At 40.8% G+C, this 243,793-nt stretch overlaps 1 protein-coding gene and 1 long non-coding RNA gene across 2 annotated transcripts; one reads left to right on the top strand and one right to left on the bottom strand.

The window, feature by feature from the left end:
* Positions 1-460: 460 nt before the first annotated feature.
* Positions 461-96,544, bottom strand: WARS2 (tryptophanyl tRNA synthetase 2, mitochondrial). The gene is made up of 6 exons (XM_045896843.3): positions 96,351-96,544; positions 46,783-47,040; positions 22,180-22,260; positions 18,114-18,199; positions 4,836-4,954; positions 461-2,315 (listed from the first exon to the last, which is right to left on the bottom strand). Exons 1-6 carry the CDS (start codon positions 96,438-96,440, stop codon positions 1,867-1,869), a joined length of 1,083 nt encoding a protein of 360 aa, XP_045752799.1. The 5' UTR covers positions 96,441-96,544; the 3' UTR covers positions 461-1,866.
* LOC129046395 (uncharacterized) lies at positions 96,460-164,857 on the top strand. The gene is made up of 6 exons (XR_008507584.2): positions 96,460-96,592; positions 125,587-125,657; positions 150,238-150,341; positions 158,216-158,482; positions 159,078-159,260; positions 160,792-164,857. It is a non-coding gene; the product is annotated as an uncharacterized LOC129046395 (long non-coding RNA).
* Positions 164,858-243,793: the final 78,936 nt, after the last annotated feature.

Raw genomic sequence — 243,793 nt, 5'->3', positions numbered from 1 at the left:
GGTGGAAAGGAGGGAAAAGACGTCTATGTTCTCAACTTGGCTCATTTATCAACTTCCTGAGATCATTGGCACGTCTCTCAGCCATGGCTGCAGATTTTGGACTTGATGAGTCCTCAGGTCACTTGCAAAGGTAACCAGAGCAGGATGGTCACAAGCCCACCCTCACCTGTGAGGTGAGGTGGTCACCACCCACCCACTTGCTCCTTGGAAGTTATCACAAGTCCCCTAGTTTTTCTCCTCAGAGATTCTTTCCATGGCACCTTTAGTTCTGTGGATGAAAGTGCAGAGAAGCTAGGTTTTAGAATGACTCGTTATTACTCAGAAAGGCTGAGGTAGAGGAGAGGTGAGAAGCTTCCACTCATCAGGGAAATCTGATCTCTCAGGACTCACTACTATGGTAGTCTGGCAGAATATACTTTGAAGTGTCTCTGCCTTAAGCATAGGAGACAGAACTTTGGACCTGCCTTGGGGATTCTGAGAAGCAAATATGACCAAGGTTGGCGGAATCCAGATTTAAAGCAGGTGGCTATTGGCTGAGTTACTGATTTAAACAGTGTCCACAGTTCAGGTCTTATATTTCGAGTATTCACCTTCAAAATAAGAATGCTTGGAGTCCATAGATCCTGCCTTTCATGGTTCTGTGCTGACGGAAAAAAACACTACTCTTTAAGGAGTGAAGGTTTTAATCTTGGACTTGCTTCTTACGGAGTGATCCTGCACAAGCTAATGCACTCTCTGAGCCTCACTTTCCTTGGGGGTAAAATGGCAATCCCCCTGGTATATTTCCCAGGGGGGCTGGTGATGTTGAACTAGAAGCGAAGGCAAAGAAGCACTTAACTACAAACAGAATCCAGAAACCTGGGTTCTTGTGAATCAATCAAGTTGAAATAATGCAACCTTCTCAGAAGATTGTATCATGTATTTCTGAATTAAACAAAACACAACAATATTTACTGGGACAGTCAGTGTGGTTTCATTGGGAACAAGTTAAGCAGCTTAAATACATTTAGGCAGGTACTATCTTAGTGACAAATGAACTCTAATAATCAACTTATTAATATAAGATCTCAATACAAATTGGTCCAAATGGCATCCCAAGGATTATAAGTCTAAGAATCTACATACTACTTTTTAAAAGGGTTGGGACAGAGGGGCACCTGGCTGGCTCAGTCAGCGGAGCATGCGACTCTTGAATTCTGGGGGGTGAGTTTGAGCCCCACGTCGGGCGTAGAGATTACTTCAAAACAAAACGAAACAAAAACATTTAAAAGGGCTGGGACACATAAAGTGAGCACCCGTAATAGGATGTACTCAAGTGAGAGAGACAAATGATACCCTCATTTGCCAAATCACTGCTCACCTCAGTCACATTCAGGTACCTAAATTCAGAGTAAGGCGTGTGCCTCAAATAATTGAGGATTCAGAGAGTTATGCCTTCTTTCCTTCTTGGCCACAGCATTTTGCTGATGGGCTTTAGAACACTGCTCAATTTGAAAGTTACAGATTCTTTTTTTTTTTTTTAAGATTTTATTTATTTATTTGAGAGCGAGAGGGAACATGAGCAGGGGGAAAAGGCAGATGGAGAGGGAGAAGCAGACTCCCGACTGAGCAGAGAGCCCGATGGGAGACTTGATCCCAGGACCCTGGGATCATGACCTGAGCGGAAGGCAGACGCTCAACCCACTGAGCCACCCAGGTGCCCCTGAAAGTTACAAATTCTTATTGACCAATGAAGCCGATAATCATGTGTACCAAAATTAGGTGTCGCCAAGCCATCATTTTTCATTTGTGAGGAAAGCTGCCTTTATTAATAGGAGTGCACAGGCCACAAGACATAAAAGGTTTTCTGCCACGCAGGGAAGCTTCCTATAGAAACCCCACCAATTTCTTCACCTCCTGGCACACGGGATGGGCTAATTCTTTGGCTTTGGCTGAGCCCACCTGGAGAACCTTCTCTAAGTGGCCCCTGTCGGTCTTCAGTTTTTCAATCTCCCTCTGAATTGGAGCAAACCTCTGAATCACGGCGTCGGCCACCAGGAGCTTGTAGCGAGCGGTGTCCACGCCCGCGCTGTGCTGCAGTGCTTCCTCCACGGGGAGGCCGGCCACTGCCGCGTGAATGGCCACCAGGTTGGAGACCCCGGGGCGGCGCGCTGGCTCGTAGGTCACCTCCGACGTGAAGTCCGTCACAGCCTTGCGGAATTTCTGCACGATGTCCTCCGGGCTGTCTGTTATCCTGACTGTGGCCAGTTTATCAGGGTCCGATTTGGACATTTTGGCAGAAGGATCACGGAGGGATTTCACCTTCTTCAGCGATGCTAGGGAACAACGCCAACATGCGCACACCGAAACCCAAACCGGAAGGCAGTAACAGGATGAGAAAACATCACACCAGGAATGTCAGTGTCCAGATCTTAAAAAGTGCCAAGGGTACCAAATGACTTCACTGTTATTATAAATGAGTAGGGCTGACACACCATGTTACCCCAATGTCAGTGTATATTTGACAAACTGATATATTACGCTATGTTTGCCACACGTGTCCCTACCATCTGTCACCTACACGCTATTACCATAACTGACTCTATTCCTTATGCTGTGCCTGTTATTCCTGTGACTTATTCATCCATAACTGGAAGCTTGTACTTTCCTCTCCCCTTCATCCATCTTGTCTATCTCCCCTCTTCCCCTCGGGCAACCATCAGTTTGTTCTCTGTGGTTATAGGTCTGATTCTGCTTTTTGTTTTATTCTTTTTTTTTTTTTTTTTTAAGATTCCGCTTATGAAGGAGATATGGTATTTGTCTTTCTCAGTCTGACTCACCTCACTTAGCGTTATACCATCTAGGTCCACCCATGTTGTCTCACATGGCACAATCTCGTCCTTTTTTATGGTTGAGCATGTGTATAAATACTACATCTCCCTTATCCATCACCTAATGATGGACACTTAGGTTGCTTCCATATCTTGGCTATTGTAAATAATGCTGCAATAAACATAGGGGTGCATACATATTTTTGAGTCAGTGTTTTCATTTTCTTTGGATAAGTACCCAATAGTGGAATTACTGGATCATAGGGTAGTTCTATTTCTAACTTTTTGAGGACCCTCCATCTTGTTTTCCTCAGTGGCTGCACCAGTTTACGTTCCCACCAACAGTGCACGAGCGTTCCTTTTTCTCATCCTCGCCTACACCTGTTGTTTCTTACCATATGACCTTATTATTTTTATCTGATTATAAAAATAGCTAATACCCATTGTGAAAAATTCAAGCCATTTATATAAGCATGAAAATAAAGATCATCTGAAACGTAATAAAACTGTTAACATTTGGTTGATATTTTCATGCATCTTTTAATGCATATATACACATAAAATGTATAATCTTAGACAAATGAAATTGTATCAATTATACTGCTTTGCCGTGCATACCCTTTTAAAAAGTCTGGTCTATTTCTTTCCTCTCCTTCTCTCTTTTCCTCTCTGCTCATCCCTATTAGTTAATCACCCTCTGCCCATAACCACTGCCCTTCCTGCCCCCAACGAATTTTAACAATCTGTGGCAATCCTTTCATTTCTTTACCCCAGTTATATCAATATCAGTATATACCAACACACACACACACACACACACACACACACACACAAATGACTTGGTTATTGCTCTGATAGAATCAAGATGTTAAGCTGTGCTTTATAAACCAGTGTTATTAATAATTGCCTGTGTTATGGCTATTGCAGAAACATATCAATTCGAAATAGGTAAATTTAATAACAGGCAAAAACATTAAAATATTACTTATTGCTAAAGGAAGCTTGATTTCAATACATGGTAGGCCCGTTTTTTGTTTGTGTGAACCACTGGAATAGCTCAGAAATTTATACCTGCCTTATGCTTCTGAACTGATACTGGGTCCATGTTATACTGTATAAAATGCTGTCAGCTTAATAAAGATGGACAGAGCTTGAGCTCAGTGATCTCTGCCCCTGCCACAAATCTACATCACTACCAAAATGTTATAGAGAGGCACGGCTTCTTTCCTCAAGATTCCAAACTAGCATAGCCTCACAGCTGCTGGTGGGGTTTCAGATCCAGTGGGGGGATTATACATTCCATCAATGTGCATTTAAGAAAGGAGAGTGTGAGAATGATCAATTCCCTCTAGTTTTATCTAGCTGATGATTCAGCAGTTCTCCTTCTTATGGCTTTGTTTTCTTGTGAATAGGGAAGGCAGGGTCCAATGGCTTTGGAATCAGAAGAGCTTTGTCACTAGCTTGAAATATGACTTGGATGCAACATTCCTTGCCAAGCCTTAGTTTCCCCATCCATAAAACAGGGAAGGATATATGTACGTATTATATATAATTCCTTATAAAGTATTAAATATGTTACTATATTAATATATAATAATGTTAATACATTAATTTATTAATATCTATTCAATATAATGTATGATATAATTTATTAAATATATATGATTGGTAAATTATATAGTGCTTTATAATGAAAATGATTATTTTTCATTTTTAGTCTTTCCCACATATACTTTTCAATATAAAGTATTATTAATTTACCAAATATGTGTATATATATATGTATTACGTAATTTAATGAATTTGATTATTTTTCATTTTTAGTGTTTCCCATGCTTTTCAAGCTTTTTTGGCTATTTTATTCAATAATCTAATGAGGTCTGCCCATCCCACAGGACAGAGAAAGATGGGGATTCTAGTTCCAAATCCTGAAGCCTGTCCCAAGGAAATTCCAAGCCTCAGTCCATTATCCAATCCTGTCTTGGAAACCGGGCCTGATCTAACAGTCATGTGTCTGTTACTTACTTAGAATGGACCTGGGCACCGGGAAGAACTCCCCATACTTCTTGTTAAACTCTCGTGCTAGATCCTGAACGAGCTCCATGTGCTGGACTTGATCCTCCCCGACAGGAACGTGTGTGGACCTTTAATAAAAGACAGACAGAAAAACTCAGCAAGGCTCCTGCTTATCCTGAAATGATATTGCAAGCAGCTGCATTTCCTGTGCCTATTTCACTGTTGGTGTTCAACAAATGTTCACCAGCTCCAGAGGGGAATGTTGAGACCCAAGTCTTTATGTATCGGACAAATGCCAAAGAGACATTTGTCTACTCTAGTTCTGTTTCTTCCACAGCAGAAGAATACAGCCATCAACACCAGTGTGACAGGATCTTGCTGGGAGGGAGGAATGGCATCCTAAAGAGCATATGCTCTAAGCGTAACTGTATTTTAAAACCACTCCTCGTCCCCTCACCCAGTCAGCACACATTATCCTAGCCTTGAGCAGATGCTTTTTACTCCAGAGCTGTGCTCACACTTGAAAGCCACTCCACCCCACCCTTCAAATCAAAGATGGCAGAAAGCTCTTCAGGCAAGAGGTTTTCCTCCCTGTCATACGGGGAGTAACAAGATCTTTCTAGAATATGCTCCTTCGTTTTCCAGTAAACTGCAATCACAGCACAATTAATATGCCACGGGGAACTTAAAATAAACGAACAAATCTATCAGTACAATGTAGACAGATTGCAAAAACAATGTTGAATGAAAAAAGTCAAGTTGTAGGAGACATGGAGAGTACACTGACATGTAAATCTTAGACCTGAATTTTATCCTGTAATATTTTATTAAAAAATAAAGATGCGAGACAGAAATACTAGAATAGAGGAGCTTTATTTATAGTTATTTTAATCCCACATATAAAATTTGCGGTATTGGATCACGATGAGGTATATCAAACAAGGGACGAATTAACCATTACAGAGAAGTCTTAACAGGGAAAACTTTCTCCTGAAGTATTCCTGGGGAAAGAAGAGATTTTAAGTCTTTAATGCTTGGCTGGGGAGTTTACATTTGATAATACAGGTAATAAATTGCTGTCATTTTTTGATCAAAAGAGTTTGATGTTCCTCCTGTGAAAGCGAACATGAATATTTAATGATAATTGCACATTCTGAATGGAAAAATAACAGCTTTCCAAAACGACCTCAGGAAAGGAAAATTATTCTCCTTTGTTATGGAGAGGAAAACCTCTTATCCCTGTGGTTAAGGAGTGGTTCCCAAAAAACTGGCAGAGATCTTCTTATTTCCTTTGTGAATTACTGTCCACAGGCTACTGGTCCACTTAATAAAGCTGTCTAGCATACAGACTAGCTACTTTAATATGGTAAAACACTGGAGAACATTTTGAAAAAATCTGAAAGATCCCACATTATTTTGCAATTATTTTTCTTTTGGCAAATTACTTTCCAGTCTTTGTTCTTGTCTATGTGGATGCATATTTTTACATAACTGCAGTATAATATGCACACCATCTCTTGTGTTAACATAGTTGATATTTCCCATGTTTCTATGTGGTCTTCATTAATAGAATTTTTTAACAGCTGCATAAGAACATTCCTGTACTATAGTTACACAACCATAAGTAATTTATATGATTTTGTAGCAGATTCTTTTGAATATTCACATAGGGGGAAATTTTGATTCAAGTGAAAAAAATTATCTCTTACAATAACCCAAAAGTCCTGTGGAGACATTCAGTACTTTCTGACCAAAAGCAAGTTATGATTGTTAGTTAATGAGACTAATATTTGTTTGTGTCCTAAAATAATTCTGTATATATGTCCTAAGAAATGCTGATAAATGTTTTGAAATTTAGAGTAAGCAATAGGTTTGAAAGCAACTCTTTGACGCTTCTTTTGCATGGAAGGAACACATTTTATTTATTAAAAAATATCTCTGAACATTAGTTATGTTTTCATATAGCCCCTCAAGTACTCATGTAGTTGGGCTATACGTGTGTGTATGTGTGGAGGGGGGACTCAGTATAGCACTCATTTAAGAGCCAGCTTCAAATCCTGACTGACACTCTCATTTTGTGTGACTTTGGGTAAATCATAGGATCTCTATCATAGGCAACTTTCTTTTTTTTTTTTAAACTTTATTTATTTGACAGAGAGAGGGAACACAAGCAGGGGGAGTGGGAGAGGGAGAAGCAGGCTTCCCGCGGAGCAGGGAGCCTGATGCGGGGCTCGATCCCAGGACCCTGGGATCATGACCCGAGCCAAAGGCAGATGCTTAACGACTGAGCCACCCAGGCGCCCCTAAAAAACACCTTAAAAAAAAAGACATTAGGCTAAAAATAAAGACTCCACTTAATAATTACGTATCAATATTAGTTCATTAGTTGTAACAAAGGCACCAAGATGTTAAAAAGAGCAGAAACTAGGTGCTACAACCTTTGTAACTTTTCTGTAAATCTAAACCTGCTCTAAAATAAAAAGTTTACTGGGGCACCTGGGTGCCTGTCTGTTAAGCATCTTTTTTTTTTTTTAAAGGATTTTATTATTTATTTGTCAGAAAGAGAGAGAGAGAGGAAGCGAGTGCACAAACAGGGAGGAGCAGGCAGAGGGAGGAGTAGGCTCCTGAGGCGGGACTCGATCCCAGGACTCTGGGATCATTACCTGAGCCGAAGGCAGATGCTTAATCAACTGAGCCACCCAGGTGTCCCGTAAGCATCTGACTCTTGATTTTAGCTCAGGTCATGATCTCAGGGTTGTGGGATGTAACCCTACATTGGGCTCCAATGCTCAGCATGGAGTCTGCCTAAGAGTCTCTCCCTCTCCCTTTGCCCCTCCCCCTGCTTGAATGTGCATGCTCTCTCAAATAAAATCTTTTTTTTTTTTAAAGATTTTATTTATTTATTTGACAGAGAGTACAGGCAGGGGGAGCAGCAGGGAGAGAGAGAAGCAGGCTCTCCGCTGAGCAGGGAGCCCAATGCGGGGCTCGATCCCAGGACCCCGGGATCATGACCTGAGCCGAAGGCTGACCCTCAGTGACTGAGCCACTCAGGCGCCCCATAGGCAACTTACTTGGAATTATTAACAAAAGACTCCAATATTTCTGCTAAGTGAAAGAGAAACAGACAATGGCCAGATGAGATATGACCACAAAACCTGATTCAAACCTCTGGAGCCGCCAGTCCAGGAAGCCAACTACAACCTCTGTAGCAACTGGCCCAGAATGGTCTAGACTCCGTTAATGATTGCCAACACCCTGTGTTAGCTTCCTCCAAGTTTGGACCAGCCAGGGAAAGTCAAATATACTCCCCAAACTTATCACATAAGAGGCCCCCTTCTAGCTGGCCAGCCTCCAGCCTCAAATCTAGGTGGCAACAACCTCAAATCAGAGCATCCCCGAATCTTCCTTTTTGCCACTACAAAGCCTCTCCACTCCCCTGCCTGCCTTGGGTCTCTGTGAAACACAAAATCCAAGGCATGGTGGAGGTTTCCCTTGCTGTAGCAAGCTCTGAATAAATAGCCTCTATTTGTTCTCAGTGGGTGGTCTTTGTTTAAAGATGATCATTACTGGAATTAAACATAGAAAGCACACCTTCCGAATCACTGGAATAGGTAAAAGGAAAGAACGCTCAATCTATATAGCAAGAGACAGAAAACAAGGAATCAAGAAAAACAGTCAATATTTAATGATGTGGAAAAATAGAAGACAAAATCAGCAGGCTATAAATTTTGGGGGAAATACATATAACCTGCACTCACGCTGAGGAGAAGCCAGAGTGGTTAGAGTGGAGACTCGTGTCAGGCAGTTCTGGGGTCAGGTTCCTACTCTGCCACTGACCAGCTCATGTGCCTGGGAAAGTTACTTAACCTCCTTATGCTTGTTTTTGTTTTTGTTTTATTTTAAAACAACTGCGTACTCCTGGAGTTGCGTGAAGAGAGAATATAATAATACACACAAAACTTGTAGCCTAGAGCCTGTACATGGAATGCAAATAAGAGATACTAGCTTAAAAAACTGATTTGAAGGAAATGCACTAAGATGTTAATAAGACCAGAAATAGTATCAGCAATTTTTAATTTTTTCCTGCTGAACATAAGAAAGAACATCTAAACTACATTAGAACATTGAAATGAACTGGTGAGAAACTGTTGACTCTCCACTGCTAGACTATAAAGATAGTGAAATCATGTATCCTGGAGAGCTTACAGGTCAAACATCAAAGGCTGGTAGTTGCGTCTGTTGAAGACACCGTTCCTCTAGTCTACTAGAATGTTCCTCCCATAGCTCCTGCACCCTGGCTCCTTTATTTTGGGTCTAAGCTTAAATACCACCTCCTCAGAGAAGTCTTCCCCAAGCATACTCTCCAAAGTTGGTTTCTCCCTTTTATTCTTTCCTTTTTTTTTTTTTTTAAGATTTTATTTATTTATTTGACACAGAGAAGGAGAGAAAGAGAGAGCACAAGCAGGGGAGCAGCAGAGAGAGAAGAAGCAGGGTCCCCGCTGAGCAGGGAGCCCGATGTGGGGCTCAATCCCAAGACCCTAGGATCATGACCTGAGTCGAAGGCAGACGCTTAACCCACTGAGCCACCCGGTGCCCCCACCTTTTATTTTTGAACTTTTTTTTTCCCTAAGAAATCTCTACCCCCAACGTGGGGCTTGAACTCACAACCCCAAGATCAAGAATCGCATACTCTTCTGACTGAGCCAGCCAGGCGCCCTTCCCTTTTATTCTTTCCCATATATCCTATTTATTTTCTTTCTAGTATTATTCCTAATCTAATTATTTTATTTCATTTATTATTTAATTATATGTTGTTTTCTCTCCTGCTTAAAAAAAAGTTTTTTGAGAGCTTGTCTGTTTTGTTTTTCAATCTATTTCTAATCCCTACTAGACTTGCCTGGCATGTGTAAGGATCATGACTTGAGCCAAAGGCAGATGCTTAATGACTGACTCACCCAGGCACCCCTAAGTAATTGTTTCTTGACCTTTTGGCTAAGATTAAGTGTAAATATTTACTGAATAAGGGAGTGATCTGAAGAAGAGGGCACTATGACCTAGATAGTTTTATTTTTATTTATTTTTATTTATTTATTTGACAGAGAGACACAGCGAGAGAGGGAACACAAGCAGGGGGAGTGGGAGAGGGAGAAGCAGGCTTCCCGCTGAGCAGGGAGCCCGATGCGGGGCTCGATCCCAGGACACTGGGATCATGACCTGAGCCGAAGGCAGATGCTTAACGATGGAGCCACCCAGGCGCACCTGCTTTTTATTTCTTTACCTATATTCTTAGCAGACACTAAGTGGGAATACCTTAAAGTAGTGATTCTCAAAGTTGGTCCTTAGAACCTTGGGGGGATTACTCTGATATGCCTTCAGACATTGGCAAAGTTAAAACTGTTTTCTTTCTTTCTTCCTTCCTTCCTTCCTTCCTTCCTTCCTTCCTTCCTTCCTTCCTTCCTTCCTTCCTTCCTTCCTTCCTTCCTTCCTTCCTTTCTTTCTTTCTTTCAAGATTTTATTTATTTATTTGACAGAGAGAGACACAGCGAGAGAGGGAACACAAGCAGGGGGAGTGGGAGAGGGAGAAGCAGGCTTCCCGCGGAGCAGGGAGCCCGATGCGGGGCTCAATCCCAGGACCCCGGGATCATGACCCAAGCCGAAGGCAGACGCTTAACGGACTGAGCCACCCAGGCGCCCTGACCTAGATAGTTTTATAGCAAGAGAAAAATCATAATGAAATCAGTTTGTCATCAGTATAGAGGATCACAGCATGGACTCAGGAGTCAGACTACCTGAGTTTTTGTCACAGCTCCACCACCTACGAGGGGAGTCACCATAGCCCAGCTTCATACTTTTCCAAATCTCTGTCTGGAATTGGGGGTCATAATGGTGCTTACCTCATAGGATTGTTTGGAGGATTAAATGAGATAACCAAGCATAGTACTTGGCAGCAGAGCTCAATAAACACTAGCTATTGATATATTTATTAACATCTGACCTGAGGAAGGACAAAATGGTGAAAGACTGATCCTATCAGGGACCTCGGTGTGAGGTCCATTGTGACTTTTTCTTCAAACCAGGATCATTTTCCTTTTTTGATAGGTGATTTATACCACAAACATAAATACTAACATATAGTCTCAGGGACAGTCACAGATCTGGGCAGCGATCCTGATACAGATAGGAAACATATTTGATAGTTCACCGATCTGATTAGGCAATCCCCAAATATTAATAGCATGTTATAGGGATTCTGAGAACCCCTTGAATTTAAGGAAAACAGAGATAGAATAATGAATGGAAAGGCAAAGCATAGGGGCGCCTGAGTGGCTCAGTCAGTTAAGTGTCTGACTCTGGCTCAGGTCATAATCTCAGGGTCCTGGGATGGAGCCCCGCATCGGGCTCCCTGCTCAGTGGGGAGTCCGCTTGTCCCTCTCCCTCTGCCCCTCCCCCTGCTTGCATTCGTTCTCTCTCTCTCTCAAATAAAATCTTAAAAAAAAAAAAAAAAAAAGAAAGCCAAAGCATAAGGACCATGACAATAGATCAGGAAGTGGTTTCTCTTCTAAGGTCATACCAACATAATGATCGTTAGGGCTTTGTCCATTGCTCTCTTCCACACAGCCTGGATCAGAAGAAAGTCACTGGCTTCATAAGTGGTAAAACCAAAACCAAAATGTTCCTTTTTATGCTTCCCTTAGTGCTCACCAGCCCGCATGCGCTCCTCTCTGAGGAGGCACACAACCCCACCTTTCTAAGTCTCCCCTCTTTGACTGGACTCTGTTACTCCTGCCTTGTGATTCCAGTGAGGCTGAGGTGCAGCGGTCACTCCAACTCCCCCACACCAAATTAACTAACAGGGCAGGTTAAAAAGCAATTACAGTAGCCCGTAGGAAATCACAATGGACTGCAGCTAACACAGAGAAAACAATTACCATAATCAATACACTTTAGGCACATCAAAATGAATATTTCCACATGTCAAAATGGTTCCAGATCCACAAAGCAACCAAACTAAACAGAAAACACATTTAGTTTTCATAATGACTCTGCATGTGTCTTTGCTTTCTGTGAGATCCTTGCCTCTTTTCTTACAATTCTGTGAGCTTTTTCTTTTTCTTTTTTTTTAAAAAGGGGGGATTAAAAAATTTTAATTTTTTTCACCTGGTCCTATTGCTCCATTTGGCTTTTTCATCTGATTTTAGTTTGTTTGTTTCTAGTCTTTCCTCCCTCTGCTCCTGCTGCTGTTTTCACCTCCTATAATTTATCTTGGCTCCTACTTCTCATCCATTGAGTTTACTTTACGTGAATTCAGCCTGTCTTTGATTCTGCTCACTTATGGGGCTTATTCCCTTCACATTTTCAACCTTTCTCCTCATTGTCTTCCTTGCACTTCAAATAATTTAGAGCTGCTCTTTTAAAATTTATACCCTACGTAATGATATCCATATTAATGCCTTCTCTTTTTCCCCATTTCTTTTCTTTTCTCTCCTTTTCCCTTTCTTTCTCTTTCTTTTTTCCCTTTTCTTATCTTTTTTCTTTTCTTTTCTTTCTTTCTTTTTTTTTTTTTCTTATCCTGACTGTGCTTCTTCTTTGGACACAACATAAAACAAAAGCTTTTCATAATTTTGATTGTTATAACTTGTCACTTAATGCGTCTGATCTTCTTTGGTGACTAACTCCTTTTTTTCTTCCACTCTGTTCCCTGTCATATTCACGTTTACTTGGGATCCACCCCACCCTCCGGCAGAATTAGAGTCCAGATGAATAATCACTGCCTACATATATCTGCTCACAGAGATTGGGTCTCTTATTATTATTTTTTTTCCTACTTTGGCTGTGTTTGTGAGTTTTCAGTGCTGCTGCCTTTAACCAGCCTGGGTGGGGTGGAGTTTGGTGCTGTTTCTCCTTTCGTGAAGGATGAACTCCCGATCACCAACAGCTTGTTGGATATGCCGTAATGACTCTCTAGTTTAGGAATTATTTCCTGAACACCTATGATGTGCATGGCTTGGTGCTGGGCCCTGTGAGAGATACAGTGAAGGTTTTTACCCTCTAGGGAGTTACAGCCTCCAGGAGGAGAGAAAACACCACACGAAGCTATAAATTCTGCCTAGTCCTCTTTCGGTGTTCCCGATCTCCATGAATGGCAACACCATCAATCCAACCGCCTAAGTCAGAAATGTGGGGTCAGATGAGACCTCCTTCTCATACCCATCCAATCCATTGTGAAACTCTATCCATTTTATCTCCTAAAGTCTCCTACATTTGCCTACTGCCTTTATCTTCACTGACACTGTCATGGTCCAAACAGACTAGTGAAAGAGCCTCTGAATAGACTGCTCCAGGCGCTCTTGTCCCCCTACAGGTCATTCTCTATATTTTAATCAGTTCATTTCTAAACGTATACATCAGATCATCTCCCTCTGTCCTGAAAATCACAAAGAGCTTCCCAATGCTTTCAGGAGGGTGTCTTGGATAATCCGCTGTAATCTCAGCACCACCCTCTCCCTTCTATGCTATTTGTCGATTTCCAGGGGCTTGTGGCCTGGAAACTACATGTCCATAGGCTTCCGGTTTACCATACACACTTGCCCCAGAGCTGGAAAGTGAAAGAGAAAGAGAAGACACACTACTGCTTGGCAGTTGTGGGTGAGTATATGGATGGCTGGAATGGGGTTTGGCTGGCAGGTTTCAGGATCTCATAAAAATTCGGGGCAGTCTGGCCTCACAGAGAAAGGATGTAATTCAAGAACCGGAAGTCTCCAAAGCAGTTTTAGGAACGAATTATCTCGATTGTCCTCAACGGCAGTGATCTGATCCTCAGACGTTACGGTCGACTCACCTCTTCTCTGGAATTACCAAGTGTGAAGCTTCTGACCAGTCATCATACTCTCTATGCTTTGTTTTTGGTTGGCTTTGGTTCTGCTTACTCACAGCTCATTTTCTTATGTCATGTCAGCTTTTGCTTTCACTATCATCTTATCCCCTTCCCATAGTTCTCCGTTTGTGTTCTCGAAAAGAGACACTGGTTAGCCCAGGTAATCGCTCTCATCTCTGTTTGAGCAGACTTAGTAATAACTCTCTAAAACTTCCTTTCTTTATCTGTAAACTGGGGATACTATCCTTACCTATCTTGCAGAGCTGTTCTGAGAATCTGAATAGATAACGTATGTGTAGCACCTGACAGTGAATGCTCACCTCATGTTAATTCCTTCCATGGACTCAAGTCCATGCAGAGTGCCTTTCTCTGGATTAGCAGCATTGCAGGTACTTAACATGTATTTGCTGCATGTTAATAAAAACTGTGTGTGTGTGGAGAGAGAGAGAGAAAGAAAGGGAGAAACATTTACTTAATATATAGCCAGTTATTTGAAATTGGATATTCAGAAAAAGAATACAGACGCAAAATAAAAACTTGGAGCAAATGCTTTGTTGAGTATTTTGTCTCTCTTCAAATATCTGCTATTTTATGATACTCTCAAGCTTAAGATGGTCTCAGCTTTCCATTCCTGGGTTTCATACCAAGTTCTACCAAAACAATGAAATAAATCTTTCATACACTTATCTGGAAGGCCCCCCTTTCATTCCCTCCCCTCATGTCTATTCTCTGGCCCACCATGTCCCACTTATTCCAATGCTGATTTTGACAAAAGCAAACACGAAAGCTACACACGCTCTGCATCAACATTTCATGAAGAGGCCACATAGAATTTGCTCGAGGGAGAAAATACAAATGTTTTTTGAATCCATCTAACTTGCTTGTTTGTATCTATCTATCTATATTTATGACATAAATATTCATAGACATTCTGGCTATGACCGGTTTCGAAATCCAGACTTATCTGAAATAAAACCAAACAAAGAATACCCCAAGTGCTTGAGCTATGTTACAGGGAAAACAACAGTACAGGCTAAAAATCAGACCTGGGTTTGAGTCCTGCCTTTGCTCCATATTAGGAAACAGTCAGGCATTTCTAAGCTTGGAGGAAGCATAATGAAACAGATGAGAAATGTACGTTAAAATGCTGCAGGAAACCAGAACTGATTTTACTGTACTTGTCTGCATGCTTTGGAGGGGTCCCAATGACACACGTGCCCAGGAAATGTGGGATACGTGTGTGTGGCAATGGCACCCACAGGCTCAGTCTGAAGGAGGAGGGCAGAAGAAAAGAGCCCAAAGGACCAGAGCCTACGAGCTGGAGCATGTGTGGCCAGAGGGAGGAGGTCTGGCCTGAGACCCAATGTAGGGCTCTTTCTCTTAAGCAAAGGAGCACGCAGTTTTCTGTCCCATGCCCAGGATCTAATTATGGCATTGCAGGTAGACTAGCTGCTAGGCTAAGGTGGGAGGCAGTCGTCTTGAACGTAGGTAATTACCTGGTTTTAATACTTTAAATACTTTTCTCTGTTTAATAAATTATATGTAGAATATCAGAAGCCTGATGGAGATACATAACGATCTGCTACTATAGTCCTCCTTCCAGAAAATAGGAAAAAGAAAGGTATTTCATGGCATTCATGGTATTTCATGGTATTTCATTTCATGGCATAGTATATATGCTAACCACTAAATGGACCAGTAAGAGGTAAAGAAGGAATATTTATAGTATGGGAATTTCTTTGCTTCCCAGGAGTTGGCTGGAGGGTAACTGGAAGGCTGGAAGTTACCTGGGGGGTAACTTATCCTTGGAAGCATTAACCAACTGTGAGAACCTGCTGATGTCAGGGCAGAGAGAGACAGGAAGCTACCGAAAGCTTGAGTTTACCAGCCACATCTGAAATAATTACTGCTTTCTGTAAGAGAAGAAGACATTCACAACCTCAGGCCTGGCTTGAAAACAGGTAGAGTATGTGTCAGATTTGGGGATCTGGGGCTACTTTTTGCCAATGTCAACCTTTTAAAATGTTGCTTGTTGTTTGTACTGAGCATATGCTAGGTGGTAACGATTCATACATAAGTTATTTAATAACCCCTTGAGCTATGTCCCATTAGCCCCTACTTTATAGATGAAAGAAACTGTAGGATTTTATCATTCTGCTAATTGTATTTTGGGCAATGGGTTAAAAATTAATTCATCATCACTTTAGTATGTATGGTCTTGTATTGCCCTGGTTGTTTACGTGATGATCTCGCCCCCTAAACATAACTACTGGCTCCTTAAGGAAGGTCAGCACAGGCCTCAGGAGACCATAACCAGGCTCAGATGCGCCACTGTCCACTGAATGGCTGTGCAGCTTTGAGTAAATTGCTTACCCTCACTGGGCTGTGTTTGTAAAGCTAGGGAATTGAAGCAGAGCCTCAGCAAAGTTCCTCCCCACTCTGTGCTCCATGGTATCACAAAGGGGACAATCACTCTTGCTCAAGTTTACTCTTTTTCACAGCTCTGAGCTTAGAGGACTCTCGTACGACAGCTCTTGAACTGTTAAGGAAATCTACCATGCTCGTATGCTTCCATATCCTGGTGCTTACAAACCTCAGCCTTTGCTTCTATAAAGAATTCCCCCCAGGGTGCCTGGGTGGCTCAGTCAGTTAAGCGTCCGACTCTTATTTCGGCTCAGGTCATGATCTCAGGGTCATGAGGTCGAGCCCCGTGTCGGGTTCCACACTGGGTGTGGAGCCTGCTTAAGATTCTCTCTCTTCCTCTCCCTCTGCCCCTGCCCCCACCCCTCTCTCTTTCTTAAATAAATAAAATAAATAAAATAAAAATTTTAAAGTTTTTTAAAAATTAAAAAAAAAAAGTCCCCGTTGAAAGTGAAATTTGACAGAAGACTATGATCATTAGAGACAATCATCACCAAGCATGACCAAGTGACAGCTCCCAGTCACAGCACTGCCTGGCCCATATTTCATTTTAATCTTGGACTAATCCTGTGCAGGATAATTAGTATTCCCATTTTACAGGTGAGAAAACACGCTGCTTTGCTGGGAAATGTATTAGACCTTTATTAGACTTTCATTTGCTACTCCTGGAGGAAAGTGGTGTAGATTTCCCAGGATAAGTCAAAAGTTACTTACTATAAGTAATAAATGCTGTTAGGAATCCAGCATTCAAATTAATACAACAAACAACACACAATCCTTACATACATGTTTTAATCAGAGTTCAAGATAGCCTGCACGTATTAAAGGACATTCCTGATTTGTGAAGCTAAGCAGCTATTCTTCTAGCTGTTTTCATCATAATGGCACAAGGGCTCTGGGGTCATACTACAAGGTGCATATACTGTCATCTCCATGCTATTATCGTATTTACATGCAAAGAATTCTAGTTTTCCTAGGGAAGAATCACTTTTGCAGGGTCAAGACTTTAGGGGAAAAACCGATTGACAGTTCCTCCTTGTCCTCAGAAGCAGGGCTTGGCTATGCGTGCACGCTGATTGGGAAGCTTTATCTCTAGAAGGCCAAATGGGGGGCCAGGGAGGTGATGTGGGGATGGCAGGCAAGGACTGGGAGAGGGATGGGGTCAGAAGTACAGAGAGGGCAGGCCTCACCATCCTCTGGTTATAGGGTTTGAGGCCTGTAAAGGACAGCATTGACTGACTAGAGGGATTACAGGTCCAAGAAAAGTAGGGTACCCTACAGCATGTTGAAAAACTTGCTCTCAACAGCTGATCCAATACAGTAGCCACCAGACACAGGTGGCTATTTCCATTTAAATTACTAAAATTAAATAAAATTTAAAATTCAGTTCTTCTGTCAACATGTCCTGTGGCTAGCAGCTAAGGTCTTGGAAAGCACAGATTCATTTCCATAATTGCAGGCAAATTCTATTACACAGCATTGCTTTAGAATCTAGATTATACGAGAAATCAACACTGAAAACTCTTGAAGCTCAATTATTACCAGGGAAGTATATATTACATAGTGGTTAAGAGCACAACAACCCTGTACCCAAACTTTCTACGCTCAAATCCTGGGTCCAAGCTTTGCTAGCTACATGACTTTGGGCAAGGGACTAAGCACTCCATGCCTTAATTTCCTCACCTATAAAATGGGGATGATAGTCATGCAACTTTCACAAGGTGGTTGTGAAGATTAACTGGGTGAATGTCTGCCAGGCACTTATAACAGTTTCCAACACATAGTAAGTGCTGTGTAAGTGTTAGCCTTGTTACTAGTTTCACAGTAAAACATAACTTCTATCATGTTGTACCTATTACTGGGAAGAGAGGCACACTGATTCGCACAATCCTTTCCATATCCCCCTTCCCCGTGAGCCAAATCTTCCTGGGATAGGCTCAAACACTCTCTTGTCAGTATGCCTAAGACCAGGGGTGCACTCTGTTCCTTACTTGTACAACAGGATGTCGGCTGCCTGGAGCACCGGGTACGTGAGCAGGCCCACGGTCCCGCCATGCTTCTGCGTGGCAATCTTCACCTGTCCAGTGAAAAGAAAGGAGGCAAAGAAATCAGACGTGAACCTAATGATACCGCTAAATTAAGCAATCTTTAAAGCAAGCCAAGGGTAGTCTGAAGCTACTGTACTACCATTATATCTCAGTTCCTTTTAGCAACACTAAAAGCCAGGGGGCTGCCTTGGCTCCCTGCTGCAGGCTCAGGCAGGAATAAGGCAAATCCGCTTCACCACAGCCCCCATATTGGATCCCGCACTGCCACTATTTCGGGTGCATTTAATTAAAGCCAGGGGAGAAGAGTCTCTAGGTTCCAAATCAGATAAACTCCATTATTAATTAATTTGACAAGTTAACATCAAAAGCCATATTGTTATATCCGCGGAAACTTCCCAGAAAGTCCCCCACTGTGCTACTGACAAAAAATAATGTAATGGCGCCCCCAAATCACACTTAAAAAACCAAAACACCAAAAGTCACGGCATTTAAAAAATGAAACGAAGAGAAATTTTAATCGAACCAATTATGAACCTGTCTTGACCTGTAGGTACTGACAACAGAGGGATAAAGCGATTCCAGTGAACAGGACAAGCCGTAGAGGCTAAAATATTTCCTTAATGGGGAAGCTGATAGTAACACCAGAGGTGATACTAGAAGGATTTAATTAATGGATGCCAACTATAAGCTACGAGTATGTACCCACTCAACAGAAGCCCCTCATGATGCCAATTCCCTGCTACAGCTGAGCATTGCTAACAGGTACTTCGGCTCTCTGGGTAGAACTACCAACTGGGGAAGACTGTGTGATGTTTACTGGTCATTGCTTCCAAGGCCTAAGCCTATCATCTCTTGTAAAATGATAAATGGTGATTTTGGTGTGTAGATATTATTCATTTAGTTAATATGAATCACCTCCCTGAGGCCTGATTATTTCTAAATGAACTGAATTGAATATATAAACTTGCATGATTCTGAGGACCAAGTTCATGGGCTCCTAGCTCGGGCTGCCCCAGCCAACACACCCTTTGAGTCTGGCTCTGAAAAGCATCAGCTTCTCTCTTTATCCATCTTAATGTCAATGTTCCATCATTTAGGTATAAATTTAACTCTTCTGGTTACTTCAAGTAGTTTCTGGCTTCTAGCAACGAATGCTAAAGGAAATTTAGAAGTTTGAATATATAATTCCTTCAGCACATCTCTTTATTGCAGTGTCCATGATAAAGCCCAGTTTGCAACGATCGCAGGATAAAGATAATAAAAGTTTAATTTGGCAATGAGCAAATGGGAAAAGAACTCAATTTTTAAAAATTGCTACTGCATTAGATTTATAGTCTTTTTTTTTCTCCCCCACCCCCCTCTTCTCTAGAACCTTCAGTTTGTTTTTCAGAGTCCATCATCTCTCATGGTTCGTCTCCCCCTCCAATTTCCCCCGCTTCATTCTTCCCCTCCTGCTATCTTCTTCTTTTTTTTCTAAACATATAATGTATTATTTGTTTCAGAGGTACAGATCTGAGATTCAACAGTCTTACACAATTCACAGCACTCACCATAGCACATACCCTCTGCAATGTCTATTACCCAGCCACCCCATCCCTCCCACCCCAACTCCCACTCCAGCAACCTTCAGTTTGTTTCCTGAGATTAAGAATTCCTCATATCAGTGAGGTCATATGATACATGTCTTTCTGTTTGACTTATTTCGCTCAGCATAATACCCTCCAGCTCCATCCACGTCGTTGCAAATGGCAAGATTTCATTCCTTTTGATGGCTACATAATATTCCATTGTGTGTGTGTGTGTGTGTGTATATCTATATCTATATCTATATCTATATATATATATATACCACTTCTTCTTTATCCATTCATCTGTCGATGGACATCTTGGCTCTTTCCACAATTTGGCTATTGTGGACATTGCTGCCATAAACATCGGGGTGCATGTACCCCTTTGGATCCCTACATTTGTATCTTTGGGGTAAATATCCAGTAGTGCAATTGTGGGATCGTATGGTAGTTCTATTTTCAACTTTTTGAGGAACCTCCATACTGTTTTCCAGAGTGGCTACACCAGCTTGCATTCCCACCAACAGTGTAGGAGGGTTCCCAGAGATTTATAGTCTTTTTATATTAGAATACTGGGTCTTGAAATTACAAAGGAAGAGGGGAGATGTGGAGAGCATTAATATTTATTGAGTGCCTATTATGTGCCCCAGATGCCTCCCATCTGTGTTACCCCCTATGGAATCCTGACCCCACCTTTCTACCCTACTATTCCCCCCAGTCAAAACCAAGCTAGGTGCTCTTAGATCCTCCTCAAGTACTGGGACCCCTCCCTCTGATCACTTTTCACACTTCTTGACTGCTTGTGCAACTGTCTCTGCCCAAAGAGACTACAAGCCTCATGAAAGTGGGTGCGTCCGTCTGTCCTGTTGACTGCTGTACCTCCAGCCCCTCGTGTGGTATGAGAGTTGCAGAAGGCACCGCCAGTATTTGCTAAGGAAGGAATGACCTGAGAAGGCAGTAACATGCTCTAGGATAAGGCTGGCATTTGAAATCCACGTTTTTTCCCACAAATAAAATATCACAGTGGGTGCCTGGTGGCTCAGTCAGTTGAGCGACCCACTCCTGGTTTCAGCTCAGGTCATGATCTCAGGATGTGAGATGGAGCCCTGCTTTGCCTCTGTGCTCAGTGGGGAGTCTGCTTCTCTGTCTCTCCAGTCCCTCTGCCCCTCCCCTGCTCACACTCTTTCTCTCTCTCTAAAAAAAATAAATAGTCCTTTAAAAAAAAAAAAAAATCACAGCCTGGTGGGAAGGCTTCTCCAGAATATAGGTTTCCCCTGCTACCTGAAACTTCTCATTTTGCCACTTTGCTTTTCCGAAAGACATGTATTAGTGCCTGCTTTCAGTAACTGAAAGAAACCAGAAGAGGATTTTCGCCTTTATGAAATGGTACTTGTTTCTTGGCTCTGCTCCATTTTGGTTTATGAACGGTTTCATTGGGATGCTCTAGTTTTGAATAGTGGGGGAAACCTGAGTTAGTGCATTCTCTAGTCATGTGTTATCAGTAGGTCCTCAGACACGATTTTAAAGTGGGAACATTTCCCATTAAATTAGTATTCAGTTCTGAAAAGGATCTCAGTATTCAACTTAGAGTATTTTGATAAAATGAGAAAGTCTTGGCTGAAACCAAAATATGGTAGAGAACATTACAAAATTTTGTTTCTAATCCCTGGCAGGTAATGATTCTGCAGCATTACCACTTAACCTCTTATTTCGGCACGGTCACTTTAGAAGCTCTGTTTCTCTCTGCGACGGATCTGGAGGTTTCTGAACCAGCTTTTGAAGAAACCAACGGCCCTAAAAATATGCTGGAAAGAAGCTTGAAACTGAAATTTAGTGTTGACGCACTTGGGGGCTACCTACCCTCAGGTTATCCAATTGCAAAAATAAATGGAAATGAAGTACTATGAATTATCCAATTTATCTTTCTCAGTTGAACTTCCTAGAAAAAGTACAACCTCAATTTTGCTGTGGGTTTGAACTGTTGCCTGGACTCAACTTGTTTAAATGTTAAATAAAATACGTTGTTCCTTCTCCGCACACTGAAAACATTCCAGACTTACTGCTGGCTAATTACATGGCGATGGCAGGCAACTTTGGGGTCCAGTAATCCAGAAATTGCAATTGTTTGTTAATTATAATGTGGTAGGTCCAAAGTCATTACCAAATCTATCCAAAGATCACTCTGATTCGACCTACAGGTAAAATCAAACAGTTAATAATGTGGATATTTTTACCCTGTTTTTAAGTTGGAATCCTGGAGAACCCTCTTACTTTCCATTTAATAAGATGCTGTTCGGGCCACTAGTGAGTAACAGACCAGGGAGGCCACTAAACTCAGGATTCCCAGAGCAGAACACAAAAATAAACAGGGGAAGAAAAAAATAGTCATAGCGGGGACTTTGAACTCCTTTTTGTTTATTAATCAGATCACTGGCATTTACCTTCCACTGGTGTAAATGCTGTAACCGGGGTAATCTGACCATGCAGGTGAGCATCCAACTTAATTGTGTGTGTTCAGACACCTAAAGAAATAAAACAGGACATTAGTGAAGGCAGTCAATGGTTTCTTGCAAATAAGGCAAAACTAAACAGACAACAGGTATTACCTCAAGTGGCTGGAAATACCCCAAATCAAGGTAATTTAAAAAATGACAGGCAAAGGGGACTGATTCATAATGCATGGGATTTTAGATGAAGAAGAAAAATTTAAAACTACAATTATTCTAGTGCTGAAATCTTCTTCACAACATCCCTAGCAAGTGGCTGAGCAGACTCTGCTTCAACACCTTCAGGGAGAGGGTCTCATTGTGCCCTGAGGCATCTATTCCAGCTTTAAAAAGCTAAGGTAATTAACACACACACACACACACACATTCAAATCCTCTCTAAATAACGTCTAAATATATGAAAGCCACTCTAATACCTTACATGTATATAGTACAGAAAGGTACTGGCCTTAAAATTAATGATTGAATCTTTTAGACCTGCAGTAATTTCAAATTTAAGAATCACTTTATCATCCCAAAGGGTAGTGTTTTTTTTACAGTTTCAATTCTTCTCTTTCTTTTTTTCTTTCTTCCTCATCTCCCCCTCCTCTTCCTCCTCAACTTCTTCCTCCTCCTCCTTCTTCCTCTTCTTCTTTTTAAAAAAGAGGTTTAGTCAACAAGAAAATATAACCTTTTCTCAATTTGTTTTAACCAAATTTAATCAAGTAAGCAAACCTGGCAACAGATGGGATATTCTTGGGTCCAGGCCAGGTTCGAACTGATGACCTAGAACTTAAGGCCTATGTATCCGTTTCTGGACTCTGGGGATCCTGAGCCCTTCATCCATTGTGGCTTTTTTGTGTGTGTGTCCATATGATTTCCTTAAAACGCAGAGACTGTTGCCAACTCTGAAAAGTGGCCCCAAATGTGTTCTTTGTGGGTTTTGCAAAGGGAACAGAAAGGGATGGAGCCGAGTCAGCCCAGGCCTATTTTACTAGCAAGGAATCACCATCTGGTGTAAGATAATTTCTCATTTTTTTCCTTAAGTCGTGGAGAGAGAAGAGTTGTTTTTCACATGTTTGACAAGGAATTGTTTTTAAAATTTTGCAAGTTGCTGGGCTGAATCCGTCTTCTTTCTTCCAAGAGGCATTTGGGTTTCATTCAGAGCAGCGCTGTCCATACAAATTGCTAACTTGTGCTATAAACAAACAGCTATCAGACAAAAACAGTTACCCTGGATGGAAGCAAGAGGATTATGGTTGCTTCCAATCATCAAGCAAAACACATTCCCATTAGAACTAATAAAACAAGAGTTGTTTTTTTGGCATGAAGAAGTAGGAGAAATTTTTTTCTTCTTTACTGAATTAGGGAAAGGAATGAAAATACAGAAAACAACCATGCATATGTGGAAGGAGACAAGATGACTCCTTCCCTTCGACTCAGGCTTAAGTACTCAGTTTTGGTGATATGCAAGAAGCTACCATGATGTCTTCATGAAATCAAGTATTTTCCTCAGAGTAGCTTTTTATTTGAACATATAGAATGAAACTTATTTAATATTCTGTAGAGATCTTCCTGGTATTTCCAAATAAGGGGGCATAAAATTAATCTAAATTATTCTTATACAGAAAAAGGCAGGAAAAAGGCAAAGGCGATTTTCATAATCTATCATTAATAATTATATAAGAAGGGGGGGGCGCCTGGGTGGCTCAGTCATTAAGCGTCTGCCTTCGGCTCAGGTCATGATCCCAGAGTCCTGGGATCGAGCCCCGCATCGGGCTCCCTGCTCGGTGGGAAGCCTGCTTCTCCCTCTCCCACTCCCCCTGCTTGTGTTCCCTCTCTCGCTGTACCTCTCTTTGTCAAATAAATAAATAAAATCTTTAAAAAAAATAATAATTATATAAGAAGGGGTAGTATAGTTCAGGATTTGGCTCTCTTAATTTATCCATATTCATGACAACTGCTCAGAAAGGTTCAGATTTCTATCCGGGGAAAAGTGAAAATGGTACAGTAATTCTGACTACATGTTGCAAAACAAATAAAAATAACCATATGATCTGTTTTAGCCATGGGCGGGGGGAAAAAAAAACATGGAACACAGAAGGTGGCTTGTTGACCACCCACAAACAAGTCAGCAGTGACAGAAGATTCTGACTCCCTAACTGTACCAAGTAAAGACATACACATCCTTCAGCTGCAGGCAGCTTTGCCTGGTTGGTTCACTGCTGTCAAACAATCTGGCACACTGTGCTCAATAAATATTTACTGAATGTATGAACAATATCAAAGGCTGCAGGAAGAAAGGTAAGGACCAAAAAAGAACCCATTCGATTTAGCAACAGACATTTTTTTTAAAAAGATTTTATTTATTTATTTGAGAGAGAGAGCTCAAATGGGGGGGGGTGGAGGTGGGGAGGGACAGAGGAAGAGGGAGCAGCAGACTCCCCGCTGAGCAGGGAGCCTGATGCAGGGCTCAATCTCAGGACCCCAGGATCACAACCTGAGCTGAAGGCAGACACTTAACTGACTGAGCCACACCTAGGCGCCCCTAGCAACAGACTTATTGGTGATCCAGGCAAAGCAGAGTCAGGGGAGTGACTGGGAGAGAAGCTAAATTATAGAGGGGTGGGCTGAAGTGTGACAGGATACGAAGACAGATACACAAGAAGTAGAGCAGAGCATCTCAGAGCTCTGCCTTTGGAATGAGGCTGCCTGGATCTGACTGCTAACTCTGCCAGCTATGAGCTGGGTGACCCTGTAAAGCGGCTTCACGCTGTGCCCCAGTTTTCTCATTTATAACATGAAGTTAACAATAGTAACCACCTGTCAGTGCTTAGAACAGTACCTAGCCCACAGCAAGAACTCAATAAATGGTGGTTATTATTACAGATAACTTTTAGAAAGGTTTCTGTTTTAACTTCCTATTTTGAGATAATTGTAGATTCATGCATAGCTGTAAGAAATAATACAGTGCAACCCAATATACCTTCACCTAGTTTCCCCCAATGGCAACATCTTGCATAACTATACTATACTATATATCACATATATATACTATACTATATATATCTATACTATACTATACTATAATATCACAACCAGGAAATTGAATTGGATACAATCCATCTGCCCTAGTTAGATTTCACCAGTATTGCATGCATTCATTGTGTGGGTATATTTAGTTCCATGCAATTTTATCAAATATGTAAGATATTTCTTTTTTCAGGAAGGAGAGAGATGGGAATAGCTAGCATGGGTTAGAGAATAAAAAAAATTATTATTATTTTTTTAAGGTGGGATAGACCTACTTTCTATAAAATGTCTTCCACTGAAGCAGGGGGAGGGGAATTAAATACAGACGAGGATCTATCTTATGAGATAGGAGTGGAGAGCAGAAAGTTAGAGAACTTCACATCTAATTAGTTAGGTTTTGTTATCTCTGAAAATAGAGCAGATGGGTGAGTAGGAACAAATGGGATGAGAAATATACTCAATGGAATTGCTGGGTTTGATAGGACAGAACAAAAAATCTTCTGGAATGGAGTTATATAAGGCTTGATGTTTGGTGGATGCTTTTGTAAATGAAAGAGGAGAGTTGTTCAAAAAATATACTCTTGGGAAAGCACTGCTGTTCTTCAAGGGAGACTAAAATGTTCTGCATAAATCATAGGATTTTTCAAAAAAAATTTACAGGAAAAAAATTAAATCAGTTGATTGCATTTGATTTCCTTGAGTCAGTACAAAATCTTAACGGGATCCAAAAAGTACTAAACATAAAGCAAAAAATACTGATAAATAAAATTACATTGAATTTAATAACTTCTCTTTATCAAACACCAACATTTAAAGAAGAAAAAGGCAAGTCACAGAGTGGAAGGAAATATTTGTAAACCCATACAGAATATATTGGTATACAGGATATGTAAAGAATTCCTACAAATTGGGGTGCCTGGGGGGCTTAGTCGGTTAAGGGTCTGACTTTAGCTCAGGTCATGATCTTGGGGTCCTGGGATCGAGCCCAGCATTGAGTCCACGTGGAGCCCCTTGTCAGGCTCCGTACTCAGTGAGGAGTCTGCTTGTCCCTCCCCCTCTCCCCCTACACAGCTCATGCTCTCTTTCTCTCTCTCTCTCATAAATAAAATTTTTAAGGAAAAAAAAGAATTCCTACAAATTGATTAGAAAAAAGCAGATAACACTATGAAAATGGGCCAAATGCATTATGTTCAAATTAAAGTCATAATGTGATTCCACACATACTCAGCAGAATGATTAAAATGAAAAAGTCAAATAATACCAAGTATGGCAAGGATATTGAGTAAATATAATACTTACACATTACTGTGAGAATGTAAATTGGTATACCAACATTGAAAACTGACTGTATCCACAAACATTTAACATTCATATAACAAATGACCCAGGTGTTCCATTTCTAGGTATATATCTAACAAAAATGTACACATATATACAAAGATACATGTGCAAGAATGCATTGTAACAACTCTAAATTGTAAGCGATCCAAATGTCCACCCAAGTAGAATAGAAAATTGTGGCATATTCATACAATGGAATATTAGAGCAATGAGGATGAATGGACAATTGCATCCGACAATGTGAATGAATTTCATAAACATAATGTTGAGTGAAAGAAGCCAGACACAAAAAAGTATATACTAAATCAAATTATACCAAGTTTAAAAACAGGTTATCTTGGAGGAGGGATACTTAGTGACTGGAAAGGGGCATGAAGAACATTCTGGGTACAAGTTCACAGGTGTGTTCAGTTTGTGAAAACAGATAAAAGGCTAGTAAAATCTAACTATATTTGGTCTCGAATAAGATAAAAATTAAAATGTTTGGGGTGTTTAAAACAAGGTGGAGGGCCTTCTGGAAAGCAGAGTAACAAGCTCTGAAAATTGGCTCCTCCATAAAAGCAACGAGAACACTAGCAAAAATTGTCAAAGTCAATTTTTACAGAACTCTGGAAAATTAACCAAAGGCCTACAATAATGTGAAGGGTACTTATTTAAGAAAAACATCTGAATCTCAGTAGCAACAGCGTTTTGTGGCATTTTAACTCACCCTATTCCCATCATCCTTGCCCCATGTCTGTGGTAGCTATGAAAACCAGTAGCCTAGCAGCCACTGGAAAGAGAAGACTGGGTTTGGAGCTTCTCAAAAAGACCATTCTCATCCACAGAGAACTGTCACTACTTGAGCTGACAGCTCCATGGAAAAACCCCACTTGCAGGGCGTGTTGTTATCTGACCTCACTTAGAGCTCACTCAGTGGGAAAAACCCTATCCATAGGACATTTTCCAGAAATAATCAGCAGCAATGATTTAATATTGCAGCTGCCTGAGGTGCTGATACCAGGAGGGGAAGATCAGGGACTAGCCAAAAACTTAAAGAAATGATATGCCCATTGGGTGTTTTGGAAAAACCTGACATATTCATGGGCCATCTAAGAGGACACATACATGTCCAGGGCTATGCACATGTCCAGGACAGACCTGAGAAGACCCTGATCTTTCACCTCTGGCTCACCTTGAGGCCCTATGTAAACCCCTCAGCAAAGGGTCAAAAATATAGGATCAAGGGGCGCCTGGGTGGCTCAGTTGGTTAAGCATCTGCCTTTGGCTTAGGTCATGATCCCAGGGTCCTGGGATCGAGCCCCACATTGGGCTCCCTGTTCAGCAGGGGGGTCTGCTTCTCCCTCTCCCTCTGCCCCTCCTCCCTGCTTGTGATCTTTCTCTCTCTCTCAAATAAATAAAATCTAAAAAAAAAAAAATTAAAAAAAAATACAGGATCCAGGCATTTGGAAATGTCTGTTCAATTGTTACCTGAATACTAAGCTAACCCAACAGACCGCAGTGGCCAGACATGACAATGAAGACAGACTTTACATAATTGCTGCAGAAAAGTCACTAAACAGTCAGCAATGAGAAAAAGGAACGCTAAGTGTGTGCGGGGTTAGTGAATTCTAACAAACATTTAAAAAATAAATACCAATTCTTCCTAATCTCTTCCAGAAAATAAAAAAAAAAAAAAAAGGAGGGCATGTTTTCCTCCTCATTTTAAGAGGCCAGTATTACCTCGATATCAAAGCCAGGCAAAGGCATCACAACAAAAGACAACTACAGACCAATACCCTTTATGAACAGAGATGCAAAAATCCTTAACAAAATACTAATAAACCAAATGCAGTAACATATACAAAGAATTACACAACATGATCAAATGGGATTTATTCCAGAAATGCAAGCTTGGTTTAACAGCCAACTATCAGTCAGTATAATACTATAGTAATCGAACGATACACTATTAGTGGTATAAGGATAGAATATGTAGATCAACAGAATAGAACTGAGAGTCCAGAAATAAATCCATACATCTACAGTCAATCCATTTTCACCAAAGGTGCTAACACAGGTCAATGGAGGAAGGGTTAATCTTTCAACAAATGGTGGTGAAATAAGTGAATATCTACACGCACATATTTACATGCAGAAGAATGATGTTGGACCGGACCCCAACCTCTCACCATTTATAACAAGTTACTCAAAATGCATCACAGACATAAATAGCCAAAACTATAAAATGCTTACAAAAAAACAGAGGAGTAAATTTCCATGACCTTGGGTTAAGCAATGGTTTGTTAAATATGACACCAAAAGCACAAGCAATAAAAGAAAAAAAAACTGGACTTCATCAAAATGAAAAACTTTTGTGTTTCAAAGGACACCATCAAGAAAGTGAAAGTCAATACAAAATGGGAGAAGATACTTGCAAATCCTACATCTCATAAGGGAATTGTATCCTGAACATAAAAAAAAAACTTTTATAACTCAACAATTAAAGAGAAATAAAGCCAATTAAAAATGAGCAAAGGATTAGAAAAGACATTTCTCCAAAGAAGGTATACAAATAGCCAATAAGCCTATGAAAAGACTCAACATCATTAGTCATTAGGAAAATATAAATCAAAACCACATTGAGATCCCATTTCACACTCACCAGAATAGCTAAAATAAAAAAAGACAGACAATAACAAGTTTTGGGAAGGGAAGGGAGAACTTGGAATCCCTATACATTGGTGGTGAAACCCTCATACAAAGTGACATGGCCACTTTCAAAACAGTTTAGCAGTCCCTCAAAATGGTAAATACAGAGTTACCATATGACCCAGCAATTTTACTCCTGGTGTATACCAAGATAACTGAAAACATACAAAAAACATTACACAAATGTTCACGGTGGCATTATTCATAATAGCTAAAATCAGAAACAACCCAAGTGTCTGTTGACTGGAATGAACAAAATGTGGTATATCCATACAACAGAATACTATTTAACAATAAAAACGAATGAAGTACTGATAATACTAAAACATGGATAAACACTGAACACATGATACTAAATGAAAGAAGCCAATCACAAAAGAACAGATGCTATTTGATTCCATTTGTATGAAATGTTCAGAAAAGGCAAATCCACAGGGGACAAAGTAGATTAGTGCTTGCCAGGGAGCGGGTAGAGGGGGCAATGAACACAGGGTTTCTTTTTGGAGCGACGGAAGTGTTCTAAAATTGGTTGTGATGATTGATGGATGCACCACTCTGTGAAAATACTAAAAACCAGTAAATTTACACTTTAAATGAGTGAATTGTATGATGTATCTCAGTAAACAGTTTCAATAACTATCCCGGTGCAGTTCATCACAACTATCCCTTGAGGCATCCGCAATTAATTATCCTGTGGCTATAAAGGTACCATCGTTACAGGAATCCAGATTTTCTGATCTTTAGCATGATCTCTCTTTTTCTCCATATGGGAATACGTGGTCTTCAAGGCAAAGTCAACTCCAGATCTTTCAAAATGGTGAGTGGGGAGAATGGGTTCTCATCAATGAAGAAAGATAAAGATACGAGAGCTGCCACTTCCTTCTCATTTCAGCCCATCCCAGTCAGGGTTTCACCTCTACCACCCCACTACAACCACACACCACTGTTAGTAAGGGTAGTGGCTAGGATAAACCATTAACATTATATTGACATTAATTAATACATTAAAAATATTGTCTTAATACTGCAGACATCCAGGTTTTTGTCCTTGATTTCTTACTTCTATTCTTTTCTCCACTCACTCTTTCTGCAACTTCATCTCCTATCATGGCTTTAGATACAATCATGGTTTTAACTATAATCCGAATAACTGATGACTTTTAAATTTATAACTCCAGCCAGACCTCTTTGCTCAACTCCAGACTCATATATCTAACTATCTATTGAGCATCTTTACGTGGAGACCTAGTGGACACCTCAAACTCAATACCTCCAAAACTGAACTCTCATTCCTCCATCCTGAACCTGCTCTGTCCACGGTTGTCCTCTCTGTTGGTGGCAACTCCATCCTTGCAGTTACTTAGACAAAAACCTTGGAGACATTCACACACCTCTTTCTCTCTCACACTCCATGTCTAATCCATTTGCAAATCTTGTTAATTTTACCTTCAAAACATATTCAGAATCTTACCGCTTTTTACCATTTCCCCCAGTGTGCTGGCCCAGGTACCAACAACCCTCAGCTGGGCTACTGTAATAACTTGCTAACTAGGCTCCCTGCTTCCACTGACTTCTCATACAATCTATTCTCAACATAGTAGCAGAAGCAAGCCTTTAAAGATGTAGATCATCTGACTTCTCTGGTCAAAACCCTGCACTTCTCAGGGCACCTGGTGGCTCAGTCGTTAAGCGTCTGCCTTTGGCTCAGGTCATGGTCCCAGGGTCCTGGGATCGAGCCCCACATCAGGCTCCCTGCTCTTCCGGAAGCCTGATTCTCCCTCTCCCACTCCCCCTGCTTGTGTTCCCTCTCTCGCTGTTTCTCTCTCTCTGTCAAATAAATAAATAAAATCTTAAAAAAAAAAAAAAACAACCCAAGAAACAAACAAAAAAAACAACCCTGCACTTCTCATTTCCTCTGAGTAAAAGCCGAAGTCCTCCCAATGGCCTATCAGACCAGGCACTATCATCTCCTCCCATTCAACCCTGTAATGTCTGTGGTTCCAATCCTCCACCCCTCCCCCTTTGCTCCCTCTCCTCCAGCCATGCAGGTCTCTTTGTGTTCCCTGAACACACTAGCATGTTCCCACCTTAGGGGCTTTGCACTGGCTCTTTTCTGTGATTGGGATTCTCCTCCCCCAGATATCCACGTGGCTAACTCCTTCTCCTTGTCTTTGCTCAAATACCATCTTATTAAGACGGCTTACCCAGACCGCACTGTTTAAACATCTGTTTCCCTCAACGGCACTCCTAATATCCCTTAATTTTTTTTCTGTATAACCTATCACCTTCTAATATACCTTATGTTTGGCTAATTTATTATACTTATTATTTATATTGTGCACCCCAACAGAATGTAAGTACCATGGTGGCAAAGATTTTTTGTCTATTTCTTCACTGATACAACATGAGTACCTAGAAGAGTATCCAAGACAGAGAAAATGCTCAATAAATATTTGTTAAATGAATGCATGAATGAAATTAAAGATTTATTAATAGGGAAATGTCTAAATAAAGTGTGGCATATTTATATAATAGCATATTATACAATACATAAAAGAAACAAACTAGATTTATATGCATAAACATGAGATCACAAAAACACACTGTTGTATGAAAAAAGAAAATTGCTAAAAGGTACTCCAATATGGCATCACTTATACAATTTTTTAAAACCACACAAATAAAAATATTATATATTGTTCATGAAATTATACATGAAAACGGGTATCACAAACTGCCTACATTGATACATGCCGAATCCACGATTTTGGTTGCCTGGGGAGAGAGAAAAGGGATGCACAGAGGAGGGGTACAGGGAGTAGGCAAGGGGAAGGATTAAAGGGGCCTTCACCTTCATAATTATTTTTTATTATATTTATTTTAATATAAGAAAGTCAAGCAAATATGAAAAAATGTTAACAATATTCACCCTTGCTGTTGGAAACATGAATGTTTATTACATTGTTCTCTGTATTTTGCCGCATTTAAAATTTTTTTTCAAAAATATATAATTAACAAAAAGAGTATGGAATACCATGATTCCCAAAGCTATAGCTGCTAGATATCAATCAAACCCACTCAAGCAATGAGCTGGTTCAGTAAATACTGGATCAAATGTCTAAGATACCCTCAGTGCCCCTTACAATTTTACTATTTCCCATATAAACATTATCTTCCCAGGAATCAGGTCCTATAAATTTTGGTTAGAACATGTGGAAGACTATTCAGACTCACAAGTTCCCATTTATCATATCCTCTCGAAATGAGCAATTTCATGCTGAGTTATTTTTATTGGATGCTTATCATCCCCATGACAAATCCCCTTAAAAGAACCTTGTTTGGGGATCTGATCTTAATTAAAAGAATTATGTTATCAATAATAAACTCTCACCCACTCTCTTCTATTGTCAGTATTTATGTTTGCAATGAACAGCTCTATGTACACATTTGGATTGTTCTATACTTTTTCTTAGTCCAATACTTCCAAAGCTAAATAAATAGCTTCTATCAGCCTGCTGTTGAGTTAAAAGCCATCTAAATTCTATTGCTGATTGTGTATATGTGTATTTGTGTATGTATGTTTTTAAAAAATCTATTGCATTATATCAGTCAGCTATTTCTAAGCTATGCTGAGTAACAAATAACCCCAAATATAAATGGCTTACAGTAATGGTTTCTTTCTCATACACATTACATATTGGTAGCTGTAGGCTGGCTATAACTTTGCTTTATACACCTTCTCATTCCAAGACCCAAACTGAAGGAGTACTCCCTACCTGGAACATGCCATTCTTAGGATAGAGGAAAAGAGTAGCAGAGTTAGAACAAACATGGAATTGCTCTTAAACATTCTGCTTAGACATCATGTACAAAATGCCCACTCACTTTCAAGTGGCTAAATCAAGTCATATGGATGAGCCCAACATCAGTGGGGTAGGGAGAGACACTTCTCTTATAGGATGCACTCATAGTCACATGGTAATGGATGAGGACATATAATCCTCATACATGGGGCTTAGCAAACTACTGTGGCCTGTGGATTATTTTCATTCAGTCCAGGTTTTTTACATTTTTAAAGGGTAGTCAAATAAAAGAGAGAGAGAGAAGGAGAAGGCAAAAGAGGAAGAGTTAAAGGAGAAGAGGTAGTGGTGACGGAGACTGCATGTGGCCTGCAAAGCCTAAAATATTTACTATCTATGCCTTTCCACAAAAAGTTGGCTGATCCCTGTTCTTTCAGGAAATGAACACGAATAATTAAAACAATCACAATCTACCACAAGCAACTCCCAAAATTACCTACATTGAGGCAGGATAAGACAGCTACCTTGTACAGAATTTGATGGCAGACAGTTTATTTATTTTCAGTAAAATCTATTTTTTTAGTAAGCTTCTATTTTAAATTTCTATGTGGGTATATCTGAAAGCCCTGGGAATTTAGATCCAATAAAACAATGGAGAGTTTTTGGACTACATGAAAATTAAAACCTTTTTTTCATCAAGAACACAATCAAAGTGCAAAGGCAACCTACAAAACAGGAGAAAATAACTCCTACACCTCAACAAACAAACAAACAAACAATCTGATTTTAAAAATGGGTAAAGGACTTGAATAGACATTTCTCCAATGAAGATATTCAAATGGCCAACAAATATATTAAAAGATGCTCAACAACACTAATGATTACAGAAATGCAAATTAAAACCACAATGAGATGTCATCTCACATCCATTAGGATGGCTGCTATCAAAAACAAATCAAAAAAATACAGAAAATAACAAGTGTTGGAGAGACAGAGAAATTGGAACCCTTGTACACTGTTGGTAGGAATGCACAGTGGTCCACCTGCTATGGAAAACAGTAAGGTGGTCCTCAAAAAATTACAAATAGAATTACCATACGATCCAGCAAAAAAGAATTCAAATCAGGGTCTCAAAAGATATTTGTACACCCATATTCACCACAGCATTGTTCACAATAGCCAAAAGGTAGAAGCGACTGAAATGTCCTTTGACAGATAGATGGATAAACAAAATGTGGTATATACATATGATGGAATATTATTCAGCCTTAAAAACAAAAGCAATTCTGACACATGCTACAGCATAGATGAACCTTGAGGACATTATACTAAGTGAAATAAGCCAGTCACAAAAGACAAATACTATATGATTTTACTCATATGAATTACCTGGAGTAAACTCATAGAAACAGAGAGTAGAAAGGTGGTGGCCAGGGGCTTGGCGGGGGCGGGGGGGAGCGGGTATGGGAATGGGAAGTTGTTTAATGGGTATACAGCTTTAGTTTTCTTATTTTTTTAATTTTTATTTTTTAATTAACATATAATATATTATTTGTTTCAGGGGTACAGGTCTGTGATTCGTCAGTCTTACATGACACCCAGCGCTAACCACAACACATACAATGTCCATCACCCAGCCACCCTATCTCCCTCCAGCAACCTCCAGCAACCCTCAGTTGTTTCCTAAGATTAAGAGCCTCTTATGGTTTGTCTCCCTCTCTGGTTTCATCTTGTTTCATTTTTTCCTCTCTAGAGGGTATTATGTTAAGCGAAATAAGTCAATCAGAGAAAGACAATTATCACATGATCTCACAGATATGTGAAGTTTAAGAAACAAGACAGAGGATCACAAGGGAAGAGAGCTTTAGTTTTCTAAGATGAAAAGTTCTGGAGATTGGTTGCACAACAATGGGAATATATTTAGCACTTTTGAATGGTACACTTAAAAATGGTTAGGATGGTAAATTTTACATGATGTGTATTTTACCAGAATTTTTTTAAAGGCTATGTAAAGAAAAAAATATAGATGAAAACTATTTCTCAAGGTAGGAAAAAATGGCTAATTTTATGTTATGTGAATCTCACCTCAAATTATTTTAAAAAATCAGGTGGAGGTGCTGGTCAGAGGTAAAAAGGAAAGTTCTGGCCTCAGATATGTTAAAGTTGAGAGTTGGAAAAGATATCCAGATAGAGATGTCTAGAAGGTAGCTAGAAGTGCAAGTCTAGAATTAAGGAAAAAGGTCGGGGCTAGCAACAAAGGTCGGAAGAGAAAATGGCTGAAGGTTACGGAAGGAGGTAAGACTTCAGGAAGGTGGAATACATATATAGAGATTTTTATCTCAGGACAGAACTTCTGGGGAATTAAAGAAGAGGAGTCAATAAAGGAAACAAATGAACTCTCAATAGAAGTAGAAGAAAAACATGTTACTGCCGAATCATTGGAGTCAAGAGAAAACCCTAAAAGGAAGAAGTGGTCAATATATTAATACATCAGAGAAGTAACGATGTTTAAGAATTAAGAAAAGACTAAGCCCAGATAAGAGGTCACATGGCGCTTCACTAAAAACACAAACACTGAGCTGTGTTCTTAATCCTGTGATATAATACAAAGAAGTAGAAAATATGTTTGTAGAGGTGCCTGGCTTGCTCAGTCTATGGAGCCCATGCCTCTTGATCTCGGGGTTGTAAGTTCAAGTCCCACACTGGGTGTACAGGTTACTTAAAAATAAAATCTTAAAAGAAAAAAAGAAAATGCGTTTGTAACAGATGGGCTCTCGCTAGGTATTTTTTGTTTTGATTTGGATAAATAATGTTTAGACAAGGAAAGACATCAATTTCAAAACAAACAAAAATAATGAAAATCATTATAAGATGGTTTTTAAATTCTTTTTATTTTTTTTTTATTTTTGACAGAGAGTGTGTACAAGCAGGGGAAGAAGCAGGCAGAGGGAGAGGGAGAAGCAGGTTCCCTGCTGAGCAGGGAGCCCGATGCGGGGCTCGATCCCAGGACCCTGGGATCAGGACCAGAGCTGAAGGCAGACGCTTAAACGTCTGAGCCACCCAGATGCCCGATGGTTTTCAAATTCTTATTTTAAGCTCTTTTTAGTTCTTGACTAAAATTTCCTGATATTCTTGGCAGTTAAAATCCCTTCAATCTAATTCAAAGCACTGTCCTAAACAAACTGCTCTCTTTCATACTTTCCTTGGAGTGAGGTCAATGGTTACACTTGGTTTCACAGTGTTTCTGGCTGGTTTAAAGTCTATAACGTTTGGGGCGCCTGGGTGGCTCAGCCGTTAAGCGTCTACCTTCGGCTCAGGTCATGATCCCAGGGTGCTGGGATCGAGCCCCGCATCAGGCTCCCTGCTAGGCGGGAAGCCTGCTTCTCCCTCTCCCACTCCCCCTGCTTGTGTTCTGTCTCTTGCTGTGTCTCTCTCTGTCAAATAAATAAAATCTTAAAAAAATAAAAAATAAATAAAATAAAATCTATAACGTTTGAAGAAGCATAGGGAACATGCTATATCAACAAATCAAATAATTAGTTTACTTACCAAATTCGTGAGCAGTTTGCTTCTTGGTTTCACTGTGAATGGATGACTCAAAGATCATATGAAATTTTCATTCCATATCTATTTTGCCTGTGTCATTTTAAGTGTCTGAATGACAGCTACATTGAAATGTCTGTATGTAGTGTTCCTACACAATTCCATGGGCTCTCTCTTTTTTTCTACTTGATATAACAACTTATTTAAACATTTTTTAAAATATTAGATCAACTTTGGTGAGGCATAATTTACATACAGTAAGATGGACCTATTTAGCTGTTCAGTCCAATGAATTTTGACAAATCTACACACATGTGTAACCACACATGGTTACACATGTAACCACCATACCAATCAAGACACAGAACATTTCTGGGGCGCCTGGGTGGCTCAGTTGGTTAAGCGGCTGCTTTCGGCTCAGGTCATGATCCTGGAGTCCCTGGATCGAGTCCCGCATCGGGCTCCCTGCTCGGCGGGGAGCCTGCTTCTCCCTCTGACCCTCCCCCCTCTCATGTGCTCTGTCTCTCTCATTCTCTCTGTCTCAAATAAATAAATAAAATCTTTAAAAAAAAAAAGACACAGAACATTTCAATGTCCCCCAAAAGTTCCCTCATGCCCCTTTGCAGTCAATCCCACACCCCTGCTCCTGGAGACCACTGATCTGTTTTCTGTTATTATGGATTAATTCTGCCCGTTGTAGAATATCATATAAATGGAATTATATAATATGAACTCTTCTGTCCTTGGCTTCTATCAACATAATACTTCTGAGACTCCTCTGTGTTGTTACAAACTCCTTTTTCATTATTGAATAGTATTCCAGTGACTGAATATTCTATAATTGTTTATCTACTCACCAGTTGATGGATGTTTGGGTTTTTGTTTTTTGGTGTTTTTTTTTTTTTTGGCTATTATAACTAAAATACTATGAACATTTGTGTACAAGTCATTTTGTAGACAATGTCTTAATTTCTCATGGATAAATACCTAGGCCTGTTATTACTGGGTCATGTGGTAAGTATATGTTTAATTTTGTAAGAAATTGCCATTTTATACTCTTGCCAGCAATGAGAGTTCGAGCTGCTTCATATCCTTACCAAAACTTAGTATTGCCAGTATTTTTAATTTTAGTCATTCATGTGGGTGAAATGGTTTATCCCTATGGTTTTATTTTGCATTTCTCTGATGACCATGATGTTGAACTTTTCATGTGCTTACTTCTTCATTTGTGAATGTCTGTTCAAATACAGTGACCAATTACAACATCAGGCGTCTTATTACATTATCAGGATAAGAGTTCTATATACATTTGGACACAAAGCTTTGTCAGATGTTATGTGTTACACATATTTTCTCTTTATGGCTCACCTTTTCATTTTCTTAATGGTGTCTTTTAAAAAACAGAAGCTTTATCTTTTCATGAAGTCAAATGTATCAACATTTTCTTTTAAGTTAAATGCTTTTTGGGTACTTTCTGAGAAATCTTTGCCTACCCTCAAGGTCTGGAAGATCTTCCCCCATGAATTCCTCTAGAAGTTTTATAGTTTTCACTTTTACATTTAGATCTATGGTAGTTTTCAGTTGATTTGTTATGAATGGTGTGAGGGAAGAGCCAAGGTTCATTCCCTCCCCCCATATAGATATCCAGTTGGATACCTAACACCATTCGCTGAGAAGACGATCCTTCCCCCACTGTAATGGTTTGACACTTTTGTTGAAAACATTTGGCTTCTGGATGTGGGTATACTTCTGGATTCCTTATTCCTTTCCACTGATCTATTAGTTTGTTCTTATATCAAGACCACACCCTCTTGATTACTGTAGCTTGACAGTAAGTCTTGAAGAAAGGTGGTCTAAGTCCTCCAACTGTGTTTTCTTTTTCAAAATTGTTTTGGGTATTTTAAGTACTCTCTGTATTGCCATATGCATTTCAGATTCAATTTGTCAGTGTCTACAACATTTTAATTGGGATTGTAACGAATCTGTGGATCAAACTGGAGGAAACTGACATATTAACAATATTGAATTTCCTATCCAAGAACAAGCCTTCCACCTATGGTAATGGCTGAGTAGCTCTGTATTAATCTGCTAGGGCTGCCATAACGAGTGGGTGGCTTAAGCAACAGAAATTTATTGTCTCGCAATTTTGGAGGCTAGAAGTCTGAACTCAGGGTGCCAGGGGGGTCAGGTTCTGGTGAGAACTCTTTTCCTGGTGTGCAGACAACTGCCTTTCCACTGTGTGCTCACATGGTAGACAAGGAGTAATGTCTCTCTTCCTCTTCTATTGGTGGGAATGTAAATTAGATACCAATTTGGAGAGCAATCTGGCAATATCCAGTAAGGCTGATGATGTACATGTCACATATCCTTATGACTCCACTTCAGGTATGTATAGCTAGAAAAGTCTTTCACGTGTCCACAAAAACCATATACAAGTATGCTCACTATAGTATTGTTTACAATAACAAAAAATCGGAGAAAAGAATCTAAATATTCTTTGCTGAGAAAATGGATAAACTGTGATAGAGCCAGACAATGGAATACTGTAGAGCAGTCAAAATGAACAAATCTCAGCCAAGTAATGCTGAACACAAAAATACAGATGTGGGAAGCTATGTGCATGACACCACTTATATAAAGTTTTAAAACATGCAAAATTAATAATATGGACTGTTACAGCCAAATCCTATGCAATAAAAATATAAACATATACATTGGAGGGGTGCCTGGGTGGCTCAGTCAGTTAAGTGTCACATTTCAGCTCAGGTCATGATCTCATGGTCCCGGGATCAAGCCCTGTGTCCAGCTCCACACTCAGCGAGAAGTCTGCTAGTCTCTCTGCCCCTCCACCCCCACCCCCCACTCTTGCACTCTCTCTCTCTCTAATAAATAAATAAAACCTTTTAAAAAAATAAACACATACATTGGAATGATGAGTATCAAATTCAATACTGTGGTTACCTCTGGGGAGGCAGCAAGTGGAAATTCGGAAAGAAATACATGAGGACCTTGGTTGTATAATGATTTTCCTAACTTCTCTTTATTATTTCTACCATGGGCCATTCAGATCCTTTGTCTCTCTTGAGAAACTGGAGGAAATGCCAATTTTACAAATTGATTCCTCAAGTCCATTAATCCATGCAGACATTTGTTTGCGTCCTTTCTTCACAATTTTTTAAATTTATTTTTTAAGTAATCTCTACACCCAATGTGGGGCTCAAACTCACAAACCTGAGATCAAGAGGCCCATGCTCTACCGACTGAGCCAGCCAGGGGCCCCTTCTTCCTTTCTATTATGAGTTGTATGTTGCACCTGTTGTTGGTAGCCTAGCAACTTTGAAAGTCCAACAAATACAAATCTGTACTCAAAGAGGCTTCCAAAATTACTAGGATAAGTGAAAACATGATACTGTCCATCCAAGTTTAGGTACTGCTGGTCTCACATCTCTAAGATATGGGACATGGGTCAGGTACAACTTTTGTTTGTATACAGTGAGCCAGGATTCATGTGAGAGCTTGCTTATTATTTATTATTAGCCATTATTATCATTATTACCATTGATTTGAGTTTCCTGGAAAACAAAACATAACTCTAACTAGAGAATGAAGCCACCTTCCAAGGCTGCGGATTCCATTCTCCTCCCTCAACTCTTCTGCAGACTGTTCTGGATGCTCTGTAACATGATGTCTGCTGGTCAAAACTGTCCTTTTCTCTTAGCCTTGGCACAAAGCCAGCGCCCAAAGCTACGAACTCCAGCTTCTATCTTCCATCTGCACGGTGATTAGTTCACAAGGAAAGTAACAACTAAAGAAGTGGAGATGTGCACCTCAGAGACAGCTGTGGGAATCAGATTGGATATGCACTCAGGCCTGCTGGAAATAAAAGACCATTGACTTTGGCATTGGGATGGAAACCTCTGCCAAACACACACACAGGCAGGCGCGCACTCTAGCTCTCTCTTTCTCAATCACCCTCTCTCTCTCTCTCTCTCTCCCTCTCAAACACACACACACACACACACACACACACACACGTGCGCACACACACACCTTTCAGAGGAGAGGCTCTGTAAAATTCCCCACATATGGCAAACATATTTTAGGGGAAGCACCATGACTAGAGGCCAGTGGGAGAGAAAGAAAAAGAAAATAATGAGAAAAATCTTCAATAAGTCTAAATTGTTTCAGTCAGACTGCTGAGAAAGAATGCAAAGGATTGGAGATGAAAATCATTGGTAAAATAAGCATTATAACACAGCTGAATTCTTTCCCTACTTCAAATGATTGCTAGAACTTACTCCCCAGTACAACAATAGCACCTGGGGGAACTAGTTTTTATATTTAGCTCCAAGTACTTTGCTTAACACAATGGATACACATGAAAAGAGCACATTATATAATATAAAAAAATAGTTTTCTCTAACTCACAATTTCAAAAATTCTGAATTTTACTTGTAAATAAGTATGGGGGGGGCATGGAATGCAGGTGTATCTAATTTTAGCTGGCATTGGCTCACAACACTTTAAGTATAATTGTTTTCTGACTTCCTATCCTCTCGGTTACATATTTAATGATCAATTAAATGCTAACGTGCATCACAAAACTCCCAGAAGAAAGGAACTAACAAAAAACCATGTTAAAATGTAGACAACTGATCTCTAAGCTATCCACTTTATAAGAACTGATTTATCATATTTTCTCAAAATAAAACCAGAACCACCCCCCAACTCTTGCTTTAAAGAGTTATTAGTAAAAGTTAATCAGATCATCTGAACAAAAATAACCTGATGACTAAAAAGTGATGGAGTGGAAACAACACTGGCCTGATGTTCTCATTTCTCAGGGGCGTCATTCTTTTTTTAATTTTTAAATTTTAATTCTAGTATAGTTACATTAGTTTCAGGTGTACAATATAGCGATTAAACACATACAACACCCAGTGCCCATCACAACAAGGGTCCTCCTTAATCCCCATCACCTGTTTCACCCATCCCCCTACGGTCCTCCCCTCTGGTAACCATCAGTGTGTTCTCTAGAGTTAAGAGTCTGTTTCTTGGAGACACCTGCGTGGCTCAGCCAGTTATGCGTCTGCCTTCTGCTCAGGTCGTGATCCCAGGGTCCTGAGATCGAGCCCCGCATCGGGCTCCCTGCTCAGCAGGGAAACCTGCTTCTCCCTCTGCCTGCCACTCCCCCTGTTTGTGCTCTCTCTCTCTCTGACAAATAAATAAATAAATAATTTTTTAAAAAGCCTATTTCTTGGTTTGTCTTCTTTTTTACTTTGCTTATTTGTTTTGTTTCTTAAATTCCACACAAGTGAAATCATATGCCATTTGTCTTTCAGTGACTTCTTTCACTTGGCATTATACTTTCTAGTTCCATCCATGTTGTTGCAAGTTGCAAGATTTCATTCTTTTTTATGGCTGAGTAATATTCCATCATATCTATCTGTCTATCTATATCAGGGGCCTCATTCTTGAAGGGATTTCTAGAAACTGAGCTTAGATTTTTACCCTGAGGGTAAGGAGAGAGGTGCTGAGGTATCTGAGGTCAAAAGATGAGCATGGCTACAGTGTGGGGGATGGGCTGCTGCCACGAGAGCCTGAGGCAGGAGTGAAGGGGGTGAGAGGAGTGTCCAGGCAAGAAATAATGAGGACCTTGGGGTCAGCTCGGCTCTCCACTGCCTCTCTGCCATCAGCTACTGAGGCAAAGGCATGGGGGCGGGGTGCGCAGCATAAGGTTCTCTCCCATGAGAACACCTTCTAAAAGCGGTGTTTTAGGAAGAAAATTAAAAAAAAGAGTCCTGGATTTGTCACCTGGATGACCTGTCGTTAAATTAAGAAGATATATTTGTTAAGCATTTACTAAGTACCAGGCACCATTCAGAGATGGTTTTAAGGACATTTTATAATTTACTCCATCTTTTCATACCTTAATTTATTCATCTGTGAAAGAATAGTAATGCCTAACTCATGTGCTCTTTCGAGGATTAAAAGTGAGTTCATATACATGAAAGGCTTCTTAGATCTTACACACTGAAAATTATTAGTTTTCTAATAAACATGACTTCTCATTTTTTTTTTCTAAATCTGACAATGCTATGAGTATTTTCTTTTCAGTCTCCATCTATTAGAGACTCCACAGACTGACAAAGGCAGTTGTTAACTACTGTATGATAAGACACAAAACACAGACACCACGAGGCTTCTTCCACCTACTAGAACACTGCAAATATGGGGCCAGCTGTCTAGAATAATCACTGTTTCAGGGACACTAGCTTATCCGATTATACTCCTACTTGAGAACGGTTCTAAGAAGCAAATCCAGTACATGCCTTCATACTTTCAAGATATAGCATGAGGAAGACCTTCCCACCATCCTCCTTGAACCAACAGAAGCCTCATGGCTGCTTTGAAGGGACTGATGTCCGGGCATTCTATGGGCACTAGGCAAGCAGAGTTTCTATTCAAACTATCAAAAATGGCGATGAGCAACTATGTGAATGGCAGTTTATAGCCACTAACCATCAGTCAATATACATCAGCACAAAGAGAAAGGAACAAAAAATTATAAGGTTTATTTTTGTGTTCAAAAGAGCTAATTTTATACTAAATAAAAGGAAACCCGATTAACATATCAAAGGCATGAAAAAAGTGGGAGTATAAAAATCTAAGTTTTTTTTAAAGATTTTATTTATTTATTTGAGAGAGAGAGTGGGAGAGAACAGCAGAGGGAGAGGGAGAAGCTCCCTGTTCAGCAGGGAGCCCCGATGTGGGGCTTGATCCCAGGACCCTGGGATCATGACCTGAGCTGAAGGCAGACACTTAACCCACTGAGCTACCCAGGCGCCCCCTAAAAATCTAAGTTTTTAATTCTTTTCAAATGCAGGATCAACTTTATGGGAAATAAAAATAAAACTTCAGCAACAAATAAAAAGATATGAAAAAAATGTAATGTGTGGACCTTCATTGGATCATTATTTAAACAAGCCAGATGTAAAAGACATTTTGGGAGAATCAGCATAACTTGAATATGGACTGGATATTAGATGATCATATGGAATTTTCATAGCTTTGTTAGGTGTGATGACAGTATGGTGGTTATGTAAGAAAATTTCCTCAGTTTATGGAGAGGCACACTGAAATATTTAGGGACAGAAATGCCATGATGTGTGTTATCTGTTTTAAAATACTTAAACCACAACCAGGGCACCTGGGTGGTACAGGCAGTTAAGCATCCGACTCTTGGTTTTGACTCAGAGTCGTGATCTCAGGGTTGTGGGATTGAGCCCCATGACAAGTACCTCCTTTTAGCCCTGCACTTGGCTCCACGCTCAGCGCAGAGTCTGCTTAAGACTTTCTCTCCCTCTCCCTCTGCCCCTCCCTCTCTCACGTGCACACTCTCTCTCTTTCTCTTTCAAATAAATAAATAAATCTTAAAAAAAAAAAAGACTTCAACAACAACAAAAAACAAGTGAGATGAGACAAATCACAAAATGCTAGTAAGTGATGGGGTGTACGGTACACTATTCTCCCTACTCTTCTATACGTATTTAAATTTTTCTTTATTAAATATTTAAGAAAGGAAAGAAAACCTGATAAAATATCCAGTCTATCCACTGAGTTGTATTAAGGTTGGTTGCCTTAGTTAAAAAAGGGAATGGCCCAGACCAAATATGTCTTGAGGTCAGAAAGACACCTGAAGAAGTCTTGCATACTGTCTTTGTGGGACAAAGTGTAGACTGTGGGCAGATGAGTACTTCCCTCACATTTTCCTGGCAGGCTACCCAAACTCCCTGGAGGGGACCTGTGAGACAGGGTGGAGCTGCATGAGGCCACTGAGGAAACAGGCAACACCAGCGACCTGCCCTCTCTGACCTAGACCCACAACCACTACAGGAACCAAGGAGCTCATTACATAACATAAAAAAAAAAACAAAAGGAAGGTGACTTTCATGATCCCTCATCTATGAGGGAATTCTTACAAAGTCTCCCACACTGTGGGCGACCCTTTCAATTGCTGTTTTGAACAACAAAGTACCATGTTGAAGAAGAGACCTCAATTATTGCAAATTTTAGATGCTTGCAGAAATCACTGCCAAAAATTATAACGTGGTGATCATTCCTGGGGGTATGAGCTCAAAGTGCAAGCATCGGATGTGGCTGAAATGAGCCTTTAATTTTAAACATCACTTAACAAAGCAGTCTGGCAACTGGTTACTTTGTGGAGATGTAGATATTTTTGCCTTCCAGAAGTATGGAAATAGGCACTGGGAATACACGATTTTTAGAAATGGTATCACATAAGGATCAAAAGGGAGCTTGTATCAAAAACAGCTTAGATGAAGTGAAAATGTATCAGGTAACCTACAAAGTGGTTCTAACGATGATCAGTATTATGATGTCAGAAACAGACTTAAAGAGTGTGAATAAACACTGTTTCATGAAATAGGACAGGCACATTTCTTTCAAACAGATGGCGAGAGAGCTCCTGAGGTGGGACAACTAGCTTGAGGAAGGTAAGACCTATGGGGTAAGGACCTGTTGGGTAAGGCTAGCATGTAACAAATGTCTCTGAGTATTTCAAGAGTAGTCATGTGGAAGACAGAGTTGATTTACTATGTATTCGTAGAGAGCATAAGTAAAATGAGTGGATGGAAATTATAGGGAGACACGTATCTGCTCAACATAAGCAAGTATATTTATATATTTAAAACCATTAGATCAGTCCAAGATTGAATTTGAAAAGTTATGTGTACGTAAAGGCTCTCTGACTGAATGTGAGGAAGGAAATGGAGGTAAATTGCCTTTATGGACATTTTAATGGTCAGATTCTATTATCACATTATTTCCAAGCTGGAAACAAGTTTTAAGTTGATAAATATATTTATTTATTTATTTTTTATTTTTTTTTATTTTTTAAAGATTTTATTTATTTATTTGACAGAGAAAGACACAGTGAGAGAGGGAACACAAACGGGGAGTGGGAGAGGGAGAAGCAGACTCCCTGCCGAGCAGGGAGCCCGATGCGGGACTTGATCCCGGGACTCCAGGATCATGACCTGAGCCGAAGGCAGTCGCTCAACCAACTGAGCCACCCAGGTGCCCTAAATATATTTATTTTTAAATATTTTATTTATTATATAAATAATTATTATATAAAAATTATATAAATATTTTAAATATTATCTTTAAATATTATTTTTATTTATTATTATTTTTAAATTTTAAAATTATTATTTTTAAAGATATTCATCTCTTACATTTTTTTTTAAAGGGTCACTCTCTGTGAATACTAAGTTCTGTGGGTGATAACATATACATAAAAATGGCGATTGTCAGAAGTTTATGATCAAGGCAAGAGATACACACATGGATAACCCATACCACATATGCATACATGTTAACATGTAGCAAACATGTATAACATACTGTTCCTGGGCTGTGGCTTTGTCACAAGGTTCAAGCGGATATGCAATGAGGGCATGATCCAGTTAAATTTTTCATCTTCCTTGCTATAGAGTCTCTTAAGTGCCCTGTCTGGTCCAGGCTATCTGCGCGTCCAAGAGTAAACTGATTCATCATAGTGATGATATCAGTCGAATATTTTGGCTTTGTTATGAAGCTTTTCTTGGCTTGGACTCAAGAGACTGGACGTTGTCTTCCAATTTCCCAACTAGTTCTCTCAAGTCTTCTCAAAAGCTATTATACAAAGAAGGAACAATGGGAATTATCCAATAGGCCTTCCAAATGCAATACCCAGTAAAGCAACATTGAAGTTATGCAAAACCACTGGTTGCTAAATTCTATCCTTGATCACCAGGAGATTAGTCAACAGTATGAATTCAGCAGTTTGGATGCAACCAAGTAGAGAAAAACAATTTCAGACTTACAAGTACTAATGAGATGCAACATTTTGGTACATGAAGCAAGAATAGTGGAGGAAAAGGTGAAAAATACTATTTTCATTATGATAACATTTAAAGATATGAATATAGGGTAAACATGAAGATGAAATCATAGCAGCTGATGAAGTCACTCTTGAACAATTTTAAAAAGGATCACAAACAGGAGCTATATAAACTTTCCTTCAAAGTTTTCCTCAAATACTTTGAAAATACAAGTTTTCTTGGTTCTAATGTGAGAAGCTGACCTGAGATTGTTGGAAAAGGATGGTCTTCTCTGGGTTTATGCCACAGGCGAGAAGAATAGCAGTCATGTCCAAGATGCTCTGCCGAAGGACGGCTGGGTCCTGGGGGACAGTGATGGAGTGTAGGTCAACGATGCTGTACAGCACTGAGCCATGCTCTTCCTGCAACCTCACCCAGGTCTCAATGGCTCCCAGGTAATTGCCAAGGTGGGGGATTCCTGTAGGCTGAATGCCAGAGAATACTCGCTTCACAGCATCTTTCTGGAACAGACGAAAAACAAGCATTTGCTTTCAAGGCAGAATCCATGGATCCTACACCCATGTTACTGTAGCAATGGTGACTAGTTCTATTTCTTACTTACAGCTGTAATCTGACAGTCATTATCCTTATGCATTTATTTTGTGTCTGTGCAAAGCACTATATTAGGGGCTATTAGGGACAGAAAATGAAATTTAAAATGTGGTTGGATTTTTTCTTTTTGTTATGTTCAGTTAGCCTGCATATAGTACATCATTAGTTTTTGTTGTAGTGTTCAATGTTTCATTAGTTGCATATAACACCCAGTGCTCATCACCACATGTGTCCTCCTTAATACCCATCACCCGGTTACCCCATCTGCCCACCCCCCTCCCTTCTGTAGCCCTCAGTTTGGTTCCTGGAGTCCAGAGTCCCTCATGGTTTGTTTCCCTCTCTGAGTTCTGGATTTTTTTTTTTTTCACTCAAAAACGTATAAATACAAAGGCACATAAGAAAGTCTGCAACCCCAAGCAGTGCAATCTAATTGGAGATAGAGGATAGGTTTACGAAGAGATATGTAACAGTACAGCGTGACAACATGATCATAAGCAGTTTGCAAACATAAACAGTGGGGTACAGGCAGAGTTCCCAAGAGGAAAAGATGACTGTGGATCTGGGGGTCAGTGAGAAAGACTTCAGACACAGAATCAAATTTCACTGGAGATTAAAGGGGCCTGGAGGGTTTTACATGTGATTTCGTTCATTTTGTAGTTAAGGCAAGGAAGTCACAGCATTAGGGCTGAAGGCTACTGCTATTTACTTAATTCAGTTTTCTTTAGAAATAATTGCTGATATTACAACTTAGTGTGTAGGATCTTGGGCTAGAAATTAGAAAACCTACACTCTATTTCTACAATCTATTTCTCTATTAGAAATAGATTAATTAAATTAAATATTGCTTCTTGATCAAGTTAGTAAGATTAATTAAATATTGCTTCTTGATCAAGTTATTTAACTTTTTTGTGCTTCAGTTTCCTTTTACTTTTGTTAAATCATACTTTTATTTCTTCAAAGGGAGTTTTTTAATTCTGTAAAATTTTTTTAAATTATAAAAACATTTTTGTTAAGGGCATGTTTTCCTACTGGTTTGTACTTTCTAATATTGAAGTTGTAATAGGAAAATGAGAAGGAAAAATGTAATACAGGATGAAAAAAATGCTATTTCTCTCTTGAATCATTTTGCATTCTGTAGTGAAACATGAAAAATGAATATGTATCAGTAAATGTGCTGTCATTAAGAGGTTCTGAAGAAATAAAATGAGCCATCATTTTTAACAGCAACAAAATATTAATAATGGCAGCCATAATTTGCTGGACAACTATGTTGTAGGCATTTATGCTCACGGTCTGGTATACATTAATGTGTTTAATCCTTACAATACCCAATATGGTAGGCATTTTATTACCTCTGATTTACAGATGAGATAACTGAGGCTCGCTGATCTTTAGAGACTGCCCATGGTCACACAGCTAGTAAGTGGTGAAGTTGGGATATCAAGCCAATTTCACTTACTTCAAAGCCCATGTATGTTCTTTCCACTAGCTACTATCCAGTAAGGCTTTATGAAATTCATTGTATTAATTTTGCAGCTTTTCTGTAGGCTTGCCAGTTTCTAAAAATAACTTATGGAGAGAAAAAAAAGAACATTTTTATACATGTATCTTTGTGTTCTGTGCATCAACTTTTTCTAGTGTATATACCTAATTGCTGGGTCCTAAGGTATGCATTATGTATCTTCAAGTGTACTACAGTGTGCTAAACCCTTCCAAAATATGTAACATATTGCAATTTCTACCATCAATTTCTGTTGCTCCTCATCCTCATCAACACTGCCAGTTTTTTTATTTTGATCTAATATGGTGGATACGAGGTGGAATCTCATGATGGTTTAATTGCATTTCTTTGATTATTAAAGAAGTTGAGAACTCTTATGGTTATTGGCCATTTTTATTTCCTCTTCTGTGGAGAGCCTACTTAAGTTATTTTGCCTATTTTTCTCAGATTGGATTGTCTTTTTATTGATTTAGGTATTTTTATATATCCTGGATACTAATAGTTTATCAATTACATGTATGGCCAATATATTCTCTCATTGTGTAGCTATTTGTCTTCTTTATGTTATCTTTTAATGAAGAGATATCCTTAATTTTACCAAATATATAATTTTTGACTAGAGATTTTTATGGCATACAAGAACTCTTTCAATACCTTGAGGTCATGAACATAAGAGTGTTTATACATATATACATATACAAAGCATATATAAAGCATATGTATATGCATGTGTGAGTATGCTTTAAAGTTTTATCTTTGACATTTAAGTCTGTATCCATTTGGAGTTTTTTGCATATGGTGTAAGGTAGGCATCCAATTCCTTTTCTTTCTTTCCCCCCATATGGAGATATCAGATTGTTCCAGTGCCATTTATGGAAAAGGTTGGCTTTGACCATTACTCTTGAACGTCACTTCTGTCATAAATCAAGCATCTCTTTATGCTTGTGTCTGTATCTGGTCTTTCTATTCTGTCCCATCGGTCTGTGTGTCTATCTCTGATCAGTACCACAGTGCCTTTTTAGTAAGTCTTGGGAGCAAATTTTTTTACTTTCATCTTTAAGAATTAGCTCACCCATCCTTGGCTTTTTATATTTCCCTATACATTTTATTTTTTAAAAGATTTTATTTATTTATTTATTTATTATCAGAGAGAGAGAGCACAAGCAGGGGGAGTGGCAGAGGGAGAAGCGGGGTCCCCACTGAGCAGGGAGCCAGACGTGGGGCTCGATCCCAAGACCCTGGGATCATGACCTGAGGCGAAGGCAGACGCTTAACCAAATGGGCCACCCAGGCATCCCTTCCCTATGCATTTTAGAATCACCTTGTCAAGTTCCAAGAGGAAAAAAAACAAAACAAAAAACTGTTAGGATTTTTGATTGAGATTGCATTGAGTCTATAGATTGCTTTGGGTGTTTTTATAATATTAGGTCCCCCAATCCAGGAAGCCATATAGCATATGAGGATCTGAGGTAAAACATGGTGATTATAGTTAATAACACTGTATTGTATAAGTAGAATTTGCTAAGAGAGTAGAACTTAAATATTCTCACCCAAAACAAACAAATAAGTGAAGATAAACACGTAAGGTGATGGTGTGTTAATTAACCAGGCGGAGGGAGCCCTTTCACATATGTATATCAAATCACTGTGATGTACACTTTAAATATCTTACAATTTCTTTTTTCTTTATTTTTTTTATTTTTTAATTTAAATTCAGTTGATTAACATATAATGTATTACTGGTTTCAGAGGTAGAGGTCAGTGATTCATCAGTCTTATCTAATACCCAGTATTCATTACATCACGTGCCCTCCTTAATGTCTATTACCCTATTACCCCATCCCCCTGCCCCTTCTACCCTCCAGCAACACTCAGTTTGTTTCCTATGATTAAGAGTCTTTTGGGACCTGGGTGGCTCAGTCGTTAAGCATCTGCCTTCGGCTCAGGTCATGATCCCAGGGTCCTGGGATCGAGGCCCTCATTGGGCTCCCTGCTCAGCGGGAAGCCTGCTTCTCCCTCTGCCACTCCCCCTACTTGTGTTCCCTCTCTCACTGTCTCTTTCTCTGTCAAATAAATAAATAAAATCTTAAAAAAAAAGTCTCTTATGATTTGTCTCCCTCTCTGATTTCATCTTGTTTTATTTTCTTCTCCCTTCCCTTATGATCCTCTGTTTTGTTTCTTAAATTCCACATATCAGTGAGATCATATGATAAAAGCCACCAAAAAAATGAGATCTTGCCATTTGCAATGATGTAGATGGAACCAGAGGGTATTATCTTAAGCAAAATAAGTCTTACAATTTCATTTGTCAATTATAACTCAATATAATTGAGATACAAAAAAAAAGAAAGTGACATAATAAAAAGTCTATATACCTAACACTAGCTTCTAAGAGCTAATCTTCTTTAGGTATGTGCGGGCCAAGGCTATTTAAATTTTGCCTTTCCCCTTCCCCAAGAATCCTAAATCCTACAAATACAGTCTGTTTTCCCCATATCTGCATATTTTCCTCTTTACTTCTGAGATGACAGCTCTAAAACAGAATGCTACATTCTACTGATGCATCATAGCTCCATGGTCCAAATTATTCTCAATCCAAGCACTCAGGAGACCTGAAAGATTTGTGGCTCCGAGGATATGAAAAATATCCTTTAAGTAACTGAGAACAAATATAATCTTACCACTTAAAACCACGTGCGTGCACACACACACGCACACAGCCTCGCAATGACTAATATGACTAATTCCCCAAATCATAATTTAGAAATATTTTGTAGAAAACAGCTTGTGGTTGCGAACTGAGGCTGGGGGTGGGGGATGAGAGAGATAGAAAGAGAGGATAGAATAAGCACATATCAGTGAGGTTCTTTGGGACCTCAACCAGCCCTGGGTTCCTGATATGGGAATAAGCAAAGAAGCTTTCAGCGAGGTAAAAAAAATGATTAATGGGCTTTAGGGACTGATTGATGAAGAGAGAAAGCAAAGCAGAAAAACAAGCTCTGAACTTAATAAATGGAAGAGAAAAAAAAAATACCATCCAGAAATACTTGACTTAGGATGAAGAGGGGCTGTTTATGCTAATGTAAAGGGTTATGAAGAATAGGAATATCAGGCTGGAAAAAAAAAAAGACTATGGATATTTGCACATACATTCCTCCATGGTCAAACTAAGGAATTATTCCCCAGGAGAAATGGAAAAACTAATTCTTGAGAAAAGCACTACAGAGTACAGAGTGTGGGAAAAAAAGAACTGTAACCACTGGGAACAGCCTAGACATGATCTAATATATCTTTTCCATTCTCTAGTTTCTGTGATTCTATACATCCATGCAGAGGGAATGATGTTATCAAGAAATAAGAGCAACAAGAACTGTTTTGTTCAATTTTCAAGGAGCTATTAAAAAAAATACAGCCTCTAAATGAGAACTGGATTCCTGGTCTTAAAAATATACAGAGAGCATCCTGCTCTTCTGCAGCGAGTTTATGTTCCCATCTGGTCCCCCTGTACAAGTCAGCAGGCAGCCTGCCGGCATGGCAGGGGAGCTCTGCCTGGTACCGTGAAATCACGGGGCTGGAATGTGGAGTTTGGGTGGTGGGAGGATGGGGGTTCTGTGTTCAAAAGCACTAGAGCTAGAAAAGAATGAAAATGAGAGGAGCATGGGCTTCCCAGTGGACAGGAGGCAAGCCACAAAGAAAAGAGCTTCAGGACTAGCCCACAGGCACTCACTTGTAGGGGCATCTGGAGCATCAACCTCCAATCCCATCCCAGTGCAGAGGATAAAAAAGGAGTATTTTACAAAATAGGGCTCCGTTTTGACTTCAGGCGCTATTTCCTGAACAAATGCCACTTCAATCAACATATTCATTGGCTCATTTTGTAACAGAAACAGCATTACCAAGGGGCAACACCAGCCGCCGGGGATTTGATCTATTCCAGAAGAGAGGGTGGGTGTGCAAATCAAAGGGACAACAGACTTAGCAATCTGACAGACTAACACCAGTCCTGTCTTAAGGTACGAAGCAGATCCAAAATTCATGATTACCTTCATTTTAATTACTGCACCCAAAAGCAATTGAAAAATAGGAAGCTGCTAATTCTAGCAAAAGATAATTTTTGTGATTAGCTAGAAAGAGCTTCTGTCTTTAATTCCAAGTGAATAAAATACATCAAAAGGAGGCTGCCTACTAGCTTTGAGACACTTTCAGCTTGGGTACAGTGTTGGGAACCAAAGGTTTCAAGTACAAATTTCAAGACTCTTATTACCAAGGCCTGCCTGTAGCCAGCTGTAACATCAACTGGGCATTCAGCTCACCTGTTTTAACTACAGTGAACGGTGCACCAAAGCCTTGGCTGAACAACCACTGTGTCTAACTGGTTCCATAAAGGGCATGTTCTCACAGAGTATGATTTAAAAAAAAAAAAAGCAACCACCATTATTAACTAATGGGGCCGAAAATCTCTTTCTGTAAGTCTATTTATTCTTCTAATTGTGTATAAGTAAAAATACATCTTCAGATTCTCACTCCTTAGCTCTCTGTGTTTCCCAATTCTATCATATATGTCACCCTACTATTTCAATCCTAGGCTCTTTGAACATTTCAATGTTTTTGTTTTTGTTGTTGTTGTTGTTGTTTTAAATGCCTCTCCTACCAATTAGTGATTTACGAGCTGAAACAGAGGAGACTCAGCATAAAAAAACAGCACCTCAGCCCTGGCTGGGAGGAGCCAGGTGCTGCTCCTCTGAAGCATTCTTTGGCAAGGGCTCAGCATTGTTCCACCACAGTCAGCTCTTTCTTCCAGAAAGTTCCAGAGCCCTGGGTCTGGGGAGAAAATGCTGACTCAGCACCAAGAAAAATGGGTTCATTTCTGCTTAGAAATGAAACCAGATGCTCAGACCTGGGAATCAGTATAGTAAATATTAATTCAATATAAGAAAAAGTCAGTCTTATATCACCCCCAAACAAGAGGCAATATGTAAGCTGATAATTAAAACTGAAGGGAAAAAATTATTTTAAAAAGAAAAAATTAGAAAGAAGTGATGAACCCAGTCATCTGTGAGTCCCTTAAGGGCACAGATGATAAACACTTAATATTGTTAGGCTGTGCAAGAGTTGAAAAGGAATAAACTTGACTTTTAAAAAGTTTCCTGGGGGTGCCTGGGTGGCTCAGTCGTTAAGTGTCTGCCTTTGGCTCAGGTCATGATCCCAGGGTCCTGGGATCGAGCCCCCACATCAGGCTCCCTGCTCTGTGGGAAGCCTGCTTCTCCCTCTCCCACTCCCCCTGCTTGTGTTGCCTCTCTCGCTGTGTCTCTCTCTGTCAAATAAATAAATAAAATTTAAAAAAAAAATTTTTTTTAAAGTTTCCTACAGACTTATTTAAGCCTCTTCCACATTTCAAGAGCTGTGCGTCTATTTGTCCTGTGTGCTCTGTGTGGTCCTCCCACCCTGTGATGCAAGGAAGGCTCATGCACATTTATTTTCCTTCTTGGCATGGACTGCAGCAATCGGAAACACTCCTGGGCACTTGCACGTACCTTACCTCGCTTGATGGACTTGGAGTTACTGGCCTTATCTTCTAGGGAAGGATACTGCCCGGGGAAATCACAGGCAGGGGGTCAGACCCAGAGCTGAGCTCTTGCTGCTGATTCCGGCTCGCTCCCTTCCTCCACACTGGGCTGCAGCCCAAGTAGAACGTCTTCACCTCGAGGTTGGCCTGGCCTTTAAGCACCCTCAGCCCACCAACACCTCCCCTCCCCACACAGGCTTCTCAGAAGGACAAAGTGTGTTCCAGAGATTGTTTACCAAAAGGCCAAGGGCACACAGCTGCTGGTACAGCTGGGACCAGAATCCAGAACCCCAAAGCTCTGCCACAGACCACAGAACACTCTTCCCGAGGTTTGGACGTTGACCATGGTCTTTTCTTCTGTAGCTATTTCGTTTGTACCTCAACATATCTCTGGGCTTATATTCTTCGGGTCTTCTTTGTTTCTTTTCCCTACATGTTAAATGGCAGCTCAGTGGATGTCTCCCCATCAGACAGAAATGACACAATACAAAGTCTGGGGACTTTGGCTCCCAGGAAAGATTGCATTGTCACTGTCACCTCAGGGTGGCTAAGCTATATTTAAATGCAAAGGTTATATGTATGTACAGAATAAACTGGCCAGTCTCTTAAGTTTTCATTGGAAAGGTGATTAAAACTAAATTAGCATATTATTTGAAGATGACAAATACTTATACATAATGTGATATGTGGTAAGAAATATTTTTAATTCCTAATGATAACTCCACTTGCTAAACCAAATCAGCAAGGGGAAAAAAATAAAAATAAACAAACCAAAGCAGCAAGGGTCAAATTTTTGACATAAACATCCTAACCACCACGGCACATTGTATTTTTATGTTGAATGGAGCAGGAAACACTGGCAAGAGATCAAGAAGTACTAAACTTTTAAAAGTGTAAAGAATAACCTGAAATGCTTAAGAAAAGATCAGTTTTTCCTCATAAGAAAATGCAAACGTCGATCTTAAAGTATGAGGTCATCCTGGGGAGAAATGAGTTTCTCATTACCTCTTGCGGCCAACTGAAGGCTTACCTCCTAACCACTGTCACTAGTCACCCAGCCACATCAGTGCCTGCCTGATGTCCCATCCGCAGCTGATTGTCCGAGAACATTATCTTTTCGCTCGCAAAGGAGAGATTTGGCTATGCACATCAGAGTCCTCAGACTATTAGGAAATGTGTGAGGAGTAGATTATGGTGATTTTAAAGCCTTTCTTTTTAAGTTATGTACCCTTTTTCAAATGTACTATTCTTTTTTTTTTTTTAAAGATTTTATTTATTTATATGTGTATGTGTGTGAGAGAGAGAGAGAGAGAGAGCACGAGGTGGTAAGGGGCAGAGGGCGAAGGAGACTCCCCACTGAGCAGGGAGCCGGATGCGGGGTTCAATCCCAGGACCCCGGGATCATGACCTGAGCCGAAGGCAGATGCTTAACCAACTGAGGCGCCCCTCAAATGTAATATTCTCCCTAGATGTGCCCAACATGTAAAGCAGCCCAAAGAAAAGCTGCGTAAAGCAGGTGGCTAACGGGAAGGAGGGAGAGTGGCCCTGTCGGCTCTTCTGCCCTCACCCCAGCCAGCCTCTGAGGGGGCTTCCCAGAGCACAGGTTTAAACACCGCTGGATTCAAGACATTTTCTAAGTATTAATATTTTCTTGAAAATAAGAAGTTGTCTGTTTCTCAGGATAGTGGGAAAGATACAGGAGAAGAAAGTTCTTTTAAAAAGAAAGTCTGAGATAACAATGCAGTCTTCTCCCTTCTTCTGCGTTAAGGTTCAAACTTGGTGCGGCCAGAAATGCCCTTCCCAGTCGTCCTCCATCATCCTACGTGAGGAGCTGACCTGGTTACTTGCCAGTCCTTTAGAGCTCATCACCAATGTGCATTCAGACAGTTCCATCACCCTGGATGCCCTTCACCCCCTTCTCTGCTGGGCAAATCCCCTGGGTCTTCAAGGTCTAACAATCTACCCCTGATTCTAAACCTCTTAAACACGTCTTCTCTTCACCTACACACACACACACCAGAGTCAGCCCCCCATGCCCCTCCCCCATTCTCTTCCTCTCTCTTCCTCTCTCTCTCCTTCCCTCCCCCTCTCCTCCTTCCTCTCTCTCCATCTCTCTTTCCGACCCCTCCCATTGTCTGTCTCCCCCATCCCCAGGGCAGAACAGACCCCTCCTTCATTCATTCATTCTTCATTATGGCACATATCACACTGGCAACTTGGTAAATATTTTCTTATTTGCTTAGAAAATGTTTTCCCACCTAGAATACGAGCTCCTCTAGGGCAGGGCTGTCTTTTTCATCTCTATATCCCCGTATACAGCAGTGCCAAGTACATTGTGAGCACCTAATAAATGTTAGTGGAATGAATGATAAGTCTTCCCCCGCCCCACTTCGGCTCCAAAATGGAAAGGGCAAAATAACTATAAACAAAATGAACCAAATGTTCCAGTTACAGTTAGTTCCTAAACAAGTTATGTTCTAAGGGCTCGTTTGAAAATTGGTTTTCTGAAACTCAGAAAACTCAATTCTTTAAGTGCTGGTTAAGTTCCTGGAAGGCAGTCCATTGAAGCCTTACTGAGCCCACAGTATTCCTGACAAATGGTTTTAACATCACCATTTCAACTCTACCTAAACACCATTTATAAAATTGTTTCTGTGGGAAAGCGAAATCAAAGACCCACTTTGTGACACCAAAACCCCAGCCAGTGGTGCGTCTGATTTTGATGTACAAGGGGCTTAAGGTGAGTGATCTGGAATAAGGAGGAGGTTGCATTTGCATGAGGAGTGGACTTTTAAAAAATTAGATTGCAAGAGGACTTGGAGGTGGGGCAGTATGCTAAAGCTTGCTCAAGCATCCATTTCCTAAGGTGAATATTGACAGTGTGGGCCGCCCTGGAGGCAGGTGCCCTGGCCGCCACTGCTGGGAAAGAGAAGAGCAGAGGGAAGGTGGAAGGAAGATACTAGAGAGGATGTTGTCACCGTGTGTTCTCTGGTACCAGCAACATCACCGTAACAGGGAACCTGTCATAAATGCAAACTCCTGGGTCCCCACCCAGACCTCCTAACTCAGAAATGCTAAGAGTGGACTTATCCCAGAAGAAATAAGAGTTAAGCAATCTGGACTTCGATAAGCCTTCCAAGTGATTCTGGTGATTGTCCCAGTTTGAGAGGCTTTTGGGGGCACCAATATCAGATCTAAATGAAGTACAGATGAAAACGCTATGGACAAAAAAAAAAAAAAGAAAGAAGAGAACTTCTAAGCCAACAGTTCCCAATCTTGGCCTCACAGTCATCACCTGGGAGCTTTAGAAAATACTGATGCCTGGTCCCATCCTCAGAGATTCGGATTTAATCAGCTTGGGATTTGGCGTGAGCGCTGGGGGGTTTAAAAGCTCCCCAGGTGAGTCTACGGTGTGGCCAAGATTGAAAAAACACTGTTCGGGGCCAACTACTACATAATTATTCTCCAAAGCTGCCAACCTGCTAGGAAACACACACACACACACACACACTGTAAAAATGTGAAAAATAAGTTCATTTGCTTATAATTTACATTTTGAGGTAATAAAACCCTTTAGATGGTTATGTATTAATTCCTGTTCAAAGGCCATTTGGGCATCAGGCAGTCCTGATCTCACATCTGGTAGCCAGGAAGCCTAGCAGAACATGAAGGTGTGGCTAGAGCCTCTATGTTGGTGAGAAAAGACACCTGTAACAAGTAAGCACACCATCTTTGATGCCTAGGTAGACTTACTTGGCAATGTCGGGGTCCATAAATCCGTACGGCTCAGGGATTCAGGAAGCATATGCAGCCTGGCCTTTACCAAGAAAATAATCCCACTTAAGAAGGTGTTGACATCAGAATTGTAATGGATAGAATAAAAAGTGATCTCTGCCTCGAATGCTCTTTTCTACCCATTTTCCTGCCTGGAAAACTCTAACTCCTTCTGATCCCTATGAGAGAGTCTGAATTCAACACTCAAGCATTGTTGGTAAGTCTTATGGGGACTCAGCTGACCAAAACCTGGACAAGCAACAGGTGGTGTTGGCTACATGACGTGGAAATGCCAGAAATTCTTAGACCCAGTGCAGGAAATAACTCCATGACTAACTCAAGTGTTCTGAACTGTTGAGAGAGACAGAGTGTGAATTTCTTACAAGGGGTCACACTACCAATGGAGAATAAAAAATTTCTAAGTTTATTTCCCTGGCATAAAGATAGTCCTTTCCAAAAAAGAGTCTCTTTGGCTGTCCTGACCACTACCAAGAGAAAGAGGTCTCCCTTTCCAGCCACCCATGGCTCCCTTTTCTCTTCATCCAACCTGTCGACTGACACAATCCCGGGGTTGTTGCAAACACATTGGCTTCAGTTCAGACCCTTCTGTCAGCCCAGAGAGTTATATCGACTTTAGAATAAATTAGAAAAATGACAATGTCAAGCAGTAAAATGGGACTATGATGACTTGGTTGGTTATTAACCATGGTAACAAGCAGGCTTGCACCAGGTTGCCTGGGGTTAAAGTCCTAGCCCTACTACTTATATGGCCTTGAGTGTCTATAAAATGGGTGACTGGGGGGAGGGGAGTGTGGTATGTTTATTAGTGTAAAGTGCTTAGTGCCTGGCATGTAGTAAGCTCTCCATAAGTTACCTGGCCATTTATGGAGGTCAAAATTTAAGGGTTTATATATTTTGACGTAACCATTCAATGAATAGAAACCTGTCCTAAAGAAATATTTATACAAGACCGTAAGGATACCTGCCATTCCCTCCATTATTTAATAACGAGAGAGCCACAAGCAACTAAATGTCCATCAGTAGGAGGAATATTAAATAGGTCACAGTTGTATTTTTATGAGATGGAATCCTGTGGAAGAGATACGAATATAAGTACTGAGAGTCCAGAGTGGGTGAAGGGCCTGACTTGAGCCAGATGCTGAGTTCGAGGCCAGCTCTGCAGTGCAGTAGGTGTGTCTCCTTGTGCAAGTCACAGAACCTCCCCATCGGTAACAAGGGAATAATAATAGCAGCCCCCTGGAGATTGGAGAACAAGGCTTGGCCCAGCAGGGTTCTATATAAACGTTTGTTAAATAAATGAATTCTGACAAGGAAGAAGAATACACACTTAAACAATAGTGATTGTGACCCCAGGCCATGGGCCTAATGACCTCCTTTTTGCTACTTTTGCATTGTCTTAACTTTTTAAGGGCAAGAACATTTTCTGTAGCCAAATTTTTAAGAGTTTTTGTGCATACAACCTGATGATATTAATCAACAGGTAATTATAAGAGGCTTGTCCTAACAGGAATGTCTGTTAATACCATTCTCATTTTACCTGATGGGAAATAAAGACATAAATAAAGTCAAGTGATTTATTAAGCTTGCACATGAGTTATTTTTTAAGATGGAACTGGATGGAAACAATGTAGTCAAACAGGGGCGCCTGGGTGGCTCAGTTGGTTAAGCAGCTGCCTTCGGCTCAGGTCATGATCCTGGGGTCCTGGGATCGAGCCCCACGTCTGGCTCCCTGCTCAGCAGAGAGCCTGCCTCTCCCTCTCCCTCTGGCTGCCACTCTGCCTATTTGTGCTCTCTCTTTCTCTGTCAAATAAATAAATAAATAAATCTTTAAAAATAAACCAATGTAGTCAAACCGAAAGGGCACAAATTTGGGGGGTGGGGCAATGCCAGGTTCAAATCCCTTCCGTGCCTCCTATGACTTGCACTAATTATTTAATCTCTCTCAACCTCAGTTTTATTATTTGAATGATGAAGTAAACAATGATAATTAGCGGCTAACATGTATTGATTGAGTGCTTATAATGTGCAAAGTACTATAGCAAGAGCTATGAATGTATTATCTCATTTAATCCTCACAAAAAGCCCTATGAGGTAGGTAGTATTATCATCTCTGTTTCACAGATGAAGAAACTGAGGTACAGAGGGGTTCAGTGAATAGGGCATACTTAGTGAATAGTGGACTTGAACCTAGCTAGATCAACCTCAGCTGTATACACTTAGAGGGAGACTCTGAAAATACAGCAAGGCACCAAAAACTATTTGCTTTTACCCCTCGGATCCCATAAATGATGCAACCTTTAGAATGTATGACCCCAAATCTGCTTGAATTTTAGGCTTTAAAGAACTTCTAAGGGCATGTGTGATTCTCTCTCCTGCACTGTTCACAATACAAAGAGAATTGCCTTATGTACTCCTTGTTTTCATTCAGAAGTGGTGGCCCGTACCAGGGCAGGTGACAGGGACAGTGGTTCTTATTCATCTGGGCAACAGCTCCAATGCTAATTCTAAACACAGGTGGTGAGAGAGACAGCCAACAGGAAGGGGGAAGGAGTCACTGCTGACATGTACAACTGGGAAGATTGATGGTTTCCCTCCCTCTTTTTCCCCAATGCGTCGGCCTGGGGGCAGAAACGCAGGCGCTGCTGAGCTAGGGACAGTAAAATACACAGCACAACGTCTACCTTGCTGCAGTGCTGATTAATGAGACTGAACTGACACAGAAAACAGGCGGTGCTTCGCAAAGAGAATTCACAGGCCTTTCTTTCTTTCATGATCTCAACAAAAGCAGTTCCCGTAAACCTCTGGGTTTGCACTGGAATACCCCGCGGTTAGAGCAAGGCAAGGGGCATATTTGGCGGAATGCTGGAGCAAAGGGTGGGAGCGGGAGGGGAGTTGGTAAGGAAGGAAATCTTCTCATGATAGATCGGGTGGGTACAAATAATTCACGAATGCCTCTCCTCTTTCCACTTGGCTGAAAAATGTCACAAAGTTCCAGGCAGGATAGTCATTTACCTTCCCAACTTAATGTAAAGAGGACTACGTGAGGAGACGCTATCACAAAGAATTTCACCCTGTTAAAAGTACTACTCTTCCTTTTGTAGGAGCTGGGAGACTGGATCACTGATTTTTCCCTATCTTTTACTACAGCTTGCGTACCGTATACATTAAAACAGTATTTTCAAAAAGAAAATCGATTGAATACATTTAAAAGATTGATTTTAACAAATATTGGTCGAGTACTTACTACAACTATCTATTGGACATATCCATTTGGATTTCCCACCCGCAGCTATTCCAACTTATTATTACATCCAAAACCAAATGTACTGACTCACAACCTTCCAGTCAAAATTCCCTACCCCACCCGGCCCCAGACCTGCTACGTTTCTGTATCTCAGTCCTGGCTAATGACACAACCTTCTACTCAATCTCCCAATCTCAAGAGTCACCCCTGATTCCTTCTTTTGGCTCACCAGATTCTGTGGATTAAAATCCTGGCTCCTCCCACTACCAGGTCGGTGATCTTTGACAAGAAGTTGTGCCTCAGTTCCGTCATGTGAAATCAAAATTTTAATAGCACTACTTCATAGGATTATTGCAATAATTAAATAAACTGGTACACAAAAGTGCTTACAATGGTACTTGACACATAGAAAATGCTCACTAAATATTACCTGTGATTGATCTTAAATATTCTCAGCACAGACAAAAAGTTATAATGATGTGAGGTGATGTCTTAACTAACCTTCTTGTGGTTATCTTTTCTCAGTGTTTACACATATCAAATCATCATGTTGTACACCTTCCACTTATACAATGTTATATGTCAATTATATCTTAATAAAGCTGCAAAAAATTAGCTATTATTATTAACATCATCTAATCAATTACTAAGTCATCAGGATGTTACCCAATACATTTTACTTCCCCACCCCCATCAATGTGGTCTAAACCCCACTCATCTCATCTGTTCAGTAACTTTGATCTGACCACCTGAAATATCTTTTTGAAATAGTGCATCTCCACTGGTTTTTCCTTTCCTACAGGGTCAAATCCAAACACCTGAATTTAGTATATAAAATCCTTCATAATTGGACTTCACACACATGTAAATTACTTAGACAGGGTAGGGGCACATATCTCCATGAATGAGCCTTAATTAAGCATGTGAGAAATCCTATGAGAAATTTTGGGTTAATGTTTAAATTTAACATTTTATGACATGTTATTTTTCACTAATTATTCTAGCACTAGAAGCCAATATCACATTCCACTGAAACCATGAGTAATCTTTAGTATGTATAATTTAAAGCCCAAAATGCAAAAAAAAAAGTATGTGACAATTGACATTATTCGAAATACGATTAAATGTGCAGTATTTCCATTGCTTGGTGTCATAGGTTGAATACATCTCCCTAAAACTCATGTCCACTTGAACCTCAGAATGTGACCTTATTTGGAAATGGACCTCTGCAGATGTAGTCAATTAAGAAGTCATACTGGATTAGAGTAGGCCCTAAATCCAATGACTGGTGTCCTTATAAGAAGAGGAGAGAAACAGAGGGGAAAAGGCTATGTGACATGGGAGGCAGAGACTGGAGGGATGTAGCTACAAGTCAAGGAATGCCAAGGATTGCAGGGAGCCACCAGAAGCTGGAAGAGTCAAGGAAGGATCCTTCCCTAGAGACTTCAGAGGGAGCGTGGCCCTCGCTACCAGAGCTGTGAGAGAATGAATTTCTGTTGTTTTAAACTATCTGGCGTGTGGCACTTTGTTATGGCGGCAGTGCAGTGAACTGATCCCCCGGGAGTCTTTCAGCATCTGTAATCTGCTGGGGCAAGGCAGAGAAGAATACAAGCATTCGCCAATGGCTATTGAGACTGATCAGACCCCAGCAACACGTGCATAGGCAGTGGTGCTGAGCTGCAGGCAGCATTTTTGCATAGATCATGACCAATGAGTAGATGAAGTCGCTGTTACTCTGTTCTGGGAAAACTGAAGTTCTAGGATCATACTTGCATTGATTTTTTTTTTTTTTAGATTTTATTTATTTATTTGAGAGAGAGAGAATGAGAGAGAGCGAGCACATGAGACCGGGAAGGGTCAGAGGGAGAAGCAGACTCCCCAGCGAGCAGGGAGCCCGATGCGGGACTCGATCCAGGGACTCCGGGATCATGACCTGAGCCGAAGGCAGTCGCCTAACCAACTGAGCCACCCAGGCGCCCCAAATTCTTTTTTTTTTTAAGATTTATTTATTTATTTATTTGAGAGAGCGAGAATGAGAGAGAGTGCATGAGAGGGGGGAGGGTCAGAGGGAGAAGCAGACTCCCTGCCGAGCAGGGAGCCCGATGCGGGACTCGATCCAGGGACTCCAGGATCATGACCTGAGCTGAAGGCAGTTGCTTAACCAACTGAGCCACCCAGGCGCCCCTTGCATTGATTTTGTACAATTATTGCACATGGTTAGCTCTGCTCCATTTATTTCTTACAGTTGAACAGTAGCTCTGAAATTTTCACTATGCTGTAATCACTCCAAAAAATGCAAATTTAAGCTTAGCACATACTATTTTCTTTGGTAAAAATATTGTGTACCATTTATCTGATTAAGTAGTATGACATGCGCTATTGAGATGCTATGATCTGCTGTTCTCCTCTGAAAGACTTTTTTTTCCCCCCTTTGAAATCTTATCAGATTGTTTTTGGGCATAATTACCCAAATGGTTTTGAGATATAGATTTTCTTACATCATAAGCAATGAACTATTTCTTTTACTTTTAAGGACAAAGTGAACAGGTCCATAATTTCTCTTTGAAGCTCTTTAGCTTCTTTTAGAAAAAAAATCTTAAAATGCTTTGAATGTAATAAATAAACATGGGAGAAAAGAGGGAAAATTCACATTTGGAAGTCAGTGTCAGCCAATCATTAATTCACTATCCCTCTTTACGTTTGAAAGATTGTATGGATAATCTCTGGAAGCCCTTGATGACAGCCCATAACATGAGAGAACAAATAGTCCAACATATTTTTGACATCCCACATAGCTTCCTGAATGTCACAGCTTTCAGCCTCTTAAAGAAGTTTTATTTTTGAAAGATTTCATTAAGTAATCTCTGTACCCGAAGTGGGGCTCAAACTCACAACCCCAAGACCAAGAATCGCATGCTCCACCGACTGAGCCAGCCCGGTGCCCCCTCTCTTAAACAAGTTTTGAAAAAATTGGTAATCTCTATGGAGATGCAAAGGACTGTGGGGTCAAAGAGGTGTCAGTACTGGGGGCATTTCAGAGTTTTCAATTCCTCACACTCACCAATAAACCTTAGAATTTTACACAATCAAGTACTTAGCTCTTCCTCTAAAGCTTTGCCACCACATTTAATTTTCTACTCATGTTTAGTGGCCCAATCATTGTTCTGATTTGCATTTACTCTGTGCTTGTGTGTGTATAAAATAACTCCATTCCTTAGTCAGTTGTCTCCTTATGCCTATTAAATTCAAGAATATTTCTTTAATCAAGATAGCCTTTCTTTTCCTGATTGTTTATACAAATTGATGACATTGTTTTCATTCTGTTATTAAATTGTCTCATCATGTGTTATTGCATAAGCTGAAGAAACATGTATCTCATTTATACAATAATGCAGCTAACTGCAACAAAATGCAGTTTTATTTCCAAGTCCAATGATTTCATTTGGAATTTGTGCATTCTTAAAGTAATCACGTTCTAAATGTATAAACCAAAATAATTATTCTCTTTTATATTTTAACTTCATTTCCAACAATTCCAAAAACCTCCCTTTATTCACCAATGAGTATTGATCAGGTCTCTTTTGCAGTGAACACTGTTTTCCAATAAATTTTTAACTCTTCTTTTTATATATTTTTCTGTATTTTTACATGTTTTATATTTTTATATAAGTATATTTTACTTTTGTAAATATGCTTTGAGTCAAAATGATAGTTTTCAGCGGCTTCACCACAAAATCAGTACTCATCCTCAATCTCTAATGATTTTAAATGCAATTTACTTCTGAATTTTTCAGACTCCTCTCCTCTCTCCTGTGGGGAATTTTTTCTGTTGTACATAGTTCTCCTCTATGACTAAATTCTCCTAGGCAAAATAATGTGTAAATAATAGAATATTACTCTAATTTTCAATAATTTCAGTCACATGGTTCGAAAGTGTACTTTGAAGTGTACTTTTTCCTATCTATTTACATAACCAATTACTGTATACTGAGCAATTATTAATGATAAAATACTTGGTATCACAAGTGACATGACTACTTGCCAAAACTGGTAAACTCTTTTGACCTTTTTGTGAAAAATAACACTGACTTTTGTTTTGATATTACCATCAAAAAATCATAGTTACTGAGAAAGTAACTGCAAATATTCATGTGTGAACCATCAATTAGGGAAGAAGAGTGAGAAATGTATGTATCAAGAGGAAGGGGGAGCTGTTTTGTGTAGACAGGAAGAACCCCCCACTGCTTAAGATGATGCTGTTGAAATGTCATCGGTGAGTTACACGAAAGGGATTTTGTTTATTTTCCATCTGGATGAGAATTACAAAAGAGAAAAACAGTGTTGCAGAAAAAACTGCCCAGGTACCTATCAGACGATTTATGTAACAAACTCAAGGTATTTTTGCAAGTTTTCTCATGTTTCCAGCAATTTTACCTTTTTTGCTGGCCCCTACCCCACCAGCACTGAGTTGGTAAGATCCAGGTCTATGTTGTGAGCTTTTTCCTTCCACTGTTCCATTCCATGAGTTGCAGACGCCTCTCACTGCCCTGAAGAAGCCATACTCTTTCTAAACGCCAAGTCTTTGTACATTCAGTTCTCTCTGCCTGCTGTGCCTTCCTCCACCTGACACATTTCAATTTCTCTTTTAAGACCCAGTTCAGATATCACATTTGTGAAGTGTTCTCCACTTTCCCAAGGCAAGGCGAGTTACTTGACCCCTATAAGTGCTTATAATTCTTGTTCCCCCTATGTTATAGCTCATGGTTGTATGTAATTTACTTTTCCTACAAGTCTATTCCCCTTGCCAGCCAGTGAAATCCTCAAGGGCGAGAACCATGTTTTTATTCCCAGCAGCAAGGGTGGCGGTTCAATACATGCATTTGAATGAAGTAGAAGTGAACCCTAACTTTTGAACCTTATAGAATGCAGGAGCTGAATCTGTACCTCTGAAACAAATAATGCAATATATGTTAAGAAAAAAAAAGAAGAGGAAGAAGAAGATAGCAGGAGGGGAAGAATGAAGGGGGGGAAATCGGAGGGGGAGAAGAACCATGAGAGACGATGGACTCTGAAAAACAGAGGGTTCTAGAGGGGAGGGGGGTGGGAGGATGGCTTAGCCTGGTGATGGGTATTAAAGAGGGCGCGTTCTGCATGGAGCACTGGGTGTTATGCACAAACAATGAATCATGGAACATTACATCAAAAACCAATGATGTAATGTATGGTGATTAACATAACAATAAAAAAATTTTTAAAAAAGAATGCAGGGGCTGAAAGTCTGGTGTTAAGTTCCACGGCACTCAGTAGCGCCTGGGGAGAGGATGATGCGGGAAGGGCATTTACCAAGACCAGTAGGATGTTATCAAATTATCCCTTCCCAGGTTACCTAAGCAAGTGCTGCCCATCTTTTAGTCAACAGTACCCACAACCATCACAACAGTTTTCCAAATTCTTAATGTACTGCAATTTTAGTTGAATCTATAATTAAATACTCTTTGGATAAGATGTGCTGAAAAAAATTATTTTTGTGAACTCCTTATAAAGTGGGTTCAACTCTCCTTAGAATGCAAGTGATCTTAAGGTTTAGAGTGGATTTTATGTAATAATGTGCTGATATTTTATTTTAACAATGAGCCACTAAAGAGGCACTCCCAAGTTGACAGGGAGCTCAGAGTATAATCCAGTTGGGTTTCTAATTAGGTATGCCTTAGGTCCTTAGGTTGAGTGTGTCTACCCTACAACACAGTGCGATTTCCCCTTTTCTGGAAGACAAGCAGTGTGTGCCCCCCACCAGGCACCCAGGAGCACATCTACCTGGCAGGGGCAGAAACACAGCAGAAAACTACAGGATCGGGATGTTTTGAGTTGAGTTAAGGGATGAGATTTATGAGAAAACCAAGTGGAAATGTGTTTACTTTTTTTTTTAATCTGAATCTTTAAAAAGGATAAATTAAGAATCTCAAAATCAACATCAGATGTTGTGTGACGACTTCACCATGACAAACAACCTCTTAAAACAAAATATTTTGAAACTGAGTTCCTCGGCTGCTCAGCGGCTGCTGCAGCCGCTCGAGGGGCGAGGACTTCCACTGACAGTTCCTAACCAGCAAAAGCAATGGGGGGGAAAATTGCTTTGGTACAACTAGTGTCCCGATAATAATGAAAAAAAAAAAAGAAAAGAAAACAGCCAATGCCTGAGGTGAACTGGTAAGGTGAGGAGAAATATATGTTCTAGAGTCAGGATCATTTCAACATCCCTTTGTTAGACAATAATCAATTTGGAGTATTAGTTCACGGATTTAAAATAGAAACAAGACCATGCTATTTTTTTTTTTTAATAAAGGATAACCAAAAACTTTTCCCAGTGAATTAGTTGCAATTTACTAGCCTCATCTTAAGAAGAGATGTCCTCTGCATACCACAGGGGCTCGATATAGAATTATTGGGTAAGTGAGAGTTTCATCACCAGTTTCTTTTCTATCTCAGAAAAATAAAAGAGTGGAAGTCTTTTTCTTCTTCAAACAGGCCCAGTCCTCCTTTCTCTTAGAAGTCTTTTACCAAAGAAAAGGCGTATGCCTTTAAATCTGAAATCTTGATGTTCACTTAACAATCTGATACGGGATTCCTAACACAGGTTCCCAAGCCTCTCCAACACACACGCTAGTTATTCAGTTTTAAATAGGGATATCTGAACTATCTCAAAGTTACTGGAACATTCAGATGAGAATGCAAAAGCAGGAAGATGCAAGTTCCTCAGGAGGCTGCAAATAGGAGCCCAAATATGGCATTTCTGAACTTGAGCCAGATTCCAGAGCCAAAAGCAGCATAATAATGTGTGCTAGGTGTAACAACTCTCCCTTTCATCCATATTGCCAAAGCAAAATACCACTGCTAACCCTCATCCTTCAGAAAGCCAACACACAAAATTTGGGGTGTATAAAAGGGGTACCATCTACTTAATTAAGTCCTGTTTCCAAACTGTAGACTTATATATAGGCTTTGTTTAATGATTATGTTTAATTTCACCTAGGGATTAGGGACCAAGTGTAGTTTAATTCAGTAAAATAAACTTTCAATAAGCACATACTACATACCAGACCATCCATGCATCCATCCATTCAAATATTTATTGAGTGCTAATCATGCACTAAACATTATGCTGGGCAGTGGGGAGACAAGAGTAATAAAACACAGTCTCTGCCCTTGAAAACTCTACAGTCCAAGGAGGACTGTGCCAAACCCAGCTAATTCACTGCTCCTTTTTCCTTAGAGCGAATTTTAAAATCTCTAGTCCACGTAAACTCCCAGGAGTTTCCCTCCTTTTATCGGATGACCTCGGTTCTTGCTTTACTGAGTTTGGTATGTAATATATCTTCTCTACTCTGTATCTCCAAATATTTCCATGTAGATAGCCATCTTCTCTCCTCTTTTGTTTTGAAGAGAAAAATCCCTCTGAGACTAACCCTTTCCCACAATGCTGATTCTGTCCTTTCTTGTGTTCTTCAGACTATTTCTCCATCAAGTTTTCTTTTTCTCTTTTCCACCTTTAATCTTTCCTACTGCGTAGAAATATGAAGAGGTCCACCCCTATCTGGAGTTATTTCTCCCTTTATTCTACTCTTCCCAAATATTGCTATGAGAACCCGATACTCCACCACCACCTTAACTCCCCATAATCTACCCCCTCTTTAACTTGCCCCATAATCTGTGTTCTCATCCAAGTCACTAAAACTTCTCTAAAACCAATAATGGTCCCCTAATCCTTTAATCCAATGCCTTTTTCTGTCTTGTTGCTCTTCAATAATCTCTTTGAATCTATCAACTGACACTGTTTATCATCACCCTTTCAAACACTCTCCTTTGATTTTCATGAAGCTGCATTGCCTTGTTTGTTATTTTAGTCTCTGGTTTCTCCAATTTTGTCTCTGTTTTTCCTGATTTTCTATTCTCACTCACCCCATAGCAGCAGTTTTCAACCTTTTTGCTGCATGACAAGTAATGCTCACTGAGAGGGGAGCCTCCTTTCTTCCCCTGTTCTCATTCTCCACCTGGATCAAAGAACTGCTCATTGAATTGATTGACTTCAAGGACCATGACGGGGCCATGTTTGTTTCCAAATGAGTCTTGCCCTTTCTATCTTCCCTACAAGCCTATCTCAGAGCCAGTCCTGGCTCCCTAGACTCTCTTGCCTTCATTCAGGAGATGATGTCCATGTCTGGCACCCTACTTCAGGCAGCTGGTAATTCACATTCCCATTTTCGGGTCTGGGTTTAGGGCAAGAGTCTTGGTCTAACCAAGTTTACCAGAACTATACATTGGGATATTGGGACTATGCTGAGTTGATAATAAAATACTATTTTAATTCTCATATGCCACTGTCTTTTGATATCTATCTATCTATCTATCTATCTATCTCCTTTGGAATCTCCTAGAGAAGGAAACCTGAGGTCTGAAGAATTAAAATGCACTCCTGGACCTCAGGCCATAATGTCATCTTTTATTCCTCCTTGTCACTTTATTAGATTTTTAAAAAGTCAAATCATATAGAGATACATAAAGAAGGCAGTTAAAAAAATTCTTTCCTTCTTCATGTTACACCCAACTAAAGGAATCAACATTAAGACTCTGGAGTGTATACACGCATACCTTTATCAAAAAAATATGAAAAATTTTATATATGTAGGGTACATTTTTAAGCAAAATTGGGATCATATAACACATTACTCTGACCTTGCTTTTATTCCCACTTCACAATATGCCATAGTCAATGTAAGTATATGTAAGAAATTCCTTTTAATATCTTAATACCCACAATATTAGGATCCTTTCCCCCTCACACCTATATTTTTATAACTTCTCTGCTGGTGTCCTTGTCTCCATTCTCTTCCTCTTGAAAATCATAGGACTTAGGAATATTAAAAATCATTAAGTCCAACAGCAACATTTTCTTTTTCTTTTTCTTTTAAGATTTTATTTATTCATTTGCCAGAGAGAGAGAGAGAGCACAGGCAGGGGGAGCAGCAGAGGGAGAGGGAGAAGCAGGCTCCCCATTGAGCAAGGAGCCCGATGCAGGACTCGATCCCAGGACCCTGGGATCATGACCTGAGCCAAAGGCAGACGTTTAAGTGACTGAGCCACCCAAGTGCCCCAAACAGCAACACTTCTGATGAAAAAAGTGATGCCTTAAGACATTAACTGATTTGCCCAAGAACACTAAATTAGCAGGAGAAATGGCCATTCATTCATTCAACAAATATTTATGAGCATCTACTAAATGGTCCTGCTATTGTGGAGCTTAATTTCAGGAAAAGACATGCAAAAAAACAGGTAAACAAATAACCATGATAAATACAGACTGCGATTAGTGTCAGGAAGGAAAAACAGGGTGAAATAACAGAGTTTTTTTTTTTAACTTTTTAACCATAGGATGGACACCGAAAGTATCTGGAAATAGATGGCATTTGAGCTTTTATCTGAAGAATAAGAGAGAGAACAGATTGTAAGAAGAGGCAAGGCAAAAATATCCCAGACCAAAAAACAAACCAGCAGGAACAGAGAGACCAGTACAGTGTCAGTGGTGTGCACTGAGTAAGGGGAGAAGAGTAGCCAGAAGTGAGGATGGAAGAGCATATGGCCAGGTGCTTGGCTTGAGAACTGAGTCAAGGAATTTAAGAAAGGAGTGACATGTATCCTGCAACTTTACTAAATTCATTTATCAGCTCTAGTAGTTTTTTGGTGGTCTTTTGGGGTTTTCTGTATATAGTATGTCATCTGCATAGTGACAGTTTGACTTCTTCTTTACTGATTTGGAAGATTTGGATGCCTTTTAGTTCTTGTTGTTGTCTGTTTGCTATGGCTAAGACTTCCAGTACTATGTTGAGTAAAAGTGGTGAGAAAGGACATCCTTGTCTTATTCCTGACCTTAGGGGGAAAGTTTTCTGTTTTTACCACTGAGTATGATGTTAGCTGTGGATTTTTCATATATGGCCTTTATTATGTTGAGGTATGTTCTCTCTAAACCTACTTTGTTCAGAGTTTTTATCATGAATGGATGACTTTGTCAAATGCTTTTTTTTGCATCCATTGAAATGATCTTGTGGTTTTTATCCTCTCTCCTGTGGTGTGAGGTATCACGTTGATTGATCTGCAAATATTGAACCATCCTTGCAATCCAGAAATAAATCCCACTTGATCGTGGTGACTCATTTTCTTTTCTTTTCTTTTCAAGATTTTATTTATTTGGGGGGGGGTGAGCGAGAGAGAACAAGCAGGGGGAGAGGCAGAGGGAGAAGCAGGCTCCCCATGGAGCAGGGAACCTCATGTGGGGCTTGATCCCAAGACCCCAGGATCATGACCTGAGCTGAAGGCAGACGCTAATGGACTGAGCCACCCAAGGGCACTAGTGAATCATTTTTTTAGTGTATTGTCAGGTTCTGTTTGCTAGTATTTTGTTGAGGATTTTTGCATCTATGTTCATCAGGGATATTGACCTGTAGTTCTCTTTTCTGTAGTGTCTTTATCTGGTTTTGGTATCAGGATAATGCTGGCCTCATCAAATGAATTTGGAAGCTTTCCTTCCTCTTCTATTTTTTGGAATAGTTTGAGAAGAACAGGTATTAACTCTTTAAATGTTCCATAGAATTCACTGTGAAGCCACCTGGTTCTCGACTTTTGTTTGTTGGGAGTTTTTTGATTACTGATTCAATTTCATTACTGGTCATAGGTCTGTTCAAATTTTTTATTTCTTCCTGATTCAATTTTGGGAGGTTATTGGTTTCTAGGAATTTTTTCCATTTCTTCTAGGTTGTCCAATTTGTTGGCATATAGATTTGTATTTCTGTGGTGTTAGTTGTTACTCCTCTTTTATTTCTGATTTTGTTTATTTGAGTCCTCTCTCTCCTTTTTTTTTTTTTTGATAAGTCTGTCTAAAGGTTTATCAGTTTTGTTGATCTTTTCAAAGAATCAGCTCCTGGTTTCATTGTTATGTTCTACTGTTATTTTAGTTTCTATTTCATTCATTTCTGCTCTAAGCTTTATTATTTCCTTCCTTCTACTGGTTTTGGGTTTTGTTTGTTCTTGTTTTTCTAGCTCCTTTAGTTATAAGGTTAGGTAGTTTATTTGAGATTTTTCTTGCTTCTTGAGGTAGGCCTGTATTGCTATAAATATCAATATACAGAAATCTGTTGCATTTCTGTACACTAATAATGAAACAGCAGAAAGAGAAGTTAAAAAAAATCCATTATATGTTAAGGAAAAAAAAAAAGAAGAAGAAGATAGCAGGAGGGGAAGAATGAAGGGGGGGAAATCGGAGGGGTAGACGAACTATGAGAGATGATGGACTCTGAAAAACAAACTGAGGGTTCTAGAGGGGAGGGGAGTGGGAGGATGGCTTAGCCTGGTGATGGGTATTGAGGAGAGCACGTTCTGCATGGAGCACTGGGTGTTATGCACAAACAATGAATCATGGAACACTACATCTAAAACTAATGATGTAATGTATGGGGATTAACATAACAATAAAAAAAGAAAAGAAAAAGAAAAAGAAAAAAAATCCATTTACAACTGCACCAAAAATAATAAAATACCTAAGAATAAACTGAGCCAAGGTGAAAGACCTGTACTCTGAAAACTATAAAACATTGATGAAATAAATTGAAGATGACACAAACAAATGGAAAGATATTACACGTTAATGGACTGGGAGAACAAATATTGTTAAAAAGTGTGTACTACTCAAAGCAATCTATACATTTAATGCAATTCCTATCAAAATACCAACAGCATTTTTCACAGAACTAGAACAAACAATCTTAAGATTTGTAGGAATCACAAAAGACATTGAATAGCCAAAGCAATCTTCAGAAAGAAAAAACAAAACTGGAGGTATCACAATCCCAGACTTCAAGATACACTGCAAATGTATAGTAATCAGAACAGTATGGTACTGGCACAAAAATAGACACAAAGATCAATGGAACAGAATAGAGAGCCCAGAAATAAACCTACAATTATATGGTTAATTAATCTTTGGCAAAGGCAAGAATATACAATGGAAAAAATAAAGTCTTTTCAGCAGATGGTATCCGGAAAACTGGACAGCAACATGCAAAAGAATGAAACTGGACCACTTTCTTAGACCATACACAAAAATAAACTCAAAATGGATTAAAGACCTAAATGTAAGAACCTGAAACCATAAAAATCCTAGAAGAGAGCATAGACGGTAATTTCTCTGACATTGGCCATAGCAACATTTTTCTAGATATGTCTCCTGAAGCAAGGGAAACAAAAGCAAAAATAAACTGTTGAGACTACATGAAAATTAAAAGCTTCTGCACAATAAAGGAAACAATCAACAAAACAAAAAGACAACCTACTAAATAGAAGATATTTGCAAATCACATATCTGAAAAAGGGTTAGTACCCAAAATATATGTAGAACTTATACAGGTCAAAACCAAACCCCCCAAAAAAATCCAATTAAAAATGAGCAGAAGACATGAACAGACATTTCTCCAAAGAAGAAATACAGATTGCCAGTGGATACATGAAAAGATGCTCAATATTATTAATCATCAGGGAAATGCAAATCAAAACCATAATGAGATATCCTCTCACACTTGTCAGAATGGAAAACCAAAAACACAAGAAACAACAAGTGTTGGTGAGGATGTGGAGAAAAAGGAACCCTCTTGCACTGCTGGTGGGAATGCAAACTGGTATGGCCACTCGAAAACATGGAGGTTCCTCAAGAAGTTAAAAATAGAGTTACAGGGGCACCTGGGTGGCTCAGTTGTTAAGCATCTGCCTTCGGCTCAGGTCATGATCCCAGAGTCCTGGGATCGAGTCCCGCATCAGGCTCCCTGCTCAGCGGGAAGCCTGCTTCTCCCTCGTCCACTCCCCCTGCTTGTGTTCCCTCTTTAGGTGTGTGTCTCTTTGTCAAATAAATAAATAAAATCTTTAAAAAAAAAAAGAGTTACCATACGATCCAGTAATCCCACTACTGGGTATTTACCCAAAGAATATAAAAACACAAATTCAAAAAGATGTGCATTGCTATGTTTATTGGAGCATTATTTACAATAGCCAAACTATGGAAGCAAGCCCAAGTATCCATCAATAGATGAATGGATAAAAAAGACACGGTGTATATAAACATATACAATGGAATATTATTCAGCCATCAAAAAGAATGAAATCTTGCCATTTACAACAACATGGATAGAGCTAGAGAGTATAATGCTAAGCAAAATAAGTCAGTCAGAGAAAGACAAATACCATATAATTTCAGTCATCTGCAGAATTTAATAAATAAAACAAATGAACAAAGGAAAGGGAAATAAACAAACAAACAAACAAAAAAACCAGACTCTTAACTATAGAGAACAAACTGATGGTTACCAGAGGGGAGGTGTGTCGGGGGATGGGTGAAATAGGTGATGGAAATTAAGAGTACACTTATCATGATAAGCATTGAGTAATGTATAGAATTGCTGAATCACTATATTGTACACCTGAAGCTAATATAACTATGTTATCTATACTGGAATGTAAAAAATTAATTTAAAAAAAGAAAGGAGGGGCACCTGGGTGGCTCAGTTGATTAAGCATCTGCCTTCAGCTCAGGTCATGATCCCAGGGTCTAGGGATTGAGCCCCCTGTTGGGCCCCCTGCTCAGTGGGAGTCTGCTTGTCCCTCTCCCTCTGCCCCTCATCCCCACTTGTGCTCTCTCTCTCTCTCAAATAAATAAATAAAATCTTAAAAAAAAAAAAAGGAAGGAGTGACATGATCAGATTTACACTTTATAAAGGATTACTCTGGCCTCTAGATCAAGAAGGGATAGATGGCAGTCAAGAGGGGAAGCAGGGAAATCTCAGCAGGAGCAGAGGTAAGCAATGACAGTAAGCAATTAGGGTATTGGCAGGCAAATGGGAGATGTGGGCAGATTTGACAAATATCTGGAAAGGAATTTCAATAAGACTTGCTGATGGAATGGGTGTATGGCTGAAGAAAAGGGTGATACCAAGTTGGAATCCTAAGTTTAGTTGGTGAAACTGGTAGCTGGGGCCATTTTTTTGTTCTGTTTTGGACAAGTCAAGTTTAAGATCCTTACTAGTCTTCTACACAGAAATGCTAATTGGGTGGATGGATACAAATGTGATGCATAGGGGAGCGCTGGAACTGTAACTTTGGAAATCATGAGCATCTTCATGGTATTTGAAGGCACGACACTGGACAAGCTCACTCACGGAAAGAGTGTGGTAAACTCAGTAGACATAGCTCAGGGGCCTCAAACACATAGATTTCAGGGACAGGAGTAAAAGGAGCCAGGAAATGTGACTAACAAGGTACAGCCAGGGAGGTAGTAGTAAAATCAGGAGTGTGTGTCCTGGAAGCCAACACATAAAGTGTTTCATAAAAAAGGGTGGAATTCAACTGTGTCAGATGCTACTGACTGATCAAGCAATATGATTACTAAATATTGACCACTGGATTTGGCAATGTGAAGGTTACTGAAGACTTTGATCAAAACAATGAGAGCAGGGAGCTAGACTAGAACCCACCTTGTAATAGGCTGTTTGGGGAGGTCGAGAGAGCAAGTACTGACAATATTTTTGGGAAGTCTACCGTGAAAGGGAGCAGAGAGGTGGGGAAGCAGTTAAAGGGAGTTATCGGGTCAAGACATGTGTTTTTAAGATGGGAAATATCAGAGCATTTTGTATGGTAACAGGATTTATCCAGAGAGGGAAACATTTATGACGCAGGAGACGAGAGAGAGACAATATAGAAACGGGTGAGTAGAGGGAACCCAGAACACAGATGGATTGAGCGACTCACACGACGAGCAGGAACACGATTTCCACTGTGACTTAAGACAACAGAGAACATGGGCATAGATGGTAAAACAAAAATAGGGAGCATATGTCTCGTTCTGTTTTCTTCATGAAGTAGGCAGTGAGAACCTTACCTGTTTGCCAGGAGGCAGGGCAAGGCTCAGGAGTAGAAATAACACAGACTCTCAGACAGTCTGCCCTTCAGAAAGGCCAACCAATTTACTAGAGAAACACAGTTACCAGGCAATATTAAGTGCCTGTTTGAGACTTTGGCCAGGAATCTAAAGTTGAAGCAATGAGCCTGTGATGTCATATTCGGCAGCCACATTTGGCTGCCTGGGGACAAGTGAGAAGAAAGTGAAGAGTAGGCTGGGTTTCGCTGAGTGCATGCAGCAGAGGGAGAGACTGCAAAGGGACTTAGAATATTTGCAAAGGAGTGATTTATGATGACAGTGGAGTGGAGTGGCGGACTGTGAGAAAGGAGTCAGGTCAATAGGTTGGGGGACATGTTAGGGCTGGAACACAGTTGGCATGTGAGTGCTTGATGGAGCGAGCCGGAGGTCAGCAGGTGGGTTTCAGAGAGTGGGGTGCTGAAAGGTGAGGTTTGTGAAGCTGTGCAACTGTCCAGAGTTGAAGCCATGTGCGACTACTCAGAATTTCTGACTGTGAGCAGCACCCTGACGTGGGCTAACTAAAGTAGAAGAGACCAGCGAGCAGGAACAAGCCAGCAAGGATGCTGTCACTGCCCCTGGATGCTATGGGGCCTCTCCCACTGCCACCATGAAGCTCATCCTCTACCCTTTCCTCTTTTAGCCTCCCCTCTGTAGGATTCAAAGGCCCAGGCAGGTGAGTCCTCGTGCTGGAGCTCGGGTCCTGTGCCTTTCCTTACTCATTCTAGAAACGGAGGAACCCCTCCTCGGGCTTCCTTAGTGATGGAAGTGGTCCTGCCTCCCACCGAGCTCACAGAGAGGATTCTTTAAGACTAAGAAGAGGTCTGGACAGATAATGGCAGTCAAAGAAAACAATTTTTTTTTTTTTAAAGAACAGTAGGTAAAAGATACATCTGTTGTTGTTTTTTAATTGCATGAGTTTGTGAAGGACTGAGCTGCAGAGGAGATGGTCAGGCACTGTTCTAGATATTGGTAAGACAAAGATGAAGGAACAAGTTAAACCCCTGCTCTCTGGGAGCTCAACGTCTAGCAGGGGTTCTGGTCTCTTCGCTCCTTCCAATAAACGAGGCCCAACAGGCAACAGTGTGATCTTGAGGATCCCCCTTGCTGCAGTCTTTCCTGCTGACTAACCCCTAAATTCTTCCCGCAGAACTCACAATCTTTTCATCTACAATAAATAATAAAGAGTTTAAAGTGCTAAATAATTGGTTGAGGTAAAAGGAACCAAACCTATTTATACTAAAATAAATCAAATAATACCAACAACTGTGGTAAATATAAATTAACACCCTGCCATGCCAGGCTCTTCCTGACCCTTACTTGACTGTCACAACACGTCTAGAACATGGACACTGTTACTAGTCCTGCTTTACAGATAAGGTGACCAAGGCACTGAGGTGTTAAGTAACTTGGGTAGGAGGGGCGGTGCCCGGAAGTCTGGCTCCAATGACTTGATATCACAGCGTTTCCTCTGTCGTCGTTTTTGTGTTTAGGACGGGGAGGGGATCTGAAAGCTGGTAAACCCTACAGGAAAAACGAGCCACTGAGTACAGAAAAGGAGAGGCTAGCCTGAAAGGGTCCAGACACATAGAAGCCATGAGTATGTGCCCAAAGCTCAGAGGGATAATGCTGCTAAGAATCGGCAACCTTGCTTTGCCTGATTCACAGTTTGGAGGGGATTTTGTTTTTCTTTTTTTTAAGACAGTGAGAGCGGGGGTTGGGGGGAAGCAGAGGGAGAGGGAGAGAGAGAGAGAATCTTAAGCAGGCTCCACACCCAGCTGCGTGAGCTCAACACAGAGCTCGATCTCACAACCCCAAGATCACAACCTGAGCCAAAATCAAGAGTTGGATGCCACCCAGGCACCCCTTGTTTTTCTTAATCTAGGAGAACTACTTGTTGTTCTCAATACCAGGAGATCTGAAGGGAGAACGGAAGAACAGGGCAGAGTCCCTGAATGATAAGATGGGAGTGTGGACAGTTTGTACAGTTTGGAGCAGAATAAATAATAACTTTGGATCTACTGGATAACCTGAACAAGGTACAAAACTAGAGCACTGCTGCCCACGATGCCCCTTTAGTAAGCTGGCTGGACCCCAGCAAGGGCTTCTCCAGCTGTCTGCGTGGGAGATTTGGAAGCTGCGCTAGTATTTAGGGTGCAGCTTGGGGACCATTCCTGTCCACAAGGAAAAGTCATGTCTGTGGTGAGGGTTTGGCAACTCTTCCTGCCATCCCTTCCCCTGGGTAAGAGACAAAATGGCAGTTGTCCCACAATTTTTAGCTATTGCACAGGCCATAAATTCATCCCTAAGTACATCCTGCAAAGATTCAAACCAAAGCTTGCTTTATCAGCGCTTACAGTTAGATGGCCTCCAGCAACCTTAAAACACAGCCATATGCTCCCTGACATTACAGGTCCTATTATGCAAGGCTCCTCCCCAGTCCCAGAGGAGACCAAACGACATGCCATTGCTTGCTGTTGCTTCCTATTCACATTTTTAAATAATAGAAGAAAAAGAAAAAAAAATCCAGCCACAATTGGCTCCAGTTGGTGTGAATAATGAGATGTGGTTGTCAGATTCCTGGAAAGCCGCCAGTATGGTCATTAGCTGGCTGATACTGGGCCCACTTATAAAGAGGATAAAGAATATAACTTTAAATGAGGTCAGTTTAAAGGAGACGTTAAGTTTGGCGTTTGGGTGTGTGAGGAAACAATCTATGAATTAAAACCCTCCTTGCATGAAGCGCCTTCCCTAAGAAAATGGGGATAGACTGGCATGAGATGGAGCTTCCTCAATTTTGGAAATCGAGCTTTGCCCAATTAAAATCTGGTCCTTTTTTGAAGTCTATGATGGAAGAATCCTAGCTTTGACAAGTTGGCAGTAATCCCTGTGATCTATTTTACTGGGATATATATTGTCACTGCAAAAATAAAACATTCTACCAAACTGGAGAGCAGACCCTGCCTGTGATCATGAGACAGACTGGACCAAGTGCCTCAAGCCTTTGATGCCCCTGACATATTATTTTCTGGATGGTGTCCAGCAACCCAATGCAGAATAGCTTTTTCTCTACTGTATCCAGATGGCAAATGGAAGAGATCAAATTCAACAGTTTCAGAGCTAACCTTAATGGATGTGAAAGGCTGGAGTCTCTACTAGCTGTTCAGAGATCTATGATACCAAAAAAAAAAAAAGAAGAAGAAGCAAAAAAAGCCTTTGAACAAAGAGACAAATAATTGGCTTTTCTTCTCTCTCTCTTCAAAACTAAACCATGGATGTAGTAATCTGGTTCAAATCCATCTTCTAGTTGAAAAGGACAGCCAAATATCTGATCAGTTCTAATCATTGACACTCTCATGACACTTTCTGTGAAGTTCAGATGAGTGTTGTTCTTAATCTTCTGGACATCTTTTTTTTTTTTTTCCCTGCCATTCAAGCAAATATTTTCAATCTTGCTCTATTTCCTCCAAAACTTTAATAAAATATATATATTCCTAAATGTGTAATTAGCAGCTTCTTAGAGTAAGATTCTCACACCCCTACTAAAGACTGAATTGCAGAATTGGCTAGCGTGAGCCTTACATATTTGTTACTGCATACACCAGAAGTTCACTTATAAAGCCATTCATACAGAAAGCAATAAGGTATAAAGGTCTACCTCACTCTCCAGACAAGAGGTTTTATGTATTGAAGTACCACAAACACTTCATTATAAACCAATTGCACATAAAAATCCAATGGTGTCGATCATAAGACCAGCTTTGTAACTGGTTAGCAGCAGAGAAGGCAATGAGGAAGAAGGCTCAATATTTGAAAGAAGGGAAGTTTACCTTTTGTGAGTTAAAGTAGGAGTTCTTAACCACAGTTTATGGACTTCTGAAATTGCACACAAAGTTTTGAGAGTTTATGTACATATTTTTCTTGGTAGAAGGTCCACATTTTAATCAAAGGAAGTAGTGACCACCCCTGAACCCAAAAAGTATAAGAACTCTGAGGACAAGACTTAATAGAAACAAGATGAGGTACATTAACATATCTAAAGAAAGAATACGTCCCCTGGAAAGTAGAAGCTTAGAAAAGCAGCTCTGTTGGGAAAACCTTGGCATGTGTTTTAAAGAGCTGTCCAAGGGAAATGGTGCTGTGAAACATACCAAGAATATGTTGCTCCAGGAGCAGGTATGTCCCATAATGGAGATGAAGCTTTGGGTTATTATAACTTGATTACACTAGCCAATAAGGTGATCTAATGAACTCTCCTTGTTTTGATTCCCCACCCATCAAGCTACCTATTTAATAATCTGGTTTTCCAATTAAATTTGCCTGCAAGTAGAGACAATGGTAATCAGTAAAGAAAAGTAGCTGGTACTCGTCATTCTAAATTCATAGATGATATGATGAGGTGTGTGTGTGGGTGTGTCCATGCACACATGCACGTGCATTGGCCTATGAAACATTTTCCTCATTTGGCTTCTGGGATGTCACCTTTTCCTACTTTTCCTTCTACCCATCTGGCTACTACTGTCTTGGCTGGTTCTTCTCATCATCCTAATCTCTTAATGTTGAAATGCCCACAGGCTTAGTACTTGGACCTCTTCTCTTCTCTTTCTACAAAAACTACCTAAATGACCACACCCAGTCTCATAGCTTTAAGCACCCAGTCTCTCTCTATACCACAAACTCACAGATTTATAGCTCCATCTAGACCTGACCCTTGAGCTTTGGTCTCATGAATCTAACTGCTTACCTGACATCTCCACTTAGATGTTCCCTAGGCATCTAAATTCCACATGTCTAAAACTCAACTCCTCATCTGCCCCCCAAAGACTTGTTCTTCTCGCAGTGTTTACCATCTCAGTAAATGGCAAATTCATTCTTCCACTTGCTCTAGCCAAAAGCCTTGGAATCTGTTTTGCCTCTTTTCTTTCCTTCAATCTACATTTAATCAGAAATCTTACTGGCTTTACCTCCTTCAAAATAAATATCCAGTATCTGACCACTTCTCATGAAACCATTTGTACCACTCACCCAAGTCTGAGCCACCACTGTCTCTTGCTTGGATCTTGTACTAGCCTCCTAACTGGTCTCCTTGCTTCTATCCTTGCTCCTCTGCATTCTGTTTTTAACACAGCAGTGAGAGTAAGCTTTAAAACCTTCATCAGATCATATCATTCCTCTAAACAAAGTCCTCCAATGGCTTTCCAACAACCCGTGTAAAAGACAGTCTTCACAATTGCTTCTGAGGTTCTATACAATTGAATCCCCACTTCTACCTTCCTATTAGCCATCTGACTTCATGTCCTACTACTATTTTGGGCAGAATAATTTACCCAAGGTTAGAACCCTCGCTCCCTCCCCTTTTTTGCTATGTGCATTTTGTTGCTCCTGTGACAAGTTACTTAACATCTATTTTATAGATCCTCATCTGTTAGCACTAGCACTGGGTTTATATAGGGTTGTTATGAGAATTACATGACTTAATATTTGCAAAGTATTTAGAGAAGTATCCAACACATACTAAGTACTATATAATATTTGCTAAACAAAGGAATGCTCACTTTTCTTCAGCCACATTAGATTCTTTGCTGGTCTTCAAACATGCCAGATTAGCCCGTTTGCATTCTTGTTTGCTCCACCTGGCATGCTCTTCCCCGGGATATCCACTTTGTACATGTTCTTATCACCTTCAGGTCTTTCCTCAAATGCCACCCTTTTGGAAGTCTTCACCTAATCTCAAACTGGACTTACCATCTCCTGTTTCTGCTTTATTTTTTCTTCCATATCGTTTATTATCATTTAACATATTATATATTTTAATTACTTATTTATTATTTGTTTCTCCCTCTGAAATGTAAGATTTTTGTCTATATTCTTCAATGGTCTATCTCCAACACCTTGCACATTTTAAGTATTCAATATTTATTGAATACATCAATACAAATAAAATATTCATGACCTTATTACTCCCATGAATTAGAGATGAGGGCACAGTTCACCAGGTGACAAATCCAAATAATATTCCACTGAACAGTCTTTTAATAGTTCAGGAGACACTTGGCATAAATGGGCCAAAATGTCTTACATGGCTGCAAAAATTGGAAATTAACTGTTTACACATATTCAGCCCTTTGTTGTTATGTTCCCACCTCTTGAATACTCTGGCTGGCTCTCTTTCTTCCCTAACTTCCATTATCCAAGAGAGTTCAAGATCAGGTACACTACCGATTCAATACACTCGTTTGATCTCTCCAACTTCAACCACCTATTCCCATGGTCAGCTACTGGACCTTGTCATCACCCATGATTCCTCCATTTTTGAAATCATAAATGTCAATATTCCACTCAGTCTGAAATCTTCCACCTTTCAACTCTTCGTGCTTTTATTTCCACTATACCTGCTCCCAAAGCTCATTTAGGAATCAGAGCCTCTGATTTTTCCCATTTTTTTCCTGGTGCAGTGGTCCCTATTTGTCCCCTCCTCTTCCCTACGCAGCCTGGCTCCAAGGTCAATCATCTGGACTCTGCTCTCATTTGCAACGCTAACTGCTCTTGCCATTAAGTCTCAACAGCCACATAAAAGGCCAACCCTGGATCAAGGCTACAGAGCTTGTTCTTCACTTATACACCTTCGTGACTGGCTAAGCAATTTTGGTGAAAAATTTCAAAACAATGCAGAATTTACCTATAAATCTAATTTATGGTTTCTCATCTCATTTAGGCTCTCAACTCTCAACACTGCTTATTGAATCCTTTTTTTTAAACTTACATAGCCCTCACAATATGCCTAGTACTGTTCTAGACACTTAACTCATTTAATCCTCACAGTGGTCCTTTGAGGTAGATACCATTAGATGCAGAGGTTAAGGCACAGAAAGGTTAAGTGACTTGCCAAACACATAATGCTAGTTAGGGACTAAAGTGGTGGAGCTTACTAGCTCTGAACTCTGGCAGTTTGACCACAGAATTCAAGTGTTTAACTTTTCATTCATCTTACAAGATGATGAAAATGAGATAGAGAGGTTCAGTAACTTGCCCATGGACATCTAGTTATTAAGTGGAAGAACTTGGATTTGAACCCAGTCAGACTTTACAGCCCATACACTAAACCAGTAACCTATCTCATCTCCTCAGGTAAGCCACTGAGAGAATTATACCCAACAGGTTTTGGAGTCCCTGATTTCCCATCCCATTCCCAGCAAACTGATCTAGACACACAGTCATCTTTCCTCCAGTCTCAGGGTTGATTGGTCTCTCCTAGTGTTTAATCATTTGCTCTGGATTGCATTTCTTCTCTTTCTTTCCATCTCTTTCCTGTATTTTCAACCTCTCCCTCTTTACTGGCTCCTATAATCATGCTCAAGTTGCTTCCACCTTTTTTTTTTTATTTAAAGATTTTATTTATTTATTTGACAGAGAGAGAGACAGCTAGAGAGGGAACACAAGCAGCGGGCATGGGAAAGGGAGAAGCAGGCTTCCCGCTGAGCAGGGAGCCCAATGCGGGACTCGATCCCAGGACCCTGGGATCATGGCCTGAGCCAAAGGCAGACACTTAATGACTGAGCCACAGAGGCACCCAAGTCACTTTCATCTTAAAAGACCCTACCACCGAAAACTTTTCTTGGTCAGACCATTCTTTATAGCTCTCTTCTCCCCTCTCTGACAGTTCCTTCTCACTCAGGCTCCTCAAAACAACAATCCTCACTTCCTCACCTCTTGTCTCACTGTAATTAATCTTCAGCACCAGTAACTCTTCTAAAGCTGTAGTTGCTTATATCTTTAGTGACATACCAATTGTACATTCCAGCGGATAATTTTTAGTCGTTATTGTACCATACCACTATCTTGCTCCTCATTGCGTCTTTGAAATCCTCTACCCCCTTGAAATCCCTAGATTCACACTCACATTCCAGTAACTTTTCTCCCATCTCTGTCTCTTTTTCATATTCATCAACTCTGGGCTCTCTTCTCGAGTTTGAACCTATAGAGGGTTAAAAACCCTTGATTTTTAAAAATTATTTTTCCCAATTTACATGCTTTTCTTGATGATCTTGCTAAAGAAGACACAAATTTAAGTGCTCTTCAGCTGGTAGTAATCCTATCAGTAGTCATGGCCTTGTTACTCCTTTTTGAAGATCCACTCCTTTTTGAAGATCCACTCCTTTCTCTCCCCAGCCCTCCTAACATGTGGTCCAAATGGAAGCTGGATGACCCTATCTCCAAATATAAAGGTGGGCATTGGCCTTCAGGAAGACAGGTATCGAAGTCTGACTCCAAGGTCTGCTATTTAGACAGAAAAATAAGACTAGAGCATAAGCTGTGTCTCTAGCTGAGTCATAGATATGTTAATATATTTCTAATCAAAATTAAGGACACATGGTCTGCTAAAGAATTTCTCTTCCGCTTTAGAATGTGAAAAACAATGTGGGAGATGTCATATGGATGCCAAAACATTGGAATTTGCAAGATATTTTAAAGATTTATGGGTATTACTGGTCCCTGATTTAACAAGATGTCTGGCAACTGTAGTCACGGACTTATCTGGAAGATGCTTCAATCCAACCCCTTTTAACAGACATGACATTCTGTAACAGTTCTATGATTATGCTGGGTTGATTTAAGGTTTATTAAAAATGTAAAGGATAAATTGGTAACAAATATAACAATAAAACTTTCCTGATCAACTACTAAAATACTACTGGTCACTTTAAAAAGAAGAAAATACAAGCTCTTTGTAATATAGATTTAAATTCTGCTTGAATCACACTGCTCTACTCTTACTATGGTGCAAAGAAAAATGAAACAGCATTAAATTGTAAGCTAACGAATGGCTTCACTGTCTAAATAGTTTAATAGTGCAGTGGGACCTAAGGCTATTTATCTACGTAGGGCATACCAAGATCAATATAGCAAAGGTACTAGGCATAGTTTGACAGATTGCTTTAAAAGGACTTAAGATGGACAATTAAGAAAAAAGGCAATGTTGATACAATAAATGAGCTTTTTATTTCCTTCACGAGTTGCATGAACTCTTGATTTATAATATTAGAAAACACAACATCAGTTCTTGTGAACCAGACAGTATTGAGGCACAACTATGCTCAAAATAAAATCTTCTCATCTTAATCCTGAGTATGTCTATACTTTTCTATATACAGAGGTAACAAACTTTAATGTGATATACAGAAGTAGCAAACTGCAGTATAATGCAGTATATATGCCTGTGAAAAATAAATTTAAAGCTAGAGTATCAATAAAAGTCAGTTATAGCAACAAGTTGGAAATTACAGCAGCCTTCTTGGAAAAATCACTGAAATAAAATTGGTATTATCTTCCAATCACTTATAAATATCTGGATAGTTAGGGCAATAATAAGATCATTTATGAACTGCAGCAAACACTGAACATCTTCTAAAATTAGATACATAAAAATATACATAAAAATGTACAGTTTAAATTCAACAATAGGCTAAATGCCAATGGTATGCACTTTCTCTTGTCTTACCTCCTTGGCTTTACTTTTCACTGAATTCATTCACTCCAGTAATTATTGAGCTCTTTCTGTTACAGGAATTATTATGCCAAAGATTTAAGTAATAACTCACTTTCTCACACATACAGTTATCATAGCCAAGGCTCAACAGGAAAAATCCTTCCCTCCTCAGCTTTTATGACTGGTGGAGGTTTCCATGAACATACTTCTGGTAAGATCTGCCTGCTGAGTGGCAGCCTAAGGCTGCACCTATGGAACCCTGGTATTAATTATAAGTCATTTCCTGCTGGAGTGTTCAAAAAAGGTCTAAATAAAAAAAGAGCACGCTCTCCATCTGTCCTAAAGCAAATGCCTATAAACAGAGAGAGAATATAAGGAAGGATGTATTAATTTCTATAAGGAAGGTACAAAGTCCTATAAAATTTCAAAATGGGAGCAATCATTTCCAACTTCAGAACAAAGTTTTCTGGAACCAATAGAGAAGTTCTGTTGTTATTGTTGTTGTTGCTGTAAATTCCAGTTAGCTAATATACAGGATAATATTAGTTTCAGATGTACGATATAGTGATTCAACACTTCCATACATCACCTAGTGCTCATCATGACAAGTGTATTCCTTAATTCCCATCATCTATTTCACCCATCCCCCCACACCCGCACCGGTAACCATCAGTTTTTCTCTATAGTTAAGAGTCTATTTTTTGGTTTGCCTTTCTCTCTTTTTTTCACCCTTTTCTCGTTTGTTTTGTTTCTTAAGTTCCACATATGAGTGAAATCATATCTTTGTCTTTCTCTGACTGACTTATTTTGCTTAGCATAATACACTCTAGCTCCAACCATGTCACTGCATTCTTTTTGAAGGTTGAGTAATATTCCACTCCATATATATCACTTTTTCTTTATCCATTCATCAGTTGATGGACACTTGGGCTGTTTCCATAATTTGGCTGTTGTAGATAATGCTGCTATAAACATCGGGGTGCATGAATCCCTTTGAATTACTATTTTTGTATTCTTTGGGTAAATCCCTAGTAGTGCAATTGCTGGTCGTAATGTAGTTCTATTTTTAACTTTTTGAGGCACCACCATACTGTTTTCCACAGTGGCTGCACCAGTTTGGATCCCCACCAACAGTCAAGGGTTCCCCTTTCTCCGCATCCTCACCAACACCTGTTGTTTTTTGTGTTGTTGATTTCAGCCATTCTGACAAGTCTGAGGTGGTATCTCATTGTAGTTCTGATTTGTATTTCCCTGATGCTCAGTGATGTTGAGCATTTTTTCATGTGTTTGTTGGCCATCTATATGTATTCTTTGGAAAAATGTCTATTCATGTCTTCTGCCCATTTTTTAATTGGATTATTTTTTGGGTGTTGAATTTCGTAAGTTCTTTATATATTTTGGATACTAACTCTTTATCAGAAATGTCATTTGGAAATATCTTCTCCCATTCCAAAGGTTGGTTGATTGTTTCCTTTTCTGTGCAGAATCTTTTTATTTTGAAGTCCCAATAGTTTATTTTTGCTTTTGTTTACCTTGCCTCAGGAGACATATCTAGAAAAAGTTGCTACAGTCAATGTCAAAGAGGTTACTGCCTGTGTTCTCCTCTAGGGTTTTTGTGGGGTTTCAAGTCTTACATCTAGCTCTTTAATCCATTTTGAATTTATTTTTGTGTATGGTGTAAGAAAGTGGTCCAGTTTCTTTTCTTTTTTTTCCATGTTGTGGTCCAGTTTTCCCAGCACCATTTGTTGAAGAGATGGTCTTTTTTCCATTGGATGTTCTTTCCTGCTTTGTCAAAGACTAAGTGACCATAGAGTTGTGGATTCATTTCTGGGTTTTCTATTCTGTTCCATTGATCTATGTGTCTATTTTTGTGCCAGTACCACACTTTTTTGATCACTATAGCTTTGTAATATAACTTGAAGTCCGGAATTGTGTGTTTTTGTTTCATTTTTTAAAAATGGTGGAATACAGATAAATAAGAATGGGAAAAAAGGCCTTTCCAAGAAGAGACAGTGGAATTAACAAAGAGGTAAAAGGGAAGAGCTCTGAGCAAACTTGGAAATGCTATGAACACCAAGGCAAAGGATCCATGTAAGATAGCAATCGCCTAGAGAAATGTTTTGGATCCAGACTGTGGAAAGTCTTGAATGTAGAGCTCTAAGGGGACTACATTTCCTCAGAGGCCCCCGAAGGTTGCTGAGCAAGGGGAAAACCATAATTAGAGTGCTGCTTTAAGGGGATTAATCTGATGAGACTGATTTTGGGGAGGGGGGGATAGAAGGGTAGGAAAGTGTGGTGATGGGGGAATCAAAGATTATGAAGATTGATAAGAGTAGAGGAGAGGAAGTTCACTGAGTAGAAATATATGTTATTGAAGAAATAATCATCATCCAGCATGAAGGACCCACTAGGTGCTATGCACTGGCAAAAGGACTTTTGGGAAGAGCCACATATATATGGCAGGATCTTGAATCCACATATTCCTACAAGGCATTATTATGAATACCTTACAGATGAGAAAACTAAAGTTTAGTGAGGTCAGATAACTTGCCTGGCATCACACAGCTGGTACAACCAGGCCTAACTGATCCCAAGAGTCATGTACCTTCTGCTTTATCACACTTCCTCTTAGGAAGGGGCCAGTAAACTTTAAAATGACAAGTATAATGTTCATGTGATTGCTTATTCTCTAGACACTTGCTTCTCTAGGTTACTGCATTTCACAGCTTGGTGGCATGGGGGTGGCTGGAAAGTTGCCAGCCATTGGAGAAGCCAAAGTTGCCTGCTGCAGAGAAGGATTTTCCTTCACAACCAAGATGGGCAGGTAACTAGTATCCACAGAGGGCCAAGCTGGCTCTCTCCCCAGAACTGGCAAGGGCTCCACATGGTCTGGTCCTTAACATCTCCCTTGGGACTCCACTCTCATCCTGCACACTTAACCCCCTCTCAAGAGACCTCTTCTCTCTTCCAGCAAATTTATGAACTGGCTGCTTAGCCCATTCTCCCCATGGGAGGACAGGAATCCAAATCAGGGATTTGAGTAAACAGCTCCATATACCTTTTCCATTACATTCTCCCACTTCCTAAAAGGGGCCCAAGGTAACATAGTGAGGAAAGTGTGGGCCTGAATGACTATAAAGTAGAATGGCCCATGCAGTCTTTGTTCATGGGGAGTATTAGGAAAAGGTCATGAGGAGCCCTTTATTTGGTATATAAAATAAATTCTGTTCAATGTTGCTCATTTTAAAGCCTTAACAGCATCCTAACTGATGTACTAAGGGGAAACAATTCACTTTAATTCAATTACTGAATTAGAGACCCCTTTAAAAACTCCTTGGAATGAGGATCTTTTAGCATAAATTCTCACTTATCACTTGCAGAAATGGCCCACAACACTAATTACTTTCATCTCTCCCATTTTCCCACTTTGCACCTCTGCTACTTTTGAAGAAAGTACTCTTGCCATAAATCCCAACTAGACCCTAGATAGTGGTCCCTTGGTCATCCATCAGCTTCAGCACTCACCACCTCCCCTCTGACTGCAGGGCTGTGCACAGGTTGACCTTTTAGCTATAGACTGTGTGTAAACAGAACTTCCTACATGCACCTTGGGACTCATGCATTTAAAGCCCTTATTTTACACACAGTAATCCTAGCGGCAGTAGCCAAATAGAGACATGGAGATAAATTTACAAGACAGCTTTGCTCCTTCTTCATAATTCATCGAGCCAAACAAGAGGGTAGGAACAGTGACAACAAAGGATGATTTATAATTTCTACTCTGCATGTGACCATGGCAAGATACATAAGTGGCTTTCATGGAACGGATTTAAAAGTTGCAAGGCAGTTATCGGCATATTATCATGGGTAATTTGTTTCAGAATTTAATGGCATTTTACTACAGTTAGGGTATAGACTTTGGAATCAGGCTCCCAGGGTTTATATCTTGGCTCTAACATTTGCTAGCTATGTGACCTTGGGTGAGTCATTTAACCTCTTACTATTCTAATCAACAAAATGGGGTTCATATTGGCACAAACCTCATTGCGTTGTGATGATTAAATAAGCTAATGCATGTCAAGTGCTTAAGACCATGCTTGGTACATGGTAAGCATAAATGTGTGCTGGTATCACCTCTTCCATCATTATTGTGTTTATAATAACAATTGTGTTTATAATAACACTAAATGATTTCAATACAAACATGAAAATAACATCCATTGAACTAAAACTTTAAAGAATACTGATGTTTACTTAGATTCGTCATCATTACAACTGGTTAAAAAAACTGGAAGACACAATGAGAATGTAATCAGTGAGTCAAAATTTTAGATGACTAAATAGTGAAACTTGGTATGCTGCACTCAAGATTAAAAGAATATGTGAAGCATTTTGGAGATTACAAAGTGTTATATTAGAACATTAGAATATTATAGAAAATAACAGATTCTACTTGAAAATGTTTTGCAAGGTGAGATTTGTTATTTTATGTTATGCTTTCAAATACCCTTAATGAAAAATCTACAACTATCATCTTAAAAACCTGGGATAAGAAGCAGTGGAACCAAAGACATTCATTCAAGACTCTGTCAACAGTGGACTTGCCCAGGTCTATAGTGAGTCCCAGCCAGAACATCAGGACAGGAATGCAAAGGAGAAACTGACAGACCTGCATGCTAGCTGGTGTGCTGGCCTAGAGGGCAAAGGATTGAGAAGCAGAAGCTGTGAGCATCTCCATCGGTTAGAAATCAGGGTGGCTTAACTTTGCCTTTAAGGAGACCAAGGGGGCAGTCAAAAGGCAGTTCTTTAGCCAACCAGAAGTAGGTTCAATAGATGCCAGCATGACTGTGTGCCATGAAAAAAGAAAGCTGTAGATGAATTTTGATAAATGGCTAGACGCCCAATAGAACTTAGATGTCAGGGTAGTGTGAAGACCTTGATATAACCTTGACTCATTCAGTAAGCAGGGACGTTAAGAAAGTGTTATGCCTCCTACTGGGAATAAAAGATACGGTATTGCTAAGAAATGATATATAGAGAAAACCGTAAATGCTGGAGCAGAGTTAAATTAAGTCAAGCTGGAGTCCCTGTAGCACCTCTGTGCCTATAAATTATCTCTCTGCATCTAGTGTCTCACCCTGCAGAGCAGCTTCCAACCTCCATGAGTAAATGGCTCCTGTGGAAATTCAAGAAGAAGCCTTAGGCCTCATGTTGCAGTCTCGAAAAGAGAAATTCCTGAACCCTGAGGGGTGCGGTAGAATGGAATCAAGAGCAGAACTGGATAAGTGTTCTTTATGAGGAGGCTAGAGGCTGGGTTAGTTGTAATAATGACTGAGGGAATCCACAGAACCAGTCAAAAGGCAGTTCCTTAGCCAATTTTGTGCACAAAGATGAGCATATTATGCAGAAGTAAGCTGTATTTAGAAAGAGAGAAGGAAAGAAGGAAAATTGACTATTATCTTCAGTGCTTGTGCAGCTTAAGAGAAATAGAACATACGTTGCATTTTATTGAAAAAATACACACATATCAAAGTGAATACTCTCCAACTACTTATTTTCAGGGCAGCTCCTCGAACATAATTCATCCATCATATGTGGTCCTCAGCCAACAAACTTACTTGGATATGTTAGGAAGCTGAAGTATTTTTCAAATGTTATCATAAGAAATTTAAGATTGTGTGGCACCATCTCTTGGCCCACTGTTTGTGTGTGGAGGGAGGGTGGTATGGGGGAGTGGGGGCGGCGAGGTCAAGCAGGCAGGGCTCTAGCTACTCCTCTATTCCTGAAATCAGAAAAGCTCTGCTTTTATGTTTTATCATTAACATTGATTGAGACAAGATTTTATTTGGTAAGAGAAGACCACTGGTCAGGTGGAAAAAGCACAGATGAAGCTGAATTTGAATCCCGGTACCGCCATTTACTAGCTTTGACTTAGGAAAGTTACTTAATCTTTCTGAGCCTTAGTTTCCTCTTTTATAAGATGGGTAGAATAATATTTACAGGACTGTTGTGAGAAGAAAATAAGATAAAGTGTGTATAGCACATAGCACTGGGCCTTAGCACATAGAAGGTGCTAGCTAAATGTCCGTTCCTTTTCTGAAAGACAGGGTTATGTATGGATATAGGCTTAAATCTACATACTTGTGTAAGGCTCTGCAGATAGTTCTTCTGTAACCTGCAGCCATGCAACGGGTAGACTGAGAAAGGATCTCAGGGAGCAGCCTTACTCTCTTTAGCATTTCCTGGCTACGGATGCCAGAATAGTTACTAGCAAAAATCCTCAGCTTCTACTTACTGTTCCTTCCTCTATATTTTCATCAGTTACCATCAGTAGTTTCCATTATCTACTCAAATATAGTTTTAAAAATTATTATTTCTAATAAGCTAAGTCAGTTCTCAAGGAAAACCAATCTAAAGAGGATTTTAAGTGAATGGGCTCCTAGGCTGATTGAGCTTAAAAGGGGCGTTCGAGTGGGTCCATGCAACACCATTTAAGAGAAGCACAGAGATGAAATAGCCCCCTCAAACCAGCCCAGTTATTGTCTTGCAAAATGATGGCTATAGAAGCTCCTGATAGCTCTCCATGCTGATTAGCTCTTGGTGCAAGTTGGATGGACAATACATAGCAGAGACAAGCTAAGGGAAAAGTCACTGGGAACACTTCCCCATTTTAATGTCATTAAGATCACAGAAACCTACAACAACAAATATTAATTGCAAAATAGGGAAGGAAATCCCAATAGTAAATTTTACCATCCTAATTCCACAATTAATTAGCGTTGTGATTTTAGGCTAGTTACTTAACTAAAGTCAGTTTCCTCATGATTTAAAATCAGGTGCTGATACCTGCCTTAAGGCCTTGTTATGAACAGTCTAGTCTCTCTTTGGTGGTATTCTTGCCAAAATCCATAACCTAATAACGAGAAAACATCAGACAAACCCAAATTGAGAGACATTCTAGTAAATAATTAACCAATCCTCTTCAAAAGCGCCAAGGTCATGAAAGACTGAAAGTGCCATAAATTGGAGGAGACACGACGGTTAAATGCAACATGGGATCCTGGATTTGATCCCAGATCAGTAAGAGACTAGTGGACAAACTGGTGAAACTTGAAATGGGTCTTTAGCTAGTATTGTACCAAATTTATTTCTTGGCTTAGATCATTGTATTATGATTATGTAAAAGGAAGCTTGGTGAAGGATGTACAGGAAAACTGTGTACTAATTTTGCAAACTTGGTAAATCTGAAATTATTTTAAAAGAAAAGAAGTTAAAAAAAGGAGCAATTGTTTGAAAAGCCTAGTCATGAGAACTGAATACAAGAACAATAATTTAATACACTGCCTAGTTTTGTTTTGTTTTTGTTTTGTTTTTGCAGGGATGATTCCTTCATCTACGGCTAAACTTGGTAGCCAATAACATTGGGAACGGTATGTAAATATTGGCCACACCCAGCTTGGGACAGCTAACTGTGAAGTGTGTTGTTCAACTGCAATATAATGTGGACATTTTACACTGAATAATTACAAATATTCTTGCAAAAGTCTACTAACCATCAATATTTCACTCTTGGTACAACACCATCATAAGTTAGGGCTTCAAGAAGGGTGGATTCTATGTTTGGCCAACGATGACAGGCTTAAATTTACCTAATGCCATCAGTATTTAAATGTAGCATGTCAAATCTTCATTCCTCTGACTCTGTGACTACTCTCATCTTGTCAAATGTCAACAGTTTTTTGCGAGGTAACACCTGGCAAAATAAACCGCTTTCACATAAATTGTAGACAGCTCACAATGAGTACAGCTTGAAACACTGTCATTCCTGATTTCTCTCTATTTTTTATTTTAAACTTAAGCCCATCCTAGCCTTGAGGGGCAAAAGCCTGCCTTTGAGATAACTAAAGGTCCTCAATGCCAACCTTATTACTCAAGATTTTTTTTTTTAAAGAAAACATTAAAACAACCTAGGAATCACAATACTTTTATCAGTCATAGTTTCCAACACAGCACCGCTTTGGCCCACCCACTTTTGCCTCTCACCTCAGGGAGTAACTGTGTAACCAAACTAGTAACAAGCAACTTGTCTATTTCTTAGCTTTTGATAGAATTATCCATATGATAAAATTGTATTTTCTGTTAGACTATACTCTTGCAAAATAATTTTTGTTTTCTACAAAAGTTATGAGATATCATAAAAACGTCTAATGCATCTGGTTTAAGAATCCAATTCTTCCTTCACATATATCTGCATCTGTTCACAAAAATCGCTTTGACTTCAAAGGAAACTTTTCAAGAGAAAAAGACAATACATACACGAAAAGTGCCCATAAATTTCTAGTCCTTTTCTAAGGCCATTTTAATAATAACACTGTGGGACAAGTATCTTTTTAGGTCTTTAGAGATCTAAAATATCACAGATGCTATTAATGACTATGCATTTATATGGAGATTTATGCTTTAACACTTTATTCTGGGTCTAAAAGTGATATATCTTCAATTTTGAACATGTGGAAAATACAGAAAGCTTAAAGAAGAAAATTTAAGTGACTTTTAATCCACTATTCAGGAAGACCAAAGCAAAACAAAAAAAATTAAGGCTGGTTGTTTCCTTCCAGTCTTTTTTTGTGTGCATATATTTATATAAATATTTATTTATAAACAATATTATAATTACACTATGAAAACAATTCTGTATCTTTTCTCAGTTGCTCTTTCAAAAGACTGTATTTGTCTTTCAAACCATCATATTTAATGACTGAAAATTACATGTAGATTTATACTTTAAAAGAAATGCTCTCGCTTATATTTAATTCCTATTCTACTCAAAGATAAATTAAAGTTTTGGAAACACTAATCTGTTCTGGAAATTCTACATTTTGAAACTGTCTAGATTAGCAGTTGATTAACCTTAAGATACCCATATTCATTAATTCCACTGAAACAATACCAGAGGTTTAAGACATTTTTTCTTAGCATTTATAATAATTTAGTGCCCTAAAATTCCCTGGGTAATCATTAGTGGGCTCTAGCTTATTTTCCTTTTCTCTTTGATTTTCTATTTCTTATGATATCCTCACCTCTTAGGTTTGGAAAGAGAGGAAGTTTGGATCTAAGGTTTAGTTACTTTGGTACCACAGGTTTTAATATGCTATTATCTAGCTATAAAATAGTAAACAACCAATTCTGGTTCTGCAGAATCAAACCTTCAAACTTCAAAAAGAGGAGTATTGAATGGATTTATCTAATTTCGAATCAATTCTTACCTAACATTGATGCCTAAAATTTAAAATAACATTTAAGTAGCTGTTTTGTTGACAAAGAGTTCTCTGGTATTTCCTTTACCCTTAAATGAATCTTGTGAGGCCCATATCAATGAGGAAAACTTAAGTACAGAGCATTAAGTAATTTATGAGATGACAGGAAAAACAAGATAAACTCAAATCTTGGTTTTCATAATTAATCTCATTGCTTTACTTTGGCTTCATGGAGCCATAGATTTTCGAAAGCTTGAAGGAACATTAATGGGCCAAGCAATCCCACCCTTCCTCCACCCATTTTGCCAAAGAAAATAAATCCGGTGAGATTGACTTGCCATGTCACACAGCTAGGAAGTGTCAGGCAATCTCTTGACCTTTGATTTCCTAATTTCAAGTCTAGTGCTCTTTCCAATATACCAGTTACCACACAAAATCCTCACACCTATGCATTTTGACCACGAATATGCAAGGATGCCAAGAAATCACCTAGTAATCACAGAATCTTAAGTTTCTTCGTAATTCCCTGAAGATACGTCCCAAGAGACGCACAACAAAGTGCCTACCACCAAGATCGCACTTGGAAGACATTTAAAAGTAAATGTCTGAATGAGTGAAGTAAGTATCTAAATGACTCGAAGGTGGTATTTTTTACCATGGGGGTAAAATTCCAAATACTGACGGGGGTAAAATTCTAAATTTTGAAGCCAGTGCCCACGCTCTCAGCACGACACGGTAACGGTGACAGCAGTGCTGCCAGGCGCAGGACAGGACGACGCATTTTGGCAACTTGCTGCAATTCCCTCACAGAGGGAGGTCTATGCAGGTCTACCTCGGGGAATGAGGAACCAGAGTGTAAGACTCACTGACACTTGACACTGAAGTGCCGCCCTGCCAGAATGAGGATATCAAGTGGCTGCTCGTACTTAAATCGTCCAATTCCTCACAAGACCTCCTCTCCGATTTCTCCGCGGGCCCCTCAGAAAGGAGGGCGAAATAGTAATGGGACCACGAGAAGGCGGGCAGCCCGGGGAAGACCGGCCCTCTCTGATGGGGTAACTTCACACCTGACTCGGCTTCCCGCGTTGCCTGGCAACAGCAGCGGTGCCCCGCTCTCAGGGAAAGGGGCCGAGGCCAAGTGGGCAAGCGGAGATGCGCTCCTCCCACCACGGCGCATGACATCATCGCGCATCCTTGCAACGTCGCTACGTTCCGAGTAGGAAGGCAGTCTTAGGAGACTTGAGGAGAGAGACGACTCGGTATTCTCCAGAGAAAACGGGAAGAGAGAAACCAATGGAGGGAGGGGGAGACGAGAAGGACCTAGCGGGATGGGAAGCTGGCGGGAGAAAGGCCAACTGTGGTTACCTGGGGAGTCTGACCAGCTTCGGGTCCTTTATGAAGTGCCCGGATGCAGCTCCAGCACCCACGCGCCTTCCGCATTGAGCGCATCGCCATCTTGAGGGAGGCGGAGCCGAATTGACTTGAGTGACGTCTGCCCAGAGAGCCAGTCCCTGAGTCGTAGCTGTTTTGCCTGCTGCGTAAGCGCCCTTGTCTTCCGGGCCTGCCTCTGTGCAGCTGCGTGCGGGAGTCCGGTCTTTGCAGAGCAGGTGGGGACAGGAACGGGGTGGGGCTTGGCTTTAGTGTTTCCCCTGGACACCTAGTCTTTGCGGAGACTTCCGGGTGGGAGAATCTCTTTCGGGGATATTGGTAGCCGCGTTTTAGACCGGAAGAAAGTCAAGTAAATTGTCTTTCGGATCCTAGCCGTCCAGAGGCAGCTTTTAAGAAGTCTCTAGGAATGGGGCCTACCCAGTAAGTGGTCCTTTGAGACTTAGGTGGCCTCATTAATTCATTCGATCTACAATCGATCTGGGTTTGTTAAACCCTACCATCTGCTAGGGGCTGAAGGTACAAAGACGCCTATCTTATACGGCCTAGTGCAGAGCAGGCAAATAAATGATGCGCTGTTTTAGGTGTTATAGAAGCAAACCCCAAGATTGGGGAAGAGTGGTGGTTAAGATTGTGGCGCTTAAGCCTGATCCAAGGCAGGCTTCAGAAGGTGACACTTGATAGAAGAAATTGTTCGCATTTTGGGTTAAATTATGAGAAGAGTTAACACTGTACTTCTGCTTCTGTTAATGTGCTCAGAAAGCTCCCAGACAGAAAAGAACCTATCAGTAAACATGTAACAGGAAGAGATTAGTCAGAATTCCTTTATGTGTTTTTTTGTGTTTATCCATTGAACAAATACTGAAAATTACCACATTTCCACAGGGAGAGGTAGAGATAAATGGAATAAGGATCCCCATACTCTTAAAGCAACTGAAATCCTAACAGGTTAAGACAAAGTTTGTGAATTAAAACCATACATTAAAATCTCTTAAGAGTGGTTCTTTTTACTGGTGAAATTAAAGCGCAATTGGTGTAATGTAGAAATAAACGGAAGCAATTAGAAGGATGAAGGCCAAAAAAAAAAAAAACCTAAGAAAATCAACTGTTATTCTTCAACAAATCAGTCGAGTTTGGTTTTGTCTCGTAAATTTGAGGGGTGTGCTGTAGTTCCAAATGTGATGACCATTAAGTAGGTCTGGAGCCCAGGAGAGCGATCCAAATTACAAAACGCATGGTAATTGAAAGTTAGGAACTCTTTGAGACCACTAGGTAGAATCTGTGGAATAGAAGTGGTCCAAAGACGAACCATGAGAGACGATGGACTCTGAAAAACAAACAGGGTTCTGGAGGGGAGGGGGTTGGGAGGATGGGTTAGCCTGGTGGTGGGTATCAAAGAGGGCACGTTCTGCATGGAGCACTGGGTGTTATGCACAAACAATGAATCATGGAACACTTCATCTAGAACTAATGATGTAATATATGGGGATTAACATAAGAATAAAAAAAAAAAGTGGTCCAAAGATATTTAAAACCTCAAAAATTTGGTCTTTACTGAAACCCAGCTAAGAGGCCTTGCCAGTAGAAGTGATAATTGATCATTATAAAGATGCACAGTATCCCTTGTAAACATGCCTAAATATTTTGTACTCATATATACAGCAAAGCATCAAAATACAGTTTTTTACAGATATGTTATTAATTAAATTAAATGACCCTAGGAATTAGTAAGGTTACACTTCTGACATGCTTAGCCATCTGGATTATAAGATAAAACCTAGCAATAAAAGGAGGGTTACAGCAGAAAGCTGTCACAGGCCTGCCTACTTTATTTCCTCAAGCAGTAATTTTAGTCTTTTATCTACAATGACTCACGTGACTGATAATATTTACATGGGAGATATTTCCAAGGCATACTCCCATTGAAGAAGGTATATCCGAGCACAAGTGGAACAACTTCAATATCTATACTTTTTAAAGTACATTATTTTCAAACTTAGAAGTAAGAAATTGTTTCCCATCATGGTGGTGACTTGATGACTCGAGCATCACTCAGCCAGCCAGGTTGCTCCTTGGACAAGGACTATTTTGTATTTCTTCTCCCAGCACCTAGTATAGTACTTTGCACAGAGCAGGCACATCTTTTAAATCTAAATTTTATTTTGACAAAGTATGTAACTAATTGTCAGAGTTGGTATGTTTTTAACATCCAGGAGAAAGCTGACTGAAAAGTCGCTAGACTTATTTAAAGCAAGCTAGTTTCGTCTGCCTTTGTACTTTTTTACAATGGCATTCTGAAACCTTTTGGCATTGGGAAAATATCATGAAAAAGCTCACCATTGTGTAAGCTCACCGTCTTCTGCTCTTCTAAGAAGTGCACTACAGTCAGCATATTTTAACGAGTATAAATGTTAATCCTGAATCTTCAGGAAAAATGTGTTATTCAGGGTATCTTTTAATGAAAAATTGTATAATACACTTTTGAAATGTTTGCATATAAAGTGATTAACATTTTAAAAGTTTGCATAACGCAGGAATAGTTTGGTTACATGAGAAGTTCTCTTGTGGAATATTTCATTTCCAAGTGTTTTTAAGTGAAACATCACTGTATTTATTGGCAATCTTTCACCACTGCTATTATTTGGTAAGCCAACGAACTTTAGTAAAATGAGATATAAATGTTGTACTTAAAGCAGACTTTAGATACAATTTAAAAACCTGTATAGTACTATACTTACGGCATGCACTGTATGTCTACAGATGTTCGTGCTTACAATTTTGAAAACTTGTTTAAAATTTGATTTCTCATCAACACTTTTATTTTATATTAAGTTCTGGTAATTTTGCTCTTTCCTTAACATTCCCTGCAAATCCCATCTTGCTTGAAACAATAGATTAAAACCAGACTGGCAGTTGGGGAACGCTTTCTATTGCAACCATGTGTGTCAGAAGAAAGGATTAGGTTTCCTTGTCCAGGAACATCAAGGGGAACCTCCACCTCTGCAGACACACCTTTATTCCTTGGTAATGGAGAGTTTATATCTAGTTAGATTTAAATGGGATAAGGAAAGAGTTTAAATCCACTCTTAGCTCTAGTAGTATAATCAGCCCTCAAGTCTCAAAGTATCTAATTTTGTTTCTCTAATTTAATTCTAAGTGTCAGGTTGGTATTAGATGCTGATCAAGGTAATGGAGAGTTGCCCTACACATTTATTCACTTAAGGAAGAATTTTGCAGACTGCAAAGACTAGATGGCATCTATGTTCAAAACTACTTAAAGCACAACCCATTCACCTCTGACCTTTCCTCTATATTGAATATGTTTTTCAAATATAGAGGAAGAGATTCCATAGTGGAGGTAAACCTTTCTCTTCATAATTTGGGATAGAGCCATGCTATCTTATGCTGGACTCAATTCTAAGGACCTAAATCAAAGACAGAGTCCACCTTTGAGTGAGATCACTTCCGAGTGTCATTAAAGTATGCAGGAAACCATAATAATAACTGGGAGATTGTTTCTTTCTCCTCCCCACCTTTGGCTTAATTCTAGTTCTGCCCCTCGTTTTATAAAGCAATGAAAGTCATCCAAAGATACTAAGTACCTTGACAAAAATCACACAATGAATAAGAGCAGGATAGAAAGAATTATAATCTCCAGACAAGGACTCTACGTTAAGTGACACCACTATAAAGTGAAGTAGGTAAGGCTAGGGCTGATCCAAGGGCAAGGTTTCACCTAAAGGCACATATTTGTGTCATGCTTCCAAGTCAAGGCAACTAAATGACTGATTTTTAAAGGGTTGATGTACTCATCTCTCCACCCCTAACATTAAAAGATGCTGTCTTTCCCTAGCAGTTTTTGGGGAAGTGCATATTATACCATCTTCTTTGTGTGAGAATAATAAGCAGGAGGCCTATCTGGTCTTTGGGAGAGGGGCTTAGAGGGCTTAAGGGAGGCATTACTATCACTTTTCCTGGAAGATGCCATCTAGCAAAATTAAAGGCGAGGCTGCGTGATGTGGTTAGCAAAATAGAATTTTTCTCAGAGCATCTTTTCCTTAAAATTAAGGGCCAAGGCCATAGTTTCTTCCAGATTCAACTTTTTACCTTAAGTACTGTCTTTCCCACTTCACAGTTGGGGGTGGGAGAAGGTGAGAAGGGTGCAGAGAGAGCAGACATAAGTATAATTTGCATGCGTTGCTCTTCAGAGAAATGACTCCATTACTTGTAGAATCCTTAGCGTGGGGTACCGGGAAGCGGATTGATTATATGGGAATGCTGAAGGCCCAGGAACTCCTGTTCATATTTAATCTTTTCTCTATATACTTTTTTTTTTTTTTTACTGCTGTTTCAACATCAGAGTACAGGTCTTCAAAGAAGACCGAGAATTGCTCCCATTAAGTATGATCCAGAATGGGGAAAATAATTTTCTAGAAATGTAGGAGACTACTTTCAGTATTCTCTATCCCCATTGTTCACCCTCAGTCTTAGGACACATGTTCCATGGAAGAAATGGAGCTTAGAAATTAGCAAATTAAAGTTTCGGAAGAACATTTTACTTGTCTCTCTTTGTGTGCCATATCTGTTCCAGAAGGTGTGGCCGTGGAGACAAAATCTACATGTTACCTGCACACTCATTCTGTTTTTAAATCACCACCCTTTGCTCCCAGCTACTTCATAATGGGTGAACAGGCATTCCACTTCTGAGTTTATGTTTTACAAAAAGAACTAGGTCTCAACTAAGTTTCTTGGAGTGTCTTCTAGATAGGCTTCTTTCTATTTTGTCTGTGTAATCAAATTCCATTAGGTCCCTTCCCACACTCTATCTCTGTGGTGTGATGCTAGGAACAACTGGAAATGAGACACAATGCTTAGATTTTGATCTTTCTTAAAAAACAACATGAAAATATTGATCTCTCTGAAACAAGAGTGTTAACCTCATTGTCTCAGTCAAATCCCATCCTAACCAGTTAGATTCTGTTGGACTTTTCCAACACCAACCGACAGTTGCAGTCATCTGTGATTTTCTTCACTTTTTGTCCTTAATAAGTAGAAGTGAGCATGAACTCAGAGAAAATTTGTATGCTGGCCACATTAGTGATCTCAGTGAACCATTTAACCTTCATGTGCCTCTTTTTTCATATCTGAAAGTGAGTAAAAAATAGTAAAAATACAAAGAAAATGAAAACACTAATTTGAAAAGATCATCTGCACCCCTATGTTTATTGTAGTATTATTTATAATAGCCAAGATATGGAAGCAACCTAAGTGTCACCCAACAGACAAGTGGATAAGGAAGATATCACGCATACACACAGACACAGGAATATTATGCAGCCATAAAAAAGGATGAGATTGTGCCATTTGAGACAGCATGGATGGACCTAAGAAAGTATTATGTTAAGTGAAATGAGTCAGACTGAGAAAGACAAATACCATATGATTTCACTCATGTAGAATCTAAATAAGCAAATGAATAAGCAAAAAGCAGAATCAGACCTATAAATACAGATAACAAACTGACAGTTGCCAGAGGGGAAAAGGGTTGGGGGATGGGCAAAATGGGTAAATGGGAGTGGGAGATCTAGGCTTCCAGTTATAGCATGAATGAGTCAAGGAAATAAAAGCACAGCATAGGGAATATAATCAATGATATTGTAGTAATGTTGTGTGCTTACAGATGGTAGCTAAACTTGTGATGAGCATAACATAGTATATAGAGAAGTTCAATCACTCTGCTGTACACCTGAAACCCATATAGCATTGTGTGTCAACTATACTCAAAAAAATTAGAATAGGAGGGCCAGAGGAGATACATTGTAACTCTTGTGGTTCTAGGAACTAGTTTCTGTTTTCTCTCAAATTAGATTCATTTAGAGATGGAGACATAGGTATTAAGGTCAGGATCCACATTTCAGAGCACATCCCCTGACCCCATGTCCATGGCAGAAAGTGACATGCAGATATTGAGAATGGGCCTCAAAATTTTCCCAAGACTGCTCCAGGCAGCTACTCTCCATCAAATAAAATGGGTCCTACTCTTCATCCTGTCACAGCCGGGTTAGGTTTATGAAAAACGGAATATGAAACTTTTCTCACCTAACTGTGACCATGAAATGGCTCTCCACATATCTTTTTTTTTTTTTTTTTTTTTTTTTTTTTTTTTTTAGAGAGAGAGAGCATGCACGAGTGTGGGGAGGGACAGAGGGACAGGGAGAGAGAATCATAAGCAGGCTTCACGCTCAGTGTGGAGCCCAACATGGGGCTTGATCTCACAGTTCTTGAGATGATGACCTGAGCCAAAATCAAGAGTTGGACACTTGAGTGACTGAGTCACCCAGGCCCCCCTCCACATAGCTTTTCAAAGGGTAAGCAAGAAGAATATCCTGACCCATTTTCATTCTTTCTAGCTGCTTTAGGTGGCAGTTCACTTAGTTCCCAATCATATTATTTTTGTTATTTCTCAGAAATACACTCATTATTTTGTAATTGGCAATCACAGTGATTTATATGACAGCTGCTAACCCAAGAGTTCGAGGAGAGGGTTATCCAGCAGGTGCTGTGATCTTAGGAGAGGAAGGTAGCCAATATCCACCCATAGCCTGGGAGGTGTGGGGAATGCGGTGAGGGGGGTGATGGCATAGGGGCAATAGCCCTGCCTCCCTCCTCTCCCATCCCCTGATCTGGTCTTTTGGTTCCTCCCAAAGTAACATGATTTATCTGGTCCATAAAGGTCAGTCCTTCTCCCTCCCTCACCCGCCATCTCCCACAAGCCCAGAACAGGCTGCAAAATGGTAACAGGATCTGGAAGGCCAAATGGAAATATTCAGTACAGAGCTACTATCCATCTACAAAACTAGAAATCCAACTCTGAAAAAAAGATAAAAATCTAAATCTTATTAGGATAGCTTTCTAACCAGGCATTGCATTTGAAGGCAAGACTGTGTTTTCATCCCTGACCTAGCAGACTACTTGGGACATCAGAGGAGGCCTCAATAAATATTGGCAGATTGATTAAATGGACAAACATGTGAGGAGGAAGAGGGAGGTGTGCAGTGGGATATTTTAAAGATAGCACAGGGAATTAGGGGGAAAAAATTAAAGCCTAAAATAAGCCCTAGAAGCATTTTTAAAAATCTCTGATATATGCCTGCTTTCTTGTGGTTTGCTCTTTCCATTAAAAAGCAGAATGCATAAAATATTCTGATTAGTTGAGGGTTATTACTTAGGTTCCAACTAATGTTTTATATATAAATCTAAATTACTGCTTTTCCTCCATTCTGCTGCTCTTTCTGTTCGGTCGAATCCCTGTGGGAGGGAGAAACATTCCTGTGGTGGGTAAAATAATTTCTATGGAAATTATTCGAAACGCAATTTCTGTAAACACTATGTGAAGGTATGATTTATTTCTGGATTCAGCCCTCGTGCTTGCATCATCTCCCTATTTATCATCAAGCTCTCTGTTTGCCAGCATCTCTTCTCAAGGATCTGTCCGTATCGGTTTTGCATCTAAGAAGATGAACTTCCATCAGGAGGGTTAAAGCACTGGAAAACAAGCGAGAAGAAATTGTGTTCCAGTAGGCAATGAATGGGTGTACTGAAAAGAATACTGGATTTTATGCCCAGTTCTGACTCTGCTATAACTAGCAAAGTGACACTGGAAAGCGCTTAACCTCTCAGCCTGCTTTTTATGTGAAAAAAGATGGGAGTGGTTGAACCAGCTGATTCTCAAGTCTCCTTCCAGCCCTTAACTCAGTAAGCTTATGCTCACGCAGGGGCCTCATTTTTAACTAAGGATCTCCCGGTACTTTGGCTGATGGGATGAAACATGCTTCCGTTTCGATAGATGATCCTGCCGGGACCTCAGTGATTCCTTAACTATTAATTATTAATAATTAATAATCTATGCTACTACTAATAATTATTATAACTATTAATTATTATTCCACACTGTTCATGTGTGGAAGACCCAGAAACTGTCTTGGATAACCTGGTGTTGGAGGCATTGAACTGAAACGTGACTAACTTGAAGAGCGGATTGTTAGTGAGGAAATCATTAGATAGTGAATTCAAAGGAAAGGTGGAATAACGCATCTTCTAATAGCACCTGCATCTCTGGGGTGGGGGGCAGTTTGGCAGCTAGTGCTCGGGGAGAGTGCCTGGAGGTAGAGCAAGAACGGGAGGAGAAAGGTTCAGTTGCTCTCAAGTTTGCCGGTCGAAGGTGCCATTGCTCTGTTCACACTATTTACTCATTCAAAAATCGTTTACCGCCTGCTTACTGCATGCCCATAAAACTGAGTCACTAAAAAGGTGATCTGTGTCACCACAGGCACCACATATGATACATCCTACAGTTACCATGGGTATCGCCTTCTTTTCTTGACTATAGTTTCCTAGTTCCCACTCTGAAAATTTAGAGAGAAGGACCTGGAAAGGCAGCATTCTATCCTTACTCCTTCCCCACCCCCCCACCTCCCATCCTTCCTTCCTTCCTTCTTCTTTCCCATGCTTATTGACCACCTACTATTAACCTGGGACTGTCTAAAATACTGGGATCCACGGAGGATAAAGATGTGGATCCCACCTTGGGGAAGCTGAGTACTGCAGGGAAGATTTCCTGTCAACTTGTTAAAACACAACAGGGGAGGTGCCATTCTAGAGCATGCACATGGTAGTGTGAACTCAAGTCCCCCATTAAAAAAAATATATTAGCAACTAGATGACTCAGTGTGAGTCCACAGGGTCGCTGACAGAACAAGGATGCAGTTCTTAGGGTCTGTCTCCCAGTCAGCACGCACAGCTCCTACATCAGCCCTGGCTACACTTAGCAATTACCTCGTCACTGTCAGTTACCCCCTCAGTAAGAGCAAGACCTCCATGCCGAGGGCACAGAAGTTCACACGAAATAGGACGGCTTTCTCCTTGAAGAATACCATCCCTTCAGAGCTTAGGTTATTCTTCTTATCCTAGAATTGCTTGGAGATCAAAGAGGGAAGGAAAAAGAAGGGGTCTCTAGCGCCAACCTTTTACTGTGTTAGGAAGATCCCACCCCTATCCCAGTGCCACGCCTTTTGTTAAAATAGTAAGGCCTCATTTCCTAGAACAATGGGTTTAGCTCTCATAGATTCTTAGACCTTTCCAGTTGTCTGACATTTAATGCTGTGGGGCAGTGGGCTGCAGTGGGGTGGGGAGATATGCTGCTCATAATGTATAAACACAGACTCTCGAGGGCTTGACATTCTGGTATGTACACATAAGCAAATACTTATTGGGGTCTATCACGTACCAGGCACCATGCTAGGTGCCAAGTATACAAAGCTGAATAAGATACTCTCTGCACTCTTCAAGATCACAATTTAATGAGGAAAACTGCAAGCAGCAAAAGCATTTTGGGGAAAACGTTTTTGTATCAAGAAGACCTTTTCATTTCCTTTGAATCAGACTTTCGGGGCAGTCCTGGCTCTACTCCTTGCTCTTTGTATGACCTCAGACAGCCGTCCTACGGGTCCGGGCCCCAGTTCCCTCATCTGGAGATGAGGCCAAAGGAAAACAAATTCCCCGAGTGCCCTTACAGCTCTGAGGTGAGGACTGAGCAGCACTGGAAGGAGGAACTGAATGGAGTTTTGAATTGGAAAGAGGACCAGGGTGCCCTCAGGAGGGATAACTGCAAAGGAAGCATGGCATGCACATGAACAAGGCATACCAAAAGGTGAAGTTAAAGAGAATAAGGTATGAACACCTCTGCCTGCTTCCTTCCTTAAACCCTTCAGTCTATTCTTAATTAGCAGCCACAGCAACCCATTAAAATGTATGTCAGATTATGGTCATCCCTCTGCTCAAAACCTCCAGTGGCTTTACCTGTCATGTGGAAAAAATCCTAACTCCTTACCAACACCTCTAAGGCCCATATGGTCTGCGTTCTCCAACCCAGCCTCCCTTTCTGGCCTCTTCCCACACTGCCTCCCCTTTACCTTGCTCTCCCTGGGACATACTGGTCTCCTCACCAGTCCTCAACCCCATCACCATCTAACATATTCTACTTAATTTATTTGCTCCTCCTCTAGAATGTAAGCACACAAGAGCAGAGAATTTTGTCTGTTTTAATTCTGTATCTCTAAATTTTAGAATGTGGATGGTTAGTAACATATTTGTTGTATGAGTTTCCCCAGTTTACAGAGAAGGAAGGTAAGATCCAAAGAAGGAAAGTGAATGAGGTCAAACTGTTCTTAGAAGGAGAGTCTAGGGGCACCTGGGTGGCTCAGTTGTTAAGCATCTGCCTTCGGCTCAGGTTATGATCTCAGGGTCCTGGGATCGAGCCCCGCATCAGGCTCCTGCTCAGCGGGAAGCCTTCTTCTCCCTTTCCCACTCCCCCTGCTTGTGTTCCCCTCTCTTGCTGTCTCTCTCTCTGTCAAATAAATAAATAAAATCTTAAAAAAAAAAAAAAAAAGGAGAGTCTGGACTAGTAAGTACTTAGCTCTTCTATCTCTCTGCCCTGTGGGCTCCATGGTAGACAGAGTGATGGGCTCCAGAGATGTCTGCGTCCCACTGCCCAGAACCATGGCAGAAGGTACTGTGCAGATGTGATGAATTTAAGGATCTTGAGATGGGGGAGATGATCCTTCTGATTGTTGACTTGACTTCTGACATCCCTTCCCTTGGCTTCTTCATTTGTTTACTGATGTATTAATTCACTTAGCCAGCATTTACTGTATATATTGTTATATCCCTTGTAGCAAAGGAAAAAGGAAGGATGTGAAAGGGGAACATTTACATCTTTATGTAATTTTTTTAAAAGCAGTGGGACTAAGTGTGTGCATATGTTTTACTTTAATTTGAGGATTTCCAGTTTTTTTTAATTTTAAAAATAGAAACAAATATTTTCTGAAAGTTACTTTGAACCAGGCATTATGGCAGACACTGGACATAAAAGAAAATTCCTGAACTACACACACTTAGAGCTCAGTAGGGGTGATAAGTGCAGAGTATTGCCCCACAGAAAGCAGGTGCCACCAGGGGGGAGTCAGGGCTTTGGTGGAGGCCCAGAGGGGGCAGCTAACCCTGCCTGGAGGACAGCATCAGTGGGGATGGAACGGCAAATAGAGAATCCCAAAACTAACATCTCAGTTGAGTGGTCAATTGTTACCGAGGTTTGGGCCCTGGGGGCTTGCCTGTCCCTGGCCGTGGCTATTTTGCTAAACAGAGCCAGCTGTTCTGTGGATGCCCTTTCCCCCAGTTCTGGTGTCCACCCCTGGTCCCTTCACTCACTGTGTCCCACGCCCTGGCATGACACAGCATTTTCAGACCTTTCTCAGAAATCTATTTAGAGCCAATATCCTGTGCGGCTCACGAGGAGTCAAGGCCAAGATGAGATAAGGGAGGGGCTTACGGCGAACACAGACAAAGCCAAGGGGTAAATATGCATGCTTTCATCTGCCTTCTCCAGACAGGATGCTTTCACACCACTTTCTATAATTCAAACAGTATGTTTCTCCTTAACATACTGTGAAGATGTGATGGCTATCTATATTCAAGCCACATGAGACATGTTCTTCTCCCAAGATGGGGTTAGCACCCGTCCTGGTGCTCCCTTGGTTGGCACGCTGTGCTCCCATATTTTACAAGGTCTTTCACACCCTATCCCATCTCTGGACGGTCTGCGTGCTCCATGGACCCCTCAGATCCTGCTAGAGCAGCAACCGGTCTTGCTTGAGACACTGGACATAAAATTCCCGAACTACACACACTTAGAGCTCAGTAGGGATGACAACTGACAAGTGGGACATCCTCCCTCTCCCCCCCCACCCGCCCCCTGCATACAGAGAGTGCTTAATAAATAATTGTTTCATTGAATTGAACAGTATACGATGTAGGTGCTAGTTTGGGCAAATTTTGAAACATCTGAAGCCACACTCATTTGGGAAGGCTGAAAAATGGTTCTCCATTTTAATTGATGACTGTGAAGCAAAAAAAAATGTTCTGGCGATTCTCAAATAAATATTCACCAAAGACATCTCAGCCTGATTTGACTGACATCCCTGGCTGAGCAGGGATGCAGGCTGAGTACGTAACAGAAACCATATTTGAGTTGCCCTCTTCTTTGCGGTTGTGTAGGAGAAAGAGCACAGGACAGGCGAGGGAAAAATGCTTTGAAAACTCTGAAGTGGGTTGCAGATGTTTAGTTTTGCTTTCCCACAACTGCAGCAGAAACTGCCCCTGCACTCAGTCACTTGGAGACCGATGGAGACATCAGTGTCGGGATGGGACTCAGGAATGGTACGGAGGAGTGGTGACTTGTTGCACAGAGCATTCAGCTGTCCTGGGCTTAGCCAGGGGGCAGATGGCTTTCCATGGCTGGAATTGCTAAGGTGAGGGGAGGACTTGGGCCTTGCTTTCACTGAATCGGTGATGCAGAGTTTCCAGAAATCTTGGAACAATAACACGGTTCAGGTACCTACTTAAGGAAGTCAACTGTTGATTGATATTTTTTAAATTAAATCAGACAAGTGACAGTGACACATCCTGGTGCCATTTCATACCATTCCAGACTTCTCAGAAGCAGCTGATGCCAGTTTTGCCTTCTCCAGCAGGGATTGCTAGCCCTGGCTTTGCAACAATCCAAGGAGCCTGCAGTGCTCCAGGGGAATTGCAAAATACTCCTAAATATTCTAAAAATGAAATTAAATATTCGTTTTATTTTAATTTACATATGCCATACTTCTAGAAGATGTCAGGACTATGGAATGACATGGCCAACCATCATATGCGACAACTCTGAGATATGGCTGTGAATTCTCAGACTACAGTACTGATGGACTGCTGTCCAATGCGTCCAATGTCTGATTTTCATCTTGGCCAGCTATGAGGGTTAACCAATACTTTTTCTCTCTGTGTGCCTGGGAAAATTTTATAGGTCCGGGATGGTCAGATATTATTTCATAAAGCCTTCCTTAGTCTAGTAGGTTCTAGTAATTCTTTTTTTTTTTTTAAGTTTTTTTTAAATTTATTTATTTGACAGAGAGATAGCACAAGTAGGCAGAGCGGCAGGCAGAGGGAAAGGGAGAAGCAGGCTTTCTGCTGAGCAGGGAGCCCAATGCGGGGCTCAATCCCAGGACCCTGGGATCATGACCTGAGCCGAAGGCAGCCGCTTAACCGACTGAGGCACCCAGGCGCCCCTCTAAGTAATTCTTGATCTTTCTCAAATGAGTACTTGTCAAGTATTCCTCAATAACAAAGTAACTAAGCCTCCACATTTTCCGATTGTAATGCAATCTTGGCATGAGGAAGCTATTTCCTGGTCTCCGGGATTTAGAAAGTAAACATGTAACAATTAGGAATGCTACCATCAGGGTCCGGGAGGCAGAAGTTCTGCACTTCTCCATCCCAAGAGCCTAACTTCAAATTTCTTGCTCTTTTCCTTTTTGCTTAAGTGTTCTTGCTGTGCTGCCTGGAAAGTTAGATGTGTTTTTATAACACAATGAAGAATTACGTCAGACAAAGTCCAACTCGCTTTTCTTTTCCCTTCCGGTTCCACTATACCTGAGACAAAACTCAACCATTCTCTTCCATGTTGTAGAATGGCTATTGAGAAGGAAGGATGTAGAAAAAAGAAAACTTTCAGAGGATAGTGGGAAACAAATGCATTATGATTTACTTAACAGGGAATTGTAAGTAGGAGTTATGTCCAAGAACATGGAAATTGCTTATTTAAAATACTTTTTAAATTTTTTCTTTTCTTTGTTTTTCTTCTTTTCTCGCCCAGAAGAGCTATAGAGGTGAGTTATCTATTTTTTTCTTCTGCTCCTTTTTTTATTGAAATATAATGACGTACAGTGTTACATTAGTTTCAGGTGTACAATATAATGATTCAGCAATTCTATACATTTCTCAGTGCTCAAGATAAGTGTACTCTTTATCCCTTTTACCTGCTTCACCCGTCCCCCCCACCTACCTCCCCTATGGCAACCATCAGTTTGTTCTCTGTATTTAAGAGTCTATTTTTAAAAAAGATTTCATTTATTTATTTGAGAGAGAGAGAGAGAGAGCCCAAGCAGGGGGAGGGGCAGAGGAAGAGGGAGAAGCAGAATCCCCGCTGAGCAGGGAGCCCACCTCAGGGCTTGATCCCAGAACCCCGATATCATGACCTGAGCTTAAGGCAGACACTTAACTGTCTGAGCCACCCAGGTGCCCCTAAGAGTCTATTTTTTATTTGTCTCTTTTTTCTTTGTTCATTTGTTTTGTTTATGAAATCCCACCTATGTGTGAAATCATATGTATTTTTCTTTCTCTGACTGACTTATTTCACTTAGCATTATACTCTCTAGGCCCATCCATGTTGTAGCAAATGGCAAGATTTCATTCTTTTTTTATAGCTGAGTAATACTGTAATATTCAATTATATATATATATATATATAAATATATAAATCTCACATCTTCCTTATCCATTCATCTATGGATGGACATTTGGGTGCTTCCATATCTTGGCTATTATAAATAATGCTGCAATAAACATAGGGGTGCACATATCTTTTTGAGTTAGTGTTTTCATTTTCTTTGGGTAAATACCCAGTAGTGGAATTATTGGATCATATGGTATTTATATTTTTAACTTTTTGAGGACCCTCCATACTGTTTTCCACAGCAGCTGCACCAGTTTGCATTTCCACTAACAGTGCACGAGGGTTCCTTTTTCTCCACATCCTCACCAACACTTGTTATTTCTTGTGTTTTTGATTTTTAGCCATTCTAACAGGTGTGAGGTGATAGCCTATTGTGGTTTTAGTTTGCATTTCCCTGATGATGATGTTGAGCATTTTTCATGTGTCTGTTGGCCATCTGGATGTCTTCTTTGGGAAAATGTCTATTCAGGTCCTCTGTCCGTTTTAATCAGATTATTTGGGTTTTTTTTTTTTTTTTTTTTAGTGTTGAGTTGTATGAGTTCTCTATATATTTTGGATATTAACCCCTTATTTGATATATCATTTGCAAATATCTTTTCTCATTCAGTAGGTTCCCTTTTTGTTTTGTGGATCATTTCCTTTGCTTTGCAAAAGCTTTATGTTTTGGTGTAGTCCCAATAGCTTAATTTTGCTTTTGTTTCCCTTGTCTTAGCTTTTCTATGGCTGTTTCTATGCCTGATGTCAAAGAAATTACTGCCTATGTTTTCTTCTATGAGTTTTGTGGTTTCAGGTCTCACATTTAGATCTTTAATTCATTTTGAGTTTATTTTTGTGTATATTGTGAGAAAGTGGTCCAATTTCATTCTTTTGCATGTAGCTGTCCAGTTTCCCCAGCACCATTTGTTGAAGAGACTGTCTTTTCAACATTGTATATTCCTGCTTCCTTTGTTGTGGATTAATTGACCATGTAAGTGTGTGTTTATTTCTTTTTTTTTTTTTTAAAGATTTTATTTGACAGAGAGAGACAACGAGAGAGGGAACACAAGCAGGGGGAGTGGGAGAGTGAGAAGCAGGCTTCCTGCAGAGCAGGGAGCCCGATGCAGGGCTCAATCCCAGGACCCCGGGATCACGACCCGAGCCGAAGGCAGACGCCCAGCGACTGAGCCACCCAGGTGCCCCGTGTGTGTTTATTTCTGAGCTCTCTGTTCTGTTCCATTGATCTCTATATCTACTTTTGTTCCAGTACCATTTTAAACAGAATACATGCACATGCTAATGGAAAAAAATCAAAAGGTAAAGAAAAATACAAAACAAAAGTAAATGTTCTGTTCTCCAATATCCCACCCCAAGTCTCCACGGCCAAAAGAAACACCCTCAGCCATTGGTTTTGCATCCCCCCTGAAGAAGTCTATGCATATTACAAAAATGTCACAAACAACCACATGCTGTCTTTCAGTACAGGTCCTACAACTTGATGTTTTTCCCTTATTGTGTCTTAAACATCTTTACATATCAGTAAACATCTATACCTCAGTTTAAAAGAAAATTAGAAGCTTCATAGGATTTCATTGAGTGAAAATATCATTATGTGTTTATACAATCTCTTTTTGGATTGTTTTTTCATCATTACTATTGCAAACAATACTTCAGTGAACACCTTTGTAAATATATACTTGTGCACATAAGAAAATAAATCTAATGTCTGCAGGGTAAACTTCTAAAAGTGGAATGGTTAATTCTGAGATTACATATATTTACATCTTGATAATTATCTCCTAATTTAGCCTCCAACTTGTTTTTTTCGAATTTTATTTTCTTTTGTCATGTTAGTCACCATACAATACATCATTAGTTTTTGAGGTAGTGATCCACGATTCATTGTTTTCGTATAACATCCAGTGCTCCATCCAGCCCTCCTTAATACCCATCACCAGGCTAACCCATCCCCCCACACCCCTCCCCTCTAAAACCCTCAGTTTGTTTCTCAGAGTCCATAGTCTCTCATGGTTCATCTTTCCCTCCGATTTCCACCCCTTCATTTTTCCCTTCCTTCTCCTAATATCCTCCATGCTATTCCTTATGTTCCACAAATAAGTGAAACCATATGATAATTGACTTTCTCTGCTTGACTTATTTCACTTAGCATCCAGTCCCTCCTCCAGTCCCATCCACGTTGATGTAAAAGTGGGGTATTCATCCTTTCTGATGGCTGAGTAATATTCCATTATATATATGGACTACATCTTCTTTATCCATTCATCTGTTGAAGGGCATTTCAGCCCTTTCCACAGTTTGGCTATTGCGGACATTGCTGCTATGAACATTGGGGTGCATATGGCCCTTCTTTTCACTACATCTGTGTCTTTGGGGTAAATACCCAGGAGTGCAATTGCTGGGTCATAGGGTAGCTCTATTTTTAATTTTTTGAGGCACCTCCACACTGTTTTCCAAAGTGGCTGTACCAACTTGCATTCCCACCAACAGTGAAAGAGGGTTCCCCTTTCTCCACAACCTCTCCAACATTTGTTGTTTCTTGCCTTGCCAATTTTTGCCATTCCAACCGGTGTAAGGTGGTATCTGAATGTGGTTTTGATTTGAATTTCCCTGATGGCTAATGATGATGAACATTTTTTCATGTGTCTGTTAGCCATTTATATGTCTTCTTTGGAGAAGTGTCTGTTCATGTCTTCTGCTTATTTTTTGCATTGATTATTTGCTTTTTGGGTGTTGAGTTTGAGAAGTCCTTTATAGATCTTGGATACCAGCCCTTTATCTGTAGTGTCATTTGCAATGCAACTGTAGAAAGAGAAATTAGAGAAACGATTCCATTTACAATAGCACCCAAAACCATAAGATACCTTGGAATAAACCTAACCAAAGAGGTAAAGGATCTATACTCTAGGAACTACAGAACACTCATGAAAGAAATCGAAGACACAAAAAGATGGAAAAACATTCCATGCTCATGGATCAGAAGAATAAACATTGTTAAAATGTCTATGCTATCCAGAGCAATCTATACCTTCAATGCCATCCCGATCAAAATTCCAATGACATTTTTCAAAGTGCTGGAACAATCCTAAAATTTGTATGGAATCAGAAAAGACCCCAAATTGCCAAGGAAATGTTGAAAAAGAAATGCAAAGCTGGGGGCATCACATTGCCCAATTTCAAGCTATATTACAAAGCAGTGATCACCAAGACAGCATGGTACTGGCACAAAAACAGACATAGAGACCAATGGAACAGAATAGAGAGCCCAGATAGGGACCCTCAACTCTATGGTCAAATAATCTCCGACAAAGCAGGAAAAAACATGCAATGGAAAAAAGACAGTCTCTCCAATAAATGGTGCTGGGAAAATTGGACAGCCACAGGCAGAAGAATGAAACTCAACCATTCTCTAACACCATATGCAAAGATAAACTCCAAATGGATGAAAGACCTCAATGTGAGACAGGAATCCATCAAAATCCTAGAGGAGAATATAGGCAGTAACCTCTTTGACATCGGCCGCAGCAACTTCTTTCAAGATACATCTCCAAAGGCTAGTGAAACAAAAGCAAAAATGAACTTTTGGGACTTCATCAAGATAAAAAAAACTTCTGCACAGCAAAGGAAACAGTCAACAAAACAAAGAGGCAACCCACAGAATGGGAGAAGATATTTGCAAATAGCCTCCAACTTGTTAACCAATGTATACACTCAGCAACAACACATGAGAGTGTGTTTCTCAACTGTTCCCATCCCTGGAAATTTGTTATCTCTGGGTTCAGGGAAATACTTTTACTTTTTACTTTCATAAACATCTGTACTATATAAACAGGATATAAGATGATGTTTCCTTTTGTAATTAAAAAAGATTAAAGAGATTTCGAACACTTGTTTGTAACTGTTTGAGGGAATAAGATTCTACTTGCAAATTACAGCCCAGAATATAAGACCATTCATCAAAAGAAGACCCCAGGAGGGGACAGTTAGAAACAGAGCTCTGATAAGGGTAGGCTCACAGAGGGGAAGGGAATATGTCTTACTGGCTACCTACGGCTGAGCACTGGGGGAGGTAACCCTGTAGTAACAAGATGCAGAAGGCTAGAGATGGCTATAAATCTCTCACACTGTTACTATCTCCCCATGAGATCATAGCCCTAGAATGAGAATTGATTTTTACAGGATACACCTACAATGCAAGGGACATTGGCCAAGTACTGCACTCAGTTCTTCTCTCTTGTACCCTAAGGACAATACAATCTGCACTTTTCATTTTAAATTCTTCTAGAATACAGTGTGCTCAATTCCTCTTTTTCTCACACAGACTGGAAAACTTGGATCTATGCCCACATGTAGACATTTTCTTTAGTATCCCACCCTCAGAATCATTACTGTAGAGAAGTTTTTCTGGGCAGGAATTCTTTGCAAAACAATATCCAGATTCAAGGGGGGGGGAACTGAGTCACAAGAATGTAACGTTCTGTCTGGTCTGCTACAAAAGATATTTCTGTAACATCCAGAACCTCATATGCAATCAGTAAATAGGAAAATAATGTCAGTATAAAATGGAATTTGTGGAACTCAAACATGATTATCCTGGGCAAGGGCAGTGGGAATAGCAGGAGTACAACTATAACCTTCAGTATGAAAGGAAAAACTTTTAGTGTGCCCACTGCTAAGCAGTAGTTCTTTCCGCTATATTTTAAGAAATTTAAACATAAGTGCTTAATCGCTAATGGTAGTACAGAATTGTATAAACTCTGTGACATGGAATTTGACAATTCTAGCATTTACTCTTGGTTATGGGCTGAATTGTATCCCTTCCCAAATTCATATGTTGAAATCTTTTATGCTCCAGAATGTGATTGTATTTGCAGATAGGACCTTTAAAGAGGTAATTAAGGCAAAAGGAGGTTGTGTGTGCTCACCCTATTCCGATATGACTGGTGTCCTTATAAGAAGAGAGATCGGGACATAGACAATACACAATAAAAGGAAAGACCACGTGAGCACCCAACAAGCAAGTGGCCATCTGCAAGCCAAGCCTCAGAAGAAACTAAACTTGCTGGCACCTTGATTTTGGATAGTCTCTAGAACTGTGAAAAACTAAATTTCTGTTGTTTAAGCTACTCAGTCTATAGTATTTTGTTGTGGTAGCCCTAGCAAACTAATACACTCTTGGACACATAAAAGGGAAACAACGTAATTAGCATTATTCGTTGTGATAATATTTATGAGAGCAGTAAAAATGGAAACAACCTAATTTCCTTCCACTGGAGACTAGTCAACTATGGTATATCCACACAGTGGGGTATGATGCAGCCATAAAAGATAGAAGACTTCTGTAACCTGATATGAAGTGATTTCCAGGATATGCTCTTAAGTGAGAAAAAAGCAAGATGCAACAGAGTTTATGTAATATGTTAACTTTTGTGTTAGAAAGAAGGAGAAATAAAAATATTTTTGCAAAAAATAAGCACAGGAAAGACAAAGCCAAAATGATAGGCTACCCACCAGTAACCTTATGTGGGGTCAGGGGCAGGTAATGAGCTAGATAAGATGGGGCTGGGAACATGGTATCCCTAGGTATATCTTTTTATGTAGTTTGAATTTTTTAATATGTAAACATTTACAAATTCAAAAATAAATTAGATTGAAAAGACTGAAAGAAGCAAACCCTGAAAGTGAATACAACCAGAAAAAAATAAACCTAACCTTTATCAAATTGATAATATAACCATGTAGGTTAACAGAATGAAAGTAACTTTTGGACACAGTAATCCGAACGGGATGTAGTCTAAAGATCAAAAGATCTGTAACAAACTCTGGAATTTAGGTTTGTTGTTAGGATTGGTATTGGAGTGCTGAAATTACTTTATTTGTATTGTAGATAGAGCAAAAGAAAAAATATGTTGAGATAGTTAGGAACTTGGGTTCTTCCTGTTTAGGATAAATATACAATAGGGAAGGGTGAGGAAGGGTGCTGAAATTGGAGACACCATTATGAACTCTGTGTCAGTAGCAGTGGGTGCACCTGGAAATTAGATCTTGGTTCCTAAATACTGTTCTTTACTAACAGCAACAAGGCTCCCTGGGAAAATGGCCAGTTCTAAGTTTGGAGCAGAGTAAGCACAAGATGAACCCAAAATGTATAGTACCAGAAACCAAATCAAGGGTGCTCAAAGACTAAAAAAGACATGTCTAAAGGACACAGGAGCAGTCTTGAAGGAGCTGCTAATGGCCACATTTGAGACAATTTGAGCATCCCAAAGAATAACATACATTAACATATACATCATATAACATATAACCCATTAATAATATATTACATTATATATTATAATAATATAATAACATATAACAAATTGAATTTTTAGAAGTCCCCATGTCCATAGTGATACCAAAAAAAAAAAAAAAAAAAAGGCAAGGCAGGAGAAGGGAGGAAAGCTCTTCTTTACAGAAGAATGCCAACTAATATACACAGAAGTGATGATAAAATTACAAATTTACTGTTTTTCAACTACCAATGCAAGAATTGATTCAGGTAGAGATCATCAATAGTGGCTGTTAACTAGACTTATTGTGGGGATCATCTCACAGTACATACGTGTGTTGAATCATTCATTATGTTGTACACCTGAAATTCATATAATGTTACGTCAATTATATCTCAATTTAAAAATAGAAGACTAAAAAAAGATTATCAATGGTGAACTGTTACTGGAGAGCACAGTATTCATATATCTCAAAATATCACATCATAGATTGCTTATTAATTACAAAGAGAAAAGATATCTTTACAATGAATAAATTTAGCAGATGCCACTCAACCAAGGTATTAAACTTAGCATCACCAATGCAGCAAATGGTGTTGCTACTGCGATACAGCAGGAAGTGTGCAACATCACTCATGTAGTATACTTGTTAAAAACATTTAAACTGCAGGGCGCCTGGGTGGCTCAGATGGTTAAGCGTCTGCCTTCGGCTCAGGTCATGATCTCAGGGTCCCGGGATCGAGTCCCGCATCGGGCTCCTTGCTTAGCGGGGATCCTGCTTCTCCCTCTGCCTGCCACTCCCCCTGCTTGTGCTCTCCCTCTCTGGCAAATAAATAAATAAAATCTTAAAAAAAAAATTAACCTGCATCAAAACTTGAGGAACCACTATGAGAATCCAGATTGTTAAAATCCTTCATGACTACTGGCATGGGCTTTTGAAAAATGTCAATGTCATAAAAGTGTTTAAAGACTTGGGAGAGGAGGACTCTTGGAGAATATAGGAGATAGGGGCGCCTGGGTGGCTCGGTTGGTTAAGCGACTGCCTTCGGCTCAGGTCATGATCCTGGAGTCCCAGGATCGAGTCCCGCGTCGGGCTCCCTGCTCAGCGGGGAGTCTGCTTCTCCTTCTGACCCTCCTCCCTCTCATGTACTCTCTTTCTCTCTCTCACTCTCTCAAATAAATAAATAAAATCTCTTAAAAAAAAAGAGAGAGAATATAGGAGATAAAGAGACATGGAAGCTAAATGCAATCATAATCCTTGGTTTGATCCTGGATTGAAAAAGATAGCAAGAAAAGGATATTATTGGATCAAAGGAGAAGATCTGAATATGGATTCTATATGAGATAATATTTTATCAGTGTTAACTTTACTGGTGTGATAACAGTAACATGGAAAGATAGTAATTTTTCAGATACATGCTGAAGTACTCAGGGTTGAAATGTCATGATGTCTGTAACTTACATCAGATGGTTCAGCAAATAAACAATTTCTTGTAGTTTTATAATTTTAGGTTTCACATTTTGATGTATAGTCTATATTGAGTTAATTTTCAGTATCTGTGTGAGTTATGGATCAAAGTTAACTTTTTTGCATATGAATATAAAATTGTGCCAACACTATTTATGGGAAGACTATCTTTTCTGTTCTTAATTGCCTTTGCACCTTGGTCAAAAATGAAGGGACCATACATGGGGCACCTGGGTGACTCAGTTGGTTAAGTGGCTGACTTGATTTCAGCTCAGGTCATGAGCTCAGAGTCCTGGGATCTAGCCCTGCATTGGGCTCCGTGCTCATCAGGGAGTCTGCTTGAGGATTTTCTCTCCCTCTCCCTCTGCCTCCCCCCCTTTCCCTCCTTCCCTCCCTCTCTCTCTCAAATAAATAAATAAATCTTTAAAATAAAATCAATGGACCATATGTGTGTGGGTCTATCTCTGGCCTCTCTATTCTGTTCCATAGATCTATTTGTCTTCCTTGACTCCAGTACCACAATGCCTTGATCACTATGGCTTTACAGTATGTCTTGAAGTCAGATAATGGAAGTTCTCCAACTTTGTCCGGCCTTTTCAAAGTGTTGCAAGTATTCTAGAGCCTTGTCATTTTCATATAAATTTTCAAATCATCATGTCAAATTATACAAAAATCCTATGGGTATTCTGACTGGGAAAGCACTGAATCTATCAATTTGGAGAGAACTGACATGTTGACAATATTGAAACTTCTGATCCAGGAATGCAATGTATTGCTCCATTTACTTAGGTCTTTTAAAGTTTCTCTCAGCGATATTTCATAATTTGCAGTATACAAATATTAAACATCTTTTGTCAGGTTTATCCCTAATTATTTCACATTTTTTATGCTATTATAAAGAGCATTTTAAAATTTCTAATTGTTGCTGGTATATAGAAATGCGATTTTATTTTGTGTATTGATCTTGTATCTTCCAAGCTTGCTAAACTCACTAATTAGTTCTAGTAGCTTTTTTGTAGCTTCCCTAGGATTTTCAATGTCATCCATGAATAAAGACAGCTTTACTTCTTCCTTCCCAATTGGACACAATTTATTTCTTTTTTTTTCCTTCTGTACTGGCTAGAACCTCCAGTATAATGTTCAGTAGTGGTAGAGCAGATTTCTTTGACTTATTCCTGATTTTGAAGGCAAAGCATTTAGTCTTTCACCATTAAGCATATCAGCTATAGGTTTCTTTGTAGATGCTATGTATCAAGTTGAGAAAGTTTTCTTCTATATCAAGTTGAGAAAGTTTTCCTCTATTCTTAGTTTGCTGAGACTTTTTTCAAAAATCAAGACTGGATATGGGAATTTGTCAAATGCTTTTTCCTCCGTCCATTGAGACGATCACAAGTAGATCATCTTTTAGTTTAAGTTTGTTTTCTGTGAGTACTTTAAAGATGTTCTACACTACCTTCTCACTTGCATAACATCTGACAAAACTCTGTGTCATCCTTACTTCTATAACTATGTGTAAAACATCATGTCTCAGACTTCTAAGATTGTCCCTTTATCACTAGTTTTAAGTAATTTGATTATGATATGCCTTAGGGTCGTTTTCTTCATATTTCTTATGCTTGAAATCCATTGAGTTTCTCAGAACTATGGGTTTATATTTTTTACCAAGTCTGAAAATACTCCAGGCATTCATTTTTCAAATATTTGGTATCACCCCCCCACCCCACCTTTCCTTTCACAGCTCCAATTTCACACATATTTGGCTGCTTGAAGTTGTTCCATGGTTCAATAACACTTTCTTCTTTCTTGTTCCTCTTCTTCTTTTTAATCCTCTGTGCTTCAATTTGGATAGTTTCTATTTCTGTATCTCTACATTCGCTTGTCTTTGCTTCCATGATGTCTCATCTGCTGTTAATCCCATCCAATGTATTTTTCATTTCGAACATGTTTGTTGTCACCTGTAGAAGTTCAATTTAAAAAATTAAACTTCAATTAAAAAATCTTTCATATCTTTTTTAATATGTTCGATATTTCTTCTAGTTTTTTGAACGCACGGAATACACATATCATAACAGTTTTACTGTCCTTATTTAGTAATGTTAGATCATTTAGGGTTATGTTTTAATTTTTTTTCTCCTTATTGTGGGTTTTATTTTTCTGATTCTTGGCACGCCTGGTCATTTTTTATTAGATGCCCAACATTATGAATTTTATCTTATGAGATGGTGGATATTTTTATGTTCTTAAAAATATTATAAAACTCTGTTCTGGAATATGGCTAAATTATCTGAAAGCAGTTTGATACCTTTGGGCCTTGCTTTCAGGTTGCATTTGGTGGGACCAGAACATATTTCGCCTAGGTTTAGTTTTTTCCCACTGCTGAAGAAGGAACCTTCTTATTACTAACCTCAGCCTCATGAGTCATGAGGTTTTCCACTCTGGAGGATGGGAATGGCCACTGTCCTGGCTCTGTATGAACCCTGGGACAACCTGTTCTTATCCTGTGATAAGTGATTTGTTCTGTAGTTTCAGGTAGTTTCCCTACTCACATGCTTGCTCCGTTATGGACTGAAACCATGAAGGGGGCCCACTGGTAGATCTCAGGTCTCTCTTTGCAATTTTCTCATCTCTGGTTCTCTATGATGAACATCCTAGCCACACTGGCTTACCTGGATGCCCAGCTCCATCTCCTCAAGTCAGGGAGACCACCGAGTCCTTCTCTCTGTGTCATGGGCTGGAAACTCTCTTCAGACAGTAAGCTAGGCAATCCTAGGGCTCACCTTAATTGTTTTCCACCACTCAAAGACCATTGGCCTTCACTGCTTATTTCCATCATCTTGAGAGCTATTATGTCATGTATTTGTCCAGGTTTTTATTTTTGGCAAATCTAGTCCCTGATACTCCATTTCAGCCAGAAGCAGAAGTCACACATTATTGTTTTTATGCATCTTTAAATTTCCCCTGAGGCAGCCTCCAGCTGATCTGCTTTCCTGGGCTTATCTCCCACTTCATAATTACTGGTTTTGTTAGTGCTCTGGTTACAGCACTATATGTTTTTCTCCATTTCCCTCTCATTTGAACATGTAATTTTATGGTATGCAGTGTTTCTGAGGAGTAAGTATATTGTGGTAGAGCAGTTATAACCTGCACAATTTAAGAACCTATTCTATGATTGGCATATATTTTAAGAAAAAGTAGAGAATACATAAAGACGTATTTTTACTAGCATTTTCAAAAATGAGACTAAATGGTCAGATCTTTGAGGGTAAGTTTCATTTTGTGTAAATCATTGTATTTTTGCCTTTCCCACAGTGCCCAGCAATTGATCCTCAAGACCATTTGTTGATATATGGGTAGTCCAGGAATATATTACTTTCATTCTTATGATTATAACTAGCTTTTATATATTAACTGTCTACTGCAAATTAGGTATTCTACCAGGCACTTTACACAATATCAAATTCAGTCTTCACTGCTGCTCTATGATACAGAGATTTTGTCCCTATTTATAGACAGGGAAATGGATTCAAGGAAGATGTATCTTGCTCAAGATCCCACTGCTAGAAACTGATACTATTGAGATTCTAAACTCAGGTCTGTCTGATTCCAAAGCCCAAGCTCCTTGTACTGCTTTGTCCTCTGTTTCATGAAACATGACAGAGCTTAGTGGTTCTTTTCTCTAATAGGAACTGTCTTACTTCCTTTCATTCTCTTAAAGAAGGGAATTTTTAAAAAGCCACTTTAGGACAAGACAGTCCAATGTGCAGCAGAATTGGTGGAGGAAGTATGCACCTTTAGTTTTCTGAATTTACTCATGGATCAAATTTGAGTCCAGGGTGATTTCACATGACTTTATTATACCTGAAAACCAGGAAGAGATTATGCTCAATAAACACAAAAAAACTAAAAATATGCCAGAATCCGTTTCCTTTTAAAACAACGTTATGGTTTCTGCCAATAGAGATATACTTACCCCTCAAGCACCACTCCATTCTTTCAGTCATGACAGGAAACGTTGTTCACTCAGAGACTCTTTCCAGAGCTATGCAAGGGCTTCTCTTAGAAAGGGCTTAAACTCAATGAAAAATGGAGTTTTGATCTCAAATAGTTTTCTTAATAATGTTATGGTATGGGCTGAGCAGGCATATTCCCTGAAAGGGAGAGAATAAAATTATATTGACCTCACAATGGGGCATTTTACGGTCTCCCATATGTTGTTCCTCTGCAAGGAGGAAGATAGACTTCATGTAACTTGGGGGTTGGGCTTGAGCCTGCAGGGGCTATAAGCAGGGGCTGGTCAGGAACATGAGCTCAGATTGTCCTCACCAGGGGAAAAGAAACCCTAATTCATGGACAGGGCCCAAAGTTTATCTGAATTGCCTTCCATTTCTGTCAAGGTTTAGCATCAGGTCACTGGTGCCTATCACTGTGGCAACGAGGGATTATTTTTATTAAGCATTTTGTGTTTACCTAAGAGCTTTAAGTCATTAATCATTTAACTCTTGCTCCCCATGAGACTTTTGTGAAATAAATGGGAAAGAAATAACACAATTCTTATTTCATAGATAGAGAAACTGAAGCATTTTTGTTTGCCACTATTACCCACTGAAAGCGTTAAAGCCATGCATTAGAATTTGGGAGAACAAGGCCAGGCATCTGATGAGCTTCTGTTTCACCACAGAAGTGAGGTTTTCTGTCTTTACACAAAATGAACTTTCATATTTTTCATTTTGGAAGCAACATGATCGATACTGAGGTGTACTGAAGAAAAAAACAGACTTCACTTCCTTTCATATAGTATGAAAGTTTTACTGAGTTCCCACAAACATTTTGGAATCCAAAAATGCATTTAAGTTTAAGTAGTAAAGATTGTAAGGCATTGCTAATCTTGAGTTTTCTAATAAGAAAGAGAATATAAGCAAACACATCCAGCGTCGTTGTGAATAGACAACAGCAAGTTATAAAGGGACTTGGAGAAGATAGCATGGGGCTTTTGCTGCCTGGAATGAATGTGGTGGGCTTCTTGGAGGAGGTGTGTTTTGAATTTTAATTAAAAAAGAAAGATTTCAGAGATGGTATGTCCTTCCAACCAGATGAATGGAAATATCTTTCCTGTTCCTTTAATGGAGTGTAAACACCATCGAAAAATTGTCGAATACCACAAGAAGGAGTTGACCAAGAGGTCCACAGGGCACATTTCATAGTAATGGAGAGGAAATGAAGAGAAGTTTTCTGGCAGTGGGATCTTTCAGATCTATTAACAATGAGGTAGTTCAGGGGGCAGATGGGTTAGGGTGGGAAAGAGAAGGGTGTCAGTGGAAGCCTTTTAAACCAGACTAGATAAAGCACAGAAAGATCACTTTAGGATTCAGCATGCCCTCTGGTGGGGGTAGGGAATACAGTTAGGGCCAGGACTAATCTACTTCCTTTGGCATAAGACAGACCTTGGATTCAAATCCATGTAGAAACCATGACTAAACGTCTCTGGTTCCTCTTTTCTAAAATGGTGTCAACAAGGCCTACCTTATACGTTGATGAGTGAAATAAAAAAAAAAAAAATGTTTTAGTGTTTACATGGAGCATAGCAGCAGAAGCAAATTTGGGTTATATTGGGTCTAAAGCTTATACAATAGCAGAGGCCTTCTTTAAGAAAAAGAATACACAAGTCTGATTACAAAATTAGATAGTAAAGTGAATATTTACTTAGAATAAGAAAAGAAGTCACAACAAATCACTTAAAAAAACCACAACAAACTGACAAATATCACAAATGTCACAAAAATCCAGGAAAACAACATGTTTTAATTTATTAGCTACTTGAAATACTCGTTTTGTGTGTGTACACGTACACATTACAGATATATATGTGTGCTGTATATTCTGATGGCCTCTTCATTTGACAAAAATTCTATAATATATAAAGAGAATGAGAACATATTTTAACTTACCTCCCATATAATTGATCAAAATTTGTTTTTTATTGGGGAGCCTGGGTGGCTCAGTCGTTAAGCATCTGCCTTCGGCTCGGGTCATGATCCCAGAGTCCTGGGATCGAGCCCCACATCGGGCTCCCTGCTCGGCAGGAAGCCTGCTTCTCCCTCTCCCACTCCCCCTGCTTGTGTTCCCTCTCTCGCTGTGTCTCTCTCTCTCTGTCAAATAAATAAAATCTTTTTTAAAAAATTGTTTTTTATTTTTGATAGTTTAGAAATTTTTTTTCAGCATCATAACTTGCTTGTAATGTCATGCAAAATTTTATGATTGTTGTCAAATTTGGGAACAGTTCTATCAAGGTTTTTCATGAAAGAGTTGTAAGGTTTAGGTAAGTCTTTCATGGGTTAGCTTCTGACTCTGTACATTTCAATTTTTGTTTCTCCTCCTCTGTCTTCCTAATCTCGGGGCTGGGCATTGTAGAATACCCTCATATCCCAGCATGATACACTCTGGGTCTCCAGCTCACTAAGTGAACAGATAATGATAAGAGTGTTGAAATCCATTCCTACAACCCAGTGGCTAACATCAACTATACACGAAAGTGATGTGATGTATCTTCAACTCAACTGCAAAGCCACACAAAGGGAGATGTGGCAGAGAGGAAGTCAGTAACCAGTTAACAAATTAGTGTTAAATAGTTTAATTTTGTAAACTTTACAAAAACATATAACCATATCCACACATTGGTAGAGCTCCTACCAGGGCCTTGGAAGGGTCTCATGCCATTAGCTTCATGGCCAATCACCTCTACATGCCCTGTGGGTGTGCTGAACAATTCTGTCCCCCCTACTGGCAAGTATTACTCAAAGTGAGCAAGACGGTGGTAGGGATTTGGGGTTGCAAATTCAGGAGACTCTGGAAGGCAACAACTTGTCCAACACAGAGATGAGCTATGTCTCATTCAGCAGTGGTGAATCTAACTTAAACTGAGTCTTGAGGATATGACGGTGGCATATCAGAAGGAAAAACTTTGTGCTTCCTCTATTTTGCGGGGTTCCCCCACCCCCCGCCAACATCAGCTAGTTACATTTGAGTTCCCAACTCCTCTTTGAAATCGCTGTGATTTACCTGACTCTGAACTCTTTCATCTTTCAGAAGATCCCTTCTTGAAAGCACCATGATCCTCTTAGAGCACTATGACACCCGGAGGTGGTAGAGGTAAGCTGGTAAGTTTGCCAACCCGCCTCAAGGGGTCCTGGGCTGAGATACTTTTGAGGCTGGTGAAAGCAGCAGTGGAGAAACAGGGGCCCAGCGGAATGGTGGTCATTCCAGAAATGTAACCCCTCAGAAACGTGCTACCCAGCCTCTCATAAGAAGGGTAAAACAAATAAAGCTGCTGCCTATTTGGAACATACTCTGGCTCCTTCCACATCTGCAGGACATTTAGCTCCTTGCATCTGGTAATGTTTGCGCAAATATAATTCCATATTCACTAATAATTCCTGGGGCTAAAGGCCCCCCCTCGGGTAACCTTGTTAATATTCTCTCAAGGCCTGGTGTGAACGCCTCATAGCATTTTGATTAGAATTCAATCTTGTGTTTTTTTCCCTCTCTGTCTCTTTCTCCCTCTCTCCTCTCATGCTTTTCTGGCCCCCGGTTTCCTGGCCACCCACATCAGGAGACATTCTCCCTCCCTTCCACTCTCCATTCTCAGTTTCAAGGAATTTCCTTGTGTCAAAGGCAAAGTGTGATTGACATATTTTTCCCTTCTTAAGAGCAGTCATCTCGGTGTTTGATTTAACCATCTCCTTATGGGGCTCGTACAATCATTACCTGGGTGAAAAAGAGACCTCCTGCTCACCCTCACGCTCAGACCCACGTAGCTCAGTATTTTTGTAGACTTTTAAATTGCTGCTCTCCTTCCTCTTTTTTCCACCCTTTTCTTTCTTTTTGGTTGGCACTAGCAAATGATTCCCTGGTGTGTTGTACCCTGAGCCTTAAAGGATTTTAGTTATCCACAAACAGGTGACCAGCTGCCTCCTGCCAGTGCCCTCTGCCTGCCAAGAAAAGCATTTACTGTTCTTTAGATCTGGGGGAAAGAATGGATACAGAACGAGCTGTCTAGTTTTGAATTCACCAACTTTAGTCAGGTTGTGTTCCTTTGGTTCCTTAGTCTTCCAGCTTATTTTTCTCTCAGGAGAAGAAAATAGAAAACAAAAGCAAATTAGCCATAGCATGAAGAATTGTATTTAAACCCAAGAGGAATTTCTTGGCAGTGAAGTTCTTAATGTTGGAGTGATTCTGGAATGCATGTACTGTCTCTCAGGCTGCCTTATCATCGAATTATTATGGGTTCTAAGGGTTTCTGCCTGAAGGGGATGAACTAGATGACCTTGAAAGGTCACTTGCAGCTTTTCAATTCAACAGCAATCCCCTTCTTTTCTGTGAAGGGCCACACTTCTCATAGTATTGGAGCAGACTCTATCTTAAGGGAATTGCTCATGCCTCTCTAGAGTAGCCTGAATCATGTCTCCTACCGATGATTATGATAAGCTGCCTACTCACAGCTCCCAATTGCAGGCAGCTCTGTTGTCATGCAATAATTGCATTCTTAAGTAACCTTCTTGCCCCAATCCCATTGTTTCAGAAGGAAACGAAGCGCTAGAAGATAGAGCCTTGGATTGGCAGTGACAAAGTCGATTTTTTTTTCCTGCAGGAATTTCGGTGGTAAAGATAGTTTTAATAAAAAACTATCTGTATATAGCTACACTATCTTAACTCATTGTGCAAAGTATTCAGTATGACATTTCACTTTTAATCAGGAGTAATGGTCTGTGTGTCACGATTACTAAAAGCGCTCTTATTAACATAGCATGACATAAGTACTTGCTTGTTGTAATTACCATCTGTGTTATGATAAACAAAGCATAATGCCAACCAAGCAAAGCAGGCATATGATCTTACGTTGAGAGTAGCAGCAGTATGTGTACTATACATTGTGCTTTGATTGACATTATATCTCACCGCTTTAGGAAAACGTGGCTGTAGAGGAAATGCCAGTGCTCCCCATTATATAAATACTCCTAAGAATCCATGTCAGTCCATGGTCCTCCCAGACCAGTATCCGAGTCTGAAAGTAGAATGATGGGATTACATGTGGAAAGTCATGATTACCCTAAAAAACACTGACTCAAAAAGGTTAGGATGGACTCTAAGGCATTCGTAGGTTATCATTTCTTATTAGAGTCCCAAGAGCCACTCACTGAAGTCAGGACCCACAAGAACTCATGTGGTCCATAATGCCTCTCCATCTTTTCTGTACCCAATTTATATTTTTGTCCTGTATGAAAGGAGTAGTACTTCCTTTTATGTCTTGTATATCTGCTTCTTTCAAACTCAAATTTCACCAAGTCTTGTATTCCAGAATTTGGTTAAAGAGTCTATGGTTCTCCGTTTCTTTATCCTCCATGACTTGGAAAACTTTAATCAGATTTTTGCTGCACTCTCCACCCATCCACCCATTCCCTCCACCACTACCTTCATCTTTCCAGTTGAATAAATAGACGTTTTCAAAGCTTGTCCTCATGTAGAATCCCTTCCTCTCTTCCTAAATGTTGTAGTTGATGATGTCCGGAAAATTCTTTCATACCTAAATGACGGTGACTGGCATTGTGTATCTCAATGTATGTTGTTTAGGCTGGGATTATTTTTTTTTTAAGATTTATTTATTTTAGAGAGAGAGAGTGAGCAGGAGGAGGGGCAGAGGGAGAGGAGAGAGAGAATCCTCAAGCAGGCTCCCTGCTGAGCACAGAGCCTGACTTGATCCCAGGACCCTGAGATCATGCTGTGAGCCGAAATCAAGAGTCAAACACTTAGCTGACTGAGCCACCCAGGCACTGCAGGATTTTTTTTTTTTTTAGAAGAGTAGGTATAATACATTCACATCTTCTTATTCAGTTTTTCTGCAATTTTTCTGTGTTGAAGGTAATGAGACCAACTTTATTAGATAATCACCATTAATAAGTTTAATACTAATGTCAGAAATTTCTAATTTTTTGAGAAGTGGGAATAATTTTTCAAATGAAAAGTTATCTGGAATGCAAAAAATATGAATATGTTGTAAGCTATGTGATATTTGGGGACCAAAGCCTAGCCCCTTTGGCCTCCCTCTGGTCTCTGAGGTACTCCACAAAACTAGAGAGTTCCTCAAAACATACTTTGAAAATCACCAAGCTGGGCACCTGGGTGGTTCAGTCCTTAAGCGTCTGCCTTTGGCTCAGGTCCTGATCCCAGGGTCCTGGGATCGAGCTTCGCATCGGGCTCCCTGCTCAGCTGGGAGTCTGCTTCTGCCTCTCCCACTCCCCCTGCTTGTTCCATCTCTCTCTCTTTCAAATAAATAAATAAAATATTATTTTAAAAAAATTACCAAGCTTACCAAAGTAAGCACCAACCACTGTTTACTTTATTTATTTATTTTTTAAAGATTTTATTTATTTATCAGAGAAAGAGAGTACAAGCAGGGGGAGCGGCAGGCAGAGGGAGAAGCAGGCTCCTGGCTGAGCAAGGAGCCCCATGAGGGACTTGATCCTAGGACCCTGGGATTGTGATCTGAGCTGAAGGCAGACGCCTAACTGACTGAGCCACCCAGGCGTCACCCACTGTTTACCTTAAAAAGCTGGGATTTACAGGGCACTTGGGTGGCTCAGTCAGTTAAGCGTCTGCCTTTGGCTCAGGTCATGATCCCAGGGTCCTGGGCTTGAGCCCTGCATTGGGCTCCCTGCTCTGCGGGAAGCCTGCTTCTCCCTCTCCCTCTGCCTGCCACTCCCCCTGTTTGTGCTCACTCTCTCTCTGTCAATTACATTTTTAAAAAATCTTTTAAAAGCTGGAATTTAGTTAAAAATGCCGGCATCCACATTTTCTTAACCAACTCTTTCTTTACAGAACATATGGTTTTGAAATGCAGCCTTTATTTCGGGTCATTCAAATGCGCTTCAGGCTCTCCTGTCCAGGGTTGTAAATGAGGTCACATACAGAGTTCAGCACGAAGTTCACCCTTACCTGCACAGCAGCAGTCCCAGCCCGCTTCTGAGGTGTTCCTACCCTCTCATGTTTCTCAAGGAGTCTCTCAAAGGGGTCTTGCTTGTGTCCCCCTCGTCAGTAAGACCACTTCAGTCCAGGGTCTCTGAGTGTAAAGGGGCTCCGCTGCTCCAGAAAGCTCCATGCGGTTCTTCACAGCCAGTGCTGTCTCGGGTCACTCAACCAACACAGCCTGTGGGTGCTGCTCTCCCCTCTGCCCAGGAGCGGACACAGACCCTTTCTTGAAGGCCTCACAGCACAGCCAAGAACAGATCGTAACACGTAATGTCACTTTTTTGTTACAGCCCCAGCTATCACAAAAAGGGAACATACACCAAAACCATCCTTCAGCAGGCAGCTAGCCATCCTTATGCAGTCTGCTACAGATCACACTTCTGCCCTGATACTGCAGGAAAAACTTTCCACCCAATATCCATTCTCTCCTTGTTTTGATACAGAAAAACAATTTTATTTGAGATGGTGATGAGCCATGTTAAACGGATACCTTTCCCAGCCTTTCTTGCAGCTAGGTATGGTCACAAGACTGAGTTCTGGCTAAACCAATAGAAGGGGACTTCTGGGAAGGCTCCTTGCAGGGGCTGGTAAAACTGGGAGATGCTTCCCTTTTCCCTTCCTGCTGCCTGAAATGAGTGTGGGATGACATGCGCTATGGCAACCATATTGGAACATGAGGTGGTCTTGAGGCTGGAAGCCAAATGCGGAGGATGGTAGAGCAGAAGGAAGGCGGAGTCACTGATTACTTGGGGAAGTCACCGCAGTATCCTTGGAAGAATCACTACTGGACTTGTTTGTGTGTGTTTGGGTGTTCTGTAATCTGTAGGCAAACCAAATCAGGGCACAGCAGCAATGAGCCTGCTTTCCTCCCTTGCTATTGGGCGTGCTCGGCTCCTGACCTGGTTGCATACGACAGAGTCTGGCTACTATCCATTATGTGGGAAAGCCCTTTAGCATGGCTAGTCTCTCCAGAGCCTCTTCCCAAGAAAACCAGAGCCCAGAAAGAAGTCATTCGCTCCTTACCCACAGTCTAGGACCCAACTGCCATCTCTTCACCCGGAAGTCTTTTCAGAATAATTGAGAATTATACTTATTATTCCTCCAGACCCTCTTATTCTGCCCACAGGGGTGTGGCCTCACCTGCCGCTGCCAATAGTAAGCACATCGGGCCCAGTTTCAGCCATGGCTCAGTTCCTTTGTCTGATAAATGGGAAAAAGTTTAAATAAACATAAACCACAAATGGTTTTAAAATATACTCTTAGGTATTAGTTTTGGAATCCCTACCAGAGTGCTTCTTAAATTTTTTTTTGGCTCATCTTGTTTTTGGCTCATCTTGCCCATATGTGCATCTTCTTAGATATAGAGCAACACATGGATATTAACCCAGAAATGCACACACAGACTGTTGCATTTACACATACGTGCACACAGAGATTTTTATATAGACTACCACATTGCTATGTATATCCGTTAGCATATATCCTGGCACACTGATACCCAAGTTCAAAGGAATTTGGATTGAAGTTTAGTTAATAGCAAATATATGGGATGGGATAGATATAGCAGTTAAAAGGACCAGGCAGGTAGATTCGAAATGAGCCAAGTAACCTCCATGGTACTCATTTTTAATGGCATTGCAGTAATGTAAATTTTCTATGTGTTCCAGGGGTAAGTCTAATGAGAGACTGATTAGAGAGATGGGCCTGATGGACAGCCCAGCACTGTTGCTGAGCTGGTCTGTGTCGACTTGGCCATCTTAACGGTCACTTCTTGGTAGTAGAACCATCATGAGCTATCCTTGATAGTAACAGGGAAAGGCAGTCTTGTCTTCCAGCCTTACCATAGGCACCCAGCAAGATTTTGAAATATGAATGAATGATTCATATACTCTGCACAGACCCCTCCCCTTGCAAGACTGTCTGACCTTCATTGGGTATGCTTATGGGAGGGAGAGAAAGCAAGTGCAGTGGCCACTTGGATCCAGGACATGGCAGAGGGAAAAGGAGCTAAAGTCAAGTCTCTGTGCTGATATCTAACCCCCAGCCTGGGAGCTGATGTGGACTTTACACCCTGCAATGGTAAAGATTTTCTAGGATGTTGTGCAAGGAACAAGACATCCAGCGCTTTCCTGGAGAGGCTCCTCTGGAGATAGAGACAGATAGAAAGACCGAGGCACTTTGTTTTTCTTTTCATATTTTCATTTTTTCCCCTATTTATGTCCATGAATGTTCTTCTCCTGTCCTGGTGTTTGAATACTTATATGTGCTAACCACAGCCTGGCCCTGCTGTCACTTAGCCAAATTACACACATTTCGGTCTTTTCATCTTTCTTTATGAACCAGCCTCTCTAGTCTATTTAATCATGTTGGCAGTTCTTTTCTGAATTCCACCCAATTTAAAAATAAGCTAAATTCTCCACCCCTGTGGATTGAAAAGCAGGCGGTTGCGAACCCATGCAGGGCGCCAGCCTTGGTTTGAGGCGTGTAGAGGAAAGATATGCCCCTGTCTGAAACTCTCTATTCCACAGCTTGGAAAGGGCCAGGGGAAGTGGGGAGAGAGGCAGGAAACTTGGCTGGTCAGAGCTGGAGACCAGGGTATTGTGCTAGGGTTTTTCAAATTAGGTGATGGTCCAATCTGGTTCAGAATCCAAAAGGTACAAAAGTATATGTACAAGGAACAGAAAGTATTGTTTCTGTATTTGCCACCTAGTCACCCAACTCTTTTTTTTTTTAAAGGTTTTATTTATTCATTTGACACAGAGAGAGAGAGAGCTCAAGCAGAGGTAGCGGCAGGCAGAGGGAGAAGCAGACTCCCTGCTGAGCAAGGAGCCCGATGTGGGGCTCAATCCCAGGACCCCGGGATCATGACCTGAGCTGAAGGCAGATGCTTAACTGACTGAACCACCCAGGTGCCCCTAGTCACCCAACTCTGAAGAAGCACCCAAAGTTACCTGTCTCTGTATCATTCCAGAGAGATTTTATGCACGTGCGACTGAATAGGTATTTGTGTGTGCATGGACATCTCCCCACCTCCATTTTTATACCAATAGCGATATACTATATGCATTGCTCTCCTCTTCACTCTCTCTCTTAGCAATATATCTTGCAGATCTGGAGGTTGGTCCATATTCACACATTAAAAAGCTTCTTCAGTACTTTTTATGGCTATATAGTATCTATATCATAAATATGCAGTAATTCGTGGCCCACAATTAATGAGCATTTATATTTTTTCTGACTTCTTATAGTCACTATCAACAAACATCTAGGGATTTTAGCAATTTTTTTTTTTATTCCCGGCAATGCCTCTCTGATTAACTTACACATTTTGTACATGTGTAAGTAGATAGATAGGATAAAATTCCTGGGTTGAAAGGTATGTGCATCAGGTTGTCTAGTTCAAATCTGACTGATCTGCCAACTTATACACCCATTGCCAACATGTGAGAATATGTGTTTCCCCACAGCCACACACATACATAATTTTTTAGAACTTCGACAATCTGATAGGGGTGAAAAGTAAGTCATCTTTGTGTATTTCTGTTATTATGAGTGAGATTGGTTTCTTTTCACAAACTTAAGAGCCATTTGAATTCCCTTTTCAGTGAACACTCCATTTCCTTGCTTTACATCTCTATTGAGTGGTTGGTCTTCCATTGATTTGGGGGGTCTTTCTATATTAGGGAGATTCGCTCCTTGTGATTTAAGTTGGAAATATATTTTCCCGTTTGTCATTCTTTTCTATTTACCTAGGTGAATATATTCACCTATTACTTCATAATTCCTGGGTTTTGGTTTTGTGACGTACTTAGAAAAGTTTTTTCCACTTTGAGGTTGCTTTTTTTTTTTTTTTTGGCTCTCCTTAATACCCATCACCGGGCTAACCCATCCCCCCACCACCCTCCCCTCTAAAACCCTCAGTTTGTTTCTCAGAGTCCATAGTTTGAGGTTGCTTTTTCAAAATTCCATGGTTTCTTCTAGTATTCATATAAATAACAGGTAAATCAAACTTTGTGTTTTTCCAGATAGCTACCCAGTTGTCTCAATATCATTTATTGAATAATCTATCTTTTATCCATAGATTTGAAATGTTACCTTTAACATATATAAAATCTCCATTGCATTTGTGCCTCTTTTTGATTCCTAGTTTGTTCCAGTTATCTTTCATGCCAATATCATATTATTTTAATTATCTGTAGCTTCAAAAATTGTTTTATTGTTTTTAAAAAAAAGACTGGAAGTCCACCCAACATTTAGTTATTGCTTCTGAGTGGCGGAATTAGAAAAAAACATGCCTTCCTTCTTCTTTACTATGTTACAGATTGTGTAATAAACTGGCTTTAGTTTATAAAATAATGTGCCAGAAAATAAAATAAAATAAAAATTGATTGTTTAATAAAAATAATTCCCCTTTATTACTCTTGTCTTTCAGAATTTTCCTGTTTTCTTTGTTGTTGTTTTCTTCTGTATGAATTTTAGAATCAGGTTGTCTAGTTAAAAAAAATCATTTGGGCATTTAAAAAATCAGGGCATGTTAAATTTATAGATTTAGGGTAAGTAGCCATCTTTATGATACTGCTTGCTTCTCCCCAAGAATATGATATGCTTTTTATTTGTCATGTGTGTTTGTGTGTGTGCTCATTTAAAAGTTTTATTTAAATGCTTATTTAAAAATTATATTTAAACTTTCATAAGTTATGCCCATTTCTTGGTAACTTTTTTTCATTGCTATGATAAACTAAGATCTTCCATTATCTCTTCTAATTATGTGTGTGTGTGCTTTTGCTTTCTGCTGATTGCAAAATTTTGTAATCATCAGGCATATTCCCAAATCCTCTTCTGTTCTGTTCTTCTGTTCTGTTTCTCTTAAAGGTTCTTTTAGGCCAGAGTTTCTCAACACTGTTCTATTGGCATTTTGGTCCAGATAATTCTTTATTGTTGGGGTGCTGGGGGTGGGGAGGGAGGTATTATCCTGTGCATTGAAGGATGTTTAGCTGCATTCCTCATCTCTACTGGTGGTGGTTGGTGGATTGCCTCTGATTAAGCACCATTGTTCTAGTCCTTAATCTAGGGAAGGTCTTCATTATTCTCACCCACTCCCAGCCCACTGCTCTATTAGGCACTGTTGGGTCTAATCACGAGAGTGGAAATAGCTAAAGCCCAATGTTCTCTTATGAGACCAAACTGTCTAGAAATAGCCATGGAAGTGATAGTTGATCATAGTTTATGGCCAAACTACGTGTGGAAGTCAGACAAATCTCAAGAATTTAAGTTAAAAGTAACACAAAGAGGGAGGCAGAATCTACACTTCTGTATCACACAGCTTTGATCTCAAGTGCATGGTGTTTGGCACATTCTCTAGCTGTTTTGTTTGTTTGTTTGTTTTTTAAGATTTTATTTATCCATTCATGAGACACAGAGAGAGAGAGGCAGAGGCAGAGGGAGAAGCAGGCTCCCCACAGAGCAGGGAGCCCAATGCAGGGCTTGATCCCAGGACCCCAGGACCACGACCCCAGCCAAAGGCAGATGCTCAACCAACTGAGCCACCCAGGCGCCCTCTCTAGCTGTTAAATGTGTGGTCACTGTCTTCTCAGTTGACTTGAACCGTAGCATCTCAGGCTTGAAGGGATATCATCGTGTTCTTTAAGGCATGACTTTATGTCACCCTTCTACACTCTCAACTATGCCTTCCCCCTTTTGTATTTTCTACAGTGCTGGGTACATGGCAGGTGTTCAGTGAAGTTGATATTTTGCTAATCTAATACTTTCAGCCTGACATACTTTGGGTTTTTCAGGGAAAACAATGTGGTATAGCAGGAAACATTTAATGTTGGAAATCAAAAAGATCTGCTTTCAAATCCTAGCTAAGAGTCATTAGATTATAAGCCATATATACAAATTACCTAACCTGTGTGAATGGCACCTGCAAAACAATTATAAATATACTAGCACTGTAGGGTTGCAGTGGACATTGGATCAGATCAAATATACAATGCACAAGAGCATAGCAAGATCACAATACATTTTTAATCCTCAGTTAAAACTCAGGCAATCTATATGTGATCATTGTTATCATCTTCGTTATTATTATTATGTGAATACAAGTTTTTAACCTGGAGAATTAAAACTAAAACAATCTAAATTTTCTATTAAAAATGTCAAAGTATACATTGAAATATTGGGAAACTGGTTCAATACTAATGAAGGTCAGATATTTCTGTAAGCAACATTCCTATCATGTCTTATTTATTGGAGATAAATTTTTTTTTTAAACTATAGCACCTAGCATTCCCAGGTAGTCTCACATCCAAATACTAACCAGGTCTGACCCTGCATAGCTTCTAAGATTGGGTGTATTCAGGGAGTATGGCCATAGACCTGGAGGTAGATTTTTTGAGAACCTAAATATTCTGGGCCTTATGGTTAAATCAGTCAGCAATATGGGTGTTCTATGGAGTTCACTGTTGACTTTAGAATAGCATATGATACAAAGGGGAAAACTTTGTTCTTAATCATGTTTTCTATGAAGCGAAGCAGAGTTTAACAATAGCATTGTTTAGCTGAGCTTGCATCATCTTTTGTTAAAGACTTTTTCAAGTTTTGGAATGTCATACACATGTAGAAACATACATAGAACTTAAATGTACTGTATACAAAGAAGAAAATAATGGGTAACCTCTGTGCAGATTAAAAAATAGCACATTTCCAGCCCTCAGAACAGTCCTTGTTTCTCTTTACGGTTTTACCACCTGTGAATATGTCCCTTACGAATATAGTTTAGGATTTATTCTGTCCTATTTTAAAGTTTACATAAATGTAATTATTTTTTGTGTCTGACTTCTTTAGGTTTGTCTATATAATTTTTTTCCTGTATAATATTCCATTTTATGAAGGTAACATAATTTGTTCACCTATTCTATTGTTGATGGACAGGTGAGTTATTTTAACCTGGGGGCAAATATGAGCCATGTTGCTGTGAGCATTCTTGTACATGTATTGTAGTTGACAAGTGCAGGAGTTGCTTGAGCTTAGGTACCCAGAAGTAGAATTCTGGGCCATGGGGTATGTATAACTTCAAATTTAACAACAATTTTCAAAAGAGGTTGTGCTAATCTATACTCTAACTGAGAATTCTAGTGGCTCCACACTCTTGCCACACCGGACATTACCGGACTTAATCAATTCTATGAACCTGGTAAGTCTGGGGTGGAATTTTGTTGTAGTTTTAATTTGCATTTCCTTGAGGTTGAGAGCCTGAGAATATGCTAATTGGACAATTAAAAATGTCCTCTTTTGTGACTTGTGTCTTTAAGTCTTTTGGCTCTATCCCTGCTAAACTGATTTTGTTATTTACTTATCTATGAATTCTTTTTTATTCTGGATACTCTTCATTTGCCAGTTAGATGTGCTGCAAATATATCCTCAAATTCTGTGATTTGGTCTTGCCCTTTCTTTGTGTTTTTTTTTTTAATTAAAGATTTTTATTTATTTATTTGACAGAGAGAGACCCAGCGAGAGAGGGAACACAAGCAGGGGGAGTGGGAGAGGGAGAAGCAGGCTTCCCGCTGAGCAGGGAGCCCGATGCGGGGCTCGATCCCAGGACCCTGGGGTCATGACCTGAGCTGAAGGCAGACGCTTAACGACTGAGCCACCCAGGTGCCCCTTCTTTGTGGTTTTTATTGATGAACAAAGTGCTTAAGTTAAATGTAGTCAATTTATTAATCTTTTCCTTTTATGATTAGTGTTTTTATGTCATGTTTAATAAATAATTCTCATTATGAAGATCAGGAAGATATTCTCCTATACTCTTTTCTAAAAGCTTAAATATTTTGCCTTTTATATTCAGGTTTATAAATTGACTTTTGGTATTGTTTGAGGGAGTAATCCAGTTTCATTTGCCTCTCCCTTCCCCACTATATGCATATTGAATTGCCCCAGCACCATTTAGGAAAAGATTATACTTTCCCCACTGACCTGCAGTCCTGCTTCTGTCACATGTCAAATTCCTATATATAAATGATATTTTGGGGGCTCTCTAAAAGAAATTTTGTGTATTGATTTTGTATTCAGCAACTTTTTAAAATTCTTATTAAATATCATTACCTGCAGATAATTTTGGTTTTTCTACATATATAATATCATCTTCCAATAATGAATTTTGGCTTTTTGTTTTTTTTACCAATCCTTTTACCTATTATTTCTGTTTCCTGCCTTATTGTACTAGTTAAGACCTCTAACACAATGCTAAAAGAAAGTAGAAGATAGAAATTTTGGACATCTTGCTTGTTACTTACCTCAAAGGAGAAGCTTTTAATTTATACATAATTAAAATAATTTCACCATTATGTGTGATGTTGATGTATATTTCTTTGTCACATTAAAGATTTCCTTTTTACCATGAGTGGATATTGAATGTTGCCAAATACCTTTTCTTCATCTATTAAGATGAAAACTCACAGAACAAAATGTATGTGCCTGGTACTAAGAACATAAGACAAAATAAGATATGGGACCTAGCATCAGTGAGCCCAGAGTTTAGTGGGGAGATGGGCATGTTAACAAGTAATTTAAATGAACTGTGACAAACATTACAATAGATAGATATATACAATGTCAGGTTGATACAAAAGTAGGAAATGATTAAAAATGAATCAGAAACCTTCATAGAGAAGATGCCATTTGATCTGATTTTAAAATATTATCAGGAGTTTTCCAGCCATAAAAAGAATGGAAGCGGGGCACCTGGGTGGCTCAGTCAGTTAAGCGGCTGCCTTCGGCTCAGGTCATGATCCCGGGGTCCTGGGATCGAGCTCCCTGCTCAGTGGAGAGTCTGCTTCTCCCTTTCTCTCTGCCTACTTGTGCTCTCTATCTCTCTGTCAAATAAATAAATAAAATCTTTAAAAAAGAAAAAAGAATGGAAGCAATTCATGGCAGAAGAAATAATATGTGCAAAGGTCTAGTGGTATGAAACATGAGGATATGCGCTTGGTGGCGGCATGTAGTTCTAAGAACCTGCAACTTAGTTTACAGGGACTGATAGGAGGTGAGGCTGGACAGTTATGTAGAAGCATATCATTAAATTCCTTAAATGATAAGCTACAGAGGTTGGAGTTTTGGTGTCATTATTGGCCATAAAGAGCAATCAAGAGGCTTTAAATATGGAAGTAAAAGGACAGATTTTTGCTTTAGAATAATTAAGTATCAGTGTGAAGTGTATCTTGGAAGTGAGACAGACTGAAAGCAGGAAGATAATTATGATGTTACTGTCATGTTATAGTGTAGACAGAAAATTTGAAATGAGGGAAGTGGATAAGAAGGAGAGGGATGATATTAAAAAAATGACTGTGGTTTCTATTTGAGTGAACTAGTAGATAATAAATACAAGGATAAGGAAGACTAAACATTCACACTGGGGGAAGCCAGCTTCCATGTCATGAGGACACCCAGTTAGTCTACAGGGAAGAAACTGAGATCTCCTGTCAGTAGACAGCAAGGAACAAGACCTGGCAACAACTTTCTGAGTGAACTTGAAGGAGATCCCCCCTCTAGAGAGGCCCACAGAGACTGTGGCCCCTGCCAACAGCTTGCCTGCCACCTCATGAGATCTGGAACCTCTCCTATAAGCCACTATGCATCTTTGACCCAGAGAAGCCCTGAGATAGTAGGTGTTTGTCTTTCATTTTAAACTGCTAAATTTTGGGGGTAATCTGCAGTATAGCAATATAACTATACAACATATTTTTCTCACTTTTCCAAATGAAAAAAATTGTTCATTTTTTCCTGGGATTTTAAGAATCTTTGTAATTTTAGGGGCACCTGGGTGGCTCAGTCAGTAAGCATCTGCCTTCAGCTCAAGTCATGCTCTCAGGGTCCTGGGATTGAGCCCCTCATCAGGCTCCCTGCTCGCCGGGAGCCTGCTTCTCCCTCTCCTCCCTGCTTGTGCTCTCTCTCTCTCAAATAAATAAAATCTTAAAAAAAAAGAATCTTTGTTATTTAAGAAGGTTAGCTTTAACTCTCAAATGCACTATTCATATTTTCAACCCACTTTGTTATGTGTCTTTTAAAACTTCTGTTCAGGTTTTACTCCAAGCAACTTTTGATTTTCATGTCACATGGGGCAGTCTTTTTTCCTCTTTGGCTTTTCTGTTTTATTTCATGTATTAAAATACATGCATAATTTCAAAATTATTTTTTAAGAAATCAATCATGCTTACTTCTATTGCTATGTCTTTCAGTTCACTAAGACTTTCTTCTGCAGTGTCTAATCTGCTATCATTTCCATCCAATGTATTTTTCACTTCAGACATTATAGTTTTCACCCCTAGAAATTTGAGCTGGGTCTTTTTTATAGTTTTCAAGTCTATACTTGGAATGCTTAATCTTTTCTTCAGCTTCTTATCTTATTCATTTCTGGATCTGTTTCTATGGACTGACTTTTCTTCTCATTATGGGTCATGTTTTCCTACTTCATTGCATGCCTGGTAAATTTTTTTTATTGGATGCCACACATTGTGAATTTCACCTTGTTGGATGCTGATTATTTTGACATATTCCAGTAACTATTCTTGAGTTTTGTTCTAGGACACAGTTAAGTTACTTGGAAAATACTGATCCATTTAGAGCTTATTGTTAAGCTTTGTTAGGTAGGACCAAAACAGCATTCAGCCTAGACCTAATTTTTCTCCATAATAAGGCAAACTCTTCTGAGTACTTTACCTGATGCCCTGTGAGTTTTGAGGTTTTTTCACTGTGTTTGTTGGCAACAGGAATGGTTTCCAGCCTTTGTGATCCATTTTTCTCTCTAAACCTTTCACATGGTTGTTTTCCCAGTCTCTGAGGCTTCTACTAGTTCACTCACACATTTACTGAGCAGTACTGACCTGAATACTGCCAGGGGATCCTCTGAAGACCTCCGAGCTCTTTCCCTGTGTGCAGCTCTTTTCTCTCTAGTGGCTTCAGTGACCTTGGTCTTCCTGGACTCCCAGCTCCATCTCTTCAGTTTAGAAAGATCACTGGACTATCCCTGGTTTCCCCTTCTCTATAGTGTGCCTTGAAACTCTCTCCAGGCATGGAGGTCGGCAATCCTGAGACTCATGTCATCTGTGTCCATCTTTCAGGGACTACTGTCCTTTGTTGCCTGATGTCCAATGTTTTAAAATCATGTTGCTTGTGTCTTATTTTTCAGTTATTTCAGGATTTAAGGTAACATTGCTGTTATTCCTCATGTTCTTCTAAATCTTTTGTTTTATACATTTACATCTTTAATCCATCTGGAATTTATTTTTGATGAGAGAAATATACTTTTAATATTTTTCCAATGGTTAGCCAGTTGCCCAACATCATATTTTGAATTCTTCCCTTCTCTCCTCACCCAGTTTGAAATGTCACCTTTATCAGAAGCCAAAATTTCATAGATATTTGAGTCTGTTTCTGAACTCTTTATTCCATCCTTTGGTTTTTCCTTTTTTATTAAGTAACAAACCTTTTTATTTACTGAAGTTTCAAGATATATTGCATTATCTCGTAAATTATCTCTCATTTCTTTTTATTTTCAAGATTTCTTTGAATATCCACACATTTTTTCCTGCATTTTAACATTTCTAAAACATTATTTTAATATCATTTTCAATTTCCTTCTCATGTATCATGGATGTTATTTATTGAGATTGTATTAAATTTAGAGGACTTAGACAAATTTGAAGGTGGCAAAGAGAAGCGTTCGGAGAGTTCTAGCTCAATGACTTCCATTTTCATGGTGAAGAAAGAGGCAGAGACATGCTGATTGTGAGTAGGTTAGGGTGAGACACAGACTAATGGAAAATGACAAAAGTTTAAGTGAATCATATGTGCTATAATGAGTGGGGTCATTGGATCCCAGATAAGGAAAGCACTAGTGGGTATGCAAAACATTGATTGAGTATCACAGCATTAAAAATAAAGAGTCATCAATGGGTATTTGTACTTCCATATTTCCTTTCTCTGAAAATACAAAACATGCCCCTAAGGAGTCCTGGAATCAGTATTTGTTATTACCAAACCATGGCACTCCTAAACAAATCTCTAGTCATCTGATTTTTTTTTTTTTTGAAAGTGCATGTCTCTCTAGTTCACTGTCATATCACCAGTGCCTAATATACTGTCTTTCCAGAGTTGGCACTGAATAAATACTAGGGGGTGAGTTAGTTAACTTCTGAATGGCTCCTCTGACTTCTGCTTAAGGTGCTATGTTGCTATCTTTGCCTGTGTGCCTTCAGATTCAAGATAGTCTTTATCCAGCCAAAAATTGGAATGGCCGGTTCTCCAATTTCCTGGAAATGGGGAACTTATGATGGATTTCTTCTGTTTACAAACTGGCACAGAGTCTTAAACTGTTGTTTGAGAAAGGTCTTCTTCACTCTTAAATTTCTTAAATCTTCTTTCCAAATTACCCAAGTTGTTCATGTAAGTAGGTTCATGGGAAAATTAAGATAAAGCAGTGTTCAAAGCAAAAATACCTTATTTCTTTCAACTATCCAGAGGCATTCATTTCAAAAATAGTGATAAAGAAGAGAAGGAGTCCACTTTGTATTAATGTGTGATTCTACTTAATTTCACCCTTAGTGAACTGCACACTCCAGTATTTGAACCACTCAATGGTTTTGAAAAAGTAGACTCTCTTAGTTTAGTTTTCTAATAATTGTCTCTTGCATTACATGTAAACAAGCATATGGTTTAGACTGGTGTAATACCTTCACTCTAAAACACCTCGAGGTAATTTCTGGTGGAGAAAAACTGGGTGCTTGTGTTTCAGGGCTTTATTTTTCTGATAAAAGATAGATTTTGAGCACTCAAGCAGTCTTCGTGGAGACTCTTCACAGGAAAAGGAAAATTTTGAAAATTCAGAACCCAGTTAGATGTTTCAAGTGTTAGACTGATGTGAACTTTTGTAGACCAAGTAGATTCACTTGGAACCTACTTCCTCCATGTTAACTTTTGTTTTATTATTTTATTTTAAGGGACACAAGGCTTGAAGTGCTTTAATAGCCCCTTAGAGACTGTTTGGCTATTACATAACCCATAAAAAACAATATTTGGATGATTTAAAGGGAAATGAATCAGAAATTTAAAGGTTCAATTTTCTTCATATGACAGAAGATTTTTCTCCCCAGAGTCAATAAAAATGGTCCTGAGGGTAAAACAGATCTTGGATTTTATTGACACAAGAATTATTATATATGAATGTGCAGATAGTTATGTCTACTCTAAAATACTTTTATTTAAAAATATTTAGACAATCAATCTTATATTTTTCTATGGATTAACAAGGGATCTAACAACTTTCCCAATTTCTGCAGAAAAGATAATTTTCTTGCATCAAACCTGGTCGATTAAATTCTGTAGGTTCTGAAAAGTCAGAGCCAGATGGAAATGTGATCTCAGTTCTCCAGGGGATGTTTTCATGGAGTTTCCCTCAAAAGTTATTTTAGGCTTCTCAGTTACACTCAAAGTGGGTGATGGTGGCATGGTCCAGAGTATCCATGTTAACTGGTTGGCAATATTTTAAATTTGGTTATTTCTCATACATTTAATGTTTACGTCTTCTTACATTTAAACAAGATTTTCATTTAGTCACTGGACTTGGGAGACATAAGCATTTCTATGTGGGTTAAGAAATGGCTTCCTCCTCCACTGATGTAAGGGAAATGGGAGTCAGCAAACCTAATTTTTTCTCCCTGTTCTGCCATTACCTCCATGAGGGACACTGGGCAAAGTCCATCATGTTTTAAGCCCCAGTCTCCTCATCTGTAAATGAGGGTGGTTAGATGATCTCTAGCACGGATGATACACAATTTTGATACATAATAATTATTCATTAAATGGTAACATTTGCTTTTATTGATGAACTTGTTTCATGGTGAATATTGAAATATCTTAATTTTAGATTCCTAAAGAGCTTAGAAGTTGACTCAAAAGTCTTGGACTTGCATGTTGTGTCACTGTTTACTAGCTGTGTAATCTTAGGGAAATTTCTGCATTTTTTAAAGACTCAATTTCTTCGTCTGTAAAATGGGAATAAAGGTAACACTATTAGGCACAGGGTTTTTTGTTGTTGTTGTTGCAAATAATAGAATCCGCTCTGGTCAGTTTAGGCAGAAAAATAATTTGTACAAATATGAAGCAACTCCCAGAATCCTCTGGAGGGCAAGAAAACCAGACTTAGAAATGATGAGGCCAGAAACAACACCAAATCAGACTATAGAATTTGCTCCAGTGAAAACACCATTGCTGCCAACACTTGGCAACCACTCTGTTTCTTGGAGAGACACTGTAGCTTGCATTGATAATGCTTGGTCCTGGATGCCAGGAGCTCAGCCATTGAACCCCTGTGGTCATGTTCAGCTGGGATGGATGCCGTTCATGTCTACCTCCATGTAGCTTTAGCTTCCAAGCTGAGGTCTCACATGGGTGTTTCTGATTGGCAACACCTAATTCACATGTCTGATGTCAGCAACAAGGGAGCCTGGGACAGTAACTTCCGGCTCTGCCTTGGGGTTTACAATGTAGGAAACTCCTCAAAACCCAGAAAAGATGTTCAGAAGAAATTCAACTACTCTATCAAGGAGAAAAACAATGCCCCAGGTAAGAAACTCTGCACTAAATGAATAGTGACTACTATCTTTTAAAGCTTATGCTGTTCAAAGAAAGATAACGTAGATGAAGCATGTAAATGAAAACTGCCAGGAAATCTAGCTACATGTGCTTTCTTTTAAAATTCTGTGTGTACACACACACACATACACAATTGTGAAATATATTATTATGAAAAATTCATGAAGTAGAGAAAAATTATAGGGAAGAAATAAGTATCATCCAATAGTCCTACCTGCAGATAACAATTTTTATCATTTTGGTTCAAAACCCATCCATCCAGCTAATGTAGTTATAATTATATAATATATATTATACATATTTATCTATATCATATATATATACACACAAATTTGTATGCATGATAACATATGATTTTATACCCAATTAGAAAAATTAAATATAGGTATCTTTCCATACTAATAAATATCGATCAGCATCATTATTATTATTTTTTTAAAGATTTTATTTATTTATTTGAGACAGAGAGAATGAGAGAGACAGAGAGCACATGAGAGGGGGGAGGGTCAGAGGGAGAAGCAGGCTCCCCGCCGAGCAGGGAGCCTGATGCGGGACTCGATCCAGGGACTCCAGGATCATGACCTGAGCCGAAGGCAGTCGCTTAACCAACTGAGCCACCCAGGCGCCCAGCATCATTATTTTTTTAACGCTGCATGTCATGCTGCCTTAAATTAAATTATACAATAATTTTTCCAATAATCACCTATGCAGGGGTAATTTCCAAATTTTTGCTTTTATCAAGAGAGTTATGGTGAACATGGGTATAGCCAAATACATTTGTGGAGTAATTCCTTAAGATGAATTTAAAGAAATAGAATTGCTATTTAAATACACAGTTGAGTGGGGCACCTGGGTGGCTCAGTCAGTTAAGCATCTGACTCTTGATTTTGGCTCAAGTCATGATGTCAGGGTCGTGAGATCAAGCCCCAAGTCCGGGCTCCACGCTGGGTATGGAGCCTGCTTAAGATTCTTTCTCTCCCTCTGCCTCTCCCCGCCGTACCCCTGTTCACTTGCCCTTTCTCTCTCTAAAAAAAAGTATATACAGTTGAAAAGACTTCTGATACATTCAATAAAATTGGCTTCAGAAAATTGGTAACAATTTATGTGTGCAACATTTGAGTGTGAATTTCCCCACATTATCATAACACTTAGTATTATTAACTGTTTCTTTTTTTAGTCAATTTGTTAGGAGTAAAATATCTCATTAATGTTTAACTTGCATTTCTTAGTTTACAACAAATATATTTCAAATATATTTATTTTTCACTTACATTTCTTTTTTTTGTGAAATGTGTGTTTATGTCCTTCACTCACTAATAGATTGATTTTTAAATTCTTTTATTGTTTTTTACTGGTTTTCGGGGCTCTCTCTATATAAAGATATTAAATTTTTGTGTCTTCCCAATGCCTTTCCCAAGATGTCATTGCCTTTCATTAGAATTGAGGTGAAACATACCTAGTAAAGTGCACAAATCTGAAGTTTACAACTTGGTATGTATATATCACGTAGCAATCACCTAGATCTAGAAAAATAACATTTCAAGCACCTAAGAAGCCTGCTTCACTTTCCGTCCCAGTCACTATTCCCCCTCCCAGGAGTAACCCCTATTTTGACACCATAGATGTCATAGATTGCCTATTCTTGAACTTCATATAAATGGAATCCTATGTGGGAAGAAGTTTCTGGCTTCTTCTATTTATTATTATGTCCATGAGAGTCATCCACATTGATAGAGGTCAAGTAGTTCATTTTTCTGAACCACAATTTATTCAATGGTAAAATGAGGATAATAATAGTACTTATGTGGTAGTCATGGAGATAAATGAGTTAATGTAAGTAATTAAGTTATGCTTCAGTTAAGAAGTTAATGCAAATACCAGAACAGTGTTTGTCCTGTGGTAACTGTTGATACTTAGTACATGGTAGCTGCTAGTATTACACTGCTGGATTAGATCTGTTAATTTTTTATTTAAAGTTTTTATATCAATATTCATAAATGAGTTCAGTCATGCTTTAGCATTTGTGCATGCATGTGCTAGTCTTGTACTGTTTGAATATTGGGTTATGCTAATCAATGGTATCTTCAGCTACCTGCGTGTTCTTCAAGAAGTTGTGGAATGAACCTTTACTGCTCACATCCACGCACCATTCCTACCAAATCTGCTTCTCAGAGACATCTCAGAGCTGCTGTCTTTTCTCCATCACCACCTTCTCTGCTCTAGCCCATGCCTCCATTGTCACCTAATGGGTCTTCCCCTTTCTAAGCATGTGCTCCTTCCCATGGCATGTAGGATCCTCAACAGGGTCTACCTGGTTCTTCACATTATGGTCCTGCCTACCCCTCCGTCCCTGGCTTGTCCCCATCACCCTCATTCACTGGACACACTCCCTGCCCGGTTTCGTGCTCTCTGCGCCTGGCCTGGCCAATCCCTTACACTTTCTGACGGAAATCCTTCCTGATGTGGCAATATCACATAGACCTCCCTATGTAATCACTTGTCTTGCCTTTTTCTTTTCTTTCTTATCACTCACAACATGTGTACTTATACATATATTTGTATGTTTGTCTAATATCTGTCTCTTGGCTCTATGAGGTACTATTTTATTTGCCACTTTATCTGGCATAATGCTTTGCACATAAGAATTGCTCAATAAATAAACTGAATGAAAGGCTCCCAGTCTAGTGGTGGAGACAAATATGTATGCCTAGCAATGAGAAAAAAAGCCAAACAGATGTATGGAACTAGATGCCAGGGGCACAGAGGAGGAAGCAAGAAACCGTGTCCAGGGAACCCTCCCACTGGCAGGCTGCCTGTAGACAGAGTTGCTCATTGACTTACTAACTTCCCCTGGAATGCTCTTCTCTCATAGTTGACATGTTGATGGCACTATGTTACCACAGGGAAGGAATTGGTTCCAAACCAGATTTAAAAGCACAAGTCCCAAGGGACTCAAGGAAGCAAAAATTTGTCTGAGCTCTTGGCTCACACACAGAGCACAATGGCAGCTCTGAAAAGGGCAGAAGTCCTCTGCACCCACAAGCCCTGTTTATTTTCTCCTCTAGCAGCAGGGGTAGCATAGGTCAGCCGAAATGGTGCATCTTGATGAATATTTATTGACCCAAAATGTCACGCTGACAGACATGTGGACAGGCAGACACAGAGGCCTCACTTCTCTGCTCCCAAGGTTGTGACACAGCTGACATTTCCCTGCATGGGTCCTGACTTCTCCAGCTGCTCCTGGGGATGCTGGTGTCTGGCTGATGGGGGTCAACACAGATACTGTGCCCTGTGCTTGCCATGCTGCTGCCCAGGCCTCTACTAAATGGTGGTCTCAAGACACTTCCCATTCTCCCGACCCACACACACTCTCACCTAGCCAGTCTCTTTTCCAATCCTTTCTCTACGGGCTCTTCCATCTCCTTAATTGCATTGCAAGAGTTGCAGGTGGTCAAATTAATTGTGCAATTTACAGAGGGAAGTCCTGGGTGACACCAAGGACTTTATGGTAGAGAAATGGGTTCTGCTTTCCCTATAAAAAGTAATTGTGTTGTCATAAATGTGACTTTTGCTCCCTTATTCTTAATCTTTTCCTCTTCATTTTCTGGGTTTTCTTTCCATCTCTCCCATCATAGCTGACTTCATTTAATCAATTTAATGTTTATTTTAGAAACATTTTATTGTTAGAATCCAAGTAACAGAAAACCATAAAAAGCAAATGGACAGGTTAAAATAATTCTTTTAAGGCTAGCACTCTTGCAAAGCACCTGTCCATGAGAAGAGAATTTTTCTAGTCATCCTCAGAAGCCCTCAGTATGCTCCCGTCTCTTCCCGCCAGAATAACCACTATCCTAACTTATGAAAACTACTTCCCACTTTTCTTTATAGTCTTTACACCCAAGTGTATTAGCAATCAGTCTGCATTATCCCTTCTCCCTGGTAACCACTAATCTACTTTCTCTCTGTGTTTTCCTACTGTGGACATTTTATACAATACATGAACTTTTGTATCTGGCTTCTTTCACTTATATTTTCAAGGTTCATCCATGATGTGGCAGGTATTAATACTTCATTCCTTTTATGGCTGAATAATATTTCGTTGTATGGATATAGAATATTTTATCTACTCAACAGTTGATGAACATTTGGGTTCATTCCACCATTTGGTTATTATGAATAGCGCTTCTATGAATGTTTGTGTACAAATTTTTGTGTACACATACGTTTTCAATTCTCTTGGTGTGTACTCAGTGGAATTTCTGGGTCATATAAGTCTATGTTTCATTTTTAAGGAACGGCCAAATTGTTTTTCAAAGAAGCTGCACCATTTTATATTCCAACTAGCAGTATACAAGGGTTCCAGTTTCTCCAGATTCTTATCAACACGTGTGATGTTCTGTCTTTTTTGTTTTAGCCATCCTAGTGAGTGTGAAGTGGTATCTCACTCTGGTTTTGATTTGCATGTCCCCAATGACATGTTGAACGTGTTTTCATGTATTTATTGACCACTTACATAACTTCTTTGGAAATTTTTTTTAAAATACATGTTCCTAGAGAGGTTTGTTTTTGGTTCTCTAGTTTTCTTCCTTTGCCTCTCCTCTGTCCCTTAGAATATCAGGAGAAAGTCCTAGAGTATTCTGCATACCTGCCCCTTGGTCACATCTTTGCTTAGAGAGGACTGCACAGCAGGAGACTTGGAGTGGGAGTGGGGTGGGGAAAAAGGGTGATGTTTCTGTATGTGTGATTTGAAAAAACTTCCTAAAGGAGAGTGAAAAATACCCAATCTGTCAGTATCTATCTTTCTCTTTGGGTCCTATTTTTGAACAGTTCCTCCTTTGATATCTGTGAGAGGGTGAGGGAAGGAGAGGTCCTAGAAATCGTGTTTGTCTTATAAGAAGGCGAAAACTCAAAAGAATAATCCATGAAAAAGTTGATGAGACATTCATGGCCAGGACTAGCTCCAAGTAACTCTTCCTTTTCTGCTGTACTCCTTCCTCAACTCTTCTTCCTGTTCTGGCACTGACAGGCTTAGAGCAGCTCTCAAGTATCCACTCAGCAAAGAACACAATGGACTCCTTAGTCTTGAGCCATAGGGACTCCATCTTGTTCTCAAGGCAACGTATGTTGTGAACGAGGCTCAGATATTATCTATGTGCTTCACACTGTGCTGGGTGCTGGGGCAAGGTTACAGAAACGATAAGTTAGTTTATTTTTCCCTCATTTACTCAACAAACCTCTTTGAGTACCTACTATGTGCCTGACTCCGTGCTTCCCTGAAGGAGACCAGCTTGGGAAAAAATCATTCAGAACCCATCAACATTGGATGCATTCCAGTGCACGGTCCCTATATGAAGTAGAGCTCCAGAAGAGAAGAGGCAGGTGTCGAGTAATGTCCCCATGAGGTACAGAGTCATGGCGGAGTGGCCAGGGGTACAGCTCCCACCACTGGCCAAAGAAGCTTGAATGAGGAGCCCATGCTCAAGGTGGGAAGAATATCAATACCATGACAGGCAGGTGGAAACAATGTTTTTGAGCTTTTGCATATTTTCCTGAACTTCCCATCTCATACCTTATAGGAGGCTATCTTATTCCATGTGCTGTATTATTTGTGGAGGCAAGAAGTAAATGTGACCCATCATCAACTGCTAGGAGGGTATTACCTCTTTAAATCTAATCTCATTGAGCTCCCTGCACCTTTTATATTGCCATTTCCCTTTTAGTCATTGTCAATTAGCTCTCCATTGCTGGTTTTAGTTTTCTACGTGATAAGCAGAGGTTTTGAATCCATCTTGATTAAAGCAGCGAGGCCCCAACCCCATCCTGCCAGCTTCCTTTGAAGTTCATGCAAACTCCATATTCAGATCAGCTGCCCAGGGCACAGAGAAAGATGAGCTATGAGCTGTGCAACATGAGGACGCCAGGCCAGATGCTTCAAGGCAGGCAGCTTCCTTCTGGGAATAGAATCACCAGAGAGTTCCATCTCTCTGGAACGGTTTAGGTGCGGCGGAGGGGGGAGAAAGCACAAAAATCAAAAAATGAAAAGATGATTTCTCGGGTCTCTTCCAGGCACTGTCCAAATTAGACTAGGATCTATTTGTTAAAGCTGGTGGCAGGCTTTCCAGTGCTCGGGACTGCCCAGAAATCTGGATTCTTCCAAGATGTCCCATTTGGTAAGTTGGAAGATTGGCTCATTATGTAGAGGAAATCAAGAAAGGGAAGCATGGGATATTGCTAAGTATATATCATGGTATTTTTCTCATATTTGTGTAACAATTACTCTGTCTCCAGCCCTCTTACAGACTGCCTCTTCACGTCCTCACATCTCGTGTTCTTCTTTATTCTCCCTCTCTCTGTCTCTTTCTCTCCATCTCTGTCTCTCTCTGTGAAACCACCATCTCCCCCTTATTTGCCTCTTCCTCTTCCGCTTATTTTTTCTCTTTATACATATTTTCAAATGGATGTTTGTGGCTCTGATAGTAATACATTTTAAAAGAAGCCACTTTACTTTGGGGAAGAGTTCTTCATTTGTAGAATATAATGACCCTTAAATTTCCCTCTAATGCTAAAATTCTATGGTTCTCTGAAATACTTACTCTGTTCAAATAATGCATTTCCTTCTGACCCACCTAAAATCTGTGGAAATTGGCTGTATCGTAGCTGACAATCCAAATGATAAATAAATCCCCTTTTCTTTCTCTTTGGGGATCGCTTTATTCCGCATCAGTATGAGAAAGTCAAAACATAATCTCTGACACTCCCATGCCCCCACCTACAATCCCCAAAGCCTGAGAATCATAGTGGTGTGCCTTGGCAGCGGCCGCCTCCCACATTCCATCAGGAGCTCAGGATCTGGGGAAAAGGGATAAAGACAAGGAAAACGTCAGAAAATCCAATTTTTAAAAGGGAGAACTTTTTGTGGTGTTGACCCCCCAAAGATGATTATATGTGGCTCAGATTGCATGCGCTATTTTCTGTGCCATGTATTTTCAAAGTCCTTTCCCAGATAGAATATCTAAGAGAGTCCCCCCCCCTCCAAAAATGATTTTTATTTTCCATATGGTACATGCTAGTAATTCTGGCATTTGACCACATTTATGTAAACATGCAGAGATACCTATAAATTATTGGACTTATCCCAGTTTGAGTTTCCAACTATGTACTACAATCATTACAGCTGTTCTTACTTTAGCCTCAGAAGATATTTCGGTCCATTTATAGGCTGATTAGTCATTTAGACTGTAGACTACATTTATGACATTGTTTGGGGGTGGGGAACATACCAGATATTCACTGGAGACACCAAGAATCCATATTTAAGCCAAGAGTTCTTCAAACTGGTGGGGGCCCCCTAACCTGAGCTCTCACACCCTGAGTAACGATTGACTGTCAGTCACCCAGGGCCACCCCACACCTTGAGATGACTTCGGGAGAACCCGGGCTCCCCCCGCCCAACCCCTCTCCGCAGAGTATTGAGATAGAAGAGAGCGATTGGCCAGGAGAACTGAGAGCCTCACTTGTAAAAATCTGGGCCCTACCCAACAGATCTGGGACTTGTCGGGGCGGGGATGGGGGAGGGGGCTTAATTATAGCGTTGTAGGCAGCTCGGCAGTGAAGACTAAACTGAGCTTTCTCACTCAACTCCGCCCTGCTCATCCCTACCACAGGTCTCGCCACCTCGCCTAGCCCAGGCTGAGCTCAGATCCGGGGAAGGTCCTATGGATTTTCTATGGAAATCTTGGGCTCGCGCCTTGTGCCAACACCAGGGCCAGCCTGCTGGGGGCGCCCTAAAGTAGCCGCTGCTCCCACTGCTCTTTTCCTCGAGGACTTGGAGGAGTCAGTCCACCGTATTGTTTTTAAATAGCCATGCAGTTTATTCACAAAGCATCTTAAGTTTCAGGCACTTCTCACCACCCCTCCCCCAAAGCCCTTTTCTATGTTCTATTTAATGTTTTCTCTGAGCCTCACAATCACGAAGAAAGGTAGTCTGTATAGAGAGGTGAAAAATGATTTCCCTAAGTTTGGGTGGGACTCTGTGGTGGAGACTAGAATAGGAGCCTAGCATCCTGATTCCTAGACCTGTGCTCTTCCTACAAAAGCTCTTTACAGTGAGGATAATAATAAACAGAAAACACTTATGCTATCCCTTTTATTTTCTTTTCCTCTTTAAAACTCTGACATGTTTTATTTATGTCAGTTCTCCTGAGATCAGTTTTCATGAAACCCTAGTACTTTACTGGCTGTCCTCCATGCTCAAACAATGTTGGGTAGGATCTCCAGTCTTGTTCTGATTTATTCAGCAGATGGGGAGTTATTATCGATATTTCTTCAGAGTTCGAGGGGTATTTTTGGATGATAAAGTTCGTTTCCATTTATCATCATTTTATCCCTGGTGCTGGCTTTGGGGGCTCTGATTTTTCCGTGCGAATGTGAACCATGAGGTTGCATTCAACCTGGTCTGTTTTCAAAGACTGAAGAATAGAGAGCAGGATGCAGAAAATATATGGTGGCCTTCGGCAACTTGGTGGAAATTTTGACTTAAGGGAAAGCCAGTGTTGACTCGAATCTTTGTTCTTATCTCTTTAAAGCTGGAAGAGGTCATAGAAAACATTTAGTAATTCTGGTGCAAGGCTTTTGTTCTCCCCAGGGCAGAAAATGAGACTCAGAGAAGTCGGGAGGCTTGTCTGAGATCACACAGCTCCCGGAAGGCGGTGCTGAGCTAACGTCAGGCCTGAGGTGTTGTCTGTGAAACCACAGGGCCTCTCAAAGACAAGGGCTGGCTACACCCAGAGAATGCTGAGGGACATTCTATGTGATTAATTCTATTCAGCCTTACAAGCACTCACTGAGGCCACCGCAGGGAAGACCAGCAGGTATTGTGTGGAACCCTACAGCCTCAGAAGGGCTGACCGGGCAAGTGGCTTCATCCTCTCTTCTGTTCTCCTCCGAGGGGCCTGAGATCAGGCCTCTTGGGCTGTTGTTATGTCTGCATTGAAAAATCCACCCTGAGGACTAAAATCTTTAATTTGGATGGATGGGGCCCACACTTTTTCTTTCCTGCGGTAACGAAAAAGAGGGCCATGGAGAGGCTTTCCTACCCAAACCACAGGGAGATTAAAGGGCTAGGGAGGAGGGACGCATTTTGAGTGTGGAAGTCGCAGGATTCTTGGGCCCACAAAGGAGTCTTCTCATTATTAATGGTGGTTCTGTAACAGCTGTGGCTTGGAAATGGGAAAGACAGGAGGCAGGAGAGACCCATGTGTGGGTTTGTGTGGCTCTGACCGCAGGCGGGTGCTTTGGACACGGTGTCCCACTGACACTCGATGCCCACGTGGGACAAGACTCCCTCCTGGCCACCTTCTTCCTCCCACAGAGGCAGGAAGCCCAGTGGGGGAGGAGCTGAAATTGCTAAGAATAGCCATGGTCTTTGGGACTTGCTCTTTTCATGGAATCAATGGAATTAGAAATGAGATATTAGCTCTAATCAGTCACATATGTTGGGTTCTCAGCCCCTAGGAAAAGAATTTCGGACTGCAGCTCCTCACCCAGTGGGGAAAATGCATCTACACCTGTGGATGTGGCGGGGCCCCTCTTCTGTCCTCTGGAGGGTCCAGGACAAAAATACATGCTGTACTAAGTATATGCTGTCAGTCTGTCATCTGGTCTGATATGAAGTGGCCAGACTTCTGACTAAGCATCCCTTATGTGGCTTTTCAACAAGTGTAGAAGAATTTCAAGGCACACAGATCCACACGGAGCCAAGAAAGAGAATTCCACCCTCTCCTTTGTCTTTTTCGCTTATGTTTCTGAGATGTGGGGCGTTTGGTAAATTAGGCACACCGTGAAAGGATGGGTTTTTGGTTTGGTTTGGTTTGACTTTTCGTTTTACAAAAATTTAAAATTACGAGAAGAGTCAAATGAGTCCCTGTGTGCCCATGATATAGATGTGGGTCATGGAGATGGTCAGCAGGTTTTCACTGAGCCTGTGAGTTCCTCAGTAAGGCCCCTGACTACCTGCATCAGAATCACACCCAGACCTCTCCATTCGGGACCTCCAGGCAGGCTGGGACACTGCCCTGTGTGCCGTCCCCAGTACTGCTGATTGTCAATCTCCATGAACCTTCCTGTGCACCTCACAGTAGCTCAGGGATCTGTTCATTTGTCCCCGAGTTCTTTGCATCACCGAGTTCCAGGGAGTGGTCAGAATATTCTGCTCACTATACCATCTCTTTGCATTTCACCTTTGAAAAACAAACACAAACAGGGAGAACCAGCCCCTTTTCTTGTTCTGACATAACACTCTTGCACGTGGCTACTAAGCGTGACCCTTGTTCAAACTTAACAGACCTACAAGTGAAAATAAAACCTCATGTTAAGGGTCTTGCCAACTTTTTAATACTTACATTTAATTTAGGATTCACATTCAAAGTTGGTCGTATAGCCCTGGGCCTGTGCTTAACTTAAAAATGCCCTCTGTGGATTATCTGTGTATGGGTGATGGGTGTGAATACACACACACACACACAAAACACTAGTAGAACTTTTAAATGTCGACATTTAAGTATTGCAAAGAGAGCAAAAAGCAGAGTTAATTTTCTGGAGAGATTCTGAGTCCAAGGTCACATCTATAGTTGTCTATAGTTGGGAGTCTGCATTATGTGATTTAAAACAAAAGGAGTTGAGGAAGCCGGGGTGGGTGAAGTGGAAAAGGACAGGGTTGGGTGGTAAGGGAACAAAAGGCTGATTAGGTGATAGCGCGTTCAAATCCTAGTGAGATAGCAGAGTCGTGGCCGAGTAAGAGATTGCAGCCCTCCCCAGAGGCTCCCCCATATCAGTACACGCTTCTCATATGTATCTGCATTCCTCACCACACCGTGCTCAGGACCACGTAGAGCAGGTGCCTGGGGTTTAAATGAATGCCGCTCCTCAGCTTCGTCTGAAGGGGCCACTGGCACAGTTTCAAGGCTTAGAGAGGCCCAGAAGACCTGCAGTCCTGCCCCGGGGGGCCCACATTTGGCTCTCTCTCTGGGCTTCCATTGCTACGGCCAACATGTTTCACAACTTCAGGAACCACATTCACTTACATAAAATAGGGCGTGAATGGAGCCCCCAGAGCTGGGTACCAGGTAGCCCCGGACACCTTCTGGAAGGACCACAGTGGCCACTATGAGCACAACCTCTGGGTTAGCAGATTAGATTCGCGTATTTCACATTTGCCCTCCTATTGTTCACTCACTCACAAATGCTCCTCTTCTGCAGGTTTATGCTACTTTCCCAGGGATGCCTGGGGGCCGTGTCCCACTCAGGAACTGACCCTCCTCTTTTGCCCCAGTACCTTTTATCCTCAGCCTTCCTATCCCTGTTCTTTTTTTTTTTTTTTAAGTTTTTTTTTTTTTTTTTTTTTTGACAGAGAGAGAGATAGCGAGAGCAGGAGCACAAGCGGGGGAGTGGGAGAGGGAGAAGCAGGCTTCCCGCGGAGCAGGGAGCCCGATGCGGGGCTCGATCCCAGGACCCTGGGATCATGACCTGAGCCGAAGGCAGACGCCTAACGACTGAGCCACCCAGGCGCCCCATCCCTGTTCTTTAAATATCATAAATGCTGAGAGTATCTGGGATGCTTACAGTTGAAGACATTCACTTTATTGAGGTTCTAACAGAGGCCTTAAGAGTTATGGCTCTTGGAGAAAGGAAGGATAAATATGATATTTTGGGCACACACTTTTTCAATTATGGGCAGCTCAAACCCAGTATTGCTCCTCATCCATCTCAATCTGAAGGCTGGTGGGGAGGCTGCTCCTAAACATCTTTGCACACTTAATCTCAAGCCCCACTCATGCAGCTTCTAAATTTTTTAAGATTAATCAAATCTAAGCCTTGCAAAGTGCACACTCTGATTTATATGAGTTTTGGCAAACAAGCACACCGGATAAAAAGCTTCTTAGTTGGAAATGACAGCGTTAGGTGAACAAGGGCTAGAAAACCATATAAAGGCACCCTGTTTAATGAGCCGGTGGCAGCTCCCGAAACTCAGTTAAAGGACTCTAAACGTGCTGTTGTATTAAGGTGGGGGCCTCTAGGTAACATGGCAGAAATTGGTGTGTTCTCCTATCCTTAGATTTATTTTTGAGGTCTAGTTCCCATGAAGGAAAACCCTAGGAAGTCCAGTCTCAGAGGAAAGGACACAAAGCCATGCAAGGATCTTGTTGTAGGAGCTGGAGGTGAAGGGTGGGAAGCTGGAATCAACTCTGGCTCAAGAACTCATCTTCTAGAAAGATGCCCAATTGTCCAGTGTCCAGGGAGCAAAGGGCTCAGTGAATTTGAACTTGACTGAAGCCATTGCTATCCAAGAAGGTCTGACATAATGAATCAATATGGCAGCAGTCATATAGGATAGTAACATGTAGTTAGGACTGGCATTAGTTCATGGTTCTGAGTTACTGTTTCATTAGAAGCATTTCCCAGCAGTTAACTTTAATCTCAGCCTTAATCTTTAGCAAACTTAAGCTTGTCCCATAAGAGCACTGAAAGTTGTGAAGCCTTTTGGCTGACTGTGCCCTGTTCCCCTTCCAGGGGAGGGGCACTGACAGAGTCAGGCTGGCTGGCTGAGTGGGCTGGGCTCAGGGTAGAGTGCCAGCCCACGAGGGAAGTATTCAGTAGGAAACAGGCAGAAGCCCAGCCACACAAATTGGACTGTCCGATGGGAGATGGGGGTTACTTATGGCTTGTCAGTCTCAGCACCAAGTACACCAGATATGGGGCAGATGTGTAGGAACAAGATAGGTTCCAGACCTAGCAGACAAAGGTCTGAGGCCTCCAAAAAACATTGGTCTTTGTCAGGCTAGCCTGAAAATTGGGTGGGGCTGGGCCCTGCAGCTACCTAAGGAGGAAGAATTCTTCCTAAGACATATATCAAAGGAGGGGCGCCTGGGTGGCTCAGTTGTTAAGCGTCTGCCTTCCATTCAGGTCATGATCCCAGAGTCCTGGGATGGAGCCCCGCATCGGGCTCCCTGCTCCTCGGGAAGCCTGCTTCTCCCTCTCCCACTCTCCCTGCTTGTGTTTCCTCTCTCGTTGTGTCTCTCTCTGTCAAATAAACAAAATCTTAAAAAAAAAAAAAAAAGACATATATCAAAGGAGCAGTACCCTCTATGAAAACAGAAGAGAGTTTAAAACTAGCACCTAGAAAATAATGATTTAAAATAAACATTTGACGGGTGCCTGGGTAGCTTAGTCAGTTAAGCATCTGCCTTCAGCTTAGGTCATGATATTAGGTTCCTGGAATGGAGCTCCGTGTCGGGCTCCCTGCTCAGAGGGGAGTCTGCTTCTCCCCTCCTGCTCCCCCTGCTTGTGCTCTCTCTCTCTCTCAAATAAATAAAATCTTTTTAAAAAATAAATTAAATTAAATAAACATTTGAATAATACCGGTTATGTTTTATTCTATATTTTCTTTTAGGGTATTTTGTAATAACATGCCTATATTCTTTCAACCCGTCACATGTACTGAAACTTTTCCTGGAGAAACAGTGAAATATCAGAGTAACACGTGCACCTCCTTACACAGTGAGCAGCAAGAATTCAGAGCACAGTTTAACCTTGCTTGCCAGGTGTCTGGCTTGCCTTTGCGGAGTTCATGCTCTCTGAGAAATAAGGTTAACATGCAGGAATGATAAGGACCCATATAAGCCAGATGGTGAATGCCATAGGGATTCAAAGAAATGACTGATACATGAGGTTCACAGTCATGCGGAAAAGACATACAGAACCCAAGAACAGGTAGGATACAATTTCAGGGAAAGAGTGAGGGGAGCAACCGTTAAGCACAGAGCGCTCATGGGCTGGTGCATGGCTACAGCACCCTAATGAAGTACACAAGTATTCTCCCCCTTTATAGGCGAGGAAACTGGGCACAGCCAGTTCCTGCTTTAACCCGACCATCCCTGCCTCTTGTAAGCTACCAATAGGGTAACAACAGTGCGATACAATGGCAAGATCCAGCTCATATATGCTTCGTTTAGTTTTGCTTTTAATTATTAGCGTCACTTGTTCTTAGGTACCTTGAGCCATCCTGGAGGAAATATTTGAAACTGGTACCCGCTAGGAGCATCGCTTCTTCCCTGGCATGTCTGGGGATTTGGGCTGGTGGGCTATAGTGCTGCCCGCCGTCCTGCACTGGACTACGCATTCCAGAATTGGAATTGGCTCCACATCCAGGGGCTGTTTCCCTGAGCACCTTCCATGAGGAATGGCTTCAAAGTACCTCTGCTCTTTGACCAGAAGACACGAAACTTCAATTACCATACTTTACAATTCTCTTCACGTAAGTAGATCAGATTTTTAAAGAAGTTCAGTTTCTTGAATTTTATTGTGTGTTTACTATGAGCAAGGTATGGTAGGTGCTGTAAGGGAGACAGTGATGAGTAAGAAAAGGACTTAGGGGTAAGCAGAGTACATGGAAATAACTGTAACACGAAGCCAAACAAACAGCAGAGTGTCAGACCTGGAAGAACTGGGTTTGATTCTGGTCTTCACTACTACAGGACTTACAGGCTGTGTGATTTTAGGTTAAGTCACTTAACTGCATGGAACTCAATTTACTAATTTGTTCAATAGGAAGAATAAGACTTTGTCTTACAGGATCGTCATGATGATTAAATTCAGTATTTTGATAGGCACATTAAAGATACAATATTAATTATTACACAAATTTTAATACACATATTAATTATTAATAATATTAATTATAATTACCATACAAATATTAATTATTATATTCCAAATATATCAGTGTTGCAATAGAAATGGTAGGTGTTAAAAGGAGAATGGGAGCTATCTAGTGGGATATCTGTTTTGGTTGTGAATGATGCACCTTCGTGTTTAGTCCTCTTCTAATAATTTCTCACTTTCTCTTTTAGGATATGGAGACTCCATGGTTGAGCATCACCTTCATACGGAGAATTAAAAATAAGCCCTCGGAAGGAAAGGCAGGGAACGGAGGTGAAGAGAGTGGAACGTTGCCATTGGTCAAATGATGGGCTGTGTTTATTTTCAATCACAAAACTATACATCCATGCTCACCCAGTGTCTGTCACATCCAGGTACTAGTCTGGGAATGTTCTAAATAAGGCAAAGCTTGGAAGTATACCTGCTCTTTGGGGAAAACGAACCCTCAAGTATTATTCCTAATTATTTTCGTCCTTTAGTCATGTCTGGTCTTCCAAATATGGGATCAGACATTTACCCACGTCTCGCTCTCCTCTTATAAACATTCATTCATTATTTTTCTTCCAGTAAATATTAATTGAGAGCTAACTATGTGCTAAGCACCATACTGAGCACTAAGCCTTCCGACATGGGTAAGACCCAGGCCCTGACCTTACACCACTGATAGTGCCAGGGAAGATGCAAATGGGCCACTTCAAAATGATGTGTTAGGTATTCCCCGAAATGAAATAAGGTGCTCTGGAGCCTTGCTTCCTCTGAGAAAGCTTTCCTTCCTTGCCCTTAGGCTGCATTACGCACTCTTTCTAAAGCAAGTCTCCAGAGCACCTTATTTTCTCAATTAAGATTTATTGAAAGAAAAAATGAATGAATAAGTGTTTCTAAGAGACAAGGTGGTTATAAGTGAGCCTGCTCATATAGAAACCTGATTGTGAATGGTCTTACAGGTTTTGTACCATTTGGGGTTATTCAAAAACCAACTGATGTGTGAGCCCATTTTGTAAGAGCAGTTTTATTTTTTTATTTTTTTAAAGATTTTATTTATTTATTTGACAGAGAGAGACACAACAAGAGAGGGAACACAAGCAGGGGGAGTGGGAGAGGGAGAAGCAGGCTCCCCACTGAGGAGGGAGCCCGATGCGGGACTTGATCCCAGGACCCTGGGATCATGATCTGAGCCGAAGGCAGACACTTAATGACTGAGCTACCCAGGCACCCCAGTAAGAGCAGTTTTAAAAATGAAACACCATAATCTTGGATTTGTCAGTGAACGGGACAACACAGACCTAGCGGAAATTTCTTTTCAGGCATTCAGGACAAGCAGAAGATTTGTCATTATAATGCCTACTGTTGATCAGATCCCTTTGATGTTTATTTTATTTATTCTTTACAATAACCCCATAGACCGGTCTTATCATCATCTCTACCTTATAGCTGGTAGGGCCCAGCCGTAGAGTGGCATTTATACGCTCCTTTAGGGTAACAACTTGTTAAATCAGATAATGAAAGGAAATAAGGAAGCAGTACTTGGCAACCGAAAGTTGAGTTTTTGTCAAATTAAGTTCTAAAAGGTCCCAATTTTTGCTTCATTCAGATATCCAGGCTTCTATTGGATTCTGCTTCATACTTACATACATACAAAATAAAGAGGGCTCTAATCCTAGTATCCAGGTGGATGTGGATAGTGTAATATGAAAAGTTAGTACAAACATCATAAAACATTAAGTGGAATGTTTATAGTGGGTTTAGAGGTTGATCATTCAGTTTAAGGAGACTGGTTGGAATTTGGAACTGTTAAAATGACCAGAAGATATTCTCCCAGAACCAATTATTCTGTGGCTATCCATTTTTGGAACTTTCAACAAATTCAACTTGATAAACATTTATCACACACCTACTATGTGGCAGGTGCTGTGACAGATACTGAAGATGCAAAGATGAAAAAGCATCTGTTTCTGCTGTGTCGGAAGTTGCTCTGATCCGAAGCCGGGGGGCGGACTCTAAGGAAGCCCAGAGGACGGAAGGATGATGCGGCTTGGTGCGGGGCTCACAGGAAGGCTTTCTCCTTGAGGCAACCATTGAACCGGACCTTGAAAGTTTCATAGGCCTTCGCTGGACTACAAGAAAGGACACTCTTTTTTATTTTCTTTTTTTAAGATTTTATTTATTTGAGAGCGAGAAAGGGCACGAGCCGGGCGGGGGCGGGGAGGGACAGAGGCAGAGGGAAAAGCAGGCTCCCCACAGGAGCCTGATGTGGGGCTCGATCCCAGGACCCTGGGATCATGACCTGAGCTGAAGGCAGACGCTTAACCAACTGAGCCACCCAGGAGCCCCTCAACTCTATTTTTAACTTGATTTTTAAAAAAATCTTGCTCTATATGTTATTAGCCTTTTAAATGTGAACCTATGCTTATGAAGTAAATGTTTAGCTTTGTTGCTTAATAAAAGTTCTACTTTTGGGCGCCTGGGTGGCTCAGGTGGTTAAGCGACTGCCTTCGGCTCAGGTCATGATCCTGGAGTCCCTGGATCGAGTCCCACATCGGGCTCCCTGCTCAGCAGGGAGTCTGCTTCTCCCTCTGACCCTCCCCCCTCTCATGTACTCTCTCTCATTCTCGCTCTCTCAAATGAATAAATAAATCTTTTAAAAAAATGATAAAAGTTCTACTTTTGTGGGGGAAAAAAGGCCCATTTTAGACAAGTGTGCTGCATTCTCTCTGACTGAGTTGCTCAGGCTGAAGGGGATTCAGAGGGGTCTGGATACTGAGGCTGCAACCAGGTGGCACCTTTATTAGTACCTTGGCAGAAAGGGAGCATCACTTTGGGAATACCGACTCATATTCATAGAACAATGGCAGACATTATCGTACCAAAATGGAAAATCCAATGCACCAACTTTATTTCCAGGGTGAATTTTGAGTATATGGAACCCTTGCCAGCTGTGGAGAGATGGAAAGTGCATTGAACTTGGAGGCAGAAGATTGGGTTGCCTGTGTCTGCCACTTACTTGCTGTGTGATCTTGTGCAAACCATTTAACTTCTCTGAGCTCAGTGTTCTCATTGATAAAATCATGAGGACCAGAGAAAGGTCCGTGGAAAGTCTTCATTTTCTAGGAGCGTGGTGTCAGATCTTCCAGAGAGGTTGTGGATAGGATTAATAAAATCCCGTATTTGACTGTGACTAGCCCAGGGCCTGGAGCAAAGTGGCCACTCCAAAGCTGCTTGCTCCTTTCTTCATTGTTACTCTGAGCAGAGCATTGACAAGCCTGCAGTACATGGTGTCCTGCCAATCAGGAACAACATGACCAATGGCCTCTACCCTAGCAGAGCCACCATTTTCCTGCTGCTTGGTAGGTAGAAGAAGGTATGAAGCATTATGCTAGCTGAGCTGGTGGAATCCATGTCTCTCAGGACTTTAAGTGCTTGGGGAGCAACTGAGTCTTTTCCTTATTTGGGTATCAAAATAAAATCTCCAGGGGTGCCCAGGTGGCTCAGTCGGTTTAGCTTCTGCCTTCAGCTCAGGTCGTGATCCCAGGCTCCTGGGATGGAGTCCCTCGTGGGGCTCCCTGCTCAGCGGGGAGTCTGCTTTTCCCTCTGCCTGGTGCTCCCCCTGCCCGTGCTCTCTCTCTCTCTCTGCTTTCTCTTTCTCTCGTTATCAAATAGATAAAATCTTTTAAAAAAATAAATAAAATCTCCAAAGTAGAGAGAGATCTAGTGTAAAACTGGAATGCTCAAATGGTTCACACGATCCGTGTCTGAGAATCAGAAAAGTCAGTTTCATCGGACATCCTTAGAAAAGGAGGCACGAGCAAGGGTGGGCCTGGTTTGGAGGGTGTCAACACGCAGATGGGGTGTGGAGGAGGGGGACAGGATGTAGAGAAGGATGCCCTGACATTCCTTCAATGGCTGCAAATTGCTTTGTAAGGGAGGATTCCCCACTCGGGATCAATAAGCAATTCTCAGCTGATATTCTTTAAAGCACATAAAAGTGTGGAAGCAATCATACGGCGGGGGAGTTTCCATGGGGCCCTAGGCAGGCTGAGGTAGAAGAATGAAAGCTGCCTTAGAGGGCTCAGGAGAGGGAGGAAGGGAAACAGCTGTGAGCATCTCTGGAAGGAGGAAACCTGTAATATTCACACACAGGGTGAGAAAGAAAGAAAAGGAACAAGGACATAGGGCAGCCGGAAACAGCACATTTCCACTGATTTCACTTTTGAAAGCATAATGGTCTTGTTAAAAAAAAAAAAAAATTGGGGAACTGGTGCACTGGAGGGTTTGTTTTTAACCAATGAGTCAACAAGTTGGGCTTTAACTTTAAAACTGTAATTCCACCTTTACTGTTTGTTGGAGGTCTCATCAACATGGGTTTGAGAGGGAGCACTCAAAGTTTAACACTGTATCCACTGAATTTAACTTGTCCGAAGATGGAAATATGGTCTACACCGCTGCTCGTTTTGTGTGGGCTGGAGGACTGCTGGTCTATAACCTGGTCTATAAACATCTATAACCAAGATGATAGGAACACATACTGGGAAATTAAAAGAAATGTGGACAAGAGGGAGGCAGATAACACCTGTTGTGCTGAGCATCCACTAAATCTTTCTGAGTCTTTGCCTCATCTGATAAATGAGGACCCATCTCGCCGGCTGTTGTGAAAATAAGATTCGGTAACTGTAGGAGTAGATACTGAGCAGATAAATGGTGCACTTTCTCTGGCAGACCTGCAGGTACCCTCGTGTTTTCTGAAGAAACATTTGTTACCTGCCATGTAGAAATGTGCTTTGTGTCATCTAAGGCAAATGGGGCGCTGGTGATTGAATCTAAGTTTTCTCTTCTTCCAACCTCAAGGGGCAAAAGTTAAGTTAGGAGAATGGATATTTCGTGTTTCTTGCTGTGTCACAGAGTCGTTGGTTGGGGGGAGTTTGCGGGGGGCGGGAAGAATGATGGCTATTTTGATGTCTCTATTAATCATACACTAGACCCTTGCCAGGCAGCCGAAACAACTACATTTTCTGGCGTCATTTATATACTGCTGGCCTATGGAGAGGGAGCTTTGGAGAGGGTCCCAAAGGAAAGCCAACAGCAAGTGTGCACTTCTCTCAGATACCATGCTGGGCACTTTCAAATGCAATATTCCTTCAGCTCCTCGACCTACCCTAGGAAGGAATATGTCCACTTTAGGAAAGGAAAGACTGCAACTGAGAGAGATTGACGTGCCCGCACACTTACTACAATCAGTGTTTGGACTCTGACTACAGAGAAGCATTGAGCCTGAGATCCTTGTGAGCTGGGGGCAGGGGAGGGACAGAAGAGTAAGCACCGAGTCTGTCAATACTGATTCAAAATCCTCATTGCTTCTGCTACGGACATCAGTCGAGTGTGGTCAGAAAACCTCTGGAAGTTTCTGGCACACACGGAACCTTTCCAGCCACCCCTAGCACATCTCCGGGGCTCTGGCTCGTGAGGGAAGCCACGGGCCCTCTGCGTGCCAGGGCAGACAGCTCTGGGTCAAAGGGATGATTTCAGAATTAACTTCATCTCATGGATGAGTTTCATTTCATTGACAAATAGTCCTGCCCGGGTTGGCCATGAGTGCGTCTCTAGGGAAGGACCTTGTCGTGGGACGATTTAGAGGGATCTTATTACTCTGTGTAATATTGCTCTTTTTACTGTGATAAAAGAAACTGCCACTTCTTAAATACCCACTGGCTATGGACTGCATTTTACACATATCATCTCATTTAATTCACACAATGACTCTATGTAGTAAATATATTCACTCTTATTTTATAGACAAAAAGGCTCAAGAAGGCTAAGAGGCTTGCCAAAGGTCACAGTAAGTGGCAGAGCGGCAATGCACAATGCCATCTTTTTAATGCTCAAGAGTGTGGTCTTTCCACCTCACTGTAATGTGACTCCCTATAATAATGAATAATAAATAAAGAAATAATAATAAATAAATAAAATAATAAATAATGACTCCCTACGTTGAAATGGGGCCTTGTGCCTGGGCTCTGGGAGTTCAAGTCTGCTGTTCTCCTAAACAAAGTTCTTCCTCTGTGAAGTTAACTTGCATTTTCTAAAACTCTATATCGAGATAAATTGGAGGATCAGTGATACCAAAGATGATCTCTGTTCCTTCCAAGGCATCTTCCAAGTTTCCAGTCCTGAAACCCAGGGCACTCCTGGGAATTTAGCTTTGAATCGTCACTCACCCTCCATCCTGGATGCTACCAAGGTGTTGATTCTTTCTTCCTAATGTTTCCTGTAGTCACTGCTGGTCATCGCACCCCATGTCACCACTCTCTTGTGTTATTTCAGTAGTTTCCAAACTGCTCCTTGCATGTAGGCTCTTCCCGTGCTCAGTCCTGCTGCTAGATCGACCTTCCCCAAAACATCATTTTGTAAATGTCAATCCTCATTCAGGAGTATTCCACTTATGTGACGCAGCCTTTTAGGCCGATGTTGGAGAAGAACAGTTAACGACATGATATGGAAAAAATGTCCACAGTATGTTGTTAAATGAAAAAAATGCTTACAAAATATAGCAAATGTTAATACAGGTGATCTGTGCGTGGTAGAATTATGGATAAGTTTATCATCTTTTTGCTTATCTAGAGTTCTTAACTTTTTTGCAATAAATGGTAGTCTCGTAACAAGACAAAAAAGTAGAAGCTACTGTAAAAAATCAGAAAAAAAGCACCCAGCGTAGTATAAAATAGAACAATGATAAAATTGCATTTTTTACCATTCAGTGGGCAAAAAGAGTTGAAATTATACTAGCCAGTGTCTGCCAGGGTGAAGACAGGGGCATCCTTGCACACTGTGGGTGAGAATGGAAACTGGTACAAACTTAGTTGGAGACGATGTGTGCAGGATTCATCACCGTGAAAAGTTTGCATCAGCTTGAACCGAAGAATTCAATTTTAGGAATCCATGGTGTAAAGAGATGGTTCTCAAAGTCTAATCTAATCTGACTGCATCAGCTTCACATTAGAACTTGTTAAAAATGCCAATTCTCAGGCCCTACACCTGAACTACTAAATCAAACTCTGGGAGCAGGGTCCGGAAATCCGTGTTTTAACCAGGGGACTCTGAAGCACATTTAGTGTTTGAGAGTCACTGCTCTAGAAATACCATCAGGTAGTACCTCTGTGTGAACAAGAGCTGCAATGATACACGTTACTACCTTATGTGTAATGTCATAAAGTTATAAACAATCTATGTACTCAAGAGAGAAATTGCCAAATAGGTCAAACCAACCTATCCTGTGAAATACTATGTACAGTTAAAGAGAAAAAGCATTAGCAGGGAAAAATTGTTAGGACACGAGGTTTAGTAAAAATAAAAAGAACAATTTGCAAAAATACCTGTAATATTATTAACCATGGTCAAAGCATACTTGAAATACTCATGTTTTAACTTTTCAAACAATAAATTCATTTATTACCTATGTAAAAAAAAAAAAAAAAAACCCTCCCATCAGCTCCTATAAGATAGAACTCAGACTTCTTAGCGTGGCAATAGGGATCCTTCAGGCTCTACTTCAAACCTGATTCTCCAACTCAGTGCCCCCCACCTCGTATTTCTGTAAGGAAACTGTTTCTATCAAATGATTCTGAGAATGGCTTAATACTTAAGTCTTAATTCTACTTTGTAGTTGAGGAAACTGAGAAATTTCTTTTTGGCAAAAATAATTCCCAAAAGTTGAGTGACTGTTTGCCAGCCCCCGGTCACACGGGCAGCGCTGGAACCCGGGTCAGTTTGCTGTGTTCCGAGTGCTCGGTCTGCTCCCTAGGCTGGAAACCACAAATATGTTACATTACATGGCAAATGAAACTTTGCAGATGGAATTAACATCACTTGAATTTAGGGGGATTATCCCAGATTCCCTGAGTGGGCCCAATGAAATGACATGGGCCCTTAAAAGTGAAAGAGGAAGAAGGGGAGTATTTTAAAAAAAAAAAATGAGGCCAGGAAAAGAGATACTGCAGAGATTCAAATCACGAGGAGGACTCAGCCTGCCATGACTGGTTTTGAAGAGGGAATAAGGAAGCCATGAGCCACGGTAGGCAAGTGGCCTCTCAGCTGACAGCGAAGGAAGAAGGACCTTAATCCTACACCCACGAGGAACTGAATTCTGCCAACAACTGGAAGGAACAAGGAAGCAGATTCCCCCCTAGAGACTCCAGAAAGCAATGCGGCCCTGCAGACACCTTGACTTGAGCTGGGGGAGGTCCATACCAGACTTCTACAGAAATGCGAGGTAATGAGTGTGTGTCGTTTTGTTTTAAGCCGCTACATTTGTGGTAATTTGTTATGGTGGCATATTAGTTTGCTAGCACCGCTGTGACAAAGTACCACAAACTGGGTGGCCGGAACATCAGCAATGTCTTCTGTCACAGCCTTGTCCAAGAGCAAGATGCCAGCAGGCTTGGTCCCTTCTGAGCGCTGGGAGAGAAGGATCTGGTCCAGGTCCCTCTCCTTGGCCTGCAGACAACTGTCTTCTCCCTATGTCTTCACATTTTTTTCCCCTCCACATATGTCTCTGGGTCCAGATTTCCCCTTTCTGTAAGGACACCAGTCATATTGGATTAGAACCCACCTTAATGACTTCGTTTTAACTTGATTACCTTGGTAAACACCCTATCTCCAAATAAGATCACACTCTGAGATACTTGGGGTTAGGGAACTCATTAAATATATGTATATATATTTATATTTATTATACATAATATATATTATATATATAAATATATATTTATATTATACATAATATATATAAATATATATTTATATATTATGTATTATGTATAATAAGTTATATATAATATATATCATATATATCATATATAATAAATATATAATAAATAAATATACGTTATATATAAATTATATTATATATACAATTTATGTGTGTATAAAATATATATAATTTATATATATACAGAAAAGATATATATATATATACACATAAAACCACATCAACTGAAAGGACCTAAAAGCAATAACATCACTGTAGCAATGAGCACACCTAGCACCCAGATCTTGATTTCTAAATATCATTTCCCCCTAAAAAAAGTCAGGGTTCTTTGAAAAAATAACTGCTTCTGACTCTGGCTCTGGTGTGGGGCAAACACAAGTGAGCCTGGGGAATTGTGCTGTGCCAGAAAGAAAGGAAATACTTAAAGATTAATGAGGTCATGTCAAAAGGACACAGGATCCTGCTTGAAGTGGTTCCCCCTGGCCAAGTGAGGGATAATTTGAACATCAAAAAGAAAATGACAGTAATGGATTATAATCCATTGAAGTTTTTTTTAAAAAAAAGTCCATGAGTCCATAATCATACTAAAAAAAAGGACTTTTAAAAAAAAGAGTTCTGTCTAATAAATGTAGAAGGAGTGAGAGAAAATCACAATATTTCAAGCCCTAATATGACAATTGATTCAGGCAAGGATCGTACAGATGCCAACTACTGAGGAAAAGGTTTTCGGGACAGCAAGAGGTTCATACAACATCAGCATGATATCTCATAAATTATTTATTAATTATATAGGGGGGAGTTACCTTGTTAACGAATTGAATGATTTGGTGGTTACTACTTTAAGTAAGTGATAAGACTTAGTGTCCCCAACAGTGGAACAATCTGACATTATTTGAGACTTTTGGTTATGAGTCCGACCTGGTATGAGGTACGAGTATGGATTATTTTTGTCAAAAAGGATTTCATTTGCATGTAACCATGAGGGACAACTATATAAATTCAGAATGTGGCACATTCTATAGACGTTCGTCTGAGCTCTTCAAAAAGGTCCATGTCATAAAAAAAAAAAAAAAAGAACAACTGAAAAAGAAGTCAGGGGACCATTCTAGATTAAAAGAAACTAATGAAAATACCACATGCAATATGCAACCTTCCCTGGATTCTCATTTTTTTAAAAAAATGCTATAAAAGACATTTGGGGAACAGTTGGGGGATACTTTAGTGGGAAATCTATTAGATAATATTATGAAATGCGTTGCTAATTTTTTCTTAAGTGTGATAATGATGTTTTGTGATTACATTTGAGAATGTCTTTATTCCTAGAAGGCACATGCTGAAGTTATTTGGTTCAGTGCCACAGTATCTGCAAGTTATTTAACGTAGTTCAGGAAAATGTGGTATAGTGGAGTCTGCTCTTACCAGTTCCTAAGAGCAGATAAATATTCAGGAATTTTGCAAGCCATTTGTTAAACCATTGGTTTAAAATTAGCCTACAATGAGCCATGGTGGGAGTTTTTAGATTATAGAAACTGGTGAATACTACCAATAAGGGCTTTCCCCCACCAGAGACCCAGTTTATCAGCACACCCCTGTCCACAGAATCGTGTGTTAATAATGGTGAAATGCCTCAAAGTGTACCTTGTATTCAGAATGGTATGCTTTCCACCTTTGGAAAGGTTTAAAATATTCAAAATAAAAAGTTGAGAAAAACAGAAAAGAAAAAGTCCTTCCTTCCTGGGAATCCTGAAAACCATAGAGGGAAGAATATGGGAGAGAGAGAGAGTGAGACAGAGACAGAGAGAGACAGAGAGAGAGATAGAGACAGAGAGATGAGAGAAACAGAGACAGAGGCACAGAAAGACAGAGAGAGACACAGAGAGAACGATAGAGGAGAGAGACATGGAGACGGAGAGAGAACGTGGAAATCCACCAGCTGAAGCTCTGAGGAGTCCGTGGCTCCAGGGGTGCCGACAGGGAACCTCTGCACTTTCTGCTTCTCCCCAGCGTGTGAGTTCTCTTTCCTGCCTTCCCTCTGGGCCTGGAACCGGGCTGCTGTGTTGATGGCTTGCCTGGGTTTACAGGACCCTATAGGAAGCTCTTAATTCTAATTCCTTGGGACGAAAAGGTCTAAGGCAGCCCATAGTTTGTGTGGTAACTAAGACAACTGTGGGTGGCTCTTGGGACCTCTCTTCATTTTCCTTTCTTTTCCATGTGTCTTTCCATCACTGATTCCCTGCTCCTCCCCTGTACTCTCTGTGCTAACACTTTCCTTCAGGAATGCCCTCCCCACACCTCCCCCTTGCTCAGCCGACCCACCCTTCTAGAAGACGCTCAAGACCCACCTCCTCTACATGAGAACATCTGCCCTTCCTTATCACACCCCATGGCACTGATGTCCATATTATTCCCTGTCATATTCCGTTGCAGGACTGTTGTGTGGCTAATTTTTAAACTGACCTGTAAACTCTCAGAGAGCAGGGACTAGATTCGATATATACTTGCTATGTAAAAACACTCCTTTCTAGGGGCGCCCGGGAGGCTCAGTCAGTTAAGCATCTGCCTTCAGCTCAGGTCATGATCTCAGGGTCCTGGGGTTGAGCCCCATGTCAGGCTCCTTGCTCAGCGGGGAACCTGCTCCTCCCTCTCCCTCCGCCCCTCCTCAATGCTCATGCTCTCTCTCTCTGTCTCTCTCTCTGTCTCAAATAAATAAATAAAATCTTAAAAAAAATCAAAACTAAAAACACTCCTTTCAAGTAGAGCTTAGCATAAAACATCTATTGGATTAAATTGAATTTCTTTCCTCTCATCTCTTCTCAATTCCCTTTTTTCCTTTTTCCATTGTTCTCTCTCCTTCTCTTCCTCCCATTTCATTGGCTGGATTTGTCCCAGGCCTGCCCTTGCTCTCTCTAGCTTATTTCTTTCCCCTTCTTGTCTCCCTCCACTTGGCCCACCAAGGCTGAAGGTGTGGCTGGCTGCTGGCTCTGGGCCTCTTTTCAGCCGGCGGACTTCCGCCTGCTCAAGGAACTTTCACACACCTCATTCCCCAGCAAGAAGAAAAGTTGCCTCCAAGAACCGTGCATGCGTTGTACACTGTCTTCATTCAGGCTACCCATCCCCAAAGATTCCCGCCGCACAAAGGAAGCGGTGTCGGGGCCGCACAAAACCCAGACATCTGCATCACACATTTTTTTCTCTCCCATCCCCTCTCCACCCACCACCACCCCCCTTGAATTCTCTGGACTGAGACTTGCGGTAAAATCTCACACGTTTTCTCAATCTATATGCAAACCAGGTAGGATTGACAGCTGAAGAAAGCTGCACATTGCCTGGGCTCAAAGTTATCTGTTCTCCCTCTGAGGGAAAATCTTTGAGCTCCGTGGCATGCCTCGAAGCCATGGCCCTTGTCCTAGACCCTGCCCCGGCCCAGGCAAGCGCCTGACCCCTGCTAATGTGTGGGGCCTTCAGCAGCAGAGAGTCGGGGGGAGGTAACCAGAGCCCCCCGCATGCCAGTGATTCATGTTCTCTGAAGGGATCAGAGTGTTATTAGAAACCTCGCCTGCCAAATGCAGGGCAAATGTAACCAATTTATTAATGCTGAAAAACCAATGTGTGAAATTGGACCAAGAGAAGAGGGGCGCCAGTCCCTCTCCCCACTTCCTGCTCTCTGGCAGTGGTGGAGGGAGGCTGGTGGACAAAGGATTCTGTCTTCTGCAGGAGGACGTTGCTGCACTAATCACACATGATGGTGACAACAAATATTCCTGGCCAAAGCTTCAAAGGGCTGGGAGATAATATTATCCACCATCCCGGGCTTGGCTGTGATGCTTAGCTTGCTGTTCACAGGTTGTGAGCGCATTGGGCAGGAAGGTGGGGAGCTTGGTCCTGCTCTGTCCCAGCTCTGCTTCTCACTGCACGGACCAGGGCAGAATGAAGGAGGAAGAACACTCTGCCATTGCGTTCACAACGTCTGTCAATGTGAATGGTCTTAGTGTTTCATGGGTGGTTGCCGTTTCTCCCCATCGAGAAGGTTCCTTCAGAGCTGGATGTATTTTTATATGCCTCATTGTAATTGACTGCCCTCTAAACAGGTGATTGACTTAAAGAAGACATTAGCAGCCACCATTTGTTAAAGGATTATCGTCTGGCATGTCATGATTATACATTATCTCATTCAATCTCCACGTGAATAGGCTCATGATGTAAGTATTGTTATTTTCAATTTTCAGTTGAGGAAACTGAGCTCAGAGAGTAAATGAACTTGCCCAAGCTTACAGATTTAAGTGACTAGGATTCGAGCCTATCTCTGTTTAACCATACTCTTTCCCACCCAAATCTGAGGAGTAGAAATCCCATGAAATCCCTGGGTAATCTGGTGGGATTGTCAGGAAGCAAACACAGGGAATTTTCTTGCTAAGCCTACCCTGGGAAGTCTTGCATTTCAGATTACCAATTTTCAGAGAATTGGTTTACCATAAAAACAATGGACACACATTTCACAAGAGCATAAATAAATCTTTGTGGTGATTCACAGAAACTTTAGAAACTCCTAAGATGTCAGGCTTTTTTGGGTTGGCATCATTATCACTATAAAAGGCTATAGGGGTAGAAGAGGAGATCTGGTTATTTTAGCTTCCTAGCTATTTAGATTCTGGAGGAATGTCATTTACTTGTTACCATATGTCACAAAACACAAAATACAAAAATGTGTTACCATATGTCATGTCTCAACACTAAAGGCAAGGTGGTATCTATCAAGGAAGTCTGATCAGTAAATCTTGAATGAGTAGCTTCTTTTTTTTAAAGATTTTATTTATTTATTTGAGAGCAGAAGTGGGGGGGGAGGGGCAAAAGGAGACGGGGAGGCAGACTCCCCGCTGAGCAGGGAGCCTGATGTGGGACTGGATCCCAGGGCCCTGAGATCACGGCCTGAGCCGAAGGCAGACACTTAACCAACTGAGCCACCCAGGCGCCCAAATGAGTATCTTCTTAATAGCTCTTTTATGAAGGTCTAACGCTTGTTAACTGAAGATAGCCTCTTTAATTGACTATGGACATGATTATTTGAAGACTGATGGAATCCTCATGCCAGAATGCTACTGAATTCACAAGTTCATTTCTTCTGAAAACAAGCTTCCTGCATTACAGTGTCATGTTCTTACTGGCATAATAAAGTACCTGAAGGGCAAAGCTACCTTCCATTTCTGGGGGCTTTCTCTCCTCCTCCCTTTTCCATGATGGTTTAACAGGGGCTGAGGCTGCTGTGAGCCATGAGGCAGGAGTAGCTGTCTCTCCATTTGGAGGGGCGGAGTGTCAATTCCCACATCACTAAGGTTTAGGAGGAAAGTTCAGTCTTCACTTAGAATTAAAATCCAGCTTGATTCCTCTTGTGCATTTTGGTATATGTAGAAGAACATCCCTATTTCTTCCTTCCATTCCTATAAGCTGTAACTCCCACAAAACTTCTTATGGGAATAAATCACCCTCACTAAAAAAAAAACAATCTGTAAGCCAACAAAGTTATATTTATGTACTTTAAAATGTTTTAACATCTGAAAAAAGTAAAAATGGCTTTTTTTTTATTCCTACAACACAGAAGCAATGAAAGACCCCCCAAGGACTTGAAAATTGGGTTGCCCTCTGAAAGTTGAGTCGGTAAAATTCACACTCAATGGCAGCAATTAGCCATCTAGTTTAAGAATAACGACAACTCCAAAAATAATAATGGAAGTAATAACTAAATACAAAGGGTTGAGTATGTGTCAATCCAACCAAAATTTGAGCTAGGAATTCTCCCAAGGAGATGTGGCTGAAATGTAGGTGTAATTTAGTAAGAGGAAATGCAATGAAGTATATTCTTTAAATTTTTTTTTTTTTTAGATTTTATTTATTTATCAGAGAGACTGAGGCAGGCAGAGGGAGAAGCAGGCCCCTTGCTGAGCAAGGAGCCCCATGTGGGACTCAATCCCAGGACTCTGGGATCATGACCTGAGCCGAAAGCAGACGCTTAACTGACTGAGCCACCCAGGCATCCCACAATGAAGTATATTCTATTCTATTCTATCTGGAGAAAGACTGTAAACAGAGGTTGTCTTAAAGGATAAAAAGGAAAATCTAAAAGGGCGTGGATCTTAATCTTTGAGAGGTCAAGAAGCCATCTCTAAATGGCTTGGAGCATGTGGTTTTCTTGGGAGAAGTTTTTCTATTGGGCAACATCAGACAGGCACTTGATCGGGCAAGCCTGGCAAGTTTGCTTGACCCACCTTATATTGACTCATAGTATTTTTTTAAGTTGTCAACTAATTTCACATAGAAGAATGCAGGTTTCTAGTTTTGACTGAAAAACTGGGAAGACCTCAATTAACAGTGCTGGCAACGATGGGCTGGAGGTATAAGGGAGCAGCTCTTCCTTTAGAAAGGTGTGTATTCTCCACTTGGCCACAGTCCCCACTCATCTCTATTATCACCTGCTTCCTGACCTACTTTACTCTTCGTCTCTGTTACACTCTTTTGAGCCTCTATTGGGTTTTGAGCATATGACCCCCTAGTGGGTAAGCTTGCCTTCAGCTACTTGAGTTGAAATTAACTTCTTAAGACCCTGAACTCTCCCTGTTCTGATTCCATGCTCAGCATGCAACCTTCTGAGAATTTGGCTTCCCATGTAATTTGCCTATAAGGAAAGAATGCATTGTTGTTCTGCCTTGAGCATCTTGCTCTATACAAGGAGGTGCACAGAGTAAATGTAAAAAGGCTTTGGCTTTGGAGTCAGATGGGTCTGGTTCCAATTCCAGTGCTGACACTTACTAGATAAGGTCACCATGAGGCCTCCTGGCACCCTGCCAGTTATCTTCTCCTGGAGATGTTGCCCTGGGTCACCTTGGGCCACATACCAGAATATTCAAACTGCAAAAACATTCTTATGGGCAAAATTGATGCCCCTGAGTCACAAATTACAGCAGCCCCAAATCCAACCAATTGGCAAACAAATTTAAGTTTCTCTAGAGGTAGTAGACAATCTAAAAGGATAGAAAGCTACTGATCAGAAACACAAATTCTGCAATACTACTTGTGCTAGAGAGGCAGAGATGGCTAGAATGTGGATTTTGAACTTAGGAAACTTATATTCAAGTCCTAGTTTTTTTCCCTTATTAACCATGTGAACTTAAGAAAGTCATTCACTGCTCTGAGTCCCCACAAGAAAAGTTTTTTCCCTGCCTAACAGAAACTTGGTGAGGGTTAAATGAAATAAGATGGGGGAGACACTAGGTAAACTGTACAATGTACAGAACAGTGAAGGTCAAAATTTTTATAATCCCCAGTGAACCCCAGAGTGGAAATAGTGGAAGAACTCAAGAAGCCCATCCCAGGAGTTTCTAGCCCGCCAGAGTAGCATTCACCACCAAAAGATGAGTGCCTGGCTCAGAACATCCATAACTGTCAAAGTGTGGAATGTACACCAAATCAGACTCTGGTTCGTGAAGGAGAACAGTAATACCCAGCGATGATAAGAGTGAGAGCATAAACTGGAACAAAGAAGGCATTTGGCAGTACCTATTGCAATTTTAAATGTGCATAGCTGGTGACACAGCAATTCCCTTCTAGGAATTTATCCTGCAGAAACACTTGTACAGTGAGCAGGAATATCTACCTGTGCAAGAATGTTCAAGGAAACATTACTTGTAATATAAAAGTAATATACGGATGATACTACATTGCATATTCTTGCTATGACTACTATGTAACCATTAATAAGAATGAAGCTGACGGGGTGTGGGGGGAGGAGGGGGCCTGGGGGGCTCAGTCAGTTAAGCGTCCACCTTCAGCTCAGGTCATGATCCCAGGGTACTGGGATCAAGTCTTATATTGGGCTGCCTGCTCAGCGGGGAGTCTGCTTCTCTGTCTCCTTCAGCTGCTCTGTGTGCTCTCTCTTGCTCTTAAATAAATAAATAAATAAATAAAATCTTAAAAAAAAGAATGAAGTTGATACAAATATGCTGAAATGGAATAGGTGTCTATAATGTGTGCTGGGGTGAAAAAAAGCAAGCTTCATTACAATATAAGCAGTGTGACCATATGTTTAAAAAATAACCTAGGCGCATGTAAGTACCTAGGAAAAATTCTAAACATATACAGATCTAATTTTTAATGTTGCTTTCCACTGGGGAGTGGGAATAAAGTGTAATAAAAGGATTCGTTCTTTACTTTGTGTGCTTTCATATTACTTGAATATTTTCCAACGATCATGCATTACTTGAGTAATTTAAAAACTGCAATTAAAAATCAAAATGGAAAAGTGAAGCCAATATTTCAGCTAGGAAAAATAAAATATAATTAAAGGGCTAAAGCTGAGGGGAGGAGCAGGGCCAAGAAACAGAAGCAGGCGGCCCTGAGCCCAGAGAACCACAAGCCTGCCGTCTCCCCTGTCGTTGCTCCTGCACGGCTGACCATGGGCATTTCAGGACCCCAGGGTCCTGGACTGGTGGCGCTCTGGTGGCAGAGTCCCTGTCGGATGCGTGTCAGTCCTGCTGCAGCACTGAGGGCGGTTGTTCTATTTCTGGAATGGAGGGTCACGACCCGTGCCTTCAAAATGAAGAGTCGTGCAGGTGGGGCAGGGCACCAAGGATTCTGAGAGAGGCCATCCTGCTGTCAGCGACTGTCCCTGCACTTGGACTTCTGTGCTTGTTACCCTATTAACTCCTCATGGCTTTGACCTTGGATGTGACCACAGATTCTGCTCCTGCCTCTGCTCCAGTCTTGGGTCTTCTCTCGTGGGTTACCTACTACCCAATTCTGGCCGGTTCCATGACCCGGGTTTCCTTCAGGGGCTGAGTTTAGGAATTTTCTTCACACTTGTTTACAGCACCTAATCCTCTCCTGGCCCTACATTTAACTCTGTCATCCTGATTCAGCATGGACCCAGCCAGCGAAGAGGCCAAACAACTGCAAACACAAAAAACTATGAGACAGGAAAACTACATGTATGGCGTCCTGGGACACTTGCTATCTGGGAAGAAGTTGTCCTCCACTTCACACGTAGTTCTTCATGAGATGACCGGAAAGTCAACAGGAAGGGCTGTTGAGTCACAGTGCTGTTGTTTCTAGAGACCGCAACGCTTCAGGGGCAACTTGCCTAAGGTGGGATGCATTCTGTAAGGGATGATCACATGGAGGGGGACCGAAGGCCACCCGCTTGAGCCAGTCTACCCCTCCTAGCTTACACTGACCTCACCAAAGGATGTTCTTTATCTCTTTTTTATTTCATGATACGGAGAGAACATGTGGGAAGATCCCAGAGGTGAACGTAACTTTCTTTCAAACCATAAAGCGTGAATCAAAACTGTAGCTCCAACACGGTTAGGGACCTTCCTTCTCAGACTTCTTGGCAAACCGACTGGGTGAGATTTGCACCTTGACGAGGGGGATGGTTGGTGAGACACGGCTTTTCCCAAGGCTGGAATTGAAACCCAACCTCAATTAAGTTAAGAAACCCTCAGTTAAGACTGTCTGGCCTTCTTTGCCCTGCCAGCTTTTAGGGGCTGAGACAGGGTCTCCTTAGGACCCCGAACAGAAGCATTTTGTAATAAAATTCCTTATACATTTTCACTTCTCCATGACTCTTAAAATAATCCTTTAGCATGAAGGGTAATTTTCCCTTTTGAATCCCAGGTCTGGATTTCCTGCCAAGAAAACAGACGTTCAACACACAGTGCACTAAGAAACCATAAAGGAAATTAGTATGTTACATTTGAGAACTTTAAAACATTTATATGGCCAAAAAAAATTTTTTTTCCACAGCTAAAGTCCAAATACAAATAATAAATTGGTAAAAAAATAAATTAAAACAAACATCACAGATAAAGGGTTAATTTTCTTAATTCGAAGAGCTTTTCCAAATTAGAGAGAGAGAGAGAGAGAAGGAAGAAAAGACGGAAGGAAGGAAAGAAGGAAGGAAAGAAGGGAGGAAAGAAGATAGGTAATATTTGATATTGGAGAGAAAATACCAAAGTACGAAAATTTGTATACGGTTGGTAGGAATTTAAATTAGTGCAAACTTTTTGGACTGCAATTTGGCAATAGTTTTCAAAATTTTTAAATGTTGTTTGAACCACTCCTAAGAATTTATCCTAGAGCTTTACCTATAAAAGTAGCTTCAGATTGAGAAATAATATTTAAAAACCTGAAAATAACCCAAATATTCGTCAAGATGAGCTTCATTAAATAAAGTTATCTTTTATTACCAAATGGAATACTATTTGGCCAACACATTTATCCAGTAAATGTCTATGTGTTGGGCTGGAAATATTTTCTCACATAAGTGAAGAAAGTAAGACACAGGACACCATGTTTAATATTAGTTTACTTATAAATACAATGTATATAGTGATGTATGCAAAAGCAATTCAAGTCCAACAAGAAAGGGTTAAGAGTTTGGCAGAGAGATCCTTTGGGAGGTCGTCTGAGATGTCTCCACTTTTCTTTTTGTACCTTTCGCCATCACCTTTCTCTGTGTGGCTACATTCCTCATATTTAAAGAAAATAAGTTAAAAAGTTCACAGCGCAGGGTTCTATGTGGTTTGATGAGTGGAGGTGGTGAGTGCCATGGGACGTAGGTGATGCATGCGGTAAGCAGGTAAGGCAAGGGGAATGTCAAGGAAGACTTGCTGGATGGAAGGATGAGAAGCTGATCGATAAAGGTCAGGGTCAGAATGCTCTGGGTAAAGGAAATTGTATTTGCAAGGGAATGGAGGTAAGATAATGTTTAGGGAATTACAAAACTAAACAAAACAAGGATCATTGGAGTGCAGGGTGATTAAAAGACATAAAAAAGCTGGCTAAGTAGAGGCTGAATCACTTATTGTCTTAGGACTTCAGTTTTTTCTAGAAGCATCAAAGCATTTTAAGTGAGTGACCTGTTAAAACCTATGAACCCATACGTTGGTCCACTATGAGTTGGAGTAATAGCAGGGATAGTCATGGGACTTCAGAAGAGATGACAGGAGCTGGGACTGCACAAGGTAGAAGTTGAAAACAAGATTATTAGCCGGGAATCCAGCAGGACCAAGGGTTGCTTGACGGTGACACTAGTCAGATACCGGGCATGTGGCAGGAGCCACTGCAATGCGCACAGGGCACAGCGGGACAATCTCGAGCCCTACAACAACCCGGGGTACGTTGGCTGTGAGTGCGTGGTGGTCAGTTTGATGTGTCAATTTGGCTACACTACAGTCTTCGAGTATGCCACCGAACACTAATGGAGGTGTGGCTATGAATAGATTTTGTAAATGTGAGTTAAGTCTACAGTCTTACCCAATAAATCACTAAGTGCAATTTTTTGTTTGGTTGCATGAATCCTCCTCAAATGTCCCTTACTCATACACTTAGGAGTGCAACTGCTATGCTTTCATATTCCATCCTAAGTAAGCTCCATTAATCACTTTCCTGGGATCTCCCAGCTCAATTTGTTACAATACAACTTTGATATCAGTCAGGACTCTTTATAGTTGCCGGTTAGTTGAACTAACAGAAGCCCAAAAAGGGAGAATTACTGAAAGGCATGAACTACAGAAGCTCGAAGAACCTCAGGGATCAGAACTTTCAGGAGCCCCATCTTACTTTGCTCTTTTCTATGTATTCTTTACCTGCTTTCTTTGACATGGCAGGTTTCATGGCTACTAGCAGTCCTTAGCCCAAATATTCCCAACATTTGTTTATTCATTTAACAAATATTCTTTGAGAAACTTCCATACCTTGCACTGTTCTCAATGCTGGGGCTACATCTTTAAGTAAACACAGAAATTCTACCTTATGGCAGAGGAATCAGGTAATGACCAACATATAATATGATGATGGTATGATAATGCTTTTTGGAAGGGGAAAAGAACTCTTCCAGCTTCAATTTTTAAAAATTGCAGAGAAGGCTTCTGATTGGATGACTGTGGGTCTTGTCCCCACATCTCCACTGTGACAAGCAGCCTTCACTCAAATTCCATGGTTGTAGTTGATGTAGGGGGCAAGGGTAGCAATTCCTGGAAGAGGGTACATTTCCCAGAAACGAGGGAGTTGACTTGGTAGACAAAAACATTTTACATCTTTCTACAATCATATGTTGGAATTCCTGGCTTACTATTCCATTATCCCCCAGATACTCAAAAATATATTTTCTGTGAATTTAAGGGTAATATTCTTTGGGGAGCCAGAGTAAGAAGAGAACAGAATAAATGCAAAGTTGCTCAGTGATCCTGTTATGTTAGAAGACCCACTGTTTGTGAGACATCATAGATGGGCCACTCTGGGGTCATGTAACCTGGGATAGGAGAGGTGAGATTGAATTCCTTGGCAACAACTTTAAAGATAGTGGTTGTTTACATATCATTTGCTCATTCATTAATTCATTCATACCCATTAAAACAAGTATTGAGTGTATGTTATATGCAAAGCAAATATTCCAAGCCCTGAGAACAAAGGCAAAAATGCACTCTCTCTATCATCAAAGAACTCAAGATGGACGGGGAGGCAGGCGTATTAAACCAATTACCAAAATGCACTCTGGTAAGTTCTGTAGTGTACCTAGTATGATGGAAACACTGGAGCCAGCACTTAACTCTTGGAGGAATCAGAAAAGGCTTGGTAAAAATGATGACATTTGAAACAAGCCTTAAGAGATAAAAGGAGCTCATCAGGTACATGAGAGAGGGGGCTGGCATATCAGAGCTAGAAAACAGCGAGTAAGCTCTGAAGGCACAGAAGTGAGTGAACGCATGGCAAGAAGAGCCCGGCAGAGGGTGCAGTAGCGGAAGGAATGGAGACAAAATTCTGAAGAATGCACGCATGCCATTCAAACGGCTTCAGACTTTTCAGTCCACAGGAGCTATGGGAGGATTGACAGCATGAGAGAATCTGTGTTTTAGAAGGCTGTCAAGGAGGAGTGAAGTCTTCAATCGGCCCTGTAGGAGACATGGAAACAGTCTTGGCAAGAGATATTATGCAACTAAACACAGTCCAGGGACACAGGCTCAGAGAAGATGGGAGAGATCTGAGAAATAATTACAAAGAGGGGAAAAGAGGACATGATTGATTGAATTTCTGCCTTGCTCCCAGACCCTGAGACAGGTGCTTTATACACCTAATTTTGTTTACTTCTTACTGCAACCCTGGGAGGGTGTAACGTCCCCCTTAAGAAAGTGAACATAGTGAGGTGGACTCGCTCAAGGTCACAGAGGCATTAAGTGGCCCAGCAAAAACCCATGCTCTTTCTCCCTCCTCACATGGAATCAAAGGGCTTGGTGATAAGGTTCCATCATCCTTCCCTTCCCTAAACTCTATAGAAAGCGATGTGTGTACACCAGCCCCTAGCAGCCACAGGAGGAAGGTATTCTGTTAGGTTCCATCATACTCAGGAAAGGAATATTTCTTATATCAAGCAGAGTTTGGAGGCAAAGCCAGTGTTCGCCCTATTTAGGTCTGATTAGTTTTCTGTTATTACTGCTGCAACAAATTGTCATCAACTTCGTGGCATAAAACAACACGAATTTATTATCTTACACAGGGTAAAGTTCTGTAGGGTAGGAGTTTGACAAGGGTCTCACTGGGCTAAGATCGAGGTGTCACTGGGGCTGTGTTCCTTTCTGGAGGCTTTAGGGGCGAATTCTTTCCTTGCCTTTTCTGGTTTCTAGAAGATGCCAGTTTGGTTTGTGGACCCCTTCCTCCAGCAATGACAGATCCAGTGTTTCTCCCACTGCATCCCTTTGACCTTCTCTTCCGCTTTTTTTTTTTTTTTCGAGATTTTATTTATTTGACAGGGAGAGACACAGCGAGAGAGGGAACACAAGCAGAGGGAGTGGGAGAGGGAGAAGCAGGCTTCCCACCAAGCAGGGAGCCCGATGTGGGGCTCGATCCCTGGACCCTGGGACCATGACCTGAGCCGAAGGCAGACGCTTAACGACTGAGCCACTCAGGCGCCCCCCTCTCTCTTCCACCTTTGAGGAAACTTCTGATCACATCTTGCTCACCCTGATAATCCAAGATAGTCTCCCCATTTTAGGGTCAAGTGATTGGCAACCTTAATTCCATTGGTAACCTTAATTCCATTAGTAACCTTAATTCTGCTTTGCCATGAAACAGAACATACTCACAGGTTCTGAGGATTAAGTCATGGAAAGTTTTGAAGGGCCATTATTCTGAGTAGTTTCTTTCTTTTTTTTTTTTTTTTTAAGATTTTATTCATTTATTTGAGACAGAGAGAATGAGAGACAGAGAGCATGAGAGGGAGGAGGGTCAGAGGGAGAAGCAGACTCCCTGCCGAGCAGGGAGCCGGATGCGGGACTCAATCCCGGGACTCCAGGATCATGACCTGAGCCGAAGGCAGTCGCTTAACCAACTGAGCCACCCAGGAGCCCCTGAGTAGTTTCTTTGCATGGTTTTAGATTGGAATCTTATTGTGTTAGAAATTTACAAGGAGAGGTTCAGGGAGGCAGTGGTAAGTAAAGAGTTAATTAGCCATCCAAAAAACACAATGACCTCTTGACAATGTTGACTGTGGTGTAGACCTGTGGGCCAAGAGCGAGTTTGTTGGGGGTAGGCAGTTCACATCTTCGAAGAAAAGCTCATCAAGCCATGACCAGTGGAAACCAGGATACCAGTCACCTGGGAAACCAAGTAAACATAAACATACAGCCATCCATCACTGCCATCTGGAAAAAATTGGGTAGTGAGGTTCTTCCTGTTAGGCCCTGTTCCAGTATTTATTTGTGTAGCTGGAGATCTCAGACCAGCCCTTCTGTCAGCGATGCTTCAGTGAGGTGTATGAGGCTGAATCTCAGCCTGGAATTAAAACATACCACCGTCCTGTATGAATGTGGATGTAAATATTACCAGCAGACAGGTCACTCAAGAGATAGGTGTCCATATTTCCAAGTCTAAACAGTCTCTGTCGGTCAGACGTGGAGGCTCCATGTGCTTGTTGGCAACATCATCTTTAGAAAAAAGATCTGAATTCCCAGTGAATGCTGCATGTGTCCTGCTGTGTCCGGGAGCTCTGGTGCCCAGAAGTCTCGTCCTACCAGCTCCTCCCTGGTCAATGACTTCAGGCAGACATATGCTGGGAAAAGGTGGTTTTAGTAGGGTCCACTGTACAAAGTGTCCTCCTGAGTCCTCACTGTTGGTCAAGAAAGTTTTCAGTGGTTGTTCCAACCGTGGTGAGAGATTTGCCCTGCTCCCTTCACATGCTCTCACCTTGTCCCGCCAAGTGGTTCAGGTATATTTACAAGGTAACTGGCTGGGGTTTGCAGGGGCAAGTCCGAGGCATGGATCAGAGCAAAGCCAAGTGACCCAGGCAGGGAACAAACCTATGACCTTGGCCTCCTAAGCACTATATCCTGACAGACTCCGCTAACAGAGCCCACGAAAGCCCACCCTTCGATTCAGGCCCATATGCACCACTGAGACACTCAAAGGCTGCCTGGCTGCAGCAGGAAGGGGAGCATTCAGACCATGCTAGATTTCCTGGTATTATGTTGTTTTCTCTTACCTTGAAGATACATTTGGGGACCCCTCGTTGGATGATACGGAGTCAAAACCAAACGTATTCTTGATGCCCAGGGAGTGCTGTGGGCTGCAGAGAAACTCTCCCATCCTTATTCACGGTTACAGTGTGAGCTCCTAAAGGGCATTGACTATGCTGTATCCAGTCCTTGGCACAGAGTAAATGCTCAAAGCATGTCAGTGAAATGAAATTTAAAAATGGATGAATTAATGAGCTAAGTAAATTTTTCACATGTACCCCAACTTTACTTTGAAAGGTGGTTCTCAAAACCCCCCCATAGTCCTTATCACTTGTTTCATGGATGAGAAGTATCCTAGACCAGTCCTGCCTATTAGGAATATAATCCAAGCCCCAAGTGTAAGCCACACACAGACTTTTAAATTTTCTATTAGTACGTTAAAATAAGTAAAAAGAAACATAGAATTAACAGAGGTTAATTCTAATACTATTATCTTTTATTTAACCCTCGAATATTGTCATTTTACATGTAAATTATGTAAAAATTATTAAGATATTTTTTGTTCTGTTTTGGTTACAACTCTAGCAACTCATCTCAGTTCATACCAGCCACACTTCAACAGCTGGGCTCTGGATACTATCCACTCTCATTGGTCAATATCATTATTAACAACTGAATAACCCTCCACGAAGAATCCTTACTTTGATTAGCTCATTAGTAATGGCCACGTTGATAAGTGGCTTTATTTTCCACTTTACAGTTGAAGAAACAGACTTCATTTCCAGCTAGTAAGTGGTGGGGCCAGGATCACACACTAACCATTTCTGTAGGGAACCTCCACAGAATGTAGAACAGATGGGGTTGCTTCTGAAAAGACTCCATTGAGGGGACTCTTAGTTCTAATTATCTATCGTATTATAGTTGATTTAGGTCAAATGGTTTCGGCAGACACTGCCACATTATAAATGTCATGTAGTAAGGATACTTAAGACTGGCCCAGGGTTCAGTGATCCATAGGCTTCAGTGTGGGAACCAGTGCCTGACCCTTTCCCAAATTCATTGTTTCAATAGCTGTCCCAATTCTGGCTGGTACCTCCTGACTCTGAGAAGAAAAGCAAGGCTTGTGGAAAGACACATTTCTTCTGGGCCATTATACACAACTCCCTAATTTCCAATATTTTGTCCATTTCAGAGCTCCAAGAAACTTGCCTGAACCTCTTAGTCCTGCTTTCAGACAGAAAATAGAACTCATTTTCGTTCTTCTCCTTCTGATTTCCAAACAGTAACAGTATTTGGTAAGACTTCCCAATTTTATTTCCAGAGACCTAGGGCCTCAACTCCCTTTCCAGTTATGCTCTCAGATAGACTTAAGTGTGGTTATTTTGCAGCATTAATTTTTGCATAGTCTGGCTGGTCTATAATGCTGCTTTGCTTGGAACTCTGATGTTGTGATTTTCTTCTTTAAATCCAAATCCTCTTTGGAAAAGACATCTGGTTTCTCACCCAAGCCATGTCCAAACAGGTCTGGTCCCCAGACCGTATCTGGCATAAAAGAGGCTCAGTGAGATACACAATAAATGACTATAGTCTGATTTTAGGCCAGATGGTTCTGAAGACCATGTTTCTTCTCTCTTGACCCCAATTCTTAGCCCCTGAGGGATCCTGACAGGCACCAAGAACATCCAAGTATGAACTCAGGATTTTCCTAAAACACTATATGATCCTGCTATCCTCTGATAAAGATGCCTTAATGGGGGCACCTGGGTGGTTCAGTTGTTAAGCGTCTGCCTTCGGCTCAGGTCATGATCCCAGGGTCCTGGGATCGAGCCCCGCATCGGGCTCTCTGCTCAGCGGAAAGCCTGCTTCTCCTCCCACTCCCCCTGCTTGTGTTCCCTCTCTCGCTGTGTCTCTGTCAAAAAATAAATAAAACCTTAAAAAAAAAAAAAGATGCCTTAATGGCATAGTACACTCTACAAGATAAAATCCAAACTCTTTAATCATGCAATGAATCCCTCCATGTTAGGACTCTTTCCTGCTCCTCAACCTTCTCTCCTATCACACCTCATGTCCCATGCTCCAATGGTACCAACATCCCTGAACTTTTCCTGAAAATACCGGGTAGGTTCGGGCCTGTGATCTCTATACCCAAATGGCCAGTTCTCCCTCGTTCATTTCTGTGCACCTTGCCAACACTTACTTGTGGAGTCTCACCGGAACCCCCCCCCCACCAAATTGGAACTGACCTCTCTTTCCTTTGTGCCTCCCAACACTTTCCACTCCTCCAGCACAAAGCTTGCAACATGCTACTGTACTTTTTGCTCAAATGGCTAAACAAGGGGCAAGGACTATGTCTTAGTTATCATTGACCCTCCTTTGCTTATCTAAATGTCTGGTGCATGAATAAGCATTTTATTTAGTTACTTATGAAGAAAGAATAGACAGATATTACGGAGGTAGGGTGATGGCTTACTTTAGGTAAATGGTTGTAGTAGTCAATTTGCCTGTTGCTTAGCCCCTCTTTCATTTAGGACATGCTTAGAAATCTAAGCATGAGTGAGGTTCTGGGACCTTTTGATGGCCTGGAAAGTAGAAGAAGCCAGATGAGACCAGGAGAAGAAAAACAGGTTGCTAATTGTGTAGCATTTCCTCTCAGCTTCAGGAAAAGTGAACAAAGGGATCCTCAGGTATTCTGTTAGGTTTCCCAGCTTAGCTCAGAAGGGAAGAGCAGGAAAAGAGACAGGATTCAGGGCAAAAGTCTTTCTCTGATATTAAGTTTCCACTGGAGTGGAGCATTTCCTATGCTGCATTTTCTGAAAGCATGATGTGTAAATTGCAGTAAAGACTCAAACTTATTCCCCTTCAAATCTAAGAAGTGCCTGCACACACACACACTCATGCACACACATATGCACACACACTGAACAAAATATGTTTTTAAAAGCACTATGTTAAGATACTGGAGAGTGATTAAAAGCAGGAAGATCCCGAAGAGAGTCTATACATGGAAGAAGGAAATGGGGCTGTTGAGTTCTATAGTGGTTAGACCTATGTAAGCTCTACTCTGCACCAGGCAGAATGACTAGAACTCCAACATAAAACCCACAGTCTCACTGGCTAGAAGAGCCAGAGTATGGGGCAACAACAAGTAGAAAATTAAGGGGGAATCCTTGAAAGGATAGAGACAAAGAGAGGGGAGCCCTACTGCCACATCTCTGACTGACGCTGAGCTACACTTAACTATAGGGCAGACATCAAGCCACCTAGTAAAGTGAAAAGTGCTGAACTGAGATTCAAGCTGTTACCCCCAAAAGGGAAACATTAAAGGAATGTGGGTGGCTCAGTCAGTTAAGCATCCAACTCTTGAGTTTAGCTCAGGACATGATTTCAGGGTCATGAGACCAAGCCCTGCATTGGGCTCTGTGCTGGGTGTGGAGCCTGCTTAAGATTCTCTCTCTCCCTCTCTCTCTGCCCTTCCCCCCCATGCTCTCTCTCTCTCTCTAAAAAAAAAAGAAGAAGAAAGAAATATGAACACCTTTACACCAATAAATTTGCCAATTTATATAAAATGGACAAATTCTTGAAAGATGCAAATCAGCAAAGCTTACTCAAGCTAAACTGCACAGCCTATATTTACTTAAAAATTTGAGTTCATAGTTTAAAACTTTCCCCAAAAACAACCTGGCCAGAAGCTTCACTGGTGAATTCTGCATTTAAGGAAGATTCATACCAATTATATAAAAGAAAAAGAAAGGGACGCCTGGGTGGCTCAGTCGGTTAAGCATCTGCCTTCGGCTCAGGTCATGATCCCAGGGTCCTGGGATCAAGTCCCGCATCGGGCTCCCTGCTCCACGGGGAGCCTGTTTCTCCCTCTGCCTCTGTCTCTCATGAATAAATAAATAAAATCTTTTAAAAATAAATAAATAAATAAATAAATAAATAAATAAATAAATAAATAAATAAATGAAAAAGAAAAAAAAAACAGAATGGAAGGAGAAACTTCCCAACTTATTTTATGAGGCCAGCATTAGCTTGGTACCAAAGCCACACAAAGACATTATAAGAATATAAAACTCAGGGCGCCTGGGTGGCTCAGATGGTTAAGCGTCTGCCTTCGGCTCAGGTCATGATCCCAGGGTCCTGGGATCGAGTCCCGCATCGGGCTCCCTGCTTAGCGGGAAGCCTGCTTCTCCCTCTGCTTCTCTCTCTCTCTCTTTCTCTGTCTCTCATGAATAAGTAAATAAAATCTTAAAAAAAAAGTTAAAAAAAAAAGAATATAAAACTCAAACTAATATTCCTCATGAATACAGGTGTAAATACTTACATAAAATATTAGCAAATCAAATCCAGCTACATATTAAAATGATGATACATCACATTCAAGTAGGGTTTGTCTTTGGAATGTAATATTGCTCAATATTTGAAAATCACTTGATATAATTTACCATATCAGCAGATAAAGGAAAAAAATGATCATCTCACTAGGTACAAAAAGATCATTTGACCAAATTCAATAACCATTCATGAAGGAAACTCGAAGCAAACCAGGAATTATAACTAACTTCTTCAAGTTGATAAAGGGCATCTATGAAAATCCTATGACTAATATCATACTTAAAAGTGAAATGCTGAATAGTAATATTAATATCAGAAACAAGGTAAATATGCCCACTCTCACCACTCAAATTCAACATCATACCAAGAGTCCTTGTTGGTGCGATAAGGCAAGAAAAAGACATAAAGTGTATAAATTTAAAAAATAAACAAAACTGTCTCTAATTACAGATAACATGATTGCTTACATAGAATCAGCACGGAAACTTGAAATACTTAAGGAAAAAATCTAATAAAACATGTGCAAAATTTGTATGCTGAAACCATAAAAGTATTGTGAGAGAAACAGAATATTTACAATAAATGGAAAGATATCTAATGTTCATTAACTGAAACTCAATATTGTTGTCAGTTTTCTCCAAACTGATCTATAGAATCAATACAATTCCAACCAAAACCCCAGCACATTTTTTGTCTCACTCCTTAAGCTGATCTTGAAATTTATAAGAAAAATCAAAGGAATTAAAATAGTCGAAGCAATTTTGAAAAAAAAAGACCAGAGTTAGAGGACTCATATTACGTGTTTTCAAAACTTACTAAGAAACCACATTAATCAAGCCAGTGGGGTATTAGTGAAATGAAAAACAAAGATCAGTGAAGAATGCAGAAATAGGCCAAAGCAATTCAATGGTGGAAGGATAATTTTCACAGCAAATGATGCGGAAACAGTTGGACATATGCATATGCAACAAAATGTATCTTTACCCCTACATTAAACCGTATACAAAAATTAACTGGAGAGTGGATCACAGACCTGTAAAACTTAACAGTTGAAAAATTCTAGAAGAAAACATAAGAGAAAAATTTTTTATGATCTTGGGGAAGATAAGATTTATTAGATAGGATACAAAAAGCACAACCCATACATGAAAAAATTGATGAACTGGACATCATCAAAATTAAAAACTTCATATTTGAATGACGCTTTGAAGAAAATGTAAATACAAGACATAGACTAGGAGAAAACATTTTCAGAACACATTTCCAAAATATATGGGGGACCCTCACAATTCAGTAATAAGGAAACAACACTTTATCAAAGACAATACATGGATGGCAAAAAAGCACATGAAAAGGTACTCAACAATGTTAGTAATTAGGGAAATGAAAATTTAAACAATCAGGTACCACCTATTAGAAAAGCCACTGGCAAGAATGCAGGACATGGAACCCTCATACATTGTTGATGTGAATACAAACTGTACAGCTACTTTGGAAAACAGTTTGGCAGTTTCTTATAAAACAAAATATGCAATTACTGTATGACTCATCAATCCCACTCCTAGATATTTACCCAAAGAAATGAGAACATATGTTCACACACAAACAGATGGATAGATGTTTATATCGGCTTTATTCATAATTGCCAAAAACCGACAATTATTCAAATGTCCATCAACTAGTGAATGAATAAACAAAATGTGGTGGTACGTCCATACAATGGAATATTACTTAGCAATAAAATAGAATGAACTATTGATACATGCAACAACATGAATAAATCTCAAATGCATTATGGTAAGTGAAAAAACCTAGGCTCAAAACACTGCATGACAAAATGCATGATGACATTCTAGAAAAAGCAAACTTATAGGGACAAACAACTTAGTGGTTGGTTGTGGGCTGGATATGTTGGGAGGGATTTGACAACAAAGGGGTATGAGGAAATTTCAGATTGAGGAAAATGTTCTATACATTGATTGTGGTGATGGCTACCAGACTGTATGAGTTTGTCAAAATTCATTACACCTAAAAAGGTGGATTTTACTTTACACAAATTACTCCTCAGTAAATCCGACTTTAAAAAAAGAAAATAGAGCAATGTCTTTAGTGACAAAGTAAAGCAGTTTTTTTATTAGACCCAAGAAGACATAGATCTAACCTCATACTTCCCATTTGACCTCACCCCTTGATAGAAAACAGAAATGGTGAAATTGATATTTGCTGAATGGAAAAGAAAACATGAGGTTATTTTAAGTGTAGAAAATTAAGTATAAGTTTCAAATAATGAATTAAGGATGCATTGTGATAACTGAATTATGGGTTATGACAAGGGAAAGAACAAAGGATACTTGAGAAGAGTATGAAAACTTTCTCTTATTCAGTGTAAGTAAAGTTTACTTCCCAGATGAGGTTACCATGGATCGTAACTTGAGAATTTAAATTCGCAGAACTAGCCTTTTAAAACTTCGATTTTAAATCAACATCTTTTTGCTATTTTTCCTTTTGGCTAGAAAACTGGAATGTAGATTTCATAAGAAAGCTACCTTTTAAGCAACACACTCTAATTCATGTATGACTGAACTACAGTGCCACTTTCAGGTTCAAAGTAAAAAAAGAAAAAGATATTTGTTCAAACATCAAGCCTAAGAAAGCTAGACTGGCTATATTAATATCAATATAATATAAAATATACCTCAAGGAGTGTCATCAGAGATAAAGAGGAACATTTCATAATGATAAAAGCATCAATTATTGAGGAAGACATAACAATCATAAATGTGGGGGCATCTGGGTGGCTCAGTTAGTTACGCGACTGCCTTTGGCTCGGGTCATAATCCCAGAGTTCTGGGATGGAGCCCCATGTTGGGTTCCCTGCTCGATGGGGAGTCTGCTTTTCCCTCTCCCTCTGCCCTTCCCCCGTTCATGCTCTCACTCTCTCTCTCAAATAAATAAATAAATAAAATCTTAAAAAAAAAACCATAAATGTGAATGCACCTAACTGGAGAGTACTTCAAAATTCTTGAAGCAAAACTGTGCAAAACAAAAGAAAGAACTAAGAAAGTCCACAATCATAGTTCAAGATTTTAACACTCCTTTCTGAGTAATTGACAGAACAACCAGACAAAAGATTAGCAGAGGTAGAGATTTGAGAAACATTATCAATCACCTTGACCTAGTTGATATTTATAAACACTGCATCCAACCATACAATACATATTCAAGTACAAAGTATTTTGTTCAAAAAAAATAGACCATTAAACAAGCCTTGGCAGATCTCTGAAAAACTAAAATCTCACAGATTATGTTCTCTAATAAAAGAGTGTTAAATTAAAAATGTCTAGAAAAGCCCAAATATTCTGAAATTAAATAGCCCAAAGTCAAAGAAGTGATCACAAGTAGGACTAAAATTATTTTTATTTGAACAACGATGAAAATACAACATATCAAAATTGGAGATATGTAGCTGAACTTAGCAGAATAGAGGGAAACTTATAGCATTAAATACTTATGCTAGAAAAGAAGAAGGGTTTAAATTCAATGATCTATTTTTACCGTAAAAAGCTAGAAAAATATGAGTAAGTTAAACTTGAAGTAAGTTCTGTGAGGAAGAAAATAAGATGTGAAATCATAAAATACAAAACAAATAATAGAGAAATTTAACAAAGATCAAATGTGGTTCTTGGGAAAGAATAACAAAATGTATAAATCCCTGATCCCACTGGTGGAAAAAAAAGTAAACACAAATTAACAAATATCAGAAATGAAAGAAAGGATATCACTACAGATGCTACAGTCATTCAAATATAATAAGGGGGTATTATGAACAACTGGATAAAATGAACAAATTCCTTAAAAGGCATAATTTATCAATCCTGGCACTAAATAAAAATAGTAAATCCAAGAAGCTCTATATCTATTAAAGAAATTGAACTTGTTAGTTAAAAAATCTTCCCACAAGACTCCAGGCCCAGATGGTTTCAATGGTGATTTCTACGAAACACTAAAGGAAGAAGTTATACCCATAGATTTGGTAGGATCACTTCCCAACTTATTTTTATGAGAGCAACATAACCCTTATACTAAAACCTGACAAAGATACGCAATTCCAGTCTGTATTGACATAAACAAAAAATGAATGGAACTTGAATTTACTTTGTTAACATAATAAAGGACAGGGATGAAATCCTATGTATTCAGTGGATGTATACAAAACATTTGGTAAAATTTAAACCCATTCATGATTAAAAATAAATAAAACAAAGCAAAAAGAAAATAAACATATCTCCTTGAAAACCAGGAATAGAAAGGAACAGGAATGTCCTTAACTTGATAAAGGACATCTATCAAAAATCTATAACAATATCATATTAAATAGTGAAATATTTTATTTCCCCAAGACTGGAAATAAGACAAAGAACCCTACTCTCATCATTTCTGATTATCATATTATTAGAATTCTAATGTTGCAATGGTGCAATAAGGAAAGGAAAAGAAATAAAACATGTAAGTATTGGGAAGAAAGAAGTAAATTTATTATTTTCAGAGAACATAACTATGTATCTAGAAAATTCAAAGAAATTTATAGGTAAACTTTTAGAGTTAAGAAGTTAATTTAGGAAACTTACTGGATTCAAAGTCAATAAACAAAAATTAAGTATGTGTATAGCAGCAATGAATAAATAGAAAACGAAATTTAAAGAAAACACAATAGAATAAAAGAACGCCAACTACCTAGGAATAAATATAATTAAAAATGTGTATTACGTTACATTGAAAACTATGAAAAAGTAATTGAGAGAAATTAAAGAAGAGCTAAAACAAACAGATTCACATTTGAGAAAACTCAGTATTGTGAACATGTCAGTTCTCCCCCAGATTCATCTAAGATTCAATGCAGTCTCAACTGAAATTCCAACAGATTTTCTTGCTAGGAGTAGACAAAATTTACAGAGAATTTTATATGGGAATGTAGAGGGACAGGAACAGCTAAGAGAATCTTTAAGAAGAGTTGGAACACTTATTCTACCATATGTAAGAATTATTATAAAAATATGGTAATTCATTGTGTTGGTGGCATAGGTGTAGACAAATAGAACAATGGAACAGAACAGGGAGTTTGGAGTCAGACCCACGCATACATGGACACCCACTGGCAGAGCTGAGGGAAAACAATGCTCACTTTAATCAATGTGACAGTCAATTGGATATCTGTATGAAGAAAACCCCCAATCTTGACCCTTATCTCACACATTATTTAAAAAAACCAATTCCGGGTGATTTTTTTTTTTTTTTTTAGATTTCATTTATTTATTTATTTGACAGAGAGAGAGAGAGTACAAGCAGGGGGAGCAGGAGAAGGAGAAGCAGACTCCCCACTGAGCAAGGATCCCGACTTGGGGCTCTCTCCCAGCACCCTGGGATCATGACTCAAATGCTTAACCGACTGAGCCACCCAAGCGCCTCCAATTCCAGGTGATTTTAAATCTAGATGTGTAATACAAAACAATAAAGCTTCTAAATAATAACGTAGAAGAATATTTTCATGATCCTACAAGAGGCAAGGATTTCTTAGGCAAAACACAAAAACTTTATCCATAAAGGAAAATGTTAAAATTTTGCTAACTTTTGTTTATCAAAAGACACCATGAAGAGAATGAAAAGGAAACCCATAGAGTGGGAGAAGACATTTACAATACATGTATCATAAACATTCCCTATAGTCTAATAAGGAAAAGTCAGAAAACCCAGTAGAAACTGGGTATTACTTTCTTCACAAAAGAGGATGTCTGCATGGTCAATGAACATAGGAGAAAGGACTCGACCTCATTCTTTCTCAGGAAAGTGCAAATGAAAACCACAATGGAATAGATGATACACCAACAACATGGCCACATATAAAGGACTGGTAATACCAAGTGTTGGTGAGCTTGCAGAGTATGGGAGCCCACGCATGTTGCTACTGGGAGTGTAAACTGAGCGACCGAGACATATCCTCAAGTTGAACAAATGCATGTCCTACAGCCCAGCAGTCCCGTTGCTAGACATGCACTGCAAACAAATGCATGCAAGTGTTCACAAAAAGCCACATAATCGAATGTACCCAGCAGCACTCATGAAAATAGCCAAACCAGGAAACAACTTCAATGTCCCCAAATAACAGTGGAACAGAGAAATGAATTGGAGTATATCCATGCAACAGAAAAAATACAGCAAGGACCACAAAGAACCTATGGGCACATACAAGAGCATGAATGATTTTTTTTAAAGATTTTTAAAAATTTATTTATTTAAGAGAAAGAGACAGAGAGAGAGAGAGAGCACAAACGGGGTGGGGAAAGGGTAGAGGGACAGGGAGAAGCAGGCTCCCCCTGAGCAGGGAGCCCAACCCAGGACCCCAGGATCATGACCTGAGCCAAAGGCAGACGCTTAACCAACCAAGCCACTCAGGCGCCACAGCATGGATGATTATTAGAACACAAGGTGGAATAAAAGAAGCCAGACACCAGAGAATATATACTTTATAGCAAATGCAAAAAATGTTAAAACTGATCTATGGCATTAGAAGTCAGATGAGGTGCCTGTTATTCGTCAGGGTGATGGGTCCATGTGTGATTTGGGTGGCAGTTGAGCGGGTTACTCTTTGCTACACAGGCACTTTTCTGTATGTCTGTTTTACATCTGAAGGTGTATTTTTAACAACTGCATTATGGAGATAGGGTGGAAAGACATGAAAGAAGAGGAAGCAAGGCACATTGCCTGGGTTGATACATTCTTTGGCATCCAGTTGCCAAAGTACTAGAGAAATTTAGAAAAGAGAGAGATCACTGACAACCAGGTTGGTCAGAAAGTGTTTTCTTGAGCTAGGCAGAAATTGATTGGGGTGGTGAGTAATGATGGAATTTGGGCAGGAAGGGAGGAGGGGTAAGGCATTCAGGCAGTGGGGCAGCCTGAGTGGGGGTGGGGCGAGCATACTCTGTTGACCATGAGGGATCCCGCCTGGTCACTCTTCAGAGAATGAGAACACTTCTCAGGGTAACTTCTCAACTCTCTGCAGCACATTACAGTTTACAAAGCTCTTTCTCCTACTCTTTATTTTATTATCCCAACAATTGCATTTCTTGCAGAAAAAGACCCAGGTTCAGGAAGATTAAGACACTTGCCCAGAGCCACTCAACAGCTGGGGGGTTATTTTCCTGGTTTGAGCAAATGTTGAGCTGGATCCAATCCTGGGTCCATCCAACCTAAGATGCTAATGATCACAAAAGCCTGAAGGAATGTGTCAGGAGATGGCCAATCAATAAATGCAGGGTGTAACCTACTGGCACAGAAATGTTTAGTAGATAGATATGTCGATGCAATAATTTCTTCCACTGAGGCTCTGTGTCTCCCAAGTTGGACTGCATACTAAAATATCTCTCACCCTTAAATTTTAAAATCTCATGAAAAAAAGCCCTTACTGGAATTCCCAGGAAGCTTCTAAGAGAAGGACAACTTGGGTTCAGCCTCCTGTCCTATTTTGGGCTTGCAGGCTTCCATGGCCTAGAGCCATGGTCTTTGTTGAGACTATGGAAAGATGCCTTGTCGCTCCAGGCTGCAAAAGCCAGCATGGGCCCCCCCGGCTCTAAAAGGAAAGTGGAGGCCACCTATAGTGAAGTGAGGAGAAGAAAATGTTGGACGGAAGAGGCCATAATCATGCTTCTTAGGCCTAACTTTTAGAGCCATGCAATCTGAAGCTAGTAAGTGACGATACCCCGCTGCCCTTTACCCTGCGAGGACTAGTATGTTCTTCTCAGTCTCCCCACCAAGTTTTAGCTCTAATTTGTTCTTCTAGGGAGCAGCTTTTATCCCTGGTGCAGTCATGGAGAGGACTGGTGTGAGCATACAGCATTCTTTTAGCAGGATAAATAATCAATCACTAAAGACAACACACTTGTGCAGGGCGCAGAGATGAAGCAAGGTATGGAAAGTAGAAATGAGTATGTTCAGTGTAGACAATATGCTTCTTTTGCCTTTTTCTCCCTGAGCGATTCCATCCCTTTTCTTCACTTTGCCTATATATTGTAGTAACAGAATGATGACTTTACATATTTTTTGAGCTCAGAATTTTTTTTTGATTTAGAGGTAATACATGATCCTTTTAGAAAATAAGTAATACAGACAAATGCAAAAAATCAGAAATTATTCATAATTCAACTATTTTAAGACAAACATTCTAAGTCCTGGGGTGAACTTCCTTGTCTTTTTAATATATCTCTATGTAAATTTAGTATTGCCTAGCTAAATTTATAGTATGTCTACAATTTTGTTTGTACCCAACATTCTTCTAAAACCTAGAGGCTTGCTTCTGCCTAAGTATGCTCAATAGGATACATGGGTTAGAGGTGTTCTATTTTTAAAATAATGAGTCCATGGTCAAGTCAGGTAAGAATACTCTTAGTTTAATACAGTTAGTGTTGTTGGTGCTTTTTTTTAAACTACAGATTTCATGGAGTCTTTAATATACTAACATGTATCATGATGTCCTAAGAGAGGTGTTATGTAGGATGATATTTACGCCTTATCTGATTATGGAACAAATCCTTGTGTGTGGCTTTATAACTTGAAAATGTTCACACCAGTGTTTATAGCAGCATGGGTTACAATAGCCCAAATTTAGAAACAACCCAAATATCCATCAACACATGAATGGATAAACAATGGAATATTATTTGGCCATAAAAGGAATGAAGTTCTGATCCGTGCTACAACATGGATTAAACTTTGAAAACATTACACTAAGTGAAATGAGCCAGCCACAAAAGGACAAATATGGTATGGTTCTATTTTAATGAGGTAACTAGAATTGGCAAATTCAGAGAGACAAAGTATAAAAGAGGTCCCCAGGGTCTGGGGGTTGGGGATTCGGAATGGGGAATACTGTTTAATGGCTACAAAGCTTCTGTCTGGGATGATGAAAACATTTTGGAAATCGAGATGTACAACATTGTGAATTTGCTTAAAATTGTACACTTTGAAATGGTGAAAATGATAAATTTTGTGTTGTGTAGACTTGGCCATAATAAAAATAATTACCAACAAAATCTTGAAGAATTTGATACATGATTTGGGGGAAATTGGCAAACATGTCCCCCTGGGTACTATGGACTGTTTGGTTGCAAATGCCAATATACAACCAACTGCTTGTATTCCTCTGACACCAATTTTTCATATTCCTTTTTCCAGTTTCTCTGTTTCTGTTTGAGGATCTTTGTGGTTTCAGGGGGCTGACTTCGCTTCTCATGTCTGGGGTAGAATTCACACATATTAGATCAGGGTTCAGCAAACTATAATCCATGATCCAAATCTGGCACTCAGCCTGGGACATATACGTCCCTGCCCTTCATCTACACATTGTCTGTACCTGCTTCTTCTGGGCTACAAGGGCAGAGTTGACAACTCTAGTTGTGACAGAGATCATGGCCCCCAAACCTACCATATTTACTATATGGCCCTTGGCAGGAAAAAAAAAGAATTACCAACCTTGAGCTAGACTGAAACAATTAATATATTATATCCCTTGGCTCAAGGATCGGTTTGAGTGTGGGCATGTGGTTTTAACTGGTCTAATCAGAGTGAATCTCAGGAATTTTGCTTGGCATACTGGTGAGAGAAAGTCTTTTTCCCTCTGAATGGCGGTGGTTTGCAGATTTGAGTCTTTGAAATCCTGCAGCCAGTTTGGCTACCACGGAAGCCAGCCTGAGGAATTAACTGCACACGAAGATGGGTGTGAGAGAAATGAAAAGTAATTGAGGACAGAGACCGGATGATATTGCGGACCTCTGGATCCAACCATGCCTGAAGTCCTGCATTACTTCTGAACTTTCCTATTTCATGAGCCCATATATTCATTATTGTTTAAGGCAACTTGAGTTTGGTGTTCTGAATTGCAACTAAAATCATTTCAACTAATATACGTTGCTATAATCTCCATAAACCTTATTTCTAATGGCTGCATAGTATTTTATCTTAATAATAGATTTTACTTAACCATTGTCCTAATATTTGGTACTTAGACTTTTTAATTTTTTTATTATGTTATGTTAATCACCATACATTACATCATTAGTTTTTGATGTAGTGTTCCATAATTCATTGTTTGCATATAACACCCAGTGCTCCATGCAGAACGTGCCCTCTTTAATACCCATCACCAGGCTAACCCATCCTCCCACCCCCCTCCCCTCTAGAACCCTCAGTTTGTTTTTCAGAGTCTATAGTCTCTCATGGTTCATTAGACTGTTTAATTTTGAATGATCATTAAGTCTGAAATAAGCCTGTAATTAAAAACTTTTTTTCTGAATTTCCAATTATTTTCTTCCAGTTGATTCCCAGAAGTGATATTATTGGGTAAATAATATTCTTAAGGTTTTTGATACGTATTTTCAATTTGCTTTTTAAAAATGTCACCAGAAATGTATCTACTTGCCACATCTTTGTTATCATTTTTAATCTTTGCTATTTTTAGGGTGAGTCATATTTCACTGTTAAGTTTGATTTTCTTAAATTACAAATGAGAGTGAACATATGTATATCTTTATTAGCAACTTGTATTATCTGTTTGCTGAATATTTGTTCATGTCCCGTCCTATGTAGGGAGGACTTCACATCATGTTGAGTTTTGAAAGAGTAACTACAATTCTTCAGGTGGGCAGGAGAGGGAGCACAATTAAATGAGAGGCAATAGTATGTGGGGAATACAAAGGTGTGAAAAGTGAAGTGTATTGTGGGGACCTATCCATTGTTTGGCATATCAAGTTGAAGGTACCAGAGAGGGCACAGAAGAAAGGAAGGGAGTTGTGGGGTACGATGAAGCTGAAGCAGCCGCAACCAGATCCTGGAAAACCATGTGGGATTTTGTTGATTATATGTCGGATGTTAATAGACTTGTATGGGGAACAGTTTGCCTACTGTTTTCAGCACTATGGCAGCTCTTGTAGTCACACAAGTCGTGTGTTAATTTCCAGTGTTTTTTTTTAAGATTTTATTTTATTATTTATTTGACACAGAGAGAGAGATCACAAGTAGGCAGAGAGGCAGGCAGAGGGAGAGGGAGAAGCAGGCTCCCTGCTGAGCAGAGAGCCCAATGTGGGGCTCAATGCAGGGCTCCATCCCAGGACCCTGGGATCTTGACCCGAGCCAAAAGCAGATGCTTAAACTAAACCACCCAGGCACCCCTGATTTCCAGTCTTCTTATCTCTCTTTTAATGTAGAGCCCTGTGTTAAATGCCTTCGGGTTTGGTAGCAATCAAGCCCATATTTAAGTATTCTAACATCAGACTATGGATTAGCTTAAATGGTCTCACTCCTCCTGAGTTGAATTTGTAAGGTTTCCTTTTTAGCTACTGGAAGAGTGCGAGTGTGGGGGTGGCTCAGCACCCCAAAACTCAGGCTGCAGTATTTCGGGAGGTCAAACCACCTGCTGGCTTCCGCAGGCACTCTTGGAGGGTCTGGGGCATCAGAGTCCAGCTCAGCACCTTTATAAGCCCGTCTTAGCGTGTTGGAGCTACTACAACCAAATGCCACTGACCGGGTTGCCTTTGTACTGTCAGTGCCTTCCATGAAGCTCCTGATGGCCGAGGCGTCCGTTTCAACGACATGCACCTGGAACAGACATATTGCCACCTAAGTGAAATAAGTCAAGCAGAGAAAGTCAATTATCATATAGTTTCACTTATTTGTGGAACATAGGAATAGCATGGAGGACATTAGGAGAAGGAAGGGAAAAATGAAGAGGGGGAAAATCAGAGGGAGAGATGAACCATGAGAGACTATGGACTCTGAGAAACAGGGTTTTAGAGGGGAGGGGGGAGGGAGGATTGGTTAGCCTGGTGATGAGTATTAAGGAGGGCACGTACTGCATGGAGCACTGGGTGTTATACGAAAACAATGGATCGTGGATCACCACATCAAAAACTAATGATGTATTGTATGGTGACTAACATAACATAATAAAATTAAAAAAAAAAAGTGAACCTAGGCACCCCGCGCTCAACCCCAACAAATGCAGAGTGCCAGGTCCTCTCCCCCTGCCCCTTCCCCCCCACCAGACTCCCCACAAGCTTGTTGTGTGGCCCCGGCCCCAGGGCTTGTGAGTAATGAACCTTGCTTTTTCAAGATTCCCTAATGGTTGTGGCTGAGATGCACCTTGCCGTCATAATGAAAACCACAAGGGCTGGTCCAGCCACACACAGCATTGGCTCCAGTCAGGGAAATGTCTGTGGGGGCTCCCCACTAGTAGTAGGAGCCCAGGTGAGTGGCCCCAGGCATCGCTAGCCCATGGCATCACTATGATAGGTCAAGACCCACAGGAAACACTTACAAACAACAGAAATTTATTTCTTACAGTTCTGGAGGCTGGAGGTACAAGATCAGGGCACAAGCATGGCCAGGATCTGGTGAGAGGTTCATAGCCTGTGCCTCTTTCTGTGGCCTCACATGGTGGAAGGGGCTAAGGATCTCCGTGGGGTCTCTTTTATAAAAGCACCATTCGCATTCCTGAGGACTCCACCCTCATCACTTAAGCATCTTCCAAAGGCACAGTCTCCTAACACTATCATCTTTGAGGGTTGGAATTTGGGGGGCGGGTGTGGCAAACAGACATTCAGACCATAACAGAACTCTAGGGTTGAGCTTTCCACAGAGGGGCAGGATTGTCTTTTTCTCACCTCTCACCTGGAGGACAAGCTGCCTTCTGATCTGGCCAGGGTCATGGCCAAAGGGTCCTGGGCAAGGACAGGGCAGCAATCCGTCAGTGACTTACATTAAAATCTCCAAAAGCATAGGAGGCACGGGGACCCGATGTCTTCCAACTTGTGCCTCTTATGGCTGAGGACCCCAAGCGCCAAGGTCTAGACCTGAGCCTGCCACGAATGTGCTGATTAATCTTGGGCAAATCAGGAAACGTCTTTGTCTTTAATGTCTCCTGGGAATAGATTCGCTAAATGTCCCTGTGGCTGAAGAGATGGATGCTGGGTGGGGAAGGTGGAGACCTTGACTCTTCCATGTCTTTCTCTTATTACTTTAGGTAAGTGGTTTCCAGCCCTGGGCTGTACCCCCAAATCGACAGGGGGATCTTTAAAAAAAATATCAAGCCTGGGCCTCACCCCACAAGTTCTTCTGCTATGCAGCCAGACAAGAGAACCTCTGATCCAGGTCATGGTCCTCGCCCTCGCAGCCATTAGGTCACTTGAAAACAGCCTCAGCACTGGTAGGAGGGCAGTCAGGGTCCACACAGATCACCCTTATGTGGGCTTCCCTGTCCCCCCAGAAGGCCCAGATCTCATCACTTGGTGACCAAAGTGGCCCTTACCATTAAAGGCTTTAACATGCACAGAAATCAGGTACTTTTAGGAGAGGTGGAGTCATAACAGATCCCCCTACTAGGATCTCTCACTAGAGAGATGCTTTATGGAGAACAGAGCTGAACAGAAGCCAACTCTACCCACGACCAACAGATGGTGCCATTGGACAATGCCCTGCCATTTAGGTCTCTGCCACCCATTTCTTTTATAACAGTATAGCTACTGCATTTGTGCATGATTGTGAGATGTTTCACAAACACTTTTGACTTCACATACCTTAGAAGTGCAAAAGCAGCAAGAATATTAAAACACTGCTGAAAAAAGGAGCATAGTTATGACAAAATGAAAGTAGAGATAATTTTTAAAAACAGAAGGTGGTAGGGGGGCAGAGCAAGATGGCGGAGGAGTAGGAGACCTGGATTTCGTCTCCTCTCAGGAATTCAGCTGGATAGGGATCAAACCATTCTGAACACCTACAAACCCAACAGGAGATCGAAGAAAAGAATAGCAACAGCTCTCTGAACAGAAAAGCAACCACTTTCTGGAAGGTAGGACGTGCAGAGAAGTGAATCCGAGGCGATATTTGGGAGGATAGACGGTGGGGGAGGGGCCTCCGTCGGACGCTTCTGGCAAGTGATAGAGCCGCGGATCACAAAATCGGAACTTTTAAAAGTCTGCTCCGCTGAGGGACGTCACTCTGGTGGCTAAGCGGGGGGTGGAACCCTCGCGGGACAGTGTGGTCTCAGGACCCTCGGGGTCACAGAAAGACCGGGGGTGCCTGAGTGCGGCAGAGCTCCCAGGTATCGGAGCGGGGAAGCCGGCTGCAGAGACGGAGCCGAGGCGTGGGCTCTCAGCTCGGGGTTGCCATAAACCGTGATCCGAGGCCCAATCGGGCCCCTGCTCCTCCAGCAGGGACCCGACAAGCGGCAGATCTGGGGAGACTCACCTTCCTCCCCCAGGAGGAGTTGCGCGGGAGTGCACCGCAGGGATCTGCTGGGTTTGGAGACTCCACCCGGGGTCGGGTGCCAGAGACAGAGGCGCGCGGTCACAGGCCGGGTGAGCACGGAGTGCGGCTGGAGACTGGGGAGACGGGAGTGACTGACGGCTTTTCTCTGGGGGCTCATTGAGAAGTGGGGCCCCGAGTTCTCGGCTCCTCCAGGGCGGAGATTGGGAGGCCGCCATTTTCACTCTCTGCCTCCAAAACCGTAGGGAAAGCTCGCAGGGAACAAAAGCCCCGGAGAGCAAACCCGAGCAGATTACTTAGCCGGGAGGGGGCAAGGGCGGGGCAATTCCGCCTCCGGCAGAGACATTTGGAAACCACGGCAACAGGCCCCTCCCCAGAAGATCAGCGAGAACAGCCAGCCAAGGCCAAGTTTACCGATCAATGAGAACAGCAGAACTCCAGCACTAGGGGAATACTGCACATAGAATTCATGGCTTTTTTACCATGATTCTTTAGTCTTTCAAGGTTAATTTTTTTTTAACTGTCTTTTTTTCTTTTTTTTTTTTTTTGAATTTTTCTTTTTCCCTTTTTCAACCAACTTCTTATCAATCCCTTTTTTTAAAAAACATTTTTATTTTTCATTTTTAGAGTCATATTCTATCCCTTCATAGTAGTTACCCGTATTTTTGGCATATATATATGTTGTTCTCTCTTTAAAATTTTGAGATAGTTTCTTCTAACAGATCAAAATATACCCTAAATCTCTAGTGTATGGTTTTTTTCTACTCCCCTGCCTGATCACATTCTCTCCCTTTTTTTTCTTTTTTTTTAAATCCTCTTCTTTCTTTTTTCAAACAACTACTTATCAATTCCTTGTATAAAATTTTTTATAATTTCCATCTTTACAGTCATATTCCATCCCTTCATCATATCAACCCTTATTTTTGTACATATATAAGTTTTTCTTTCTTTAAAATTTTGGGAGGCACTTTCTTCTAACAGACCAAAATACACCCAAAATCTAGTGTGTGGCACTGATCTATATACCAGCCTGATCATATTTGATCACATTCTGTTTTTTTGTTTTGTTTTGTTCTGTTTTTGTTTGTTCTTATCTTTATCTTTATCTTTTTCTTTCTTTTTTTTTCTTCTTTTTCTTTTTTCTCTCTTTCCCTTTCTTTTCCCACTGCTTCTGGTCTTTTCTGATTTGTTTAGAGTATATTTTCTGGGGACGTTGTTACCCTGCTAGCATTTTGTTCTCTCATTAATCTATTCTCCTCTGCACAAAATGACAAGACAGAAAAAATCACCTCAACAAAAAGAACAAGAGGTAGTACCGACTGCCAGGGACCTACTCAATACGGACATTAGTACAATGTCAGATCTAGAGTTCAGAATCATCACTTTAAAGATACTAGCTGGGCTTGAAAAAAGCATGGAAGTTATTAGAGAAACGCTTTCTGGAGAAATAAAAGAACTAAAATCTAACCAAGTCGAAATCAAAAAGGCTATTATTAATGAGGTGCAATCAAAAATGGGGGCACTAACTGCTAGGATAAATGAGGCAGTAGAGAGAATCAGTGATATAGAAGACCAAATGATGGAAAATAAAGAAGCTGAGAAAAAGAGAGATAAACAACTACTGGATCACGAGGGCAGAATTCGAGAGATAAGTGATACCATAAGACGAAACAACATTAGAATAATTGGGATCCCAGAAGAAGAAGAAAGAGAGAGAGGGGCAGAAGGTATAATGGAGCAAATTAGAGCAGAGAACTTCCCTAATTTGGGGAAGGAAACAGGCATCAAAATCCAGGAAGCACAGAGAACCCCTCTCAAAATCAATAAAAATAGGTCAACACCCCGACATCTAATAGTAAAACTTACGAGTCTCGTAGACAAAGAGAAAATCCTGAAAGCAGCTCGGGAGAAGAGATATGTAACCTACAAGGGTAGAAACATTAGATTGGCAACAGACCTATCCACAGAGACCTGGCAGGCCAGAAAGGACTGGCAGGATATATTCAGAGCACTAAATGAGAAAAATAGGCAGCCAAGAATACTAGATCCAGCTAGGCTGTCATTGAAAATTGAAGGAGAGATAAAAAGCTTCCAGGACAAACAAAAACTAAAGGAATTTGCAAACACGAAACCAGCCCTACAAAAAATCTTGAAAGGGGTCCTCTAAGCGAAGAGAGAGCCTAAAAGCAACATAGACCAGAAAGGAACACAGACAATATACAGTAACAGTCACCTTACAGGCAATACAATGTCACTAAATTCCTATCTTTCAATAGTTACCCTGAATGTAAATGGGCTAAATGCCCCAATCAAAAGACACAGGCTATCAGATTGGATTAAAAAACAAGACCCATCGATATGCTGTCTGCAAGAGACTCATTTTAGACCCAAAGACACCCCCAGATTGAAAGTGAGGGGGTGGAAAACCATTTACCATGCTAATGGACACCAAAAGAAAGCTGGGGTGGCAATCCTTATATCTGACAAATTAGATTTTAAACCAAAGACTGTAATAAGAGATGAGGAAGGACACTATATCCTACTTAAAGGGTCTATCCAAAAAGAAGATCTAACAATTGTAAATATCTATGCCCCTAACATGGGAGCAGCCAATTATATAAGGCAATTAATAACAAAAGCAAAGAAACACATCAACAACAATACAATAATAGTGGGGGACTTTAACACCCCCCTCACTGAAATGGACAGATCGTCTAAGCAAAAGATCAACAAGGAAATAAAGACTTTAAATGACACACTGGACCAAATGGACTTCACAGACATATTCAGAACATTCCATCCCAAAGCAACAGAATACACATTCTTCTCTAGTGCCCATGGAACATTCTCCAGAATAGATCACATCCTAGGTCATAAATCAGGTCCCAACCGGTACCAAAAGATTGGGATCATTCCCTGCCTATTTTCAGACCACAATGCTTTGAAACTAGAACTCAATCACAAGAGGAAAGTCAGAAAGAACTCAAATACATGGAGGCTAAAGAGCATCCTACTGAAGATGAATGGGAATGAACCAGGAAATTAAGGAAGAATTTAAAAAATTCATGGAAACCAATGAAAATGGAAACACAACTATTCAAAATCTTTGGGATGCAGCAAAGGCAGTCCTAAGAGGAAAGTATATAGCAATACAAGCCTTTCTCAAGAAACAAGAAAGGTCTCAAATACACAACCTAACCCTACACCTAAAGGAGCTGGAGAGAGAACAGCAAGTAAAGCCTAAACCCAGTAGGAGAAGAGAAATAATAAAGATCAGAGCAGAAATCAATGAAATAGAAACTAAAAGAACAGTAGAACAGATCAACGAAACTAGGAGCTGGTTCTTTGAAAGAATTAACAAGATTGATAAACACCTGGCCAGACTTATCAAAAAGAAAAGAGAAATGACCCAAATCAACAAAATCATGAATGAAAGAGGAGAGATCACTACCAACACCAAAGAAATACAAACAATGATAAGAACATATTATGAGCAACTCTACACCAGCAAATTAGATAACCTGGAAGAAATGGATGCATTCCTAGAGATGTATCAACTACCAAAACTGAAATAGAAAACCTGAACAGACCTATAACCACTAAGGAAATTGAAGCAGTCATCAAAAATCTCCCAACAAACAAAAGCCCAGGGCCAGATGGCTTCCCAGGGGAATTCTACCAAACATTTCAAGAAGAATTAATACCTATTCTTCTGAAACTGTTCCAAAAAATAGAAATGGAAGGAAAACTTCCAAACTCATTTTATGAGGCCAGCATTACCTTGATCCCAAAACCAGACAAAGACCCCATCAAAAAGGAGGATTACAGACCAATATCCCTGATGAATATGGATGCAAAAATTCTCACCAAAATACTAGCCAATAGGATCCAACAGTACATTAAAAGGATTATTCACCAGGACCAAGTGGGATTTATCCCTGGGCTGCAAGATTGGTTCAACATCCACAAATCAATCAACGTGATACAATACATCAACAAAAGAAGGAACAAGAATCATATGATCCTCTCAATAGATGCAGAAAAAGCATTTGACAAAGTACAGCATCCTTTCTTGATCAAAACTCTTCAGAGTATAGGCATAGAGGGTACATACCTCAATATCATAAAAGCCATCTATGAAAAACCTACAGCGAATATCATTCTCAATGGGGAAAAACTGAGAGCTTTCCCCCTAAGGTCAGGAATGCGGCAGGGATGTCCACTATCACCACTGCTATTCAACATAGTTTTGGAAGTCCTAGCCACAGCAATCAGACAACAAAAAAATAAAAGGCATCCAAATCGGCAAAGAAGTCAAACTCTCACTCTTTGCAGATGATATGATACTTTATGTGGAAAACCCAAAAGACTCCACCTCAAAACTGCTAGAACTCATACAGGAATTCAGTAAAGTGGCAGGATATAAATCAATGAACAGAAGTCAGTGGCATTCCTATACACCAACAAGACAGAAGAAAGAGAAATTAAGGAGTCGATCCCATTTACAATTGCACCCAAAACCATAAGATACCTAGGAATAAATCTAACCAAAGAGGCAAAGGATCTGTACTCAGAAAACTATAAAATACTCATGAAAGAAATTGAGGAAGACACAAAGAAATGGAAAAACATTCCATGCTCATGGATTGGGAGAACAAATATTGTGAAGATGTCAATGCTACCTAGAGCAATCTACACATTCAATGCAATCCCCATCAAAATACCATCCACTTTTTTCAAAGAAATGGAACAAATAATCCTAAAATATTTATGGAACCAGAAAAGACCCCGCATAGCCAGAGGAATGTTGAAAAAGAAAAGCAAAGCTGGCGGCATCATAATTCCGGACTTCCAGCTCTATTACAAAGCTGTCATCATCAAGACAGTGTGGTACTGGCACAAAAACAGGCACATAGATCAATGGAACAGAATAGAGAGCCCAGAAATGGACCCTCAACTCTATGGTCAACTAATCTTTGACAAAACAGGAAAGAATGTCCAATGGAAAAAAGACAGTCTCTTCAACAAATGGTGTTGGGAAAATTGGATAGCCACATGCAGAAGAATGAAACTGGACCATTTCCTTACACCACACACAAAAATAGACTCCAAGTGGTTGGAAGACCTCAGTGTGAGACAGGAGTCCATCAAAATCCTAAAGGAGAACACAGGCAGCAACCTCTTGGACCTCAGCCACAGCAATTTCTTCCTAGAGACATCACCAAAAGCAAGGGAAGCAAGGGCAAAAATGAACTATTGGGACTTCATCAAGATAAAAAGCTTTTGCAAAGCAAAGGAAACAGTCAACAAATCCAAAAGACAACCAACAGAATGGAAGAAGATATTTGCAAATGACATATCAGATAAAGGGCTTGTATCCAAAATCTATAAAGAACTCATCAAACTCAACACCCAAAGAACAAAGAATCCAATCAAGAAATGGGCAGAAGACATGAACAGACATTTTTCCAAAGAAGACATCCAAATGGCCAACAGACACATGAAAAAGTGCTCAATATCGCTCGGCAGCAGGGAAATCCAAATCAAAACCTCAATGAGATACCACCTCACACCAGTCAGAATGGCTAAAATTAACAAGTCAGGAAACGACAGATGTTGGCGGGGATGCGGAGAAAGGGGAACCCTCCTACACTGTTGGTGGGAATGCAAGCTGGTGCAACCACTCTGGAAAACAGTATGGAGGTTCCTCAAAAAGTTGAAAATAGAGCTACCATACGATCCAGCAATTGCACTACTGGGTATTTACCCCAAAGATACAAATGTAGGGATCCGAAGGGCTACGTGCACCCTGAAGTTTATAGCAGCAATGTCCACAATAGCCAAACTGTGGAAAGAGCCAAGATGTCCATCGACAGATGAATGGATAAAGAAGATGTGGTATATATATACAACGGAATATTATGCAGCCATCAAAAGGAATGAGATCTTGCCATTTGCAATGACGTGGATGGAACTGGAGGGTATTATGCTGAGCGAAATAAGTCAAACAGAGAAAGACATGTATCATATGACCTCACTGATATGAGGAATTCTTAATCTCAGGAAACAAACTGAGGGTTGCTGGAGTGGGGGGTGGGGTGGGAGGGATGGGGTGACTGGGTGATAGACACTGGGGAGGGTATGTGCTCTGGTAAGCGCTGTGAATTGTGCAAGACTGTTGAATCTCAGATCTGTACCTCTGAAACAAATAATGCAATATATGTTAAGAGAAAAAAAAAAGAAGAAGGTAGCAGGAGGGGAAGAATGAAGGGGGGGAAATCGGAGGGGTAGACAAACCATGAGAGACGATGGACTCTGAAAAACAAACTGAGGGTTCTAGAGGGCAGGGGGGTGGGAGGTTGGGTTAGCTTGGTGATGGGTATTGAGGAGGGCACGTTCTGCATGGAGCACTGGGTGTTATGCACAAACAATGAATCATGGAACACTACATCTAAAACTAATGATGTAATGTATGGGGATTAACATAACAATAAAATTTTTTTTAAAAATTGCTAAGCTGAAAAAAAAAAACAAACAGAAGTGGTGAAGAAACAAATGGAAGGTTGCACATCCATATGGTATTAATTTTTAGAGAGTAGAAGCAATCCCAAAGGCCAGGGTGAATCATGAAGCCTAAGAAAACTGTTGTGCCTACGCAGCTGACAATGATAAGCAAGAGATGCAGAGATGGATGAAGTGGAAAACTTTATAGTGTGCAGCTAGAGAATTGTAGTACTTGGTACGCACCTCATTGTTACCACCAACCACCCGAGTGCTTTCTTTTTCTTCCATTATCAGCTGGACAGCCAAAGCCAGTTTCCATTAGGCTGTTTTCAATTCTAGAGACGGCTGGGGGTGTTTTTCTAAACATGGTAAAAATGATGCCACTTCAACTTCTGGAGTGAGTCACAAGTAGCTCTGTAATCTTCAGGCCAGTTCAAATCTGTGCTACTTCAGGGCGGCAAGGCAGCCCGATCTCACCTAACCTTACCTGCCAAGAAGTTCTGTTTGCCACCACACCTGCCGAAATGATTGAGGAAGTGGGTTAGATCAATGGATTTCACATAGATCAAACAGGTACGCGTTAGGGAAAGATACTTGATACAATGTATCAGCAAGAAGGAGAAACAACGCTGATACATTCTGGTATCAGCAAGAATGATTTAAAGCTATGAGAATCTTGACATCTCTTTATTTACTGGAAATGCATTGGGGAACTGCGAGCGCAAACCCTTTCAGACATTTTGAATTTATAGTGTATCCGTCAGGATTCGATCAAAGAAGCAAAACAAGTAGGACATATATATTAAGAGATTTATTGCAAGGAATCAGCTGATGTGATTGCAGGGGCTGGCTAGGCAAGCCCTAAGGCCATAGGGCAGGCTGTCAGGGGGTGGGGGGGTGGGGGGCGTGGCAGGCAGGCTGCTGAGCTGAAGCTGCTATCCACAGGTGGAATTTCTTCTTCGGAGAAGCCTCAGCTCTGCTTTTAACACCTTTCAACTGACTGAATCAGGCTGACCAGATTGTGTAAAATAATCTCCTTTACTGAAAGTCTATTGACTATAGACTTGAACTACAATTACAAAATACTTTCACTGCAACCTTGAGATTAGTGTTTGATGGAATCACTGGGTACTCTAGTCCAGCCAAGTTAACACATCAAAAAGACTATCACAAATAATGTTTTGGAACCTAGTCGGTTTCTAAAGAATTTTTAGATTAAAAAAAAAAAAGTATCCCCCAGGCTCTAGGAACTAGATGCTTTATGTAGAAAGCAGAGATGTCATTGTCTGGAGGATCAATAACCAGTGGTGAGTGTGCACGGGGAGTTCAGGAAGGGCTTCTAACCTAGCTTGTGAAGTCCAGGAAGGCTTGCTGGAGGACGAGGCACTTAAGCAGGGTCTAGACTTAAACTTTGTGGAATGTGGCACTTAGGGATGGAGAGAAGGGATGGCGGAAAAGTCATCATAGTGATGGTCCCGGCCCCTCGACTGTGCTGACCCCGCTCCAAGGTGGTGCTGACATTCTCAAACACATCATAAAAGGCAAGTGAGTCATGGAAGACTCACAGATCATTTCTACTTTATAGCGTTTCCACCCCTGTGACTCTCAATGTGGCTGTTAATGGTGTGTCCCTGGCCCCTCCCTCACGTCTCCAAGCCCCCCGGGAGGTATTGCCTCCGTCAGAAGAGAGAGTTTGCTGCTGAGGCTGATGGCCCGCGCATGTGGTTCAGGTGCTCAGAACAATGGCTTTCTCTTCCCATCCCAGCTTGGCTGGTTCATCCCTCTCCTGGCCTGTTTCTCCGTTCCTTTATCCCCTCTTTCCTCCCCTTTCCTCTTCCTTCAAGTCATCAGTCCTGTGCCCTGGTCCTCTGCAAATTCATTAGCATGTGAGTCTCTTCATTTTCCAAAATGGATTAAGTAATGTCTTTCCTACCTCCCTCTCAAGAAAGTGAGGATAAAACGAGGCACTGTCTGAAGCCCCTTAATACTGGCGCTGCCTTGGGGCGCCTGGGTGGCTCAGTCAGTTGGGTGCTGCCTTCAGCTCAGGTCATGATCCCAGGGTCCTGGGATCATGCCCTGAGTCGGGCTCCTTGCTCAGTGGGGAGGGAGTCTGCTTCTCCCTCTCCCTCTGCTTTCTCCCCACTCTTGTGCAGCCTCTCTCTCAAATAAGTTGATAAAATCTTTTAAAAAAATACCGGCACTGCCCAACAAAAGTACAGACGAGGTATTGCCATTATCTCTATCTATCTATCTATCTATCTATCTATCTATCTATCTATCTATCTATCTATTCACTCATCACACCTAAACTGTGTGTCACTTAAGTAGAGAGATCATCACTGAATCTGTGGTACCTTAACAGAGTTTCCTGGGCACAGTAATTACACATTCACTGTCTGGGAAAGACAATGATAATGAAATCACCTTTAGGAGACAAATAGTTGCAAACAGCCACCCTGTGGTGTTAGAATGTTCCCATTTCCTGCCTCTGGCTAATTGGTCAAGACCAAGCTCATCGAACATCTTTGCTAAGAAAGCTTTGCCTCCCTACCCTAGTGCCTGAATTTAGTGCCTTGTCCTTTTCCTGTAGAATCATCTCTATACTTTGGTCATTTCTCTTGCTGTGGTGGGCTCTGTCTCTCAGCGGGCAAGGGAGTTCTCTGAGGTGAAGGATTGGGTTCTAATGATCTTCACCAGCATGGCTCAGTTCCTGGCACGATGCAAGTATGCCATCAACAATAAATTAATGGCATGACAGTCACCCTCTTGATTTTTGTTTCCATAATAGCCTCATGCCAGAGAGACTGTCCAGAGAAGGAATAATGCTCAGATGTGTGCTTAGAAATTTCTTCTGTCTCCTTGTCAAGTGGGTTGAAAATAAAATGGAGTCAAGAGGATGGGCCAAGCTCCTCACCCAGTATTCTCTCAGAGAAGACGTGGTTCCCAGAGTTGACCTCTTTAAAGTTTCTCTTCCACAGATTCTGTGACTTTCCCCAGCCTGGGTCCCTCACAGGTCTTGGCATGGAGGTGGTCAAGTGGCATCAAACGGTGCCAGCAACATGCACTGGACACCCGAGGAATTTCTAGAGGGTGCTGGTGGAGGAAAGTTCATTCTCCTGGCTTTGTTGTTGTTGTTGTTGTTTTAAAGCCCCAAAATGTTTATGCGTGTCTGCGACATGTGGTCTCTTTAAGGGGAGTCAGAATGTCTGAATCATATTTGTGTGTCTCAGATCTAACCCAGAGTAGACAGTCTATAAATATTTATTGATTTAAGTATCTGTCGAGCATGTACTCTCAAGGTTGGGTCAGGGTTGTGGTTTTATTGTCCCTACTTATTAATCCACCTCTTAACTCGACCATTTCCTGTCACTCTGTGGTACCTGGCAACCTGATTCCACAGCACATCCATGGAGGAACCCCGTTCACCGTTTTGAGAATGGTGGGTCAGAAATAGGAAGACAAAAGAATTCTGAGTTGCACATTCCAGGGAGCACTTCCACAGCAAGGTAACTCGGTTGTTTTTGTTTTGTTTTGTACCGGGCACAGAATTATGCATTCAAGCATTAACTAACACTCTGCTGTCTTCTGGAATGAGGCCGCCAAAAAGCCATTGCCATGGGGGTAGATCTGCATTGGTTCAGCAACTTTCAAATGCCCGCTGGATTACAGGAAGAGTTCGTTGCACGAAGTAATTTACGGGCTGTTAAGAAGTTCCTTAAGCCATTATTAAAAACATGCAAACTCCTCCCTGGTCAGACCTCTAGTAAGTCAGACTTCTAACTAAGCAGAACTGATAGGCCGTCTTTTGATGTTTAATGAGTTCTGCAGCAGATGGGAGAGGTGATGGACAGGGCCGTGATGGTGATTTACTGGTCATGAAACAGAATGATGAGAGCCTCTCCTGAAAAAAGAAAATGTAGCCAAAAGGACAGGTTCCCCCCTCACCTTCCTCTCCCACCAATCCCTTCCCCTTTCCTCCTTGGTGCATGTGTTTTTGATTTCCTCACCCCTGTGCCTCTCAGTACCGGGCTCATTTCCATTCAGGCGCACACAGAACACTGCAAACTAATTAGCCTTGGATACTGCCACAGGAAGTCAGGCTGCCAAGTCCTCTTTCCCCACAATTCCTCAACTGCTTCAGCCAGTCTCGGGCCCACGGCCTTGCACTGGGCCTCTCTGTAGAAGTTGCCAGTTCTAATTTTGCAATTTCCCTTCACCTTATCAAATGTGCCCCAAGCCTGCCAGGGGACGGAGTGGGGACAGCTCTGGAGTCGGTCTTGTCCTCTGGACTCTTTCCTCTGGCCCCTTCTTTGCTCTCTCCCCAGTTAGGGAGTCTTGTTTGGATACAGTTTCAGTGTTGACTTGTTAATCTGACCTTGGTTAATGCTTTTAAAAGGAAAGTATTGCCCATGATGCAAGACTCGAGAGAGTTCCCCACTCATATCGCCACCTCCCAGGGGCCCTGGACCTCTGACTTTTCTCAAAGGTTAACCCATTTTCTCATGAGCTATAGGTGTCAACTCTTCTCCAAGCAGTCTCGACTGCGAGCCCTTGACATTTCCTGGAATAGGGTGTGAAAGGGGGGTGGAAGGAGGAGAGGGGCTGAGGGATGGAAAGATTATGGACTCTGGGACTCCAGCAGGGGAGTCTTGGCACCCAGGCTCCTGCTAAGGGGCACCCCCTTCCACAGAAGCCCCGAATCAGAGATGGAAAACTGGTAGCTCGCAGGCCAGACCTGAGCCACCGAAACAGAAAATTAGTTGTCAACATTTGGAAATCAGATTTCACATACAAATCAAAATTGCTTGCTTCCTAGGAAAAAATTAGACGTAGCAACACTGGGCCAGCATTCAGGCCTGCATGACCCCAGTTGACTGGAGCTGGGCAGCACCTGCTCCCTAGAGCTAGAGTGTGGACTCTCCTCCAGGGACTCCCCCACTCGTCTCTGTTGTCTTATTAATCTCACCTACCTGGTTCCTGCAATCATTTGCATTGGCCATTCTTACTCTAACTGGAGAAAGGGAAATTTAATATTGACTCCTAAGAGACTTGACAGGGCTTTCTGCATGACTTTTCTTCTTTTCCACACTCATTTTATCACCTCAAAGTATCCATCACGTCACAGTGATTGCCTGCTGGGTTCTTAGGCTTCCTTCTCCATTATGATCATGAGCTCCCCGAGGGCAGGGCTCACAGCCTTGCTCACTGTTATACTCCCAATGCCTTACACAGGACTGGATGCTCAACAGATTTTTCTTGGCTGATGACGATGATATATTCTTTCTCATTCAACAGGTGTTTATTGAATGCTCCCATGCATCAGGCTAGGTCAGTGTGAAGTGTGATTCAAAGGTCATGAGACATGTCTCTTAATGAGCTCCAAGAGGAGGAAATATAGAAGTGGCAAATAGGATATGCCCAGAAAATAGAGAATTCAAGAGGGCAGAAAAATTGTGGTTCAATGGACCAAGTTCTAAGAGTGAGCTTCTCAGAGGAGAACACTCCTGTAGGGCTTTCTTAGTTGGGTAGGACTGGGGCACGGGACTCACTATTTTTTTACCACACCTTTGGTCTCACCTTTGTATTCCAAGACTCATCCTCTGAACTCCCAATTTTTATCTATCCAAATCTGCCAGTGACTGAACTGTATTCATTTCTAGTAGTTGCTTCATGGCTTTGTTGCTGTGTGGTGGGAGGCCAGCTGGTAGGGAAAACCCTGAGCTCCAGCCCACTCTGTGGTATGCCTAGATGAACAAAAACGGGTGCATAATAAATATTCACAGTGGTCAGTGGGAGGAGGCTTAGCAAAAGTCTTGATGACGATGATAATGGAACAGCATGGGCAGAAGGCTGAAACATTGAACGTGCAAAATGTAAAATGCAAAGAAGGAAAACGACCCTGTCTTCATGAGCTGCAATGACAGAAATGTTCCATGCCACCTAACAGCGACTGCTTTCCTTGACCTATTATCACTGACACGGCCCATCCAGTCTTTGTGAGTCAAGGAAATTCCTCTCTTGTGCTGTGTTCAGTGCTCAGAATTCCCTTTCCAAGAAGCCCTTTTGATGTAACCATTTGCTCTACTGATCGGAATAACCTCAGGGACCTTTGCCTACATGACCTTGCTCCAGAGAGGCAGAGAAATGATGACTTTGCGGGTTGCAGGGAGGGGAAGGGGAGCTGACCAGGAATATTTCATAAAACTACAATACAGTGAAAAAAGAAAATCTACACCTAGTGTGTTTTCTTTCATCAATATAGGCTAGCACTTGGCTTATTTTAACACTGAGATAGATTCATCAAATAGATGCTTAAACTATGTTCAGATCAGGGTGGGTATCATCAGAAAAACAACACTGAAGGGAAGGGATTAACAACTTACTGTATAGACTTCATAAAGAAATACTCATTCCAGGAGCCCTATATTTGCAATAGTCATGATCTTTAAGATCTTGAAACTGTTGCATCTACCATCTACAAAAAAAAAGATCTTGAACCTGTTCGAAAAGAATTCTGAAATTATATAAATTTAATTATATAAATTTATAGATACATATATACAGGTATAGATATACCTAAGTTATATGTTTATATATCATATATTATCATATAAATTATATATATATATAGTGTGTGTGTGTGTGTATATATATATATACATATATATATAATAATATTAAAGACATGCTTACTATAAAATGGAAATTTCAGTTCCAGGAGAGTATGAATCTTCACCTTAGACATTTTGTCATCTATAAGAAATACACATGCTGCCGCTCACCCCTCCCATGTGCATTACAGACATCACTAATCAATCACAAAGCTTGCTCCTGTTGTACTAAGATTTGTCACCAAAAAGACTTAGCACTATGCGGAGCTACCACTTCCAACCTACTGAAGTTAATATTCACATTGAAACTTATTTGCCGTCATCATCTAGATCTTCACAAAAACAGAATATTTTTTGAAGACATGTTTTAGATCACATAATACTCATAGAGTACTTCACAATTCACATGAATTACACAGTTTAATCCACTTAACATCCATGCAAAGATGTTATGATTCCTATTTAATAGATAAGGACACTGAGATTTGACTCCTACAAATGATGATATTAAAGAAACATGGATACCTCACTTCTTAGCTTCTGGTCTTAGAGCTGGTAGAGACTTGATTATATAAGGAGAACTTTGGACAGCTATACTATACTAGGATTTACACAGCAGAATTTCTTAGATTAATCTAACCTTTTAATCTCTCTTCCCAATCTCTCACTTCCATTTTTTGAAACACATTCTCTCTTTTGTCTTTTCATTTAACCATTATGTTTTTCCTTTTGCTTTTCTCCATAGAGCTGTATATCTCTATAGATTATAGCATGAGACAAGACTATCCATAAACAGTGTAGAAATAGGCCCTTGCCCAGACCAGTTCAACCCTCTTCCTGGTTAAAACTCCTCAAACTGACAATCTATATCCATTAGAGGTCTGTGCCATTGAAATTTCTGGTCAGAAGGATACAGACACAACTGTGTTGCATGTGGGCAACTGGGCTGATTTGTCTTCTGGTTTTTAAAGGTAGAATGATCTGCTTGAAATCAGCCAGAAGACTCATCTCCAATTGTAGGAGCAACTTGGCAGTTAGACATTTCCCAGTCACTCATGGCCCTTCTTTTATGTGTACCACAGAATAAGATAAGATTTGAGTAGCTCCAGATTCCATGAGAGAGTGCCTAAGACAAGTTGCTGAGAAGGGGACAAATTTGGCCCACATGTTACCTTGAAACACAACACTCTAAGAATTGACATGAGCCTTAGAGGCTATCTCTCTCCATCCCCCCTCTCTCATTCTTTCTCTTTCTCTCTCACTCCAGTATAAGCAATTTTGAAAAGACATCAACCTTCAAAGGGACCAGTTTTTTCCCTGGTATTTGAGATGGGGTACCTCCACAGCTTATCAGTACAGGTTTTCCGAGGCTTCAATAGTATTCAACCACCAGACTAATTAAAAATCCAGGTGAATACAGTTGTCAAGGCATCATACTCTTAATACAAATACACGTCAAAAATATATACCTGGACTTTTTAATCAGGAGCTTAAATTGTGAAGTAGGCTAGATCTACGTGGATCAAGCTGAGCCATGACCCAGTGATATTTGACCTGTATATAATTTATATAATTAAATCTATCATCTATTATATGAAATATAATCTATATTATATCTATATAATTAAAGTTTTCTCAGCTTTTTGGTAGATAACTTGGGGGCTACATTTTACCAGTAATGGTGAAAATTGAACTTGAGAATCTACTTGTCTGAAACTCTCCTTCAAGTCCTAGGAATAGCTTTCTGAGGTGTACCCAATTCCTAACCTCATATGGTCATGGTGTAGAAATAACAATATCTCCTTTTAGGGAGTTATGTGGGTTACTAGACTATGTTTTTGTGGGGTTTCCTTATTTCTAATGTAATCACTAGGTAGGAATTGTGCTTTCCATACCTTCTTTCAGTCATTCACTATACACTTTAAATAAATGAACAATTTGAAAACACATTTCCACTATATTATTAATTTAAAAATCATTATTGCTTTCTATAGACTTGTTTTTCTGTGACAAATGGTAAGTTGAGCCTCAGATTTGGACACTATTTCAGAAAATCTGGGTTACATTTGACTAAATGCACTTAGACTAGGACCCTCCTGGGCAACAGGACTTAAACACAAAGAGAATTGTTAATTTATTATTTAATAGAAAACAGAACTTAATACTTTATTATTTAATCAAAAAACATTCCATTATTGGAGTTAGTAATCATCAATAAATAAAGCAACTGTAGAGTACTGGTCTAGAATGACTACTTCCTTTTCCCTGTTATGTGTTTATATCACATATGGTTGTGTTCTAACTATAACAATAACACCCTCCTCCATTGCTGAGAAGCGAAACCCCACACAGTATATTGGATATGCCTGCCTCCAAATGTCCTAAATTGTTTATTCTAATGCAAGTTCTTAAAAATTAGGTGTATAATATTTTAGTTCAATTTATTCTGTGGTAGGGCAAAAAACCATCTATGTATGGATGTTATCCTTCTTGTCACCATCACCATCATTATCCTCAAAAGTTCATCTTTAAGCTTTTGGAACCTAGGCTATGTATTCGGTGTACCTGGCTGCTGAGGATAACACTGATTATAAGTAATTGATTGAGATAATTCAGCACTTTTAAGGTTCAAGGGTGCTAGTAAGAGAAATATATTTTTATTCATGAAACAATGATTTCTTGAGTGTGTCCTTGGTGTGAGCAAAGAGCTAGATGTTGGAATACAGTAATAAACAAGACAGACATAGTCATTGCCTTCGTGGAATTTATGTTCTTGTAGAAAGAGAAGCAATCAAATAAATAACAAAAGTATTTATTTAAATTATTTAATTATTATTTAATTAAAACATTAATAGCTGTCTGTGCTGTCTTTGGATGTTATGCTGCAGATATCAATCAGACAATGGCTGATGTTTACTTCTCTTCAAGTGTTCACTCTTTATGTACCACATTATATTAGTGTCTTAGGCACAGACTCCTAAACTCAGCAGGGAGGGAGAGAGGGAAGCGAGTGACTGGTGTTTCTTTCTGTTGGTCATTGCTGGACGGAGCATGTGTTTTTAACAAATCACTTGTTTTCTCCAGGGTTCAGTTGTGCTGCTTATAAAACTTACTCCTTTACAAGAGTAAAGCAACTAGACACAGTACAATTTCTGGAACCACTGCCGTCATATTCCTCCACACGTAAAGAGGGAATAGGGCTGGAAACTGGTCTGACCCTAAGATGCCCAAAAGACTATACTCCTTTGGGATGACAGAGCCCCAGTGCACTATCAAGAAGAGTGGACTATGATTCTAACCAAGCCAGCTTTTGTAAATGAACTATTGGTCTTAATTTCCCCTAAAATGAGGGGAAATGGAAGTGATTAGAGTCTTTCATATTCCTTTTAGCAACATAAACTATTCTTTTGTGAACTTTACACAAAATCTATTATCTATCTATCTATCTATCATCTATCATCTGTCTATCTATTATCTATCTATCATCTGTCTATTATCTATTTATCTATCAGTCACCTATCATCTATAAATTAAGTAGACAGTTTTGAAGAGTTTGCAGGAAGGTGGGGATAAGAGAGTGGGTTTAAGGAGATGGATCCCTGACACCTCAGCCTATCTTACTTCACTTCCTGTAATGACTCCCAAAATACCTCTTTCAAACCTCTTGTCTCCATAATGCACAGTTTGAGAAGCAGTAAGTCTTTTCCTTGCTGATACCATGGGGGTTAGTATAGGCACCAGGAGTCAGACATCCCCAAAATGCCAAATGGAATGGTATCCCGACCAACGCAAGTCAACCAGCCCCTAGTCAACAGAGCAAGACTGGGGAGAGGCATCAAGTCAAGGAGCATGGAAACCTGTTCCAGTGACAGGAACCCCCCCTCCAAGCCCCAACCCTGCACCCATTGTGTGCAAAACATCATGTCACGCCACTAGGTGGAGCCCAGGTCTTAGCAGAAGGAAGAGTGCTGTGGTCTCTGGAAGGCTGTTTACACAGTGCCTGAGAACTGGGTTCCTTGGGAGGTTTAAAAGGAAAAAGGGTGGAGGGTTGTGGCGGGGGCATTGTGGGAGGTGAGGTGTCTATATTGGTCTCTGCCTATAGAGAGAGTACTTGAATTGAATTGAGGCATCACTTTAAGTATTTAGCCACTGATTCATCTCCATCACCACCAATAGAGTTCTTAGAGGTCCCATCAGATGCCGGTTTAATAGAACATTATTCCACAGGAAGAATGTGTGAGGATGCAAACAGCCTTGGAGGTCATCAAATCCAACCACCCCAAAGTGGTCTTCTAATCTTGGCTTATACACCTCAAGTGATAGGGAGCTCATGAACACTTGAGGCAGTGTATTTCCTATATTTATCGTAAAATTCTTCTTCTGTATTAAGCCAAAATTTGCTTCCCTGTTTGTTTAGCTTCCACTGTTTGTTTCTGATTCTGGCCTCTAAATGTGCAGGGAATGAGCTTAATCACCTTATGATGGTCCTTCAACTATTTGAAAAGAGCTACCATGACTCCTGGGCGTCTTCCAATTTTCCGAAGCAAAACCTCTTTCTTATCGCCTGTTTCTTGAAGCAGACTGTAGTCTTTTCATCGTGACATTAAAATCATCTTTCTAGGAAATGATTGCTATAACACAGCAAAGGATTTTGATCTTAGAGCAACAGCAAGAGGAGTAGCAAACACAGCATCATCTTATAATAACAAGCAGTTCAAGGTGAACAGAATGTAAGAGACATACATATTTGCATCATTAAAGGTCCAGGCAGAGAGGGTGGGCAATGGAGCTGGGAAAGGTGGATTGGGCCAGTTTGGCAAAGGTCACACCTCATCATCCATCTGTCACCCATTCATCTTTGATTTATTCAACCAACAAATATCTAGTGAGCAACTGGCACTGTACTAAGTCCTGGGAAGAAAACAGTGAGCAAAACATATAGTCCTTGCCCTTAAGCAGCATGCATTCTCGTGGTCATAAAACAGACATTAATCAATAAAATTGTATGAATATAAGTGGCAACAAATGCAGGAAGATAAGGTAACAGGGAGCCTGATCAGGTTGAGGAAGGGATGGTCAGGGAAGGCTTCCCTGGAGGAAAGACCAATTCAGTTGATATCTAAAGGAAAAAAAGTTAATGACTAGGCAAAGAGAAAGTGGGTGAGGTCAAGTGGAGGAGAGCATTGCAGACAGGAGGAACAGCATGTACAAAGGTCCTGAGGTAGAAAAACTGAAAGAATGCTGAGGCTCTTGGAAGACAGAGTTGAAGGTAAAGTGATGAGAAATGGAGCTGGGCGGGGGCAAGATTAGGGGGGCCTTGACCAAATGAAGGTGCTTAATCTTTATCCTAACATCAACTAGAAGCCACTGAAGGAGTAGTACCATAAGGTTTTTGCAGTAAGAGAACAGACTAGATCTATGATCAGCTAGATACTGTGGTAGCAGGTGTAGAAGGCTGGGCCAGGGACACACTTGGTGCAAGGAGAGTCTGGGGGTGGCAGAGTAACCAAGTGGGAGATGATGAGAGCTGAATCTAAGGCCACGACAGTGATGAATCATGGCTTATTCCAGAGAGGAAGCTAGAACAGCTACTATACCTCTCTCATTGTATGACTGAACCCCTGAAGGGGAAAGAATTTAAACGACTTGCTCAAAATCGTATAGCTAGCTGGTAGCAGAGAGAATATGAGAAGCAGGGACCAAACTAAACAACAGTCTGCTAGTCCACTTTTTTTCTTGAAAAGATTAACTGGGACATGTCAGGAATGGATAATGTCTAATGATGTGCTTCTCAGAAAGGAAATGTAGGTGCTGAAACCCAACTGTTCATTGAAACATGGGTTTCTTAAATAGGAACTGGGGTTCCCCTGAGATTGAACCTTGAATAGGAGACCTCTGGATTTTAGGGGTGCTCTTCATCCACTTGGCTTGCCATTCTGTCTGCTGTCATGATTATAAAAATAGATATTAGATCCAGAAGGGATTTGGGCTAACATTGAGTCTGGTAGTTTTCAGTCCTGTGTCACAGCTCAGTGGGGGAGTGCACCCCGTTCAGAGACGGGCTGCCAAATGTTCGCTAATGTGTGGAATCTGCTTCTACTTTACATGAATTGCTTTTATGGCAATGCTGTCCCGCAGAATACCGAATTGAGCAGGTCGTGTGATCTGGTAGGAAGAGATCAGTGGGACGGAGAGCTAAGAGTGTGACCTTTACCGGAACACACGAGAATGTTGAGAGTAGTTAGAAGTCAAGACCAGGGCAGTAATTGGTTCCATCAACAGCCCACCCAGAACTAAAGGGGGCTTGTGTGTGTAGAGCCCTAATAAGACACTGTTACAGGCACTGTGAGACACGCCTTCATTAATTAAACAGTAATTAACTGTCTACAGTGATCCAAGAGGTAAACATTATTGTTTTGATTTTCCAGAGGAGACAACCACACTCAGATTGCATAGGTAATACCCACAGTCACAAAGCGTATGAAAGCAGCAAAGCCAAGTTCAGTTGAGCACAAAGTGCTTGCCCTCTGCCTACTACATAAGTGTGTCATTCAGGATGGCAGGTGACTGCCACTCTCAGTTCATGGGTAGGAAACACAGTGGCCCCAGGGTGAGAAGAGAGTGAGAATGGCCCATGCTACAGGAAAGGAAGAAGCCGAGGGCATTCCCACCCCATCCCTCCCCACTGCCTGCCCTAGTCTCAGTTTTCCCACTGCCATCAGCCTTCCTGCTGTACCCCCCTGTGTTTTGGGAAACCTTTGTCACTAACACATTCTCCCTCACAAACGGGTGGGAAGGAGGAGCACTGGGGTGTGTGCGTGTGGCGGGGGCGGGGGGGGTGGCATTTCCTTCCTTCAGTGGATCCTGGGAACCCCAGGGGAGGGAAGGCGGCACCAGAGGACGTGGACACCAGTATTCTCCCCATACCCTGGAGCTGGCTTAATCCCTGCCACCCACATTCAACCAGAACTTTACCTTCTGCCTCATGTTTCATCAGGCTTGTGGCCATTTACTTCCTCACATTTTATTTGGTCTCTTTTTCCCCACTGAAGGTAAACCTACTCAGCACTGGGGACTCTAAATGCTCACAGGCAACTGCTTTCTGCCTCTGGTCCTACTGCGGTTGGGCAGCAACCCCCCTTCCCTTCTGCCCCCACCTCCACCCAGGCTTCCTGAGCTCTGCTCAACCTCCTCAGCCTTCACCTGTCTCCCGGCTCCTCCCGCCTCTTTCTCTCCTCTCCAACCAACCAAGTACGCCAGGCCTGTCCCTGCACCCTCAGGACACCAGAACCTTGGCTCTGACTCGTACCCCTGTGGCCTCATAGTCAGCACCACCCTGAATGAGGCCAACAGTCAAGGTGCAAAGCAATATGATGACTGGCCTCTTCTAGCAGCCCTGTCCCCAGTGGGGCGCCCCTAGCCCCTCTCTTCTTTCTTCTCTTCACTGAAAACCTGCAGAGCAGAAAGAAAGCAGATACACAATGAGGATGTTTTCATTCACTCATTTACACGAGAAGCCATTTCAAGGCCTACTCTTTGTCAGGCACCAGGGTAACAGGTGAGTGTGATTTTAATCTTGACCTTGGGCTAGCATTCCATCCCAGGAGAATATCGCGTCCTAGGGTAGGAAGGCACCATTGCTCAGATGTGGGTGAAAAGTCACAACTGCTGGAGATGAATGTTTGGTCAGGGAGGGGCAGACCTGCAGGCCATGTCGCCAGGTCAGGGAGGGCAGTGTGCCCTGCAGGAGGCACTCAGCCTTCACCCTTTGGTCACCAGGAGCCCAAAGGGTTTTGGTACAGGGGCAATGTCTGAAATGCATTCTAAAAATGGCACTTCTTGGTAGGATAATATGGCTTACGTTATTGCCTCTTCCAGGAGAGGTTTATATTCTAGTAAGAGTTAAGATTCAAGCTAACTAAATGAAACTCTAGTATTAGAAGTCAGGAATCACCGGAGAGGCAGGGGAGGAATTTGGGGAAAGACAGACAGAGGCCTGGGGCCATGGAAATCACACCAGGAGAATCAGTGGAAATCACACCAGGAGAATCACTCAAAGCATCCACATTGCCTGTGTCTTGCCTGTGGCTTCTTGGTCATTAACTAGAAGAAGGGTCACAGCAGAAAGAAAAAGCCAAGCCCCAAGCCCGGCTCCCACCCGCAGCTCCCTCCCTCTTTTGTTAAGTCTTTGTAGAAAGCCATGACTGAGAGGATCAAAGCATCCACTTCCTCCCCTTTGATGTGTGGTCAGAGTGGGCTCTGATGTCAGAAGCGTGTTGCGTTTCATTAGACCTGATACGAAGCCTTCTCGAGGTCACTGTGACCACACTGCTTTAACCAAGTTCACGTCACTGGAAATGTCAGAGCTCCCCAGACCTCTTCAGGCCTATTAGGAAATTATACGGGTCAAGAAATTCGGGTGTAAATATCTCTTCTTGCTCCGTACTGCTTTGCCTTAAGGCCTCTCTCTTCGAGAGCCCGCTTCCCTGCCAAAACAGCCCCAATTCTGCATTCATATGCCTTCCTCGTATCAAATTTTGGAGCCTCAAGCAGGTGTGAGAAGGGGCAAGTTTGGCTTTGAAATACATTGTTTTCAGCTGAGAGAGCCAGCCCTTCCTTTCCCTAAAACAACCATAACCCCAGCTGAAGGCAAGACCCCGGGGTGTCCTCTGGCCCTGTTAGGTGAGCTCTGGTTAATACTGGAAGAAGCCCAGTGCCAACTCCAGTTAGCCTCTCTCAGAGAAAATATGCAACCATAAATCTTCTCCTCCTTACAGGACAAACGGTTAAAGCTTCAAAGCTGCACTTACGGGCGCCTGGGTGGCTCAGTTGGTTAAGCGACTGCCTTCGGCTCAGGTCATGATCCTGGAGTCCCAGGATCGAGTCCCGCATCGGGCTCCCTGCTCGGCGGGGAATCTGCTTCTCCCTCTGACCCTCCTCTCTTTCATGCTCTCTCTCATTCTCTCTCCCTCAAATAAATAAATAAAATCTTAAAAAAAAAAAAAAAAGAGGGGCTTCCCCCCCCAAAAAAAGCTGCACTTACGCCCCTAAGGAACATGTTTCTTAGCACATCTTGATTTCAGGCTGCATTCAAAATTTGCTACGGGAAAGTGCTTTTAATGGAAAAACAGTTTCCTAAGTTAGGTCTACTCACTTCCCAGGCCAGATTAAGGCTCAGGCATTTAAATGCCTGGATTCTTCTCAGCTGAGACTGAATTCATCCTGTCTGCAAAATGGGGAAAGAGTCCTTAAGAGCACTCCGTGGGTGTCAGATCCCCCACATACATCCTTGGGACATTGGAAAATAAAAAGAGTTGTCATCCAGGAGGAAAGAAAGAACAAGAACTCTGCCGGACTTGCTTATACTTACTTTATGCTCTCATAATTCTTTTCATTTTCCATTACTGGAGGAAGAGATTACCCTCTTTCCAGTGCTTAGGGCTTCTAAAAGTCTTCACCTCGCCCTGAGGCCCCTGGGCCTCCTGGCCTCATCCTGAGGCCCGTTTTCTTGTCTCTGCTAGTCCCAGGGCTGGGCCTTCCACCTTCCTCTCCAAACTGCTCGTGGTCCTCTCAAGTCTCGTTCCCATAGGTGGAGAGCAGAGCAGATGTCTCTGCCTGGTCATTGTCCCTAAGAACAATTACAAGAGCCCTCTCCTCAGTGCTTTGCTCCCTGCTGGTTTTTTTTTGGTTTTTGTTTTTGTTTTGTTTTTTCTTTTAGAGATAGGAGCCAAGGAAAAAACCTAGTGCGGGGAATTTACCCCAGTCCTTGTTCCTGGTGCTCTCAGCTAACACCTGAAGATAAGTCCTGGGGGCACATGAGCTGGGCTCACACCTGGCTCTGCCTCTCCCCTCCTTTGGCAACTCTCTTAACCAACCTGGGCCCAGTCTCCTCACCTGTAAAACCTGCTCAAAGTACTGTGTGGGGATTAAGTGAACCAAGGCAGCCTTCACTTCCCTTCTGAAAATAACCACTCACTCCTCTTTCTCCTCCACCCCACTCTCCCTCTAGTCCCCACAGAAGCCACAACAAACTGAAGATGGCGCCCCCTCCCCCTTTTGGGTCTTGGCTTAAGCTTCCCTCTTGGGCTGTTTGCCCTTTCCCCACTTCCTTCCTATCCTATCCTCAAAACTCAGCTCTATTTTCTCTGGGAAGTTAGTAACTCCCCCTTCCGTAATGTTGTAATATTTCCAACATACATTATGATGTGATAAGCACCACAAGTTTCTTTACCTGTTTAAACTAGAGTAAGAGCTCCTCAAGGCGGGGAGCAAGTCATTTGCGTCTTTCTTTCCTTACGTGGCACTTCTGTTAATAATAATAGCTACCTTGAATTTACTATGTGCTAGGCAATGTGCTACTCATTCATTCATTCTATGCTCACTCACAAATGTTTATTGAGTACCTGTAGTAGTCCGTAAAGCCTATTTTAAATGCTTACCATATGTACGTGTCCACACATTCCAAAAAGTTGAGCCTTTGCCATTTTGAATACACAGGATATTCATGGCCATCTGCCCTCTGTACTAGTTAGTGGGCCTTCATAAGTCAGTAAATGCCTTGATTCTCAGCCTTGAATACTGAACAGGATTGATAAGAAAAAAATTTTCTCTCTAGACCATGTTATAATGAAAATTAAGAGTATCAAAAACAGCTTCGAGGGAGAAAGGAAGACTGACCACAAAAGAACAAGAATCTAATTGGTATCAGACTTCCCAATATGGAAAACAAGAAGCCAAAGGGGTAATTAACATCTTCGAAAGTGGAAGGAAGGAAAGAACTTTGAACCTGAAATTGTACCATCTGCCGTGACCTGAGGAGGATGTCTTGAGAATATGATCACCTCCTCTGTCTCTTGAGTTTGGGTGAGAGAGAGCAGGAAAAGCAAAGCCCGAGTAGGTATTGCAGCAGAAAATATGAGGAAGAGTAAAATCTTGTTCCTCCAGACACGATTCCCAGGCTATATATGTGACGCAGTTTCCTGTTCCTGCTCTGCTGGCTATATGGCATCAGCTAGGGCTGTGATGGTGGCAGCCATCCCTTACTTAATGTGCTGCCTACAGTTCCACCAGTAGTGGACTTGACCAATCCTTCCTAAGGATTGGAGGAACAGTGGAACCCCTGCCCTTCTAGCCAATGAGAGAGGGGCCAGGAACCGTTTCTAATCACACCCACCAAGTTCTGTAGAAACCATAAAGTTGGCCCAAAGAAACCTGGAGTGGCCAGGCTCCAGGTGTATGTCACCTGGTTCCACAACTTCAATTTCCACTTTCTTGTTCTTGGCTACACTCTGGTGATCAGATACAACAGCACCAGAAATGAGGGTGGTGGTGGAGGGAGAGCTGTTCCTGGAGGCTCTAATGATCTTTGGAACAGCAACCAGGACCTTACTGTCAATTAATACATATAGTGTTCCTACTGCATCAAATACCCTTTGGGTTATGAGTAATAAATCTCTAATTTAAGTAATAGATCATTGAGGTTGTTACTTTTACTTCTGGCGAACCATAAAGAGAAAAAGTCAACCCATGTGGTCTGGACAGTAGGGCATACATTAAACACAAAGACCAAACGTAAGCATTAGGGGAGAGGCTTTGACCAAATGGACAAACTGCCGACTCTTAGTGGTATGGCACTGGGCCAGGTGCTGGGGAACAAGACGGACCTAGTTACTGCTCTTAGAGTGTGTTCAATACTTTCCAAAGATGGCTGCCACCAATTCTGGTTTCCCCTTCCTATATGCTCATACCACTCCTTTATTGATAGAGAGTTTATTTCTCCTCACCTTGACTTTATGACTGCTTAGACCAACAGAATGCAGCAAAAGTGATATCCTGGGGCTTTTGAGCTGAGGCTCTGAGAAGACTTGCCCTTTCTACTTTCTTCCCCTTAGAATCCAGCAATCATGCTGTGAGAAGTCCAAGTCACATGGAGAGGCCACATGTGGGCACTCCGGTCACCAGCCCGAGCTGAGTGGCCAGTTGACTGTCCGCATCAACTATAGCTATGGGGAGAAGTGATCTTGGACATTCCAGCCTTGTCCAGCCCTCAGATGACTTAAACCCCAATTGACACCACTTAGAGCAGAAGAATCACCCAGCTGAGGCCAGGCATCCTGCAGAATTGTGATAGTGAATAAAACTGCTATTGTTTCAAGCTACCGAGATTTGGGTGGTTTGTTACACTGGAGTAGGTTACGAAAACACAAAGCTTCTTGTTTAGTGGAGACAAAAGGCATTAAATGGGAGATAATGGTAAGATGTGATGAGTGTGAGGGGTGCTCTGGGAGTCCAGAGCATGTTCCCAAGTTGGGAGCTTAGGATGAGCAAGAGCTAACTAATTGAAAAGGAGATAGATATCTGAGTGTTCCAGATAGAGGCAAAGGTATGTGTGAAGGCAAGAAAGATTAAGAAATCAGCGTAATTTTAGTGCAACGTCATCTTGGAGCATCAGGGGTACGATGAGGAGAGGGCCAGTAGTATTTAGAATTTGGAAATTACCAGAAGGGAGGCCTTTGAAGGATGGTAAGCTGGAAAGTAATTTAAACTGATTTGTGCTCAGTTTCATCTTGACTGTAGTGTAATGTGTGTGAGTACTAACAAATCCAGCCAATTTTTATTATACCCTTTTTTGTTTTGTTTTTTGTAACTGGATGGGAGAACAGAGACTCTTTTGGGGAGTGAAACTCCCATCAAGCACTCTTGGCTGGTTTGGGGCAATGTGGTACTTATGTTCTTGGCCATGGCGGCTCTGGTCCCCAGGCTTGGCGGCCTTCAAGTTAGCTAATGGATGGGACTGGACTGATGGTTTCCATATGAGCTGCCTCTGAAATTCTCTTGGCATGGACTGGTACAACTCCATCTCCAGAGTTGGAAATTGTTGATCAGTCTATCCCAACAACCCACCAGAGACGCCTGCTTTCTTTCAGGAAATTCCATGCTCCTGGGCCAAGCCCATTGTTGAAATGCCCCTGAACATCTCTGAGGAGCTGCTCTCAACCCCATCCAGAAAGAAGAAATGGATATGGACCCAAAGAGACTGGAAAATTTGGGCAGGAAGATATAAAATGAGATGCAGCTTGGAAAAATACAGATTGCTACCTCTTGGAGAGAAAATAATAGATCACTAGCAATCCCTGTACCCTCACCCCCAGCAAAAATATAAATGTATTCAAGCATAGGAGCAGAGGCAGATTATGGTCAAGCTAATGAGGCTTATGCTCTAGTCCTTCAATTGTAAAGACCCCTTCCAAGGCCTTGGGAGAGCCTAGCAATGTGTTCTTTGTATATTTTTGCAGAATTTCCACAGGTAAGCTATTTTTGCATTCTTTTTCTTAAACAGGACCCCCAAAATTGTATCAGCTTCATGCTACCCAAAACTTGGATCTGCCCCTGGGCAGGCTGAAATGTTCAGTAACAAATCAGTGACAATGTTGGTGGTCTTTCTGCTAAACAACCACCTCTCTTTCCTAGCTCGTGGGACTCTGTTGGAATAGTCCCTTCAGGCCACCTGTAATGAAGTGGCACACCTCCAGGTGAGGCTGTGGGCAGATACTGGGTCCGGTGTGTGCAAGCAGAGCTACAGCATCCCGTGACTGTAAGACTGGTCTTCAATAAAGTCATGAAATTAAGGAAATATATTTTAACACCACCAGCCTTTCTGGTGCTGAGCCTCCTGTGCAGTATTCCTCTCCCTCCCCTCACCAAATCTTGCCTTCGGTTTAAGAGCCTGATGGCTTATGTTCACACTGAGGTAGATGTGGCTGATAACTGACCAAAGGTGTCTTGGGATGAAGGTTGCTATCTTCAGGATACTGGGATTCAAGCCTCAAAGCTAACGAGTTCTATCGGTAGAACCAATTTCAGAAATGGCTAGTATGGACCCTGAGGATTTCCAAGAAACCCCTCAAAGTCATGGCGTGCTTGAGGGTTAGGCTGTCCCTCTGTGAGGGGTGAGGGGTGAGGGGTGACTCCTGGGAGTCTGAGAGGCGCCACCTGAAGCAGCAGGAAGAAAGTTTGAAATGGCTTTTTTGAAATCTCATATACAATTCTGGCCTTGTTCCACAAAGAAGAAAAAAAAAATGTTTTCAACTATTTCCTATTGAGTGAATTGCCCATAGCTATAGGAGGAAGCAGATGATCATCCTGGGGTCCCCTCGACCACCTCGCCATCTGTCGCCTGCCCCCACAGGCATGCGTACCCCAGTGAGAGAAGCATGCTTTCACTTATTTGGCATGGAGCTGGCAGGGGCAGATTTGGCTCAAAAGAAGGCCTCCTTCACAGCCTGGGACCGAAAGGAATCTCCAGTATCTGGAAGGGCTTCAAGCTTTTTGTATTTCCAATTGCAATCCTTCAGGGCTGTGCTTCTCAGCCAGTCCCCTAACAGCGCACAGACGTTTGGCAGAAGCAGCCTCCCGCGGCAAGGACGGGCTGGCTTTGGAAACACAAGGAGTGGTGTTTGTTGACAGGGGAGGTGCTCCGGGGTTGGCTGAGGATGGGTAGGCCCTTTCGGAGCCTTGTCAGTGGTGCCTTAGCCGGGGAAGCAGTGCTGACTGCCAAAGCCTGCGATCTGCCCCTTTAACAGTGATCACACAATGTGTCTCCCATCTGGCTGTGAGGATCCTTCTCTGTGCTGCTTTATCTGGACTTTAATGATACCACATTTACCAAACAAGAATAGCTTCCAATCAACGAAGGCAGACACTAGACCACCGACCCTGAGCCAAAAGGTACGTAAGTGGGATTGGTCTTTGACCCTTGCCTGCCGGCTTCCCTGTCCCCTCTGCTTTCTAGGCCCTTCATCCCCCATAGGAGTTCCCTCACCTTCAGGATGGGGGCTCTGGTGACTCAGACTTACAGTCAGCCCCTCCAACCGTAGTGAATGTACCCTGAGGCGTCTGGGGTTGGGTGGCTCACTGTTCTCAGAAATATCCCAGAAGAAGTTTTCAGAAGGACAGCAAATATAACACTAATAAATAAATCCTTAATGATGAACTCCAAAGCACCTATGGAGGAGTTTTGGGTTTTACTTTGCTCCTTCTCCCTCTCCCTCAAACCATCACTCTCCTGATGGAAAAGACAAGTCCTACCAGGAACCCCTTCACTGGGCTTTAGGACTACCTGAGAGCGAAATCTGCTTGGGGCAAGGCTCTGGCATGCCAAGCTCTCTGTGTTGCTCAGTAGAGCCAGGATTAATATTCGGAAAGACAGAGATGTATTTCCCATCGCAGAGGGGATCCCCAGGGCCAAGTTCTGTTTCTTCAAGATGCAGTAATTGCTACAATGATATCTCTTCCCAGAGTTTGTAAAGATACCCATGAATTTCCTCAAGCTGCCTATCCACTGCTCCCAGCCTAAGGGCTGGGTAAGGAGATCCCCAGCCAGAGAGGCCTGGGCCGCAGAGCTCCTAGGGGCCCTGGTGATTGATACACTCAGTCCCTTAGGAAATGAGCCCCAACCAGTGAGGTGCATGGGGACCCCTGAACAGGGGTCCAGCCTTATCTGAGACATTTGTTGGTGAGAAGGCTCTTACATCTGTTTCTGGACTTATTACTGGCCATCCAGCTTTTGAGACCACTTTGTTCTCTGACTTCTTCCCACTAGTCTCTAATTCAGCTCTTATTCCCTCTACACACACACATGCTTCCAGCACACCATCCTTCCTCCCATCCGAATTGTGTCTCCAACTTCCCCTTATATTTCCCAGATGCTCCCTTCAGGCACAGTTCACCCAAGGAATGCTTTCCCACTTTCAGGGGCGTCCTATGCAGCCAGGTCCAGGAGTCCAACACCCCTCCCGAGGTCAGAGGTGGGAAGTAAATGAATTGCCAATGAATCCAAATCACGGGGGGAAAGCACCGGCTGTGATTTAAGATCAGTGAAATAACAGTGCTGAGCAGGAGAACGGAAGGAGGGTGACACCGAGAATATCTACCTAATTCTATTTTTGTCGTCTTTAACTTTAACTAAAAAGAGAGTGATCTGTGGCCCCACCATGCTGGCTGCCTAGTGTGATAGGCCAAGAGTAAAGCAGTTAATTTCCAAGTAAGCTTGGCTCTGAATGCTGAGAGCCTCTCAGCACGTCAGGGCCAGTCATGTTGAGGGGTCACTGCTCTCTGTAACAGCCCCTGGCAGGAGACCCACAGGGCCTGCGTTCTGGCTGGGTTCCCTTGCCCTGGACTCCACCCTGTTTGGCTGGGTCTCACTTGCTTGGCATATGTGTGAAGGCATCTGTCTTTTTCCCGCATTCTGGTTTGGGCTGAAACTGATTTATTCCAAAATCTGTTATGTATTTAGGATGTGTCATGCCCTAAATACTGGGTTTCAGTGCTATTTGAGTAACTTGTACAATTAATTACACTTTATATTCGGGCTATTAGGGCTTGAGCTGGCATGACACATGTATACTGGGCAAGAATAGTATGCAGATGGCATGTATCAACCAAACCAACAGCAAACATTTGTGCAGGGTGCTGTAGCTTGCAAAGCACTTTCACGTGCATTATTGCTTTCGGTTCTCACAGTAACCCCCTTGAGGTAGGTAGCAGAGTTCACAAAGCTCTTCCGCCCATTTGACAAATGATAAACATGGGACTCCGAGAAGTTAAAAGTGGCACAACCAGAATTTGAGATTCCATTCCACTTAAGAACTCACACGAGCTGAAAGAGATGTGACGTTGGCTCCTGGGAGTCTTTAGTTATTTTGTTTGAAATTCTCTGTCATTAGCCTGCACTTTTTATTTAACGTTGTTACTGAGGTATAATTGGCATATAATACACTGCACATATTTAAAGTGTACAGATAGATAAGTTTTGACATATGTATATACCCATGAAATCGGCACCATAATTAAGGTAATGAGCATATTCACTGCCCCCCAAAAGTTTCCTTGGACTTCTTTGTAACCCCTCCTTCTCACTGTTCCCTGCATCTCCGGACAAACACCGATCTGCTCTCTGTCACAATATTTCGGTTTGCATTTCTTAGAATTTTATGTAACTGGACTTATAAAGGATGTACTCTTTTTTTCATTTCACTTCTTTCATTCAGCGTAAGATTCACCTATGTTGTAGCATCTATCAACAATTCATCCTTTTTCTTCTTTCCTTCTTTTCTTTCTTTCTTTTTTTTCTTTTTTTTTTTTTTTTTTTTTTGCTAAATAGCATTCCATTCTATGGATATACCACAGTTTGTTTATCCATTCAGCTGTTGAACATTTGGGTTGTTTTCAGCTTGGGGCTATTACAAATGAAGCGCCAATGAACATACATGTACAGCCTTTATGTAGATGAATGTCTTCATTTCTTCTGGGTCAGTACATAGGCATGGAATGTTTATATCACATGGCAGGCATATGCTTCTCATTTTATGAAACTCCCAAATTGTCTTCCTAACAGGTTGGACCATATTACAACCCACCAGCAATAGGAGAGCTCCAGTTCTTCCCCATCCTTGCCAACACTAGGTATGATCCGTCTTTTTATTTCAGCCAATCTAATAGGTATATGGTAATATCTCATTGTGGTTTTAACTTGAATTTCCCTAACGACTAACAATGTTGAGTGTCTTTTCATATGCTTATCTGCCATCTAAATATCTTCTTTGGCAATGCATCTGTTAACATCTTTGGCCCATTTTTTGTGTTTTTTGTTTTCTTATTGTTGAATTTTGTGAGTTCTTTCTAAATACTGGATGCAAGTCATTAATCAGATGTGTGCTTTGCAAATATTTACTTACAGTCTGTGGCTTATCTTTTCATTCTCTTAACAGCATCTTTTAAAATTTTGATTAAGTCCAATTTACCAATGTGTTCTTTTATGGGTAGTTCATTTGGGATTTTATCTCAGAAATCTTTACTTAACCCAAGGTAACAAAGGTTTTCTCCTATGATTTCTTCTAGAAATTTTATGGCTTTAGGATTTACATTTAGGCTTATGATCCATTTTGAGTTAAATTTTTTATAAGGTTAGAGGTAGGGATCAAAGTCTACTTTTTACATATGGATATCCAGTTGATCTATCTACTGCATAAAAGACTATTTTTCACCACTGTCTGCTATAGCATTTTTGCTGAAATCAGTTGTCCATATGTGTATATTTCTGTTTCCAGACTCTATTCTATTCCATCAATCCATTTGTTTGTCTTTATGCCAATATCACTTTGTCTAGATTATGTGATGGCTAGTTTTATGTGCCAATTTGACTAGGTTTTGTTACTACCCGGTTATATACTCAAATCCTAATCTAGGTGTTGCTGCAAAGGTTTTTGTTTTCATTTTTTTAAGATTTTTTTTGTGAAGGTATTTTGTAGAAGTGGTTAACAGCTACAGTCAGTGGGCTTTGTGTAAAGGAGATCACCCACAATAACGTGAGTAGGTCTCATCCAATCACTTAAAGGCCTGAAGATACAAAACTGACATTTCCTGGAGTAGAAATTCTGCCTCAAGACTCAACATTAACTACTAGCCGAGTTGCCAGGCCGCCCTGCCATTTCATCCTTGCCAGCCCCTATAATCATGGGAGCCAATTCCTTAAAAAATTATATATAAATTATATAAATTATAAAAATGATAAATTTATAGATATAAAATTATAAATTACATATATACATATAAAATGAATCAGTCCTCTTCCATATAAATCTACATAGATACAGCTATGTCTCCCTATTGTTTCTCTAGAGAATCCTGACTGACAGAATTACTGTAATTTTTTAAAAATTTTTTATTGTTATGTTAATCCCCATACATTACATCATTAGTTTTAGATGTAGTGTTCCATGATTCATTGTTTGTGCATAACACCCAGTGCTCCATGCAGAACGTGCCCTCTTTAATACCCAACACCAGGTTAACCCATCCTCCCACCCCCCTCCCCTCTAGAACCCTCAGTTTTATTTTTCAGAGTCCATAGTCTCTCATGGTTCATCTCCCACTCCGATTTCCCCCCCTTCATTCTTCCCCTCCTGCTATCTTCTTCTTCTTTTTTTTTTTCTTAACATATATTGCATTATTTGTTTCAGAGGTACAGATCTGTGATTCAACAGTCTTGCACAATTCACAGCACTCACCATAGCACATACCCTCCCCAATGTTTATCACCCAGCCACCCCATCCCTCCCACCGCACCCCCCATTCCAACAACCCTCAGTTTGTTTCCTGAGATTAAGAATTCCTCATATCAGTGAGGTCATATGATACATGTCTTTCCCTGATTGACTTACTTCACTCAGTATAACACCTTCCAGTTCCATCCACGTCGTTGCAAATGGCAAGATCTCATTCCTTTTGATGGCTGCATAATATTCCATTGTATATATATACCACATCTTCTTTAACCATTCATCTGTCGATGGACATCTTGGCTCTTTCCATAGTTTGGCTATTGTGGACATTGCTGCTATAAACTTCAGGGTGCACGTACCCCTTCAGATCCCTACATTTGTATCTTTGGGGTAAATACCCAGTAGTGCAATTGCTGGATCGTATGGTAGCTCTATTTTCAACTTTTTGAGGAACCTCCATACTGTTATCCAGAGTGACTGCACCAGCTTGCATTCCCACCAACAGTGTAGGAGGGTTCCCCTTTCTCTGCATCCCCGCCAACATCTGTTGTTTCCTGACTTGTTAATTTTAGCCATTCTAACTGGTGTGAGGTGGTATCTCATTGAGGTTTTGATTTGGATTTCCCTGATGCCGAGCGATGTTGAGCACTTTTTCATGTGTCTGTTGGCCATTTGGATGTCTTCTTTGGAAAAATGTCTGTTTATGTCTTCTGCCCATTTCTTGATTGGATTCTTTGTTCTTTGGGTGTTGAGTTTGGTAAGTTCCTTATAGATTTTGGATACTAGCCCTTTATCTGATATGTCATTTGCAAATATCTTCTCCCATTCTGTCGGTTGTCTTTTGGTTTTGTTGACTGTTTCTTTTGCTGTGCAAAAGCTTTTTATCTTGATGAAGTCCCAATAGTTCATTTTTGCCCTTGCTTCCCTTGCCTTTGACGATGTTTCTAGGAAGAAGTTGCTGCAGCTGGGGTCGAAGAGGTTGCTGCCTATGTTCTCCTTTAGGACTTTGATGGACTCCTGTCTCACACTGAGGTCTTTCAACAATTTTGAGTCTATTTTTGTGTGTGGTGTAAGGAAATGGTCCAGTTTCATTCTTTTGCATGTGGCTGTCCAATTTTCCCAACACCATTTGTTGAAGAGACTGTCTTTTTTCCTTTGGACATTCTTTCCTGCTTTGTCAAAGATTAGTAGGGTCCATTTCTGGGCTCTCTATTCTGTTCCATTGATCTATGTGTCTGTTTTTGTGCCAGTACCACACTGTCTTGATGATGACAGCTTTGTAATAGAGCTGGAAGTCCGGAATTGTGATGCTGCCAGCTTTGCTTTTCTTTTTCAACATTCCTCTGGCTATTTGGGGTCTTTTCTGGTTCCATACAAATTTTAGGATTATTTGTTCCATTTCTTTGAAAAAAGTGGATGGTATTTTGATGGGGATTGCATTGAATGTGTAGATTGCTCTAGGTAGCATGGACATCTTCACAATATTTGTTCTTCCAATCCATGAGCATGGAACGTTTTTCCATTTCTTTGTGTCTTCCTCAATTTCTTTCATGAGTATTTTATAGTTTTCTGAGTACAGATCCTTTGCCTCTTTGGTTAGATTTATTCCTAGGTATCTTATGGTTTTGGGTGCAATTGTAAATGGGATCGACTCCTTAATTTCTCTTTCTTCTGTGTTGTTGGTGTATAGGAATGCCACTGACTTCTGTTCATTGGTTTATATCCTGCCACTTTACTGAATTCCTGTATGAGTTCTAGCAGTTTTGGGGTGGAGTCTTTGGGGTTTTCCACATAAAGTATCGTATCATCTGCAAAGAGTGAGAGTTTGACTTCTTCTTTGCCGATTTGGATGCATTTAATTTCTTTTTGTTGTCTGATGACTGTGGCTAGGACTTCTAATACTATATTGAATAGCAGTGGTGATAGTGGACATCCCTGCCGCATTCCTGACCTTAGGGGGAAAGCTCTCAGTTTTTCCCCATTGAGAATGATATTTGCTGTAGGTTTTTCATAGATGGCTTTTATGATACTGAGTTATGTACCCTCTATGCCTATACTCTGAAGAGTTTTGATCAAGAAAGGATGCTGTACTTTGTCAAATGCTTTTTCTGCATCTATTGAGAGGATCATATGATTCTTGTTCCTTCTTTTGTTAATGTATTGTATCACATTGATTGATTTGCAGATGTTGAACCAACAAGTGGGATAAATCCCACTTGTTTGTGGTGAATTACTGTAACTTTATAGTAAATCTTTAAATCAAATAATTTTAATCCTCCAACTTTGTTCTTCCTTCTCAAAATCTCTTCATATGGTAAGGTAAAGAAAGGAAAGATGACATTCTACTGAACGTTCAGGAGGGATGTCCAAAAAGAGATGTCCAGTTTGGACCATGAGGTTGGGAGGGCTTCTCCAAGTAAATATAGCAGGAAGGGTGTTATTCCATTACAAGAGAAGGAGACTGCCTAAACAAGTCCTCAGAAGAATAATTTTCCAATACACTCTGGAAATTAGAGTCATCCAGTATGGCTAGAAAGTAAAGGATATAAAAGAAAGGACAATATGCTTGAAAAACCTATCCTGGGTTAGTAAGTACCCTTTTACTTCCAAATGAAGAAGCCAGTTGAAACTGGCTTCTGTTCAAGAAAGAATTTGTGAATACAAATAACTGAACAGTTCAAGGGGTTAAGGCTTCAGGCATGTCTGGTTTCAGAGGGCTCATATTCTCTCTCTCTCTCTCTCTGTCTCCCTGCCTCCCCTCCCCCCAGCTTCTCTGTCAGCTCTGTTTCTTTCTGTGTGGCTTCAGTCACTACCTGCATAACTTGTAGGTGTATAACCTGCAGTCCTTGCCAGAAGAAAGCTTCTAATTTTCTCACTAGTTCCAGTAACAAAAATTATTCCAGGAATGAGTCCCATTAGACTAAGTCAAGTTAGAAGTCCGCCTCAGAACCAAGAACTGTGTTCTAGGATCACTGACTTGCCAGACCTGGGTCACGTGATCATCATGGAGCGGGCCAGACGTAAGGTAGAGGTCAGTGGGATCACCACATCCTTCTCGACTTGCTCTCTCGGTGACACTGAGGTTTTTACAACCTGGGCGTTCATTTTTTCATTTCATCCCAGAGACCTTCTATTGACTGCTGCTTTCCACACTGTTTCATTCTCCTTCTGAGAAAGATGCCTGAACTTCATCTTTCCCCTGAAGAGTCAGCATCACATGTGCTGGTTTCACCACATGTATTGTCCCCAGTTGTCAGTCAGTTCTCTCCGGGATTCTGGTTTATGGCTGCCACCACTGGAGTCTGCAACAGCTTTCAATTTGGCTCCTTTGTGAACCTCATTAATATGCAGTTATCACCTCCCTCCAGATCATTAACAGACATTAACCAAAACCAAACCTAGTAACGAAGTCTGAAGATTCTGTGGCAGTAACTCTTTCACAGGAAACTGAGGAACTTGACAGAAGAGGAATTTGGGTAGGAAACTGGAAAGGGCCTCCTTTCCCAACTCAGAGTTTTCATCAACCCCAAAAGGAGACCAAAAGAGAGGAAAATGAAATAACCACAGTGTAAGAACGAGAAGAGAGAAAAATATGCCCCAGCATCTGTTTCTGAAAATTTAGGGTAGAAATCACAGCTGTGAAGAGCTGTAAGGTTTAGAGGTCTGAGGTTGCAAGCTATTTGTTTATTTTTTTTATTTTTAAGATTTTATTTATTTGTCAGAGAGAGAGAGCACGAGAGAGCACAAGCGGGGGCGGGTGCAGCAGGCAGAGGGAGAAGCAGGCTTCCTGCAGAGCAGGGAGCCCGATGCAGGACTCCATCCCTGGACCCTGGGATCATGACCTCAGCTGAAAGCAGTCACTTAACCGACTGAGCCACCCAGGCGCCCCGCAAGCTATTTGTTTAATTGAGAACTCAATTAGCAAAGCTCAGTGGAGGAAGTTGAGGAAAGAATTCAGTTGTGGGCTGTTCTCCTTCAAGTTCTAAAACATTCCCTCCGTAGTCTTAGAGGTATGGCAAGCTGCTTTTGTCTGGCTTGGTGGTTCCAGTTGAGCTTGAGCGCCACTCAGAGTATGATGTCCTTATTATTGCTGAATAATATCAACTTCTTCTGTCAGCCCACAGATGTATTTATTTTAATGAGTTGGGTCTTTTCCTGTTCTATTTACTATTTATTCAATCTTTTTTTTCCCTAAGATTTTATTTATTTATTTACTTGACAGAGAAAGAGAGAGAGAGAGAGAGATGAAGGGAGTGAGAGACAGAGAGCGCAAGCAGGGAGAGCAGTAGGGAGAGGGGGAAGCAGACTCCCCGCCAAACAGGGAGCCTGACATGGAGCTCGATCCCAGGACCCTGGGATCATGACCTGAGCTGAAGGCAGAAGCCCAACCGACTGAACCACCCAGGTGCCCCTACTGTCTCGATCTTGACTGATCTTCATAATACTCAAATCTACTGATTCGTGTTCCTTATCTATCTCTCATCTGGAATACTACAGCAGTTTCTTAGCTGGCCTCCTTGCCTCCATCCTTTGACCCATTCCCCATTAAGCCTCCAATCCCTGCTCTTTACTAAACTCAGAGGGAATCTCTCTAAAACCCAAATAGATCATATCACCTTGCTTTTTTCAGAAACAATAAATTGAAGTGCCTAGAGAAGGTATGCAGTAGGACAGACACTATCATCAGTGGCCTGCGCTGTGTATCTGGAGGTAAGAAAGTAAAAACAAAACAAACACAAAAAACCCACAAAAAACAAAAACCACTAAATGGATAAAGGCTATGACTTTTTGAACATAGTTTGGCCACATGCTTAGTCTTATCCAATGAGTCCTGTCCCAACAAGTGGGAAAGTGATGTGGATTTCTTCTAGGCTGCAGCATTTAATTGGCAGCATGAGACCCTCTTGCGTTGGGAGTGTGGTGACAGAACCTCCATCAGCCTGGGTTCCTGGGGAATTACAATGAGCTGAGCTTTCCTGTCAGTTTGTTGAACATCCATGCGAGTGACCAACAGACTTCCGTTGTTCCGAACTGCTGAAGTTCTAGGGTTGTTGCTTGCCAAAGCATAGCCTAGACCCTTCTGACTGATGCAGATATGGAAGCTGGAGGAAGGGTACTATTGTTACAACAACAACAAAAACAAGCAAACAAAAAACCCAATGTGACCAAAAAATGTGTGACATTGGCTTAGAGGCCAGGTGGTAGGTGGTGAGAAAACTAATATTGGAGGCTGGAAAGTTGACAGTCCATGTTATTTAATGGGAAAACATCTGATAAAGCTGTCACCCTCAGTTATGCACCTAATTAATGTAGAGATCCATGAGAAGAGGTTGGAAAACAGAAGGCTGTGGTGTGCACCAGTTTCAGAAGGCTCTATTTGGCAAGATACTATAAGAAAGAGATGCGCGCAGTAAAGAACTGGCTGATTTGCAAGCAAGAAATGAAAAAGAACAGAGAGGATTCAAAAATTCAGGGACTAGTGGGGTTGCAAAGTCAACTGCTTCTCAGTTCTTAACTAAGAAGGTAAGAATGAGAAATCCTTTGTTGTGAGCAACAAAGGCTAATGAAATCTCAGCCTCTCAGGGAGGATCACATTGGGAGTATAGTCATCGCTCACAGTTGTTAAAACCTCTCAATGGAGTGAGGTGTCTTACAGTGAAGATCCAGTGAAGGGCAGGTGCTCAGTGAATCCTTTTAAATGGATAAAGGTGCTCAAAGAAAGAAAATAAAGGTGTGGCTTTATTCAAGGTATTTGAATTAAGTCCAGAGACAGATATGTGGGTGAGAAAGCAAATATGGGAGGATGTGGTTAGTGGCACATAAAGCTGACCAAAATCCAATACATGGGGAGTCTCGGTTTAGTGAGTTTTGAGAGAGTTGTACACCCAGGAATCACACTAAGAGAGGATGACTCTTAATACCTGGCCCTCTAATCATCTACAGCAGGAAGTGGACTGGGAAAAATTCTTGGTGCCCTAAGACATCATATCTTCTAATGCCTATTTTGGATGTAGTCGAAAAAGATAAAAGAAAAGGAAGAAGCTCTGAGGGTAGATACAGCAGCAATGGAGAAAAATGGATGGGGGAGCACTTTCAACCTGAAGAGATTAGTCAGAGTACACTTCCACTCCAAGGAAGGGGGCCTCAAAAGCTTAACCCAGCAGGATTCAGAACTTCTGCCCCCCAGTATCCGCTACATGTCTCTATTCCTCCTCTTTCGGCCTAGGAGTTTTTATTGTGGTTATCCTGTCCCTCCCTATTCTATCATTGTGAATTGGAGGGTGGGGGGTGTCAGGGCAAATCACTTGTTTTTTTAGCTCATGGCTTTTGAGATCAAAAGATGTCCCTTCCAGAACTGATGGAGAAATTACAATAGAAGATATCATGGGATGAAGGAACTTCTGTGCTTCGTTCAGAGATCACAGACTTTGAATTTAATGCCCAACTTGATGAGGTATCTAGGTTGTCTCCTTGGAAAGGGGACAGGTATGTTCTTTACGTAGTAAGAAGTCAGTAAGTATTTCTACCATTGGCCAGTACTTAGTTCCCCTCTCTTTGGGGGCACATGGAGGACCGCACTTCCCTACACTCTTAAAGTTAGACATGGCCGTATGATCAGTTCTGGACCATAGGCTATGGGCAAAAGTGAGATGGGCCAGCAGATTTAATTGAAAAGACCCTCCGACTCTGCTTGTTACCAACTGAGGTGACTATGGATTACTTTGAGACACCTTACTCCATGCAGAAGAAGAAGACTCCACCGACCTGTGTCCCTGGGTGGCTAGAATAAGCAGATGTTTTCTGCTAACCTGATTTGGACATGCAGTGTGAGTGAGAAATACACTTTTGTTTTAAGCCACTGAAATTCTGGAACTGCTTGTTCTGCAGTATAACCTTTCCTATTCTGAAGGACACACTTAACCTTTCCCAAAGGAAGAAAGAAGAGATAGGACGAGGATTCAAATTCATTTCTGGCTCAGAGGTCAACACCCAGCCACCACCTCCCTGTCAGCTGCCCGGGGATTACTAAAGCCAATCCTTGAACTAGGGCTGATGAATAAAATACAGCACTACATAGCTTCAAAAAAAATTAAAACATGAAGATGTTGATATAACATGATTGGGATGGGGGAGGGTAGAGAGGGAGCTTATTTTCCTCATGTAAAGAAGATGAAATTTACAGATATTTAAAGGAGATTCACTTGGAATTACATGAGATTCAGTGATAGAAGTAAGCATTCATTTACTATGTCCTGTACAGAAGGTTCTCCCGCAAACTCTGAGTGACAGGTGGCTATGTGTGTGTAGTGAGGGGTGTGTTGGGGGTCGCAGGAATAAGTGGGAAGAAAGAAATTGATAATGCTTTGAATAGGGGAGTGAACCAAACTTAGCATCTCTAGCTAATATTTGAAATTGTCAAAAGGACTAGAACAGTTGAACTTTGAGCTAGGAATTTTAGCTATCATATAAGAGTCAAGAAATACATTTACATGTTTGAAGAATTTGGATACTTTGATGTTTCCTTGAAAAGTATTATGTGTTTTGGTTCTTACTTTGTTTCCTTAATGTTATCTGTTTTAATAAAGTCTGTTTTGAATCAGTGTAACAAGGGAGGTTCATAATTATAAACCTCTGAAGAAGATTGAGCCTAAAGCTGTAGTCTGTAACTCCAGGATTTGGCAAATCTTGATGAAACATGTTATTACTTTACTGACATCTGGTGGCCATATAGCTTAATTGCAGGAATATTTTCTTAGCAAGGTGAATGAAATGTGTTGAAGATTTATATTCAAATCATGTAGTAATAGCTGCAAGTGTTTTTATAATTTCCTTATTCCTATCTGTTACTTTACTTTCCATCTTTTTTTTTTTAGAGGGGAGGAGGAGCGGAGGGAGAGAGAGAATGCTAAGCAGGCTCCACGCCCTGTGAGGAGTCCTACACCAGGCTCTATCTCATGACCCTGAGATCATGACCTGAGCCTAAACCAAGAGCTGGGCGCTTAACCAACTGAGCCACCCAGGCACCCCTTTCTATCTTTTATATTATCTTTTTCAACTCCATCCTTCTCTTTTCCCCTTTATCCCAGATACAACATATGATTATAGTGAAATATTCATAACCTATATATCCAAGATACCCAGCACATTTCTGAAGGAAAAAGTCAGAGAAACCACTGAGCCTGCCAGTGACCTGTAGCAAGGATTTCGGAGCTTCCCAAACTTGTGTAGTAAGAAATCTATGAGACCTTCCACTCATTCATTTATCTAACATTTACACAGGTCCCATTGTGTGCCAGGCATCATATCATGTACAGAGAATTCTGAGACAAAAACTGCAGTATTTGTTCTCAAGGACTTCATTATCTTATAGGAAATAAAAAGAAATCATTATAATATAGTAGGATAGAGCATCCCCGATGCTCAAACCCTAGTCATTTTTAATAACATTTTTATCACTGTCAGCTGAACAAGGAGCTCTCAGGAACAGTCCATGCATGTGTTACATGGGGACCCTTCCTAGACTTGCCTCTTTCCTCTCATCTTTAGTACACTCAATACAGATATTAAACAAATAATGCATGTAAAGTGCTTAGGTCAGTGCCTGGAATGAAGAAAGCATTTGAAATGCTAGTTAATGCCATTCTCCCATATGTGTGTTCATCAGACTCTATGCCAGACGCCATGCTGAAAGCTGGGGTACTAAAATGAAAAGACAGCCCCCAACTTTAAGGAGTTGATGAGACTAGTGGAGGAACTGGATATGCAAATAAATAATTTCAGTGCACTATGGTCATTGTTAGATTAGCAGATTAGGAGTAAGAGAGGGAGAACTATTTAATCTGGGGGAAACTGTATAGTTTATCATGGAACTGAACTGTCAAATATAAACTAGGTTTGGCCAGGATATCAAGAAGAAGAAGAGCATTCTATGTAGAAGGCACAGTATGAGCCAAAACACGAGGTGCAAGAGCACATGACCCATTCAGGAAACTACGCAAGTAATTCAGGAGGAGAGAGAAGTCGGGGCCAGATTAAATAGGTAAGGAGATCCACATCAGGAAAGACTTTGAGGATATAACAAAGAAATTAGAATTTACATGGTAGACGAGGAGTGATTTAGACTGGTGGCCTGAGGGCTTCACAACCAAGAGATGTTTTTTGGTTTACTCAGAGTTTTAAAAAGCAATATACCTAAGCAGGTCATAGTGCAAACTGCTGATTGCATGTTGTTTTACCAACAGCCCTTGCCATGAGTTTGTGTTGCCTTTAGATGTCTGTATTACACGGTCAGTTCAACCTGATAGATGATAGAAAAACACTGGAGAGTTCTGAGCTGGGAACAGCATAATTATATTTGTGTCTCTCCAGTAGTAATATGGTACATGGGATAAGAGAACTAAGAATTAGTGATAGAGAGAGAGGAAAAAAAGAATTAATAATAGAGACAAGTAAGAGACTATTAAAATAGTCCTGATGTGAGGGCCTGAATGGGGGTAGCAGCAGACGGGATGCACATAAAGTTGATTTAAGAATTAAAAAAATAGGCAGGACCTAGTAAGTGATTATTTGCTTGTTTGTTTGGTTGGTTGGTTGGTTGATTGGTTGGCTTTTTGGTAGTGGTGGTGGGCAGGGAACAAGAGGCAGGAGTCAAGAATGATTCCCAGCATTTTAGCTTGGGCAGTTGAGTAGGGGTGCCATTCCTAGAGAGAGGTCCAAAAGGATGTGAGGGCAACACCACATCCTTTTGGACGTGAAGGATCCCCTGGGGGATGGGCCAAGATCATGTGTCCAGTTTGGACAGGTAGAGTTTGTGGTGGATATTCCGGTGGATATTCC

This window comes from Mirounga angustirostris, unplaced genomic scaffold, assembly GCF_029215605.1.
Source record: "Mirounga angustirostris isolate CCGP_5_RB_7025 unplaced genomic scaffold, mMirAng1.0.hap1 SCAF_4, whole genome shotgun sequence".
Taxonomy (NCBI): Eukaryota; Metazoa; Chordata; class Mammalia; order Carnivora; family Phocidae; genus Mirounga; species Mirounga angustirostris.
This window is presented reverse-complemented; position numbering and strand designations above follow the sequence as displayed.

Excerpts from the sequence above, each read along its gene's own strand:
- WARS2 (XM_045896843.3), bottom strand. The coding sequence starts at position 96,440 with ATGGCGATGCGCTCAATGCGGAAGGCGCGTGGGTGCTGGAGCTGCATC. Across the intron at positions 22,261-46,782 it reads TCCTTTTCCAACAATCTCAG|GTGTCTGAACACACACAATT; the intron begins GTCAGCTTCTCA and ends TTATTTCTTTAG. Across the intron at positions 4,955-18,113 it reads GCCGACATCCTGTTGTACAA|GTCCACACACGTTCCTGTCG; the intron begins GTAAGGAACAGA and ends CTTTTATTAAAG.